The following is a 226,923-nucleotide window of genomic DNA, read 5'->3' as shown; positions in this document are numbered from 1 at the left end:
GGTCTCTGTGAATGGAGGAGATTGTGCCTCCTGTCTTCAGTCCCTGCAAATGTCACCTCTCCACACTGGGCTAACTGCCCGACCAAACCCTTTCCTCCAGGTTGCCAGGGACACACATGGCACAATCTCGGGAAAATCGAAGAAAGTCAATGCATATTTCACATCAGACACCAGAATAAAATCCATGTGGATCCAAGTTTTCTTTTTTCTTTTCTTTTTTTTTTTTTTTGTTTTTTGAGACAGAGTTTCACTCTTGTTGCCCAGGCGGGAGTGCAATGGCATAATCTTGGCTCATGGCAACCTCCGCCTGCCTGGTTCAAGCAATTCTCCTGCCTCAGCCTCCTGCATAGCTGGGATTACAGGCATGTTCTACCACACCTGGCTAATTTTCTTCTCCTGCCTCAGCCTCCGAGTAGTGGGATACAGGCCCAACCAGCCTGGTAATTTTTTGTTTTTTAGTAGAGAGGGTTCATGATTTCCTGACCTGGCGATCCGCCCATCTCGGCCTCCCAAAGTGCTGGGATTACAGGCGTAAGCCAACGCACCCGGCCTAGTTTTGTATTTTTAAGAGACGGGGTTTCTCCATGTTGGTCAGGCTGGTCTCAAACTCCCGACCTCAGTTAGTCCACCCACCTCGGCCTCCCAAAGTGTTGGGATTACAGGCGTGAGCCACTGCACCTGGGCAGATCCAAGTTTTCAATAGAAAGCCCGAAAGCGTAACAGTCCTAGAAGAGAATATGGGGAAGTTTCTTTTGAATTTTAGAGCAGGGACAATTTTATCTATGACTCAAAACTCAGACGCCATAAAAGAATAAAGAGTTTGACTACAGAAAAAGTCTACATTAAAGAAAGCAAATGGGCTGGACGTGGTGGCTCACACCTGTAATCTCAGCATTTTGGGAGGCTGAAGTGGACGGATCACTTGAGGTCAGGAGTTTGAGACCAGTCTGGCCAACATGGTGAAACCCATCTCTACTAAAAATACAAAAATTAGCCAGGCGTGATGGTGCATGCTTGTAGTTCCAGCCACTCAGGAGGCTGAGGCAGGAGAATCGCTTGAACCTGGGAAGTGGAGGTTGCAGTGAGCTGAGATTATACCGCTGCACTCCAGCCTAGGTGACAAGAGTGAGACTCCATCTCAAAAAATAAATTAATTAATTTAAAAAAAGCAAATAGAAAGACAAACTGGTTAGTTATTGGGGAAATGCGACTTGAAAGCATAATGAAACCCCCTTCACACCCACGATAGTGGCTATAATCAAAGCTCCAGGTAATAAGTGTTGGTGAGGATGTGGAGGAAGCGGGGCCCTCATGGTGGCCCTGCTTCTGCTGGCGGGAATGTAAAATAGTACAGTCACTTTGGAAAACACTCTGACAATTCCTGAAACAGGTTCCAGCAATTCCATTCCAAGAGAATTGGAAACATATGTCCCACAAAAAAACGTGTGCACAGACGTGTACAGCATCATTACTCATAATAACCAGAGTGGAAACAACCCAAACATCCATCCATAGCTGAAAGGAGACCTGAAATGTGGTCCCTCCACACAGTGGAATATTATTCAGCCATGAAAAGGAATGAAGTTCCCATACATACCACAACCTGAACGAAAGCATTACGCAGAGAAACCAGACACAAAAGATCCCATACTGTACAATTCCATTTGTATGAAATGTCCAGAATAGGCAAATTGATAGAGACTGAAAGTACATTAGTGGTTGCCAGGGGCTGGGAGAGTTGGGGGAAATGAGAAGTGATTTTGCTAATGGTACAGGGTTTCTTTTGGGGTAAGGACAATTTTCTAAAATTGATTGTGATCATGTTGCACAATTATTTGAATATACTAAAAACCATTGAAATATACTTTAGAGGGTGAACTATATCTCATTACTGTTTTTAGGACACACTGGTAATAAATTTTTTTCAGCTCAATCTATAAAAAGAGCAACAGTCTAATAGAAAACTGGGCAAAGCATATGAGCAGTATACTGAAAAAGAAATACAAATGTCCCCCACATTTATAAAAAGATGCTCAGTGATTGAGCCACTGCACTCCAGCCTGGGCAACAGAGCAAGACTCCATCTAAAAAAAAAAAAAAAAGATGCTCAGCTTACTTTTTTTTTTTTTGAGACAAGGTCTTGCTCTGTTGCCCAGGCTGGAGTGCAGTGGCACAATCATGGCTCACAGCAGCCTCAACCTCCAGGGCTCAGGTGATTCTCCTACCTCAGCCTCCCAGGTAGCTGGGACTATAAGTGCGCACCACCACACCCAGCTAATTTTTGTAGAGATGGGGTCTTGCTGTGTTGCCCAGGCTGGTCTCAAACTCCTGGGCTCAAGAGGACCTCCCGCCTCACCCACCCAAAGTGCTGGGATTACAGGCGAGAGCCACCATGCCCGGCCTCAGGCTTACTTACAATGAAAATAATGCACATGCGAACTGCCCCCAAGATACCACTTTTCACTTCTCAGACAGAGGAATGTCCACATTTCGGCAGGCAATCTGGTGAGGCCTGTGCAAACCCTCACACCTGGGCAAGGGGACCACGGAACAGGACAATCCCCACGGGGAGATGTGATGGTTACTCTCATGTGTCAGCCTGATGGGGCGACAGGGTGCCGAGATATGTGGTCAGACATGATCCTGGTGTGCCTGTGAGGCTGTTTCTGAATGAGATGAACATTGAAATCCACAGACTGAGGAGAGCAGAGAGGGCCCTGCTACCTCGGATGGGCTCCATCCAGTCAGTTGGGGGTCTAAGTGGAAGCAAAGGCTGACCTTCCCCCAAGCAAGAGGGAATTCCTGCTGCCTGACTGCTTTGGAAGGGGGACATCGCTATTTCCTTGCATCTGCTCTCCTGGGTTGCTAGCAGCCAACTGCAGATCTTGGGACTGTCAGCCTGCATAATTTGGGGAGTCATTTCTCAATTCCTTACCATAAATCTCAGTCTCTCTCTCCCCACCTTCCCATCTCTCTCTCTCTCTCTCTCTCTGTGTGTGTGTTTGTGTGCGTGCATATGTACACATATATCCTATTGGATTTGTTTCTCTTGAGCTCTTCACTAATACAGAGGGCAACTCAGTGAAAGACGTCAACACTGTCTGTACACATGGCCTTGACTCAGCAATCACAATTCTGGGAATCCACCCAAGCGATGAGGCCTACAGGTGAAAACCTGACCTTTGTACAGAGTTATTCATTGCAACAATGTTTATAGGAGCAAAAGACTGGGAAGACTCTTGTGTCACAGGGAACAAATCATTGTGGTAAAATAAATCCTTGTGATGGAGCACTGTGTCCCTTTAGGCAGCATATATAAATAAAGTTAACGAACCTGGAAGCTCTCTATTTACTTAATGGAAATGAGCACCCAGGCGCAGAAGTGGATTCTAAAATGCAAGCACACAGCATGGGTGATAGCGTGCTCCCTTCACCATGAGAAAGGAAGCAAACACATACAGGTACTCGTTTTTGCTTATATTTTCGTAAGTAAATTCTGATGGATACACGAGAGACCATGTGACATACAGGCCAGGGATGGGAGTAAGACTTTTCTCTAGATACTTTTTTCTTTCTTTTTTCTTTTTGAGACAGACTTGCTCTGCCACCCAGGCTGGCGTACAATAGCGCCACCTTGCCTTACTGCAACCTCCACTGCCTGAGTTCAAGCTATCCTCACACCTCATCCTCCTGAGTAGTTAGGACTACAGGACTACAGGCGAGCGCCACTACGCCCAGCTAACTTTTGTAATTTTTTGTAGAGATGGGGTTTTGCCATGTTTCCCAGGCTGGTGTCGAACTCCTGCTCAAGTGATCTGCCCACCTCGGCGTCCCAAAGTGCTGGGATTACAGGCGTGAGCCACCACACATGGCCTCTAGATACCTTTTAATTTTGATCTGATATTTGAATCATAGTAATGATCCCAATATATCCTCTTCTCAGAAAATAAAATATCCCCTCCTGACCCACCTCCAGTGTACTGGTTCATTGCCCTTGCAGGCCCAAGCCCCGCGATGTGGAATGTGTGTTTGTTCCTGACTGCACGCACTCCCTGCACCTAGGAGAGGCCTGGAGATTAGCAGGTGCACACAGGGGCTGAAGCGTTGGATAGAGAAAAGCTGGAATCAAACTAAAAACATCAGAGAATGCTTGAAATAAACGAAGGTGCATTCCAGCTGTGAGTGGCGCATCTATTATGCAGTTAAGAAGGAAGGTCCATTCCAGGTGCAGTGGCTCACGCCTGTAATCCCAGCACTTTGGGAGGCCAAGGTGGGCGGATCACGTGAGGTCGGGAGTTCAAGAGCAGCCTGACCAACATGGTGAAACCCCATCTCTACTAAAAATACGAAATTAGCCGGGTGTGGTGGTGCATGCCTGTAATCCCAGCTACTTGGGAGGCTGAAGCAGGAGAATCGTTTGAACCTGGGAGGCGGAGGTTTCAGTGAGCTGAGATCATGCCACTGCACTCTAGCCTGGGCAACAAGAGTGAGACTCCCTCTCAAGAAAAAAAGAAAGAAAGAAAGAAAAAGAAACAAGCAGGTCTAGGCCAAGCAATTTCCAAACTCACTGTTAAGTGGGGGAAAGCCCGTTCTAGAACTGTATCTACAACCCCATCTGCTTTACATTAAAGCGACCCCTAAATAAAACTCTGTATTTCTAGATATATATACGGTACATAAAATGCGAAAAAGACTGGGAGAATACACAGCCAACTCACAACTGTGCTTACTTCCAGAGGGGGAGTGGAAGGGTGTGGGAGGGAGAGGGGCCACGGGGCTTCGCTGTTCAGTTTCAGTGTCTTCTCAAGAGATTGCATTTATTACTCGAGGAAAGCAACGTTTATAAATATAAACGTTAAAAAATAACGAGCAGAAATGCTTATATACCAAATGACTTCCATTTTGTTAGCGCGCACAAAAAGGGTTGAGAAAACTATATGGAAAGTAGCGCAGACCAAAAACAGGAAGCAGAGAGGCCTGCTAATCAGGCAACAAGATTCCAGGCGATTTTAATAAGCGTTTTGTTTTACAGGTCAGTGTTTCCTGTTTTTCCACAAGGAATGCTTCTAATAAAGGGGGCTCGGAGCAGTCAGCCCGGGGACTGAACTCTCGCTCCAGCCCGGACCGGGCGGGCCGGGAGCCCCTGGGGGCGCTGGGCTGGGCGGGGGGCGGGTCCACCGGGGCTGGGCTGCAGGGTGGACCAAGAACACCCGGAGCAGGAAAAGGTGCTCGGTGCTGAGCTACGCAGGCGACCAGGGGGTGCTCGCGCAGCGCGCTCGGTCCTCCCTCCGGGACTCGGGGCTCTGCGCAGCTCCGGGAAGCGCACCGGGCAGCGGGCGGCCATCCCCGCTCCGTCTCTCCCCACCCCCAGTCCCAGCCTGGCGTCGGGCAAAGGGGCAATTTCACACTCCGGAGGGGCGACTGAGGGGTTCACGCCTCTGCCCGCCGGTCCCTCCTGCGGTCTAACTTCTTCCCTCCGGGCGCAGCCTGGGCCAACCTCCACCTTCAGCTATCGCCCCGGGTGGAGGGGGGGGGGCCTCTCCTGCCAGCCGCCTCCGACCCAGCTGACTCGGGAGGGTATTCGCGCGCTCACCGAGGACGCCCTCCCCACTCGCCCCTGAGCCTCCTCATCTGCGAAAGAGGAGCCGAGGATCCCAGCACTTTGGGAGGCCGAGGGGGGCGGGTCACGAGGTCAGGAGTTTGAGACCAGCCTGGGCAACATGGTGAAACCCCGTCTCTACTAAAAATACAAACATTAGCCGGGTGTAGTAGCACGCGCCTGTAATCCCAGCTACTCAGGAGGCTGAGGCAGGAGATTCGCTTGAACCGGGGAGGCAGAGGTTGCAGTGAGCCGAGATCGCGCCATTGTGCTCCAGCCTGGGCGACAGAGCGAGACTCCATCATAAATTAAATAAATAAATAAATAAATAAATAAAAGGAGCCGAGGGAGAGAGCCTGGGACGGAACTGGGGCTGTCCGTGGGCGCCTAGATAAGCTGAGGAAGCCGGGGGACACCCGCACGCCCCCTCCCTAGCCTCCGCCAGCTCCTTCCCAGAGGGAAGGACCCGCGGCTGCGCGGGCGCCCTGGAACTGGACTGCGCCCTGGACCCCCAACCCCTCTGCGGTCCTGCGCGGGGGCCCGGGCCGGCAGGGGAGGGGGCTGCAGCGCCTGGACTGGCCATCGAATTATGTTGCATGAAAAACAAAGAGAGCAGCGCCATTCGGCCGGTCGGCCGCTCCCACCCCACCTCCCCCCGCCCCGGGCCTTAGAGGAGAATCACTTCCTCCTCCCCACCGGTCCCTACCGCCAAAATACCCCCGCTCTTCTTTCCTCCGTCCGAAACCTGTGACTTCAAAGAAACAATTAGCTCTCCGGCAGCCAATTAGCGCCCAGCCAATTCCCCATTTTTCCAGTGCACAAACGTTTTGGGGCGTTGGAGACGCCCAGGACCCCAGAAACAGGACAACCGCAGTTTCAGACTGGAGCGGCGAGGGGGAGAGACGGGTGGGTCTTAGACAAGGAAGAAGCCTCACTGGAAGCACAGCGGAGGAAGGGATTATGTCTATTTGGGGTAATGCGGGAACGCAAGTGACCTCCGAGTGGACCTTGAAGGCTGAGTGGGAATCTTCCAGAAGGGAAAGGAGACAGCCACTGGGTTATATTTCAGGATCAAGGTCAGCGTGGGAGGTCCGGGCACCCACACCCACCCCCCAACAGGCAGACTGGGAGCTGGTTCCTAAAAGTGCTGTGCGCATCTGTCTTATCGTGAATGGACGCATCCAATGTGGTCTGTCCAGACAGAGTACTATTCAGCTATACAAAGGAGTGAAACACCGACCCAGGCTACAACATTGGTGAAGCCTGAAGACATGATACTCAGTGAAAAAAGGCAGTCACCAACGACCACATATTGTAGGATCCCATTCCTATGAAATGTGCAAAATAGGCAAATCCATATGTGAATTTGACAGGAAGTGGACTGGTGGCTGCCCCGGGTGGGGAACATGGCTGCTAATGGGTTGAGTGTTTTGTTTAGGGGAGAATGTTTAGGAAATTAGATTGTGGTGGTGGTTGCACAACTCTGTGTATATACCAAAATCGATTGAATTGTGCACTTGGAAACAGTGAACTTTATGGTATGTGAGTCAAATCTCAGTAGATGAAAAAAGAGAGAGCTTAGCAGGGCCAGGCACAGTGGCTCACGCCTGCAATCCCAGCACTTTGGGAGGCCAAGGCGGGCAGATCACCTGAGGTCAGGAGTTCGAGACCAGCTTAGCTAAAATGGCAAAACCCCATCTCCACTAAAACACAAAAATGGCCGGACACAGTGGCTCTCGCCTGTAATCCCAGCACTTTTGGGAGGCCGAGGCAGGTGGATCACCTGAGGTTGGGAGTTCGAGACCAGCCTGACCAACATGGAGAAACCCCGTCTCTACTAAAAATACAAAATTAGCTGGGCATGGTGATGCATACCTGTTATCCCAGTTACTTGGGAGGCTGAGGCAGAAGAATCACTTGAACCTGGGAGGCAGAGGTGGCAGTGAGCCAAGATTGCACCATTGCACTCCAGCCTGGGCAACAAGAGCAAAAACATCTCAAAAAACAAAACAAAACAAAACAACAACAACAAAAATTAGCTGGACATGGTGGCGCCCACCTGTAATCCAGCTACTTGGGAGGCTGAGGCAGGAGAATCAGTCGAACCCAGGAGGTGGAGTTGCAGTGAGCCAAGATTTTGCCACTGCACTCCAGCCTGAGCGACAGAGCAAGAGATCAAGACTTCATCTAAAAAAAATAAAAGACAGAGAGCTTAGCAGAGTTGCACCTCAGATCCTGCACCATGGTTCTTATGGCTGCTCCATTTTGCAGCAGAGAAAGCTTCTGCTTGAGCCTTGCAGTGGGGCAAGGCTGCAGCTGCCCTCTGAGAGTGTCTTCTCTGGAGAGCTGACTGGGCCTGCTTGGCCTCCGTCTCCTCTCCTGGCACCTGATCCATGGCTGTGCACAAAGACAAGACGAAGTGAGTGGAAAGGCACGCTGGGCAGAGGGAACAACGAGAACAGATGCTCAGAGGCAGGAAGTGGGGTGAGGTCTTGAGTGGAGGGAGCACAGAGCCTAGTGAGGTTTGTGAGCCCAGGTTGGAAAGGTTGTTTGGGTGCAGATCTCTAGGAGGTCTTTCCGGCCTGCCCGAGAGGAAGGGCCAGCTTCCGGGAAATGCAACTCGCACAGTCACACAAGGGGAGAACTTAACAGGGCTTCGTGGTTAGTTTCATGCTCTGCAGTCACTGGCTTGAAATTACTTTCTTGTTTTTTTTAATTTTTTTTTAATTTTATGTATTTATTTATTTTGGAGACAGAGTCTTGAGAGCTCTGTCACCCAGACTGGAGTGCAGTGGTGCGATCATAGCTCACTGCAGCCTGGAACTCCTGGGCTCAAGCTCAAGCCATTCTCTTACCTCAGCCTCTCAAGTAGCTGGGACTACAAGCACACCACCAGGTAATTTTTTATTTTTGGTAGAGACAAGGTCTGGCTTTGTTGCCCAGGCTGGTCTCAAACTCCTGGTTTCAAGCGATCTTCCCACCTCAGCTTGAAATTCTTCATAGTTTTTGATCAAAGGTCTCAGCCTTCATTTCATTTTGCTTGACAAATTTTGAAGCCTGTTCTGCCTGGAGGCCACAGATTGCCTCAAAGATGTTGGGGCACAGAAGGTGACTGTGAAGAAGGGCACGCATGGGGACAGTTTAGAGGTTCCTGTGGGAGACATGGAAATGGGGTGAGGGCCTGGAAGAGAAGGGCCAGATGGAGGGGCACCAGGCAGCTAAGCCTGCAGAGCCCCAACCCTCTACCTGTCCATCCCAACCATCACTCAGTCATTCATCTAACATTTCTGAAACCCAAGTTATGTATCCGGTTCTGGTTTCCAGGGTTTCCAGCCCTAGGGGCTTATGGTCTATCAAATCTGTAAGCTAGTCCCCACCCACCCCATGCCAGAGCCACACTCTGCCCCACCCCCTGGTTTGTTTTTCTCCTTTGCGTTTTATTTTTTTATTTTTTTTTTTTATTTTTATTTTTAGATGGAGTCTTGCTCTTGCCGCCCAGGCTGGAGTGCAATGGCACAATCTCAGCTCACTGCAACCTCCGCCTCCCAGGTTCAAGCTATTCACCTGCCCAGGGTCCCGAGTAGTTGGGATTACAGGCACCTACCATCATGCCTGGCTAATTTTTGTATTTTTAGTAGAGACAGGGGTTTCACCATGTTGGCCAGGCTGGTCTCGAACTCCTGACCTCGTGGTCCACCCACCTCTGCCTCCCAAAGTGTTGGGATTACAGTCGTGAGCCACCGCATCTGGCCTCCTTTGCCCTTTTCACATGAATCTGTTTCTTGACAGTTTCTCTCACTAGAATTTGTAGCTTGGTTAAAATGCTCTGTTCACTCCCTGAGAGTCCCAGTGTCTAGAATAGTGCTGGCACAAGTGTAGGGGCTCAATACATATTTGCAGAATGAATGAATGCATGATCAAATGAATGAATATGGGTAAGACCAGGGCCAGATTCAGATCTTTCCTCTTTCCAGGACCTCCAGACTGGGCAACATGGTGAAATCCTGTCTCTACTAAAAATACAAAACTTAGCCAGGTGTGGCATTCACCTATAGTCCCAGCTACTGGGGAGGCTGAGGCAGGAGGATCACTTGAGCCCAGGAAGTCGAGGCTGCAGGGAACTGAGATTGTGCCACTGCACCACTGCACTCCAGCCTGGGTGACAAAGGGAGACCCTGTCTCAAAAAACAACAAAAAATCTTTCCAGGTCCTAACTGCTAAAAGGATTATGGCAACGTCTTCACATGTAATTTGAAAGGTGTCGACTAAAGAAAAAAAAATCAAGCTTTTAAAGCTTTAAAGTTAGTTTATTCAGAGATCTTGCTGAGGACTATTGACTGAGGCCTGTAGCCTGGGAGCAGTTCCATCATATTGCTCTGCCACGGTGCCTCAGGTCACAGCTTATATACCTGTGGTGGAGGTTCCCTGTGTGCAAAATCACATCAAACTTTCTCAGAAGTTACATTGACGCAGAATCACATCAGAAGTTGGGTTTGGCTATATTTGGTTATAGATTACAGAGCCATAATCACTAACCTTGTTAGATGTTATTTATTTTTATTTCTTTTGAGACGGAATTTCGCTCTTATTGCCCAGGCTGGAGTGCAATGGCATGATCTTGACTCACTGCAACCTCCGCCTCCTGGGTTCAAGCAATTCTCCTGCCTCAGCCTCCCAAGTAGCAGGGATTACAGGCGTGCACCACCACGCCCAGCTAACTTTGTATTTTTAGTAGAGACAGGGTTTCTCCATGTTGGCCAGGCTGGTCTCCAACTTGCCAACTCAGGTGATCGGCTGGCCTCGGCCTCCCAAAGTGCTGGGATTACAGGCCTGAGCCACCGCGCCCAGCTGACGTCATCTTATGTGCAGAAAAAGGCAAGGAGTAGGGTCACTTATCGTTTAAGAAATATAGTAACTCAGGCAAGAGGCATGGGGGCCATGGACTCTGCCCTGTTTTGTCTTCAAAGCATCCTTCTGGAGAGCTGCAAGTCAGAATCAGGGTCTTTGTGAAATGACGCTGCAAACAGAAATGAGTAAACGCGGTTTCTTACATTTGCTGCTTTGTCTCATAAAGATGTGTGCTAAACTGTTAAATAAGCATAAGAAAGTCCATTGGCCAGGTGCGGTGGCTCACGCCTGTAATCCCAGCACTTTGGGAGGCCGAGGCCGGCAGATCACAAGGTCAGGAGATCGAGACCATCCTGGCTAACAGGGTGAAACTCCGTCTCTACTAAAAATACAAAAAAATTAGCTGGGAATGGCGGCAGGTGCCTGTAGTCCCAGCTACTCGGGAGGCTGAGGCAGGAGAATGGCGTGAATCCGGGAGGCGGAGCTTGCAGTGAGCCGAGATTGCGCCACTGCACTCCAGCCTGGGTGACAGAGCAAGACTCTGTCTCAAAAAAAAAAAAAAAAAAGTCCACCGAGGTTCTGATAGGTATTTGCTGCTTTCTTTTTTCTCTTTTCTTTTTCTTTCTTTCTTTCTTTTTTTTTTTTTTGTTTGAGACAGATTCTCACTCTTGCCCAGGCTGGAGTGCAGTGGCATGATCTCGGCTCACTGCAACCTCTGCCTCCCAGGTTCAAGCGATTCTCCTGCCTCAGCCTCTCAGGTAGCTAGGACTACAGGTGTGTGCCACCACATCCAGCTAATTTTTTTCTTTTTTTTGTAATTTTAGTAGAGACAGGGTTTCACCATGTTGGCCAGGCTGGTCTTGAACTCCTGACCTCAAGTGATCCACCCACCTCGACCTCCCAAAGTGCTGGGATTATAGGCGTCAGCCACCGTGCCCTATTTGCTGCTTTGACATAGAAAACACATATGCGCACACACCCACACACCCCAATTTTTCTTTTCTTTGTGGCCCTGCTTTGCTGGCAAACAAGACTTGACTTCTCCCGGTGGGTAACTTGGCCCCAGGGAGCAAGTGAATGAAGTCATTTCTCTGGGGGTGGCAGTAGGGGTGGGGGGTGAGGGTGGGCTCTAGTGAGGATTTAAGGGGATCAGAAAGGTGATGCCAGAGTGGCAGGGTGGGAGCTCAAAGGAGAGCCAGGCTGGAGACAGAGCCGCTGAGTGGGCGGGCACCTGTAGTCCCAGCTACTCGGGAGGCTGAGGCAGGAGAAATGCTTGAACCCAGGAGGCAGAGGTTATAGTGAGCCCAGATCACACCACTGCACTCCATGCTGGGTGACAGAGTGAAACTCCATCTTAAGAATAAAAGGGAAAGAAAAGAAAGCTGCCATAAGATTGCTACAGAACTGGTTAATGTCCTGCAGGGCAATAAAATCATAACCTTGGGGAATTCTTTTTTCTATCTACTGGAAATCCTTTGAATTTCTGTTGGACAAAAATCTACCAGCTCACATGTAACTTCACAGACTCTGGGGCCTTGTCCAAGTTACTGTTCCCTAGAAAATGAGCGAATCCTTGAATGGGACGGTTAGGCAATGATCAAGTGTGACACTGAAATCACATTCAGACATGCTTTTGCCTTATTTCCAAGTTTTGGATATTTTTTCTTAACCTGTGTGGGGCAGGAGGCTATAGACGGGTCTTGGAAGGGTCATGACTGGAGTTATTTACTGTATGTGTGTGCGTGTGTGTGCGCATGTGTGCGTGTGCGTGTGTGTGTGCGTGTGTGTATGTGTGTTTCCAGGGATAGCATTTGTAGCCATCATCAGGTTTTCCAAGGGTCAGTGACTCCCCGTTTCAAATTTTTTTTTTTGAGACGGAATTTTGTTCTTACCGCCCAGGCTAGAGTGCAATGGCGCAATCTCAGCTCACTGCAACCTCCGCCTCCCAGGTTCAAGCAATTCTCCTGCCTCAGCTTCCGAAGTAGCTGGGACTATATGCATGTGCCACTATGCCTGGCTAATTTTTGTATTTTTAGTAGAGACGGGGTTTCACCATGTTGGCCAGGCTAGTCTCGAACTCCTGAACTCAGGTGATCCACCCGCCTTAGCCTGCCAAAGTTCTGGGTTTACAGGCGTGAGCCACTGTGCCCCGGCCCTTCCAAATTTAAAAACTATAAAGACTCAAGTTATTACCTGCCTCTCTCATTCTCCTTCTACCTCTACCTCCACCTCCAAAGGGGAGGATTTATGTCGTTAACATAGAAGACCTTTTGCCAACGCTCTCATTTAAAAACTCAGGTGTCTGCTGAAATGAGCTACAGGAGGGTCACCTTCTCCCTGTGCATGAAGTCCCAGTGTCTGGGCTGCCGGCACAGTGGTCAGGAGCAAGACTGCCCTGGCCCTGGTGATGGGCGAGTCGAGATACCAACTTCAATAGCATCCATTAAGGCATTGCCTGCTTTGGGCCCAGCACGCTGCTCTGATCCCATGAAGAAGCTCAGGGCCTGGCCTGAACGCATACTCTCTAAGTAGGCTGGGTAGATGGGGGCCTCAGAGATGACTGGGGAAACTGAAGAGGGAGGAATAGTGACCTTTGAACTATTCTGACCACTTCAAACGGCCTTAAAAAGGCCCCTCATCTATCTGAAATTAACGTGTATAGATCAAAATGCCCAGCTTTTTGGTTCTTGGCTGGCAGTACACGGTGTCTTGGCAGCCACTGTGCTTATTGATAGGCATCTTTGAAAGGAATGAATGAATTTTATGCTGGTTGTAGGCTCCAGCTGGCAGTTTTGCATATTTCTGCTGTATGCACCAGGAAATTAGCTATTCCCCCATTAAATGTACTGTTTATAGGCAACAGTGTTTGTTTATTCATTTAGATATTTTTTCCTTTTTTTCCAACATTCTCTGATCTGGGAGGGCAATAGCTTTTGAAACATGGACTCATGACGGGGTAGGGGGAATAATAATCACAGCTAAAGCTTATGTGGCACCTACTGTGTACCAGGGAATGCTCTAAGCACTCCCGTCAGTTACTCATCTTCATTACAACTCTGCAAGGCAGCTTCCATTTCTTTCCCATGTTACAGATGAGGAAACTGACGTGCAGGGAGGTTTAAGATCACTCGGCTAGTAAGTGGCAGAGACAGGATTTGAACCCAGGCTGAGTAGTTCTGGAGTTCACACTCCCAACACCAGAATATGACTGCTTCTCCAAATAAATGAACTAATCAGAATAAGATTAGAAAGAAAAGAGTGGTGAAAAGGTTGCTTATTAGTGCCCAGGGTCAATGTCCTCTCTTTTTTTTTGAGATGGAGTCTCTGTTGCCCAGGCTGGAGTGCAGTGCAGTGGTACAATCTTGGCTCACTGCAACCTCTGCCTTTTGGGTTCAAGTGATTCTCCCGCCTCAGCCTCCCAAGTAGCTGGGATTACAGGCGCCAACAACTATGCCTGGTGAATTTTTTTTTTTTTTTTGTATTTTTAGTAGAGATGGGGTTTCACCATGTTGGCCAGGCTGGTCTCAAACTCCTGACCTCAAGAGATCCACCCGCCTCAGCCTCTCAAAGTGCTAGGATTACAGGTGTGAGCCACCACACCTCTTTTTTTGAAGTGAGGAAACTGAGGCCAGATGGGCAGTGAGGCACCCATGCAGCTAGCCAGACTCAGCTCTTGCCCTGTGGCCTGCTGCACCCTCTCTTGACCTCCATTCTTGCTACTTCACTGTGCTGCCTCCCCAGGAAGGCAACCCCTGCCAACCTTCCTTGTGCCTCAATGGGCCAGCCAGGGTGCTGGAGACTAAGAGGTGCAAAAGAAACAGAGCGGAGTGCAGCTCTGAAGGGACGAGGGAGAGTGGTGAAAGGCTGCTCATTAGTGCCCTGGGTCAAGGTCCTCTTTTTTGTTGTTGTTTTGTTTTTTTGTTTTTAGACTGAGTTTCAATCTTGTTGCCCAGGCTGGAGTGCAGTGACGCGATCTCGGCTCACTGCAACCTCTGCCTCCCAGGTTCAAGTGATTCTCCTGCCTCAGCCTCCCGAGTAGCTGGGATTATAGTAACCTGCCACCATGCTCGGCTAATTATTGTATTTTTTGTAGAGATGGGGTTTCACCACGTTGGTCAGGCTGGTCTCCAACTCCTGACCTCAGGTGATCCGCCCGCCTTAGCCCCGAAGTGCTAGGTTTACAGGCGTGAGCCTCCGCACCCAGCTGGTCCTCTTCTAAGTGAGGAAACTGAGGCACAGATGGGCACCAAAGCGTCCAGGAGCAGCGGGATAGAATGTATTCTGGGCTGGGTGCAGTGGCTCGTGTTTGTAATCCCAGCACTTTGAAAGACTGAGGGGGGCAGATCACTTGAGGTCAGGAGTTTGAGACCAGCCTGGCCAACCTGGTGAAACCCTGTCTCTAGTAAAAATACAAAAATTAGCCATGGTGGCATGTGCCTGTAATCCCAGCTACTCGGGAGGCAGAGGCAGGAGAATCTCTTGAACCTGGGAGGCAGACATTGCAGTGAGCCGAGATCATGCCATTGCACTCCAGACTGGGTGATGAAGAAAGACTCCATCTCAAACAAACAACCACAAAAGAATATGTTCTGATCCCGCGTCAGAGCAGACCTGTTCCGTTAAGAAAACAGTGCACTTGTTGCTCTGAGTCCTTTCCGTGCACATCCTCTTGCTGCGTGCAGGTGCTTTCGTCTGCATCACCCCATTCTGTCCTCAGGAAACCCTGGTGATGCAGGCTCAGCAAAGTGGAACTGACCATATTTACTCAACACCTAGAGGCCCAAGGTGCAAGGTCAGAGGGACTACAGGCTTCGGAGAGGAGAGGGAAGCACACCATGCTGAGATTTCAACACTGTTTCCTATGGGGAAACCAGAGCTGAGTTCCAAAAAATCGTACACACTTCTGGATCAGAATCTGCTGGGAGCTGCCAGCAAGAAATGAGGCTGGCGAGATCAAGTGGGGACTCAGCTGTGCTCTTGGCAGGCAACAGGGTTTACCATTTTCTGTCACAATTGTTCATCTATTTTAGGTGGGACAATGATAGTATGGTCATATTTTTTAGTTAAGAATATTTATCTTTTAGAGGTTTGTACTCAAGAATTTGAGGGCTGGGCGCAGTGGCTCACACCCGTAATCCCAGCACTTTGGGAGGCCAAGGCAGATGGATCACCAGAGGTCAGGAGTTGGAGACTAGCCTGGTCAACATGGTGAAACCCTGTCTCTACTAAAAATACAAAAATTACCCTGCATGGTGATGCACGTCTGTAATCTCAGCTACTCGGGTGGCTGAGGTATGAGAATCGCTTGAGCCCTGGAGGCAGAGGTTGCAGTGAGGTGAGATTGCGCCACTGCACTCCAGCCTGGGGGACAGAGCAAGACTCCATGTCAAACAACAACAAAAAAAGGAATTTGTGGACGGTAGGATTTCTGAATTTGCTTTAAAATAAACAGTAGGACTGGGCAGGAGTGGGTAGGAACACAGGCATACACCTTGGCCCTAGCTCCATAATGGTTGACCTTGAGCTTTGGTTGTATAGGCCTTTATTATACTATTCTGGTTAATTTTTTTCAAAGGTTTGCGTTTTTCAAAATATTAGCCAGGCGTGGCGGGACTTGCCTGTGGTCCTAGCTACTCAGGAAGCTGGAGTGGGAGGATTGCTTGAGCCTGGGACGTCAACACTGCAGTGAGCTGTCATTTTGCTACTGCCCTCCAGCCTGGGCAACAGAGAGAGATCCTGTTTCAAAAATGAATGAATGAATGAATAAAAAGGTTTGGATTTTTCCATAAAAAAGTATTTTTTGAGTAAAAAGAGAAATCTTAGAGATAAATAAAAACATTACCTGCATTAAAAAGAAAAGTTTTCTTGTAGTTATGGTAGGCAATTGCTACAGTATTCAAACTGGGGCAGAATTTGTAGAAAAACAAGGCTTGAGAAAGATTATTCTAGTTTCAGAGGCAGACATGGAGACGTTTTTGGCCCCAGGGAACTGAGGCTCAGGCCCGGAGCTCCCCGGGAGGCCTGGTTCTCTGGTTCTTTATTAATAAACTCAGCTATGCCGCCGCGGGAGCCGCAGACCCGGGCAGGAGAGCTGCAGCGTGGTCGGCGGGAGGGGAATAAGGCCTCCCCAGTGCGGCTGCAGTCGCAGGCCGGCGCGGGCTTGTTGCAGTTGCCGAGAGCCCAGCCACCATGGCACAGGTGAGCGTGGCGCCTCGGCGCCCCCACAGACTGGGTCCCTGTCCCTGCCCCGCCCGGCCTGCAGGTGGCACCGAGGCGGAGCGCAGGGAAGGGCGCACTGTCAAGGCTGAAGAACCCTGGGAACAGACAGGGCGCGGGGCCAATCCCAGCTGGGCGCGCACCGGGGCGCTGAGCGAGGGAGGAAGTGACCTTGGAGCGGGGACCTGTCGGCGGCTGAGGTTCCAGGGAAAGGAGGGAAGGGCATTTGCGGTGAGAATGACAGTCCAGCTTCCATAGTGCAAACCGCGAAGGCCCACGTGCAAGGAGAGTCTCAAGCGCGAGAGCCGCCAGGGCTCGTGGGGTGCAGCCGCACGTCAGGAACGTGTGCCCTGGCCCAGCCCACCGGCCTTTTGGGGCGGTGAAATCTGCGGGGGTCGAGTGCCTGGGCTCACTCGTGGTCCAGACAAGCTCCAGCAGGGGAACAAACCCCCAACTTCTAACCTCAAAGAAATGCAAATTAAAAGGAGAGATGAGAGATTCTTCCCTCCCCCACCCCTCCTTTTAGGATTGGCAAAGATTAAAATAATCCATAATCGGAGACAGGGCCCCGCTTGCACGCGCGGGTGGCAGTGGAAGTTGGTAAGCTTTTCAGCATGGTAGCTTGGCCTGTGTCACCAAAATGTCGCACGTGCCTGGTTGCTTCCCCTCCAGGGATCTATGCTACAGGAGAATCAGGAGCTCCAGGAGGTACATCGACTGCCAACGCAGCTTTTATTTATACCTGCGATGGTGGGGTGGGGGGCGGGGAGGAGGGCCTAATTGTCCAATGGGGGCCGCGCAAATAGATCACAGCATAGTCAAAGGAAATCTCTTGCGGCCTTGGGAAGGCCGGTGGTCATCTCCGTCCCTCCACAGAGAACTCTGTCTACGACGTAAGGCAAGTGAAAACAAAACAGCCTTACAGACAGCTTGCATCGTAGCCTTCCTTTAAAACAGCAAGCCCGGGAACCGCAGGCAGAGTTAATTGCAGCGGTGATGGGGGCGGGATCAAAGGAGAACTTTCATTTTCTCTTCTAAATTCTTCTGCGGTAACAACCGAATGATACAGACAGAAGGATGGTTGCAAACATGGATTTTTCATAACTAGAAGAAGTGGTCGAACTTAAAAAGAGCAGGGTTCATAAAAGAGATTTAAAAGAGTCTTTGTTCATAAAATCGGTGCATTTATGGAGCACCTGCTGTATGCAGAGCCGCCAGCTCGCTCCTGGAAGCATTGCGGGCAAAGATAGGGGAGGGGTGGCTCCCGGGCGGTAAGAGCCCCTTGGCCCTCCTTTTATGCTTGGGGCCCCTCTCCCTCCCCCTCACCCCCCCGGGTCCCCTGCAGCTGCTCTCGCCCTAGACTCCTGGGACCGGTGGATGTTCAGTTCCCGCTCCCGGCCCCTGTCCCGAGCTCCAGCACAAGGGTCTCTCGGTCACTCTGCCCTGGGCTCCAGCTACTCCTCTCCCAGCACCTATTATGTTCTTGACGCTGGAAGAATTATTTTAGTAAATCTCACCAAAGCCCCCCAAGTGAGGCATTTTTATCCTAGCTAGATGAGGAGGAGCCACGCTGCCTCTGGATCGCGATGACGGTCACTCGTGGTATAAGGTCTGATTTGGGGCATGGGCTGTGGAATCGGATCTGGGCCCAATGTCCGATCTATCACTTCCCCCCGCTTTTATTTTAGAGACGGGGTCTCGCTACGTTGCCCAGTCTGGCCTCGAACTCCTGGCTTCAAGCGGTCTTCCCGCCTCAGCCTCCTGAGTAGCTGGGATTACAGGCGCGCGCCACCACTCCCTGTGGATCGGTTGCTCCTCAGCTCGGTGATGTGGGGTAACTTATTTCCTGGCCCGCGACCCTTGTCTGCATAAAGGAGTCGGGGGTGAATACCGTCAGGGGGTGCCTGGAGCATTACACGGGGCAATGCCGATAGATAAGTCGCGAGCATGAACCAGGCACGGAGCTAAGCGATTTTATGCGCACTGCCTCCACGAGATGGCTTGTTTTACGGATGAGGAAACTGAGGCTCGGAGGGTGAGGAATCTGGTCCTAGACCCCATTCCGGCAGAGGTCGAGGACGCGAGCACCCGCGCGAGCCTCAGTTTCCCTCCCCTCCTCGCCCCGCGGACGCCCCGCCCCGCCGAGGCCCCGGGCCCGCCCTCCGCGCTCCGGCAGTCACCCGCCTGCAGGCGCCGCAGCCGGACCCGCCTCAGCCAATCCGCTGCTGCCGGCGTCGGGTGCGCTCGGCCTCGCCCGCGGCCCTCCTTCCCCGGCGCCCGCTGGCCGCTCGCTCACTCCACCGCCGCCGCCGCCGTCACCGCCGCCGCCGCCGCACCTCCGTAGCTGACTCGGTGAGGCCCGGTCGCGCGCGGTGGGAAGGGTGGCGGGGCGGCCCTGCGGGCTGCGGGGGCCGGGGACGGGCGGGGCTCGGGGCTGCCGGGAACCGGACCGGGTGGGGGGCGCCGCCGGAACCGGGGCGCCGAGAGGAACCCCGGTATTCCCCCCGGACGGCGGGGTTGTGGAGATCCTGAACCCAGAGAGAGGCCGGGGCTCCCCATGTCCCGCAGGGGATTGGGTCTGAGGGTCCGCCGGAGGTCGGTCCCTCCGCAGGCGGGTCCCTTGCGGCCGCAGGAGGGATGCTCGGCCCTCCGGACTTGGCTGGACGCCTCCGGCCCGGGGCCAACGAGGCCACCGGCTCCCTTGTCTCCCACTCCTTAATCCGCCCCGGGCTGGATTGAGTCTGAGGGTCTGCCCGGGGGTCGGTCAGCCTGCGGGTGGCCGTGGGAGGGATGCTGGACGCTCTAGATGCTTTCCAGGATGCGTTCGCCCGGGGCCAGTAGGGCCTCCGGCTCTTGTCCCTGCCCATCCCACCCTGGCTCTGGAGAGGATTGGGTCTGGGGGTCCGCCCGTGGGTCGGTCACCTGCGGGCAGGTGCAGTGCGGCTGAGGGAGGGATGCTCGGCCCTCGGGATTCGGCAGGGCGCCGCTGACCCCATCCCAGCGTCCTTCTCCCGGGTCCCCCTGCCCACGCCAGCCCTCGCAGTGCAGCCGTCGGGACACGCCCTTGGCGCAGGGACTCCAGGCGCGGTCCGAGCGCTGCCGTGAGCAGGATGAGGGTGCCGGGCCCAGTGCCTGCTTGGGAGCGCCCCGCAGCCTCTCCCGTGCAGCGCTGGGTCAAGGGCAGGTGGGCGCGGAGCACGTGCCCAAGGTCGTGCCGGGCTGGGAGCGGTGGGGCCGCGGGAGGGTGGGGGTGTCACGTGGCCGTGTCCTGGCGAACTTGGCCTGCGAGCCCGACGGTGCGGTCAGGGCCACGCGGGGCAGCCCCTTCTCGGAGCCACCGCCGCGGCCAGCCAACAGCCGGCTTCTTTCGGTTTGTCAGGAAAGGCCGTGGGTCAGCGTCTTTATAATGTAAATCCGCCCTTGGCTTTCGTTAAAGCCGCGGGACTCAAAGATGAGGGCTGATCTTACTTTAAAAAAAGAAAACAACTCAGAGAGTTAAAAATCCCAACTAACTACCAGGTTAAATACATAACAAAGTTACTATTCCCAACTCGGCACAGGCTTTCGGTTCCTCTCGGCTCCGTGTGTTATAAAATATTTAAGGGCGGATTTTAGTAGGAAGCCGGTAACTTTGTAAGTTACCGAATAAAATGAAAATCGGTTTTACCTTTTGCAACGGTGTATTTTGTTACACCATTTTCTTCCACAGGTGTCCGGTTTCTGGTCATTCCAGATATGCAAGCATGTTTATTTCATTCTAAGCCACAAACCAAGTGAATAAAAAATGGCTGAGCACTGGTCTTTTATTTAAGCCAGGAAGCACCCCCACCCCCGGGCCTTTCCAAATTCTTTAAGGCGACTCTGACCGAGTGAACGTAGCAATAAATTGAGGACATTAGTGTCGCTGAGAATGCACACCGCTGAGGCCAGCGAGCATCCAGCTGTCAGTTGGTTTGGGGACCATCAGCATTCACAGCTGGTTCTTTGGATTGGTTTTGCCTCAATACCAAGAGCCTGTGGACTGCTTTTCGCATGTAAATTACTGGTTTCCTTCCTGTGAACCAATGCTAGCCTAGACCTTGCACTTGAACTCTATCTTAACAGTTGGAATCAAACAATAAAAAGGGCCAGGTTTGGGAGTGCACACACTTTGTTTCAAAGTGGCAGAAATTGGCATCATGCACAGGCCAAAATAACGTTTCGAGTTGGTACTAAAAACAAGCCGCCTACCCTGGAGGGGAAGATAATTAAACTGGGTCCCTTCCGATGCTGCTGCGGCTGCTGCGTTTGGCCCCGGCCCCGGACCAGTGGTCACCGAGCGGTCAAGCTGGGCCTCCGGGGAGTCCTGGAACGAGGGCCTGCCCTTACCCAACCCTGGCCCCGCGTGCTCATTCATAAAAACACCTCAGTTTTCACTGGGGCTTCACAGTGAGCCCCTTTTAGACGCGCCCTGGGCTCTTGAGCGCGGTGCCTGCGTTTCTGGCTCGTTGGATGCAGCATCTGTCATCAGAAGCACTGAGAACCGAGCTGTCCCCACAGCTGGGCACCGCAGGGCTCGACCTTCCCACGGAGAGGTGCTTTGCATTTCTCCCGCTGTCGCTGGGGTGGCCACAGGGACGCGCGCCAACTCGCTCCGGAAGGTCTCTGTGGGCACGGCGGGTGGAACAGGATCCGAGCGCCTGGGACGCGCCAGCCCGGGGGCGGGGCTGCTGCTGACCTTTCCCCTACTTTTCTCAGCCGTCACGTGACGCCCGCCCGGGGCTTGGGGGAAGGGGCGGGGCGCGAAGCCGCAGTTGCTGGCGGTGCCCTTCCGAGGACGCTTTCCAAGCGAGCAATTAAACTTGCTGCCCGAAATCTAAAGGCGCAGGGGCGGTGGCAGCGGCGGCGGGAGGCGGAAACCGGAGCCTGCGCGGGCCAAGGGCTGCTTCTGCACTTTGATCGTTTGCATTTTTTCCTTTGTTGGAAAAAATGTTTAGTCACTCTGCATGGTTATTATTGGCAGGCCAGAGTTCTGTTGCTGGTGGAAGCCTGAACTTGAATTCCGAAAGAATTGGTGCTTTAAGAATTAAAATGGCTGTTCGAGATTGTTTGTTTAAAGTGTGTTGGAGAGATCCTCTCCAACACACTTTAAAGAGGCCTCACTTTTCTTCTGCCAGTCTTGAGCTTTTCTTGTGAAGACATTTTTTTGTTTTGTTTTTACAAATAAGCGATATAAGCACACAATGCAAAGTTAAAGAGGCACAAATGGGCCCGGCCCCGTGGCTCACGCCTGTAATCTCAGTGCTTTGGGAGACCAAAGTGAGAGGATTGCTTTGAGGCCAGGAATTCGAGACCAACCTGGGCAACAGAGCCAGACCCCTGTCTCTACAAACAATTAGTAGGGCCTGGTGGAGTGCATCTGTGGTCCCAGCTACTCAGGAGGCTGAGGTGGGAGGATGGCTTCAGCCCAGGAGGTGGAGACTGCCGTGAGCTATGATTGCACCACTGCACTCCAGCCTGGGTGACAGCCAGACCCTGTCTCTATTTCTTTTTTTTTTTAAAAGGTGCAGATACAGAGTAGTGTCCTTCTCACTTGGTTCCCCTCTCCAGATGCCACCATTACCAGTTCCTTTGACGACATGTACAGGATATGTTTTTTAAACAAATTGATTGCTTAACACAAGTAAGGACTTTTTTCTGCTTGCTAGCTTCAAATATTTGTTACCTTGTGTAAATTTCAACTTTTACCCCATCCAAATGTCGGATGAAGGTTGGATCCCCAGCAGGCCCTGGGCTGAGGCCAGCTACCCTATTTGGGTAACTTGACAGCCTCAGAAGTGTCTGCCTTTGCCTTTTTTTGTGTGAGGATCGTTCTTCGGTCCAGGAACGTCTTTGGAAGTTAACAATGAAAGAAATCATGCTGCTGGGTGAGGCGTGCCTCTCCAGGGTGTGCAGGAGGGTCACGGTCACCTTGGAGGGTTGGGCAGTGGGGTGGGTACCGCTCTGCTTCCTGAGGGATATAGGTTAGGTGTTGGACACCAAGTTATTTAGGTTAAGAAAGGAAGGCTTCATACTCCTGATGCTGGTGGTTTGTGGTACCCAGCCCAGGAGCCGGAAAGCCAGCCTGCATTCTTCCTGTTCCCTAAGCCCCCACATGCGGCCAGGGCTAAGTGCTGCTACTTCTTCCTAACTCACCCTTACACTCACCTTCCTCATTATTTCAGTGGCCCAGAGCAGAGACATTCAGATATGTGTTGAAGGAATGACAGAACATTTGAGACATCCTTTCTTTTCCTTTTTTTTTCTTTAGTGTGTTGTCCAGCCTGTGTGTTGTCCAGGCTGGAGTGCCGTGGCGCAATCATAGTGCACTCCTGGCCTCAAGCGATCCTCCCACCTCAGCCTCCCAAAGCACTGGGATTACAGGCATAAGCTCCCTCGCCCTGCCTGAGGCACCCTTTTTCCACTCTGGATTGCCACAACCGCCTGACGAGGGGCACTGTTATTCCTGTTTGTGTTATGGGAAGTTCCTGTGAGGGAGGCAGGGAGCAGAGGAGCATTTGGGTCCCCCCTCAATGCACCTTCCTTCACGCTGCTACTGTGGCTGAGAACATCTGGACCCAAAACCATGTCCCTATTCTCTCCCCACAGCAAGCTGCTAGCTCTCTGCAGTGACATCTGCTTCGCCCACCAGCCCTGGCTCACTCAGGAGGTCCTGTGGTCATGAGTCACATTAAGTCACCACAGACAGCATTCCTAACACTGTGTTCTGATGCCCTGGAGAAACCGTCAGCCGAGTGCGGTGGCTCACGCCTGTAATCCCAGCACTTCGGGAGGCCACGACGGGCAGATCATGAGGTCAGGAGATCGAGACCAGCCTGGCCAACACAGTGAAACCTCGTCTTTACTAAAATACAAAAAAGTAGCTGGGCATGATGACACACGCCTGTAATCCCAGCTATTCGGGAGGCTGAGGCAGGGGAATCGCTTGAACCCAGGAGTCGGAGGTTGCAGTGAGCTGAGATCACGCCACTGCATTCCAGCCTGGTTGACAGAGAAAGACTCTGTCTCAAAAAAGAAAAGAGAAGAGACGAAACTGTCATATGCTATCACTGAAATTTGACTTTTTATAAAATGATTCTTCATTTATAAAAGCATTTATCCCTGATTTGCCAATTGTCATCTCCTCTGGTGCCCTGAAAAAGTTTTAATACATGGAGGTTTGCTTTCTTTGTTCTTTATTGCCTGCCTGCCTGCCTGCCTGCCTTCTTTCCTTCCTTCCTTCCTTCCCTTTCTTTTCTTGGAGATTTTGTTTCATTTTTCTTTCTTTCTCTCTTTTCTTTTCTTTTCTTCCTTTTGAGGAAGTCTCACTCTGTTGCCCAGGCTGGAGTGTAGTGGTGTGATCTCGGCTCAATGCAGCCTCTGCCTTCTAGGTTCAAGCGATTCTCCTGCCTCAGCCTCCCAAGTAGCTGGGACTACAGGTGCATACCACCATGCCTGCCTAATTTTTATATTTTTAGTAGAGATGAGTTTCACCATGTTAGACAGGCTAGTCTTGAACTCCTGACCTCAGGTGATCTGCCTGCCTCAGCCTCCCAAAGAGCTGGGATTACAGGCCTGAGCCACCGCGCCAGGACTTTTTTTTTTTTTTTTTTTTCAAGACAGGATCTTGCCTTGGTGCCCAAGCTGGAGTGCAGTGCCATGGTGCCATCATAGCTCAACGTAATCTCCCATTTGGGCTCAAGGGATCCTCCTTCTTCAGCCTCTTGCATAGCTAGGACCACAGGCATATGCCACCACATCTGGCTAATTTTTTATATTTTTTGTAGAGACAGGCCTCACTATGTTGCCCAGGCTGGTCTTGAACTCCTGGCCTTAAGTGACCCTTTCACCTTGGCCTCCCAAAGCATTAGGATTCCAGGCATGAGCCACCACACCGGGCTTCCTGGTTCTTTATACTTCTTCAAATACACACAGTGGTGCGATGTGATGTCCAGTACAGTTTGCGCAAAATACAACGACAAATTGCTGAAAGGTATACATCGAAGTTAGAGGGTATCAAATGCTGGCTTGAGATTTGGCATGAGGTGGGGGTAAAACAGGTAGGAAGAGAAATCCACATTCCTAAAGGGTTTGCATTGGCACCACAGGGCTACAGTGGGAAAGGGACAAAGAACGTGTTCCCGCAGTAAAGACCTAACAGGTGTCAGAGCTGGCTGCCACGTCCTCCTGCAGTTTGCTGGAGGAGGTAAGGGCATCCTGCATACTTTATGTGAGGCAAACACTTGCTCAAAGTCATAGGTCTGAGTAACTGGTAGAGCTGAGATTTGAACCCAGAACTGTGTGTTTTCTTTCCCTTTCCCAGGCTGCTTCCCAGACCAATGGGCAGCCAGAGGGCCTGGGTTTTGGAGGCCCCCACTCCCTACCCCATGCAGACTGGATGTGGCACTGAATCCACCTCTAGGGTTTCTGGGTTTCCATTTCCTCATCTGTAAAGTGGTGGATCTGACACCTGTCATTCCGTGTCACACGAGTTTTGTGAGGATCCTGTCAGAGGTCAGATGTGAAGAGAGTTTTGAGTGTGTGAAGTAAATACAGGTTCTAGCAAATAATGTCCTGGCTGCAGGTGGGATTTAGGGACACCAATGTATTTTGCAGTCCCCACATTAGAAGTTCAGTTCAAGTTCAGTTGGAATTAGAAGTTCAAGTTGTTATATTCTGTGCAAAGGTGAAGAATATGCATGGGAGATACAGGGGACACCGCTCCTGTTGTCTTAGGGACATTTGTGGGAACAATATACTGGTACGAAGAGGGGGTTTAGGATGTCCTTTGGGCAGGTGCAGGTCTCCTCCTTGCAGTCTGAGCTCCTGCCCGAGTGCCGATGCTGGCTGGAGGCAGGGCAGGCACAGTGGGAAAGAAGTAGCAGCCGTTTACCTTCTGGTGGGCTTCTGAATAGCTAGGTCAGAGAACTGGGTCTGTCAATACGTTGGATATCTTCTTTATAAAATTGTGAATCTCTGTGGATTTTCCCAATTTTTTTTCTAAGATCATATTTGTCTGTATTTATCTAATCATTACTTATTGACATGGTGCACTATAAGGTCTAAATTTGAACTGGCTTGAGTTTTTTCTTTTTGAGATGGCATCTCGCCCTGTCACCCGAGCTGGAGTGCAGTGGCGCTATCACGGCTCACTGCAACCTCCGCCTCCCAGGTTCAAGCGATTCTCCTGCCTCAGCCTCCCAAGTAGCTGAGATTACAGGCATGCACCACTGCGCCCAGCTAGTTTTTGTTTTTTAGTAGAGACAGGGTTTCATCATGTTGGCCAGGCTGGTCTCAAACTCCTGACCTCAAGTGATCCACCCAGAATTGGCTTAATTTTTACAGTACTTGGTAAGACCGGGTCTCGCTCTGTCATCCAGGCTAGAGTGCAGTGGGCGTGATCATAGCTCACGCTCAAACCCCTGGGCTCGAGCGATACTCGCAAGTAGCTGGGACCACAGGCATGCACTGTCCACAACTTGGCTAATTTTTTGTATTTTTTGTAGAGATGGGGTCTTGCTACATTGCCCAGACTGGTCTCAAATACCTGGGCTCAAGCGAACTTCCTGCCTCCGCCTGCCAAAGTATTGGGATTACAGGCATGAGCCACCATACCCAGTCCGAAATTCCTTTTATTTTACTATTTTTATTTTTTGAGACGAAGTCTCACTCTGTCACCCAGGCTGGAGTGCAGTGGCATGATCTCGGCTCACTGCAACCTCCGCCTCCTGGGTTCAAGCGATTCTCCTGCCTCAACCTCCCGAGTAGCTGGGATTACAGGCGCCCACCACCACACCCGGCTAATTTTTGTATTTTTAGTAGAGATGAGGTTTCACCATGTTGGCCAGACTGGTCTTGAACTCCTGACCTCAGGTGATCCACCCGCCTCAGCCTCCCAAAGTGCTGGTATTACAGGCGTGAGCCACCGTGCCCAGCCCAGAATTCCTTTTATAACCTGACAACCCATTATATTGACCCCATAAATGTGAATAGTCCATTACGATAAACTTCAGTACAGGAAATTCACTGTGTGGCTAATTTAAATCGTGTGAATATTGAATGATCAGTCATGAATTCAAGATGCAACCTTTCATATTGAAAGCTCTAGGCTGGGCGTAGCGGAGCACACCTGTAGTCCCAGCTTAGGCTGAGGCAAGAGGATCTCTTAAGCCAGGAGTTCAAGGTCATGCTCAGCAACAGAACAAGACCCTGTCTTATAAAAAAAAATAATAATGAAATTCCTTCACCTCTCTTGTACATGAAACCCTCCAAAAAACGTAAGGTGAGTCTCACATTCTCACTTCTAAGGTGCTTCCATCAGGTTTGGGAAACGATTTCTTTTTTTTTCTTTTTTGAGATGGAGTTTCGCTATTGTTGCCCAGGCTGGAGTGCAGTGGTGAGACCTTGGCTCGCTGCAACCTCCGCCTCCCGGGTTCAAGCAATTCTCCTTCTACAGGCGCCCACCACCACGCCCAGCTAATGTTTTGTATTTTTAGTAGAGATGGGGTTTCACCATGTTGGCCAGGCTGGTTTTGAACTCCTGGCCTCAGGTAATCCGCCCACCTCTGCCTCCCAAAGTGCCAGGATTACAGGCATGAGCCAACATCCCCAGCCAAGTTTGGGAAATAACTTCTATTTGTGTGTATACACATTTACTGGAAAAGTACAAGGGCACCATTACAGATGTGCACATCTGCAATTGAATAACGATGTGGCTTCTACAGTGCAGAGAGCACACACCCACACTTGCCCAGAGAAGAGGAGCTGCTGCTTTTTTTCCTTCCCATTATTGCTAATTTTTGCCTGCATCTCAGTTCAGAAGAGCCATGAAATTTACTGCACGTGCGTCCTAGTTCTAGGGAAACCCCTGGGCTGCTGATGTCCTCCCAGAGCCTTCCTGGTACTTCCCTTGAAGTTCTTTAGGCAGCAGTGCGGAGGCCAGGTCAGATTTTTGCCACCTTGGAAATCATGCATGTTGTGAAGGTGGTTTCCCCGAGCTGGAGCCAGTCCCGGAGGCTGGCACTAGCTTTCTAGCGAAGCAGAACCTTCCCAGGCATTGGTCACCCAGGCATCCAAGAATGTGTTGTAGATGATAAGATAACTGCCCTGCCCTTCGCCAGAGACACTGCTTCTGACCCTGCCTACAGTGCCTTCTCCAGTTTTTCCAGGGATAGGGCCCATGTCATCCAGCCTCACACTTTCTCTGTTCCTAGAGGCCCTGCCTGGCATTCCTGCTGCGCTAAGCTGTCGCTTCCCATGGGTAACCTTTTCTCAGAGGATTTCCAACACAGTTGTTTACTGCTGGAGGAGATGGGCAGCTGTTAGCTGGGTTTGAATAGAAGGCAGAGCCTGCTGCTGTGTGCATGGGCACTGTGCAATGCTAGTGGGAAGACTGCAGCATGTGAATAATTTTACAGTTGGCACTGATGGTGTTTGTACTTACTGGAGTTTTATTGCTGGCTGCAATCTCATCATTTTGGTTACAACAGTGACCTAATTTTATATCTGTGTCGTAACTTTAGGAATCCTAAGTAGAACTTTTTGTGTAGTACCTACCACTTTACTTTGGGGGTTAAGAGTATAAGTTTTGGAGTTAGACCTGGTTTCTTTTTTTTTCTTTATTTTTTTTTTTGAGACAGAGTCTCACTCTGTCACCCAGGCTGGAGTGCAGTGGTGCAATCTCGGCTCACTGCAGCCTCCACCTGCCGGGTTCAAGAAATTCTTCTGTCTCAGCTTCCCTAGTATCTGGGACTACAGGTGCATGCCACCACGCCCAGCTAATTTTTTGTATTTGTAATAGAGAGAGGGTTTCACCATATTGGTCAGGCTGGTCTCAAACTCCTGATGTCAGGTGATCTGTCCGCCTCGGTCTCCCAAAGTGCTGGAATTAGAGGCGTGAGCCACCGCGCCTGGCCTGGACCTGGGTTTGATTTCCAGCCCTGCTATTTGCTGGCTGTGACACTGGGCAAGTTTCTTGACATCTAAGCCCTGGTTTTCTCATTAGTACATGGAGATAGCCCTAGTACCCATTTCCTAGGGTGCTAGTGGAATTAAATGATCTAATGCTAGTCAAATACACCAATATAAAAATATATATGGGTCACATTGTCTAGCATATGCCAAAGGGTTTGGTAAAAGGAATGTTCTGGGTCGGGAGCAGTGGCTCATGCCTGGTCAACATGGTAAAACATGGTAAAAACCCATCTCTACTAAAAATACAAAATTAGCCAGGCGTGGTGGTGCATGCCTGTAATCCCAGCTCCTGGGAAGGCTGAGGCAGGAGAATCACTTGAACCCAGGAGGCAGAGGTTGCTGTGAGCCGAGATCATGTCATTGCACTCCAGCCTGGGTGATGGAGCAAAACTTCATCTCAGAAAAAAAAAAAAAAAAAGGAACGTTCTGTAACTTTATTACTAAAAGCACAAAAAGGAATCTTTATGTCTTACCTACCTACCTTCCCACCCACCTATCTATTAGTATCTCCATACCTGTTGATTGCAAGGCTGTTAAAAGACTTCTGCCCCACTCAGAAATTATTTACATATTTCAGTTGCTATAAAGACCATTTTCTTGGAAGTCCGTTGTCACGTATCAAGTTTTATTGTTTGTTTTATATTACAGAGACAATTCCCATATCTCCGTTTTCCTTGGGCATGTTTTGAAACCTAGCAATGCACGGTGTATTAAGCTGACCTTTCACCTGCTTTCCTCGGCCACCTGCCTGTCTCAGCTCTGCAGGATTGGGGGTGCAGGGGTGGGGAGGTTTGCTCAAAGGGCATATGGACCTGTGTTATGGGTGGCTTCTTGATTACGTGGCCAGTGTTAGGATTCATAGGCCAATGACTTCGAAAGAGGTGAAAGGTTTTGGTTAAAAGGAATTGATTACGGAGAAAGGGAACAAAGTGAACACTTTCAAAAAACAAAGTACCAGAGCAGTTTATTGGCCAAGGATTTGGGGGATATTGAGCAAAGTTGTTAAAATGAAGATAATCGTAAGCAAAATTGAAGATGTGTTATCACCTTCCCCCCCATGATTGTTGATGTAGCATTCAGCGTTGGAGAACTGTCTGTAGTCTTCAGGATTCAATTCAGATGACACAAGGATTCACATCCTAGAGAAGTGTATTTGGAAGACTGGACACATAACTCTCAAGTGAAGGTCATTTGCCAGCCGGTGCAGGTGACATTGCTAAATGTCTCTTGTAGAATTTCTTGGGGAGTTTGGATTCATGGGCTGCCCCCTAAAGTGCTGGGAGCTTTTTAAGCTAAGTATGAAGAAAGGAGAAAACAGAAATGGAAAAAGAGCTGAAGACCTCCCAGCTGCGAGCCCATTAGTGGCATAGGTCAAGGCTGGTGGGCCTGGCGGAGGGGCAGGTGACAGGGAGAGCTGAGCTTGGAAGGCGGTGGGAACAACCATGGAATAGGTGAACTGGAGACGGGACAGTGGATTTGTGACAATTGTGATGAAGGGGTTGCAGCCTTGGCTGGGGCCTCTTATTCTGCATCTCTGTGTGGTTCTGAGAGCAGATTAGTATAAGGTGCTTAAGTGCTCTGGCACAGACCTCAGTGATGAGTCCCTTCATAGCCTCCAGGATGGCATGTGGCCTGGCTCCCGTGCTCCACCTGGGAGTTGGTGGGCACCCAGTGTGCTCTGGGCAAGGAGGTCTGTGTGAGCTCCCAGCAGGTGGGCTCCAGGTGGGCGATCTCCACCCCCCACCCAACCCCACTCAGCCTTTCTTTTCTTTTTGTTTTTTTTTCTTGAGACAGGGTTTCACTCTGTTGCCCAGGCTGGAGTGCAGTGGCGCAATCCGGGCTTGCTGCAGCCTCGACCTCCCAGACTCAAGAAATCTTCCCACCTCAGCCCCCAGAATGGCTAGGACCACCGGTGTATGCCACCACGTCCATCTAATTTTTTGTATTTTTGGCAAAGAAGGAGTTTTGCCATGATGGCCAGGCTGGTCTTGAACTCCTGTACTCAAGCAATCTTCCCGTCTTGCCCTCCCAAAGTGCTGGGATTTCAGGCGTGAGCCACTGCACCTGGCCTCCCACTCAGCCTTTCAGGGCTCGTGTCCACTTGGGGCAGAGGCACAGGCCAGGCCCTAGCCACCATGCCAGCTTCTCAGAAGTGATTTCTGTACTTTCAGTGAAAATAGACACATCTGCGGCCCCACGACAATACTGGACGATGTGTCTTTGGCGTGGTGGAGGCCACCGGGGTGTTGCCGCCACCTCCGATTTACCCCATAGCTGGCCAGGGGGCACACAGCAAGGAGGGGTCTTAGGTCAGGAACAGCCCCCAAGGGCCCGCCTGTTTTACTTACCCAGAGCTGCCTCCTCCACGAGTCTGTTCCCAGGGCTAGTTCGGGATTCCTGTCTGAGCGCTCCGTGATGATTTGAGGGAACAAGTGAGTGACAGGGGAGAGGTTAAGTTCTCTTTTCATCCATCTTTATTTTTCTGTATTTTCTCATTTCTCCCTTTTAACTTTTCTTCCTCCTTCTCTTTTCTGCCTTTCTTTCCAGTAAAAGTGTTCTCTCCTCTAACCATCCTTGAACTTGGGGCGCAGGTGCACGCCCTGCCGTGCAGCTTGGATCCCAGTGGTCACGCTGTGTAAACTTTGTCTCCCAGGACACCACCTTTTCCCACCAGGGCTGTGATATGTCTCTGATACCTGGGCATGGAAGAAAATCGCAGAAGGAGAGGGGCTGCAGATAGGCCGGCCCCTGGGGTGACGTGGATTAAAGAGCCGTTGGGCAGGTCTCTCTGGGAAGTCTCTGTATGGGGGTGGCTTGGAGAAAGGAAAGCTGGGCTATAGAGCAGACGTGTTGCTGGTGGGACACGCAGGCCTGGGGACCTTCACATCAGCAGGTTCTGGGGACTGGAGCGAACAGCCCTAGTCCATCTCTACTTCTTCCCAGGCAGGGCAGGTGCCGGCGTTCTCAGTAAGAGAAACCCTGGGGAGGATGCCGGCACGTGGGCAGGTGGCGAGATTCGTTGTCAGCTGGTGAAGTTTTGGCTGGGTGAAGACGTGCTTGGAAGGTCAGGTGCAGTGTGCTCAGGTTGAAGCTAAAGTCCTGAGGGGCTGGCTGACTCCCGGGGTGCAGGGGGAGCCACCTAGTTCAGAAGCCAGAGGGGCCCAAGGCAGCAGCAGATGGACTGGGGCCAGCTTGTGTGCCTGGTGGCCTCCCCCAGGAGGAAGAAGGAACGGGAAGTGAGGCTGGCCCACAGAGACTAACGGTTTAGTTGTACACTGTGAGTGGGACGTGGCAGGGCCCCCACCAGCCTGAGGGGGCGGACGCCTGCTTGCCCAAGCCTCAGGCCATGCCGTGCCCCTGCCGCCCTCCTCGCTACAGCCTCAGGAAGGCTGAAGGGGTGAGCAAAGAGGCTGCCCAGTGTCGGTGGCCTGGATCCAGACGCAGGCCCGGCTGCCAGCTGGCCTGAGGGCCTTTCCTCCCAGCGTGCTGGGGCTCCCAGCCACAGTGCCCAGTCTGGCAGGGCATGCCCAGGACCCCAGGGAAGGCTTCCGGGAAGGGGAGTTGTAACACACAGGTGCCCTGGCCTCCTGCCCTCGATGAAAGGTGCTGGGGAGGAGAAGACGCAGTGAGCCTGGTGAGGGACTCCTACGCAGATGGGAGGTGGAGGGCCCTGACCCAGGCCTGGCTGTAGCGGACAGGTGGCCCATTCTGGACACACAGAAGTGGAAGGAACACAGGCTGCAAAGTGGTGGAGTGTGCCCCCCTCTCCAAGAAGCCCCTGGCTGGGGCCAATGTGGCGGCAATGGCGAGGTGGGCAGGGCACTCAGACACCCTGGGAAAGCTGACTTGGGAGACACAGGGAGATGGGGTGTCGAGCAGCAGGTGGGACTTCAGCGAGGGCAAAGAGGGCAGGATGACCACATCAAGAAGGAGCTGGACCTTTGGTAGAGCAGGCAGGGCAGGGCAGGCATGAGGAAGGCTGCCCCAGAGGCCAGCGGTGCCCGCGAACACCATGCTTTTTCTACCCCCATTAAAATGCGATGCTGCAATACGGACAAGGCCACTGTCTGCTTCTTTGTTTGCAACAGTGAAAAAGTGAACAGAGAAGTTCCGTGAGCCCCAGCAGGGACACAGATCAGACTGGTTCCTGCCAGCAGAGGGGTGCAGGACAGCAGGGCCAGCGCTGCGTGGGTGGGCGTGGGGCAGCTTGGAACTCAATGTGGACGAGGAGCAAGTTGCAGGAGCACGCACAGAGTAGGCAGCATTTGTGTGTGCCTCGCACATGTGTGGTAGCACTGTATGCACCTGTAGATACTCAAATATATAGGGAAAGATGAGCCCCACATTCTGGGGACAGGGAGAGGAGGTTGTATCTATTGCGTCTTAGAAATTTTTGCAGGGCTGGGCACCTGTAATCTCAGCAGCTTGGGAGGCCAAGGAGGGAGGACTGCTTGAGTCCAGAAGTTCAAGACCAGCCTGGGCAACATAGTGAGGTCCCATCTCTACAAAAGCAAAAATAAACAAACAAACTGGTGGAGGTGGGGTGTGGGAGACATTCTAAATCAATACAGCAAAATGTTAAATTTGTTCATTCCAGGAGGGTACACAGGTGTTATTCTCTGCTTGCATGTGTGTTTGCAGTATCTTGTGATTTAAAGCGTTTAAGACAGAAAACAGTCTTGCTGTATAATAAAGTTCACTGGGGCTTGTGTGTGTGTGTATGTTTTGAGACAAGATCTCATTCTGTCGCCCAGGCTGGAGTGCAGTGGCGTGATCATGGCTCACTGTAGCCTCAACCTCCCGGGTTCAGGTGAGCCTCGCCCTTCAGCCTCCCAAGTAGCTGGGACTACAGGTGCTCACCACCACGCCTGGTTTATTCTTGTATTTTTAGTAGAGATGAGGGTTTACCATGTTGCTCAGGCTGGTCTCAAACTCCTGGGCTCAAGCGATCTGCCCGCCTTGGCCTCCCAGAGTTTTTGTGATGCCTATCTGAGGTCCAGGAATTTATTAGTGACTGGCCTTCTTCCACCTGGACACCCCACCTCACCCCCTACTCCTTCTCCCTAAGCACCAGGTCCTTGGAAGAGCTTGGCGCCCCTGGCCCTGGGCTTGTTGTCCACCCATCCCGGTCTCAGCTGCTCACCTGCCTCACCTGGCTGCCATCTGTTTCCAGGAAGGTAAGGTTAGCCACCTGTGGTCCCAGTCCTGTTTATGCCACAGGTAAGGGAGGCCGCAGACCCAATTTTGAGGGATCCCGTTTGTGCTAAGTAAAGTATGTTACAGAAAGGCACGCTGAGGGCCGGGTTGGTTTTCTTTTTTTTTTTTTTTTTTTTGTTGAGATGGAGTCTCACTCTCACGCAGGAGTGCAGTGGCCTGATCTCTGCTCACTGCAAGCTCCGCCTCCCTGGTTCACGCCATTCTCCTGCCTCAGCCTCCCGAGTAGCTGGGACTACAGGTGCCCGCCACCATGCCCGGCTAATTTTTTTTGTATTTTTAGTAGAGACGGGGTTTCACCATGTTAGCGAGGATGGTCTCTACCTCCTGACCTCGTGATCTGCCCCCCTCGGCCTCCCAAAGTGCTGGGATTACAGGCGTGAGCCACCGCGCCTGGCCTTTTTTTTTTTTTTTTGTGACGGAGTCTCACTCTCTCACCCAGGAGTGCAGTGGCCTGGTCTCGGCTCACTGCAACCTCTGCCTCCCGGGTTCAAGTGATTCTCCTGCCTCAGCCTCCCAATTAGCTGGGAGTACAGGCGCATGCCACCAGATCCAGCTTATTTTTAGTAGTGACAGGGTTTCACCATGTTGGTCAGGCTGGTCTTGAACTCCTGACCTGCAGTGATCCTCCCACCTCGGCCTCCCAAAGTGCTGGCATTACAGGCCTGAGCCACAGTGCCCGGCCTCAGGCTGCCTTTCAATGCAGGGGTACATCAAGGCAGGAAACGTGCTGACCACTCTCAGACTCTGGTCTGGGACCCTCTACTCTCCAGGGCCAGGGAGGGAAGGGGGGGTGCGGTGCGAATGGCTTTATCTGGTTACCATTCTTATGAGTTCCTTGGTTTTAGAGACATTAGGAACCCTCTGCCCTGTGTCTGGAGTGAGTGAGGCCGGCCCAGGAGCTGGGGGTCACTCACCGGAGTGGGTTGGCCTCCGTGAAGCCACGGCAGCCATGTCTTCTGCAGTCCCCCGGCTTTGTTTCCGGTGACTCAGAGGTGGGAGAAGCTGCCACTCTGCATCCACTCCCAGCTGGGTGAAAGGCAGGGAGCAGGTGGGCCCTCTTTCTGGGGAGAGGTGAAGTCCCTGCGTGGGCCAGGAGCGTGGCCTCCTGCCTGAAGAGGAAGCACCTGGAAGAGGCTGGCTGGGTGGGGTGGGGGGGGGCAGGCACGGGGCAGGCAGGGGGGGGGGGGGGGGGGGGGGACGGGGGGGAGGCGGGCACTCAGGGAGGCGAGGACTCAGGGGAGGCCCTGCTTTTCCTTTCTCATCCTTTTCACACCGGGGTCATAAAAATCCTGCTGGGTTCGGCAAGCAGGTGGTGACTGTCCAGGTATTTCCAGGTTGTGGGTAGTGGGGACAGGGTAAGGGGGCTTGGGCTTGGGCATGGCCACCTTTCCACACGCTCTGGCCCCGGAAACCTTTGCTCCTCCTGGTTTTATCTTCCCTGGCTCTAGATGGGTTACACCGTTTCTCTGCTGCCAGCCCTGTTGTATTGGGTGGGCTATGGGGTGAGAAGTGTGTGCTTCCCTTCCCGGGAGGTGGGCACCTGGGGCGCTTGGAGTATCTGAGGAGCTCTCCAAACATGAGATTTTTGAGCTCCGATTGCAGCGGATGAATGTTGCATTTCATTCAACACATTCTAAAACACCAGGAGATCTCAAATGCGTGTAGAAGAGACACTTGCCTACTGGGCTCACGCAGCCCTGCCCTTCACCCGATCTCACGCGTGGCTCATTCCTACCCGTCCCTCCATTTGTCCCACCCCAAGTGATTTTGAAGCAAGTCCCAGACATGATAAAAGATAAAATTAGGCTGGGCACAGTGGCTCACAGCACTTTGCGAGGCCGAGGTGGGCAGATCACCTGAGGTCAGGAGTTCAAGACCAGCCTGGCCAATATGGTGAAATCTGGGCTCTATTAAAAATACAAAAATCAGCTGGGCGCAGTGTCGGGCATCTGTAGTCTCAGCTACTGAGGAGGCTGAGGCAGGAGAATTGCTCGAACCTGGGAGGCAGAGGTTAAAGTGAGCCTAGATCGTGCTACTGCATTCGAGCCTGGGCGACAGAGCAAGACTTAAAATGAAAATAAAATTGATGTATCAGTATTTAGGAGTATCGATAAAAATGGAAGTTTTTTAATAACCATGCCTGTGTGCCATGGATTGTGCCACTGCACTCCAGCCTGGGCAGCAGAGCGAGACTCTGTCTCTTAAAAAACATAACCACAATATCTTGTAATACCTAAAAGATAATTCACAGAAATTCCTTAATGCCATGAGGTAACAGTTGTTTTGAATGAGTCTTTTTTAAAATTTAATTTAATTTTAGATTCGGGGGTACGTGTGCCTGTTTGTTACACGGGCATTTTGCATACTGGTGGGAGTTGGGCTTCTAATGTACCCAGAGTGCCCTCGATGAAAGGGAAGAGAGTGAACATTGTACCCGATAGGTAATTTTTCAGCCCTTGCCCCACTTCCTCCCTTCCCTTTTGGAATCCCCAATATCTGTTATTTCCATCTTTTTTTTTCTTTTTTTTTTTGAAATAGAGTCTTGCTCTGTCACCCAGGCTGGAGTGCAGTGGCCCAATCTCAGCTCACTGCAACCTCTGCCTCCCAGGTTCAAGCGATTCTCCTGCTTCAGCCTCCCAAGTAGCTGGGATTACAGGCGCCTGCCACGGCGCGTGGCTAATTTTTGCTATTTTTAGTAGAGATGAGGTTTCACCATGTTGGCCAGGCTGTTCTCAAACTCCTGACCTCAGGTGATCCACCTGCCTCGGCCTCCCAAAGTGCTGGGATTACTGGCGTGAGTCACCGTGCCTGGCCTGTTACTTCCATCTTTATGTTTATGGGTACCCATTGTTTAACTCCCACTTATAGGTGAGAACATGCGGTATTTGGTTTTCTGTTTCTGAGTGAGTTCACTTAGGATAAAGACCTCCAGTTGCATCCATGTTACTGCAAGGGACGTGATTTCATTCTTTTTTTTTTTTTTTTTTTTTGAGTGAGACTTTCACTCTTGTTGCCCAGGCTAGAGTGCAATGGCGTGATCTCAGCTCACCGCAACCTCTGCCTCCCGGGTTCAAGTGATTCTCCTGCCTCAGCCTCCCAAGTAGCTGGGATTACAGGCATGTACCACCACACCTGGCTAATTTTGTATTTTTTAGGAGCGATGGGGTTTGTCCATGTTGGTCAGGCTGTTCTCGAACTCTTGACCTCAGGTGATCCTCCCGCCTCGGCCTCCCAAAGTGCTGGGATTACAGGCGTGAGCCACCAGGCCCGGCCAATTTCATTCTTCTTCATGGCTGCTGAATGAGTCCTTAATGTGACCAGAGCATCATGGTGGACAGGATATGGAAGAAAAGAATAACATATCCACCCCTCACCATTATATATTTGAGGAGAGAATGGTTAGGTGCATAGACATTAAATAGACAACACTTCCTGAGACAGTATTTTTTGGTAACAGCTTTATTGAGATATTCATGTACCATAAAATTCACCTATCTAAAGTGTACACTTTAGTGAGTTTGTTTGGGTTTTTTTTGAGACAGGATCTTGCTCTGTTGCCCAGGCTGGAATGCAGTGGTGCAGTCACGGCTCACTGCAGCTTCGACCTCCCAGGCTCAAGTGATCCTCCCACCTCAGCCTCCTTAGTAGCTGGGACTACAAGCACACATCACCGCACCCAGCTAATTTTTGTAGTTTTTGCAGAGCCAGGGTTTCGCCACGTTGCCCAGGCTTTCAGTGGTTTTTAGTATATTCATAGAGTTGTGCAACTATCACCACAGTCAATTTTGGAATGTTTTCATCACCCTAAGAAGATACCCCCGACTCCTTACCCATGACCTCCCTATCTTCCCATCTGCTCCAAGCCCCTGCCAACCACTAGTGTACTCTCTGTCTCTGTAGATTTGCCTGTTCTGGACATTTAGAATAAGTAGAATCAGCAATATATGACCTTCTGTGTGGCTTCTTTCACTCAGCATCACGTCTTCAGGGCCCATCCATGTTGCAGCAGGTGTCAGAGGTCCATTCCTTTTCATTGCTGAATACTATTCCGTGGTATGGATGGACCACATTATATTTATCCATTCATCAGCAGAATGTATTGCCACTTTTTGGCTATCTAAATGATGTTGTGAGTGTTCGTGTGCAGGCTTTTTTATGCACATGTTTTCAGTTCTCTTGGGTATATATGTAGGAATGGAATTGCTGGGTCATATGGTAAGTCTATTTTTATACAAATTTTTTATTTTTTTAAGACAAGATCTTCTCGTTGCCCAGGCTGGAGTGCAGTGGTGCAATCACAGCTCACTGCAGGCCCCACCTCCTGGGCTCAAGCGATCCTCCTGCCTCAGCCTCCCAAGTTGCTAGGGTTACAGAGATGCACCGCCATGCCTGGGTAATTTCTTTGATTTTTAATAGAGATGAGGTCTTGCCATGTTCCCCAGGCTGGTCTCCAACTCCTGAGCCAAAGCAATCCTCTTGTCTTGGCCTCGCGAAGTGCTGGGATTACAGGGGTGAGCCACTGCACCTGGCCCAATTTTTAATTTTTTTATTTTTGTTTATTATATAGAGACAGGGGCTCGCCATGTTGCGCAGGCTAGTCTAGAACTCCTGGCCTAAAGCAGTCTTTCTGCTTTGGCCTCCCAAAGTGCTGCAATTGCAGGTGTGAGCCACGATGCCAGGCCAGTAACTCTATATTTAAGCTTTTGAGGAATGGACAGACTGTTTGCCAAGATGGCTGCACCATTTGACCAGCCATGCATGAGAATTCTGATTTCTCCACATCCTCACCAACACTTGCTATCATCCATCTTTGTGATACTAGCCATCCTCCTAAGTGTGAAGTGGTGTTTTCCTGTGGTTTAGATCTGCACTCCCTATTGGCCACAGGAGGCAGTCTTACACTTACAGTGGTCCCCCCTTATCCTTGGGGGATACATTCCATGACCCCTCGTGGATGCCTGTATCTGCGGACAGTACCAAATCTGTACAGTCAGCTTTGTATCCTCAGGTTCTGCTTCTGTGGATTTAGCCAACCGAGGATTGAAAATATTTGGGGAAAAAGAAAAAACCTAGATAATAACAAAATATAATACAAAATAAAAATACAGAGTAACAACTGTTTACATAGCATTTACATTGTATTCATTATTGTAAGTCATCTAGAGATGATTTAAAGTATACAGGAGGGTTGGGCGCGGTGGCTCACACCTGTAATCCCAGCACTTTGGGAGGCCGAGGTGGGCGGATCACCTGAAGTCAGGAGTTTGAGACCAGCCTGGCCAATGTGGTGAAACTAGGTCTCTACTCAAAATAGAAAAATGAAAGCCAGGCACAGTGGCTCACGCCTGTAATCCCAGCACTTTGGGAGGCTGAGGCGGGTGGATCACCTGAGGTCAGGAGTTCAAGGCCAGCCTGGCCAACATACTGAAACCTTGTCTCTACTAAAAATACAAAAATTAGCCAGTCTTGGTGGTGGGGGCCTGTAATCCCAGCTACTCAGGAGGCTGAGGCAGGAGAATTGCTTGAACCCAGGAGGCAGAGGGTGCAGTGAGCCGAGACCGCGCCATTGCCCTCCAACTTGGGCAACAAGAGCAAAATTCCGTCTCAAAAATAAATAAATGAAATAAAAATACAAAAATTAGCCAGATGTGGTGGCACATGCCTGTAGTCCCAGCTACTCCAGAGGTTAAGGCAGGAGAATCACTTGAACCCGGGAGGCGGAGGTTACAGTGAACCGAGATCGCACCACTGAACTCTGTCTCAAAAAAAAAAAGTATACAGGAAGATGTGTGTAGGTTATTTGCAAATACTACACTATTTTCTATAAGGGACTGCACATTCATGGGTTTTGGTATGCATGGGGGTCCTGCAACTAGTCCCCCTCAGATTCCGTGGGACAGATGTGTATACGAGGTGTTTTCCTGTGTAGTACTACTGTGTAGTAACTCCCTGTAGGCAGGGAGTGTTGGCAGCATGGATAGCCTGGGTAAAGGGGTGATTCACATCCCTGGCAGGAGGGAGTGGGACAGTGGGAGCTTTCATCATACTGCTCAGAATGGTGCACAATCTAAAACTATGATTTTTTTTTCTTTTTTGAGATGGAGTCTCGCTCTGTCCCCTGGGCTGGAGAGCAGTGGTGCAATCTCAGCTCACTGCAACCTCTGCCTCCCGGGTTCAGGCAGTTCTCCTGCCTCAGCTTCCTGAGTAGCTGGGATTACAGGCACACGCCACCATGCCCAGCTAATTTTTGTATTTTTAGTAAAGACAAGGTTTCATCATGTTGGCCAGGCTGGTCTCGAACCCCTGACCTCAAGTGATCCACCCACCTGGGCCTCCCAAAGTGCTGGGATTACAGGCATGAGCCACCATGCCCAGCCTGGAGTTTTCCATTTAATATCTTCAGATGGTGGTTAACCATGGATAATTGAGACTTCAAAAAGCAAAATCACTAGGCATGATGGCTCACGCCTGTAATCCCAGTACTTTGGGAGGCTGAGACGGGTGGATCGCTTGAGTACAGGAGTTCGAGACCAGTCTGGGCAAGGTGGTGAAACCCTGTCTCTACAAAAAAATACAAAATTAGCTGAGCATGGTGGTGCATGCCTGTAGTCCCAGCTACCCAGGAGGCTGAGGTGGGAGGATCACCTGAGCTTGGGGAGTAGAGGCTACAGTGAGCCATGATCGTGCCACTGCACTCCAGTCTGGGCAATACAGCGAGACCCTGTCTCAAACAAACAACAAACAAACAAAGGTGCAAACTGTAGCTGAGGGGGGACTGCTGTAGGTGCGGCTGTATCAGTGTTTTTAAGCATAAGGCCACTGATCCAGGCCAGAACCCAGGGTGGGATTTGCGCTCATTAGATTTTGCATAGGGAGCTCCTCTGGCCCTTGTTGGGTTCACTCATTTCTGCTCGTGGCTCAAAGAGGGAGAGGCTAAGTCAGGACAGCCCATCTCAGCTCCTGCAAAAGCAGAAAAACAAACTGTGCACCTTAGGGGCATTTAGAACTCTTAGGGTTACCCTGAACTAGTCCAAATAAACAAGTCCTTCATTAAACTCAGATCGCTCTGTGAGGGCGTTTCACTCCTAGAAAGGACACTGTAATTACCTCCAGTCTGACTCTTCCTATCAGAGGTTAGATTTCTGAGCAAGCGTCGGATACATACCTTTGGAGAGACTTGGCTACAGACGCTATACTTAATCCACTGCCATGAATAATGCCTTTGTGTTCTGTATGAAGCCCAGGAGATCTTATCAATCATGCAGAGGTGGCCAGTCACGTCACTTTATTTGCCACGGTGCATGCTTTGCAGAGTCCTCTTCTGGGATGCCTGCTTCATGGTTACTGTGAAGGCTTTGATGGGAAAGGGGGCTGAGAGTTAACCTTGAGGCCGGGCGCGGTGCCTCACAGCGGTAATCCCAGCACTTTGGGAGGCCGAGGTGGGCGGATCATTTGAGCTCAGCAGTTCGGGAACAGCCTGGCCGACGTGGTGAAACCCTGTCTCCACTAAAAATAGAAAAAATTAGCCAGGCGTGGTGGCAGGCACTTGTAAGCCCAGCTACTCAGGAGGCTGAAGCATGAGAATCACTTGAACCCGGGGGGCGGAGGTTGCAGTGAGCTGAGATGGCACCGCTGCACTCCAGCCTGGGCGACAGAGTGAGACTCCGTCTCAAAAAAAAAAAAAAAAGTTAACCTTGAGACTCCAGGGGAGTCTTCCAGCTGCTTAGATAACTTTTTGAGAAATGGTTCAGAGCTGCTTGCTTTGATGCTCTCTTCAACCCATGGCAAACATCTGCTTAGTGATCTTGCTGCTTTCAAAAATGGGATCCATTCCTTTAAAACTGGCCAGGCCATGGGAGTTGGCTGCATGCCTACTAAATAATATGTAAATACTGTTGTTGTGTTGTTGTTGTTGTTGTTGTTGTTGTTGAGATAGGGTCTCACTCTGTCACCCTGGCTGGAGTACAATGGTGTGATCATGGCTCACTGCAGCCTCTACCTCCTGAGCTCAAGGGATCCTTCCGCCTCAGCTTCCCAAGTAGCTGGGACTACAGGCCCACACCACCATACCTGGCTAATTTTAAATTTTTTTTTAGAGACAGGGTTTCACCATATTGCCCAGGCTGGTCTTGAGTTCCTGGCCTCAAGCGATCCTCCCACCTCAGCCTCCCAAAGTGTTGGGATTACAGGTATAAGCCATCGTGCCTGGCCCATACATATTGTCGATTGCTTTGCAAATTGCTCTAAGCTGAAGTTATAGCTGGTGGAATGTAGTTTTACCAAATTACTCTTCCAGAGTCATTGAAGCAGAGCTGGCAGGTTCTGTGCTGATACCCCCCGGGTGTGTTGTCTGGCCCAGCTCCTCCCTCGCTCTGGCGATGTGGGGCATCTCCACCCGGATGTCCTGGTGACATTTCACATGTGGCAGGTCCAGGCATGAATTCTCAGCTTCTGCCCCCGCCTGCCTCCTTCCCTCCCTGAGACTGGTCCCTTGTCAGTATCTGGCTTCACTGAGTGGGTAGCTCAAGCCAGGAGCCCGAGGGCCCATTTCACCAGCACATGCAGCTCAAGGTGCCTCTGCAGACTGTCTTGTGTGGGTCATTGTCCACACTGTCACTGTCCCTGTCACTGACAGCCTGGGCCAGGCCCATGCACCTTCCTGGAAGACAGCCTCAGCTTCTTACTGGTCCTGCTTCCCCATCCCCATCCATACTCCATACAGCAGCCAGAGTGGTCTTTAGAACAGAAATAGTGGCAGGTTCCCCTTTCTCCAGGCCCTTGGATGCTTCTCCATTGCTAGCACAAAACCCTGCCACCTCCCACCGGCTGCCTCTGCCTTCCTCTCCAAACTTGGCCCCCTGCCCTTGAACCCAGACACCCTGTCCTTGACCCCAGCCACCTGCCCTTGACCCCAGACACCTGCCCTTGACCCCAGACACCCTGCCCTTGACCCCAGCTCCCCTGCCTTTGACCCCAGATACCTACTTTTGACCCGACACCCTGCCCTTGACCCCAGCTGGCCTGCCCTTGACCTTAGCTGTCCTGCCACTGACCCTGGACACCCTGTCCTTGACCCCAGCCACCCTGTCCTTGACCCCAGACACCTGCCCTTGACCCCAGCCTCCTGCCCTTGACCCCAGCCTCCTGCCCTTGACCCCAGCTTCCTGCCCTTGACCCCAGCCTCCTGCCCTTCCTGCCTCCAGCTCTTGCCTGCTCTTCCCATGGTTGCTCCTTCTCCTGGCTTCACTGTCTCCTGAGAGGTCCCCTCGGCACCTCCCCTTCCTGCACCAGTGTGCTGCTCATGCGTTGCTTGTTAGCTCGGTCTAAGCTGTGGGAGGGCAGAGGGACCTTTTCTGCTGGTGTGCAGCTCTTCTCCTCGGCTGGCACGTTGGAGGCAGTCAACAAATATTTGTAATATGGACAGATGTCTGAAATCGGGTGCCTTTATAGGGCCTGCCAGCGGATGGTTCTGTGTTTTGGCTGGTGGAGGACTGAGCCAGGCTGATTTCTGTAACAGGGGATCTTTGAAACTGTGATAGCCACTGATTTTGATCTCGCCTTCAGAGGGCATCAGTGGGTGAAAACAGGAAAAATATATGACCCACACATGACACACACAAACCACACAATCACCACATGCACACACACAACACACACAAACACACACACACCCACACACCCATACACACACACCACACACACATCACACACACACCCCCAATACCATGCCAGACACCCAACCACCTGACACACCACATACACAACATACAATCCACAACACACACACCCACCACACACATACACCAGACACCAGACATACCACCACACACCACACACACCTACCACACACATATACACACAACACCACACACACCACATACACATACCACACACACATATACACACACACACCACACACATAACACCACACATACACACACACACATCACACACAACACACAGGATTTTTATTATGGTCCTTGATAGTTTTTTCCTCTTAGCTTCTCTTTTATCCATTTAGTACTTTGTGGCAGGCAGCTTGGGAGGAGGTAGAGGAGGCACCGTGAGAAGGGCAGGCGCCACCGCCCCGGGGGGTCCAGGCAGGGATGGGGGTGGGCTGTGCTGTGCTGAGCGGCTGTGCCAAGGAGCCTGAAGGCGGCTGGAGCCAGGATGAAGGGGACAGGAAGAATGTAGCAGATCCAGAAGCAGTTTTCTGCAGCTGGGCAGGGGATGCTGTCCCCAGGGGCTGTGCTTGAGTCTGGACTGCAGCGCCCCGGGATCCGTTCAGCCTGTGGGGCTGCGGAGGCAGGTTCCGCTTCAGCCGCTGCCTCCGAGGAAGAAGGCCTGCTCCATCTGTGAACACCCATTCTTGAAGCGTCTGCGCACGTGACTCATGGAGTCTTCGTGGGTCTCTCTGAAACCCTAGAACAGTTTCTCGAAAGAGCAGCCACACAGACACCAGAGGCAGAGGCATTTGGGATTGATCTGCGCTCGAAGTTCAGGGTCTAGGGCTGTCGTGGGCTCCTTCGTGGACACTCTGGGCCTCTTTTACGCCAGCCTCCAAGGGCCTGGCTGCAAGATTGAGATTTGTCTGTGCTGTGTGAGTTGCTGAAGCGCTGTGGGCTTTGCATCAGCAGGTGTGGCCTGGATGCTGGCTTGGAGGCGTGGTTCTGGGCAATGTCCAGGGCCAGGGTTGGGGTACCACGCAGGGCCAGGGGTTGGGGTACCACGAGCCTGGATGCTGGCTTGGAGGCGTGGTTCTGGGGGACGTCCAGGGCCAGGGTTGGGGTACCACGGGCCTGGATGCTGGCTTGGAGGCGTGGTTCCGGGCAACGTCCAGGGCCAGGGTTGGGGTACCACGGGCCTGGCTCCTGACGATCATCTTGGGCTTCTAAGCAGAGGCAGCAACTGTCTGTGTAGCGGTGGTCAGGCGAGGGGGTGCCAGCTGTGGTGATGGAATTGGTCTGTTGATGAAAAATATTAAATCTGTTAAGTCGGGAGGAAGAACTTAAGTTCAGAAGGAATGGCACTTCTGTATGAGGGTTTTTTTAGTGTCTGGTCACATGTTCCACTGTGTTACATTTTCTCCTTCTCCTTCCAGGTACTCTCTGAAGATGGCAGAAGCTCACCAAGCTGTGGCCTTTCAGTTCACAGTCACTCCGGACGGGATTGACCTGCGGCTGAGCCATGAAGCTCTTAGACAAATCTATCTCTCTGGACTTCATTCCTGGAAAAAGAAGTTCATCAGATTCAAGGTTTTCTGAGATTTGTTGAAATCTACACAGTATGCCTTTTAATATCTAAGAATCTACACAGTATGCCTTTTAATATCTAATATCTAATAGCTCTGGCAGCTATTGAGGTCTACGTGCTTCAGACTGGTGACTGCATATCACTTACCTATTTCCATGGTACTTAAGGCTTGGGGACACCATCACATAGACTTTAGCTCACTGGATGCTTGGAGCAGTTCCATTAGGCAGGTAGAGGGACTGGGCATGCATTAAAGCAGGCTGGGAAATCGAGGCTCAAAGGGCCCACGACCTACTTAATAGAAGGCAGAGTAAAGACTAGAATTCACATCTTCTCCTCTGAGTCAGAATCCTTTACACCTTGTTCAAATAGGATTTTTTCCAGGCCAGGTGCAGTGGCTCACACCTGTAATCCCTGCACTTTGGGAAGCTGAGGTGGGCGGATCGCTTGAGCTCAGGAGTTTAAGACCAGCCCGGGTGACATGACAAAACCCCATCTCTACAAACAATACAAAATTAGGCAGGTGTGATGGCATGCATCTGTAGCCCCAGCTACTCAGGAGGCTGAGGTGGGAGGATTGCTTGAACCTGGGAGGCAGAGACTGCAGTGAGCCATGATTGAGCCACCGCACTCCAACCTGGGCAATAGAGCAAGACTTTGTCTCAAAAAAATAAAAAGATTTTTTCCAAACTTCAGCAAGTGAATGTAATAACTACTTTGTTGATAAAACATTCACACATTAGAAACTCTCCACATAAGGGCCAGGCGCAGTGGCTCACGCCTGTAATCCCAGCACTTTGGGAGGCCAAGGAGGGCGGATCACGAGGTCAGGAGATCGAGACCATCCTGGCTAACACGGTGAAACCCCATCTCTACTAAAAAATACAAAAAATTAGCCAGGCGTGGTGGTGGGCGCCTGTAGTCCCAGCTACTCGGGAAGCTGAGGCAGGAGAATGGTGTGAACCCAGGAGGCGGAGCTTACAGTGAGCTGAGATTATGCCACTGCACTCCAGCCTGGGTGACAGAGTGAGACTCTGTCTCAAAAAAAAAAAAAAAAAAACTCTCCACATAAGTTCAAATATGGTTGAGTCCACATGTTCTCAATTCTGTTTATCTAAAGAAGTGGAACTTTGTTCTTTTTTAAGTGTCTTGTTTTTCCATGTATTTTAATTTATTTTAAACAGCATAGAAGGAGTAAGTGCACGTTTGAAAACACGCAAACTAGGTGAAAGTTCATTAAGTCAAAAGTGGACCCCCCCCCCCCCCGCCCGACCCCCCGCCAGCCCCAGCGGTAGCTCAATTCAGTTTGTGGACTTCCTAGTGCTCCTTCCCCGAGGGCGGCACTGAAGTGGGCCACTGAGAAAGGCCTAAGCTCAAGGGCAGGTGGCAGCAGGGACAGCGGAGAGGCGGGTGAGCCCCTGGGAGCCAGCACAGCTGCACAGGTGTCCCTGGGGCTCAGCCTGTGGGTTCTTGGGCCCAGATAAATAACTCACCAAGGTGACATCCAAGATGTCACTGAGGCACTAGCTCGGCTCGCTGAGAGCTGCTGTTTTTCACCTTGGAATCTGGGAAAATAGAAACTTGGATGCAGGGGCTTGGCCATCATATTCAACCCAGTGGGAATGTTGTTCTCCCTCTCCCCTCCCCTCTTTTTTTTTCTTTTTTTTTTTTGAGACAGGGTCTTGCTCTGTTGCCCAGGGTGGAGTGCAGTGGTGCAGTCACAGCTCACTGTATCCTCAATGGGCTCAGGTAATCCTCCTGTCTCATCCTTCCAGGTAGCTGGGACCATAGGTGCCACCACAATGCCCGGCTAATTTTTTTTTGTTTTAGACAGAGCCTCACTCTGTTGCCCAGGCTGGAGTGCAATGGCACAACCTTGGCTCACTGTGACCTCCGCCTCCCGGGCTCAAGTGATTCTTCTGCTTCAGCCTCCTGAGTAGCTGGGACTATAGGCACCCGCCACAACACCTGGCTAATTTTTTGTATTTTTAGTAGAGACAGGATTTCACCATGTTGGTCAGGCTGGTTTCAAACTCCTCACCTCAAGTGATCGGCCCACCTCAGCCTCCCAAAGTGCTGGGGTTACAGACGTTAGCCACAGCACCTGGCCTGCTTTGGTCATTTTTAATCCATTATCTTTGTCAAATCAATATCTTATTAGGATGGTTTAGTAAGAATTTTTTTTTATTGGAATTGTCAAACATACACAAGAGTGAAGAGGACTGATTAAAGATCCCCACTGTTCCCTTCCTCGTTTCAACAATTTTGCCAATTTTGTTTGATATAATCCTTTTTTTTTTTTTTTTGGCTGGAGTATTTTACAGCAAATTCTCGACATGGAGTGAGGTCTCCCATGAAATCTTCAGGGTTAAGCAGCCTTCTGACACAGGGGCGGCAAGAGGAGCAGTTTTGGAGCTGGGGTCTCAGGGCATTCTAGACAGTAGCAGGCTGGGGACAGGACGTCATGGTGGCTCAGTGATGTCCTTCACCAGCTAAACTAGTGCCTGGGCTGATTATCATGTCCCGGGGTGTCCACTCTTGGGGAAGCTTTCAGGGTGGATTTTGGCTCAGAAGTAGTGGAAGGGAGGAAACTGGAACCGCTGCAGGCTGTAAACTCTGGGGAGAGTCCCAGCTGGTGGGGTATGGTTTCTTGGTGCACGCACACTGCCGACACCCTCTTCTCACTGCCTGCCGTCCCAGCAGCCCTGCTGCCAGGGGCCATGAAGCGTCATTGTCCCGTGGGTTGTGGGAGGACACCGCTCACGGCCCGTGTGTCTGTCTTTAGAACGGCATCATCACTGGCGTGTACCCGGCCAGCCCCTCCAGTTGGCTTATCGTGGTGGTGGGAGTGATGACAACGATGTACGCCAAGATCGACCCCTCGTTAGGAATAATTGCAAAAATCAATCGGACCCTGGAAACGACGTAAGTAATCGTGTGAAATCTCCAATTGTTTGGGAAGTTACCGATTTTATTGCTGTTTTTATGTCTCTTCAAATGTGATGATTGTCACTGTCCTGGATTCGATGTGAAGCTCCTGATGCTGTTCTCACATCAGCTTTCTTCCCGTCTCCTGGGTGGTGTTAAGGTCCCCCTAGGAGTTTGCGGTCCCCTGCGGCCATTCCTCTGAAGACCAGGGTGAGAAGAGTGGTAGTGGCCCTGGGGCACCCCTCGGAAGGTGTCAGGGCCCGAGGGTTTGGCCAATAATGACAGTGCCCTTAGACTGGCCAATAGGGCTCTGAAACGGAATTTCTGCTCAAAGGGCTGATTCCCCATGTAGTAATTTCTTTGCACTTGGAGTCTGTTCATCCCAGAGTTCTGTGACCCTTGAACTGACTGCTGTGGGGTCCTCTGCAGGGACCTCACCCACTTAACTCTCTGTCAGGGTAGTTTAGAAATCTCCAGGGACCCCCCCTTGTCACTCCCACCCCTAGGGTTTTGATTTTCCTGGGACTTATTTCTTGCTACCAAGAGATAAGGCCCAGAGACACCTTAGGTAACATTCAGCACATGTTCATTTTATTTTTTTTTCCAACCACTTGCCGCCTGTTGATAGCACATGTTTATTGCACGCTTGTGATGTCTGTTATTCCATCCAGTTCTGGAGATGGCCCAGACTCCCATCTAGGAAGGTCAGAGCCTGCACTGCAGTGACCTCTCATTAGGGTCCCTTTTACCAGTGAGGAAGCATTCAGACAGATGCAGGTGTCTGCCCAAGTCACAGGAAGAGGGAGCGGGGAAGCTGGAGTTCAAACCCAGCTCTGCGCAGCTCTGAAATCTGTGCTTTCTTCAGTGTAGCACTGAGGTCCCCCCACCCCCTGCCCCAGAAGCTTCCGTGAGACAAATGCGAGTGAACACCGCATTTTTGCCATTTGGGCACGGTGGTTCACACCTGTAATCCCAGGACTTTGGGAGGCCGAGGCGGGTGGATCACCTGAGGTCAATAATAGCCACCAACTCCTCATAATGGGCTTTGTTTTGGGGCCAGGAGTTGCAGGCGGAAGGCACGATGCCGGGTCAGGGCTAAGCTAAAAAATAAAGCTCTGGATCTTTATAGTCACGCCTTCCGGGTTGTTTGCATATAAATATTGTTTAATCAGAAAGAAATAAGAAAATAAACTGGTAGAAAAAAGGACGTAAACAAAAACTCACAGTTAATGGCTGAATTTGATTTTTTTTTTTTTTTTTTGGAGATGGAGTTTTTGCTCCATTGCCCAGGCTGGAGTGCAATGGTGCGATCTCGGCTCACTGCAACCTCTGCCTCCCGGGTTCAAGCAATTCTTCTGCCTCCGCCTCCCGAGTAGCTGGGATTACAGGTGCCCGCCACCATGCCTGGATAATTTTTGTATTTTTTGTAAAGATGAGGTTTCACCATGTTGGCCAGGCCGATCTCGAACTATTGACCTCAGGTGGTCCACCCGCCTCGGCCCCCCAAAGTCCTGGGATTACAGGTGTGAGCCACTGTGCCCAGCCTTGATTCTGATGACTAGAAATAAAAGATTAAGCAGATTAATGGTCTGACTCTCCTGATGACAGCTTGAGCAGGTGCCCTGATTCTTGAACCTCTTTTTGCGAAGGGTCTGCAGAGGACCCCTCCACATCCTGTTCCTTCTCCAGGAAGCCCCTGAACCCTCCAGAGTCATTGAGCATCCAGCTGAGTTGCTTGCAACCTTGAGGTAGCTCAGGAATGCTGGCTCAGGCCTCTGTAAATGTCTGCAAGAAACATAATAAAAGTTCCCAGTCATTTTAGCAGAAGCATGCCTGGCTGGGACGCCTGCCAGGTTCCTTGTCTGCCTGGGGACTGCTGTCATTGCTGTCACTCAGAAAGCAGTTGGCAGACCTGGGTGCTTGGGGCGGGCCTAGCTGCTGTCTTCCTTGAGGTCCCAGGACCCGCAGGCCTGCAGTGGATAGCTGCCTCCGAGCCTTGCGTGTGGAGCTGTTCCTACGTACTTTTCATTCTCTCATGGGATTAATGAATATCTTTTTTTTTTTCTTTTTGAGATGGAGTCTCACTCTGTTGCCCAGGCTGGAGTGCAATGGTGCGATTTCGGCACATTGCAACCTCCACTTCCTGGGTTCAAGTGATTCTCCTGCCTTAGCATCTCAAGTACCTGGGACTGCAGGCACACACCACCACGCCCAACCAATTTTTGTATTTTTGGTAGAGATGGGGTTTCGCCATGTTGGCCAGGCTGGTCTTGAACTCCTGACCTCAAGTGATCCACCCGCCTCGTCCTCCCAAAGTGCTGGGATTACAGACGTGAGCCACTGCACCCGGACCAGATCTTTAATTTACTCTCTAGTGTAGGCGCTCTCTTAAAACTGGATTATATTTAGAAGTATTGACTGTTTAAAGCCCTTAATAATCTGGGCCTTTGTAAGATTTGTTTCTTTGTACCTCTTAAATCTATTTTGGTAAACTGGGCCATCCCTGGCCTAAATTTAGAAAGGCCGGGTTAAGGGCCAGCGTCTTCCAGCCTCATGGGCCATTTCCTGTCCTGGAGGGGATCTGCAGTATCTCTGGGCCGCTGCCTTCAAAAGTGGAGTCGGGCTGGGCATGGTGGCCTATAATTCCAGCACTTTGGGAGGCCGAGGCAGGAGGATTGCTTGAGCCCAGGAGTTCAAGATCAGCCTGAGCAACATAGTGAGACCCTATCTCTTAAAAAAAAGAAAGAATAAAAAAGTGGAGTCATACGTGTCATGTGAGGTTTGTCTCTGAGTCTGTCCCCGATAGCCTTGTAAGGAGCATGTCCTTTCAAAGAAAGCTTTTTGCTAACATTTTTTAATCTAAGTGTCTCTATGTCTATATTTTTAAAAATCTTGAGTGTATCATTTATTTGTTTATGCTAAAATATTTTTATTTTTGCAAATCAAGTAAATATATAGGTCTTTTTCTTTCAGTAATCTAAAACGTAGATTATCTAAAAGACAGCTTCTTAAATCCCTAAACCCAAGTTTGCTTATAGGTTAGATGACCAGAAAAGAGTGTATAGGTTTAAAAAAGAGACTACAGTTAAACTCCAGTGCTAGATTTCACAGGTTATAGAAAGATATACATTTTGGAGCAAGAGTATATAACCTTGTAGATAATTTGTTTTTGTCCACTTAAATATTATACAGTGTTAAATTAGTGGTTTTCTTTTTTTTATTTCTTATTTTGAAGAAATATTTATTATTATTTTTATTTATTATTTTTTATTTCTTATTTTCTTTTTTAAATTTTATTTTTGTATTGATGGGGTTTTGCCATGTTGCTCAGGCTGGTCTCGAACTCCTGGACTCAAGTGATCCACGCATCTTGGCCTCCCAAAGTGCTGGGATTATAGACTTGAGCCACTGCATCTCGCCAAATTAGTGCTTTTCAAATATTAGGGACACCTTTAGGTTATATATATATTGGTGTTTTAATCATTTGAAGCATGCTTAGTTTTCATTTTAAAAATATTTTGCAGTTCCCAAAACAACCAAAACTAAAACAAACCACAAAATAGCTGCATTTCTGGCCAGGCACGGTGGCACACACCTATAATCCCACCACTTTGGGAGGCCGAGGTGGGTGGATCACCTGAGGTCAGGAGTTCGAGACCAGCCTGGGCAACATGGCAAGATTCCATCTCTACTAAAAATAAAAAAATCAGTTGGGTGTGGTGGTGCGCACCTATAATCCCAGCTACTTAGGAGGCTGAGGTGGGAGAATTGCTTGAACCTGGGAGGTGGAGGTTGCAGTGAGCCGAGATCACATCATTGCACTCCAGCCTGGGCAACAGAGCAAAACTCTGTCTCAAAAAAAAAAACAAAAAAAACCCTGCATTTCGTCTCATTTTTAAAGTCTCATCTTAACCATACTATATACTACCTTCCTTCACAAACAAAAACATTTCCCGTATTTAAGTTGAATATTCACATGACCGTTTTACACAGTCCATTTCTTTATTTGTGTTAAATACTCCTAAGTCAAAAACAAGCTCTTTTGATATAAATACTGGTGGTAATAGTTGTAACAAATAATTTGAGATTACGATTACATCTAAAAGTAAGTTTGAGAGAAAAAAATTCATCAAGAGCTGAAGAAAGTGGCCCAGAATCTCTTGTGCACCTGCCGGGGAGGTGCAGGTCGGCAGGGCATGGCTCTCATGGTGGCCAGGTCCTGGCCTCATGGCATCCCCTCTGCCATTGGTCCTGAGGTCCTGGAGGAAGCTGTATCTTTTTCCAGAAGACACAGATTAGCCCTGGTTGGTTTCGAGGCCACCCGAGCAGATCGGGCTGAAGGGACCTCCGGGAAGAGAGCAGACAGGCCTGTCCCGGGCGCCTGGGTCTGCCAGCTACTTTCAGCGTGATTGGTTTTGGGGCGAGGAGGAGAGTGCCCGTGAGTGTTTTAAGAGCTCGGTTCCTACAAGTCCTCTCCCTCTGACTTTCCTGGCTCTACCTGGGGCAGGCTGCTGGGCCCTGCAGCACGTGGTGTCTGTGGCATCACCAGTGGCGTCGGTGGCACTGTGTGGCCTCACGCACAGCCTCCCTTGTCTGGGTCTGTCTCCGCAGCGACTGCATGTCCAGCCAGATGAAGAACGTGGTCAGCGGCATGCTGTTTGGCACCGGGCTGTGGGTGGCCCTCATCGTCACCATGCGCTACTCCCTGAAAGTGCTGCTCTCCTACCATGGGTGGATGTTTGCTGAGCACGGCAAGATGAGTCGCGCCACCAAGATCTGGATGGTAATTGCGCGTCCCTCTGGCTGTGGAGGGGGGTGGACAGTTTGGGCTTTGGGAAGAAGGACACCCCTGCGACCTTTTCTCTCTCAATGCCTGGTTGGTGACTTGGGCCTCAACCTTGAATGGCTGGAGGGGTTTGAGTCACCATGACACAAAAGCAGGGGCCAAAGAGTGCTTCTCTTTCGTGACGTTAGTGAGACCTGCAGCATTTTATATTGAGGTCTGCTCGGTTTGTAGCTGAGGTCATTCATTCATCAAATAAAAGTGCTGTCCATCCGGTTCCTTGTAGCGTTCTTGACTCACTTGTTGTCAGGCTTTAAATGGTTACCTTAGTTGACCCCTCACACAGGCTCCCGTGACTTAGACTTAGCTTCTGGAATGTTCCCCCAGCTTGCCTTGGCCCTCATCCCAAGGATCCCTTATTTAAGGTAATGGCTTTGCCATATATGTGGATGCTTGTCCAAATTTCATGATTTAAATGTTTTTCTTTTTTATTTTTATTTTCATTTTAGTTTTTTTTGAGATGGAGTTTCACTCTTGTTGCCCAGACTGGAGTGCAATGTTACGATCTCAGCTCACTGCAAACTCCACCTCTCAGGTTCAAGCAATTCTTTTGCCTCAGCCTCCCAAGTTGCTGAGATTACAGGCATGCACCACCATGCCTGGCTAATTTTGTATTTTTAGTAGAGACGGGGTTTTACCATGTTGGTCAGGCTGGTCTTGAACTCCTGACATCAGGTGATCCTGCCTTGGCCTCTCAAAGTGCTGGGATTACAGGTGTGAACCACCACACCCAGCTTTTTTTTTTTTTCTATTTGAGACAGGGTCTTGCTCCATTGCCCAGGCTGGAGTGCAGTGGCACGATCACGGCTCACTGCAGCCTCGACTTCCTAGGCTCAAGTGATTTTCCCACCTGAGCCTCCTGAGTAGCTTGGACTATAGGCGCACACCACCATGGCTGGCTAATTTTTGTAGTTTTAGTAGAGATGGGGTTTTGTTGGCCAGGCCGGTCTCAAACTTTTGAGCTCAAGTGATCGGCCCACCTTGACCTCCCAAAGTGTTGGGATTACAGGCATGAGCCATCACACCCGGCCTCAATTTAAATTTTTTTACGGGGGCTGGGCACGGCTGCTCATGGCTGTAATCTCAGCACTTTTGGAGGCCAAGCCCGGTGAACCACCTGAGCTCAGGAGTTTGAGACCAGGCTGGGGAACATGGCAAAACCCCGTCTCTACTAAAAATACAAAAATTAGCCAGGCACATTAGCCAGGCAAATTAGCCAGGCATGGTGGTGCATGCCTGTAATCCTAGCTACTCGAGAGGCTGAGGTGGGAGGATCGCTTGAGCCCAGGAGGTCAAGGCTGCAGTGAGCTGTGATTGCGTCACTACACTCCAGCCTAGGCGAGAGAGCCAGACCCTGTCTCAAAAAAAAAAAAAAAAAAAATTATTGGCTTAGTTTTTCTGAAAATCAACCCTCCAAGATGGGCATCATCTCTGGACTTTCAAGACCTCCATCTGGGGGCTGGGGTCCCTGTGACCCCCTGCAGGCAGGCATGTGCCCTGTGTACCATCTGCCCATTGTAGTCATGGCCCTGGGCTTTGGGCTTCTCTTGGCACCTCAAGCCCAACCTGGGTCTCTGGGGCCAGACATGTGTAAAGAAACATCTGCTTTATTCACCCCTGTCTTGCCAAGTGGCCTAAATGGTTCTAATGGACCAGGTAATCACGAGAACATTTTCTGCAGAATTTTTCTCGAATGGGGCTGCTCCGTGGGTCTGCCGGTGTATACGAGGCCATGGGTCTGTTTTGGTTTCTTGTCTGCCCCGACCTTGGCCCTGGGGCCCTTCTGCTCGGTCGCCTCAGGGTGGCCCCCACAGTGGTGCCTGCCTGGACTCGGCTGCTGTCTCAACCTTAGTGGGAGCCTGCTTGTGAGAGAAGCGTGGGAGTCACTGCAGTGCCCACCACACACCGGGACTCTGCTCTTTGCCAAACAAAAAAAAATTTTTTTTTTTTGAGACAGCATCTTGCTCTGTCACCCAGGCTGAAGTGCAGTCGTGTGATCACGGCTCACTGCAGCATCACCCTCCCGGGCTCAATCAATCCTTTCACCTCAGCCTCCCAAGTAGCTGGGACAACAGGCACATGCCACCATGCCTGGCTCATTTTTTGTAGAGATGGGGTTTTACCATGTTGCCCAGGTTTTTATTGGCATGGAGGGCGGAGTCATATGTTTATTTGCTAGAACATGTTAAGTATGGGGCGGGTAGAAGATGGACAAGATGAAAAATAAATCGACACAGGAAATCAGTAAGTGGCTGGCACGTTGTGCGCACTGGAAAAGTGGCTTCGGATCTTTAACGTAGCCTTGTCTTTGAAATTGTAATTCTCCCATCCAAGTACTAACCAGGCCTGAACCTGCTTAGCTTCCGAGATCAGGTGAGAACAGGTGCATTCATGGTGGTTTGGCAGTAGACTGAAAACATAATTCTCTCTCTTCAGGGTATGGTCAAGATCTTTTCAGGCCGAAAACCCATGTTGTACAGCTTCCAGACATCGCTGCCTCGCCTGCCGGTCCCGGCTGTCAAAGACACTGTGAACAGGGTAGGTGTGGCTTAGGCCTCACATTGAAATGTCAGCCATCTGTGGATTAAGGCTTAGGTCTTAATTATGATGAACTAGGTCACCGTCATTTGGCTCAGGTAGCCTTCAGCGGTGTGCCTGGTAGGGTTCTCATGGGAACTCTTTTTTTTTTTTCCCAGTGCATTACTGCTGCATCTTAGGTGTTTTTTAAAAAGTGTCAGGTTGCATGGAGAAACTGCTTGGTGCATTTTTTTAAAGCTTTAATTTAATTTAATTTTTTGTGTTGGACTCTCCCTCTGTCACCCAGGCTGGAATGCAGTGGTGCAATCTCAGCTCACTGCAACCTCTGCCTCCCGGGTTCAAGTGATTCTCCTGCCTCAGCCTCCTGAGTAGCTGGGATTACAGGCACCTGCCACCACACCTGGCTAATTTTTGTATTTTTAGTAGAGATGGGATTTCACCATGTTGGCCAGGCTGGTCTCGAACTCCTGACCTCAAGTGATCCACCCGCCTCGACCTCCCAAAGTTCTGGGATTACAGGCATGAGCCACTGCGCCAGGCCAGTTTTTGCTATTTTACATAATTGCTAAATACAACATTGTATTAAATGATTGCAGTCACTCCCCATTCTTCCCTCCTCCCACCTAGTAACTTCTCTTCTACTTTCTGCCTCTGGATTTGCCAATCTGAGGCACCTCATATAAGTGGCATCATATCACATTTGTCCTTTTGTGTCTGGCTTCTTTCACTCTGCGTAGTGTCTTCAAAGTTCATCCACATAGCAGCCTGTGTCAGAACTTCCTTCCTTCTTATGGCTGAATGGTATTCCATCGTATGGCTAGACCATATTTTATTTATCTGTTCATCTGTTGCTAGGTGGCGAATGTTTTTGATCTGATTGGTGAGGGTCATCAGCTGAGGGTGGGGTGATTGTCAGCTTCCAGCTGGTCTGAGGACAGGCTGCTTCTTGACCCACCAGCCCCACTTCAAAGCCAGGCCCCTAAGGGCAAGGCACTACCTAGAAAACCTGTCATTTCATCCTCAAAACTACTCATTTCTTTTTCGTTTTCTTTTTTTTTTTTTTTTTTGAGACAGGGTCTCACTGTGTTGCCCAGGCTAGAGTGCAGTGGCTCGATCTTGGCTCACCACAGCCTCGACTTCCTGGGCTCAAATGATCCTCCCACTTCAGCTTCCTGAGTAGCTGGGACTACAGGTGCATGCCACTACATATGGCAATTTTTTTTTTTTTGAGATGGAATCTCGTTTTGTCACCCAGGCTGGAGTGCAATGGCGCGATCTCAGCTCTCTGCAAGCTCCGCCTCCTGGGTTCACACCATTCTCCTGCCTCAGCCTCCCGAGTAGCTAGGACTACAGGCCCCCACCACCACACCCGGCTAATTTTTTTTTTTTGTATTTTTAGTAGAGACGGGGTTTCACTGTGTTAGCCAGGATGGTTTCCATCTCCTGACCTTGTGATCCGCCTGCCTTGCCCTCCCTAAGTGCTGGGATTACAGGCATGAGCCACCACGCCTGGCCCTATTTTATTTTTTCCAGAGACGGAGTTTCACTATCTTGTCCAGGCTGGTGTTGAACTCCTGGGCTCAAGTGATCTCCCTGCTTTGGTCTTGTTTTTTCTTTAATTGAACAAAAGGATAGGGAGCAGCTCCATTTCTTTCTTTTTGAAAAAATTGTGGTAAAATGTACACAACATGAATTGTACTGTTAACCACTTTCAAGTGTACAGTTCAGGGGCACTAAGTACATTTATAATGTCATGCAGCCCTCACTGCTGTCTCATTCCAGGACCTTTCATCACCCAAAAGCTCACAGCCACCAAGCAGTCACTACCCATTCTTCTACCTCCCTCTCCCAGCCCCTCAGAACCACTAATATCCTGTCTGTCTCTATGGATTTGCCTGTTCTGGACATTTCACATAAATGGAATCATGCGGCCTTTTGTGACTAGCACGTCTTTAGGATTCACCCATGTTGTAGCATGGATGAACTTCATCCCTTTTTGTGGCTAAATAATATTCCATTGTATGGAAGGACCACAGGACCACAGTTTATTGACCTGTTCATCCGCTGTTGGGGACGTATCCAGGAGTGGAATTACTGGCTCATGGGAATTCTGTGGTAACTCGTTGAGGAACCACGAGACTCTCACGCAGCTGCACCATTTTGCATTCTAACCTGCAGTGCATGGGTGCTTTAGTTTTTCCACGTCCTGGGACCCCAATTTTAAAACTATAATAAGCAAAAACTTCTCGGGTTAAGGGTTTGAATCCAGGCTTGGTTACTGAGTCCCTCCTGTTGGCCTTGGTAAGTTTCTTCCCATCTCTGCTCTTTTTTTTTAGACGGAATCTTGCTCTGTCACCCAAGCTAGGGTGTAGTGGCATGATCTCAGCTCACTGCAGCCTCCATCTCCCAGGTTCAAACAATTCTCTTGCCTCAGCCTCCCGAGTAGCTGGGATTACAGGTGTGCGCCACCACGCCTGGCTAATTTTTGTATTTTTAGTAGAGACAGGATTTTACTATGTTGGCCAGGCTGGTCTTGAACTCCTGGCCTCAAGTGATCCGCCCACGTCGGCCTCCCAAAATACTGGGATTACAGGCACAAGCCACCATACCTGGCCCACCCCATCTCTCCTCTTCTGTGCCCATGCTTGCGAATCAGGGCTGATGACAGCCCCTGTTCCACTGGCAGGATGGGGTGAGGGTGAGATGCTTGACCTTCAGTGACCTCTGTCTGTGTTGCAGAGCTCAGGGTTCCACTTCACCTCATTCAGGGCATGATTCTCTGTCTCATTCACGGGCATTTTACTTTGAATAAGCCTCAACATGCTTGACAACTGCCCCCGCCCCCTTTTTTTTGGAGACAGAGTCTCACTCTCTTGCCCAGGCTGGAATGCAGTGACACCGTCCTAGCTCACTGCAGCCTTGAATTCCTGGGCCCGAGTGATCCTCCTGCCTTAGCCTCCCAAGTAGTTGAGGCCACAGGTGTGCACCACTATGCCTGCAAATACTTTTTTGTTGCCCAGGCTGGTCTTGAACTCCTGGGCTCAAGCAATCCTCCTGATTCAGCCTCCCAAAGTGCTGGGGTTACAGGCATGAGCCACCGTGCCCAGCCACAGCTGGCCCTTTTAAGGGAGTGGGGTCTTACTTTTCAATGTATAGGGAGGGACCCTAGAGAGATTACTATTGCACCAAGGCTTTGTTTTTTATAGCAGACAACTTGTCGGATTAAAATATTTCATGACAAATTGTGGGGTTAGCAACAGTTTTACTTTTTGTTGTTGGGGGAGACAATTTTTGTATTTTTTTTTTTTTTTTTTTTTTTTACAGAGACGGGGTCTCACTCTGTTTGCCCAGGCTGGTCTTGAACTGGTCAAGATTGCTTGGTCAAGAACTTGCTCAAGCACTCTGCATTCCTTAGCCTCTCAAAGTGCTGGGATTACAGGTGTGAGCTACTGCACCTTGACCAGTGTTACTTTCTGTAAGAGCTTGCCTAGGTGTGTAGCAGAAGCTTTTGAGTGTCTTTTTAAACAGTTGCTCTCTGTGTTTCCACCTCTGAGCATTTGTTCAACCAAAGTAGCACATGTAAAAGGATGAGGCGGGGTGGGGGCTGAAAGCCCTGAACCTGGGGCCCTGGCATTGGCCTGGCTCCGTGACCTATTCCAGCCCCTCGTTCCCGTCCTGCTGCCTGAGCACCGGCCCAGCCCCAGCACCCAGCTCTCAGCATGACTGTGCCCCATCTCATGGTCACCATCACAGGTCATCAAAGCTTACTTAGGTCAGAACAGATCTTTTATTAAGGGCCAAATAATAGATAAGAGACATTCTTGAAATTTCCTTGTTAACTTTTCTTGTCAACTCTAGAATTTATTTTAAATTCTAAAAATTTAATGGGATTTTCTGGTGATGCAGGATTTGGGACACTTAAAGCTAATAAAGGAAGAAAAAGTTGAATTGTTAAATTATCATTACCCTATGACACCATTTAGCATTGAAGGGAGTTTACCTGTCTAAGGACTGCCAAGACCAACTTGGGGGAAGAGTCTAAAGTTTTTCTTTTTTATTTTTGAGATAGAGTCTCATTCTGTTGCCCAGGCTGGGGTGCAGAGGCGTGATCATGGCTCACTGCAGCCTCAACCTTCTGGGCTCAAGCGATCCTCCCACCTCAGTCCCCCAGGTGGCTGGGACCACAGACATGCACCACCATGCCCAGCTAATTTTTGTCTTGTTTTTTGTAGAGATGGTGTTTCACCATGTTGCCTAGGCTGGTCTTGAACTCCTGAGCTCAAGCGATCCACTGGCCTTGACCTCCCAAAGTGCTGGGATTACAAGCATGAGCCACCATGCCCAGCCTAAAAGCTTTTCAATGTGTTAGAACTTTTCCTAAGGCACAAGTGAGGCAAACATAGGCTTTGATTAATATGTTTTAACTTGGGTGATTTTTTTTCCCGATAATCCCAGTATCTAGAGTCGGTGAGGCCTCTTATGAAGGAAGAAGACTTCAAACGGATGACGGCACTTGCTCAAGATTTTGCTGTCAGTCTTGGACCAAGATTACAGTGGTATTTGAAGTTAAAATCCTGGTGGGCTACGAATTACGTAAGTCTGTATACACAGTTTTTCTTGATGAAATTTCTCTGTATGAAGACACTAATTTTGAGGGGCAGAGATAACAGGGCTGAAACGACAGTTTTGATTAGCCAAAATCACACCCTAGGAAGTTACAGCTATAGTTTTACCTGCGTGCAGAGTGGGATGTATGTGTTAGGACTGACATGTAGTTACAGTGACAGTTTCTTGGTTTTTGGATTTTTTGTAGAGACAGGGTCTCACTCTGTTGACCAGGCTGGTCTCAAACTCCTGGGCTCAAGTGATCCTCCTACCTCGGCCTCCCAAAATGCTGGGATCACAGGCATGAGCCACCAACCCAGCCTACAGTGACAGTTATACCCTGAGTGCAGGTGCACCGGCACGATGCTGTGTTTTGCATGCAGGAACCTTCTGCCTCTCCCTCTCCCTCTCCCACTCCCTGTCCCTCTTTCCCGGAGAGTCCTCCTGTGAGCTGTTCCTCCTGCAGCAGTGCCATGCTGCCCCAGAGACCTGCTCCCATCCTCCTCTTTGGTTTATCTTGATTCCAAGGGCATCCTTCCCGAGCTCGCTGGTGGATGCAGGGATGGTGTGGGATAGGGTAGTGCTGATTGCCCCTCCCTGGGGTTGAGTGTGGCTCAGTGGTCCCAGGAGCATCTCCTTCACCGGAGCATCTTAGCTGGCCCCCTGTGTGTGGGGAGCTAGCTGGGCTTCTACGTGCTGGGAGGGCGAGAGCAGGCCTCTGGCAGACGAAGCAAGGGAGGGAGTCTAGCTTTGAGGAACAACTAACACGGAAGAGAAGGTGTCCAAAGTGACCCTGACAGAACCAGCAGGTGGTGCTAGAAGTTGCATCGTGGGTGGATGGGCAGTGCCTGGAGGGGTCTCCGAGCCTCAGGGGGCCGGGCATGTTCGCTGGCTGCACGGGTGTGCTAGACTGGTAAACATCAGCTCTGCACAGCTCTCCACACACGAGACCCTTTCATGGGCACTGTTCTGTAGGTACGTGTGTTTCAGAACAAAGCTGAAAAGGAAGCGATCCCTGGGTCCAGCAGGCTGTGAAGGGACAGCAGCTGTGAGGTGGTTGGGGGGCACTGCCTCTGGGTGGCCTCAGGACACATGTGCCAGGGAATAGAGACAACACCCGCGGAACGCCAGGTTAGTGCCACGGACTGAGATGGTGGTTTCTTCAGGGAGACCTGGGAAGCAGGAAGACGAGAAGCAGTCTGTGGAGCAATTTTGCATAACATTGGTTTTTTCATTGTTGTTTTGTTTTGTTTTCTTTTGTTTCTGAGACAAAGTCTCGCTCGTCACCAGGCTGCAGTGCAGTGGAGCGACCTCAGCTCACTGCAAGCTCTGCCTCCCAGATTCAAGCAATTCTCCTGCCTCAGCCTCCTGAGTAGCTGGGACTACAGGCACCCGCCACCACACCCGTCTAATTTTTGTATTTTTAGTAGAGACGGGGTTTCATCATGTTGGCCAGGCAGGTCCGGAACTCCTAACCTCAAGTGATCAGCCCGCCTCAGTCTCCCAAAGTGCTGGGATGACAGGCATGAACCACCGCACCTGGCCTTTGTTTCTGTTTTCTTTTATTTGAGAAAAGGTCTTGCTCTGTTGCCCAGGCTGGAATGCAGTGGCACAATCATAGCTCACTGTTGCCTCGAACCCCTGGGCTCAAGTGACCCTCCTGCCTTAGCCTCCAAGTAGCTGAGACTACAGGCGTGAGCCACCACACCTGGCTAATTTCTTAAATTTTTTTTGGAGAGATGGAACCTTGCTATGTTGCCTAGGCTGGCTTCAAACTCCTGGCATCAAGCGATCTTCCTGTCTCAGCCTCCCAAAGTACTGAGATTACAGGTGTGAGCCACCATGCCTAGCCCACAGTATTGGTTTCTAAAACATGTTAGCAGTCAAACATTTATGATGTCCTTTCCATTTAGTCTTTTAAACGTTTTAAAATTTTTATTTTATTTATTATTTTTATTTTTAATGTAGATCTAGAGCCTTGCTATGTTGCCTAGCCTGGTCTCGAACTCCTGGTCTCAAGCAGTCCTCCCACTTTGGCTTTTTTTTCCCTTTTTGAACCACCTACAAAAGGAAGGTGATGTACCTTCTTTCTGCCTGTCTCAACTTAAAAAGAACACTTTTCATTTCCCACGGTGTCACATTCCGTCTAGTTAGGACTGCGTTCCCTGTTCTGGAATGGCCCCCATTAGACACTGAGATGTCTGCCAAAAGCACTGCCTGCCCTTCCCCGTGGCTCTGGGCTGCTGCCAGGGAGCCTGCCTGGCCCCTGCTGAGCCTGCGGGTTTGTCTGGTGTTTGCGCCCACTAGGTGAGCGACTGGTGGGAGGAGTACATCTACCTCCGAGGACGAGGGCCGCTCATGGTGAACAGCAACTACTATGCCATGGTGAGTGCCCCCGCCCGGGCTGCTGTCTGACGAGGACGGTGGGGCGGCGGGTCTGTCCACAGAGGTGGCGTCTTCACAGGCCTGTGGATGGCCTGGGAAAGCTCTGGGGATTGGCTCATGCTCCTCTCTGTCCTGCTTCCAGGCCGGAGAACCCTGTGAGTACCCTTCAGTATTAGCCTAGTAGCCCAGAGTGCTCTGCTACTGCAGGGGGATTTGGGTTGCAAAAATAAGTTTCTGGCAAACAGGAATTCCTCACTGTGCTGTACCTGTCATGCTGTTTTTTTGTTTTGTTTTGAGATGGAGCTTTGCTCTTGTCCCCCAGGCTGGAGTGCAATGGCACGATCTCGGCTCACTGCTGCCTCCACCTCCTGGGTTCAAGTGATTCTCCTGCCTCGGCCTCCCAAGTAGCTGGGATTACAGGCGCCCACCACCATGCCCGGCTAATTTTTGTATTTTTAGTAGAGACGGGGTTTCACCATGTTATCCAGGCTGGTCTCGAACTCCTGACCTCAGGTGATCCACTTGCCTCAGCCTCCCTAAGTGCTGGGATTACAGATGTGAGCCACCATGCCCAGCCTGTCTTGCTGTTTTTATGGCTTAGCACTGGACCTTAGTGCCACAGCGGCCTTAAGATCCCTGCAGAACCCCTAGAGCTCAGGGACAGTGGGTTGGCCAAGATCCTGCCACCAGTGCACTGTGCTTCACTCTACTGTTTTCTGAGACGCCAGAGGGGTGTGCATCGATGGTAGTTTCTGGTTTCCTGGGCTTTGTCTTTCAAAGCATGGATGGTTAGAAGGCCCCTCAATTTGGGTTCTCGACCACTGCTTTAATAACTGTCAAATAGAACTCTTCTCTTTCCTTTTCCTTCCATCCTTCACTTCCTTTTATTTTTTTTCCCTCGTTTATTTTTTAATCATTTACTTTTTTTTTGAGATGGAGTCTTACTCTGTCGCTGAGGCTGGAGTACACTGGTGCAATTCATCTCACTGCAGCCTCCGCCTCCTGAGTTCCAGCGATTCTCCTACCTCAGCCTCCTGAGTAGCTGGGATTACAGGCACCTGCCACAACGCTCGGCTAATTTTTGTATTTTTAATAGAAATGGAGTTTCGCCATGTTGGCCAGGCTAGTCTCAAACTCCTGACTTCGGGTGATCCGTGCACCTCAGTCTCCCAAAGTGCTGGATTACAGGCGTGAGCACCCGGCCTATCATTTGCTTTTTCTTTCTGTTTTTCTTCATTTCAAAATGTTCCTTTCTTTTTCTCTTAACTTTTTTTTTCCCCATCTGAAATAATCTCAAACTCAAAGAAAAACCGTCAGTTTAGTCCGTAGAACTTCTTTTCCTGCTCTATTTGGAAGTGAGCTGTTGATCTGATGCCCTTCCCGCCAGGAGACCTGTGTTTATTTCCCACAAACAGAAGCACTTTCTACATCACTGGGGACACAGTGTGGACACAGACTCTTCCAAAATGTAGCTTAGACCTGTGTTCCTTGGCCTTTTCTTCCAATTGTGGAAAATGTAGACATTTGGAACAGGGTCTCAAAATTTAGAAAGCTGCAGGCACAGCTCTATATAAACAATTATTTCAACCTTTCATTGTGTCTCATCCAGAAAACTTCCTGATTGTCTAATTGCTCCCCAACTAATTTTTGCTTTCCTTTCTCTGTGTTATATAAGGGTATTGGGTGCAAATAGTCATCTTTAATAGCCCAAGAGTTTTAGAGGACTTATGTTCTCATAAAACATTTACAAAGTCAAAGACAAAGTGTAGAAAATCAAATTACCATTTATTTTGTAGCGTCGCAGATGTAACTGAATATGTGTGTATATTGATGCATCTCTAGAAATATTTTGACAGCATGCAGGATGCGCTGTGATGTGTTTAAATTTGCTTATCTTTCCCTATGCAAATTCTCTCCATGTCACCTTTTTCGCTTTTCAGGATCTGCTGTATATCCTTCCAACTCACATTCAGGCAGCAAGAGCCGGCAACGCCATCCATGCCATCCTGCTTTACAGGCGCAAACTGGACCGGGAGGAAATCAAACCAGTAGGCAAACAAATTGCTTTCAAAAAATTCTTTACAAACAGCTTTACAGAGATATAATTGACATATTGCACATGTTTGAAATATACAGTTTGTGGCCGGGCACAGTGTCTCATGCCTGTAATCTTGGCACTTTGGGAGGCCAAAGCAGGTGGATCAGCTGAGGTTAGCAGTTCAAGACCAGCCTGGCCAACATAGTGAAACCCCGTCTCTACTAAAAACACAAAAATTAGCTGGGCATGGTGGCATGCGCCTGTAATCCCAGCTACACGGGAGGCCGATGCAGGAGAATCGCTTGAACCCAGGAGGCGGAGGTTGCAGCGAGCCGAGATTATGCCATTGCACTCCAGCCTGGGTGATAAGAGCGAAACTCCATCTCAAAAAAAAAAATAAATTAAAAAATAAAGTGTAGAGTTTGATAACTTCTGATGTGTATATATTGATGCATCTGAGAAACCATCATCATTGCAGTCAGGATGGTGAATACATCAGTCAACCCAAAAACCCCTCTGCCCTTTGTCATCTCTCCCTCCCACCTGGTCCTGGACCCCCCGGTCTACTATCTGTCACTCTAGATTAGTTTGCAATTTTTAAAGCTTTATGTAAGTGGAATCATACAGTATGCACTCTTTTTTTCTAAATTCTAGTTTCTTTCACCCAGCCTAATTATTTTGAGATTTAATTCTCCTTGTGTCTCCTAAATGAATATGCATCTGTTGTACTTCAGTTCTGTAATCTGCCCTTTGTAGAAGCTCTTGTTGTTTTTGAACTAATACTAGCTGGTGAGTTGCTCGTAAGAAAGAAGACTTTTCTTCCTGAAATTTTTCTTTGGTTTTAAGTGTCAGTTATCAATAATCGATTAGAATGTGTTAAGATTTAACTGTGCAGGAAGTTGCACCCTGGCATGGTTGAACGAGTCCCCCAATGAATCATTCCAGGGAGCCATTGGAAAAGAGGAAGTCAAACCAAGCAATTTGCACAGAAAACACATTCAGCATTTCCATTTCCATGTGGTCTTAACTTGCTGCTTGCTGCTTTTCTTTTGGTTTTTTTTGTTTGTTTGTTTGTTTTTTGAGACAGTCTCGCTCTGTTGTCCAGGCTGGAGTGCAGTGGCGCAATCTCGGCTCAGTGCAAACTCCACCTCCCGGGTTCACGCCATTCTCCTGCCTCAACCTCCGGAGTAGCTGGGACTACAAGCACCCGACACCACGCCCGGCTAATTTTTTGTATTTTTAGTAGAGACAGGGTTTCACCGTGTTAGCCAGGATGGTCTCAATCTCCTGACCTCGTGATCCGCCCGCCTTGGCCTCCCAAAGTGTTGGGATTACAGGCGTGAGCCACTGCACCTGGCCAACTTGCTGCTTTTCTTCTGTGGGATTTTCGTTGTTGGTTTGAAATATACTTTTGTTACAGATTCGTCTTTTGGGATCCACGATTCCACTCTGCTCTGCTCAGTGGGAGCGGATGTTTAATACTTCCCGGATCCCAGGAGAGGAGACAGGTGAGTGAAGCTTCTTCCGGGCTCCCTGGGGAATCGGCTCTTTCCATCCCTGTGCTCAGAATTAGGAAGTGTCAAAGGGGCCAAATTGATTTTTGCTGACCCTTCCTGAGATTGTAGGCTGGTGAACATTCCTTCTGCTGAATTTCCTTTGTCTTTCTTAGGCCTGGACACTGTTGTTGACTTATTTCCAGATTTTTATTTCTCTTTGGTTGAAGACTGCCGACTCTCTGATAGAGTGTTTGATTTATTTATTTATTTTGAGATGAGGTCTCTCTCTGCCACCCAGGCTGGAGTATAGTGACATGATCACGGCTCACTTCAGCCTCCACCTCCTGAGCTCAAGAAATCCTCCCTTCTTAGCCTCCCCAGTAGCTGGGACCACAGGCACATGCATCATGCCTGGCTAATATTTGCATTTTTTATAGAGATGAGGTTTTGCCGTGTTGCCCAGGCTGGTCTCAAACTCCTGGACTCAAGTGATCTGCCCGCTTCGGCCTATGGAAGTGCTGGGATTACAGGCATGAGTCACGCGCAGCTGAGTGTTTTTTTCCTGAGTCTGGATTCCTCAGGGGCATTTTGCTCTGGTTCACAGGCAGGGTTCGTGATGGAACGCACACTGGGTTGTGCTCGGAAAGGTGGATTTGTGTTCCAGCCACTCCTTTATCAGCTGTCTGACCTGGGCAGGGTGGCCACGTAAGCCACCGTCCAAACCGGGACGTCCTTGAGAATGACAGGGAGGGAGAACAGGCACCGTGGGGAACATCCAGGCCAGGCCCAGGCCCAGGCTGTGCCATCCATGGCCTCCATTTCCCCAGGTGCCTGTGGATGGGGAACTACCCAGAGACACTTGATGAGCTACAGCCCAAGACCACCATGGCAGGCCTGTATGACGGGCGGGCCTCGGGGATGCCTGGGAAGCTGGCTGGAAAGGGCCAGAGCTGACCCGCAGTTTTTTTTTTTTTTTTTTAGACGGAGTCTTGCTCTGTCGCCCAGGCTGGAGTGCAGTGTCGCCCAGGCTGGAGTGCGGTGGCGCGATGTTGGCTCACTGCAACCTCCACCTCCCGAGTTCACGCCATTCTCCTGCCTCAGCCTCCCGAGTAGCTGGGACTACAGGCGCCCGCCACCACGCCCAGCTAATTTTTTATATTTTTAGTAGAGACAGGGTTTCACCGTGTTAGTCAGGATGGTCTTGATCTCCTGACCTCGTGATCCACCCGCCTCAACCTCCCAAAGTGCTGGGATTACAGGTGTGAGCCACCACGCCCAGCCTGACCCGCAGTTTTGAGTGTCTTGTTGCAGCCCAGTCCTTCCAGACCAAGCCCTAGTCAATATTCCAGACCAAGCCCTAGTCAGTAGTGTGCACTGTGGTAGTCGTTGGGGAGCCTTTGCTGTATCCTTGCACAAAAGCTGGCCTCTGAATGGGCTTTCCTAAGTAGATTCTCCCCTTTCCTCTGATCCTGCCGTCAGAGGTTCTCTAAAAACTCATTCTGGCCGGGCGCGGTGGCTCACACCTGTAATCCCAGCACTTTGGGAGGCCGAGGTGGGTGGATCACCTGATGTCAGGAGTTCAAGACCAGCCTGGCCAACATGGCGAAAACCCCATCTCTACTAAAAATACGAAATTAGCCAGGTGTGGTGGTGGGCACCCATAATCCCAGCTACTTGGGAGGCTGAGGCAGGAGAATCACTTGAATATGGGAGGTGGAGGTTGCAGTGAACTGAGATTGTGCCACTGCACTCCTGCCTGGGCAACAAGAGCGAAACTCCATCTCAAAAAAACAAAAAAGAACCCACTCCATGTGTGTTCATGGATTTCACAGTGTTTCTGGCTAAACCCCTCCTCTCTTCCTGCCACACGCTGTCGTCCATTGCCCTGCAGCTCACCATGTGAAAAACAGATGTGTTGGCCAACAGCAGTCCTGGGGCAGTTGGGCAACGAGGTGGAGGAAAGTGAAGTTGGTTCTCTCCATCCCTACACAGTGTCTCCCTGATTGGAGGGGCAGTTGCCCCTCCACTGACCAGGGCAGGCAGTGTCCCCAAAGGGAAGTGGGTCAGGGTGTCTCAGGGAGGCTGCCACCTGCTCTTAGTCAGCACCATAGTATGGGGACGTCCTTAAGATCATTTAAGTTTGGGACATGCGGCCTACACTGACAGTGATTCCAGGAGGTAAATATTTATGTGTTTAAAAAAATAAACAAGGGAGGCCAGGCACAAAGGCTCATTCCTGTAATCCCAGCACTTTGGGAGGCCAAGGCAGGTGGATCACCTGAGGTCAGGAGTTTGACACCAGCCTGGCCAACATGGTGAAACCCCATCTCTACTAAAAATACAAAAATTAGCCGGGTGTGGTGGCACACACCTGTAATCCCAGCTACTCAGGAGGCAGAGGTAGGAGGATTGCTTGAACCCGGGAGGTGGAGGTTGCAGTGAGCCAAGATCATGCCACTGCACTCCAGCTTGAGTGACAGAGTGAGACTCCATCTCAAAAAAAAGTATATAAAATAAAAATAAAATAAATCAATCAACAAGGGAAATGTGGGGATAAAACCTAGTTACTTAGTGTACCTGGACAGCTATTCCGAGCCTGATACCTGAATCAGTTTCCTGGGGCTGCTGGAATAAATGACCACAAACTGGATGTCTTAAGACAAAGAAGTTTCTTCTGCCACAGCTCTGGAGGCCAGAGTCCGAGATCAGGGTGTCAGCAGGGCCATGTTCTTTTCGAAGGCTCTGGGGGAGGCCTTTATGCCTCTTCCAGCTTCTGGGGGATCCAGGTGCTCCTTGGCTTGTAGGCACATCACTCCATTCTCTGCCGCCATGTCACCTTGGCCCTCACCTCTGTGTCTGCGTGTCTCTCTTACAAGGACAACAGTCATTGGATTTGGGGTCCACCCTAGTCCAGTATGACCTCATCTTAATATTGAATTATATCAACAAAGACCCTATTTCCAGGCCAGATGTGGTGGCTCACGCCTGTAATCCCAGCACATTGGGAGGCTGAGGTGGGTGGATCACCTGAGCCTAGGAGTTTGAGACCAGCCTGGGCAACATGGCAAAACCCCATCTCTACAAAAAATACAAAAATTAGTCGGACATAGTGGTGTGTACCTGTGGTCCCAGCTACTCAGGAGACTGAGGAGGGAGGATCACTTGAGCCTGGGAGGTGGAGACTGTAGTGAGCTGAGCTGTGATCACACCACTGCACTTAGCCTGGGTGACAGAATGAGACCCTGTCTCAAAAAAAGAAAAAACAAAAAAGAAAAAAAAGACCCTACTTCTGATTAAGAAATAAGTTTCTCACAGGTACCGGGGCTAGAACATGGACATATCTTTTGGGGAGACACAGCTCAACTCGTTACAACAACGGAAAAACCCAAATATTGTAATGTAAAGATTTTAGTTTCCTATATTCCAAAAATACTTCAAACTGTTTTAAAAGGTAGATAACAAAATTGAGGGTAAGTGCTCACAACAGAGAACAGGGTTAATATATAAAGAGTTCTTATAAATCTGCCAGAAAACCATGAAGATCCTAATTGGAAAGGAAATGATGGGCACCCCTGGAAGGAGAAATGTTTAATGAGTTATAGAAAAGCATTCAACATCACTGGGAATGAAAGAAATGTAAATACAAAGGCTGGGAGTGGTGGCTCACGCCTGCAATCCCAGCACTTTGGGAGGCTGAGATGGATGAATTGCCTGAGTCCAGGAGTTTGAGACCAGTCTGGACAACATGATGAAACCTCATCTCTACAAAAAATACACAAAAAATTACCTGGGCATGGTGGTGCACCTGTAGTCCCAGCTACTTGGGAGGCTAAGGTGGGAAGATCGCTTGAGCCCAGGAGGTTGAGGCTGCAGTGAACCATGATGGCGCCACTGCACTCCAGCCTGGGCAACAGAGAGAGACTATATTAGTCCGTCTCCACACTGCTGTAGAGAAATACCTGAGACCAGGTAATTTATAAAGGAAAGAGGTTTAGTTGATTCACAGTTACACATGGCTGGGGAGGCCTCAGAAACTTACAATCATGGTGGAAGGGGAAGCAGGCACCTTCCTCACAAATCGAAAGGAAAGAGAAGGGTGAAGGAGGAACTTCCAAATACTTATAAAACCACTGATCTCCTGAGAACTCACTCACTCACGAGGACAGCATGGGGGAAGCTGCCCCCATGATCCAATCAGCTGCTACCCCCATGATCCAATCACCCGCCACCCCCATGATCCAATCACCACCCCCATGATCCAATCACCCGCCACCCCCATGATCCAATCACCTGCTCCCTTGACACGTGAGGATTATAGGTCCCTCCCTCAACGTGTGGGGATTACAATTCAAGATGAGATATGGGTGGGGATGCAGAGCCAAACTATATCAGAGACCCTGTCTCAAAAAAAGGCAAAGAAAAACAGAAAAAGAAATGTAAATGTTAGAGGCTGGGCACAGTGGCTCACGCCTGTAATTCCAGCACTTTGGGAGGCTGAGGTCGATGGATCACTTGAGGTCAGGAGTTCGAGACCATCCTGGCCAACATGGTGAAACCCCACCTCTACTAAAAAAAAACCCACAAAAATTAGCCAGGCGTGGTAGCAGATGTCTGTAATCCCAGCTACTCAGGAGGCTGAGGCAGGAGAATCACTTGAACCTGGGAGGAGGAGGTTGCAGTAAGCTGAGATCGCACCACTGCACTCCAGCCTGGGCGACAGCGCAAGACCCTATCAAAAAAAATAATAATAAAGAAATGTAAATGTATATGACCACGTGCAATGCCATTCATTGGTGATCAATGGGCAAAGCCCCATCCACTTTCTCAGACGTCCCCACCGGAGGATCCCATCAGTCACAATCCTCACCAATTAGACTATTCAAATTCCCCAAAATAAAAAAAGGGAAAGAGGTATAGACTTATCTCAAGGGTCTTAAGTTCTGGCATTTTTCTATTTAATAATATATATTGCTATATAATGGAATTACTACCAAAATTTAGAAAATCTTTTAGCAGAAGATACAGCCCTAATCTCACTACTGCAGTACAATCATTATTGACATTTATGGTGTACTTCGTTATAGTATCAAAACAATTCCAGTATGTGAACGCTTTTCTTTCCTTCCTGTTTTCCTTTCTAAGTGACACTCAGTGAATTCTGTGTATGTTTCTCCCCTGCGTGCGTTGGTCAAACCGTCTGTAGAGCAGGCACCTAGAATTGCCGGCTGCCCTGGTGGACATTTCCAGTCTTACTGGCATGGACAAATTTCCCTCAAAGTGATTTTACCAACTTTCGCATCCCCAGCAATCTATAAAATACCCTTTTCCCTTCATTTTTGCCAAATGGGTTAGCAGCTTTTAAAATGTTAACTGGACACTTGGGTTTCTTCTGTTGAGAATATTGTTCGTATATTTTGTATATTTTTTAAAAATGGGTGTATATCTTTTCCTTATTGATTTGTAGAAAGTCTTTATATATTCCAGACATTCTGCTTTTATTTTTTATTTTTGTTTGTTCGTTTTTGTTTTTTTGAAACTGAGTCTCACTCTGTTGCCAAGGCTGGAGTGTAGTGGTGCAATCTTGGCTCACTGCAAACCCCACCTCCCAGGTTCAAGCGATTCTCCTGCCTCAGCCTCCCTAGTAGCTGAGATTACAGGCACTCGCGCCACCAAGCCTGGCTAATTTTTGTTATTTTTAGTAGAGATGGGGTTTCACCATGCTGGCCAGGCTGATCTCAAACTCCTGGCCTCAAGTGATCCGCCCACCTCGGCCTCCCAAAGTGCTGGGATTACAGGCATGAGCCACTGCGCCTGGCCCCTTTTTTGTTTTTTAGGCGATTTTAATAAAATATCATACTTTTCTCCATAAAGGTCTTGCACATCATTTGTTCGAGCTGTTTCTAAGCACCTTTATTGTTTTGTTCCTTTTCAAGAATATCTTCAAGTTGTTGGTTATGCAGCATGTAAGTTTCCTCAGGCCACCATAACAAATACCACAGACCGCATGGCTTCAGCAACAGACAGTGACTTTCTCACAATTCTGGAGGCTGGAACTCCAACATCAAGGTGTTGGCAGAGGTGGTTCCTTCTGTAGGCCTCTCTCCTTGGACAATCATCTCCCTGTGTCCTTACATGGTCATCCCTCTGTGTGTGTCCTAAACTCTCCCTTTTTTTTTTTTTTTTTTTTTTTGAGACTGAGTCTTATTCTATCACCCAGGCTGGAGTGCAGTGCACAATCTCGGCTCACTGCAACCTCCACCTCCTGGGTTCAAGTGATTCTCCTGCTCCAGCCTCCCAAGTAGCCAGGACTACAGGTGTCCGCCACTACATCTGGCTAATTTTTGTAAATTTTTAGTAGAGACGAGGTTTCACCATGTTGGCCAGGCTGGTCTCGAACTCCTGACCTCAGGCGATCTGCCCACCTCGGCCTCCCAAAGTGTTGGGATTACAGACGTGAGCCACCGGGCCCAGTCCTAAACTCCTCTTCTTAAAAGGACACAGTCACATAGGATTAGGGCACACCCTAATGACCTCATTTTACGTTTATACTGCTCTAAAGACCACGTCTCCAAATGAGGTCACATTCTGAGGTGCTGGGGGTTAGGACTTCAATACATGAATGGGGGGGGCACAGTTCAGCCTGTGCCCTGGGGTATAGGAACATGAAAGGTTTTTATAAACTGAGTTTCTACCCAGCTGTATTCTTTTTTTTTTGAGGCAGAGTCTCGCTGTCCCCCAGGCTGGAGTGCAGTGGCACGACCTCGGCTCACTGCAACCTCCGCCTCCCAGGTTCAAGCTTCTCCTGCCTCAGCCTCCTGAGTAGCTGGGACTACAGGCGCATGCCACCATGCCCAGCTAATTTTTCGTATTTTTAGTAGAGACGGGGTTTCACCATATTAGCTAGGATGGTCTTGATCTCCTGACCTCGTGATCCACCTGCCTCGGCCTCCCAAAGCGCTGGGTTTACGGGCGTGAGCTACTGCACCCAGCCACTACCCAGCTGTATTCTTATTGGTTTAAACAGCTGATAGGTTTTCTTGGATTTTCTACATGCTAATCATAGCTGCAAATGACACCTTTGATATTTCCCTTTCAATCCTTTATCTTTTATTTGTTTTTTATTTTATTGCCCGGCCAGCATCCCGAGTGTAATGTGGAATATACATAGTCATGGTGTGCATTCTTGTCTTGTTTGTGACTTTAAAGTGAAGGCTTCAAATGCTGTTTGGTCCAAGTTTCTGGTAGGAATTCTTCAGCAAACCAAAGCAGGTCCCCTCCATCCTTGGTTTGGTAAACATTTTAAAAATGAGAGCAGGAGGCCAGGCACAGTGGCTCATACCTGTAATCTCAGCACTTTAGGAGGCCGAGGCGGGTGGATCACCTGAGGTCAGGAGTTCGAGACCAGCCTGGCTAACATGGGGAAACCCCATCTCTACTAAAAGTACAAAAATTAGCTGGGCGTGGTGGCGGGTGCCTGTAATCCCACCTACTCAGGAAGCTGAGGCAGGAGAAGCTTGAACCCTGGAGGCGAAGGTTGCAGTGAGCCGAGATCGCGCCACTGCACTCCAGCCTGGGCAATAAGAGCGAGACTCTGTCTCAAAAAAAAAAAAAAAAAATGAGATCGGGCATAATATTGACGAATTCTGTGCTTCATGTGGCCGGGTTCTTCTTAAACATCACTTCCTTAGTGGGGGTGGAAGGGCTTTCTCACATCTCCAGGCTAGGTTGGTCCCAGTCCTACACTTTCTAGCCTTTTGTGACACTTGTCCTATTGTTTTTGTTTGTTTGTTTGTTTGGGATAGGATCTTGCTCTGTCACCCAGGCTGGAGTGCAGTGGTGCAATTTCAGTTTACTGCAGCCTCTGCCCGCCAGGCTCAAGTGATCCTCCCATCTCAGCTCCAGAATAACTGGGACTACAGGCGCACACCACCACACCCAGCTGATTTTTGTATTTTTTTTTTTTTTTTTGTAGAGATGGGGTTTCGCCATGTAGCCCAGGCTGGTCCCAAACTCCTGGGCTCAAGCGATCCTCCCTCCTCGGCCTCCTGAAGTGCTGGGAATACAGAGTGAGCCACTGCTCCTGGTAGCTTGTCCTATTTTTAATCATGCATTTATTACGTCTTCCTCACTAGATGATCTGCCTTGATCAGCTGTCACTGTGCGTCCCCACTGAGCAGTGCTTAAGAGGACTTGATAAATATTCGTGGAGTGAATGTACTTCATCACATTTCTGTGATGTTTAAGCTTACTGAGGAGCTTAAATTACTCTGTTTTAGTAGTTTTTACGGAATGGCTGGGTTTCGTGATTTTCCACTTCCTTTCTCAGAACATTTCTCAGGTTCTCAGAAACAATTCTCGGAATGTTTCTCAGAATATTTTCTAAGTTGCCCTATTGTCATTAATTAATAAAAAGTTACTAGGACCGAATGCCTAGTTATATGAGCTTTATGGATATCATCTCTTAATTCTTACACAGTGCACATGGGGAACTTATGACCTCCATTTTACAGAGGAGAGGCTTAGGAAGGATTGGGTAATTTTTTTTTTTAATGATAATATTCCATTTTGCTAAGCATGCTTTTTTTTTTTTTTTCTGAGACGGAGTCTCACTCTGTTACCCAGGCTGGAGTGCAGTGGTGTGATCTCGGCTCACTGCAACCTCCACCTCCTGGTTTCAAGCGATTCTTCTGCCTCAGCCTCCTGAGTAGCTGGGACTACAGGCACACGTCACCACACCTGCCTAATTTTTGTATTTTTAGTAGAGCCAAGGCTTCACCATGTTGGCCAGGCTGGTCTCGAACTCCTGACCTCAGATGATCCTCTCACCTCACCCAACGTGCTGGGATTACAGGCGTGAGCCACCACTCCCAGCCTCCCACTGCACCTGGCCTCTGGTAATTTGAGGTCATAATCTAATGAGTGATCAAGCTGAGCTCAGAAGTCAGGCCTCTCCGATCCAGAGTTTTAACTCCATGCTGTCCTTAATCATTTAAAATGTCTTGAGGAATAGGTTCCTGAGGCTGCCTGGAGGGACGCAGAGCAGGGACTCCCATGCCCTTTACAGAGTCAGGGTATGGTCATCTCAGCACGTGCTGAACTTGGGACTCTTGGTTTTGTGTCTCCAACCCGTGGCCGGCGCAGACACCATCCAGCACATGAGAGACAGCAAGCACATCGTCGTGTACCATCGAGGACGCTACTTCAAGGTCTGGCTGTACCATGACGGGCGGCTGCTGAAGCCCCGGGAGATAGAGCAGCAGATGCAGAGGATCCTGGACAACACCTCGGAACCTCAGCCCGGGGAGGCCAGGCTGGCAGCCCTCACCGCAGGAGACAGGTGCGCGGCCCGGGTCCCTTGTCCTGTTTTGAGGGGTGGTGGAGGCGCTCCTCCTCACCGAAGCCCATCCCCGCCGGGGCCTGTGGAAACACTGGCACGGGGCTCCCCACCTTGGCTCTGTTTTGCTCTGGGGTCTCCCGGCTTGGCAGGTCTCAAGAGCAGTGGGGACAAGGGTGGGGGCGAGGCCCTGGCCACCCCTGTGTGTGTGTGTCAGGCAAATGTGTGTGGAAACACTCCAGAGTCCAGGACGGGGAGAAGTGAGGATTAGAATTAGGCTTTCTTTTTTTTTTTGAGACGAAGTCTCGCTCTGTCACCCAGGCTGGAGTGCAATGGCGCTATCTCAGCTCATAGCAACCTCTGCCTCCCAGGTTCAAGCAGTTCTCCTGCCTCAACCTCTCCAGTAGCTGGGAGTGCGTCACCATGCCCAGCTAATTTTTGTATTTTTAGTAGAGACAGGGTTTCACCATGTTGGCCAGGCTGGTCTCAAACTCCTAACCTCAAGTAACCCACCCACCTTGGCCTCCCAAAGTGCTGGGATTACAGGCATGAGCCACATGCCTGGCCAGGATTAGCCTTTCTTATGGGGCTGTGGACATATTTAGTAATTTAGGAAACAGAACAAATTGAAACCAAGGCCCCTGTGTTAGGGTTACATTTCCTTGCCTCAGTGAAAAAGAATCAGGCCGGGCACAGTGGCTCAGGCCTATAACTCCATTGCTTTAGGAGACCCAGGCAGGAGGGTCCCTTGAGCCTAGGGGATTGAGACCAGCCTGGGCAACAGAGTGAGACCCCATCTCTACCAAAAAATTAGCCAGGCTTGGTGGTGCGTGCCTGTGGTCCCAGCTACTCAGGAGGCTAAGGCAGGAGGATTGCTTGAGCCCAGGAAGTCGAGGCTGCAGTAAGCCATGATCGAGGCACTGCACTCCAGCCTAGGTGACAGAGTGAGACCCTGTCTCAAAAAATAAAAAAGAAAGAGAATCAGCCTGAGCTTGGTTTTCTCGAGGGTGTGGTGTGTATTGTATAGTAGAGTTTCTCACCTCAGCACTGTGCATACTCAGGGCCAGGTACCTCTTTGTGGGGTGCACTGCCCTGTGCAGCATCGGATGCTGAGCAGCAGCCCCAGCCTCTGCCCACCAACTGCCAGCAGCAACCTGTGTGACAACCAGAAGTGTCGCAGACATTGCCCAGCATCTGGGGGACACTGTTGTCCCCGGCTGAGAGCTGCCGCGTTCCAGCAGTGTGACAACTGCTACGCTAGCGCTGGGAGTAAGGCGGGAGGGGCAGGTGTTGGGGCCCCTTCTGCAAAGATCAGGGGAGGCTCTGTGCTGCGTGGAGGGGCTGCAGGTGGGCTGTGTCTTGCAGAGGGTGGGAGCAGACCAGGAGGACAGCAGTCCTGGGGGTGGAGCCTCATGCCTCGGGGCAGCAGAGCAGGCAGGAGCGGTGGAGTGGGCTGGGCGGCTGGGCCATGGTCCCAAGCTGGGGAGGGTCCCAGGCACCCAACTGTATTTGAGCTTGATTCTGCGACTGGGTGCCGCTTCAGGTCGTGTAGGGTGGGGTGGGGCCGGGGGCACATGAGTAGGTTAACGCGGGAGATTCTTCTGGTTGGGCAGGGAGGAGGGGCCCTGGACACAGGGAGGCTTTTCGGTGGCCCCAGTAGTGAGGGCCTGACACAGGGCCAGGCCCGGGAGCAGGAGCAGGATGGAGGAGGATGTGTGCGGGGAAGCCGGCGTTGTTCGGTGTCCGCTGCGGTGTTGACAAGGCTAGAAAGAGCAGCGGCAGGAGATGCATCTCGGGTGAAGATGCGCTCGTCCCATGGGCTCCTGTGAGAGCCTGGAATCCCCAGCGGAGCAGATGTGGGGACCCTGAGCAGGCACCGCGGGGCCTCGGCTCCCTGTGGGTCTGTAGGCGCCTCGGTCCCGATGCTCCCTCTGGATAGGGCCAGATCAGCATCTTACCCACAGGAGTCCTTCACAGGAAGGGCTCCGTACATGCTGGCCACCGTCATCGTCACCTTTGTTCCCCGGGTGGTGTGCACTGGGGCCTGGCGTGTTTCTAGGCTTATTCGCCCTGCGGGCCGCCGTAGCCAAGCACTTGTAGAGAGAAGAAGGTGGGGAGAGAGCCAGAAGGCCCCAATCTGGAAGGGTGGGCAGTGGGAGAGGGCCCTGGAGGAGCTGGAGTGAGAGGGACCCGGGAGCACTCGAGGAAGCCCAGCTGGTGGGTCTTCCAAGAAGGAAGGGGCATCACATCAGTTCTGTGTATTCAAATAAGACGGGCACGGAGACCTCCTTGTGGAGGGGTCACATGGGCATCTGTGGCATGCACCTGGGGGCTGATGGCCTGGGTTCCGACTCTGCCTCAAAATAGCTGTGACCTAATCTTTCCATGCTTCAGTTTTCTCATCTGAAAAATGGGTACAGTAGCATTGAGAAGATCAGTGAGTTGGTACACAGAAAAGGTTTGGAGCAGAGCCTGGCATGAGGGACGCACTCTTACGCACTTACTGTGACCTGGGCTGCCGGAACTTACCTAGGGTGGTTCCTGTGGAGGGGAGGGAGGGCGTGTCGGGGAGCATGGAACCAGGTGATCTGGGTCAGCTGCTTCCTAGCGGCTTTGCCCACAGGGCCAGCCTGCAACCTGGCCGTTCATTTAGTCAGCATTTATTGAACAAAAATTACCCACCGCTCCCTGCGCTGTGGTCTGGAGACCAGGAGAAGGTGAGAGTCCTTCCAGCAAACAGTCTCAGATGGGGAACATCATCAACATGGAGTTTTCCTTCGAGAAATTCTGAAAAACTGCAAAGGTTTGATTGTATCATTTCAAACATCACACTCCATCGCTGCAGGTCCGGCTGCCTTTAATCGTATTTCATCTTCACTGCAGAGTTCCCTGGGCCAGGTGTCGCCAGGCCTATTTTGGACGTGGGAAAAATAAGCAGTCTCTCGATGCCGTGGAGAAAGCAGCGTTCTTTGTGACATTAGATGAAACTGAACAAGGATACAGAAGTGAAGACCCGGATACGTCAATGGACAGCTACGCCAAATCTCTACTACATGGCGGATGTTACGACAGGTACCGTCCTTACCTTCTGAGAGACAGGAGCTTGCCCATGAGCCTGGAAGAAATACCCTGTGTGCCTGACACTCACCCCTAAGTATCTATAATGCTAAGAAAGAAGGTGGCACAAAAATATAACCTTCAGTTTTATTTTACTTTTTTTTTGAAATGGAGTCTTGCTGTCACCCAGGCTAGAGTGCAGTGGCTTGATCTCGGCTGACTGCAACCTCTGCCTCCCGGGTTCAAGTAATTCTCCTCCTTCAGCCTCCCAAGTAGCTGGGATTACAGGAGCGCGCCACCACGCCTGGCTAATTTTTGTATTTTTAGTAGAGACAGGATTTCACCATGTTGGCCAGGCTGGTTATGAACTCCTGATCTCAAGTGATCCACCCACCTCAGCCTCTTAAAGTGCTGAGATTACAGATGTGAGCCACCGCGCCCGGCCAACCTTCAGTTTTCTTCCCTCCGCCAAAGCTGTCACACATACACAGCCTAAGCTGCAAATCTGAGATTCTTCCCTCCTCTGTGCATGACCACCTTTGTTTGGAGATGCTTGTGAGATGCAGGGCTGCCAGGTCCCTGGACTCAGGCAGGGGAGAGTGGCAAACAGGGCTGGGCACAGGGTTGGGCCAGGGTGTTGGCATGTGGCTATCTCAAGTCCTCTTTTCCTTATCTGTAAAGTGTTGGCCAGCACCCCCCTGCAGGGTGGGGCCAAGGATTGGCTGATGAAGGGGTCATGTGCCCACGGGAAGAGCCTCCCACCTCTCCCCAGTTGCCTTGCGATAACAACGGGTCCTGACTTCAGGCTCCCAGGATATAAGCGCTCATCTTTGTGTCTGGGACAGGGAAGAAATGAGTGATTCAGCGTCCCGTTTGTATTTTCATCCTCACTCCACAGAGACTGAGCGTCTGCTCACTGTTAGAGGGACAGGTGCAAAGTGAATTAGTCCATCTAGGATGAAGCAGAGAGGTGCAATGTCTCATTTTTGCCTCTTTGAACACTTAAGTTCTACACGTGTGTGTTTCACATAGGTGGTTTGACAAGTCGTTCACGTTTGTTGTCTTCAAAAACGGGAAGATAGGCCTCAACGCAGAACACTCCTGGGCAGATGCGCCAATCATAGCCCACCTTTGGGAGGTGAGTTTTCACACTTTTCACTTGAATGTGGAAGTTGCTTTTGAAAATCCAAACCTGGCCAGGCGCAGTGGCGCATACCTGTCATCCCAGCACTTTGGGAGGCCGAGGCAGGCAGATCACCTGAGGTCAGGAGTTCAAGACCAGCCTGGCCAACATGGTGAAACCCCATCTCTACTAAAAATACAAAAATTAGCCAGGCATGGTGGCGCATGCCTGTAGTCCCAGCTACTTGGGAGGCTGAGGCAGGAGAAATCAATTGAACCCGGGAGACAGAGGTTGCAGTGAGCCAAGATCGCGCCACTGCACTCCAGCCTGGGCAACAGAGTGAGACTCCATCTCAAAAAGAAAAAACAAAAAAGATAATCTAAACTCCACAGTGAATTTAGTTTTGTAATATTTGCGTGATTATAGAATATGAGTTTTTCACTCGTACTAGTAATGCACATGAAGTTAAATCACTAGATTAAAGGCATCCCTGTCTTCCTTTCCCATCACTTAGGTCCCTTGAACAGCAGTGCATCTACTGCCATCTCCTTAGGGAACAAAAGAGTGAAATGGCAGTTGACTCTCAGGCTGCAGCTTCACAGCAGAAGTGAAGCTCAGTTTTTCCTGGAATAAACTATCCCTTATGTGCTGGATTTCCTAGTGTTTCCTACCTACCGCATTTTTTAGGCCAAATAGAAGCAAGCATGTGAAAATGTGGGTTTATAAACATGCAGCATGTCTTTTACCTAAGACATCATTTTAATTCTTAAAATTACCAGGTTATTTGAAAACCACAAACCCCTGTCCCCCTGCCTGCACCTATGGATTGGCCTCTACCATTGTTTTTTTTTATTATTATACTTTAAGTTCTAGGGTACGTATGCACAACGTACAGATTAGTTACATATGTATACATGTGCCATGTTGGTGTGCTACACCCAGTAACTCGTCATTTAACATTAGGTATATCTCCAAATGCTATCCCTCCCTGCTACCCACACCCCATAACAGGCCCTGGTGTGTGATATTCCCCTTCCTGTGTCCGTGTGTTCTCATTGTTTTTGTTTTTGTTTTTGTTTTTGAGACAGGGTCTTGCTCTGTCACCCCGACTGGAGTGCAGTGGCACAATCATAGCTCACTGCAGCCTTGACCTCCCAAGGCTCAAGAGATTCTCCCACTTCTGCCTCCCAAGTAGCTGGGACTACAGGTGTGTGCCACCATGCCCAGCTAATTTTTGTATTTTTTGTAGAAACAGGGTTTCCCCATGTTGCCTAGGCTGGTCTTGAACTCCTGGGCACAGGGTATCTGCCTGCCTGGGCCTCCCAAAGTGCTGGGATTACAGGTGTGAGCCACCACACCTAGCCTTTTTTTTTTTTAATAATTCGTTACTCTGAACTGTTTGACCTGTTCCATGTTGGGCATGAGAAGTTAAATGAAAGTTTTGTTTCCTTAACTCACCAGTCAGGTTCTTGTTTAAAGTTGCTAAATTCTAGGATCATCATCCGTAGACTTGACACAGAAAATACTGTGGTCACTTGTTGTGATGAAACTTGAGATCTTTCTTTTTAAAGCAACAAGCCCCTTTGAGATTCACATTGACTGTAAAGACCATCTTTTTGCAGTCTTTTAAATTTTCCTGCTGGCCTAATAAATGAAGTAGAATAAAATGACCTTAAAGTCACAGCATGTATGGGAGACAGGGCCCGGCTGCAGGCTGAGCACCTCACTGTTCTTGATAGGGCATGGAGCCGGGTTTGTGTGTCTGAAATTAGAAATTAGTAGTGGCCGGGCGCAGTGGCTCACGCCTGTAATCGCAGCACTTTGGGAGGCCGAGGCAGGCAGATCACGAGGTCAGGAGAACGAGACCATCCTGGCTAACACGGTGAAACCCCATCTCTACTAAAAATACAAAAATTAACCGGGCGTGGTGGCGGGCACCTGTAGTCCCAGCTACTCAGGAGGCTGAGGCAGGAGAATGGCGTGAACCCGGGAGGCAGAGCTTGCAGTGAGCTGAGATCGCACCACTGCACTCCAGCCTAGGCGAAAGAGTCAGACTCCGTCTCAAAAAAAAAAAAAAAAAGAAAAAGAAATTGGTAGTGAACTTGAGAAGACATCATAATGCATGACCTTATTTTTTCTTTAAACTTCTGTGAATGTTTTGAATCTTGACTTTTTTGGATCTTGTCTGTCACCAGGTTGGTGCAGTGGACACTCACTCATGCCACCTCCGCCTGGTTCAACGACTCCTCACCCACTCGAATACTGGCATACAACAACCATCCCAGATAATTATATATATATATATATTATATATATTTTTTTTTGGTTTTACCGTGTTGGCCAGGCTGGTCCCAAACTCCTGACCTCAAGTGATCTACTTGCCTTTGCCTCTCAAAGTGCTGGGATTACGGCATGAGCCACCACACCTGGCCTTGACGTTTCTTTTTATAATATTGTGTCTGTCTATTTTTTCCCCTAGAGATAAACAAATTCTGGTGCCAGTTTTTTCTTGCAAAGTCTTCACACTCACCCTCCTCTCTGCCTGGCAGACTTTTCCCCCTGGCTTCCCCTGGCTCCTGGCCCCCTCAGGTCTTCCTTAGGCCTCAGCTGACCTCACTTCCCCTAGGAATGGCCCTGTCCTGCTACCCGCTCCCAAGACTAGGTTAGGGGCTCGTGTCTCATCTGCCTCTGCCGCTTTCAATTGTCTTCCCTCTGGTTGGAGTCTTGGCAAAACCTCCAGCTGCTCCTTCAGCCAAGGGAGGTTTTCTATGTAGGAAAAAGGATAAAAAGGAAAAAAACAGAGTGCTCTAGGCTTTAAGACACCAGTATGACCCTAGGACATTAATACCTGATAAAAAGCAGCCAATATCAAAAAGGCTTTTCACCACCACCAGGGTTCTTTGGTGATGCCGACAAAAGCTGAGAGAGCCTTTTAGCTACAGAACGCATTGAAGATCAAGCTGCCTTCAGTGTCTCTGGACATGGCAAGAAGGCACGCTTTAATAAATGTCTGCACAGCATAATAGCCCAGGCTTGTTATACCCCAGGCCAAGGACTTCCCGAGTCCCATATATGCCTAAGAGCTGTTGTTTGGCAAAAGAAAAAGAGTCAGGACCATAGGCAGCTGGATCACACAGGGTACATTTATCAAGTAGAGAAATCTACTGGATATTTACAAGATCAGTCTTGTTTTTGAAAGTTCTCCAGATAAGGATAAAGGGATTTCATCTTAGACCAGGGTGGCCATGTAGAAGTAGTGGTGTTTAGCTGTTAGCGTCCAGCAGACAGGATGGCCTGACTCCAGGGGACCCTGGCTGGGGGCTCATGTGATCCAGACACAAATGGGGACTGACCTAGTCTCACATGGAGGCCCAGTGCAGTCCCTTAAAGACAGATCTAGTGAAACTTGAATCTGCTTGTTCTTGTTCTTGTTCTTGTTCTATTTTTATTTTTTATTTTTTGAGACAGGGTCTTGCTCTGCCGCCCAGGCTGAAGTGCAGTGGTGCAATCTCAGCTCACTGCAACCTCCAACAACTCCTGAGTTCAAGTGATTTTCCCTCCTCAGCCTCCCAAGTAGCTGGGACCACAGGTGTGTGCCACCATGCCCAGCTAATTTTTGTATTTTTTGTAGAGACGGGGTTTTGCCATGTTGCCCAGGCTGGTCTCGAACTCCTGGCTTCAAACAATCTGCCTGCCTCGGCCTCCCAACATGCTGGGATTACAAACATGAGCCACTACACCCGGTCTTGCTCTTGATTTATTTCTGATGTTTCTGTGTCGGGCTCTTCTGGAGCTCCGACTCAGAGCAGGTGGAACCTGATCGAGTCTGTTCCTTCGCTGGCTTAGGTCAGCCTGGATCGTGACCCCCACGTGTTAGCAGAGCCTTCCACCCACCCCGCCCCCTCACCAGCCGACAGTCACCCTGACCTTGTGTTGTTGTTTTACCTCCCTCACTAGAATGTAAGCTTCCTGAGCACAGGGATTCCTCTTCTAAAAAAACTTAATTTTTTTAGTTGAGATATAAGTCACATACCTTAAAATCCACCCTTTAAAAGTGTACAATTCAGTGGTTTTTAGTATATTCACGACGTGCTTGCGCAACAGTCGCTACTTAGCCTCCCGAGTAGCTGGGATTACAGGCGTGCATCGCCACACCCACCTAATTTTTGTATTTTTGGTAGAGGCGGGGTTTCCCCTTGTTGGCCAGCTTGGTCTCGAACTCCTGACCTAAAGTGATCTGCCTGCCTTGGCCTCCCAAAGTGCTAGGATTACAGTTGTGAGCCACAGAGCCCAGCCTTATTCTGTAATATTTTTATCACCTCCAAAAGAAACCCCTCATTCCTTTCTCCCCCAGGTTCTTGATAACCACTAATCTTTCTGTGTGTATGTATGTGCCTATTTTGGACATCTTATATAGACGGAATCATACAATATATGGTCTTCTATGTCTGGCTTCTGTTTTCTTTTCTTTCGCTTTCTTTTCTTTCTTTCTTTTTAGAGACAGTGTCTTGCTCTGTCGCCCAGGCTGGAGTGCAGTGGCACAGTCATGACTCACTGAAACCATGACCTCCTGGGCTCAAGTGATCTTCCCACCTCAGCCTCCTCAGGAACTGGGACTACAGCCATGTGCCACCACACCTGGCTAATTTTTTAAATTTCTTGTAGAGATAAGATCTCACTATGTTGCCCAGCTGGTTTGGAACTCCTGGCCTCCAGCAATCCTACCACCTTGGCCTCCCAAAGTGCTGGGATTACCGAAGTGAGGCACCGTGCCTGCCTGTTTCTTTTCACTCAGCATAATGTTTTCAAGGTTCAATACGTTGTAACACGTACCTGGAATTCATTCCTTTCTAGGGCTGGATAATATCTCATTGTATGGATTGACCACACTTTGTTTATCTCTTCATCAGTTGATGGGCATTTGTGTTGTTTCCACTCTGGCTATTATGAATAATGCTGCTCTGAACATTCTGTACAAGTTTTTGTGTGGACATCTATTTTCATTTCATTTCATTGAGTATATACCTAGGAGTGGAACTGCTGGGTCATACAGGTATATTTCACTTTTTAAGGAAGGGCAAGAATTCTTGTCTGTTTTGTTCACAAAACACAGTTCTTGTCTGCGCTGTCACCAGGGCTTGGATGCCGCTGGTGCTACAGTGGTTCCGACCCATAGTAGGTGCCCAATAAATACCGTTGAATAAATTGGCTTAGGTTTACTTGCCAGTGAAAGGAGAGCATCACAAACTTGAGCAAGCCCTTAGCCCTCGTCTGTCCTCTCTCTGTCACATCTGACATGGAGATAAGATCCACCTCATTAGGTGCTGAGCATACTGGAAGCGTTAACAGCTGTGGTTCAAACTTTGTAACATCTCTGCAAAGAACAACCCTCTGTTCATGTTGGAGGTGAATGTGTTTTATGTACCACTGTTAGTTTTAATAATTTTGTTCTATTTTTGACAGTATGTCATGTCCACTGACAGCCTCCAGCTGGGCTATGCGGAGGATGGGCACTGCAAAGGCGACACCAATCCAAACATTCCGTACCCCACCAGGCTGCAGTGGGACATCCCGGGGGAAGTAAGTCTGGATTATCCAACCATTGTTGCTTACCTGGGATGGGAAACACATTTGCAGTCTTACAGATGAATTTTCCAACTGTAGTTCCTGCCCTATCATGAGCTCAGTTGAAGACCACTGAGGCTGAAAATTGTTTGCTCAGGGATTTTCGTGAGGTCTGCGGGGCTGTCACAGCTCCTGCTGCCTCGGAAGCCTCGGTAAATATTTCTTCTTCAGTTTGAAGCTTCTGGCTAAGATTGTCAGTGTGATTTCCAGCTCAAACTTAACTAGACATCTACAAAATGCTCATAATCAAAAACTAAAAGCCAAAATCACATAGGTTAGAGCTGAAAGCCTCTAAATTGCTAATTTATAATTCTCAAAGTTTAATTCATTTTGGCACCTCTTAAACACGCTCAGAGGCAGCCCATTCACAGGAGCCCTTTTGGGAGGGAATTTTAGGGTTGCAAATACCAAATCCTAGTTCACTTAATCCAAGGAGAAATTCCCTGGAGTCCAAGATACCATTTTCTTTTTTTTTTTTTTTTTTTTTTGAGACGTAGTCTCACACCGTCACCCAGGCTGGAGTGCAATGGCGCTCAGCTCACTGCAACCTCTGCCTCCCAGGTTCAAACGATTCTCCTGCTTCAGCCTCCCAAGTAGCTAGGATCACAGGCGCCTGCCACCATGCCCAGCTAATTTTTGTATTTTAAATGGAGACGGGGTTTCCTCATGTTGGCCAGGCTGGTCTCGAACTCCTGACCTCGTGATTTGCCTGCCTCGGCCTCCCAAAGTGCTGGGATTACAGGCGTGAGCCACTGAACCCGGCCTACCATTTTCTTTTTAAAATTATTTATTTATTTATTTGAGACAGGGTCATGCTCTGTCATTTAGGCTGGAGTGCAGTGGTGTGGTCACAGCTCACTGCAGCCTCAACTTCCCCAGGTCCAGCAATCCTCCCACCTCAACCTCCCGAGTACCCGGGACCACAGGTGCATGCCACCACGCCCCGCTAATTTTTATATTTTTAGTAGAGACAGGTTTTCGCCATGTTGCCCAGGCTGGTCTCAGACTCCTGAGCTCAAGCAAGCCACCCGTCTGGCCTCCCATAGTGTTGGGATTACAGGCATGAGCCACCGCGCCTGGGCCAGAAATAATTTTCCACGTAGTGAAGTACTGTGTGCTGTGGTCTTAGCCCATTACTTCTGCTTGCCCTGTGGCCGCAGGGCTGGTGTGGTTCTGCAGAGAGCTGTAACCTCTGCAGAGTACTTGGGCTTAGAGTCCTGGTAGCTCACCAAGTCACTTACCACTTAGTTTTTAAAAATTTCTTTTAACAGACTTTATTTTTTAGAACAGTTTTGGGTTCACAGCAAAACTGAGTTCCCACACACCCCTCTCCCTACACATACACAGCCTCCCCAACTATCCACATCCCCAACAGAGTGATGCATTTGTTACAACTGACACACCTGCACCAACCAAGGTCCATGGTGGATTTACTGTTGGTGTTGTACATTGTCTGGGTTTTGACACATGTACAATGCCCTGTGTCTGCCATTACGGTGACATACAGAATCGTTTCACTGCCCTAAACATCTTCTGTACTTCGCCTGTGTATTCTTCCTTCCTGCTAGCCCCTGGCAACCACGAATCATATTCACTGTCCCCATAGTTTTACCTTTTCCAGAATGTCACACACAGTAGTTCCCCCCATTAGCTGAGGTTTCACCTTCTGAGATTTCAATTCCACGGTCCGAAAATATTAAACAGAAAATTCCAGACTAAACAATTCATGAGTTTCAAGTTGCATGCTATTCTGAGTAGTGTGATGAAAGCTCCTGCTGTCTTTGGATGGACGGTCTTTGTCGGTTGATATGCATGTTGGAGAGAATTTAATGGTAGGTTAGAGTGGATGTTCTATGGTTGGTTAAGGCGTGTTAGTACTTGCTTATAAGCATGTTGGGGTTGTTTGTATGTACGGTTAGTGGGTTATGTTCTACAGTTGTTCAAGTGATTATAGTACTGTACAATATTCATGGGGACTAGCAGTAATGTACGAAGTACATAGAGTTGTGGGAGAACGGGTTGGTACTGGGGTTGCACTCAAAACAGCTTCCACATGAGAATACAGAGAATAGTTTAAATTAGAATTTTAGCTTTGGGTGCTGAGGGTGAAGTTAAGTACTTTTTCTCTGAGTTGTCCTTGGAAGGAAGATTTCAGTTCCGGCTTACAAGACCGGTGTATTGGTTTATACTACAAGGGCAGGTTCATTTGAGTATTTTGTTTTCGATTAAGGAGGTGGTTGGTATCAGGATTAGGATTGTGGTGAAGTATAGTACGGATGCCACTTGTCCAATGGTGATGAATGGGTAGCTCACTGGTTGCCCTCCGATTCATGTGAGAGTTAGTAAGTTTATTACTAGGAGTCAGTACATGAGTTGGCTTAGTGGGCGGAATATCATGCTTTGTTGTTTAGCTGTGTGGAGTGCAGGGATTATTACTAGGATGAGGATTGATAGTAGGAGGGCTAGTACGCCTCCCAATTTATTAGGGACGGATCGTAGAATTGCGTATGCGAATAAAAAATATCATTCAGGTTTGATGTGGGGAGGGGTGTTTAGGGGGTTAGCTTGGGTGTAGTTATCTGGGTCGCCTGGGAGGTCGGGTGAGACTAGTACTAGGCTCATTAGTATGAGGAGGAGAAGAAATAGTCCTAGGATGTCTTTGGTTGTGTAGTAGGGGTGGAAGGCGATTTTGTCTGGCTGGGAGGAGATGCCTAAGGGGTTGTTTGATCCTGTCTCGTGTAAGAATAGTAGGTGTAAGGCTGCTAGGGCTGTGATAATGAAGGGTAGGATGAAATGAAAAGTGAAGAAGCGCGTGAGTGTGGCATTGTCCACTGAATAACCACCTCAGACCCATTGGACTAGGTTTGTTCCGACGTATGGGACGGCGGATAGTAAGTTTGTGATTACTGTGGCCCCTCAGAAGGATATTTGGCCTCATGGGAGGACATAGCCCATGAAGGCTGTTGCTATGGTTGCGAGTAGAAGGATAATACCAATGTTTCAGGTTTCTAGGTAGAGGAATGAACCGTAGTATAGGCCTCGGCCGATATGTAGGAATAGGCAGATGAAAAATATTGAGGCACCGTTGGCGTGAAGATAGCGGATAATTCAGCCATAGTTTACGTCTCGGGTGATGTGGGCTACTGATGAGAAAGCTGTGGAGGCATCTGGTGTGTAGTGTATGGCTAAAAATAATCCTGTAATGATCTGGAGGATTAAGCAGGCGCCTAGGAGTGAGCCAAAGTTTCATCATATAGAAATGTTGGATGGGGCTGGAAGATCGATAAGTGAGTGGTTGATTAGTTTTATTAATGGGTTAGTTTTGCATAGGGGAGTCATTGGTGTTCTTGTAGTTGAAATACAACGATGGTTTTTCGTATCATTGGTCGTGGTTGTAGTCCATGCGAGAATGATGACATATACTCTATTCTTGTTAAGTGTAGTTTTGGTAATGGGGTTTGTGGGATTTTCGTCTAAGCCTTCTCCTATTTATGGGGGTTTGGTGTTGGTTGTTAGTGGTGTGGTGGGATGTGCTATTATTTTGAATTGTGGAGGGGGGTATTTGGGCTTAATAGTTTTTTTAATTTATCTGGGGGGTATGATGGTTGTTTTTGGGTATACTACAGCGATGGCTATTGAGGAGTACCCTGAGGCATGGGGGTCAGGAGTTGAGGTTTTATTGGGTGTTTTAGTGGGGTTGGTAATGGAGGTTGGGTTAGTTTTATGGGCGAAGGAATACGATGGGTTGGTAATAGTGTTGAATTTTAATAACATAGGGAGTTGGGTGATTTATGAGGGAGAGGGGTCAGGTTTGATTCGGGAAGATTCTATTGGTGCAGGTGCCTTGTACGATTATGGGCGGTGGTTGGTAGTGGTTACTGGGTGGACATTGCTTGTTGGTGTATATATTGTAATTGAGATTGCCCGAGGTAATAGGTTATATAATTAGAAGGAGAGCTAGGAAAAGTGGAATGAGAAGGGAGAGGGAGTAGAGTTTGATTATGCCTTTTTGAGAAGAAATAGTGATGGAGGCAGAGATTTGGTGGTGTGAGATGGTTTTAGGTATTAGTTTTTCTAGTCAGGCCAGATCTAGTAGAAGTGATGCTAGGTTTTGGCTTATGGTAAGACTTGCATAGGGGACAGTGCGGTGGATGGTGTTGGGGTAGAATCCTAGTATATTGGAGAAATGGAATGCGTGTGAGGGTTTTTTTATTTTGAGTTTGTTGGTCAAGAGATAAAGGTCAAGAGCCGTTAGGAAGCCTAGGAGGGTGACACCTAAGGCCATTAGTTTTAGGTAGAGTGGGATTGTTGTTTGGGAAGGGGAGGTAGGGGGAATGCTGTTAATGATGAGAAAGCCTGCAAGGAGGCTTCCGATTGCTAGGCGTTTGATGGGATTTAGTAGGGTGGGGTTGTTCTCGTTGATGTTGGTTAGGGTTGGGAAGCGGGGTTGGTCTGTTAGGGTGAGGAGAATTATTCGGGTGCTGTAGGCGCTTGTTAGGGAGGTGGCGATGAGAGTTATGGATAGGGCTCAGGCGTTGGTGTATGATATGTTTGCGGTTTCGATAATAAGATCTTTGGAGTAGAAACCTGTAAGGAAGGGCATTCCTGTGAGTGCAAGGCTACCAATGGTTAAGGAGGTTGAGGTGAGGGGTAGTGTTTTAAACAGGCCTCCTATCTTTCGGATGTCCTGTTCATTGTTAAGGTTGTGAATAATGGATCCGGAACATATAAATAGCATGGCTTTGAAGAAGGCATGGGTGCAGATATGTAGGAATGCTAGGTATGGTTGGTTGATGCCAATTGTGACCATTATTAGGCCTAGTTGGCTGGAGGTAGAGAATGCTACGATTTTTTTGATATCGTTTTGTGTTAGAGCACAGATTGCTGTGAATAGGGTGGTGATGGCACCTAGGCATAGTGTAAGGGTTTGGATTGATTGGTTGTTTTCTGTTAGGGGGTGGAAGCGGATGAGTAGGAAAACTCCGGCTACGACCATGGTGCTTGAATGGAGTAGGGCTGAGACAGGAGTCGGGCCTTCTATGGCTGAGGGAAGTCAGGGGTGTAGTCCAAGTTGGGCTGATTTTCCCGCTGCTGCTAGAAGAAGGCCTGCCAGTGGGAGAAAGTTGGAGCTGGTGTTTAGGAGGACTATTTGTTGTGGTTCTCATGAGTTGGTGTGGAGGAGAAATCATGCTAGGGCTAGAATAAAGCCGATGTCGCCGATGCGGTTATATAGGATTGCTTGGATGGCTGCGGTGTTGGCTTCTTCTCGGGCATGTCACCAGCCAATGAGGAGAAAGGATATGATTCCTACGCCTTCTCAGCCGATAAAGAGTTGGAACAGGTTGTTAGCGGTAACTAGAATTAGTATTGTGGTGAGGAAGATGAGGAAATATTTGAAAAACTGGTTGATGTTTGGGTCTGAGTGTATGTATCATAGTGAAAATTCTATAATGGACCAGGTGACGAATAGTGTGATGGGAATGAATATTATGGAGAAATAGTCTAGTTTGAAACTTAGGGAGAGCTCTAGCGTTTGGGTTGCAGTTCAGTGCCAGTTTGAGATAATGGTTTCTTGGTCTGTGCATATGAATATTATTGTGGGGAATAGACCGATTATAAAGGTGGAGGCAATGATTATTTTTACGTAGTGTGGGTATGAGTTCTTTTTGTTGGGGTTAATAAGGGTGGCTGTAATGGGGGGAATTAGGGAGGTTAGAGTTAGAATGGCTATAGTGGTGTACATTGCTATTACTTTTATTTGGAGTTGCACCAAAATTTTTGGGTCCTAAGACCAATGGATAGCTGTTATCCTTTAAAAGTTGAGAAAGCCATGTTGTTATACATGGGGTAGCGAGTTAGCAGTTCTTGTGGGCTTTCCCGGTAAGCAAGAGGTTTCGAGCCTGTATTGTTAGATTCACAATCTAATGTTTTGATTAAACTATGTTTACAGGGAGTAAAGCCAGTAATGATGTTAGGGTTGAGGGATAGAAGGAGAAGGGGGAAGAGGTGTATAAATATCAATATATTTTCTCGTGTGAGTGAGGGTTTTATGTTTTTAATGTGGTGTGTAAGTGTGCCTCGTTGTGTTATGATAAATATATAAAGAGAGTATAGGGCTGTGATTAGTATGTTAAGTCCAGTGAGTGTAATAGTGGTGTTTGCTCAGGAGAAAGAGGCGATTAGTACAAAGAGTTCTCCTAGGAGGTTGATAATGGGGGGTAGGGCGAGGTTAGCAAGGCTTGCTGCGAGTCATCAGAAGGCTATCAGTGGGAGTAAGGCTTGAAGTCCTCGAGACAGGATTATGATGCGGCTATGAGTTCGTTCATAGTTTGAGTTTGCAAGGCAGAATAGCAAGGAGGAGGTTAGTCCATGGGCGATTATGAGGATAGTTGCACCTGTAAAGCTTCAGGGGGTTTGAATGAGGATAGCTGCGATTACAAGGGCTATGTGGCTTACGGAGGAGTATGCGATGAGGGATTTTAGATCTGTTTGTCGTAGACAGATGGAGCTTGTTATGATTATACCTCATAGAGATAGTATTAAGAAAGGGTAGGCTATGTGTTTTGTTAGTGGGCTAAGAATAAGGGTGAGCCGTATTATGCCGTAGCCGCCTAGTTTTAGGAGTACTGCAGCGAGCACTATTGATCCAGCGATAGGGGCTTCAACGTGGGCTTTGGGAAGTCAGAGGTGAAGTCCGTAAAGGGGTATTTTTACTATGAAGGCTATTATGTATGCTAGTCATATGAGATTATTGGATCAAGAATCTGTTAGGCTTTGGGAGGAAAGGGTTAGCAATACAATGTTTAGTGAGCCTAGGGTGTTGTGGGTGTGGACAAGTGCAATGAGTAGGGGAAGGGAGCCTACTAGGGTGTAGAATAGAAAGTATGAGCCTGCGTTTAGGCGTTCTGGTTGATTACCTCATTGAGTAATGATAATTAGAGTGGGGATGAGTGTAGTTTCAAAGAGGATATAGAATATCATTAGTTCGGTGGCGGTGAACGTTATAATTAGTGAGACTTGGAGGGTAATTAGCATGGATAGGTAGAGTTTTTTTCGTAGAAGGGATTCGTTGGATAGGTGGTGTTGACTTGCTATGATTATTAGGGGGAGTAGTCAGGTTGTCAATATTAGGAGAGGTGTGGTTAAGGGGTCGGAAGAAAAGGACAAGGAGTAGGTAAATAGGTTGCTGTTGGTTTGGCTAAAGAATAATAGTGGGATAGGGCTAATAATTAGACTGTGGGTGGTTGTGTTAATTCAAATTATGTGTTTTTTAGATAGTCATGTTAGGGGTAGTAGTATGATGGTGGGAATAACTAGCTTTAGCATTGGAGCAGGTTTAGGTTGTGGATATGGTCTAGGCCGTATGTGTTGGAGATTGAGACCAGTAGGGCTAGGCCCACTGCCGCTTCACAGGCAGCAAAGACCAATAGGACGACAGGCATAATATTGATTAGGAGGGAGTGTGTGTTTAAGGCTATAAGGGTACTCATGATGAATAATGATAGCATCATTCCTTCCAGGCATAGTAGGGAGGATATCAGGTGTGAGCGGTAGATTAGTATGCCCAGGAGTGAGATAGTGAATGCCAGTATGATGTTTATGTAGATGAGAGGCATTTGATAAGTATGGTTGCCATAATTTAATGAGTCGAAATCATTTGTTTTAGCTTAAACTACTTACCAATTCAACCCAGTCTAGTCCCTTTTGTGATCATTCGTAAGCTAAGCTTAGGACTAAAATGGTGATTAATGTAAGTGATGACGTGATTGTTAGCGGGGGGCTCGTTGTTTGGAGGGCTCATGGTAGGGGTAGTAGTAGAGCGATTTCTAGGTCAAATAGTAGGAAAGTGATTGCGACTAGGAAGAATTTTATGGAGAATGGGATGCGGGCGGGGGATAGTGGGTCAAATCCACATTCATAGGGGTTGGCTTTTTCTATGTAGGTGTTGAGCTGTGGTAGTCAGAATGTAATAGTTATTAGTAGTAAGGCCAGGAGTGTATTAATTATTAGGGCTAATGCCAGGTTCATTACTCTTTTTCGAGCGTTATCGAAGCTGGTTAATTGGAAGTTAACAGTACTATTTATACTAAAAGAGTAGGATCCTCATCAGTAGATGGAGACATATAGGAACAGTCAAACTACATCTACGAAATGTCAATATCAAGCGGCGGCTTCGAAGCCGAAATGGTGCTTAGATGTGAAGTGGAATAGCAGTTGGCGGATAAGGCAGATGATGAGGAATGTTGATCCGATAATGACATGGAGCCCGTGGAAGCCTGTGGCTACAAAAAATGTGGAGCCATAAATGCCGTCGGAGATGGTGAAAGGGGTTTCAAAATATTCTGAGATCTGCAGGAGGGTAAAGTAGGTGCCTAGCAGGATTGTGATAAGTAGTGCTTGGATTATTTGATTTCTATTGTTCTCTATTAGGCTGTGGTGGGCTCAAGTGATTGAAACTCCTGATGCGAGCAGTACTGAGGTGTTCAGGAGTGGGACTTCTAGGGGGTTGAGCGGGGTGATGCCCGTTGGGGGTCAGTGTCCTCCTAGTTGGGGGGTGGGGGCTAGGCTGGAATGGTAGAACGCTCAAAAGAATCCAGCAAAGAAGAAAATTTCTGAGGTGATAAATAAGATTATTCCGTAGCGAAGTCCCTTTTGGACAGGTATTGTATGGTGGCCTTGGTATGTGCCTTCTCGCACTACGTCGCGTCATCATTGGAATATGGTTAGCGCATTGGTCAGCATGCTTAGTGTTAGTAGAGTGGTGGAGTGGAAGTGAAATCATATGGCTAAGCCGGATGTTAGTAGGAGGGCTGAGAGAGCTCCTGTCAGAGGCCAAGGGCTGGGTTTTACTATATGGTAGGCATGGGATTGGTGGGTCATTATGTGTTGTCATGCAGATAGAGGCTTACCAGGAGTGTGAAGACATACGCTTGAATTAGAGCTACGGCAATTTCAAGGATTGTTAGTAGAGCTAAGACTGTGAAGATGATGGGAGTTGCGGGCAGGCTAATAGTTGATAGGGCTAGTGTGGCTGCTCCAATCAAATGTATTAGTAGGTGACCTGCCGTAATATTTGCAGTTAGTCGTACGGCAAGGGCTATGGGTTGGATAAATAGGCTAATGGTTTCGATGATAATTAATATCGGAATGAGGGGTGTAGGCGTGCCTTGGGGTAGAAGGTGAGCAAGGGTATTTTTGGCTTTAAGGCGAAAACCTGTGGCCACTGTGCCTGCTCATAGGGGAATTGCTATAGCTAAGTTTATGGATAGTTGGGTGGTTGGTGTGAATGAGTGGGGTAGGAGGCCAAGGAGGTTGGTTGTGGCAATAAAAGTAATTAGAGAAATTAGTATAAGGGATCAGGTTCGTCCTTTAGCATTATGTACTGTTATTATTTGTTTTAAGGTCAGTTGAATTAGTCACTGTTGGGTGGTAATTAGTCGGTTGTTGATGAGGTATTTGGAAGTAGGGATTAATAGGGAGGGAAATAGAATAATTGGTACTGCGGTGGGCAGGCCTAGAATTGTGGGGGTAGCGAATGAAGCGAATAGATTTTCGTTCATTTGTGTTCTCAGGGGTTGTTATGGAGTTTAATGTTTGTGAGTTTAGGGGAGGCGGGTGGGTGGTAGTGCGTGTTTAGTATTTTTAGTTGTATGAGGAGAAATAGTGCGAGGAGTATTGACATGATGATTGTAGGCCACACGGTGGTGTTTAATTGGGGCATTTCACTGTAAAGAGGTGACAGTTCTCTTAGTCTTTAACTTAAAAGGTTAATGCTAATCTAGCTCTACAGTGAGACTTACGGGAGGCAGGAGGCGGGGAGGGGATTATAGGGTGAATACAGGCCCTATTTCGAAGATTTTTAAGGGAATCAGTTCTAGGACAATTGGTATAAAGCTATAGTTGGCTCCACAGATTTCTGAGCATTGGCCATAATATACTCCTGGGCGTGTAGCGGTGAATGTGGTTTGGTTTAGGCGCCCAGGGATGGCGTCCGTTTTCAGGCCTAGGGAGGGGACAGTTCATGAGTGTAGGACGTCTTGTGATGTAATTATTATACGGACAGGGGCTTCAATTGGAAGAACCACCCGATTGTCGACTTCAAGGAGTCGGAGGTCCCCTGGTTCTAGAAACAATGGTGGGAGTATGTAGGAATTAAAAATCAGTCCACCGTAGTCTGTATATTCGTAGGCTCAGTATCATTGATGGCCAATTGCTTTGATAGTAAAGGAGGGATCGTTGATCTCGTCTGTTAGATAAAGGATGAGGAGGGATGGGAGGGCGATTAGGACTAGAATAATAGCAGGTAGGATTGTTCAGACGGTTTCTATTTCCTGGGCGTCTGTAATATTAGTGTTGGTTAGTTTTGTTGTGAGTGTTAGGAAGAGGGCATATAGGACTAGGAAGCTGATAAGGAAGATGATTATGAGGGTGTGGTCGTGGAAAGAGATTAGTTCCTCTATGATAGGGGATGTAGCGTCTTGTAGGCCTACTTGAGTTGCATGTGCCATTAAGATATACGGGGTTTGAACCTGTGATTTAACTTTGACAAAGTTATGAAATAGTTTTTCTAATATCTTTTTGAAAAAGTCATAGAGGTTATGGGGCTGGCTTGAAACCAGTTTTAGGGGGTTCGATTCCTTCCTTTTTTGTCTAGGTTTTATATAGACGGGCTCTTCGAATGTGTGATAGGGTGGCGGGCATCCGTACAGCCACTCTAGGTTGGTGGAGGGTTGTTCGATTATTAGAACTTTTCGCTTTGAAGCAAAAGCTTCTCAGATTATAAAAATTATTAATATTACTGCTGTTAGAGAGATAAATGAGCCTACAGAGGATAGGATGTTTCAGGTGGTGTACGCATCGGGGTAGTCAGAGTAACGTCGTGGTATTCCGGAGAGGCCAAGGAAGTGTTGTGGAAAGAAGGTTAAATTTACTCCAACAAATATAATGGCAAAGTGAATTTTGGCGTAGGTTTGATCTAAAGTGTAGCCCGAGAATAGGGGGAATCAGTGGACGAAGCCTCCTATGATGGCGAATACGGCTCCTATGAATAAGACGTAGTGGAAGTGGGCTACGACATAGTATGTGTCGTGAAGTACAATATCCAGTGATGAGTTTGCTAGTACGATGCCAGTTAGGCCTCCTACTGTAAAGAGAAAAATGAAGCCTAGGGCTCAGAGCACTGCGGCAGATCATTTGGTGTCACTTGCATGGAGTGTGGCGAGCCAACTAAATACTTTGACGCCAGTGGGGATGGCAATAATTATGGTGGCAGAGGTGAAATAGGCTCGTGTGTCTACGTCCATACCTACTGTGAATATATGGTGGGCTCAGACAATGAAACCTAGGAAGCCAATCGATATTATGACTCAGACTATGCCTATATATCCGAATGGTTCTTTTTTTCCTGAGTAGTGCGTTACGATGTGTGAAATTATTCCGAAGCCTGGTAGGATGAGAATATAAACCTCAGGGTCACCAAAGAATCAGAATAGGTGCTGATATAGAATAGGGTCTCCTCCTCCAGCTGGGTTAAAGAAAGTAGTGTTGAGATTGCGGTCCGTTAGCAGTATGGTAATGCCGGCGGCTAGAACTGGTAGGGAGAGGAGGAGTAGGACTGCTGTAATTAGGACGGATCAGACAAAGAGGGGTGTTTGATATTGGGATATAGCTGGGGGTTTCATGTTGATAATTGTGGTAATGAAATTAATAGCCCCTAGGATAGATGATACTCCGGCCAGGTGTAGAGAAAAAATGGTTAGGTCAACAGAGGCTCCTGGGTGGGAGTAGTTTCCTGCCAGTGGGGGGTAGACCGTTCATCCTGTTCCGGCGCCGGCCTCTACTATGGCAGAGGCAAGCAGTAGTAGGAAGGAGGGGGGAAGAAGTCAGAAGCTTATGTTATTTATACGAGGGAATGCTATGTCGGGGGCGCCGATTATCAGAGGGACGAATCAGTTGCCAAAGCCTCCAATTATGATGGGTATTACTATGAAAAAGATTATGACGAATGCGTGGGCTGTTACGATGACGTTATAGATATGGTCATTGCCCAGGAGATTGCCGGGTTGACCCAGTTCGGCTCGAATAAGGAGGCTTAGGGCTGTGCCTAGGACTCCGGCTCATGCGCCAAATAGCAAGTATAGTGTTCCAATATCTTTATGGTTTGTGGAGAATAACCAGCAGTCGGCGAACATTAGTGGGACGGGGTAAAATGGCTGAGTAAAGCATTAGACTGTAAATCTAAGGACAGAGGTAGGACCTCTTTTTGCCAGCCCTGAGGTGATTTTCACGTTGAATTGCAAATTCAAAGAAGCAGCTTCAATCCTGCCGGGGCTTCTCCCGCCTTTTTTCCCCGCGGCGGGAGAAGTAGATTGAAGCCAGGTTGCCTAGGGTGTTTAGCTGTTAACTAAATTTTTGTGGGTTTAAGTCCCATCGATCTAGTAAGGGCTTAGCTTAATTAAAGTGACTGATTTGCGTTCGGTTGATGCAAAGTGGGTTTTGCAGTCCTTGGGTGTGTTGCAGAAATTGAGTTTTGTTAACTTACTGAGGGCTTTGAAGGCTCTTGGTCTGTGTTTAACCTAAATTTCTATGGGGTGGGGAATGTAAGTGGGGTGATTGGTAGGAGAAGAGTGGTGAGGGTGATAAGTGTGGGGAGGAGAAATGTGGGTTTTATGTTTTCAAATTGTCACTTTATTTTTACGTTGTTGGATGTGGGAAATAGTGTGATTGAGGTGGAGTAGATTAGGCGTATGTAGAAGTATAGGTTGATGAGGGTGATGATGGCTATAATAGTTGGAATAATGAGGGTGCCGTTTTTTGTGAGTTCTTCAATGACAAGTCATTTAGGTAGGAAGCCGGTTAGTGGGGGTAGGCCTCCTAGTGATAATAGGGTGGATGGGATTAGGGGTAGTAGTCAGGTTAATTTGTTTCAGGAGCGGGATAATAGTAGGGTTGTGGTGCTGGAATTCAGGTTGAGTGCTAGGAATGCAGTGGTTGTTAATACGATGTAGATGGTTAGGTTGAAGATGGTGATGTCTGGGTTGTATGGTAGTACGGCTATTATTCAGCCTACGTGGGTGATCCCACCCAGGTTGGAATCATCCCTTTGTCCAGTGTGTTCGTGCCGTAGGTGCCACCCACTAAGTGGTTGTCTTGGTTATGAGATTGAGATAACACCGTATATGTAATGTTTGGCACTATCTGAAGTTTCAGACGTCTACGGGGGGTCTTAGAATGGATCCACATGGATGAAGCGTTGCTGCTGTAATTGGAGTCATCTGTGTGTAGCTTTCTCAGATTGGCTTCTTTCACTTAGTGATAAGCGTTTAAATTTCCTCCAAGTCTTTTCATAGTTTTATGGCTCATTTATTTCTAGTGCTGAATATTTCATCTAATGGTTGTCCATTTATTTTCTAAGATTTATTTATTTATTTATTTATTTAGAGATGGAATCTCGCTCTGTCGCCCAGGCTGGAGTGCTGTGGCGCGATCTGGGCTCACTGCAAGCTCTGTCTCCTGGGTTCACGCCATTCTCCTGCCTCAGCCTCCTGAGCGGCTAGGACTACAGGCGCCCGCCACCACGCCCGGCTAATTTTTTTTGTATTTTTAGTGGAGATGGGGTTTCACCATGTTAGCCAGGATGGTCTCGATCTCCTGACCTCGTGATCCACCCGCCTCGGCCTCCAAAAGTGCTGGGATTACAGGCATGAGCCACCGCGCCCTGCCTAAGATTTATTTTTAAAAATGTGTTTCTCAGCCGGGTGTGGTGGCTCACGCCTGTAATCCCAGCACTTTGAGAGGCCAAGGTGGGTGGATCACCTGAGGTCAGGAGTTCGAGACCAGCCTGGCCAACATGGTGAAACCCCGTCTCTACTAAAAGTACAAAAATTAGCCGGGCATAGTGGTAAGTGCCTGTAGTCCCAGCTACTTGGGAGGCTAAGGCAGGAGAATGGCTTGAACCAAGGAGGCAGAGGGTGCAGTGAGCAGAGCTGGCACCACTGCACTCCAACCTGGGCAACAGAGCGAGACCCTGTCTCAAATAAATATAAATAAATAAATAATAAAAAGTAAAAAATGTGTTTCTTATTGCCACTGTGTGTTGACCATGGGCTTCATTAAGATGACGTGTGACTATTTTAAACACCCTTTGGGGTCTCACTGGAAGCCAGGGTGCCCCCGTCCCCTACCCGTGTTCCTGTTAGCGGCAGAACATATCTGTACGGGTCTGCAGCAACCTCAATTCTTGCCTTCTCAGAACGAATTTGACTGTGGGGCAGAAGGCAGGAGAGACCAAGTTTAAGAGCGGGAAAGTTTATTTTAAAACTTTAGGAATGAAAGGAAGGAAAGTACATTTGGAAGAGGGCCAAGTGGCCAACTTGGGAGATCAAGTGTGAGGTTTGACCTCTTGACTTGAGGTTTTAGACATTGGCATGCTTCCAGGGTCTTACGTTACTTCTCCCGATTACTCCCTTGTTGTGGGCTGTCGGCAGGCACAGTGGCTGCCAGCGCTTGGGAAGAGAGCATGCGTAGTGTGGTCACTGGAGTTGTGCGCATGCTCACTTGAGGTGTTCTTCCCTTGCCTGTCTAGCATTCCTAGAGGAAGGTCATACTCCAGTTAAACGCCGCCATTTTGCCTCTCAGTGCGCATGCTTGAGCCCACTCGCCCAACGCCTGAGATCTTATCGGGAAGCTGCTGGTCACCAGCTCCATTTCTATCTACTGGGAGACTGCCTTTCCCTGGCACCGGCTGTGACCGATTATTATTTTAGAGAGACAGTTCACAACCACCTGACCATCACTGATGGTCGCCTGACATTCTCAGTGTGTGTCGGAGGAAGCTCTCTCCTGGCCTGCTCAGGTCAGACCAGCTACCTACTATAACATTGCAGCTGCTCCTCCGGGGTCAGGGAGCCATGCCCCTAACTTACTAGGGCTTCTGGGTCAGGAAAACGTTTGTGTACTTCCCAGTACCGAGTTTGTAGCTGCACTAAAAGCCAGCCTCCGATTTCCTTCTGGGTGTGCGTCAGTACTTTTCTCCCCTCGTTCCGTAAAACCTTTTTCTTCTTTCCCTCAAGTGTCAAGAGGTTATAGAGACCTCCCTGAACACCGCAAATCTTCTGGCAAACGACGTGGATTTCCATTCCTTCCCATTCGTTGCCTTTGGTAAAGGAATCATCAAGAAATGTCGCACGAGCCCAGACGCCTTTGTGCAGCTGGCCCTCCAGCTGGCACACTACAAGGTAAGAGCTGACCACCTAGAGTTTTGTCATGAGCACTTTGGGGGTTCCTACACCTGCCCAAGACTGTTCACCTAGTGGGGAGGGAAGGCCCGAAACCTGGCATAGGAGAAGCACAGCCCCCTGCGGTCTCCGGGGCCCGGGTGGCGTGGGGTGTTTAACCACGCACGTGGGCGAAGTTCACAAATCCCCCTCCAGCAGGCGTAGATTCCCAGCTGACATGGGAGAGGGAGAGTCTAGGGGATGGGGACAAAGTGAGATCTCATCACTGTACAGAGGGAGAGTTAAGCCCCAAAATAAGCCCCAAATCCTAGCATTTGCTAAAGTGGAAATAGTGTGGGTAGGTAGGGGAATAGTCAGTTACGTATTCGTTTGGCGCTTGGTAAATCTGCACTTTACACAGGTCAGGTGAACACAGAGTGGACATGGTCCACATTTCATCTGTCGCTCTCTGCTTGGGAACAAAATAAAAAGCAGCTTCTTGCATGACTCAGCTTTCAGCTTAATCCTTTCCTTTTAGCAGAGTAAATCTTCCTTTCACCATACTAAATTAAATTATGGTATTTTCATACAGTGGAATATTATATAGCTATTAAGTGATGTTTATGGGCAAATTACTTAACGTCTCTGGCCTTTGACATCCCCTTCCATAAAAGGAGAAACTCCAGCCACTTGGAGGTGCCTTGGGCTGGATCCCCTGTATACACGTGGCATTTCCATCTCCCTTTTCTGAGCACTGGCCATATTTTGGCTTGCAGCTGGCAACCCCTGTTGGAGCAGCAGCCTGCACCCCTAGCAGGGACATAAATGGGTCTTCTTGTCCATTGGAGGGAGCATTCCATCCCAGAGAGGGGGCCCTTGGTTTCTGGGCACAGCAGAAGTCATCATGGCATTGGCTTGAGATATTCCCAACTTTTTTTTGAGACAGAATCTCACTCTTGTTGCCCAGGCTGGAGTGCAATGGCATGATCTCGGTTCACTGCAACCTCCACCTCCTGGGTTCAAGGGATTCTCCTGCCTTGGCCCCCTGAGTAGCTGGGATTACAGGTGTGTGCCACCATGCCCAGCTAATTTTTTGTATTTTTAGTAGAGACGGGGTTTCACCATGTTGGCCAGGCTGGTCTTGAGCTCCTGGCCTCAGGTGATCCACCCGCCATGGCCTCCCAAAGTGCTGGGGTTATAGGCGTGAGCCACCGTGCCCGGCCTTGTTTTAAAACTTGAGTGCTGTACACATATGCAGCGTGTGGCACTGCCCCCCCCCCCAACCTTGGTAACGGTTGTGCCATTGTTGAGTTTTGCTTGGTGCATCACGTACATCACGCTTCACTGTCTCTCCACCTGGGAGGCACTCTTGTTATCCCATTTTTAAAAATTTACAAGTCCCCGTTATGCCCCAGAAACTCTTGTTACCCCATTTTAGAGATGAGGAAACAGGGGCAGAGAGACCAGGTGCTTGCCAGGGTGGCACTAGGCAGGGATAAAGCTGGCCAATGGCTCCAGAGTCTATGCCCTCTCCACCTAAAGTTAAGAAAACAGTTACAGAGAAGTAAGAGGCGGTGTTAATATCAGATGAACTGGAATGCATGGGCCAAAATCATATTTAAAATGCATGCTAATACAGTTCTCTAAAGACTGTCACAGTTATGAAGCCTTGCTTTCCCAAGTAACATGCTCGCTATGCGTAAACCAAAAGCAGCTGGGCACAGCACCAGGAGCGCGGTGACAAGCTCCTGTCTGTGACAGATCATTGACTAAAGATCACATGATTAAAAGGTGACATGGAATAGAGGCATCGCATCTCAGAATCAATGAGCTGGATTTTGAGAATTGATGAGCAGATTTTGCCCATAAATATGCAGTATGAGGGTATGCAAGCAGTTGATACCTCACATACAGAAAGGATGTTATTTTATCTTTTTAAATTTTTTTCTCTTTTAAAAGAATTCCCTGCAAGTAAGTGCATGACACAGGAGTTTAGTAAGGGAATGCCACGCTCCATTTTTGTACATTTTAAAACTTGATGAAATGACTATTCTGCAAGCAGTACAAATTAGTGATGTTTACTCAAGGTAGAAAGCCTGAAAAGGTCTCTGGTCCATGGACCAAAGTGAGAGGTTGTCAGGGAGCCACCCTCGTGGCTCCAAAGAGCTTGCAGCTCAGAGACTCCACAAAGCAATGAAGCCACCCCATCTGCTCCCCAGAACCCACGTGGCCCAGGTGTGGGAATGAGCTGCAACGGGCACCAGCCACTGTGCCAAGTACTTGGCAGGAGCAAGCGAAACATCAGGACAGCCCCGAGGAGGGCATCTCTTCATCTCTGCCTTCCACACTTAGAGGTGAAGCATCTTCCCTGAGGGCTACAGCTCCTACGCAGCAGGACTGAGATCGGAACCAGGCAGGCTTGTTCCACAACCTGTGGCTTTCACCACTGTGCTGCAGCTAAATACAGAAAAAGGAAGCACAGACCAGCTTCCCTCATGAATGGAAGTGCAGAGACCCTCAATAAAATCTTAGCAAGCAGAATCCAGCACTGTAGGAAAAGAATAGTCACCGACAGTGGCGTACACCAGTGGTGAGAGGCTGGTTTTGTGTCAGTAAATCCAGTCATACACTAAACCATACTATTGGGTCAGAGAAGAGCCTAGATAGTGAGTTTCACAGATCCTAAGAAGACGTTTCACGTTCAGCATCCATTCCTGATAAGAGCTCTTGGTCAAGGGGCTTAGTATTAGGGCTCTTTCCTTAACACGATAAATGGCATCATGTATGAATAGCTAGCTACTGCTTCAAGGTAAAAGTGTAGGAGGCAGTCCCATTAAAACAAGAAAGATGAGGATGCCTCCAGCAGCTGACAGGGTAATTGGGCAGCAGGAACATTTATGTCTGCTCAGGAGATGGAACAGCAGAAAGACTTTGATGATTAAGAGGCACACTCAGTGAGCCGGCCCAGCGCAGAGTCGCACAAAGACCAGCAGCTTTCTTGCATAAGGACGATGGCCAAGTGGGAAATATAATAAGAGAATGTAATAGAAACGAGAATCCGGGGCCCCACCCTCCAGGCATACATGTATAAAGCAGATGGACTCTGGGAAGAAGGCCGAGGAGCACCCGCCCCCCAACTCCTCTCCAGGGAGAGGAAGAAAAAGCCATGATTTTGGATTTAAAAAAACTTCAGAACCATAGAGGAAGGGATGTTCCCAGTTCACACTTTTTTTTTTTTTTTTTTTTTGAGACTGAGCCTTACTCTGTTGCCCAGGCTGGAGTGCAGTGGCATGATCTGGGCTCACTGCAGCCTCAGCTGCTCACTCAGCTCCCAGGTTCAAGTGATTCTCCTGCCTCAGCCCCTCGAGTAGCTGGAACTACAGGTGCCTACCATCACACCTGGCTAACTTTTGTATCTTTAGTAGAGACGGAGTTTCACCATGTTGGCCAGGCTGGTCTCGAACTCCTGACCTCAAGTGATCCGCCTGCCTCAGCCTCCAAAAGTGCTGGGATTACAAGCGTGAGCCACCATGCCTGGTCCAGTTCACACATTTAATATGAACACAGTGAGAGGTCAGGCAGGGGCTTCAGGAGAGGAGCTTGCCTGGTTGATTTTTTTTTTTTTTTTGTGAGACAGAGTCTCGCTCTATTGCCCAGGCTGGAGTGCAGTGGCGCGATCTCGGCTCACTGCAAGCTCCACCTCCCGAGTTCACGCCATTCTCCTGCCTCAGCCTCCCAAGTAGCTGGGACTACAGGTGCCTGCCACCACGCCCAGCTAATTTTTTGTATTTTTTTAGTATCGACGGGGTTTCACCGTGTCAGCCAGGAGGGTCTCAATCTCCTGACCTTGTGATCTGCCCGCCTCGGCCTCCCAAAGTGCTGGGATTACAGGCGTGAGCTATCACGCCCGGCCGCCTGGTTGATCTTGAAGCTTGAAAAGACTAACATTTGAGAGTCACCCGTAACATTTTTGAAAAGAAAAGCAATCGGGCGGAGGCGGGACAGGGGGAGGTGGACATGTACTTTTTCAAATCCTAAAACTCAAAAGTGTAGGAGTTAGAAGACTGTTGTGATTAAAGTGGTCTCACTCCTATAATCCCAGCACTTTGGGAGGCTGAGGCAGTTGGATCACTTGAGTCCAGGAGTTTGAGACCAAACTGGGCAATATGGGGAGACTCTGTCTGTACAAAAAATACAAAAAAAAAAAAAGTTAGCCCAGTGGCACATGCCTGTAGTCCAGGGTACTTTGGAGGCTAAGGTGGGAGGATCACTTGAGCCCCGGAGGTGGAGGCTGCAGTGAGCCGTGATCGTGCCACTGCACTACAGCCTGGATGACAGTGAGACCCTATCTTTAAAAAAAGTGTTTTTAATAAAAATAAAATGCTGCAGTCCTCGTACAAAAACAGGCCCGGGAAATAACGTGTAATGAAGGGAGCATTTGACATCAGTGGGGGACGGGGAGCTGGTGAGTAAATGGAGTTGGGAAATCTGGCTAAGTGGTTGCCTTTGGAAAAAAAAAAAAACAATCCAAGAGAAATAAGGAGTCAGAGCAGAAACTGGTTCACAAGAGAGGAAAAATACAGTCAATGAGTGTAGGTAATAAGCTTAATCTTACCAAGAATCTATCAAGTGCAACTTGAACAAGACTAGATTTTTGCCTATGGGGTTGGTAAAGGCTTTTTTTCATGTTGGTGAGGGTGGACTGAGGCAGGGATGTTCATAGCAGCAGGTGGGAATCGTTTTAATAAGTTCAGGGGCCCCATGGCAGGCCCGGGAGCAGCACAGACCACACAGTTGGAAACATGCATCGGGGAAGAATAACTTTGACCCTGCACGTGATCCACGAAAAAGGGCAGGTACACAAAAAACATGTGTGAGCAAGCTTACTGTAAAAATGTGAGGAAATCTGGCCAGGCGCAGTGGCTCGTGCCTGTAAACCCAGCACTTTGGGAGGCCTAGGCAGGTGGATCACTTGAGGTCAGGAGTTCGAGACCAGCCTGGACAACATGGTAAAACCCCATCTCTGCTAAAAATACAAGATTAGCCGGGTGGTGGTGCACACCTGTAATCCCAGCTACTTGAGAGCCTGAGGCGGGAGAATCACTTGAACGTGGGAGGCGGAGGTTGCAGTGAGCCCCCAAGACCGCGCCACTGCACTCCAACCTGAGCAATAAGAACAAAACTCTGTCTCAAAGAATAAAAAAAGAAGAAGAAGAAATCTTAAAAGTTAACGCTGGTAGGCCGGGCACAGTGGGTCACGCCTGTAATCCCAGCACTTTGGGAGGCTGAGGCGGGCAGATCACGAGGTCAGGAGATCGAGACCATCCTGGCTAACATGGTGAAACCCCATCTCTACTAAAAATACAAAAAATTAGCTGGGCGTGGTGGCGGGCGCCTGTAGTCCCAGCTACTCGGGAGGCTGAGGCAGGAGAATGACGTGAACTCAGGAGGCGGAGCTTGCAGCGAGCCGAGATCACGCCACTGCACTCCAGTCTGGGCAACAGAGCGAGACTCCGTCTCACAGAAAAAAAAAAAAAAATGCTGGAAACCAGAAAGTGTCTGAGACAGATCTCAATTTATTTAGAAGTTGATTTTGCCAAGGTTATGGATGCGTGCCCGGTAGACAGGCCTGTGCCTTTCTCCAAAGGTGGTTTTGAGGGCTTCAGTATTTAAAGTGAAAAGCAGGCAGGAGGGGAAGGAGGGAGGGCGTGGCCACGTTGCGGAATTCCCATGATGCAAGAGAAAAGCGGCAGTAGGGGAATCGTCAGTTACGTATTCGTTACACAAAACCCGGTGAACACAGAGTGGAGATGTTTCGCCTTTTATCCGTCACTCTCTGCTTGGCAACAAAAGGAAAGGCAGCTTCTTGCACAAAGCTTTCAGAGTAATCCTTTCCTTTCGGCGGAGTGAATCTTCCTTTCATGATACTAAATTAAATATGGTATTTTCATACAGTGGAACATTATATAGCTACTAAGTGATGTCTATAGCATATATATGTGTATATATATTTTTGAGACAGGGTCTCACTCTTGCCCAGGCTGGAGTACAGTAGCACAATCACGGCTCACTGCATCCTCGACCTCCGTGGGTGCAGGCGATCCTCCCACCTCAGTCTCCCGGGTAGTTGGGACTATAGGCATTTACCACCAGGCCCGTCTAATTTTTGTATTTTTTGTAGAGATGGGGTTTCACCTTGTTTCCCAAGCTGGTCTCGAACTCCTAGGCTCAAGCAATCCTTGGCCTCCCAAAGTGCTGGGATTACAGGTGTGAGCCACCACGCCAGGCCATCTATGGCATATTATACGGAAAAATATTTAGTCATAAAACAGTATGTGAAAGTCAGTTGTTTCTTACAATGATCTGCAGACTGTGGCTCATAGGCCAAACCTGGCCCTTCACATGTTTTTGTTTTCATGGCTTAGAAAGCTAAGAATGGTTTCACATATTTAATAGTTGAAAAGCAATCAAAAGGCGACCAATACTTTGTGACATGTGAAAATTACGTGAAGTCTCAGTGTTCATCAGTGAAGCGTTCTGGGCACGCCACGCCCAGCTTTCACGTGTTGTCTGTGCTATTCTCACTCCAGTGGGAGAGCGGAGTAGTAGCCACAGAGAGCGCCTGGCCCGCACAGCCTGTTCTGCATTTTACAGAAGTTTCCCAACTATTGCTTCATTATGTGCAAAGTCTAGAAAGGATAAATGCAAAATATTAGCAAGTGGTGGTGTGAAGTTTCCTTTTTCTTTTCTTTTTTTTCCTCATTGACGGAGTGTCACTGTCACCCAGGCTGGAGTGCCGGGCGTGTTAGTTGACGCCTGTAATCCCAGCAGTTTGGGAGGCCGAGGCGGGTGGATCACCTGAGGTCAGGAGTTCGAGACCAGCCTGTCCAACATGGTGAAACCCCGCCTCTACCAAAAAATGCAAAAAATTAGCCAGGCATGGTGGCAGTTACCTGTAATTCCAGCTGCTTGGGAGGCTGAGGCAGGAGAATCCCTTGAACCTGGGAGGAGGAGGTTACAGTGAGCTGAGATCACACCACTGCACTCCAGCATGGGCGATAGAGTGAGACTCTGTCTCAAAAAAATAAAAAATAAAATAAAAATGACAGATCTATTAAAGTGATCTATTAAAAGTATACATCAGATTTATTCATTCAAAAATTAACATTCAGACCGATCTCAACCCAGCTAGGAGCTGCAGAGCCTCCCTGTGGTTTTGCATAAATCCAGAACCCCTGCTGTGGCCCTGAGGGTCTCTTCCAAACTTCTGAACCTTCCTTCTGCCCTGGACCCCTTGGGCAGCCTGGGAGAGCCTGGGGACCCCTTCTCAGACTAATGTTTATAAAGCATAAAATGAAATACACAAGGTTACAAGAGTAACCAGTTAAAGTGCATATGCCGAAACATTAAACATATATTCGTGGCACAGTAAGTATAATTCTTTATTGATGCATTAAATAATAAGATCGGGTGGTGGGTGTGATAACTGCTGTAATATTGAAGTAGTGATGAGTATAAATAAGATCTTGGGATAGATACTGCACCAACCATAATTTGACATGAAAACACCTGTGATTTTCTAGTCAAAGTCACAGGCACTGCCAGTGATTACTGTGGTTTATTGCCTGTGCTTCTAAGTGCTGTCTTCCAGTTTGAGCTTACAGGAAATTAAAATAAATATACATTTCCCAACCAAGTTCACATCTCCCCAAGGTTAGTAGCTGTTGGTCTGTCCCTCCACCCTTCTCGAATACCTCTTTCAGCCTTATTCATCCTGCTTTCCCACACTGGCCTTCTGCTGCTCTTAATGTATGCCAAGGTCCCTCCCGCCTTAACCTTCGCACTTGCTCTGCTGGGGCAGCTGCTCTCAGCCAAATTGCGATGTAGTTGATTAGGGCAGTAATGTTACCATTTCCTTTTTAAAGTAGCCCCTACCTGGGCTAGGAACAGTGGCTTACGCCTATAATCCCAGCACTTTGGGAGGCTGAGGCAGGTGGATCACCTGAGGTCAGGAGTTTGAGACCAGCCTGGCCAACATAGGGAAACCCATCTCTACTAAAAATATAAAAATTATCCAGGTACGGTGGTGCCATCTCTAATCCCAGCTACTCAGGAGGCTGAGGCACGAGAATTGCTTGAACCCGGGAGTCAGAGGTTGCAGTAAGCCGAGATCACACCACTGCACTCCAGCCTGGGCAACAGAGCGAGACTCTGTCTCCAGGAAAAAAAAAAAAAAAAAAAAAAGGAGCCCCTCCCCCATTGCTCTGTTCCCTTGTTCCCTGTTCCTGTGTTATTTCTATTCAGTGGCCTGACTTGATGTGATACAATTTTTATGTTCATCCCTCTCTCCTGCTAGAATGTTTGCTCATTGAGGGCAGAGGCATGATCTGTCTTACAATGGTATTGCCTGTGCCGGGAGCATCAGTAAATCAGTACTGAATATTGACTATTGAATATTGAATACGGATTAAATGCTGACACTAGACACTGGTGTTAATTCTAGTCTGCAGCAGTTATTTGCCTTCTGCTTTGGAATCTTTTTTTTTTTTTGAGGTGAAAAATCCCCAGGCCCTACCAACCTGAATCATTAGCCCCATAGTAACAGTGCTAGTGTGTGATGCCATATATGTCAGTATATCTATAGACTGTCTTTGAATCCTGCTTCTTAGAAACTGGAGATGTTTTGGTGGCAGCGAAGGGCCATCCTCCTGATGGCGGCTGGTCACAGTGGGCCAAGGGTGCTGCAGTTGTAACCTGGTTTGGCTCTTTGATGGCATCTGAGCTCAAGTGGGGCTTGCACACTAATATTCAATGCATTTGCCAAGAAGTTTTTTAGATGACTGTCTTTTAAACTGTGGGCACAAGGCATGACTGTTCTCATAACTTACACAATTAAAGTTTGATATTGGAACGTTGACTTCAAATGAATCATTGCATCATATAGTTCAAGTTTACCTTTATTAAATAACTAAAATGCCACATTTCTGTTTTCCCTTTTATCTGCTTCTCTCCCTCTCCCCACTTCTTCATCATGAGCGCCTGTGAAGTGCCCTGCAGTGAGGAGATGCAGGAAGTGCTCTGAAAGGCGCGTTTGCTGTCAGCATGGGAAGCAGGAGGCCCCGTGGCCTCATGGCAGGGCCCAGGCCTATGACCCCTGCTCCTAAGGGAATCTTGAGTGTCGTGTCATGCCACCAGGGTTGGTGGCATCTGTGGGTTGGGGGAGAGAGCTCCCCAAAGCAGCCAGCTATGCTAGGGGGATCCTGGGGCTCAGCCAGGTCTTCACTGCAAGTGCTGCTTGGCGCTGGTGTCCGATGTGCTCCCACGGTCTCTAGACATTTCCCTCTGCAAAGCTGCTGCTCTTGTCGACGCCTTCAGTTTCCTTTTTCTGCTGGCTGATGCGCTGTCATTTCACAGGGCCCTGGTCCTGGACGCTTCCTTCTGACTTTCAGCGGCCTCCTCTCTTCCAGAGACCTTGGCTGCACTGTGAGGAGCCTGACTTCAGCTGGGCCTGTGTGCAGGTGCCAGGCCTTCCCCAGCTGAGTGGGCCCTGTGCTCTGTCCGGCTCCCCCTTCCCCAGGCTGAGCAGGTCCTATGCTCTGTCCGGCTCCCACTTCCCAGGCTGAGCGGGTCCTGTGCTCTGTCCGGCTCCCCCTTCCCCAGGCTGAGCAGGTCCTGTGCTCTGTCTGGCTCCCCCTTCCCAGGCTGAGCGGGTCCTGTGCTCTGTCTGGCTCCCCCTTCCCAGGCTGAGCGGGTCCTGTGCTCTGTCCGGCTCCCCCTTCCCCAGGCTGAGCGGGTCCTGTGCTCAGCCCAGCCTTGCCTCTGGCACCCTCTTCTGGGTTCGTTTGACAGTGTCAGCCTGCCACATGGTGTCCTCTGCAGATTGGCAGATCTGCCACCCTGGGGCCACCAGGGCCTGTGCCAGGGTGCATCCTAATGTCCAGGGATGTGTCTGGTCAGGAATCATTTGGGTCCATAAACTGCTGCTTATCATCTTCTCGTCCCCACTTGGAACCTGGTCCTCTTTGAGCTGGCCTGGTGGCCCCGGGCCCCCTCTTGGGGCAGCGCGCAGATGCTGTTCCTCCCACAGCCGTGTGCTCCCTTGGACTCGGTCTCTGCCCTTATCCACCATCCGCTGTTGCCAGCAGGGGCCCTTGCTGCAGTATCCCGGCATCTCCAACAAGGCTCAGCCTCAGGGGCCACCAGCCCCTCCTGCCGTGCCATCCTCTCTAGGCCCAGATGCCCACGTTCCTTGACCCCATCCCCTTGTCCCTCGCTGCCCTCCCTTTTCTCTTCTCTGGGCATGGATTCCATGGTTCTTTGGGACCATCCCTTACCTCGGCTCCCTGGTCCCCCTGAACTCACCTGGGGAGCCTGCAGAGGCTCCTGGCTTCAGCCCAGCTCTCCAGCTGCTGTGATTCTGTTCCCAAGGAGCCGGCCTAGCTGGAAAAAAAGCATTCAACAGCTGGCTTCTCTCCCCTCCCCATAAATGAGCGCTGACCCCAGTGGGCCCGGGCACCATGTTTCCATGCCCCTGAATGCCACCCCTCTCCCGCTGCCAGTACCTTCTCCCCAGCCCAGCCCTCAGCAGGCCCGCTTTCTTCTGTTTCACCCAGAAAACAGGAGCTTTCAGAAGAGACCTTCCCTGTGCATCTGCCAGCCCACCCGAGGCTTCCCGTCTAACAGGGGCAGTGGCTGTGCTTCAGGCTCCAGCCCCACCCACTTCCCGCCCTCCTGCTAAAGACATTCCTCCTCTGCGGCAGCATAGTCTCTCCCAGATCATTCTCACCATCTTCCAGACACAGTGGAATTGCTCCAGGCAGTACGTTGTGCCTTTAAATCATTTCAAATGCAGATCCCCTGCTGTGCACAGCATTCCTTCTGTACACTGCTGCAGGCTGCACCTTAGCCTAAAGGGAATGCAGTGGAGGTGTGTTGGACTTGGGGGGTGGGGGGATGTGTCATGGTATCAGTTGCATCTTGAAACAGAAACCTGGTTAACCTAGAAACTGACTCCCCACCTCCACCAGGCCCTTCCTGAAGCCAGTGACACCTCTGTCTGCGGCCATGTAACTACCCACATGTAAAAGCGGCCGGAGACTGAAAACATAAATCAACAATAGGCCGGGCACAGTGGCTCACACCTGTAATCCCAGCACTTTGGGAAGCCAAGGCAGATGGATTGCTTGAGTCAGGAGTTTTAAGACCAGCCTGGGCAACGTGGTGAAACCCTGTCTCTACAAAAAAATTTTTTAAAAATTAGCCGGGCATGGTGGCATGCACCTGTAATCCCAGCTACTCAGGAGGCCGAGGTGGGAGCATCACCTGAGCGGGGGGAGGTTGAGGCTGCAGTGAGCTGTGATCATGCTACTGCACGCCAGCCCAGGCAACAGCAAGACACCATCTCAAAAAAAAGTTGACGATAAAGCTACTCTGGAGGCTGAGGCAGGAGAATGGCGTGAACCTGGGAGGCGGAGCTTGCAGTGAGCCAAGATCGTGCCACTGCACTCCAGCCTGGGCGACAGAGCAAGACTCCGTCTCGAAGAAAAAAAAAAAAGTACACTTCTTGCCAACCTTACCCAATTCTTCCTTACGTTTTAGACATATCAGCATGCCCTGCCGTGCACTAAAGTCCTTCTTTTTCCCCAGGACATGGGCAAGTTTTGCCTCACATACGAGGCCTCCATGACCCGGCTCTTCCGAGAGGGGAGGACGGAGACCGTGCGCTCCTGTACCACTGAGTCGTGCGACTTTGTGCGGGCCATGGTGGACCCGGCCCAGACGGTAATGTGCCATCAGGCTGAGGACACAGCGTGCTTGTCACACTTCCCTAAAAGGCTTCTGGAGGCCGTCACTCCAGCTTCTCTGATCTCATCATTCCTGCACCTTCTTCTTCAGAGGTGCTCAATTCAGCTTCTTTCCTCTGCCCCTTTCAAGGGTACAGAAGGTATTAAAAGGTAAAGGTAGGGACAGGGACAGAGACACATGTTACAAATGATACTTCTCCAAATCATATTCTGCTTCCTAAGAGTCTTTAAATTAGACCAGGACACCGCAATGAGGAAAGGCATAGCAGGTGGCTGCTTTGGAACTGAACAGGTAGTTGGTGTCAGGGTAGGCGAGCTGTGACCGTCCTACGGAGACCTTCCATTGGTTATTAGATCCATTGCCATGCTGGGCCCCAAGTGCCAGGCTGGGGCCTGGGGGTTTTCTGTACATTGTCCTTTAAATTCTTAGCAGTGGTCCTGAGAAGTGTCATCAGTTCATTTCCATAGATAAAGAAACGGAGGCCTAGATGAATTCAGCAGCTGCTGGGCCATTCGGCTCACTAATGGCCAAGGTCAGACCCAGGCCACTGGGTCCATCTGACCCCAGCGTGCAGGTGCTTTCTGCTGACCCCCGGAGGAGACACAGGCCAGGGCTCTTTTTTCCGAGACAAACTTCATTCTGGAAAGGCTGTCAGACCGGGTGCAGTGACTCACGCCTGTAATCCTGGTACTTTGGGAGGATGAGGTGGGCGGATTGCCTGAGCTCAGGAGTTCAAAATCACCCTGGGCAACATGTTGAAACCCCGTCTCTACTAAAAATACAAAAAATATTAGCGGGGTGTGGTGGCTAACTTAGATCCGTAACCGCTCAACTTGAGACACGCAACATACGTCCTTCCCGCCTTTTGTCACTTAGGTGGAACAGAGGCTGAAATTGTTCAAGTTGGCGTCTGAGAAGCATCAGCATATGTATCGCCTCGCCATGACCGGCTCTGGGATCGATCGTCACCTCTTCTGCCTTTACGTGGTGTCTAAATATCTCGCCGTGGAGTCCCCTTTCCTTAAGGAAGTAAGTCTCTTCCACTGCTTCCGTCAGTTGTATTGGCTAGACCAAAACTTAGTAAATTACTACAGCCTTACATTAACTTGTTTTAATGTCAGAATGGGCATTTGATAAAAAACGGGTCTGTGGGCGTAGCTGTCATAAAATGGAAAATGTGAGCAGCGCGTTTAGTACCGCGTTTCTTCATTAGCTTCGCTGTCACACGTAGCCCCTGACTTAATAGACCCAAAGACCTCAAGAACTTACATCACAGTAAGACGCATGGAAGTAACTAGGGGGTGATGAGCTGTGAGCGCGTACCACCTTTGTTTTTAAAATCCTTTATTTTATTGTAAGTTTATGAAATGTATTATTATTATTTTTTGAGACATGGTCTCACAGTGTTGCCAGGCTGGTCTCAAACTCCTAGACACAAGCAATTCTTCCTCCTTAGCCTTCTGAGTAGCTGATGTGCACCACTGTGCCCAGCTCAAATTTAATTTACTTTTTATTTATTTATTTATTTATTTATTTTATTTTTTATTTTTTGGAGATGGAGTCTCGCTCTGTCACCCAGGCTGGAGTGCAGTGGCACCATCTTTGCTCACTGAAACCTCCACCTCCCGGGTTCAAGCTATTCTCCTGCCTGAGCCTCCCAAGTAGCTGGGATTACAGGCACACGCTGCCACGCTTGGCTAATTTTTTTTTTTTTTTTTTTGTATTTTAGTAGAGACGGGGTTTCATCATGTTGCCCAGGCTGGTCTCGAATTCCTGAGCTCAGGCAATCTACCCTCCTCGGCCTCCCAAAGTGCTGGGATTACAGACATCAACCATTGCGCCTGGCAAATTTAATTTTTAATAGTGGCTGTATTTAACAGCCAGCTTGAAAATTCTCGGAAAATATGGCAGCTGGTTCGTGGGAGTTGGTACAAGTCTGACACCATACTCGATATGTCCGTTACCTTCACTGTCTGAGATGCTATTTGCTGGTATGCCCCCCACCCCCGCCCCGCACTCCCTGCCCCAGTCTGGGGGCCCCACCCACCCCGCATCCTCTCTGCAGATACGCTGCCCAAGCCAGCGAGGCCTTCGGAGACACAGACTTGTGGTGTCTGGAACAATCAAAAGATCAAGCCAGGCTTTTCTCATCTTCCCACGGCGACTCCTGAGGGACGGTAGAGGAGGGGATTAGGAAAAGTGTTGTTGGAACATTTCCGTTTCACTCAATAGGTTTTATCTGAGCCTTGGAGATTATCAACAAGCCAGACCCCTCAGCAGCAAGTGGAGCTGTTTGACTTGGAGAATAACCCAGAGTATGTGTCCAGCGGAGGGGGCTTTGGACCGGTGAGTGCAGCGGGGCTGGGTGAGGCACAGTGGGACGTGGCGATGGGATGGGTAATGGGGTGTGATGGGCCCATCTCTGTGCTGGGTGCCCCTGTTACCTTGCGGTTCTACCGCCGTAAAGGAATTACTGCTGATCATTGCTATGGATGTCCTTGGCAGTCTTGCACTTATTTTTTATTTTTTTTGAGACAAGGTCTCGCTCTGTCACCCAGGCCGGAGTGCAGTAAGCATGATCATGGCTCACGGCAGCCTGAATCTCCTCCATCTCAGGTGATCCTCCCATCTCCACTTCCTGAGTAGCTGGGACTACAGATGCATGCCACCATGCCCAGCTCATTTTTTTTTCTTTTTGTATTTTTTTTGTAGAGACAGGGTTTCGCCATGTTATCCGGGCTGGCCTGGAACCCCTGGGCTCAAGTGACCCGTCTGCCTCAGCCTCCCAAAGTGCTGGGATTACAAGGAGGAGCCACTGAGCCCAGCCAGTGTTGCATTTAGAACATTAGAAAGTCCCTTTTTCACGTCGTCTCATTTCCCAGCAACAAATTCAAATTCCCTTGTCCTCCAGGTTGCTGACGACGGCTATGGTGTGTCGTACATCCTTGTGGGAGAGAACCTCATCAATTTCCACATTTCTTCCAAGTTCTCTTGCCCTGAGACGGTACGTATGAAAAGAAGTTCCTTTTTCTGAAGATGGGGTATTTTTACTTTATTCTTTTTAAGGAAACACATCTTTAATTTGACAGAAAAAGTCAATTCAACTGCCTGCTGTTACTTGGTTTGGGCATTTTCACGTAAATGGACTGCTTTTAAAAATTTTTATTTTTATTTTTTTGGAGACACAGTCTCACTCTGTCGCCAAGGCTGGAGTGCAGTGGTGTGATCTCGGCTCACTGCAACCTCTGCCTCCCGGGTTCAAGTGATTCTCCTGCCTCAGCCTCCCGAGTAGCTGGGACTACAGGTGCCCGCCACTATGCCCGGCTAATTTTTTTGTATTTTTAGTAGAGACAGGGTTTCACCATGTTGGGCAGGCTGGTCTCAAACTCCTGACCTCAGATGATCCACCTGCCTCGGCCTCCCAAAGTGCTGGGATTACAGGCATGAGCCACCACGCCTGGCCTAAATTTTTTTTAATTAAAAAATTTTTTGTACAGACAGGGTCTCCCCACATTTCCCAGGCGAGTCTCGAACTCCTGGGCTCACGCGATCCTCTTATCTCAGCCTCCCAGTGTTGGGATTACAGGGTTCAGCCACTGTGCCTAGCCATAAGTGAATTTCAAAATTCTCTTTACCTAGTTTTAAAGAAATGTATCTCAGCCAGGCAAAGTGGCTCACACCTGTAATCTCATCACTTTGGGAGGCTAAGGCTGGCCAGTCACTTGAGGTGAGGAGTTTGAAACCATCCTGGCCAACATGGTGAAACCCCGCCTCTACTAAAAATATAAAACTTAGCTGGTGTGGTGGCACACGCCTGTAATCCCAGCTACTAGGGAGGCTGACACAGGAGAATCGCTTGAACCTGGGAGATGGAGGTTGTAGTGAGCCAGGATCATGCCACTGCACTCCAGCCTGGGTGATGGAGTGAGACTCTCAGAAAAAAAAAAAAAAAGGAAATGTATCTAATTTGGTTTAACATGTTTACCTCTGTTGGCAGCAATGGTTTTGAAGCTTAACATTGGAGTGCTGCTGTAACTTTCAGACTCTTTAGCACTTGGAGGGTGAACTAAGAATAATGGGTACACACTAAGAAATCTGCATACAGAGTAGGGAACCCCTGGCTTCCTCTGTGGATGAAACAAGGGACCTCCTCTCTAGCATGACACATTGCCGTCATTTATGTTCTGCTTTCCTTGTCGTACATAGCCTGGCAACCTATGCCACTGTCGCTGTTAACAGAGGAAGTTGGGGTTCATTTGTTCACTGTGGTTTTCTTTTGTTGTTTGTTTGTTTGTTTGTTTGTTTGTTTTAGACAGAGTCTCACTCTGCCACCCAGGCTAGAGTGCAGTGGTGTGATCTCGGCTCACTGCAGCTTCAGCCTCCTGGGCTCAGGAGATCCTCCTACCTCGGCCTCCTGAGTAGCTGGGACTACAGGGGAGTGCCACCACACCTGGCTGATTTTTGTATTTTTTGTAGAAATGTGGTTTCACCATGTTTCCCAGGCTGGTCTTGAACTCCTGGGCTCAAGCGATTCCAAAGTGCTGGGATTACAGGCATGAGCCACCATGCTCAGGATGGTCATTGCGTTTTCCGTGGGATAAATGCGTTGGCATTAGGGGAAGGCTTAGATCGACAACACACCTGCACAAACACATCAGCTGTCATCGCTTTACCATCAGCATTTCTCCGGAATGTCCAAGTTAAGCTTTAAGACATTGTTCAGATCTTAGAGAACTGGCAGAAAGGAATTTCAATTAAACATTGGGTCAGATTGCAAATGAAAAAGCTTGAAATGTGGGGATGGCCACGTTTTAATATGTTTTTGGTTTTTGTTTTTACATGAAAGGATTCTCATCGCTTTGGAAAGCACCTGAAAGAAGCAATGACTGACATCATCACTTTGTTTGGTCTCAGTTCTAATTCCAAAAAGTAATTCCACTGGAGCTGCTGGGAAGGAAAATGAGCTCTTCTGATACAAACCAAATGAAAAATAGGCATTGATCCTGATCTTAGTTCGGGATGAAAAATTGCTCTTAAAAAAACTCAGAAGTTTTCCTTCCAGAAAATTTGGGTGTTTTTTTTTTCCTAGAACAGTATCTCTCCTCTGTGAAGCATAATCCCACTACTTCCAGACTTGCCCTCCCTTGGGGGACATTTGATAAATTCTCCCCTGAAGCCTCTGCATCGGCTTGTATTTATTAAGGGGTGCAAATCTTGTTGAGTTAATGAAGGAATTAGTAGGGTTGTGGCTTCACACACAATGGAATGGAAATGGTGTGCTTTCTCAGTGGCAACTGAAGGCCTAGTGCTTAAGGGCATTTAGCGTCATCCAAGCAGGGTAAACTTTTGTTCTGTTAAAAGAAAAATGTGTTATTCAAGTTGGTGGTGTCGGCAGTCATAGCTAACACATCTGGAATGCACTAACCAAAATGCTGTGCTTTGGAGACCTGCTTCTGCCACCGTGAGTAGCTGTTCCCATCTGGTCCAGTAGCCTGTGTTTGCCTCTCCACATTTGGAGGACGCAGGATGCAACGTCTTCAGTTTTACTGACCTTGTACGTCTTCGAGTCTTCACAACCCAGTGCCTTAAAAATGCAAGGCCCTAAATGTAAGGGAGATGGAGAGAAAGATTTATTTTGTGGAGTCTTTGGGTGGAATTGTGGGTATACTGTTCCCTTCACAATTGACTGAGTATAGATAACCCTACATAAGCATTTGGTACACCCCACCAGCCCCCTCCCCCTCAGAAACACCAGTTCCTTCCCAAGGGCAGCTGTGCCAGACTCCCCTCCTGGGAATACCTTCTTGTCATAAGCAACAAAAGAAATAACAGGCACATGTCATAAAAGGGGAGCAAGGGCCATGATAGTCAGATAATTCGCTCAAGAATAAAACATGATACGTGCCTCAGGGGGATCTCTTTCCCAAAGCGACAGCAAGGAGGGCAGGGCATTGGCCACTGAGCGGGGATCAGCAAGTGAGGAAGGGGAGGGCAGCCCACCGTGGTGAGGAGAGAGCGGCTCCACGACCCCAAGGGATGGCCTTCTCCTCCCACCCGGTGAGGGGGAAGACTCGCCGGAGGGTAATGGAGACAGTATGCCGGCTCACCTTGGTGACCGGCCAAGATGTCTCGAGTGATGGTGCTAGGTTCACCCAGCCTGTCCTTCAGATAGGAGTGCCTTCACGAAAGCGTCTCATGGACCACAAAGCAATTATGCACTGAATCATCTTCATTATTTAATGCAAAACTGAAGCATCATGGAATGAAATTCCCACTGGCTGTCATGACAAGCTTAGCTGTCCATTGTTTTAAATTGTGTATTTATATTTTTGACCACTTGGTTCTAGCTGGGCCTGACTCCTTCAGAGTCCTGCACCCCGACAGTACAACAGTGATGGCTGAACTGTTGGAGTCGATGGAAGGTGCTTGCCGGAGAACACATGCCTTTTTTTTTTTTTTTTTTTTGAGATGGAGTTTCACTCTTGTTGCCCAGGCTGGAGTGCAGTGGTGCGATCTCAGCTCACTACAGCCTCCGCCTCGCAGATTCAAGCAATTTTCCTGTCTCAGCATCCCGAGTAGCTGGGATTACATGCCCGACACCATGCCATGCTAATTTTTGTATTTTTAGTAGAGACGGGGTTTCATCATATTGGTCAGGCTGGTCTCGAACTCCTGACCTCAGGTGATCCGCCTGCCTCAGCCACCCAAAGTGCTGGGATTACAGGCATAAGCCACCATGCCTGGCCCACATGCATGTTTTATGTATGTATACTTCGTGATGTAAAAATCCCACCTTTATGGGCCAAAGATTTTTTTTCTCCTGAAAGCAAGAAAAAATGAAAACAAAAAACAACAACAAAAAAAGCAGCCAGGTGCAGTGGCGCATGCCTGTAATCCCAGCACTTTGGGAGGCCGAGGTGGGCGGATCACGAGGTCAGGAGATCAAGACCATCCTGGCTAACACGGTGAAACCCCGTCTCTACTAAAAATTCAAAAGATTAGCCGGGTGTGGTGGTGGGCGCTTGTAGTCCCAGCTACTCGGGAGGCTGAGGCAGGAGAATGGCGTGAACCCGGGAGGCGGAGCTTGCAGTGAGCCAAGATGGCACCACTGCACTCCAGCCTGGGCGACAGAGCAAGACTCCATCTAAAAAAAAAAAAAAGCAAAAACAAACCAACAACAAAAGCCCCTGACTGTCCGTGGTGGTGTACGAGTCAAGCAGGCACGGGGGATGTAGCTCCCCCTGCCCTGGGCAAGAATAGCACTTCCTGTTAAAAGCCAGTAGCCGGCGTCAGTCCCTCTCGGAGCCAGCTAGATCATGCACTGTTGACCACTGAGCAATCTGTGTTACCGTAGAGTTCACAGGGCATTTTGAGTGTAGACGTGAGTGCTTAAACATATTTGGGTTTCTCTCTCAGGTTTTAAATGTTTCAAATGTAATTGTTGCTCATCGGTGCAGTTATCAATGCAATTTTATATTCCTTGAGGGGAGAAAGAGGGGTCTTATTGTACATGTCCAACGGGGGGGTGATAAGAGTATTATCTATTTAATTTAATTTGGAACAAACCATTGTCTTAACGCAGCCATGGTTTGAATGTGTTATCTTAGGCTGACCAGTGCATGTAAATACAATATGCTCTTTGGATGTAAATCTTAGAAATGCAGTGTGAATGTAGGTTATCATTAATAAAACATTAACCCCAGTCTACTGCAAGATTTGTTTCTGTCTCTTTTGTTATATTAAGGGGATTATAAGTCAAGGACTAAGTTCAGATATTTGAGACAAAGTGGAAAGTCTGAGCATATGGAAACAAGGCCTTGCAGGAGACCGTGGACATCACCAAGTTCATGTGCTGGGCTGGAAAGAAAAGCCTGTTGATTTTCACTTGCTGTGCATTTATTCATCCATTCCTTTGCCTCAGTGCTGAGAACAGTGCCTGACACTTAGGAGATGCTCAATAAATATATTAAAGGAATGCGTGAATTCCATTTTTCTGTTTTTCTTGAGCACCTATAGGCCATTCTCACATTGCTACAAAGAAATAGCTGAGACTGGTAATTTATAAGAGGTTTAATTGGCTCTCAGTTCTGCAGGCCGTACAGGAAGCATGGAGGCATCTGCTTCTGGGGAGGCATCGAGCAGCTTTTTACTCATGGTGGAAGGCAAAGGGGGAGCAGGCATTCCACATGGCGAAAGGAGACAGAGAGAGAGGAGGTGCTCTCTTACACACTTGCAAACAACCAGATCTCACAGGAATTCATGCACTCTATGGTGAGGACAGTAGCAAGAGGGATGGTGCCGTTCACGAGAAACGCGCACCCATGATCCAGTCACTTCCCATCAGGCCCCACCTCCAACAGGGATTACCACTGAACCTGAGATTTGGGTGGGGACACAACATCCAAACCATATCAGCCCCTGTTCTAGGCACTGGGGAGACAGCAGTGACCCCACCAGCTTCTGGCTGTCTCAGTCCATTTTCACATTGCTGTAAAGAACTTCTTGAGACTGGGTAAATATAAAAGAAAGACAGTCAACTGACTCACAGTTCAGCATGGCTGGGGAGGCCTCAGGAAACTTACAATCATGGCAGAAGGTGAAGCAAGAAACCTGTTACATGGCAGCAGAGGAGAGAGAGTGAGGGGGAATTGCCGAACACTTTTAAGCCATCAGATCTTGTGAGAACTCACTTATTACAAGAACAGCGTGGGGGAAACCGCCTCCATGATCCAGTCACCTCCCACCAGGTCCCTCCCTTGACACAGAGGGATTACAATTCAAGATGAGATTTGGGTGGGGACACAGAGCCAAACCATATCACAGAGGAAAAAGAGAACAAGCCAACCAGTTGAAGGATTTTAAGTGTTCTGAGGGAACTAAGAGGGTCATTGGGAGGGGGTGGTAGCTGGCAGGGAGGGTGACCCACTTAGAGTGGGTTGAGCTGAGACCTGAGAGACTCAACAGAGTCAGCCTGGCCAGTGCAGCAGGGCAGCAAGCGTCTAGAAGCAGCAGGTGCAGAGCCTCCAGGCTCGATTGCAACCCCTGGGCCACCCCCACAGGTGGCTGTGTATGCCTGGCATGATGCTACTCAGTAGATGTCTGATTCTGATTAGTAAACGAATGAACGGTGCAACCTTGTGCGTTACTCTCTTGCTTGGGCCACTCAAGCTATGCATAATTCTTGGGCTCTTCGATTTATTATTTTTATTGTTTTTTCTGCTTTTCTGAGTGTTTTTTGTTGTTGTTGTTTTTTGTTTGTTTGATTTTTGAGACGGAGTTTCGCTCTTTTTGCCCAGGCTAGAGTACAATGGTGCAATCTCAGCTCACTGCAACCTCCGCCTCCCAGGTTCAAGCAATTCTCCTGCCTCAGCCTCACAAATAGCTGAGATTACAGGTGTGCACCACCACGCCTGGCTAATATTGTATTTTTAGCAGAGACAGGGTTTCACCATGTTGGTCAGGCTGGTCTTGACCTCCTGACCTCAAGTGATCTGACCACCTTGGCCTCCCAGTGTGCTGGGATTACAGGCATGAGCCACCACGCCCAGCCCCAGGCAAAATTTTCTTGATTTTTGAATGTTAAATGTACAACTAAACAGTACACGGTGTCGCTGTACCTTGGGTACTTTAAAAATTTAGAAAAGTATTCAGTTTTTAAAAGTGAGATTAGAAAGCTGATGTTTTACATTCTTTATTTTTACCAAAACAGTACCTGAGTAGACAGTACCCGAGGCTGTCTCCCCAGCACTCACTCCCACCAGTCCCTCTACACCCTTTGCAGGTTTCGCCATCACTTGAATTAAACTTTCACCTCTTCTCTTGATTAAACAGTGATATCTATTGACTCCTTAAAGATGAAATAGTCCATTCCCCACCCAAAATTTGAGACTTTCATTGTATTTTTTTTTTTTTTTTTCTGAGAGGGTGCCTTTCTCTGTTGCCCAGGCTGCAGTGCAGTGGCACAATCTCAGCTCACTGCAACCCCCATCTCCCAGGTTCAAGCCCCAGCCTTCTGTGTAGCGAGGACTACAGGCGTGCGCCACCACGCCCAGCTAGTTTTTGTATTTTTTAGTAGAGATGGAGTTTCACTACATGTTGGCCAGGCTGGTCTCGAACTCCTGACCTCAGGTGATCCACCCGCCTCGGCCTCCCAAAGTGCTGGGATTACAGACGTGAGCCACCACGTCCGGCGGTATTTGTTACTTCTATTTCGGGACCAGCTCCATCAGTTGCACTTGTCAGCTGCGTCACCAAGGATCAGGAGTGGATGCGAGGGTGGGAACGTGCGGTGCAAGCCCCTGCCCTCTGTCCACCCGCAGCGTCCCAGGCCGGGATCTGTCCTGAGAGCTCGAGTGTAGAAAAATGTTTTATTTTATTCTATTTATTTTTTTTGAGACGGAGTCTAGCTCTGTGGCACAGCCTGGAGTGCAGTGGCGGGATCTCGGCTCACTGCAACCTCCACCTCCCAGGCTCAAGCGATTCTCCTGCCTCAGCCTTCCAAGTAGCTGGGATTAGAGGCGCGTGCCACCACGTCCAGCTAATTTTTGTATTTTTAGTAGAGACGGGGTTTCACCCTGTTGCCCAGGCTGGTTTTGAACTCCTGACCTCAAGTAATCCGCCTGCCTCGGCCTCCCAAAGTGCTGGGACTACAGGTGTGAGCAAGCACGCCTGGGCAGAAAAATATATCTGAAGCCCAAGGTCAGAAGCCAAGCTAGGCAGTCCCACTTAGCGCTGCCCGAGTTGATGGGGGCCTCAGTTTCCCCACCTGAGCCTGGATCGGCTGAGCCCTGGGAGTGCCTCCGCTGACCCTCTCTGGCAACAGCGGCAGTCCAGGCCCCGCCCCTCGCGACTCTGTCTCCGCCCACCCCAGACCACGCCCACCACACCTCCCTGGCCCCGCCTTTACCTCCCCGCCCTGACCTCGACTCCGCCCCACGCCCAGGCCCCGCCCACTCCCCGGGCGCCTCTTCCCCTCCCCCCAGGTTCCTGCCCCCTTCTCCAACCGCCAACGGCCGCCTGCGCCTGAGGCCCGGACCGCGCCCCATCCCGCTCGCTCCACGCTGCGGCAGCCGGGGCGGCCCCAGGTGCGTCCCTCCGAGGAGGCATGACGGGGCGGTCCCCGGGCTGGGCCTCTGCTCTGCAGGCGAGGATGGGGGCTGCCGGGCCGGGTCGGGCCCCTGCGGGTGGGCGGCGGGCGGTGGGCGAGGCCGCCCCTCACCTGGTCGCACCTCACCTGGCCGCCCCTCACCTGACCCCCTCCTCGGCCGCCCCTCACCTGACCCGGCCGCCCCTCACCTGACCCCCTCCTCGGCCGCCCCTCACCTGACCCCCTCCTCGGCCGCCCCTCACCTGACCCCCACCCCGGCCGCCCCTCTCCTTGTCGCCCCTCCCCTGACCGCCTCCCCGGCCGCCCCTCCCCTGGTTGCCCCTCACCTAGCCCCCTCACGTAATCGCCCCTCCCCTGGTCGCCCCCTCCCCTGACCCCCTCCCCTGGTCGCCCCCTCCCCTGACCCCCTCACCTGGTCGCCCTTCCCCTGACCCCCTCACCTGGCCTTCCCTCACCAGGCCGCCCCCTCCCCTAGCCGCCCCTCCCCTCGTCCCCTCCCCTGGCTGCCTCTCTCACCTGGCCGCGTGTTGCAGGTGCGCGGCCCCCGCCATCCCGCCCCGCCGCCCTGCGCCATGGAGGAGGGCCCTCTGCCGGGCGAGCTGCCCAGCCCCGAGGATGCGATGGTGACGGAGCTCTTCAGCCCCGAGGGTCGGTTCGTTTCGGAGAACATTGGCCTGAAGGCCCCCGTGAAGCACGGGGAGGACGAGTTCCAAGTCTTCAAAGACAAGTACCTGGGCCCGGCGGACACCAAGGAACCCCTCCTGCACGCGTTCAACCCCGCGCTGGGCGCCGACTGCAAGGGCCAGGTCAAGGCGAAGCTCGCGGGGGGCGACAGCGACGGCGGGGAGCTTCTCGGGGAGTACCCCGTGATCCCCGAGCTCAGCGCGCTGGAGGACGTCGCGCTTCTGCGGGACCCGCAGCCGCCCGCCAGCAACGTGCACTTCCTGTCCTCGCTGCTCCCCCCGCACCGCAGCCCGGCGGTGCTGCCCCTGGGCGCCTGGGTCCTGGAAGGAGCCGCCCACCCGGGCGTCCAGGTGATCCCGGTAAGAACCGCCTGGGGAATGGGCACAGCTCCCCCTCTCTCCCTTCCCCAACCCATCTGAGGCTGCTAGTCTACCCCAGGATTTCCCTCTACAAGCATTTCGCCTGGTGACACCGCACACAGTCCACCGGAGTCACTGATTCTCGGCAGAGCGTATACTTTTGTCCTCTTCCTAGTCCAACATGCAATGGCCCAGCCAAGCCTTTCCCCCTGGAGGGAATTCTGCCCTGCACCAGTCGTCCAAAGTTGATCTGACCATGCAGACGGCGGGCAACAAAAAAAGAGGGGGAAAGCTAGGACGTGTGTTCCCTTGGGCCCTGTTGCTATCCTTGGCTTAAGGAGAGAGGCCCGCTTTCTGCTGATAACTATTGTCTGTGAAAACAAACGCAATGTGGTAGAGGGTTGGCGTGTTTGCATCTTGCATTTTTTTTTTCTTTAACTTTACCAGGCTTGGAATCCACACCAAGGACTCAGAGCGAATACTTGGATTTTCCGAGCCTTGAAGTCAGGATGTGAGATCTTCCCTTTGAGTAATAGCTCTCTTCAAGCATATGCAGTGTAAATCAGAGCCTAAAGAAATGCTTGCCAACTCTCAGCCGACTGCCCTCTCTAGCTGTAGATGACCACTGATAATTTTCCACTTTGTTCTTGCTAAAACTAATGAGTTTTCAAAGGAAACAAAGGGTCCCAGGAAAATGTGTTCTTGACCCCTCAAAAAGGACCCATCTCAGAAAACTAGACCACTCATCGATGAGGTCATTTTAGTAAATTGTAGATGAAGCGTTTGTGGGACACAATGCTTGAGTCAGTGTTGAGATGGCTGGAGCCTGACCCTGTATCGTAAGCCAGAGCAGCAGGAGCTTGGATTTCTGCTCTTCTGGTTTTCTGTTATGGTAATTGCCACTCCTTAGTGTACAGGAAAAGGATGGGCAGAGGCTGGGGCCTCCACTGACCTCTGTTTGTCCTCAGAGGAGCCATAGAGCTCACCAGTCCCCCCAGCCTTTTCCCAGGACAGAGGTCTTCCTCACAGCCTTTCTCAGAGGGTTTGAAATGTTAAGAACTGCATTTTGCTGCCCAGCCAGACTCGTGTCCAGCAGCGCCTCCTGCCCAGCACCTCCTGCCCATAGGTCCTAGCTCGGCTCATTTCCTCACAGAGTGGAGTCAGAAAGCATTAATCAGAACAGGGAAGATAATACAAAAATTAACTGGGTGTGGTGGCGCACACCTGTAATCCCAGCTACTCGGGAGGCTGAGGCAGGAGAATCGCTTGAACCTGGGAGGCGAAGGCTGCAGTGAGCCGAGATTGCACCACTGCACTCCAGCCTGAGCGACAGAGTGAGACCCTGTCTTAAAAAACAAACAAAACACACACAAGAGAATTCTCTGATGTTAAAGATAATAAAATTCTCTTTAATCCATTTTTAAGAGATTGCTGGTTTGACAAACTAAAGGAGAGACTTTGCTTTTTAAATTTTTATTGACTGCTTTCTGATTCATTAATAAAATGGACCAGATACAGCACAGACATGTTTATCGTTTAAACAGAATGGAATTATTTTCAGTAAATATTCAGGATCAATTGCTAATTTCCTTTTTCTAGAAATTCATTCCCACATATTGACCTCTGTTTCGAAAGGTCAGAAATGGAATTTTAGTATAAGTAGTTCAGATATTAGTTGCATAGGGCTGAGGAAATGATATATTTATTATAGTAGTATTTGCTGATTACAGGGAGATAAGTTAAATCTAAACTGGGATGACGTGCATAGCACATCCCCCAAAGCGGCAAGTAGAAGAAAATTTTATCTGTATTTATATGAAATTTAAAATATCTAAATAAAGCTACTTAAAATATAGCTAAACTTTATCTCTTTTAAGATTTATACCTAGATGCTAGTCTGCTGTGCTGAGTGATTTGCCCGTATATGGGAAATATGATTTGTTTGGGCCTCTGATTTTATTGGGCTAGACAAGCTCCAATTTGAGTCACCATCTGCATTTTGGAAGATACCTGCTCTGTGATTTTTATTTGAGGTCTTTAGTATATTACCTTAGAGCCACCATCTTTTTGGAAGGACTCTATGGCCTGCCTCCTGGCCTTTGGGGAGCCCCACTGTCCTCTGGTCCAGGCAGCTTGGGCAAGTGCAGGTGGAGGAAGAGGGGAGGGGAGGGGAGGGAGGATGCAAATCGTGGGTTTCCCAGTCCTCCTCACATTCCTACAGATTGTAAAAACAGCATCCCAATTTTGAAACAATCCTGATTGTAATTTTTTTTAACCACGAGGATTCTTACTTTTAAAAATTCTATTGATTTTCAGTATTATCCCTGTATTTCTCCATATCTTTGGTAATTTTGTCATCGGGTTGACAGTTGTTACAGAATACAGCTTGAACACAAAGCTGGCAGCCACTCCCTACTCTCCACCATTTCATGTTCGTTGTTGTCCTACTATTAAGGCAGGAAAGGGCTACTACCTAATTACAAATCTTCCTATAAACACATCATAAATAATATTAAAACGTTACCAAGGATTTTGGGCTTTTTGAGGAAAAAAACAATTGACTAGAACATCTAATTCAAACTACTAAGCATGCTGGAAGAATGTGTGATGGGGCCGGGCACAGTGGCTCACACCTGTAATCTCAGCACTTTGGGAGGCCGAGGCAGGTGGATCACCTGAGGTCAGGAGTTTGAGACCAGCCTGGCCAACACAGTGAAACCCTGTCTCTATTGAAAATACAAGAATTAGCTGGGCATGGTGGTGTAAGCCTGTAATCTCAGCTACTCGGGAGGCTGAGGCAGGAGAATCACTTGAACCTGGGAGGTGGAGGTTGCAGTGAGCTGAGATCTCACCACTGCATTCCAGCCTCAGCAATGGAGCAAGACTTTGTCTCCAAAAAAAAAAAAAAAAAAATTGTGCGATGAAGGGGCACCATTTTAAGTGACTTGAAAGAAGAACAGGGCTTCAGCTCAGAGTCGGGCACTGTTAAGCAGCACGAGAGGCAGATGACCAGTGGGGGACTCTTCTCAGTTACTTAGGTGTATTTTTAAAGCAACCACAAGTGCCATATGAAAATCGCATCTCCACACCTCATGGGCAGGTGGTTTTGGTCCTTGGAGTCCTCGGTCACCAGGGACGTGGGTCAGATGATTTGTTGCCCCTTCTTGTTGCCCACCCCCCACCAGGGAGAAATTAATAGTTTTAGAAGCACCGGTGAGGAAGAGGCACTAAGTAAGGGTGCTCTTTTCTTTAAAATGTAACTTCTACTTATCACTGAGATTTCAATTTTCTAGATTATGCAACTGCAAGAGCCAGTGTCCACCATGTGTTCTCTAAAATAATTATTGCTTTTTTCTAGGTTGAAAGCAAGGAAGCAGGTGGTACTATTACAAGTAATAATCCAGAAGAAGCAACTTTCCAGAATCTTCTTGCTCAGGAATCCTGTTGCAAGTTCCCATCGTCCCAGGAACTAGAGGACGCCACCTGCTGTTCTCTTAAGAAAGATTCCAACCCAATGGTAATTATGCTAAAGAAGATGTGTAAGATTAACAGTATACTAAATGCTGGACCCCATCATTACTAAGTCAACTGATCATTTCACTCGTTTTTCATTTCACGTATGTATTGTATCAGCATTTTTGGTTGTCTCATTAGCAAAACAGGGACATCAGCTACAGCCTTTCACATCTCACTTCTAAGATTCTCATTTCTACTCCATCTTAGCAAATCAAACAAAGATGAGGACATTGCTGTATTCATTAAGGAGAGCGAGCACAAATCGCATCAGTTAGTGCAGTGCTGGGGTCGGGGACTGCAGCTGAGCCTCATGGTTTGGCATATCGGTGTGGGGAGCGGTTCTGTGGCTTCAGGGCAGAGCCTGCTTCCTTCATGCCCCGTCTCTCATGATAACAGGTAATGCTTGTATAGGGTACATAATTAGTCACAGCTGTGGTTTATGTCATATTTTTGCACCTTTATTTAATCCTCCTAACAACTCTGTAGGATAGGCATTCTTTTTATCCCCACTTTATGGGTAAGAAACAGAGATGTTACATCATCTACATTGGTCTTCATAGTTAAGTGGTGCATCTGGGACTCCAGATCTCACGTGGCAAGGACTAGGAATGGGGGGAGTGTCGCCCACAGCATTCCCTTAGCAAAGCACCCAGAGTCCAAGAACCGATCATTGCCTTTCCCCTAGCAATTCTTTATTCCTAGAAATGAGGACCTTGCTGTAAGGCCTAGACGTTAACAAGCAAATACTTGAAAATGAGCCTGTCATGAGTTTGGTTTAGCTGTGGTGTACACTAACGTTAGCCTCTCCATCGGTAGTTGTATTTGGGGCTGTGGGTTCTGATAGCAGTTTTTCCAGGACCCTAAAAGCAGGTCAGCAGGATGAGAACTCTCTGACTCCCCAGTACTGCAGAGTGATGTTAGCACATTTCCCCAGAGGGCAGAGCCAAGGCTCCCATGTGGATAGGGCCCAGGAGTGTGCAGTAGAGGCAGATCTGCAGAGTTCACTCTGAGCCTTTCCTGTGTGTGTGTGTGTGTGTGTAGCTATAACTTTATCCTCCAAATACAAATACAACTCCAATTGAACATGAATGCTGGCCTCTCATCAAATGTCAGGATGATGTGGAGTATTGACCCAGTGACCATAGTAGGTCCAATGTGTATTACTTTGATAACATTGGTCCTTTATGGTTCTTTGGGTTCTCCTATCTAGATTATAAGCAACTTAAGTGTATAAAGCACAGCTGCTCTGTGTAGTTGTGGTTCTGCCAGCAGAATTGGAAGCTGTGTGCAGGCAGAAGCCACAGCATCTCTCGCCTTTCTATCCCCACATGCCACGGCCTGGAGCAGGGCTGGGCACACAGTGAGTTTCCTCAGTGCTTTTGCTTGAGTGATGAGATGGACTGGCAGACCCACCCGGCTTGCGACCACTTATTTACAGTCAGTATCCAAGGGGGGTCTGACAGTGCTGCTCACGCCCAGGCAGATCAGTGTGGCTTCTTAGAACTTTACAGTTCTTGGACTAACCTTTCTAAGCTGTACTTGTAGGAAATAAAATAGATGTGTTTTTAAAACCTCATGTGTTAAATAATGACGTGTGTGTGGCAGGAAAGAACAGCTGGAGTAAAATTAGTAAGTGCGTGCCCAGGGACTCAGGGACATGCCGCCAGGGCCTCAGCGCCCACTGGGGCTGAATGGGCTGGGGCTCGGCGGAGCAGCACCCTCTTCTGCTCATGTCAATGGTGGAGTGAGGACAGGACAAAGGAAGCTCTGGGGCATGGCTACCTGATCCCCAACTAAATCAGACACCTGTGGAGAAAGCCAGGCACAGGAACTTTTTTCTGTTCGCACACTGAACGCATCTCAGGAAACATTTCTGGGTTTTTTTTTTTTTTTTTTTTTGCCCTTTGGTGTCTCCAAAGATCATGTTAGTGTAGAGTAAGAAATCGAAAACAGATCTATAGTTTTCTATCTTCTATTAAAACGTAACTTCTGGATTAAAGCTATTTTCTCAGATTTAAGTTTATTTAGGTTCATTATTACTGGAATTACGTTTCAAAAATGAAACCTGATTGTTCTTTTTCATTTTAGGTGATATGCCAATTGAAAGGGGGCACGCAAATGCTATGTATAGACAATTCTGGAACAAGAGAACTAAAAGCACTCCATTTGGTTCCTCAGTATCAAGATCAAAATAATTATCTACAGTCAGGTACAAAGTTAATTAATAAAAAAACTATGTCATATATGTAAGTTGGTAAATGAATATGTTTGGCTTTGTATATAAAGTGAAATGGCAACCAGGATATTAAATAGGAAATTTGGCAAACCTTGTAGTCCATATTAGTATGCTAAGAATATAAAAATATATATCTATAGACTAATTTTTATACCCTGTACTGACTGTCTCAAATTCTTGGATAGCTGTCCCTCATGTCACCTAGCTGCTGAGAGCTTTGTGATCCTAACAGGTGATGACTTAGACCGACACTGCGTTGGTAGGAATTCCACAAATAGGTCCCTCGATGTTCCTAGATTGAAACATCAGCCTTTCCCAGACTGACCTGATGGGTTGACTTCAGGTGTGGTATAAACACCTACATTTTAATGTAAACATTTCAGTGTAATCAATGAGAACTATCATTCTGCTTTAATCACCATGATTTCTGAAATAACAAAGGATTTGTCTGACATTCATTCTAAGAAATTCATTCTTATATGACTAAGAAACTTTTTTAACCTAGCACAATAATAAGAAATGACCTGTAAGTACTTGATTGTTCTGAAATGCCTTATGCATGATTAGAGAAAGAGTAAATGACGTATTTTAGGATTGTGTTTAACAAAAGTGAGATGCTAATTCTTGAAAACTAGGCCTCTCTATGGGGACTGCACGTAATCACATTACCCTAGATCTTGAGTTAACGAGAGAATATTCACTGTCAGATGATTCACTGACCTTGCCTATAACTTGAAACCAATAGCAAATCCAGATTAGTTTCACTGGCCTTTGAAGTCCAGGGCAAAAAGACAAAGCGTGACTCCCTATCTCCCCATTGCATCCTGATTGTCTCCCTATCCAGGGACAGAATAAATATCCTCAAGACATTGACTCTTTCATGGCGAAGAAGCTGAGGTTGGAGCTTTGGCCTCATCTCCTATAGGACCATGCTGCATCTCTGATCTCTACAGGCAGGGAGAAGGTCTTTCCTGCTCCCCTTCCTCCTGGCACATGACAAAATCCTAGTGCCTTAAGGTCTGCAGGAGGAGAGAATTTATATAGTGTTTTCCAATTCAATTTCCTTATCATATAATCATACTCCCCCCACCTGCGTCTCCTTTGTTACGCTGTGCACATATTAAACATCACCATAAAGTACGTGCATCCTGCTGCCTGCGTCTGAGTTTCCTCACTCAAAGGATGCCTAGGCCTGGAGAAGAAAAGTGTTCAGGTGCTTCAGGAGAGTAAGACACATTTCTCCTTCTGCTTGAACTCATGAGCACAGAGGCTTACACACCCTTAGTGTCTCAAGAATGTTTTTCCTGGCACTTGTAAACCAAATAAGTACCTATCAGTTCCAGTACTAAGTAGTTTAGTCTAAATAGCTTAGTAAGTATTTATATCCAAACAACTTAGTAACCACTTGAAAAAAAAATACACGTAAATCGAAAGTAGTCCTGGCTGCAGTGGCTCACGCCTATAATCCTAGCACTTTGGGAGGCTGAGGCAGGTGAATCACTTGAGCTCAGGAGTTCAAGACCAGCCTGGGTACCATGGCGAAACCCTGTCTCTACAAGAAATACAAAAAAAAAAATGAGCTGGGCTTGGTGGTGTGCACCTGTTGTCCCAGTTGATTGGGGGGCTGAGGTGAGAGAATTGCTTGAGGCCAGAAGGTTGAGGCTGAGGCTGCAGTGAGCCAACATCGCACTACTGCACTCTAGCCTGGGTGACAAAGTGAGACCCTGTCTCCAAAAAATAAATAAATAAATAAGTAGTTCCTGTGGTATCCAATAGATGTCCCTGGGCTTTCTTTAAAAACATAAAATACCAGCCTGGAGTGCTGGCTCATGCCTGTAATCTCAGCACTTTTTGAGGCCAGGCCAGAGGATTGCTCAAGCCCAGTAGTTCAAGACCAGTCTGGTCAATGGGGCGAGATCCTGTCTCTACAAAAAATGAAAACATTAGCCAGGCATGGTGGCACAGGGCTGTGGTCTCAGCTACGTGGGAGGCTGAGGCAGGAGGATCACTTGAGCCTAGGGGGGTCAAGGCTGCAGTGAACCGTGGTAGTGCCACTGCACTCCAGCCTGGGCAACAGAGCAAGATCCTATCTCAAAAAAGCAAAAAAAGAAAAGAAAACATAAAATATCCAGCGAAGCTGGGTATGCCTATAGGCTCAGCTACTTAGGAGGCTGAGACAGGGGGATTGCTTGAGCCCAGGAGTTTGAAGCCAGCCTGGGCAACATAGCGAGACCCTATCTCAAACATTTTTTTTAATCCAGTGCTGCCCTAGTGAGTTTGCTGTGACAACGCAGGGCACCTTGGCACACAATTTGCAAACGAGAGCACTAACAACACTGTTTTAGCCTAGTAGACCAACCCTGGAAGCTCAGATCAAGTAGCTTTATGACCATCTCCCCAAAAAAGAAAAGAAAAATGAGTATATTAAGTAAAATACTGACTTGAAAGGTTTTAGAGAATAAAATATGTAACTAGCATCAAGATAAGTTGAAATAACTTTGCACAGGACATGTCCATAACAGACTTTTGTACTTTCTTCCATGTGTAAGTGGAAGAGGAACGATAGATGCTACAATTAATTTTTAATTGTCTTCCTTACAGATGTCCCTAAACCAATGACTGCTTTAGTAAGGAGATTTTTGCCAGCATCAACAAAATTAAATCTCATTACACAACAAGTGAGTCATTGTTTTAATTTAAAAAATACAATTGTGCATTATTATAATGTCTCTTAAAATTTTGATTGTTATGGTTGGATTTACTCAGGAAATATAATTTATTTTCCATTTAAAAGTCAACAGTGAAATACTTACCAAGTAAGTGTTCAGTCCCCGCCCCACTGTGTCAGACACTGTGGGCTGGAGTCAGTCTCGGACACGATTATTCTTCACCAACTTGATGAAGCCCTTTTGCCCTTTCTTGCAGCCTCCAGACTGGCATTCCACCATGCTTGCTAACTTGCCCTCTGTGGCCCCACCAGCAGCATGTTCCACCTCCTCAGTCCAGAACACTCCACACCCTCCTCAGTGTTATGGAAATACTTTTTTAAAGTTTGCTTTTATGATTACACCATGATATGCTTATATTACATATAAGTAGAGGACAAATACACTCTTTTTCCCGAGTTTTGCTATGAAGCGTCACCTCCCCGGAAAAGCCTTCCCTAACTCCCCAGCGTAGACCTCCAGCCACAGTCACATTGCTGTCTCCTGCTCTGCACGGCACTCTCACTGGCTTGCGTTTTGTGGTTGGTTGGTTTGTCTGCATCCACCCACGAGAATGCAGACTCCATGGGGGCAGAGGCCATATGTGTCTCATTCATCTCTGTAAAATGAGAATCAGCACAAAGCCTGGCCCATGTAGGGCACCCACTCACCCTTCAATAAGGGCGGGCACTGATCTGTGAGTTAAGTGAACCTCAGAAAACAAAATACACAACTCTGCCCTCCTGCAGCTTACATTTTAGTGCAGGAGATAGACAATTAGCAAATCTAATAAGAAGCCAATTATATCATATGTTAGAAGAGCAGAGGAAGGGGCTTGGGGGGATGGGGATTTGATGGGGAAAAAGCCTAGTTGCAGGTTTGCAAAGGGTGATCATGGCTCTGTTGTGAAGGTGACATTTGAGCAAAGCCTTTAAAGAGATGAGGGAATCAGCCGTGTGAAGCAAGCTGTGGAACATCCCAGGCGGGCCTTGGATAGGGTCATGCCTGCTGTGGTAGCAGCGAGAAGCCACTGGGCCTGGGATAGTATGAGCTAGGAGAGCAGGGCAGGGAGGAAGTCAAGACATTGGAAGGATTATGGCTTCCACTCTGAAGAGGGCCTGGTGGGGAGGAGGGGTCAAGGAGAACGGTGAGCCTGTTATGGCAATAATCTCGGGGAGAGATGATCGCTCAGATCAGGTGGTGGCAGTGGAGGTGGCAAGAAATAGCTTCTAGGGATACTTTGAAGGTTGAGTCAACAGGATTTGCTGATGGATTGGATGTGGGATATGAGAGAAAGAGAGGAGTCAAGGATGCCCCCAAGATTTTCAGCCTGGATGATTAGAGAGATGGAGTTTCCATCAACAGAGATGAGATAGTACAAATTTTTCAAAGGTGTCCAGGAGTTCCCTTTGGATATATTAAATTCGGGATGCCTCAGAAGATGTTGCGTAGGAGTTTAGAGTGAGGAAGGGCTGGGCAAGAGGGCTGAGAATGGGAGTCCTAGTGTATAGATGGCGTTGAAAGCCATGTGAATAGATGAGATCTCAAAGGGAGTGAGTGTAAATTGAGTTAGATATTTGTTGAATGAGTGAGTAAATACTTCTCAAGTGATATATTGGCCAAGATAAAAGAGAGTGTTATCAGTGCAGGAGGTGAGTGTAAGTCAGGATCTGGCGAGCACCCAGATGGAGTCTGTGTCGGGACCTCATAGAACCCTCCTACCCGCTGGCCCCGTCCAAGCTGCTGGCCTTCCTTTCTCTGCTGTTTCAGCCACCAGTCCAGAAGGCACACATTGCACTTGCTCTTTCACCTCTAAGATCTTGCATGAGAAACAACCATTTGGCCACAACTTGCTGTCTCCCCACCTTCCTCCACCTTTCCTTGACTGTTTATTATCGTCCCCATTTTGGCCCCTTATCCAGCATGGACCTCAAGGACAATTCTTTTAGCAATGCATTTGCTGCTTCCCGAGAATCTTTTGCTTCCTTGCCAGACCCCAGTTCTGTATATTCTTTGGAGCGTTACCACCCAAAGTGTGGTGCATGGACCAGAATTGTTGGTATCACCTGGGAGCTTGTTAAGAAGTGCAGAACCTCAGGTTCCACCCCAAACCTGGGATTCAGACTCCCTGAATCAGATTTGCATTTTCATAAAGGCCCCTGGTGACTTGTGCACACAGCAGAGTCTGAGAAGCCCTGCTTCCGAGTTGACTTCCTTCACTCCAAGAGGACCAAACATTGCTGAAGAAACTCGTGGATTCCAGCATAAAGTTGCCCTGGATTTACAACCTATGGAGTACATAAGAGATGTCTCTGCTTTACTTTGGGGCTAAATAAGCAAAGGGGGGAAAAAGTAATTTTACCTGGTTTATGCAAATAATTGCCTCAATCCTGAGAACTATGACATCCTTTCTCCAAAAGAATGCAAAACCCTTCAGACTGACGTTTGAAGACAGGGGCCTAACAATTAGGTCTCCGGGTGAGGGCAAAAGAGACACCCGTTTCAGGGCCTTGTGAGCACTCCCTTCTGTGCACGAGCAAGAGGAGAGCAGGAAGGGGTTTCCTGGGAAGAATCCTGGGGACTTAAGACTGATTGTAAATGAGGCAGTGGGACCCAGGGGGCTTTCTCAGTGTCTTCCAGCCCTAACGGATGGTGATGACACACAGTTTAAACCGAAATGGAGGAAGTGCAGAGGATGAATACAAGATGCATTTTTTTTTTCTAAGACTATACTTCTTAAAGCTTTAAAAATAAATTTATTTAAAGATGCATTTCCATTTTTGGAGAGAGGAAGGGACAAGGATATGAGGTTTAACTGTGATATATGCAAATAATCTGAAAACCTAATTGTATTTAGTACTGTTAATTTTTTCAAGCTACTGAGTAGAACAGAAGTAGGCCAGTGATGGCTTTGCTACCTGTTCCTTTCCCTGTGAACAGCATCCATAGGCCATGCTAATGAGTAACATAAAGAAAGATGAGACCTGGGAAAGCAAAGAACATGGACAATGCAGAGATGATGACATTGCTTTTGAATTTGTTAAAACTGATTACAAAATATTTTTTTGAATGCATGAAAAATCATGGTTGCCAACAAGACTTCAAATGTCAAGATCTGTGTAAGAACCTTTCTAGTTTATGGAAATTTGTCATTAAATTTATTTCATAATTGATAGCCTATAAAAATGAAAGGGAGTTCCATGACAATACCCTTGGCCAGCTGAGTGACAGCTATGGATGGCCTCCAGCCCGTGGAGGCCAGCCCTGCATCTTTGCACACTTCCAGGCAGGCCTGTGACACACCTCGGCACTAGAGCCTTCCGAATGTCAGTGGATTCCTTGTGGTAATAAGGCCAGACATGGTTATAAAGGGATGGTGATGTAAACCTTTAGGGAAAAAAAGAATCATTTTTATCTAGGGGGCTGGCTGACTGGAACTTTAAAAATCCTTGCTAATTCAAAATATCCTTGCCTTTGACTTTGAACAGCTTGAGGGAGCCTTACCATCGGTAGTCAATGGGTCTGCTTTCCCCTCGGGATCAACTCTTCCAGGACCACCAAAAATAGCTTTGGCTCGGTAAGGATTAGAAGTAATACACTGTCACTCTAATGTAATAATTTAAGAGACTCTTGGATACATTCACGATTTTCTTCTATACTGTAAAATGAGCTTCACTGCACACCTTCATGACTTCTGAGAAATGTTTTTACCTTCAGCAATGCCACTAACAGTGTTGCTGTCTGTGTCTGGTTTTGCTGGGGCTGCAAAGGCTGCTGGAGAGTCTGGTCCATAACCTGCATCTGTCCCTGTCCTCCTGCCCGCTGTCCTATGTTGGTGTTTCTGAGGCTTGTTGCAATTTATAGCTCCGTCTTCATTCCATGTTGATTCAAACTGTGCTGGCCTCTCTTTTTTGCTGTCGTCCATGTAAATAATGGCATGGCAGCCATGCAGCATGAACAGGGGGCTGCAGAGTGCCCTCCAGCTGCCTCCACCCGCTGCCTTCCATGCTGAGTTGGCTCGAGCTCAATGGCAGGTGCTAATGCATGATCTGTCTTCATATCTCCAGGTGGACATAGGCTGCACTTATCTGGGACCTCGTCTTGCCATTTCTTGCCTCGTCTTGTGTTTATAATTGTTGCTAATTAAACTAATCAGCTGGTTGAAATTGTCAGGTTAACATTTATGTATTAACAGTGGTTTGGGCAACCCTCTGCACTCATTGAGCCCTGTAGTTGATTATGGAGATCAGCATATTCCTGCCTCCGGGGGGTGTTTGTTTGTTTTTTCTTGGTTTTGTTTGTTTGTTTGTTTGTTTGTTTTTTGAGACAGACTCTTGCTCTGTCACCCAGGCTAGAATACAGTAGCATGATCTCCGCTCACTGCAACCTCCGCCTCCTGGGTTCAAGCAATTCTCCTGCCTCAGCCTCCCAAGTAGCTGGGACCACAGGCGCACACCACTTCACCAGGCTAATTTTTGTATTTTTTAGTAGAGACTGGGTTTCACCATGTTGGCCAGGCTGGTCTTGAACTCCTGACCTCAGATGATCTACCCATCTCAGCTTCCCAAAGTGCTGGGATTACAGGCATGCCCGGCCTGCCTGCAGGAGTTCTTTTGGCCCACAGTCTAAGGCAAACACACACCCTGGGCCTGAGAGACAGCAGTCAAATACCTTACAGGATACAGCCCGCAGCCTCCAGTGCTTTCCAGTCTCCTGCAGAGTTCTGCCATCGGGCATGGCTTCGTGATGGCCTTGGTAAGTGTGAGGAGAGTGGTTTGGGGCTGGAATGAAAGGCTGTGAATCTGGAAACACACTGGAACTGATCAGCGCTATCAGCTCTCATGGTCGCTGAAGGGTATTGGTTGCTCCTGGGCACTGCTGCTTCAGTTTCTGCAGTGGCTCCTTCAGCTGTTGTAATTCTGTGCCCAGCCTGTTGACAACTTTTGCTGAGTTTGATGGAATAAGACCGTGGGCCATGCTGCTTGCTTCACTCTCTGGGTGTGATGGATCGGTGAGGGTGCAGTTGCTATGATTGTAATTGGTCATCTCATCATGGCTGTTAACATTTCTGGACCAAGCAAAAATGACTTCAGCAACTTCCAGATTCTGCTGATACGTTACACAGGATGATCTAAAAGGCTACAGTTCTGAAGATACTCGTCTTTCTTGTAATTTGGGGGCATCTGATCAATAGTATTGACTCTGCGCTGTATTGTATCTAGAACATTCAAGGACATTTGATACTTCTCATACTTTAATTGCGTGCTCTCCCAGTTGCAGCTCCCTCTGAGGCTTCCATGTGGTGCAGCCAATGGGCATTTGCACAGAGGAGCAGTCATGAGAGCGTTTTCAGGGCAGCTATTTCTCCTTTTCCCCCTTTTCCTCTCCCACCTCTTCCCATTCTCCTCCTCCTCCTTCCTCTTCTCGTCCCCTCCTCCTCCTCTTTGTTCTCCTGCCCCTGCTCTTCTTCCTCTCTCCTTTTCCTCTTTCTGTGTCTATACTAGATTTTTTTCAATCAGTCACATGTTTTTCTTTATTTTGAAGGTTACAAAATATTTCTCTATTGTAAACGGTGTGCCAGGAACAACATGAGATGTGTATTTGTATTTTTTATGCACGTAATTACCTAATCTGATGCCTCTCCACTTAATTGGGCCTGATGATTTTTATCTCAACATCTACAATACTGATGATATACTGGAATCTCTGTAGCAATTTATTTTTGGTGGTAAGGAAGCAGTCAGAGAACGTTTTGCTGGTTGTTTCATTCTGTGTGAGTTCCCAACCAAGACTCTGTCAGCCCAGTGTGGTTCAGATGTATCTAACCTAGTAGAGGCCATAGAAGCAGTTCAGCTCAGGCTGGAGGCCAGCAGGCTGAGTGTGTGAGCTGACCCGATGGTCATTTGTTAGGGTTGGGGGGTGAACTGGCTAACTTATTAACTAGCTTATCATATTAATAAAAACTCTTTAATACAAATCCGTGTCCTGACACTCTGTAGCTTTAATAATCCCATTACCAATCTGGTAATAAATGTGAATTCTGACACATTGTTGATGCTACTGGTTTTAGTAACATAATGAACATCATAATAAAGAATATTCAAGAGTCCGCTTCTCTGGAAATTTTTTTCCTAAAGATGAGGTTATCTTGTTGTGGTGTAGTTTGTTTAGAATGCTTTTCTGAGGCAGAGTTGTCCAGATCTCTTTTAACTCTTTAATTTTTAGATGGGCAGTCCATCTGGAGCCGTGGAAGTGATTTTCCACTAGTGTCCACGGCAGTCAGAGGCCCTCACTGCCCCTGCACTCCATGCTCATTCCTGATGGGTGTCTTTGCTGATGCTGTTATTTCAACTGGGCCGTCCTGTTGAGTAATAGTGAAGAAACCTCGCCGCCTTAAAAGTTGATGTCAAGTTCCACCTCCTTCAAGAGCATTTGGTTTTCACTTCTTCCATCTGTGCTGAACTATGTTGCCTCTCAGTTCCTGCAGTGTTTACAGTCGGTATAGCACAGTGTGCTGGTTGATTATTCTGAGTTTCTGTGGCGTTTACAGTCAATATGGCACCATGTGCAGTCATTATAGGACAGTGTGCTGGTTGATTATTCTCTTCTGTGCTCTAATGTTTCCATTGCCTATGTCTCGTGTCCCTGCTGACTTGGTGGATTCCTCCAGGACAGGCACTGTGTATTAAACAGATAGTTATCCTTGGTGTCCCCTGAAGCACTGACCACAGTCCTGGCCACGCAAGTGATTTATAGTAAATGCCTGCTGGCCTCCTCCTGACTCTGTAGATACTCGTAGGCCTGTCACCCTCCCTCCACAGTTACGGTGGGTCCCCACTGGACTGCCTCCACAAGCCCCCATGCCACTTCCTCAAGGGAACAGTTTTCGTTCCTCTGGACAGGGAGTGCTGGGCCACCCTGTGCCCCAGCTCAGGGCAGGTCCGAGAGGGCCGAGGGCAAGAGCAGTGAAGTAGCTGTCAGAGCCCCCCTCTGAACAGGCCCAGGTCTGACCCACAGGTGGACAGGCCAGGTGGCAGGATAGCTAGACCTGCCACCTCTAGGCACCCATGAGGGCAGAAAGCTGTAACTCTTCTATCTCTAAAGGAAAAACCAAACTAGATGAATTCTCAATTAATACAGCATTCAGCAACATTGTCTTTACCTCTAAAATGGGAGCTTTCTCCAGAAGCAGTCAAAGTTAGCAGCTTGCCCTCATGTCAGGTGCCATGAGCTGTTTCCCATGGGGAGCAGGATGGGTCACTAAACAGAAGCACAGGTGGTGAGAGCAGGGGCGGAAGACCAGAGCAGTGAGGTGAGGGCAGGCCAAGTGAGGGGGGGATTTGGGACTGACCTCAGCCCCGACAGCCAGCCAAGAGAGCTGAGCGTGTGGGCGCTTGGAGCACAGAGGACGGGGCAAAGACTTTGCCTCTCTTTAGGGCGTTTGTATTAGTTACCAACCCCTATGCTCCATGAGATGGCATGAGGCTGACAGTAAGCACGGACTGTGTGTCAGGTGCTGTTCTAGCTCTGGTAGAAAACCCAAGACTAAGATGCAGCCTTGCTCAGAAGTAGCCAGTGCATCGCAGAGATGAGGCCTGTGTATATGACCTCAAAGAGCACACTGATAGAGATGCACGCCCCCACTGGGCACAAGGACAGCCCTGTCACAGAATCCTAAATTAAATGCTGTATTCGTTTAGAATTCATCTAGTTTGTTTTTTGTCACATGGTGTTTTGTACATGTGCCCCTCCTTGTCATCACAGCCTACTGAACCACTTCCATTGCAAATGTTCTGAGCTCCTTGGTGAGTGTCTCTTCTGAGCAATGCTTGGGAACTTCTCCCGATGGTTTAATGTGCAGCCACCCTCACATTTAGCAACACCCAGAGACACATTAGAGGAGGAGTTTATTTCCTCTCTAATGCCCCTGAAGATGACTTCTGAGCTAATCGCCAAATGCAGTTAGGAGGGAGTTGTAATAATCCCTTCCTAAAATGAGGAAAGTCCCCAGTGATCACATGGCACACTTAAGTGATTACTGACATGCTTTGATATTGTTAGTAATATTACAGCGTGGACTGCTTTAGCACTGGTATATCTGAAGACGAACGACGCTTTATCTATTGTTCTTTAATTTGTACTTCCCATTAGCATTCAGATTTTGGGGGGGGAAAGAGCTGTTCAGTGGGGAGAGGAGCACAAAAAATAGAGATTTAAATTGGTCAGGGGGAGAAGAACTCCAGGAAGACATCTTGGGAAGGGTGAAGAGCCTTAGGACCCTGCTCCGCATGCACACTGACTCCCTGGGCATGTGTGGCTGTGTTTGGTGGCGCTAGTTCCATCACACTGGAAACTCCCACTTCATGATTAGGCATCTATCAATAATACCTATAATGATCTGGTGTTGAGATACTCACAATGTGTTGAAAAACACCAGATGCTTAGCTAATTCTCTATATAAGGAGTAACCATCTAAATACATTTTCTTTTTTAATCTTTATAGAATAACTCTTAGTTCATGGGACACAAAGTCTAAAAAGCCATGTAACTGTACCAAATCCCAGTGTCTGAAATTGTAAGTAATCACAAATCCTTCGTTATTAAATATGAAATAAGGTTGCTTAGAAGTCAGTAAGTGGAGCATAGTCTAGAGAAATCGGACCGGCTAGCACTGCACATGTTACAGTTACTTCTCAACAACCTTGTCCTAATGCTCATTGTCAACCAAAACAGCAAGAAGCAGCCACTTTTGCATGAACCTGGTACAGATTTTTGGTATTATCTTGGCCAACTAATTTAGTCAAGACATTGGTGGCTCACACTTCAAGGGGCGTAATTTTTCTTGGGTTTTGGTTTGCATCCTCTAGCCCCTCAGACAAGTGCTAACCATGTCATTGTTGAGCGTTAACTGTAATATTTCCACATTCTGTTTTTAAAACGTTTTATGAATTGGTTTATTCTACACTGAAATTTTCTCAGAAAGTTCTCCCCCAGCCAGGAGGTGTGGTCAAGGGATGGTAGGGCCGATTGTCACGTGGAGTCGGGGCTGGAAGTAAGATGATGTGGCTGAAGTAGGAGGTGGACCTCATTGCCATGCTTGACAGCACTTGGTGCATCAGTTTCCTTGGCTACCCTGCCAAAGTTGGCGTCTGGTGTCTGTGCTGTCTGCCCTCCCTCAGCTCTTGCTGTGGGCTGCTCACTTTCTGCCCTATGTCTGCCTAGCCTTAAGTTACATGTTGAAAAGGGAGAACATGTCCTAGTCCCAATGTCTAACGACCCTAACCACAGTCTTCACGTGATTTTTCCATTGCAGAGCTCCTGCTGATGTCACTGAGAGCCCCAGTGATGGGACAGTGATGTGGGGGTGCACCAGTGGGTAGAAATCCAGAAGTCCGTGAAACTTAGTTCACACAACCAAAGTGGAAAAACAAACTGATTTTTAAAAAGTAATTGCAGACAGTCCAGGGTTGACTGTCTGAAAATATTTGAGCTATCATTGGTTTAGTCTATGAGGCCATATACTTCTCTGAACGTTGGAAATGCCATGACACGACTGATGAGGAAACTAAAGACGCAGCTGTGGGTAAGGAGGAGAAAGGACAGTGGGAGAAAGCCTGGACCCTGTGACGCTGTCAAGCCAGAGCAGCCTTCCCGGATGGAGATGTCGGATGTGGAGGAGGACCAGGTGGTGGTGTCCAGAGGACAGAGCGGTGCAGGGTGGTGGGCTCCTGGGGATGGGAGCTGCTCAGCTGCTGGCTGGGTGTGGGGACGAGGCAGGTCAAATGACCATGAAGCCTAGAGCAGGGTGTAGACTGTAACTGGGGACAGAGTGAGGTAACTCCTAAGGACTTGGAAATGAGATGACTCTAAGGAAGGCTTAACTTGAATTACGTCAGAATGGAAGGCCAAAGAAACAGCTTCTTGTCTAGAAGCAGCTTCCTAGCTTAATTGGTGACTGACACATGTAAGAAACAATGTACCATCATGAGGGCACTCGGTCAGCATTGGAACAGAGGAAAGGAGGCCCAGAGTGTGTCCAGTGCTGACAGGTGACAGAGGCACTGTCTGTAAGGGCATGGAGCTGCCTTCTCCATGAAGTGCTGTGTGCAGTGGGCAAGAGACTTAGAGCCCTCCCAATCTACTCGATGTCTACACACCTCGAATTCTGTGCTCAACATGCAACTGTCTGGCCATTAACTTAGCTTCCTAGTAGCTCCACACTGAGAAATGAGAGGCCTTGGAGAGAGAATGTGAACATTTTGGGCACTGGAAAAGGATGTTATTTCCATCATAAATTGATGCATGGCATTCTGATCATGCATTGTGATTTGGTTGGAATCAATCCATCACTGAGAAACCAGTTATCTCTGGAAATACTAATAAAGTTTGTGTTCTGTTTTTGGAAAAGCTAAGGAATAGGTAAATTCACCAGAGCAGTGAAGTCTCTTGGTGGCAGACCCCTGACCTCGTGCTGGTGGCTCTCCATACATGCCACCTGTCCTCATGTGGAGACACTTGGCTCAGGTGAAGAAGGAACATAAGCAGGGGATCCTCCGTTGCTTGCTTCACTCGCACTTGTGGCATCATCGCCATCAATAGCTTTCCATTTCCTTTACCTTTTTACTCCCCACAACTAAGTCATGAGCGTGAGGCAATGGAATGTAATTTTCTTGGCGTGAGTTAGTCCTACTCTCATGGGAGTCTCTGCTGCATACAGGCTACGAGGGATTATTATTATAATTGGCCATCAATAGAGAGAAAAACACATGACAGTATTTTTTATTTTATTTTATAACAGTTTTTTTCAGACAGGGTCTCACTGTGTCGCCCAGGCTGGTGTGCAGTGGCTCAATCGTGGCTTACTGCAGCCTTGACCCCCTGGGCTCAGGTGATCCTCCCAGCTCAGCCGCCAAAGTAGCTGGAACTACAGGCATGTGCCCTCATGCCCAGCTAATTTTTTGTATTTGTTTTTAGTGATGGCATGGGTAAAAATCGATTACCACAGTCAAGGCTCCAGTAGAAAGTGATAGTACCCTGCTCCACTTCTCCTTATAGTCTGTCTCCCTCCAAGAAGCTTCCACTGTTAGCAACTTCTGCTTTCAGGTTTCCTGGGGGACCCTCCACACCTGTAAAGATTGTCTCCTGCCCTCTTGCTGTGGTAGACAAGCATTTTACTCGTTCATCTTCCTCCTCCAAATAGAGCTGGAACTACCCTTTTTATTCCTCTCTTAGTTCCTTACCCCTGAAACTTGAAACAATGTACCCCAACCTTTTGTTGTTATTGTTTCATTAGCCATGAAAAGTTGGGAATTATTTTTAAATGATAAATTAATCTACATGATTAAAATGGTGTTGATGTAAACTGAAGAGGTAGTTAAATGTTTTCTGATTATTTTATTGGAAACTTACTGATGGATTTTAAATTTTTTTTTTTTTTTTTTTGAGACAAAGTCTGGCTGTTGTCGGCCCAGGCTGGAGTGCAATGGCACGATCTCGGCTTACTGCAACCTCCGCCTCCCAGGTTCCAGCAATTCTACTGCCTTAGCCTCCTGAGTAGCTGAGATTATAGGCGCCTGCCACCACGCCCAGCTAATTTTTCTATTTTTAGTGGAGACAAAGTTTCACCATGTTGGCCAGACTGGTCTCGAACTCCTGACCTCAGGTGATCTGCCCGCCATGGCATCCCAAAGTGCTGGGATTACAGGCATGAGTCACTTCGCCTAGCCAGATTTTTTAAGTAATTAACATCTACCTTTCCAGCACTGTTACAAATGTCTTTCTTAATCATTTTTGTATATGTTAAACATTGATTTGCTACATAGTTTTTTAAAGCAACTGTAAAATATAAAACTTAAAAAATTAACGTAAAATATAAAATATAAAAACGTTTGTAACAGGCCCATTTTGGTATAGGCAGCAACACACAGGCATGCGTTGGAAGTACTGCAGCTTCAGCTCCACAGCCACAACAGAGCAAATCACAACAAAGCAAGTCACACAAGGTGTTTGGTTTCCTAGTGCATGTGGAGGTTATGTTTATGTAACTATAAACATGCTGTGGTTGAATCAGTGTGCAATAGCTTTCTATCTAAAAAGTACATACCTTAATTTAAAAACACTGTTTCTAGAAAATGCTAACAATCATCTGAGCCTTCAGCGAGTTATCTTCTAGCTGGTGGAGGGTCTTGCCTTCATGTCATGGCTATTGACTGATGAGGGTGGTGGGGGACTGAAGGCTGGGGTTGTGGTGGCAGTTTCTGAAAATAAGACAACAATGCAGTTTGGCACATCAACTGACTCTTCCTTTCAGGAAAGATTTCTCTATAGTATGTGATGCTGATTGATGGCATTTTACCCACAGTAGAACTTTCAAAATTGGAGTTAATCCTCTCAAGCCCTGCACTGCTTTATCCACTCAGTTTATGGAATATTCTAGATCCTGTATTGTCATTTCAGCAGTGTTCAAAGCGTCTTCACCAGGAGCAGATTCTGTCTCAAGAAACCGCTTTCTTTGCTCATCAGTAAGAAGCAATTCCTCATTCATTACAGTTTTATCATTGGTAATGAAACAATTCAGTCACATCTTCAGGTTCCATTTCTAATTCTAATTCTCTTGCTATTTCTACATCTGCAGTGACTTCCTCCACTGAAGTCTTGACCCCCACAAAGCCATCCATGAGGGTTGGAATCAACTTTTTTTTTTTTTTTTTGAGACAGAGTCTTCCTCTGTCCCCAGGCTAGAGTGCAGTGGCATGATCTTGGCTCACTGTGACCTCCACCTCCCAGGTTCAAGCCATTCTCCTGGCTCAGCCTCCCAAGTAGCTGGGATTACAGGCGCCCACCACCACGCCCAGCTAATTTTTGTATTTTTAGTAGAGACGGGGTTTCACCATGTTGGCCAGGATGGTCTCGATCTCCTGACCTCATGATCCGCTTGCCTCAGCCTCTCAAAATGCGGAGATTACAGGTGTGAGCCACCGCACCTGGCTGGTTAGAATCAACTTCTAACCTCCTTTCAATGTTGATATTTTTACTTCCTCCCATGAATCATGAATATTCTTAATGGCACACAGAATGGAATAATTTCCAGAAGGTTTTCAGTTGACTTTGCCCAGATCCATCAGGGGAATCACTATCAATAGCAGCTATAGATTTATGAAATGTATTTCTTAAATAATGAGACTTGAAAGTCAAAATGATAGCTTGATCCATGGGCTACAGGATGGATATTGTGTTTGCAGGCATGAGAACAATATTAATCTCCTTGCACAGCTCCATCAGAGCTCTTGGGGGGCCAGGTACCTGGTCAATGAGCAGTAATATTTTGAAAGAATCTTTTTCTGAGTAGTAGGTCTCCATAGTGGACTTAAAATATTCAGTTAATCATGCTGTAAACAGATGTGCTGTCATTCAGGCTTTGTTGTTCCATTTGTAAAGCACAAGGCAGAGTAGTTTTAGCAACATTCTTAAAGGCCCTAGGATTTGCAGAATGGCAAATGAGCATTAGCTTCAACTTAAGGTCACCAACTGTATTGTATCCCAATAAAAGAGCCAGCTTGTCCTTTGAGGCGTTGAAGCCAGGCATTGACTTCTCTTCTCTAGCTGCAAAAGTTCTAGGTGGCATCTTCTTCTAATAGAAGGCTGCTTCATCTACACTGAAAACCTGTTGTTCAGTGTAGCCACCTTTATCAATGATCTCAGCTAGATCTTCTGGAGAACTTGCTGCAGCTTGTGCATCAGCACTTGCTGCTTTACCTTGTACTTTTCCATTATAGAGATGGCTTCTTTCCTTCAACCTCATGAATCAGCCTCTGCTAGCTTCCAACTTTTGAAGTGCAGCTTCCTCACCTCTCTCAGCCTTAACAAAATTGACAAGCGTTAGGGCCTTGCTCTGGATTAGGCTTTGGCCGGTTTCATCTTCTCTCCAGACCTCTCAGGCTTTCTTCATGTCAGCAGTGTTTTGCTTTCTTATAATTTGTGTGTTCACTGGAGTAACACTTAATTTCCTCCAAAAGCTTTTCCTTTGATTCACAGCCTATCTTGGCTTTCGACATGCCTTCTTCACTAAGCTTAATCTTTTGATTTAAAGTGAGAGACGTGGGACTCTTCTTTTCTCTTGAACACTTAGAGGCCATTGTAGAGTTGTTAACTGGCCTAATTTCAATATTGTTGTGTCTCAGGGAATACGGAGGCCTGAGGAGAGGGAGAGAGACAGGGAACCGCCAGTTGGTGGAGCAGTCAGAACACATTCAGCATTCATCAGTTAAGTTCGTGCTCTTATATGGGCGTGGCTCGTGGTACTCCAAAACAATTGCACTTAAGTTCGTGCTCTTGTATGGACGTGGCTCGTGGTACTCCAAAACAATTACATTTAGTGACATCAAAGAACGCAGATTGCAGATCGCTATAACAGACATAACAATAATGAAAAGGTTTGAAACATTACAAGAATTACAGGAATATGATAAAGAGATGAAGTGAGCGCATGCTGTTGGAAAAATGGAGCCGATAGACTTGCTTGATGCAGAGTTGACACAAACCTTCAATTTGTTTTATTAAAAAAGCATTACCTGTGAAGCCCAGTAGAACAAAGTGCAATAACATGAGGTTTGTCTATAAGTGTTAAATTATACATTTTTGGACAATTATTTCATAGAGTGAGAAGGAGCACTGTCCACTAGAATGGAGAGAGGTCTCTTCCTCTCAGAAAAGCAGGAATTGGTTTTATACCATGAGTGTAGATATTTTTTAGGACAGTGTTTTTGTTTTTTTATTTTGGTTTTGTTTTTTACACAAAGTCTGGCTCTGTTGCCCAGGCTGGAGTGCAGTGGTGTGATCTTGGCTCACTGCAGCCTTCACCTCCTAGGTTCAAGCAATTCTCATGCCTCAGCCCCCTGAGTAGCTGGGATTACAGGCATGCACCACCATGCCCAGCTAATTTTTGTATTTTTAGTAGAGATGGGTTTTTGCCATGTTGGCCAGGCTGGTCTTGAACTCCTGGCCTCAAGTGATCCGCCCACCTTGGCGTCCCAAAGTGCTGGGATTACAGATGTGAGCCACTGCACTCAGCCTTTTAGGACAGTTTTGATTGGCTCTTTCATATATTGATTGACTTTAAGAAAATCCAGACTCAGTTTCATTTCATTTTTTTTTTTGAGACAGGATCTCACTCTGTCACCCAGGCTGGATGAATTGATATGCAAAGGTGGTATGATCATAGCTCAATGCAGCCTTGACCTCCTGGGCTCTAGCAATCCTCCTGCCTCAACCTCCTGAGAGCCACAGGCCAGTTTTGTTTTTTTTGTTTGTTTGTTTTTTTGTTTTTTTTTTTAGAAATAGGGTCTCATTATGTTGCCTAGGCTGGTCTCAGACTCCTGAGCTCAAGGAATCCTCCCACCTCAGCATCCCAAAGTGCTGGGATTACAGGTGTAAGCCACTGCACCCAGCCCAAACCCTAAGATTTCAGGCATAGATTGTACAGTCTGTGATATTGTTTCTTTACGTGGCCTTTTGTCTCTGATTAACTAGATTGATTGTTGTCACCAGAATTCTGTGGAGTGGAAGGTCAAATCTGGATGGTCATTTTTTTGGTAGTCTCTTGTTGCTTATTCACACTTTTGATTTCTTATTTTAAATTTAAAAATATTAAATAATTATCTTCTCTGTAGCTCATAACTATAGTAAAGTCTCTGTCTCATTCTGTGTTTGTTTCATCTCTTGAATTTTTCTCCTTATGGCTTGGAACCTCACATATTTTGTGATTTTTTTAAACTGTGAATTATAATCACTGGAGCTTTCCCTGTGGGAGTTCTTTGAGGCTTGTTTTGAGAAGGTGCTCTTCAGAGAAGGTTTGTTTGCTTCCACTTGGAGCTTGGTGGCACTTCCAACTTGGATAACTTACAATTTTTGGCTACTTTTTTTTTTATTATTAGGCTGCACAGTATGAATTCAGATTTCAACCTGAAGTGAGCCTCCTCCCCTCCCACCAGCCAGGATCACACACACATTTCCTTGCCGTTTGTTTTCAGGGCATTTGTTCCCAGGGTAGAGCCCCCCGCAGTTCTGGTCCATGTGTGGATCCTGCAGCAGACCTTCTACCCTTAGTGTGCCTTCGACTGGGGTTAATATACGTAGAGCACCTAGAGCACAGCCCAGCAGATCGCACATGTCCTTGTAAGTGTTTGCCACAGTTAGGGTTGTCGTAGTTCCCCTAGGGTTGTCGTAGTTCCCCCTTTCTCCTCCGTGCAGCAGTTAAAACCAGCGCGTTTGGTTGCTGGAATCAGCAGATGCTTCAGAGGTCACTTCGAGCTTCAGTTTTAGCTTGGCCCTCTGAATTTTGCCCTGTGTTGGGTTTCCTTAATTTTTTACCAGCTCAAATAGCCATCTGAAAGGTTTTAAATATTTAATTCAATGTTATTAAGTGTTTTATAGCAAGCAATATGTCAGGATGGCCAATGAATTAAGAATGAGTTCAGAATATATGTCATTGAGCTGGGCATGGTAGCTCACACCTGTAGTCCCAGCACTTTGGGAGGCTGAAACAGGAGGATTGTTTGAACTGGGGAGTTCGAGACCAGCCTGGGCAACATAGTGAGAACCCGTTTCCAACAACAACAACAAAAAAAACCTGTCATTTTAGGTCTTTTCAACCACCAAGACTAAAATTTCACGATTCAGTATGCCTGTGGGAAGTGAATTTGACAGAGGGTATCATGAGTTTTTCCTTGAACAGTATCATCACCCTCTCGGCAAGCCACAGGGCAGGATGACCCAAAAGGTGTGGCAGTGTTGCCAGTGTGCCAGCGCTGAGGCAATCTGCACCTCCAGGACAGCGTCTTTAATGGAATGATGCTCACTGCAACCTAGATCAAGGTGGGATAAATGTGATGTTAGAATTTCTACTAAAAGTTTTACATTTCTGCTTTTGTCATTGAGCTTTAAAACATCTAGAGTTGATTTTTGTGAATGGCATTAGGTAGGGATTCAACTTTATTTTTTTCCATATGGACAATTAATTGTCTAGCACCATTTATGGCAAAACACAGATATAGTCCACGATATCTGCAGTGCAGCCCCGTCAGCTCTCAGGGTTTGATTACATATGGGTCTGATTTGGGGTTCTCAATCCCTCTCCAGACATGAATCCTGCTTCTTATTTGTAATGATTTGTCTGTGGATTTCCTTCAACTTTCTATTTAAACAACGATCTTATCACAGATATTGGACCGTGATACCTTCCCCATCTTTGTACTCTTTTTCCTTTTCCTTGCCTTATTATACTGGCTAGAACCTCATAGTGATGAATGGAAGTTCTGGTCTGGGGCACTGTTGAATTGCTCCTAAATTCTAAATACTTCTAAAATTCCCTTGCCTTGCCCTAAATAAGATAGTTGCTGTAGGTTTTTGAGAGATGCCCTTATTAGGTAGAATACATACCCAGATGCTATAACAAAGACTCAAAACTACAACCATTTCAGGACTAATATGGTGGCTAATCAGTGTTATTGTCTCAGATTTCTATCTTAGTTGCCCTGACATCTTCAATGGAGGGCTTGCATTTTGTGGTCTAAGAAGGCTGCACCAGCCCCTACCCTTATGTTCATCTTCCAGACACTGGCGAAGAGAAAACAGGAGGGCGAGTGCACACTCCTTAACCTTTCATAGCAAGACCGGCATTGTCATAATCACTTCCACTGATAGCCCATTGGCCACAGCCTAGTCATGTGATCAGGCCAACTAAATAGGAAGCTGGGAAATGCATTCTTGAGGTGAGCCAACCATATGCTGCGCTACAATTGCTGCCACTGTAGGATAAGGGGAAGTGGCTGTTGCAGGACTGACTGGCTTCTCTGCTGTGTGCCCTTCTCAGGTTAAGGATGCTTCCTTCTATTCCTAGTTTCCTAAGGGATTTGCTATTATTATAATTATCGGAATTATAATAAAGGACTGGTGAATTTTATTGAGTGCCTTTTTATGTATTTGTTGAAATGATCAGATTGTCTTCCTCTTTTAATCTCATAATATATCTATGACAACAAACTTTCCAATGTTAATCTGCCTTTGCATTCCAGGGATTAAGCCCAATTTGATTATTATGTACTGCAACATTTAGCTCTTCAGGATTTTTGAATCTTTGTTCACAAGTGAGATAGACCTGTAATTTTTCTTTCTCATATATTCTTTCATTTTGGTATCAATATCGTATTGCCTAATAAAATGCGTTAGTTAGGCTTCCCCACCCCCACCCCACTGGCTTCTTTTTCTCTAGCCTCTAAAAAAGTTTGGGTAAGGTAGGATTTGTTTGTTCATTGAACGTTTGAAAACGCTTGTCTGAAAAATGGTCTGGGTCTGGTGTCTATCGGAGTTGGAGTGGTGAAGGTGATAAGTTACTCATTCACTTTCTTTTGTAGTTTATGTTTTCTTTTTTATGTTTTTTCTTGAGTCAATTTTGATATTTTATATTTTTCTTAAAAAGTATTGAATTCTCAAAACTTTCAAATTTATTCATATATTCCTATTCATATATTCTATATTTAAAGATGACCTCTATATCTATAATTATGGCCTTTGACCTTTTCTAGACTTTCTTGATCAGTTCTAGGAGAGATTGTCTATTTTGTCGGCCTTCTCAGAGCACCAGCTTTTGGTTTTATTGATTTTCCTGGTTGTGGTTCATGAAGTACATTAATTTCTGCTCTTTACTGCTGTCTTTATTATTTCCTTCTCTTGTTTTGCTAGCTTTTTGTGTTAACTGCTTACCTTATTATTTTCAATCTTTAAATTTTTTTTTTTTTTTTTTTTAGGAAATGCGTTTAAAGCTGTAAATTACCCCTATGGACTACTTTACTGCATCCTACAAGAGTTGATAGGCAGTACTTTTACTATCATCCACTTAAAAAAGCTTGTAGTTTTTATTGTAATGTTCTCTTTACCTCATGAGTTATTTAGATGTACATTTCATAGTGTCCACATTTGTATTATATATACATATATGTGTATGTATATGTATATATTTTTAAATGATATTCTAGTTGTTAATTCTTTTCATTTAATTACTCTAGTTAGATAATGTAGTCTGTACATCAATTCTTTGAAATTAATGAAGACTTCCTTTAATGAAGACTTCATGCAATCAATTTTGAAAATATTCTGTATTAATTTGAAAAACATGTATATTCTCTATTTGTTGGGGGCAGTTATCTATCCCTTCACTGGCTTATTTTGTTGCTTAAATCTGCTAATTGCTTATTCAATTTTGTGTGATTTTTATGTTTTTGCTAAAAATGTGTTGAGATCCCTCACTTAAGATTATGAATTTGTCTCCTTTTTCCTTATAATTCTATTTTGCTTTTTATATTTCAAATCTATAGCATGAAGGTCATACAAATTCATGATTGTTACATCTTCTTGGTGAATTATTCCATCAGTTGTTAAATGACTATGCCTCTGTATCTTGGCACATTTTGCCTTCAGTTGTTTTTCTGTCTGACGGTAATGTTGCTGCACCATGTTTTCTTTGTCTAGTGCAGTATTAGTGAGTTATGCTTTAGAACATTCCTTTAGTTTTGCACTTTCTGTGTGGCAGTTTTGTTTTAGGTGTGTCTTTTGTAAGTTAAATATAGCTGAATTTTTCAAAAAGCAAATCTAATAACCCATGTTCAATAGCTTTCTTTAATCTATTTGCATTCTTTGTCTGATTATTGACACATAGGGACTTAAAAAACAACTTATTTTTTTTTTAAGTTTTAAGTTTTATTTAGGTTCCTTTTTCCCATTCAGATGGCAGCATTCCATACATTCTGCTCTGTGCCTTGTCTTTTAAGATTGTGGCAAAATATGCATAACATAAAATTTACTGTTTTAAACCTTTAAAATATACAATTCAGTGGCGTGAAATATATTCACAGTGTTGCGCAACCACCATCACTGAATTTTTCCAGAACTTTTTCATCATCCCAAACAGAAATTCTATACCCATCAAACTCTCCATCATCCCCTTTTCCCAGTCTCTGGTAACCCCTATTTTACTTTCTTTCTTTTGACTATTCTAACACCTTCACATAAATGGACTCATACAATATCTGTCCCTTTGTATCTGGCTTAGTTCACTTAGCATAGTGTTTCTAAAGTGCCATCCTTGTTGTAGCATGTGTCAGAATGTCCTCTCTACTTATGGCTGCATAATATTCCATTGTATGGATGAATCACGTTTTGTTTACCCTAATGCTGCAATGGACACTGATGTAGCAGGTATCTGGTTGAGTCCCTGCTTTCACTCCTTTTGCGTACATACCCAGAAGTGGCATTGCTGGATCATATAGTAACTTTCTGAGGAACTGCCATATTTTTCCATAGTGGCCATACCATTTTACACCCCCACTAGGAATGTACAATACCATCTTATTTTGCATTTTCTGATTACTGCTTTTTCTCTTGCTTATTTTTGCCTGATTTATGTTTTGGAAAATTAGTGCTAATGGCAAAGTGGAGGAAGTTGAAAGCAAGGTTAATTAGGAGGCCATTGCAGGAGCACAGACCTGAACCCGGGCAGGGGTGGTAACAATGAAGGAAAAAACACAGATTCCAGAGACATTTCCAACATATGCATTGTATCATTTTTTCACTCATTTATTCATTCATTCCATAAATATTTTTGAATGCCCATGATCTCAGGAACAGGGAAGACAGAGTGAGCAAGAGAGTTACGGTCCCTGCCCTGCCAGCACTCGCAGTCTAAAGTGATTATTCCCGTATGAATCATCACGGAATTAAAGGTCGGAGTGGAACCATGGAAAATGTGGCAAAGGAGCAGTAATGGGCTGAGGGGGTGGGACGTGTTGAACAAGCATGGCAGTCAAGGAAGTCTTCCCTGAGGAGGAGTGTTTGAATTAGGGGGAGTTCACTGGGTGGAAGTAGATTGAAAGTGGATGCTGAGAGTGTTGTAGGCAGAGGAGACAGCAGGTGCAAAGGCCCTGTGGCAAGAGAGGGAGGGTGGATGGTTCTAGGAACAGAAAGAAGACCAACACCACTACTATAGTGTTGTTTATATTTCCAAGATATATAAAACATCTACGTTAAGTATAAAGTGAATTATTAAATAAATCAAGGTGCTGCTATAGTATGGGGTATGTACAGCAATGAAAATGGCATATAAATCTATTTACATGGGAAACACTCATAACATACTGATGAGTAATAAAAGCAAGATGTTATCTTTATTACTTCTGTTGATAAGTAATAAAAGGACACTGAAACAGTTTGTAGAATATGATCTTATTTTTGTTTACATATAATCTGTAACCAAACAACATATACTTATTTCATTATGTATAGTTTTACAGAAAAAGTCTGAAATATATTCATCAAAATATATATTCATGAAATACATTCATCAATGATCATCTCTAGGGAATGAGATTCAGATTGGATGTAATTTGTTTCTTTTTACTTATTTGTATTTTTTAAAATTCCACAATAAATATGATTTACATTTATAAAAAATAAAATTAATAAAAGACATTTCTGAGCCAGAATCAGTAGATTTGGCAACCCTTGGATGTGGGGAAAGAGAGCAAGGTAATTGTCAGAACCAACGCAGGGGCTGTGTTACTGGGCAGATGGTAACACCGTGGATGGAGAGCAAGCACAGGAGGTGAGAGCGGCTGGAGCAGCGCAAGGGGTGCAGGTGAAGACCATGGGTGGAGGGGTGGACATGCTGAACTGAAGATAGAGATTTCTGACTGGAAGCTGGGATGTGGTTCTGGAACACAGTAGGGTCTAAAGCTCTCAAGAACAGTGAAGAGAGCCCTGGGTTTTCCAATAAGGAGCTGGTTGATTGCCTTTGAGAGTCTGTGGGCAGGAGGAGGAAATCTGAATGCAATAGGTTAAAGAATGAATGGGAGATGAGGAATGATAAGAGCACATGTGGACAGCCCACCCTTTCATTATGTTTGGGAAATAAGACAATAAGGATTTTAGGGTCTGGAGTGTGGGAGAGAGAGCAGTTTTGGTGAAAACAGATTTTAAAATCTTCAGAAGATTAAAAGGGCAAGAGTTAATAAAATCACTCAGCAAAAGAGTGTACAGTGAAAAAAAGAAATGTGCCTAGCCTGGACCTTGGTGAGTAAACACACTTTTACTGGGTATGCAATTCTAGGTTGTCAGGTTTTTTCTGCCAATGCTTTGAAAATAGTCTGCTGTTTCCCATTATTTCTAACAAGAAGTCAGATGCAAGTCTAGATAATGTATCTTTCTTCTCTGGTGCATTTGAGATTTTCTTTTTGTCTTTGGTTTTTCTTTTTGTTTGTCTTTCTTTTTATTAGGTTTCCTAAATCTGAGCATCCACAGCTATCATCAGTTCTGGAAAACTCACGGATATCCTCACTCCAAAGATGGCTCTCCCCCATTTTCTCTCCTCTCTCCTTCCTTAATGCTCACCAGACAGACACGTTAGCCTCTCTAACTCTTGACTGTTGCTGTTAACCTCTCTTGTATATTTGCAATCTGTCTTCTGTGCTGCATCTAGACTAATTTCTTTATCTTTTATTCTGTCTTACTCTCAGTTTATTATTTTTATCCAAATCACATACACATATAGTTTAGAGAGCCACATAATTGTACCAGGCTCGTGACAAAACATAGTAGTACCCTTACAATTGTTCCTTATTTTCTGCCCCCCAGGAACTTTCAACTCTTTTAACTGAATCTTTTAATATTTGCTTCCATAAGTCTAAAAACAGGTCTGAATTACTCCTCGGCTTTTCAGTTTGGTGTGATCTATTGTTTTTGTACTATGGGAAATGTGGATTTAGCTTTATTTCCTCTCCCACTCACACACCAACCCCTACCAACACACACATTTCCCACACCCAGACATGAGATAGACTTGGTTAGATTAGCATTGAGTCTTTACATTTTTATGATGATGAAAACTCTGGTGCCTGCTGAGCCTTCATGAATTATCCTTTCCTGAACTTCTTTAACTTTCCCTTTCCATTCATACCCAGTACTTAGTCTTCTATGCACACAACACTAACATAACCCTAACCTCTCCTCTGGTTGTGTAATGGTCTTCTCAACATGCCCAGACATGGGGGCACTGTCAGTCCTGTCGTGAAGGCTTTTCCTGAGCTGCCTGGCCTGGCCTGCCATGGAGGGTCTGGTTTCCAGGCCTGCGTGCAGCTCCCTTCTTGGACTCCCCTCTACCATCACTCTAAGGGGTTCACCAGCTTCTTTGTCATGTTTGGGCTCCTGACTCCTGGAGCCCGCATCTTCCTTGTGGGATTCACAGCCTCATTTTGGTGCAGTGCCTTCTCCAGTAGCTTCCAGAGGAAGAGTACATGGGATGTAATTTCTTCAGACCTTATGTGACTAAAAATGTCTTAGTCTATCCTCATGCTTAGATGATAATTTAGATCGGGAGTAGAACTTCAGGTTGGAAATGGTTTTTCTTTGGACTTTTGAAGGCCTTGCTGCATTTCTTCTAGCTTCCAATGTTGCTAGTGGAATTTTAACATCACTGTTTTTCTTGATCCTCTGTATGAAAACTGTTTTATACTTTCTAGAACCATAGAGGATCATCTCTTATTCCTGGTGCTGCAGAATGTGCTCATGCTGTCTTGGTTCCAGTCTCTTTTCTAGCTACTGTGCAGAGCCCAAGGTGGGTCCTTTCCCTTCAGAAACTCATGGCCTTTAGTTCTGGGAGATGTTCTAGAATTATTGTACCCCCTTCATTCTTAATATTCAGTATTTCTGAAATTCTTACTACATAAATGTTGGATTTTCTAGTCTGGCCCACTGTTGCTTTCTCCTCTGATTAGTTCTAGTTTTCATACCTTCTAGGTCTTTCATCACTGTGATTACTTTTTTGCTTCCTAAAATATCTTTTTTCATATCCTGAGGTTTTTTGTAAGAATTATTTTCCTGTTTCATCGATCAATAACTTTTCTTAGTCTCTCTGAGGCTGTTGATACCACTTTCCTCCTAGTTTTCTTTTCCATGCACGGTCCGTTTCTCTGGGCCTCTGTCTTTCATACTCTGGAAGATTTCCTAACGTGTCTGCGGATGCCTGGGCGTCACTCTGCTCATACTTAAGAATGAGGTGTGGGCTGACTGGGCGCTGTAGGTGAGGGGTGGGCTGACCGGGGGGCTGTAGCTGAGGAGTGGGCTGTCTGGGGGCTGTAGCTGAGGTGTGGGCTGACTGGGCTTGCAGGTACACTGCTGAGGGCTTGGTCACTGTAGCTTCACCACAGGGTGGTCACTTAGCTATTTTATTGGGAAAACTCAATGTCAAATTCTAGATATTTTCTCCTGGGCTGGTCAGAGTCCTCAGAGGAGGCTTTTCTAGTCTTCTGCTAGAAAGCTAGAAGCTGAGTAGAAGAAACCTAGGAGTCTCAACAATCACTTTTCTTGGATTTGTTCATTATCATATCCCACGCCCAATGGTTTTGCTCCAAGAGAGTCACTTTTAATCTCTGCCTTGGTGGCAGGGGGGTCCCAGCTGCTTAGGAAGGAGGTGTCGTCTGGGGACTCATGCCTTCCTACAGAGAATCCCCCGGGTTCTCTTCTTATCTCACCTGGCTTTGCTCTCCCTTGGAGGAACCTGGTGCTGCCCATTCCAGAGCCTTCCGTAGCTCCTTCCCAGCTCTTTCCTGCTAACTTCAGGTTCAGCATTCTTGAGTCTGCCATGCCAGTTCTCTCGCCCCTCTACTATCCGGCATCCAAACCTTCTGTCACTGTCCCCTTTCCTTTCTCTCCATCTGCATGGCTTGCAGGCTCAGGAGAGACCTTTATAGTTCCCCTTTCTCCCCACAGGGGATGTGTCTCTCCTCTCCCCTGTTGTGGAGCGGAGATGTCTCTAATAATTCACTCCTTGGGGAGCTCGCCTTTCAGGGATCCACACTTTATGAGGGGTCTCTGGTCTGATGCCCAGACTTTGTCTCCTATCTCCTGCACATTGGAACCCAAGCTCCGGGTCCCTAGGGACTGGCAGATGCCCCAGGGCAGCACTTAGCTGCTGCAGAACTCGCCTCTCTGGGTTCACAATTTCTTGTCTTTTTGGCCTCTAATGATCTTCTTTACTCTCTTGTTGACTTGACATTAAAATATTATTTTAAAATATGAAAATAATAATTATGAAAAGAATTGTGTTTGGGAATTCTGCCCCAGAGAGGTTTCTGCAGACCTCTGGTCTCCTGCACGCCCCTTGCCGTGTTCCTGCAGCACTATGGGAAGCTTCACACGCCCAGGGTTTCCCTCAGCAGCGCTTTGGGACTGGGAGGCTGAGCACCACGATTCCCACTCTACAGCTTCCAAAGCTGACTGGCACATGGGGAGAAGGCGGCAGAGCCAATGTGGAAAACGAGTTGGAAGCTCTTTTCGATGAACCATGCTCACAGAAGACAGTGACAGGGGTCTTCTTTGGTCACAGGTGGAAGCCATGGGGTGGCTCTCTGGGGCGTGGGTCGTAGGCGGCACAGTAGGAGTCCTTGCCTTGATGCTACATTTTCACATGAGTTAAGGAGAGCATCGCCCCTGCCCATCCCAGGAAGGGTAAAGCGCGTGCCTGCAAACACCTCTGCCTTACAGCGCAGGAGCAGGCGTCTTACAAGACCGTGGGAGGGCGACTGGCTGCCAGCACTGGCGGCTCTCCCAGGAAGCCCTCAGAGCCAATCCTCAGCACTGCCACCCGTGTGGCCCCAGGAGTCACAGGGCATGGTGGTGTGCGCTCCAAGGGCTTCACTAGACTCAGGATTCCCGAACAACCCTCGCATTACAACCAAGAGGTGTGACTGCAGCCGCCTCATCCGTTCATTTCCTGCCATTCAGTTCCCCCTCACAGAATGAAAGCGAGATAAGGCCTAGGCCAGGTTCCACCTCTGGGTCCCATTAGCTTTCACTCAAAGTCAAGGTCTGGTGAAGAAGTGAACACACCTTCAGTCATGTTGGATGGACTGGGGTGGTTGATGAGAAGACAGCTCTTCATTACTTGATGTTTCTGCCCACTAAACTTATCGTGCTCCTGGGAAAATGGCGGAGGGCAATTAGGGGCCGGGAGGATTGATTGATGCAATGGATTTGACAGGAAATTGTTTTGCTTTGCAAAATCCTATATTATGAAACGAATGGTTTTAACTAGTTTTACTCCCTTCTGTGTTAGTCACTGGTGAGCATCATCCTAGTTGATCTAGTTCTCATATAAAAAGGAATCTGAGCCGTCTATGAAAGTGTTCAGTGTTCTGACTGCAGCACATTGCCAGCTCTTTCCTTACACGTGTGTGCTCTTCTTTTTTTTTTTTTTTTTTTTTTTTTTTGAGACAGAGTCTCACTGTCGCCCAGGCTGGAGTGCAGTGGCACGATCTCGGCTCACTGCAGGCTCCGCCCCCCGGGGTTCACGCCGTTCTCCTGCCTCAGCCTCCCGAGTAGCTGGGACTACAGGTGCCCGCCACCTCACCCGGCTAATTTTTTGTATTTTTAGTAGAGACGGAGTTTCACTGTGTTAGCCAGGATGGTCTCGATCTCCTGACCTCGTGATCCGCCCGCCTCTGCCTCCCAAAGTGCTGGGATTACAGGCGTGAGCCACCGCGCCCGGCACGTGTGTGCTCTTCTTTTCACTACTCACTGTGCCGTCTGTGCCTGCCACTCACTCTGTCCTTTCCTTCACAGGTACTGTGACTGCTTTGCCAGTGGGGACTTTTGCAACAACTGCAATTGTAATAATTGTTGCAACAACTTGCATCATGAAATTGAACGGTTTAAAGCCATTAAGGTAATAAATGTCCATTAAATGCATGCATTTTAAAAGCATTTCAAACTATTTAAGATGTTCATAAAATGATCTTCAGAGATTCCTCATTGGAAAAAACCCACAGTTTTGAAGAATTTACATTGAATACGACTTGATTCCTGCCGGTGGGGGTATTAAACCATGACAAGCGGCTGTTAGAAAAGTGGTAGGCAGAGAAAGCCTTTTCCCTTTTATTATGTGGGAAGGCTTCAGAGATGCAGCAGTCTAGGAAGGTTCTGATTCAAGAACATGCGCATGTCCGCTTTATCTTGGAGTTGAGACATCTGGGGTCATCTTACATAGCAGATAAGCATGAGCTGGAGCAATGTAGCCGCAAAGGTGTAGACAGTCCCCTGCGTGAGAAGGCTGGGGAAAGTGCTCAGGCAGCCTACATTTTCAGTTGTAAAATTTAACAATTTAAACTTCACCCCTCAGCTTCCAGAAGAAGAGAAGAATCTAGGTTTTCCCAGAGACGCAAAAGGTTACTTTGATGGCCCTGATGGCCACTCTGCTGAAGGCTAAACACAAGAGCTTGCAGCTTTTATCCCTTTCTGTAGGCACAAAAGATAATCAGGGAGAAGGGAGGGACAGTTAGGCTCAGGGCTGTCAACCCACTCCAGGGAGACACTTGTGGTGCCCACTCATTCACAAAGGGAAATTGAGAGCCATCGACTGTAGACCTGAGATTGTCCTGTACAAATAGAACACAATTATAAAGGTGTGGCTGCTCTCTGCATTGTTTTCTAAAATAATTTAATTCTCCTCTTGAATTATGGATAAATGACTTGAAATATCTTACCAATTTTGATATAGCCAGATCCATAGGACAGAAGAAAATTGTCACACATGTAAACTTTAGTACATTTTATTTAGGGATAAAGAATACTATCTGCAATTAAAACTGTAAAAACAAAAAGGGTTGGAATTCTCTTACATTGCTGATAGGAATATAAAAGGGCACAACCACTTCGGGAAACTGTTTGACAATAGCTACCAAAACTAAACCTCTGTGTATGCTATGATCCAGCCATTTCCTTCCTACAAATATAGCCAATAGAAACGAGCGCCAATGTCCACCAGGAGATTTGTACAGGAATGTTCACAGCAGCTTCATCCAGAGTAGCCAGGCACTGGAAACAGCCCAAATGTCCATCCGTGGTAGAATGGATGAATTGACGCATTGGTGAAAAGCAGGAGCTACAGCTAAGCGCAGCAGTGTGGACTGACCTCCCAGTTGTTATCTGAGGGAGGCAGCCGACACGGGAGTACAAGCTGTGGGATTCCACTTACCTGAGGCACCAGCATAGGCAAACCTAAAGCCCTCTACATCTGAAGAGCGTTCCCCGCAGGGGTGCCCCACTGAGGAGGAGTCACAAGGCAGCCTGTGGGGCCACCTGTCCTCTAACTTGACCTTGGTAGCAGGTACACAGGTGTGCGCAGGTACACAGGTGTGCACACATGCACAAGATCATCATGCCACAGCTGCAGATGTGTGCCTCCACTGCCTGTCACACTTCAGTGATCCGTGAAAATGCCTAAAGCTGCGCACCGCAGGCTGGGGCTGTCCAGCAGCACATACTGCAGCGATGGCCCTGTGCTAGGGGCTGTGCTGCTGGACAGTACCGATTCCAAATGTCAACCCCAGGAGGGGGAAGGGAGGCCACGGACTTCCACCGTGACCTCTGTATTTGAATTTTTACAAAGAGCATTGAATCGTTTTGTATGTAAAGATATGTATGTATTTGTGTGTATAGATAGATTAAAAAGGGACAACAAATAGACCTGGATAACAAATCATGTGTATTGCTTGAGAAAGGCATGGCCCAACAGTTGAGACCTGCTTTGAAGTCAGCACGGGGACTTTGAATCAGGATCTCGCCACTTATCAGCAGTTATTTAACCTCTCGGTGCCTGGGTTTCTCCAGGTATAAAACAATCATACATTAGTAGATTTTACTTCCTGCGATCGCTGAGGATTAAATGAGAGGGCATGTATATACAAATCCCATGGAAAGACGCCTGGCACACGGTGTGTTGAGTTGTGTTCAGGCAGCGTGAGCTGCTAGTATGGTCCACGGTCTCAACCATCTTAGGAAAGAGGGCCCCAGAAATGCTGGATGGAAATGTGTCGACAGAGAAATGATGATTTTCTTTGCATCTTTACCATCTATTTTTTTTTTTACAGTAAATATGTAAGACTTGGAAACTCACAAAACAAAACATGAAGAAACTTTAGCTACAATATACCTTTTTGTGTATGGAAACAAATTGAAATCAAACAAGAAGGGGCTGCACCTTCTGAACCATGTAAAGAGACTCACTGCTTACTGTGGCACCTTTTACAACAATCAGATTCAAATGAGATATCCTTCATTGAGCTGAGTTTTGAATGATAAAATCCATCCTGATGGAGCTTCCCATTCTACCCTAGGCATGTCTTGGTAGAAATCCAGAAGCTTTCCAGCCAAAAATTGGGAAGGGCCAACTGGGCGATGTCAAGCCCCGGCACAACAAAGGGTGCAGCTGCAGGAGGTCAGGCTGCCTGAAGAATTACTGCGAGTGCTATGAGGTTAGTGCCCAGCTCCCTAACTCACTAAAAAAAAACACAGGTAAATATTTTGAGTAGCTTTTGTGGTTAAAAAACTTCACTGTAATTTAAAAAGATAAATATAATTATTTTTTTCTTCCAGAGTTTCTAGAAGGGCACTTATATTAATCTGAATTAATTTCCCAAATACAAGCTAAGCTTTGTAAACCAGGTCAGTTCACTGAGGGCTCCTTTTGGAGCATGTTGCTTCCCCTGAGCCCAGCCCTGAGTACCCAGTGAGGGTGCCCTCTGCATGGCTTTGTCCCTCTGCGGCCACTGATCCACACTGGTCCTCCAACAGGGTGGAAGCTCCCAGAGGGCAGCCGTGCCTCTTCCTCCCTGAGCAAAGCCCAGGTGCTCTAGGTGGGGCCGTGGGGGACAGTTTGGTCTCAAAGACTCAGTCTGTTCCAGGTCCCTGTGGCGCTTGTCCCCAGACATCCATTCACCTGGTGCTTTGACCAAGGGTAGCTCCTCCCTGGCTCACAGCCCCATCAGAGACCAGAATGGACAGTCAGCCTAAGCCAATGGAGAGAGGCTAACAAAGCAAGCTGCAGATCACGGCCTGGACAAAAGCTTTTTCTTTTCCCAAAGATGTAATGACAGCAGAGGAACCCACTTTCCCCTTCAGTGCTGTCACTGTTTCACCTCTCTTTGCTATTTCTCTTTTCATTTGTGTTGAGGGAAAGGAGGAAAGAGAAAGTGAGGGAACCCTTAGGCCCTATCAGGGGAGCAGCTGGGCAAACCTTCCTTACAAACCTCTGTTTTGGTTTGCTTGAGGTCTTTTGGGGGTTCCTGTGAATTATACTTTTCAAAGGCTGTTCACAGAGGGTCGGGCTTGAGAACAGTCCACCTGATTCTGGAGACATGCACTGAAAGATCTGGGAAGGTGGACCCCACAGTCCCCAGCTAGGATGTGGAAAACACAGTCAAAACATGACAGAGATGCACAGTTGAAACGGGACTGACATCACCCCCGAGGAACCACTTTCAACTGCACCCACAGCAGCTCCTCTGTCCTGCAAAACACCCTCACTGGCTGCCATGGAACTGTGGCTCAGCCCACTTCCCCAAGGCAGAGCCTATGCTGGGCACAGCCCACAGAATGTGCAGGCTCAGAGGAAAGGGATACTACTGTCCTTTAGTCTCTGGCATTTGTGTAGACTAGAAACTCTGAAAAGCCTCCTGCTTCAAAACACCCAGAGGTGCAGATGAAACAGAACGCATCCTCCTGAAGATGCATCTCTCAGCTGGAAAGAGCAGAGGGAAATCCCCGGGGGGGAGCTGAAGGAAAGAGAAAGCCAAAAACCATAGTGATTGGCAGTGCCAGCTCTCAGTCAGCCCCTGGGGCCCACACGAGCAAGGATTTGGCATGAAGGGGCAAGAGGGGGCTTGCTGGGTACAGATGGGACACGCTGGCCCCCTGAGCATCACATTGCCAGGAAAAGCTTGAATCAAAATCCACCCGTAAGGCAGTAGGAGAGGTCTCCCCTGAGAGCTCCCAGCCACAGGCCTGCTCTTGGGCAGGTTTCGAATTCTACTCTCTTGTACATTTTCTGCGCCCATAGAACCAGCATAATAGCCTCACATGCTGCAAGAGAACCATAAGTTAGAGTTTTATAATCAGCTAAGGCAGGCTTTCTTCAAAACAAGTCAAACGAAGCAGCCTGTTGGCTCCCCGGTGGAGAAGGGAGAGCAACGCCCTCTCTCTGCTTGGGACTCACACCCACACACTCGGCCTCCGCTCTGTCAGCAGCAGGACTACTGCATCTCCACAACAGCAGCGCGTGATGAAAACTGCAGATCACACACACACACAAACACACACACACTCTCAAACGCACACACTCAAACACACAGTCACACACACATTCACATTCATTCACACATATACACACACTCACATACCCAAACCCCACATACACGCATATGCACACACACACACACACTCGACACACACACACCCCACACACTCATATACAGGCTCAACACACACACACTCTCACCTACACATTCACACTCAACACACACACCCCACACACACTCATACACACACTCACATTCAACACACGCTCTCACCCACACATTCACACTCAACACACACAGACACACACACACTCTCTCTCATGGGCAAATATACGCGAAGAATTATTTAAGGTCCAAATAGAATTTGTCAGTTTTTGGTGACTTGTGGGACAACCTAATTTTATTGAAGCATTTTGTATTACCAGGCCCAAATTATGTGTTCTTCTATTTGCAAATGCATTGATTGCAAAAATTATGAAGAAAGCCCAGAACGAAAGACACTAATGAACATGCCAAACTACATGCAGACTGGAGGTTTGGAAGGCAGCCATCATCTGCCACCAGGACTTCCAAAATTCAGTCAAGATAGGTAGGTACTTTGAACTACCCTCTGCTAATGGAGGGAACAGAGGTTAATTTGAGAGGAGAATTAAGGACAATTTATACACTGGAAAGAATGTGTGAGCCTGCAGGGGCAGGCGTGTGTTCGGGGGCGGAGGGAAGCTGTTCCTCCCTCCATGGGCTAATCCTGGGTGGCGACCGTGTTTCCTTAGAGGCCCCGCTGCGGAAACCTGTTTTGTCCTCTTCGTCTGCTCAGCTCGGCCTTTTCATCCTCACTGTCTGAGTTACTCCCATTTTGTACCAGAAAAAAAAGAGCCCTGCTGCCAGGATCACCAGCAGGGCCAGCAGAGTTCTGACACTGTCTTTGCATTAATACAGAGCCACACCAACCCAGGGCAGCAAAGACAGCGCATGCCTCCCTATCCTTTATCGTGGGAAGTGGCAGCAAAGAGCTGTACTTGGTCCAAATTGTTTTCCTTACTAAGGATTGTGGATCCAGATTAGTTGGATAATTTTGCATTTATCAGTTTTGGAATTGTAATCCTAGTAGTTCTCAAGGTTGAGTCATAATTTTACTGTCTATTAGATTCCATTCATTTGTTTAAAAAAAACTTCTTTGAGTTCAATGTAATGGTCATATCATGATAAAGTACCAGATGTCATTAATTAATATTTTGCAAAGCCAAATTCATGCTTATTTGGTTAGAGAGATATCAGAAATACTCATGATTGTGACCTACAGGGGTCTTTTTTTTGAGACCAGGGTTTTCACTCAGTTGCCCAGGCTGGAGTGCAGTGGTGCGATCACAACTCACACAGCCTCAACCCCCCAGGTTGAGGTGATCCTCCCACCTCAGCCTCCTGAGTAGCTGGGACTACAGGCACGTGCCACCACATCCGGCTGATTTTTCTATTTTTTGTAGAGATGGGGTCTCACCATATTGGTCTCGAACTCCTGAACTGTGATTCATCCACCTCTGCCTCCCAAAGCGCTGAGATTACAGGCATAAGCCACTGTACCCAGCTGACCCACAGAGGTCTTTATCAGTAAAAATTTACCAAAACCTGGCTGCATTGTCTGTGAAGTGATGTGTGAAAATGTCATCGCCTGCAGCAGGATGTGTGTTCCGTGGAGTCTGGCGGGGGCCTGTACATTGGAGCCTGGTCTTGCAGTGTTAACAGCCCTTCTTTTCCCAAGGGCAGCCCTGTCTTTTCTTCTTCAACCACAGTCATCGTGTATTGTCTTTATAGAGAGACTTTAATCCAACATTTTGCTTTATTTTTATAATCCAACACTTTTTAATCTTTTATAAAGTTTTCCTGAAAATTTTTCGACTTAGCACCACTTGGGTTGCTATCTAGCTAAGCCACAGTTGCCCCCTGAGCTCAGTGGGGAGAATAGCTGGTCCTATGTGATGTAGTACAACTTGTCTTTCAGAACCACTTTCACAGCTCCAAGTGGCATTGAAGGGAGAAGGCCGTCCTGACAGCAGGACCCCAAGGCTTGACAGGCGAGTCTTCAGAACACTTGGCCTTGTCTGGCTGCACATGGTCCTGTGGGGAGGAGAGGCAGACACCCAGCATGGACAGGACTCAGAGCAAAGCTGCCTGGCTTGTCCCCATGCCCTGCCTCAGCTAAGAGTCCTGCTTCCGCAATTTCCCACCTGGCCCACGTGCTTGACACTGTAGCCCGGGATCCTCTGGGTTTGTCAGTGGATCTAATTTTGAGGAAATTTCAAACCTGCCATGAGAGGGATGTCAAAAACTGACAGATTTACTTGTCCTCTGTGTTATTCTTCTAAAAGCAGTTAATCCTTTCTTTCTTTTCTTTTCTTTCTTTCTTTTTTTTTTTTTTTTCAAGACAGGGTCTCGGCTGGGCGTGGTGGCTCACGCCTGTAATCCTAGCACTTTGAGAGGCCAAGGAGGGCAGATCATAAGGTCAGGAGATCGAGACCATCCTGGCCAACATGGCAAAACCCTGTCTCTACTAAAAAGACAAAAATTAGCCGGGTGTGGTGGCACATGCCTGTAATCCCAGCTACTCGGGAGGCTGAGGCAGGGGAATCACTTGAACCAGGGAGTCAGAGGTTGCAGTGAGCCGAGATCGTGCCATTGCACTCCAGCCTGGCGACAGAGCAAGACTCAGTATCAAAAAAAAAAAAAAAAAAAAAAAAGACAGGGTCTCACTTTGTTGCCCAGGCTGGTCTTGAACTCCTGGCTTCAAACCATCCTCCTGCCTTGGCCTCCCAAGGTGCTGGGATTACAGGCCACTGTGCCCGGCCTAATAGTTTCCAGTATGAGGAAGACAACGTTAGATTTTAGTGGATGATGTTCTTTAAAATAGCATGGACAAACAATGTTCTGCTGAATATAAATAGTACTCTAGGTAGAAACGGTGCGCTGTTGAGCGGCCTTTAACTGCTCTGTTTCTGACAGGCGGCCTTCCTCATGCATCTCCTGGGAGGTGGTGGAGGCCACATGCGCCTGCCTGCTGGCTCAGGGAGAAGAGGCCGAGAAAGAACACTGCTCCGAGTGCCTGGCAGAGCAGATGATCCTGGAGGAATTTGGAAGGTGCTTATCACAGATTCTCCACACTGAGTTTAAATCCAAGGGGTTGAAAATGGAGTAGAGTATAAAGTGTGAATGCATGTTGATTTTGTCTTAGTCTAGAAATCTCTAGTTTAGAAAGGTTGTTTAGGGGAACATGAGGCCGGCTCTGCAGCAACAACCAGGCTCCCCTGCATCCCTGGGCCCAGGGAGTTTACTCAGAGCTCTCTGAAGATGTGGCAACCCATGCCCCCTTTTCTGAGGAGGTGCGTGGCCTGAGCACTGTTTGTCTGGCCCAGAGGAGAGAGCTTGGGTTCCCATAGTACTAGGAGAGCGTCTGCAGGGCAGCGGAGGGCACGGCAGGGGAGGGCAGAGCAGGCCCTGTGGAGGGCAGAGCAGGCCCTGAGGAGAGCTCACTCCGGTCGACTCTTCCTCTCGGAGAATGTTGCTCTGGAGGCTGCTCTGCATAAAAACCCTAATGGTTTCTTGTTTGTTTTTCAAATTATTTAGAAATAAGTTCTCTAGATGGGCTGTTATGATACCACTTAAAATCTCTAGAGAACTACTGAACACCCAAAGATTTTCTGTAGGGTAGACATTTCCCCAGAGGCCCGCGAACTGTCAGTCTTTCTAAGGCCCCTGGGAGACGCAGGCAATGGGGCCTCGCAGGCCGGGCTTGCACCAGCATGTCTTGAGTTAGCGGACTTAAAATTATCTAATTTCTTCTGTGTTTCTACTTGAATTGTGGAAAGCTCTATTATCCAATTAACTTCTCCATAATTATTGTTGTAATATTATTATTGTTTGTAAAATATGGTTCACATAACTAGCTTGTGGAAACCAGCAGGTAAAATGAATTCTTAAGTTGATGCTTTTGGTTCTGTTGTAAAGCAAAAATGAGTAAAAATTTCCAATGTCTTCAACTGTTGTCATTAACTTAGTAACTGAAAATGTGTTCATCTGATGAGTACCCACCCTGAAATGTATTGAGAGAATATTCTTTCATGTTTCTGCATTCATTACTAGTGTTGGCCACTTAGAGGGTGTGTAGGAAACTCAAGTACAAATGCAGCAGAGACAGAAGTGTGACTGCTGGGCCCAGGCACTGGGCACATAAGTGAGCAAGCAACCAGGGAGGAAGCTGTCTTTTGTGGAGCTGTGTCTGGAACAGTCTAGTTGCAAACACAGCCACAGGAAGCCACAGAGGAGAAAAGGAAGACTGAATTCTTCCCCTTTGCAATTCCCTTTGGACCCTTGGGATCCAGAGTCTGTGGCAGAAAACCAGAGGTAAAGACATGCATTGTGAGACAGGGAACCCTCAGCCAGCCATACACCCCACTTGCTGTGTGTGCTTTCAGTCCCATCAGCATCACAGCGAGCAGGGAGGCGCACTGCTGGGGGAGCCACCTGGCCCCCTTCACCCTTGGGGGCTGGAAGGTGACCTGGAAATGGGGACTTTGGGAGCTGCCTCTGGGGGGGCTGCCTCTATCCTTCTGTCCCTCTCAGCAACACTGCCAACAGCAAGATCTGCCAGCCACGTGAGTAAAGTTTCTAGTAGCTACAAGTAAAACTTCGAAAAGGAGCAGGTAAAATTAGTTTTAATAATCTTTTATTTATCCCAATGTATCCAAAATACTATTGTTTCAATGTGTAATCAAAATGAAAATGATTGAGATTTCACATTCCTTTATGTGTACCCAATATTTGAAATGCAGGGTGTCTTGTACTCACAGCAGGTCTCAGTTGGCACCAGCCACACCTTAAGGGTTTGGGCGCCTCAGCACAGCCCTGGGGCACCCAGTGGAGGGAGGAAAAGGGAACAATGTCCTCCAGCATTCTCCTGAGGCAAAGGGCTGCCTAGGGAGATCCTGAACCAGGTGTGGCCCACCCGTGGAGCCCGGAGGAAGTGTGAGCAGGGAACTCAGTGGGGGGCTGGGGATACAGGCCCCCCACACTGCCTCCCCCCCGGGAGCCTGCCCTGAATCCCGGGCTCCTATGGAGAAGGAGCCTGAGCTGGCCAAGGATGCTCTGACTGTGGCCAGGTGTACTGCGCTAACACCTGGAGGTGACGGAGGAGCCAACCTGGGCAGGCACGAGCCCTGCAGGGTCTTCCAGCAGAGAAGAAGAACTCGCTGAGTAGGTGCCGCTTGCAGGGGATCCCGTCTGAGAAGTGAAAGCCGAGATACAGACGTGGATAAAGCCACTATGCTGACCAGAGACAGTACAGAAGATGACTAAAAAGCTAGAAAATCACATCTCTTATGTGTCTGGCGGAGAGCCAGTGCTATTTTAAAACGATATACAAATTAACATATCATGTTCTTATTTGAGAGTGTAGCTGTGCAAATTTAACCATATCTTTTTTTTTTTTTTTTGAGACAGAGTCTCACTCTGTTGCCCAGGCTGAAGTGCAATGGCGCGATCTCGGCTCACTGCAACCTCCGCCTTCTGGGTTCAAGTAATTCTCCTGTGTCAGCCTCCTGAGTAGCTGGGATTACAGGCGTGCACCACCACACCCAGCTAATTTTGTATTTTTAGTAGAGACGGGGTTTCACCATTTTGGTCAGGCTGGTCTTGAACTCCTGACCTCAGGTGATCCGCCCGCCTGGGCATCCCAAAGAGCTGGGATTACAGGCGTGAGCCACCGCGCTCGGCCTTAACCATATCTTTCTATTCTGCCCTATTAAATAACTTGGACCACCTTTGTGATTAAGGTTAGATTATCTATTGGTTTTGGGTTTTTGTTTTGTTTATCCGAAAGAAAAAAAAACCTTGTTTTTTCATAGACACGGAGAAGAAATCATTGTTTAGAATGACACGCGCTGAAATCGCTCTTTCCTGTCAGTGAACACAGGCTGCGCACTGCACAGAAAGTCTGGCCGCCAGGGAGCATCCTTAGGATAGAAGGTGCTGTCGGCGGCGGAAGGTCAGCAGAAGGGTTGGTGTATTTTTCATCTCGGCTTGGATGCTCTTATCCCTTTACAAACCTCTCGCCAGTACCTGAAGTTCTGCCAGCACTGGTCCCTTTTCAGTGGGGGCGCGGTTTAAAACCATAATAAGTTATCGTAAGGAGTCAGTTAAAATACTGTCTTAGGGAATTCAAAGGTTGAACCCTCATCCAAGATAAAATGATCAGAGCAGCCAGAGGATACAGAGAGCAGGAGGGGGCGCAGAAGACGAAGCAGGGAGGAGGCCTCCCGTTCTGCAGGCGGCGCGCTCTTTAGGAAGGCAGGTGGGCACAGCTGGGGCCCGGTGAAGCCGCGCTGAGCTTTGTGCATGGGGCCGGCTGTGCGGTCTCCCTGCTGCACTTTCTCCCCAGGAGTCCTTAGCCTCAGAGGAGGGAGGAAGCACGAGAGGAGGGATCACCGAGAGGCATCTTCCCCCAGCGCTGCCTCCATCTTGCGCCCAACCCCCGGCCCCCAGCAGAGGCTGGGGAGCCGCAGGGAGCACTGCCCGGCCCCAACCACCGATAAAACTGGAATTGAAGACTGTCATTGCATGGATGTTCTCTTCATATATTTAAAAATGATTATCAGGAAAAAGTTTAAGCCTCCTAAAAATGGTAGCGGGTTTGTTTGTTTTTTAACAACAAACTTTAATAAAAACTTTAATGTTTGATATTTTAAATTTTCCATACAGCTTTACTTTTTTAAACATGCTTTCTATTTGTACTATTATATGCATCTTTTACTGTAAACCATTTCATGTGTTTATTGGAAATAGACAGACGATAGAAACATTATTACCGAATTATGAAGACAGAGTCTGCAGTGACAACCTTTTTAATGATGATTCCCTAGAAATATATATATTTTAATAGAGGCAGAGTCTCACTCTGTTGCCTATGCTGTAGTGCTGTGGTGCGATCATAGCTCAATGCAGCCTCAAACTCCTGGCTTCAAGCAATGCTCCCAGGTAGCTAGAACTACAGGCTCACACCATCATACTCAGCTAAGTTTTTGTATTTTTATTTTTTGTAGAGACAGGATCTTGCTATATTGCCCAGGCCTCAAACTCCTAGCCTCAAATGATCTTCCCTCCTTGACCTCCTGAAGCACTGAGATTACAGGTGTGAGCCACTGTGCTGGGGTCTCTATTTTTTTTTTTTTTTTTTTTTTTTACTAGAGTATTTTTTAGAGTAGTTTTGGGTTCACAGCAAAACTGAGCAGAAAGTGCAGAGATTTCCCATATAATCCATGCCCCCCAACACGGCAGCCTCCCCAGTACCAACGTTCCTCACCAGAGCCGTCCTTTTGTTACAACTAATAACCCACAGTGATACACCATCATCCAAAGTGATACACCACAAACCCAAAGCCCATGCTGACGTTAGGATTCTCTCTTGGTATTCCACATGCTATGGGTTTTGACAAATGTACAATGGCACATATCCAGGGTTACAGCACACAGAACAGTCTCACTGCCCTAAACCACCCCTGTGCTCTGCCTGTTCATCCTTCCCTCCCCACGACTCCTGGCGATCACTGATATTTTCACTCTCTCCACAGTTTTACCTTTCCCAGAATGTCACTTAAGTGGGATCATACAGTAGGTAGCCTCTTCAGACTGGCTTCTTTCACTTAGTAATATGCATTTATGTCCTCCATATCTTTTCATGGCTTGATAGCTCATCTCCTTTTAGCACTGAATAATATTCCATTGTCTGGATGTACCACTGTTCATCCCTTCACCTCCTGAAGAACATCTGAGTTGCTTCCAAGTTTGGGCAACTCGGAATAAAGCTGCTGTAAATATCTGTATGCAGGTTTCTGTGTGGATGCAAGTTTTTAATCCCTTTGGGTAAATGTCAATGAGCATGACTTCTGGATCATGTAATAAGAATATATTTAGTTTTGCATGAAACCACCAAGCTGTCTTCCAAAGAAGCTGTATCATTGAGTATTCCCACCAGCAGTGAATGAGAGTTCCTGTGGCTCCACCTCCTCACCAGCACTTAGCGTTGTCAGTGTTTGGGATTTTGCCGGTTCTAACAGGTGTGTACTGGTATCTCATTGCTATTTTAATTTGCAGTTCCCCAATGACATATGATGTTGAGCATATCTCCATATGCATACTTGCCATCTGCATATCTTCTTTGGTGATATGTCAGTTGAGGTCTTTTGCTCATTGTTTAATTGGATTGTTTCTTTTCTTATTGTTGGGTTTTAAGAATTCTTTGTATATTTTGGATAACAGTCCTTTATTAGATACGTCCTTTGCAAATCTTTTCTCCCAGTCTGTGGCTTGTCTCCTCACTCTCCTGACAGTGTATTTTGCAGAGTGGAAGTTTTTAATAAAGTCCAGCTCATCAGTTTTTTTTTTCATGGATCATGCGTTTGGCATAGTGTCTAAAAAATCATTGCCATATCCAGACCATCCATACTTTCTCCTATGTTATCTTCTAGGGATTTTATTTTATTTTGTATTTTTTGAGATGGAGTGTCTCTTTTTCCCCCAGGATGGAGTGCAGTGGGGCAATCTCAGCTCACTGCAACCTCCGCCTCCCGAGTTCGAGTCACCCTCCTGCCTCAGCCTCCTAAGTAGCTAGGATTACAGGCGCCTGCTACCACGCCTGGCTAAGTTTTGTATTTTCAGTAGAGATGGAGTTTCACCACGTTGGCCAGGCTGGTCTTGAACTCCTGACCTCAAGCCATCCTCCCGCCTTGGCCTCCCAAAGTGCTAGGATTACACGTGTGAGTCACTGCACCTGGCCAATCTTCTAGTAATTTTATAGTTTACAACTTACATTTAGGTCTATGATCTATTTTGAGTGAATTTTTGTGAGAGGGATAAGAGGCTTTATCTAGAGTCATTTTTTTGCATATGAATGTCCAGTTGTTCTGGCACCATCTGTCAAAAAGGCTCTCTTTTCTCCATGGTATTGCTTTTGTTCCTTTGTCAGAGATCAGTTGGCTCTATTTGTATGAGTCTGGGCCCTCTCTATTCTGTTCCATTGATCTATTTTTCTATTCTTTTACTAATACCACACCATCTTGATTACTGTAGCTTTACAGTAGCCTTCCAACTTTGTTCTTTTCTTTCAATATTTTTTTGGCTATTCTGGGTCTTTTGCCTCTCCATATAAACTTTAGAATCAGGTTTTGTTGTTGTTGTTGTTTGTTTGTTTGTTTGTTTTGGTTTGGTTTTTTTTTTTGAGACAAGATCTCACTATGTTGCCCAAGTTGGAGTGCAGTGGCATGTGATCATGGCTCATTGCAGCATTGACCTCCCAGGCTCAATTGATCCTCCTGCCTCAGCCTCCTGAGCAGCTGGGACCACAGGTGTACATCACCATGCCTGGCTAATTTTTTTTATTATTTGTAGAGACAGGGTCTCACTATGTTGCCCAGGTTGGTCTCAAACTCCTGGGCTCAAGCGATCCTCCTGCCTTGGCCTCACAGAGTGCTGGGATTATAGGCATGAGCCACCATGCCTGGCCCAGGAATCAGTTTTTTGCTATCCACAAAATAACTTGCCAGAATTGTTATTGGAATTGTGTTGAATTTATACATCAGATTGGGAAGAACTAATATTTGACAATATTGAGTCTTCCTATCCACAAGCATGGAATATTTCTCCATTTATTTAGCACTGTATTTATTTCTTTCATCAGAGTTATATAGTTTTCTTCATATAGGTTTTGGTAAATGCATGCCTAAGTATTACATTTTTGGGGGGTGCTAACGTTAAGTGGTATTGCATTTTTAATTTCAAATTTTACTTGTTCATTGCTGGTATATAGGAAAGCTATTGACTTTTGTGTATTAACCTTGTATCCTGCAACTTTGCTATAATTGCTTATTAATTCCAGGACATTCGTTGTTGTTGTTGATGATACTTTTAGAAGTTCTACATAGATGATCATGATGTCTGCAAACAAAGCTTTATTTATTCCTTCCCAATCTGTAAACTTTGTATATCCTTATCTTATTGCATTAACTAGGCATTCCAGTACAATGTTTAAAAGAGTGATAAGAGGAGACATCTTTGGCTTTTTCTCACTATTAATTATGATATTAGCTGTAGGTTTTTAGTAGGTGTTCTTTACCATGTTGACAAAGTTCACCTCTATTTCTAGTTCTTATTAGGAATGGGTGTTAGATTTTGTAAAATGCTATTTCTGCGTGCATTGATGTAATTAATGGGTATCTCTCCTTTAGCGTGTTGATTTGATTAATTACATCAATTGATTTTTGAATGTTAAACCAGCTTTGCACACCTGTGATAAATTCCACTTAGTCATGGCATATAATTTTATTTACACATTGTTGGATTTAACTTGCTAACATTTTGTTGAGGATTTTTGCTTGTATGTTCATGAGAGATACTGGTCTATAGTTTTCTTTTAATGTCTTTGTCTGGTTTGGGTATTAGAGTTATGCTGGCCTCATAGAATGAGTCAGGAAATATTCCCTCCAGTTCTGTCTTCTGGAAGAGATTATAGAGAATTTAAAACAATTTCTTTCCCAAATGTTTGCTAGAATTCAACAATGGACCCATCAGGGCTTCCAAAAATATTTTAACTTGCTTCTTTAAAAATTAAAGTTTTCATTTTGTAATAACTATAGATTCACGTGCAGTTTTAAGAAATAATACAGAGAGGCCAGGCGAGATGGCTCACGCCTGTAATCCCAGCACTTTGGGAGGCCGAGGCGGGCGGATCACGAGATCAGGAGATCGAGACCATCCTGGCTAACACAGTGAAACTCCATCTCTACTAAAAATACAAAAACAAAATGAGCCGGGCGTGGTGGCGGGTGGCTGTAGTCTCAGCTACTGGGGAGGCTGAGGCAGGAGAATGGCGTGAACCTGGAAGGCAGGGCTTGCAGTGAGCCAAGATTGCGCCACTGCACTCCAGCCTGGGCGACAGAGCGAGACTCCATCTCAAAAAAAAAGAAATAAATAATACAGAGAAATGCAATGTACCCTTTATCCAGTTTTCCTAATGATAATAACATCTTACAAATCTATAGGACAATATCACAACCAGGATGGCGACATTGATACTGTCAAGAGACAGAACATTTCTGTCACCTCAAAGGTCTCTCGAGTTCAAGTTGCCCACACACATTTTCCTACCATTCCCATCCCCTCCCTAGCCCCTGGTAACCACTAATCTCTTCTCCATTTCTATAATATTGTCATCTGAAGAATGTTTGATACATGGAATTATATAGTATGTAACTTTTGGGAACTTTTTTTTAAAGACAGAGTCTTGCTCTCTCACCCGGGCTGAAGTACAGTTATGTGATCATAGCTCACTGTAACCTTGAACTCCTGGGCTGAAGGGATCCTCCCCCACCTTAGCCTCCCAAGTAGCTAAGACTACAGGCACGCACCCCCATGCCTGGCTAATAATTTTTATGTTTTATTTTTTGTAGAGACAAGGTCTTGCTATGTTGTCCGGGCTGGTCTTGAACTCCTGGCCTCAAGAAATCCTCCCACCTCAGCTTCTCAAAGTGCTGAGATTACAGGCATGAACCGGCACTCTCAGCCTGTTTTTTGTTTTTTCCCTTTTTTCCATTCAGTATAATTCTCTGGAGACTCATCCAAGTTGCTATGGGTATCAACAACTCATTTCTGGCTGGGTGTGGCAGCTCACACCTATAATCCCAGGGCTTCCAGGGGCCAAGTCAGGAGCCTGGGCAACAGAGTAAGACCTTTTCTCTAAAAAATAAAAGTAAAAAATAAATAAACAAAAAGCCACCCAATTTATTCTTTTTTATTGCTGAGTAGTAGTCCATGGTGTAGATGTACCACAGTTTAACCATTTACCCATTGAAGGACATATGGGTGGTTTCCAGTTTGGGGCTATTATGAATAAAGTTACTATGAACATTTGTGTACAGGCTTACGTGTAAAGCTAAGTCTTCATTCCTTGCAATAAATACCCAGGAGTGCAATTGGTGAGTTGTATGGTAGTTGCATATTTATTTTTATTTTTAAAATTTAATTGTTTTGAAATTTGTGTGGGTGCATAGTGGGTATATATATTTATGGGGTCCATGAGATGTTTGGATACAGGCATGCAGTGTGAAATCAGCACGTCCTGGGGAATGGGGTATCCATCCCACAAACATTCTTTGAGTTACGAACACAATCCAATTACACTTGTTAAGTCACTTTTAAATGTACAATTAGGTTATTATCATCTATAGTCACCTTACTGTGCTATCAAATAGTAGGTCTTATTCATTCTTTCTATTTTTGGTACCCATTAACCAAGTTGCATATTTAGTTTTTAAAGAAACTGCCAAAATGTTTTCCAAACACGCTGTACCATTTTGCATTTCCACAAGCAGTACATGAGCAACACATTTTCTCTGCATTTTTGCCAGCATTCCTTTAATGCTGTCACTGTTTTTTCTTTTAGTCATTCCGATAGGTGGTTAGCCGCACCTCATTGTGGATTTAATGTGCATTTCCCTAATGACCAATGATGTTAACATAATTTCATGTGCTTATTTTCCATGTATATCTCCTCTTTGGTGAAATATCTGTTTATGCATTTGCCCATTTTTAATTTGACTTTTTTTCTTCTTTTTTTTTTTTTTTTTCTTTACGGTTGAGTTTTCAGGTTTTGTTTTGTTTTGTTTGAGACAGAGTCTTGCTCTGTCACCCAGACTGGAGTGTAGTGATGCGATCTCAACTCACTGTAACCTCTACCTCCTGAGTTCAAGCAAATTCTCCTGCCTCAGCCTCCGGAGCAGCTGGGATTACAGGTGCCCACGACCATGCCTGGCTAATTTTTGTATTTTTAATAGAGAAGTCTAATATATCTTTATATATAACTTTAATGGATCATGCTTTTGATGTCAAGTCTGAGAACTCTTTACTTACCATAGATCCTAAGGATTTTCTAAAAGTTTATAGTTTTACATTTTGCATTTAAATCTATCATCCATTTTAAGTTAATTTTAAGAATAAGGTGTGAAGCCAGGTGCAGTGTTGCATGGCTATAGTTCCAGCTACTCAGGAGGCTGAGGCAGAAGGATTCCTTGAGCCTAGGAGTTTGAGTCCAGCCTGGGCAACATAGTGAGATCCCATCTCTAAAGTTAAAAAAACAATGTGTGAGGTTTAGGTCACAATTCTTCTTCAACTTTGATTTTATTTTTTGCCTATAGATACTCAATTGCTTCAGCACCATTTGTTGAAAAGGTTATCCTTTCTTCATTGATTTCTTTTGCGCCATTGTCAAAAACCAATGAATGTATTTGGGTGGGTTTATTTCTGGATTCTCTGTTCTGTTGATCGATGTATCTATACACACAGTCTTGATTACTGTAGCTTTAACTCAAGTAGACTCTTCTTTATTTTTCTTTTTCAAAACGTTGCTTTAGCTGTTCTACTTTCTTTGCCTCTCCATATAAAGTTTAGAATAAGCTGGCCAGGCACGGTGACTCACGCCTGTAATCCCAGCACTTTGGGAGGGCAAGGCGGGCGGATCATGAGGTCAGATCGATACCATCCCGGTTAACACGGTGAAACCCCATCTCTACTAAAACCACAAAAAATTAGCTGGGCGTGGTGGCGGGCGCCTGTGGTGACAGCTACTCAGGAGGCTGAGGCAGGAGAATGGCATGAACCCAGGAGGTGGAGCTTGCAGTGAGCCGAGACTGCACCACTGCACTCCAGCCTGGGAGACAGAGCGAGACTCTGTCTCAAAAAAAAAAAAAATTTTAGAATAAGCTTATCTATTTATTCAAAAAATCTTGCTGGGATTTGATAGGAATTGTGTTAAACCTGTGTATGAACTTGGAAAAAACTGACATCTTTACTGTGTTGAGTCTTTCAATCTATGAACATGAACATGGTATGTCTCTACATTTATTTAAAACTCCTTTGGTTTCTTTCATCAGTGTTGTATAGTTTTTAGTATATAATGATAACATGTTTTATTATATTTACATATTTACACATAAGTATTTCTTTTCTTTTTTTTTTTTTTTTCGAGACAGTGTTGCTCTGTCGCTCAGGCTGGACTACAATGGTGTGGTCTATAATCCCAGCTACCCAATAGGCTGAGGCAGGAGAGTTACTTGAACCCCAGTGGTGGAGGCTGCAGGAAGCCGAGATCACACCAGTGCACTCCAGCCTGGGCAGCAGAGCGAGACTCTGTCTTAAAACAAAAAACAAACGAACAAACAAAACCAAGTTCATGGGTTCTTTCCTCTGCCCTCTACATTCTGCTATTTAGTCCATCCATTGGAATTTCTATTTTGGTTATTGTATTTTTTAGTTCTAAAAGTTCCATTTGGTTCTTCTTTCTAGTTTCTGTTTCTTTGCTGAAACTTTGTATTTTTACTTGTTTAAAGTATGTTTGAAATAGTTCGTTGAAGCATTTCTTTTTTATGATGTCTGCTTTAAAATCTTTGTCAGATAACTCTAATACTCACTATGTCAGTGTTGACATCTATCGATGGTCTTTTACCAGTCAGTTTGAGATCTTCTGGATTCTTGGTATGATAAGTGATCTTTGATTGAAACCTGGACTTTTAGGGTGCTATGGTATGAAACTCTGGATTTTATTTGAACCTTCTCTTTTAGCTGGCTTGTTCTGATATTGCCCTGGAGGGGAAAGGCTGGGGGTGCCACCTCATTACTGCCAGGTGGGGACAGAAGTCCAGGCTTCCCACTCAGTCTCCATTGACACCTGGGCATGGGTGGGCTGCTCCTCATTATGGCTGGGCAGGAGTGGGAGTTCCAGCTCCCCACTAATACCTCCCTTGCTGGGAGGGGTAGGAGCACCTTCTTACTGCACCCCTCCACATGGTCTCTGCTGACACCACAGGAGAAGGGGGTGGCCTTGCCACACTGCGAGGTGGTAAAAGTGCTGATTCTCCACTAGCCTTCCTCTGACACCACCCCAATGCATGGAGAGAAGTATGCCTGTTACTGTGGGGGAGGAAGGACACAGAATCCAGGCTCCCAGGTGGTCTCTGCTGACACTGTAGTAGGGGGTCTTGTTACTGCTGGGGATGGGGTGATTGTGGGGGATGAGGTCCTGGTTCTTTACTTGGCACCCTACAACTTTCCCTTGGTTGGGGTTTGGGCCACCTTGTCACAGCCTTATGAGTAAGTCTAGGCTCCCTACCTAGCATTGGCTGGCCTGGTGAAGCCACAGTGTTTGCTGGGGTGTTTGACTGGAATAGAGTGGTCATTATCTACAATTCTCCATCTTACCAGGCTTCCCTTTCCTGGTCCTTTATCTAGAGAGGGCAGCTTTTGTTGGGGCCTTCGTGGTCTATACCTGTTGGCATTTCTAGGACACTGGCTCCTTCAGCCCAAGTCTAAGATATGTGAGGCAAAAAGAAAACCCAGGGAATTCACCACGGGCTGAAGTTCCTAGCTGGTCTGCCTGTCACTTGGGCTTTCAGAGTCTTCTTATGTTTGCTTTATATATGATGTTCAGGATTTTTAACTGTACTTAGCAAAAGGACAAAGGAAAATTCTACCTGTACTCCATCTCCTGGAAGCAGAAATCACTGGATCATTGTTTTTTTAAAGTTATATCAGAGACTGTCAAGCTTTCTGGTTTCTAGAGCCTTCTTAGTTTTTATCGTGATAACACAGGATAAAATCTTATAAACCAAAAAGTATCAAGACAGATCTCAATCAAGGTAGAGGTTTATTTTGCCAAGTTAAGGACCATGGCTCATGACACAGCCTCAGGAGATCCTAAGAATATATACCCAAGGTGGTTGAGTTACAGCTTGTTTTTTTTGTTGTTGTTTTTTTTTTTTGAGACGAAGTCTTGCTCTGTCGCCCAGGCTGGAGTGCAGTGGTGCAATCTCGGCTTACTGCAAGCTCTGCCTCCCGGGTTCATACCATTCTCCTGCCTCAGCCTCCCAAGTAGCTGGGACTACAGGTGCCCACCAGCTAATTTTTTGTATTTTTACTAGAGATGGGGTTTCACCATGTTAGCCAGGATGGTCTTGATCTCCTGACCTGGTGATCCGCCCACCTCGGCCTCCCAAAGTGCTGGGATTACAGGTGTGAGCCACCGCACCCAGCCAAGTTACAGCTTGGTTTTATACATTATTTGGAGACAGAAGTTACAGGCAAAGACATAAATCAATACACGTAAGGTATACATTGATTTGGCCCAGAAAGGTGGAACATCTCAATGAATGGGGTAGGGTGGGGAGCTTGTAGGTTATAGGTGGATTCAAAGGTTTCCTGATTGGCAATTGGTTGAAAGAGTTAAGCCCTTCTGAAGAGTTGAAGTTAACTTGAATTAAGGGAAGGTAGACGGAGGTGGGAGGGATCGGTTGTGGAAGGCAAGGTTCTTGTTATGTAGATGAAGACTCCAGGTAGCAGGCTTCAGAGAGAATAGACATTCAGGTGAATGTCTCTTACCAGACCTTAGAAAGGTGTCAGACTAGGAAGGAGATTCTCTACAGAATGCAAATTTCCCCCACAAGAGTCAGCTTTGCAGGGCCATTTCAGAATATGTCAAAGAAATATATGTGGGGCTAAAATACTTTCATTTCCTTCAGGGTTTGTTATCTGTCATGTGATGCTATACCAGAGTCAGGCTGGAATTTGGTATCTTATTGCTAAAAAGAGGCTGATTTGTCAGTCTCAAGATCTCTGTTGTAATGTGAATGCTGGTCCCTGGTCAGCTGTGTCTAAACTCCATGTGGAAGAGGCATAATGAGCATGTCTGGCCCCTGCCTTCCCAACATGACCTAATTTTTGAGGCTTCTTTGGGGTCCCCTTGGCCAAGAGAGGGCTCCATTCAGTTGGTCAGGGAGCTTAGAATTTTATTGGAGGCTTACAATCCTGACTCCAAAATGTACAAGAATCCCTTTTTTTTTTTGCATTGAAATAAAAGTTTCCTGGGCCATATGTTAGAAAATGATCAGCTGTAAATTCTTTACATCTTTGGCGTTAGGATTTCCTTATCCCCGTAAGACTCTCTTCCCTCCTGCTTTTTTTTTTTTTAATTAAAAAAAATTTTTTTTTATTACTTCTTTTTATACAGGCAGGGTCTCACTATGTTGCCCAGGCTGGTCTCCCACAGTGCTGGGATTACAGGCATGAGCCACCACACCCCGCCTCTCTTTCTTCCTCTTAAACAGCACTTTTCCTCCTTCCTCCAGGGAACTCCTGAGTGCAGGCCTCTTCCTCAGACTGGCCCACTGCTCGCCTGCCTCCACCATGCCAGGCGCCCTCAGGCAGCATCACGCTGGTGTATGCTCTGCTCCTGGTTACATAGAGCATATGAAAGGTGGATGGGCTTTCATGCTGATCAGCTTTCATGATGGAGACAGCCACCTCCTCCAAGGTGCACAACCTCAACACTCCACCTCTCCACTAGGCATCCGGGTGTTTCTCAGGCCTGTCTGTAAATCCTTCACTTTCCGAGGTGGCTGGAGAACACCTTCCCTTGAAAAGACTGCTGTTGTTAGCAACAGATTGATCCAGGATGGCTGCGGCCAGCTCCAACCACGTTCTCTCTAGGAAGTAAAGACGTCACCTCTGTAGCCTCGCCCATCACAGCAAACGGCACCACAGCCGCTCCTGGCCCCTCACTTCCTTTCCCTCACCTTCCGGCTGCCACCTGCCCCACTCCGTTTATACCTAAAAGGAAGGCAAGGTTTAGACAAGGAGGTAAATGATGCCACAGGGTGAGAGTCCGATATCTTTGTGCTGCTGACCCCGGCCTCGCACCCCTGCACAGAGGCCACCCACCTGCATGGAGGCTGGGCTCCTCGGCCCTTCGTGAACACTGCTCAGGAGGCTCCTGTGAGCCACGTGCAGTGTGGAGAGCCCAGCACTCAGCACAGCATCATTAATCTCGGTTCCTTCAGGCACTTCTTTCTCACGGTGTAGTGAGGAGAGACACATCTACAAACAATTAGAGTGACAGGCATGCTGATTAGGGTGGCACTGCACATGCTGGGGGCGGAGGAACGGGAAGGGCACTCTGGACAAGGTGACCCTGGAGCGGAATCCCGTGGGATGCTTAGGAGTTCCCCAGGCCTTGAGAGGGACGCGTGCAAAGGCCTTAGGTCAGGGAGGCCGGGCCGCAGTCGTGGGGTCTGCAGGACTGAGTGCAGGAGGCTGGGGGGCGGGCTGAGGCAGAGACAGTATCCATGGCCACTGGATCTGGGGGCAAAGGCTACAGGAAGACCAGACAGGACAGGCTGCACACCGTGGGGCTGGAGCCCAGTGGCCGAGGTCTGGTCCCCAGACATACCAGCGCCTCCTCCATGCCAGGAGCTCCCTAGGCCTTGGGAGGGACGTGTGCACAGGCCTCCAGTGAGCAGCAGCAGCGGCAGGAAAGCTTGCTGGGGGCCCAGCTCCACTAGCTCCAACCCACCCAGCCCTCCTGGCTCCGACACCCTGGGGAGGGGCCTGGCCACTGCCTCCTGACAGGGCCTCGGGGAGTTCTGATGCCTGCCCAAGTTGGAGAACTAAAGAGATTTTAAAAAACGTGGAAGAGGATAAATGCAGATGGTGAACAGGGAGTGAGGGGTGGGCCCAGGTGTTTAGCCCACCAGGTGGGTGGCGTCATTACCTCTGGGCTGGGAGTGGTCTGAAGCGCCAGAGACCCAAGGCCACCGAGTGTCAGCATGGACCCTGCAGGTTCGGGTGGGAGCCGGGGTGGAGCTGGGGACCTGAGCTGGGGAGCCCAGCCGGGGACCTGAGCCAGGGCACAGCTGACTGGTTGGCGTGGGGGGGGGGTCACCAAGCAGGGAGACGGATGCCAGGGCTTGTGCCCCCTTGAAACAGGTCTTAGGCAGCAAACTGCCAATGGGGGGAAACAAACTGGGAAGCCACCTCCCACTCCCAACGCACAGCCGGCTCTGGTGAAACCAAAAAGGCCTGTGTACTGCCTCCCACGTTGACAGAAATGTCCGGCTTTTCCCCCACGCCTACCTTCTTTTTTTTCTTTTTTTTTTGGGGGGATGGAGTCTCACTCTGTCGCCAAAGCTAGAGTGTGATCTCGGCTCACCGCAACCTCTGCCTCCCAGGAGCAAAAGATTCTCCAACCTCAGCCTCCTGAGTAACTTGGATTACAAACGTGCACCACCATGCGTGGCTGATTTTTGTATTTTTAGTAGAGATGGGGTTTCACCATGTTGGCCAAGCTGGTCACAAACTCCTGACCTCAAGTGATCCGCCCACCTCGGCCTCCCAAAGCGCTGGGATTACAGGCATGAGCCACCGCACGAGGCCGCCTGCCTTCTTTTCGAAAATTCTGGGATGATCTTTTTATCTCTGCTCAAAAGACTCAGTCTCTGTCACGTTAGGAGACATTCCCACAGGCCTTCCTTCAGGCAGCACTATCCCAGCACACACCTCCTTTTCAAGTGCCTCCGTGTGAAGAGACCACCAAACAGGCTTTGGGTGAGCAACATGGCTGTTTATTTCACCTGGGTACAGGCGGGCTGAGTCCGAAAAGAGAGTCAGCAAAGGGTGGTGGGATTATCATTAGTTCTTATAGGTTTTGGGATAGGCAGTGAAATTAAGAGCAATGTTTTGCGAGCAGGGGTGGATCTCACAAAGTACATTCTCAAGGGTGGGGAGAATTACAAAGTACATTGATCAGTTAGGGTGGGGCAGGAACAAATCACAATGGTGGAATGTCATCAGTTAAGGCTATTTTTACTTCTTTTGTGGATCTTCAGTTACTTCAGGCCGTCTGGGCGGATACATGCAAGTCACAGGGGATGCGATGGCTTGGCTTGGGCTCAGAGGCCTGACATTCCTGCCTTCTTATATTAATAAGAAAAATAAAACAAAATAGCGTTGAAGTCTTGGGGCAGTGAGAATTTTTGGGGGGTGGTATGGAGAGAGAATGGGTGATGTTTCTCAGGGCTGCTTCAAGCCGGATTAGGGGCAGCGTGGGAACCTAGAGTGGGAGAGATTAAGCTGAAGAGAAATCTTGTGGTAAGGGGTGATATTGTGGGGATGTTAGAAGAAACATTTGTCCTATAGAATGATTGGTGATGGCCTGGATATGGTTTTGTATGAATTGAAAAACTAAATGGAATAAGAGAAGGAGAAAAACAGGTATAAAAGGTCTAAGAATTGGGAGGACCTAGGACATCTGATTAGAGGGTGCCTAAGGAGATTCAGCATAGTCCTGCCAGCAAAGATTATTTATTTACTTCAAGAGTTTAGAGTGGCAGTTTGGGATAGTACCAGGAGATACCAGCTGTGATGGCTTGGAGAAACAGTGTAAACCAGCAGTGTAAACAAGAGCAGGGCATGTATGAGTAGTTGAGAATGGTGAATAGCATGACTAGACAGAAGATAGTAGGGATGACAAGTTTTTTGGGGGCACAGTCTAAGTTGGTCTGGTGTCTGGAATGAGACTGGAGCCTAATAAAAAGGAGCGTCTATATAGGAGCTTAAATAGGCTGTACCTTGTAGCATTCTGAGGACAGATCTGACTTCTGAGAAGTGAAAGTGGTAAAAGTATTGTCCTTTTTAAGTTAGTGGCTGAGCTTGGTGAGGTGTGTTTTTTTTTTGTTTTTTTTTTTTTTGAGACGGAGTCTCGCTGTGTCGCCCAGGCTGGAGTGCAGTGGCGCAATCTCAGCTCACTGCAAGCTCCGCCTCCCGGGTTCACGCCGTTCTCCTGCCTCAGCCTCTCCAAGTAGCTGGGACTACAGGCACCTGCCACCACACCCGGCTAATTTTTTTGTATTTTTAGTAGAGACGGGGTTTCACCGTGGTCTCGATCTGCTGACCTCGTGATCCGCCCGCCTTGGCCTCCCAAAGTGCTGGGATTACAAGCGTGAGCCACCGCGCCCGGCTGAGGTGTGTTTTTAAAAGACCTTCATTCCGTTCTACTTTTCCTGAAGACGGAGGACCGTAAGGGATATAAAGGTTTCACTGAATACTAAGAGCCTGAAAAACTGCTTGGCTGATTTGACTAATAAAGGCTGGTCTGTTATCAGACTGTACAGAGGCGGGAAGGCTAAACTGAGGAATTATGTCTGACAGAAGGGAAGAAATGACTGAGTGGCCTTCTCAGACCCTTCAGGAAAGGCCTCTACTTATCTAGTGAAAGTGTCTACTTAGACTAAGAGGTATTTTAGTTATCTGACTCGGGGCATGTTGAGTAAAGCTAATTTGCCAGTCGTGGGTGGGGGCAAATCTTCAAGCTTGATGTGTAGGGAAGGGAGGGGGCCTGAATAATCCCTGAGGAGTAGTAGAATAGCAGATGGAACACTGAGAAGTTATTTCCTTGAGGATAGATTTCTACAATGGAAAGGAAATGAGAGGTTCTAAGAGGCGGACTAGTGGCTTGTACTATAGCATAGCCTGCCTTTGCTGGTGTGTGGCGATTAGGCCTGGTGGAACTGCCATCAATAAATCAAGCGTGATCAGGGTGAGGAACAGGAAAGAAGGAAATATGGGGAAATGGGGTGAATGTCAGGTGGATCAGAGAGATACAGTCATGGGGGTCAGGTGTGGTATCAGGAATAATGTGGGAGGCCGGATTGAAGTCCGGGCCAGGAACAATGGTAATTGTGGGACTTAACAAAGAGTGAGTACAGCTGAAGGAGCCGGGAAGCAGAAAGTATATGCGTCAGGTATGAGGAAGAAAATAGATTTTGGAAGTTATGAGAAATGTAGAGAGTCAGTTGTGCATAGTTTGTGATTTTGAGGGCCTCTAAAAGTATTAAAGCAGTGGCAGCCCCTGCACGCAGACATGAGGGCTAGGCTAAAACAGTAAGGTCAAGTTGTTTGGAGAGAAAGGCTACAGGGTGTGGTCCTGGCTCTTGTGTAAGAATGCTGACTGCATTAACCATGCCTAGGAAGGAAGGAAGTTGTTGTTTTGTAAGGGATTGAGGTTTGGGAGATTAATCGGACACGATCAGCAGGGAGAGCACGTGTATTTTTATGAGAATTATGCTGAGATAGGTAACAGATGAGGATGAAATTTGGGCTTGATTGAAGTAATGGGGGCTCTCTGTGAAGCCTTGCAGCAGTACAGCCCAGGTAATTTGCTGAGCCTAATGGGTGTCAGGGTCAGTTTAAGTAAAAGGGAAGAGAGGCTGGGAGGGTGCAAAGGAATAGTAAAGAAAGCATGTTTGAGATCCAGAACAGAATAATGGATTTTGGAGGGAGGTATTGAGGACAGGAGAGTATATGGGTTTGGCACCATGGGGTGGATAGGCAAAACAACTTGGTTGATAAGGCATAGATCCTGAACTAACTTGTAAGGCTTGTCTGGCTTCAGGACAGGTAAAATGGGGGAATTGTAAGGAGAGTTTATAGGTTTTAAAAGGCCATGCTGTAGCAGGCAAGTGATAACAGGCTTTAATCCTTTCAAAGCATGCTGTGGGATGGGATATTGGCATTGAGCGGGGTAAGGGTGGTTAGGTTTTAATGGGATGGTAATGGGCATGTGATCAGTTGCCAGGGAAGGAGTAGAGATGTCCCATACTTGTGGGTTAAGGTAGGGGGATACGAGAGGAAGACGCAAAGGAGGCTTTGGATTGGGAAGAAGGATGGCAATGAGACGTAGCTGTAGTCCAGGAATAGTCAGGGAAGCAGATAATTTAAAGTGTCTCAGCCTGATAAGGGAACTGGGCAGGTGGGGATAACTAAAAGGAGTGCTTAAAAGAGTATTGTCTAAGTTGGCACCAGAGTTGGGGAGTTTTAAGAGGTTTAGAGGCCTGGCTGTCAATACCCACAGCAGTTATGGAAGCAAGGGAAACAGGCCCTTGAAAAGAAGGTAATGTGGAGTGGGTAGCCTCCGTATTGATTAAGAAGTGGACAGGCTTACCTTCCACTCTGAGAGTTACCCAAAGTTCGGTGTCTGTGATGGTTTAGGGGGCTTCCAAGGCGATTGGGCAGTGTCAGTCTTCAGCCGCTAAGCCGAGAAGATCTGGGAAAGAGTCAGAGAGCCTTGGGCCAGAGTTCCAGGGGCTCTGGGAGTGGCTGCCAGGTGAGTTGGACAGTCCGATTTCCAGTGGGGTCCCACTCAGATGGGACACGGCTTAGGAGGAATCCCAGGCTGCAGGCATTCCTTGGCCCAGTGGCCAGATTTCTGGCATGTGTAGCAAGCTCCTGGGGGAGGAGGTTCTGGAGGAACACTTGGCTGCTGCGGTTCAGGCGTTTGGAAGTTCTTGTGTGCTGGAGATGTGGCTGGGCTTTGTCTCACAGTGGAGGCAAGGAATTGCAACTGTTTTCTATTATTGTACACCTTGAAGGTGAGGTTAATTAAGTCCTGTTGTGGGGTTTGAGGGCCAGATTCTAATTTTTGGAGTTTTATTTAATGTCAGGAACAGATTGGATAATAAAATGTATATTGAGAATAAGACAGCCTTTTGACCTTTTAGGGTCTAGGGCTGTAAAGTGTCTCAGGGTTGCTGCCAAAGGAGTCATGAACTGGGCTGGATTTTTATATGTGATGAAAAAGAGCCTAAACGCTATCTGATTTGGGATAAAGAAAAAGGAGCATTAACCTTGACTATGCCTTTAGCTCCAGCCACCTTTTTAAGAATAAATTGCTGGGCAGGTGGGGGACGGCTAGTCACCGAAGGAAACTGTAAGCCGGACCGGGTGTGAGGAGGGGAGGTGATAAAAGGATTATAGGGTGGAGGAGCGGAGGCTGAGGAAGAATTGGGACCTAGCTCAGCCTGGTGAGAAGCAGCCTGGGGAGGAGGGGAGAGGTCAGATGGGTCTGTAGAAAAGGAAGATTAGAAAGACTCAGCGATGCTTGGGGTTGGGACTGAGGGGACAGGCGGGAGGGAAAGAAGGAAGATTTGGGATGAGTTGCATTGGGCACAGAGACTAGGAAGGGACTGATGTGTAAAGGAATGCCTGGATGTCAGGCACCTCAGACCGTTTGCCTATTTTACGACAAGAATTATTTAGATCTTGCAGGACAGAAAAATTCAAAGTGCCATTTTCTGGCTATTTGGAACGACTGTCAAGTTTGTATTGGAGTCAAGCGGCATTGCAGAAGAAAATAAGGCATTTAGGTTTTAGGTCAGGTGTGAGTTGAAGAGGTTTTAAGTTCTTGAAAGCACAGGCTAAGGGAGATGGAGGAATGGAGGGTGGAAGGTTGCCTATAGTGAAGGAGGCAATCCCATAGAAAAGAGAGAGTAGAGACACGGAGGGAAGGGGTTCAGGGGTTCTTACCCTCCAGAAAAGCAGGAAAGGGGTTGGGGCACGGAAATAAGGGATTGGGTTTTCTTGCCCCCTAGAAAAGCGGGACTTGCTGCTAAGAGTGAAGGAGAAGGGGTTGAGGGGTACTTGCCCCTCCCCCAGAAAAGCGGGACTTGCCGCTAAGGGTGAAGGACCAAGGCAGGTGTCCCTGCGTGGTCTGACACCTCTGAAACCTGGGTGAATAATCAGAGAGGCGTCCCTGCAATGATTAAACACCAAGGGAAGGCTGCCTTCCCAGTCCATGACCGGCGCTGGAGTTTTGGGTCCACAGATAAAACGTGTCTCCTTTGTCTCTACCAGAAAAGGAAAGGAATTGAAATTAAGAGAAGGGAGAGATTGAAGTGTGGTGCCAAGATTGAAAGGAGAAAGAGGTTGAGGAATAGTAAGGGAAGTTGGAGAAGAGAGTAAAAAGAGGCCACTTGCCAGATTTGAAATTGGTGAGATGTTTCTTGGGCTGGTCGGTCTGAGGACCTGAGGTCATAGGTGGATCTTTCTCATAGAGCAAAGAGCAGGAGGACAGGGGATTGATCTCCCAAGGGAGGTCCCCCAATCTGAGTCACGGCACCAAATTTCATGCGCGTCCGTGTGAAGAGGCCACCAAACAGGCTTTGGGTGAGCAACATGGCTGTTTATTTCACCTGGGTACAGGCAGGCTGAGTCCAAAAAGAGAGTCAGCAAAGGGTGGTGGGATTATCGTTAGTTCTTATAGGTTTTGGGATAGGCGGTGAAGTTAAGAGCAATGTTTTGTGGGCAGGGGTGGATCTCACAAAGTACATTCTCAAGGGTGGGGAGAATTACAAAGTACATTGATCAGTTAGGGTAGGGCAGGAACAAATCACAATGGTGGAATGTCATCAGTTAAGGCTATTTTTACTTCTTTTGTGGATCTTCAGTTACTTCAGGCCATCTGGGTGTATACGTGCAAGTCACAGGGGATGCGATGGCTTGGCTTGGGCTCAGAAGCCTGACACTCCTGCCCTTGCCTTTCTACCTGCCCGCCCATCTCTCCTTTCCTACCTCGCTCCTGGCCCTCACTCCTGGCCCTCCCACCCGGCCAACACGTCTGTTCTCAGCACTGACCACCTCCACGAGCACCACGCAGCTCACCCATCTGTTTAAGGTTATCCGTAGTCTTTTTTCATTCCCATCTCCCTAAAATATCAGCTCCATGAGGGCAGGGGTTTTGTCTGTTTTGTGTTTGTGTTCATCTCAATAACAGACTTACCTTCATAATTACATTTGACTCAGCTTAATATTGAGATAACTTTATGTCCCCTGGACATGCAATAAGAGGTGGTGTCTCAGATGCTCTTGATGGTAGAATTTGGTTTAAAATTCACGTCTAATCCATGATTATGATCAAGCTTTATCTTTTAAAACACATGGGTGGCACTGGTGATGAGACAGAGGTGTGGAAGAAAAAGACAATTGCAAGTAATTGCTATTCTTTATTTTGCCACTCTAATTACCAACAAAAAAAAAATTCTTAAATTATAACAATACAACATCAAGGCAAAGAGAACAGGAGGAGCCGACTCTGCATAAATTGGCCTAAGATTATCCATTATCTTAAGGTTTGACTTTAGGTTACAGCACACAGACAAACACACCCAGGAGGCTCTCAGGACCGCTCGATGTCTTCTGAGGAGGCTGCGGCGGGGAGATCCGGGAGGTGGTCGAGGGCCCCGGCCTCTGCAAAGGGAAGAGCCACATTTGAGCAGCAACTTCTTAATACACACATGAGAGAATTATGACCACGGCACATACTACAGGAAGCGGCGTGTGGTCGTCCTCTCTAAGGAGTCTTACCGGATTAAACCCAGAATTAGGGACAACACTCTGTATTTCTCACTTTGTAATGATTTAACTCCCACAGTTAGTAAGCATTTAAAACTGTCAGACTTTTAAATTCAGGCTTTACAGAGGTATAATTCCTAGCTGAGTAATGAGAGTTGGTATCTCCTAAGGAAAGAGTTTCCATGTTACAAAATTAAAAACAGACAAAACAAACAAACAAAAATCTAGCAGAGTCCATCTGCCCCTTGTAGGAAAAGTCACCCCAGCTTTTTTCCCAGAGGCTCCACTGGGCTCCAACAGAGGGAACTTGGTGACTCAGTTTTGAGATTTCTAATGACCACTGTCTTTTCCAAGACTTTCTCTGGCAGTCTCCTTCCCCTGCTCCCCTCACCTCACTCCTCTTCCCTCTCCCCGTCGCCACCTAAAGTGCAGCCCCATAACACTGCAAATGAAAAACATCCTGATCCAAAATGAACCCAAGGATCAGCCTTGATTTTTCCAAACTGGACAAAACTGTGATGTGCAACTGAAGGTCTCCACCGGAGAGGCAAAGTGGTCCATCCCTCCTCCCCACCACCGCCTCCCCCTTAACTCTCAGAGCACCAGGTGAAGGTCTCCACTGGAGAGGCAAAACGGTCCATCCCTCCTCCCCACCACCGCTTCCCTGTTAACCCTCAGTGCACCAGGTGAAGGTCTTCTCCGCTGGAGAGGCAAAGCAGTCCATCCCTCCTCCCCACCACCACCTCCCTGTTAACTCTCAGAGCAACAGGGCTGCTTTCCGGCTCCCTCCACTGCTGCAGTAGGACCTGTGTGGTTATCTGATCAAGGTCAGATGCCCATTGTGGAATGAATGCCAAGCGTAGTGTGCGGGAGGTCTCCTCATCCCCAGTGTTTGCAGAAGACACTGGAAGCCAGGATCAGAGCCTTTCCAGTTAGATTTCAAGGCAGCCTGCCTGGCAGGAGGGCTGCATAGAGAAACACTGCAGTCTAAGCTATGGGCTCCTATTCATTTCCCGTGCATAGAAAATATGATTTAGGGCCAGGCGCAGTGGCTTACGCCTGTAATCCCAGCACTTTGGGAGACTGAGGCAGACAGGTCACTTGAGGCCAGGAGTTCAAGACGAGCCTGGCCAACATGATGAACCCCTGCCTCTACTAAAAATACAAAAATTAGCCAGGCATAATGGTGCACACCTGTTTTCCCAGCTACCTGGGAGGCTGAGGCACAAGAATCACTTGAGCACAGGGGGCAGAGGCTGCAGTGGGCTGAGATTGCACCACTGGACTCGAGCCTGGGCAACAAGAGTGAGACGAAGGAAGGAAGGAGAAAGAGAGAGAGAAAGAAAGAGAAAGGAAGGAAGGGGAACAGAGAGAGAGAGAAAGAGGAAGGAAGGAGGGAGAAAAGGAAAAGAAAGAAGAAAGAAAGAAAAGAGAGAAAAGAGAAAAGACAAAGAAAAGAGAAAAGATTTAGGATGGCTCACAAGGAACCTGGCCTGTAGTATACTTGTGCCCTAAAAGGTAGAGCAGTTGTCACCGTGTGAACAGATATGGTTCCAGTAGAATGAGCTGCACCCTGAGGCCCACTCTCCTCCTGGGAGCAGCGCAGGCCCACGACGGTGGAATGCCCCTGCCACAATCCCATCCCTCTGGAGCTAGCTCTAGTGTCACATGCTCTGTCATCCTGAGGCACAGCCAAACAGGACTTTGTATTTAGATAAGTAATCAGCTACTTCCCAGGGGGATTCTATGGGTTCTCTTCTTGATGGGCCTTTTATGTTTCCAGTATGCTAAGAGATGAATGTTATTTCACATACCTTTGAGATGCAAGAAAGACAGAAACTCAATGATTGTGCGCATGATATTGTTCTCAGGCATGGACCTGTCAAAGCTTCCTAGAAAAGAGAAAAGATCAACATTCACGACTTGTGCAGAGGGTGCTTCTGTGTCTCAGGTCATCCCCCTCCCTACAGAGGAGCTGGGTGCTGCAAGGTCAATGATCTGATCCCAGCCGCCTGAGGCCCTGCTGTGCTTTCCAAGGCCCTTGTTCAATGTGAGGGAGAGGGGAGAGATCCAGTTCAAGGCCTCGCTCTTCTTCTTTTTCTTCATCTTCTTCTTCTTCTTTTTTTAATTGAGATGGAGCCTCACTCTGTTGCCTAGGCTGGAGTGCAGTGTCACGATCTTGGCTCACTGCAACCTCCGCCTCCCAGGTTCAAGTGATTCTCGTGCCTCAGCCTCCCAAGTAGCTGGGACTACAGGCACCCACCACCATACCTGGCTAATTTTTATATTTTTGGTAGAGACAGGGTTTTGCCCTGTTGACCAGGCTGGTCTTGAACTCCCGACCTCAGGTGATCCACTCGCCTCAGCCTCCCAAAGTGCTGGGATTACAGGCAGGAGCCACCACACCTGGCCCTGCTCTTCTGGAGGCTCTGGTGCCTGGGCAGCCTCCCAGTCTAGGACTCCTTGTTGTCTCAGGTTTGCAGGTTCTGTTTGCAGCTGCTGACAGGTGTGGCGAGGCCACATCGTCTTAGTCAAGTCATGGCCAGGCTTGGGCTGCAGTTGTGGACAGATGGGTGGCAGGTGCCCCGACACCCACAGCTGTCCCCTGCATGTACCTGGGAGCTGGTGGAAGTGAGGCGCCCCGGGGCCCAGGATAGGAGTCCTCTCACCTGGTTTCATGTCATCTTCGGGCCGCAGCTCCCGCTTGCTGGTGAGGCCATTCTTGTCGCTGAATGATCTGTGGTTGCCAACGGCATCTGTTTGCAGATCAGAGAGGAAAGCCTCTGGATGTGACTGTCATGCACGCCCACCCCACACCCAAAGAAGGACACAGAGCTGCCTGTAGCCAACACACACACACACAACTCGACTGTGAAATACAGCCCAGGAACAGACACCAGAGAAGAGGGGGCGATTCTCCACTCAGCTGAGGTAAGAGCTCGCCTGCTCATGCCAGGGCCAAAGGGAATGTGAGGGTTTGCACAGAGGGGGTGGGAGAAAGGGAGGTGTGGCTCCTGAAGTCTGGGGAGAGGCCCAGAACCTGCCCTGTTGCAGGGGTTGCACCCGGGTCCAGAGGAGCTGACATCTGAGCTGGCACTGAGCTGGCATGAAGCTGGGTGCCTCCCCGGCAGACAACAGGGGCTGAGTCCTCATGTCCCTGAAAGCATGGGGGCCGCTGAAGAGTTTAAGTTGTGACTGAATCCGATTTTTATTTTCACTCTGGCAGCTGTGTGCAAGATGGACTGGAGCCGGAGAGAGAGAAGGAGAGAGACAGAGGGAGCGAGAGGGTCACAGAGGGAGAGAAAGAGGATGGGGGTGGGAAGAAAAGGACGTGTGGGAGCCTGTGTGCGTTCGGGTGTGTTTCGTGGTGCGAAAATGGGGGAACTGTGATTGCAAGCAAAGAGATCCCAGAAGTCCAGAGAAGAGACAATGAGGGCTGTAAACCAAGAGACATGGGTGAGGAGAAGGGCTGGATTTGGGGCTGTGCAGGAAAGGAAATGGAAATGAGAGATGGGGACGAGGGTGAGGACGCCTCTGTGTTTCTGGCTGGTTGGCCTGGGTGGACTGTGCCATCTACAAGGCCAGACAAAAGAAAATTAACTCGTATTTCCAGAGATGCCATTCTTGGTGCTAAATTTATAGAGGAATCATAGGTCTCCTCATCTCACTCATGCACCCTCAGCCACGGCCACACTGCGTTCAGCAGCAGCTGGTGCAAAAACATTGTTTTTGTTGCATTTTCTAGCAGATCCTAGAAATCAAAGGCACACTGTTAAGTATTTTGACAAACAACTTGTCTAGCTAGAGCTGAACAGGGCCATAAAATTGATGGCAAAAAATGAGTTTGTTTTCTAATTAGGGGTCAAACTCTTCTTGACAAATAGATTTTCAATATTCCAAAGCAACACAGATAAATGTTCTCGTTGACCAGTTCCGCCTTTGTTTTGGGCCCATAGCACACAAAGATGAGGTGCCCTCTGAGTGGCAGAGCTCAGGGTTGCAAAGGGTTGAGGAGATCAGCCAGCCCTCAGGCAGGTCAGGCCGCTCCACAGGCAGGGAGGGGATGAGAGGGCCGTGCAGAGAGACCAGCAGGCCCTGAGGTGAACAGCCTGGTCCGCTCCGCACCGGGCCTCAGGCAGCTCTGTCATCCCCGTGTCTGTTTCTTAAAGTCTGACTCTGGGGGTCCTCCGAGTGACCCCCATAAACAAGCGTCTGCAGGAGAAGGAAGCTGTGTTCGACTGTGGGACTGAGAACTAAGGCAGCTTTCCTTGGCATGGGGAGAAGAGCACCATTTTCCCCATTTGCTGCTCGGCGGGGCTCAGATAGGCCCTGCAAGCTGTTCGCATCCTTCCTCTGGCAGAAGGCAGTACAGGGAGGCTTTTAAGGTGGAGGGTGAGGCGTGGAGGGGAAGGTGAGTTACAGGAGGGAGCCAAGGCCTCCTCTTGTCCCTTCCTTTGGAGGAAAGTCTGAAGGCATTGCTGCACAGGCCAAGGATGTGGAGAAAGTAGAGGCCTGGGGCAGGGGCGGGGGTGGACACAGGGAGGTGTCAGCCTGCAGTGTCCCATCTAGGGCTAGGGCTCACCTCAGGCAGCAGGGGACACCGCTGACACAGGTGACAACAACAGGACAGGGAGAGGGAAGGGAAACAGACTTGGGCAGGCAGGGTCACCTGAACCTTGTTTTGAGGAGAGCCTGTCTGGGCTGCCTTCAGGCGATCTGGCAATTCCCGTGTGGAGCTTGGAGAAAGGGAAGAGGGAGGCAGGACTTGGGGTCCACTGACCTAGGGTGCTCTGCAAGCCGAGGAGTTGAGTGTTTAGGGAGACCCGGGGGCCTGGGGAGAGCTCCAGAACAGGACCTCTAAGGACTGCAACGCGGGAAAGCCCAGGAGAACTTGAGCAAAGCCCAGCGTGGGAATCTCACCCTGGGACAGGGCGGCAGAGCCGGGGCAGGAGAAGCTTCTGGAAAGAACCGTGCACAGATCAAGTGTGCAGAGCAATGGAGACGGGCAATGAGGTCAAGAGGGAGGCCAGAGGGTCTGCCCAGCCACAGGCGGAGGGGCAGGAGCCAGGGTTCAAAGCAAGGAGGCAGGTGGAGTCAGGAGTGCGGAGGCCATGCTGTCAGTCACTTACGTGGGCCCAGCAGGTAGCCCGCGCTATTCAGGGTCCAGCCTCGTTTTTCCTTGGCCTTGAGGGGAGAAAAGGGGGTCAGATGCCAGGGTTGTGCCTGGAGCCGATGCTGAATGGGTGCACCCAGGCTGTCCCGGCATGGCAGAAGACTTAGAACAATGCATGTGCTTTTGGATAGGTCGCGAAATTCCAGGTTTACCCCTAAGTGGGCTATATTTGACATGAAAATTGAACCACTTGATTTACAAAATACTTCACTTGCGGGCCTGAGCCCGCGCACTCTCAGCGCACTGCACCTGCTTTAAGTGACGCTGAGGCCACGCCGGTGGCTCCTCGCCCTCTGTTCTAACTAAGCCCTGCAGAACAGGTGAGCTTCTCGCTTTCCCGAGGCGCTGACCCGAAGGGCAGCGCTCTCCCGGCGGCCTGGTTATAGCCCGGGGCTGTTGATACACTCGGAGAAGCGCGCGGGGGAATCTCAGGGAGCCCCAGACACTTCCCGCGACGCCCGCGGCCAGGACAGCGGCCGCACGAGACTTTCCACGCCCGTCCCCACGGGCAGGGCGGAGGCCGCCTCCTCCAGGAAGCCCTCCACGCCCGGCCGGCTCTGATGTCCCCTTCGCTCGGAGGAGACGCGCCCCGCACTTACCGGCGACCAGAGCCCCGCAGAGGCAGAAAGGGCCGCGGCGAGGAGGAGGGAGGCGAGCAGGAGGGCGCTGCCTCGGGCCATCTGGAAGGGAAGGACAGGGCGGGCGGGTCGGAACCCGGAGTGGGCTGCGCCCGGAGGCAGAGGCGGCGGCCGGGCCAGGGTCCCTGGCGGAATCGTCCCCGTGCAAAGGAGAGCCAAGGGGGAGGCCTCCCGGGGGCGCGGGGTCGGTCCGGCGCCAGTAGTACCTTGAGCTGCGGCTGCGCCCGGATTCGGAGTGTCTGGGTCCTGGTGCGGTGGCGGGTCGGGGCGGCAGGTCCGGGCGTCGGGCCGGGTCGGGTGGGCTCTGGCGGCCTGGGGCGCTCACCGCATGGCGCGGCCGGCGGCAGGGGCAGGAGGCGTGGGCCGGGTCCCTCCAAGTGTCCACCGCCCGGTGTGGCCGCAGCCACCGCCGCTGCTGCTATTTATGCTGGGCGCCCAAGAGCCGCCCGGAGCCGCGTCACCGGCTCAGCGCCCGCCTCCCCCGCCCTCGCTGAGCCCCAAGGGGGACGGGAGTGACCCGAGCTCGGGTCCTCTGGGCCATCACAGGCGGGTGTGGCGGAGAGCCCCCCTCATCCCGCGGGAGAGACTCCCCCAAATCCGCAGAGAGAACCCCAAACCAGGCGGGAGAGACCCCAATCCCGAAGACAGAGCCCCATCACCCTGCGGGAGAGCCCCCAGACCTGCCACCCAGGTCATCGCTGTGGCGTCAACCCCACTGCTCACCCCGGGGTCCCAGCCCCAGAGCAAGCCTGACCCCCCACAAAGTCCCGCGCCTGGGGTCTCCCTGCAGCTTCTCCTCCCAGCCCCCACCGCTGCAACAGCCAGCTGAGCTCCGCGGCACTGGAGACCCCAGAGGGTGACGGGCAGGAATGACTCCTCAGTCCGAGCCAGCCCCAGCTGGGAGGTCCTGGGGTACCCGGGGAGTGGCGGGCAGCACCAAGCCTTGCACCCTGGCTGGCTTGTGCTGGGGCTGGAGCGAAGGTTCAGGCCTCGGGAGCAGTCGATGGCGGGGAGGGCAGGTGTTCCCGGCTCCCTGTGCCCAGCGACCTCCCTCCTGTTTTGCTAAAAGGGGGCTGTGGGTCTCAGAGTCTGCTTGGCCATCCCAGTGTGGGAGCTGCGGGACCGTCGAGCATCCACAGGCACCAGCTCAGAAGCTCGGCCTCTCAGCGCCTCCCCTGGCTCCCTGGACCAGTTGTAAGAGGGAGCTTTGAGCAGGTCCAGCCATTGGGCAACTGATTGGGTCCAGAGGGAGAGCAGCCCAGACTCCCAGAGGCCGCCAAGGGGTGAGCGGTGGGCAGAGCAGCAGCAAGAGGCTGCCCTTGTGCCCAAGGCAAAGACATCCCACAGGAACAAAGCCCTCCTTGGCTCCTCCACCAACCCTTCCTGAGCTGGGGCCAAGTCCCAAAACAACCCAGCAAAGAACCCAGGCCCAGGCTGTTCCTTCACCGGGTTCCCAGGCATCAGGGGAGGTACAAGTGTGGCACCTCCGGGCTTCTGAAGAGCACGGGGTCATCTGCTGAAAACTCGCCTGACCTCCCCTCCCACCAGCCAGACACCACCCAAGTCCTCAACAGCAGCAGCTGGGTTAGGATCTTCCCACCCACTGGGCTCAATATTAGATGGGTTGATGTCAGGCGGGAACTTGGGGTCCACAGGGCACAGGACGAATGATGATCATGACAGTGTCGTCTTACGTGTCCTCTACACTTTAGTCTTGGGAACCTTTGCACAGACAGCTGCAGGCTGCCCCCAGGAGAGATCCGTCTGCTTCCACATGGCTGGGGAAGGACAACCGGGCTTTCAAGAACCGAAGCGAAGGCCAGCGGCTGCTGGAGAAGGTGCAGGGCTGCAGCCTGGTGGCTGAGTGTCTGCTGTGGTTTATGGGAGGAAAAGGAGGAAACAGGGCTTGGGGAGGGGTCTTAAGAACAGACTCCTGGCACGACAGTGGTGAAGGGGTGGGGTGTTCCCAAGGGCACAGTTTGACTTCTGGTCATCCCTATTTCTTGCAGCCTGGGGAGAGGAGAGTCAGGCGCAGGGGACCCACAGGCTGATTTCGGAGCCCACAGTAAACCCTGAAGTGGTTTCCTGCCGCGGGTGGGGGCGTGGGAGAGAGTGAGTCGCCATGGGAGTCTGGGCCAGCCGTGGGCAGAAGGACAGCTGAGAGGCGGAGGAGCAGAGGGCAGGTTCCTGTGACTCTGCAGAGAAGTGACGATGACGTCCTCTCACGCCCCGTGTCCTTGTGTCTAGATGACATCAGGGAGTGGGCAGGGGCTGGGCTCATGGGTGCCTCTTGGCTACCTGAGAAATACCTTTGACCCCCGGTGGTAGTGGGAGCCCTGCTGCCATCCCAGAGCTCTTTCTTGCTTTCTACTGAGAACAAATCCAGCCCAGTGCTTAGCACATCTTAGTTAATTCCAGCCTTCTCCTTTCTTCCATGTTAGGCCCCCTTCCGAATCCTGCCAGAGCTTGACTACACTTATTTTCTCTATTTACTTTGTCAAAGAGGCTCTTAGTCTGTTTAAAGGAGCAGAAACTCCAAACCTAAATCCTTGAGATGGATTCAAAAAAGACTCAAAGTCCATCCCTTAGTCGTGGGCTGGAATCTGAGGTACATTAAACTTTCAGCTGTCTTCATTTGGGCCTATGTACTCTTTTTGTTTCCTTTTTTACTTTCAAAGAAACTTCAGGCCGGGCACGGTGGCTCATGCCTGTAATCCCAGCACTTTGGGAGGCCGAGGTGAGTGGATAGATCACTTGAGCCTAGGAGTTCAAGACCAGCCAGGGCAACATAGCAAGACCTCATCTCTACTAAAAATAAATAAATATTTTTTAAAAATCAGCCAAGCATGGTGGCACGTGCCTATAGTCCCAACTGCTCAGCTCAGGAGGCTGAGGTGGGAGGATCACCTGAGCCCAGGAGGTTGAGGCTACAGTGAGCTACAATCAAGCCTACACTCCAGCATAGGCAACAGAGCAAGTCTCTGTCAAGAAAGAAAGGAGGGAGGGAGGAAGAGAGAGGGAGACAGAGAGAAGGGAAGAAGAAAGAAGAAGAAGGAGGAGGAGGAGGAGAAGAAGAAGAAGAAGAAAAGAGAAGGAAGGAAGGAAAGTGAGGAAAGAGAAAGGAAAGAAAGAAAAAGAAATTTCAGGCTGGGCTTGGGAGGCCGAGGTGGGGGAATCATGAGGTCAGGAGATCGAGACCATCCTGGCTAACACAGTGAAACCCCGTCTCTACTAAAAATACAAAAAATTAGCTAGGTGTGGTGGCGGGCACCTGTGATCCCAGCTGTTCGGGGGGCTGAGGCAGGAGAATGGCGAGAACCTGGGAGGCGGAGCTTGCAGTGAGCCTAGATCCTGCCACTGCACTCCAGCCTGGGCGACAGAGCAAGACTCCATCTCAAAAAACAAAAAAACAAAAACAAAAACAAAAAAAGACATTAAGAAACTGGAAACAAATCTTCACGTGTATTTCGAATTCATTTAAGAAAGCTCCATTGAATAATGAGACACATGTATTCAAAATAAACATGCCCATGCCTGCTTCCTCCAGGTCCCTAAGTTCTTTTGCCACGTGGGATGACACCCACCATCTTGCTTCCCGCTTAGTGTGGGTGAGTGGGTCTCGGTATAAACCCTGGCTGGGACCCTGGCCCGGAAGTGCGGTGACCACGGGAAGGCTACAGACAAGCAAGGCGGTGGCCTGAAGGCGTGCTGGGGTTTCCTGAGGTCGGCAGATTCCTTCAGACAAATGAGGCCAGCACACCTGGGATGACAGACACCTGCCTCCCGGCACAGACTGTGCTGGAACCACAGCCAGTGTGCTAATGGCTCTTTGCTCAGTAATGACTCAATGGCAGTCATTGTCAACCTGTCATCTTGAAGACAGCCCAGTGTGCGGCAGACAAAGTGGGTCACCATTAGAGTAATGGAAATCAAGCAGAAAGCCTGATGTTCCCCACTGCCTTAGAGCCAGCCCATCTTCCTTAGAAGCGCTGTCCACCGCCAGGAAAAACCACCCTGAAGCTGAGAACTCAAGCAAGGGTCAAGGGTTACCTGGGCCATGCCCACCGCACGGGAGCTCAACCGTGCATTCCCTGGCAGTGGAGCTGCAGCGGTGAAATCAGCCGCAGGGTCCCTGCCCTCACGGAGACCCATTACAGTTGGCCCCTCTGGATCTGTGGGTTCGCTAGCTGCAGGTTCAACCCACTGTGGACTGGGTCCTTGTAGGTAGGCCTAGGATGGGTTTCTCTGTACGAACACGTACAGACTTTTTTCCTTGTCATTATTTCCTAAACAATACGGTATAACAACTATTCATGTAGCATTTACATTATACTCAGTATTATAAGTAATCTAGAGATGATTTAAAGCATATGGGGGAGCCAGGCGCAGTGGCTTATGCCTGTAATCACAACAGTCTGGGAGGCCGAGGCGGGCAGGTCACTTGAGGTCAGGAGTTTGAGACCAGCCTGGCCAGCATGCCAAAACCCTGTCTCTACTACATATACAAAAACTTAGCCAGACGTGGTGGCGGACACCTGTAATCCCAGCTACTCGGGACACTGAGGCAGAAGAATCACTTGTACACCTGAACCCGGGAGGCAGAGGTTGCAGTGAGCCGAGATGGTGCCACTGATGGTGCCACTGCACTCCAGCATCTGGGTGACAGAGTGAGACTCCATCTCAAAAATAAAAAAGTTAAATTAAAAATAAAGCATATGGGAAGATGTGCATAGGTTATATGAATACTATGCCATTTTATATAAGGGACTTGAGCATCCATGGATTTTGGTATTTGCATGGCCAGGGGTTTCCTGGAACCAACCCACTGTGGACATGGAGGGCCAACTGTATGCAACAAATGGTTATTGTACAAATAACCACCCCATTGTCATGGGAAGGAGATGCATGGATTAGGGGAGCTGAACCTGACAGGTGAGCGGTAGTGACTGGGTACAGAAGGAGGCCCAGCACACTCCAGGTGGAGGGGGTTACACGGGTATGCCCCCTTTTTGGTCCTTTTCCTTCTTCCTGCTGCCTGAAGTGTGGACGTGAAGGCTGGAGGTGGGCAACCAATTTGGACCATGAGGTGATGGCTTCAGGTGACACATCAAGGCTGAGGGAGCCTGGGTCCCAGTGACCCTGAGCCTGGTCCCTGGGCTGCGCACTTCCAAGCTTGTTTCACAACAGAGGAGAAGAAGCATCTCTCTTATTTAAGCCAATGGCCTGTAGAGGTTTTCCGTCACGTGCAGTAGGAGTTGTTCCAATCAGTTTCACACTGGTCAACAAATGTTCGATGAATGAATGAACGAATAAAAGCACGTGAGAGGGTACACCACCTCCACCGCTGCTGAGGAGCTCATGTCTGCAAGACAGGCTCATCAAAGGGAGAGGTTTGGACGATAACGTGACGAACAATACCACCTATCAGTCCTGCGACGATCTCGTTACTACTCAAGACGTGAGGAAATGGCTTGATGACCTAAAATTGGCATTTCTTTGACCCTGCGAATGTCTGTGTCCTCGATTCCTCCACTCCCTGATTTTCACACCACCCAGCCCCACTCCAGTAACACAGCAGTCATGAAAAAACACCCTAGAGTCGCTCCCCTAAAAAAATTAGTAGCTGGCAAAGGATCTGGCTAAAGTGAAAGTTGTATCAATGGATAGAATTATACCATTCTATGAACGAGTTTTTAATATATGTATTCGGTTATTCGATAGAACGTTGTTAAATGGGTTCATTATACAGAGTTGTTTCATTCACAGAAACAATTGGGTGCTTTTACTAATGGGTTAAGGTAGTAGACATTGGCGTTTCGAGTGCAAGCTGAGAAGGGAGAAAAGGAGGAAGAGCAAGTTTTGGAGGTTTGAGAACATTGGGTAACAGAATTCCATCTTTAAAGCAGCCTTCTGGAAGATTCCTTCTGCATGCATCTTGCTGGCCAGCGTCATACCTGGCCATAACAGAGGCTTGGAAACAGGTTGGAAACAGGGTCTTTTATTATGGATGGTGGTGAGCTCGATTGGGTTCTGGAGCTGAAGGAGGAGGGGGACATGGGATGTTGGTGTAGGCCAGTACAGGCTCTGCCACAGGCAGAGCCCTAAGTCCGTGTGTTTTCATGGTTGTAAATTTTGGTAAAATGTGAAAGTAGGCCATAACCACAGCCAGTTAAGACCTGTCTCTCGGCACATCACTTCCTCAGTTTCCCCTCATACAATGTGGTGTTGGAAAGGCCGCAAGCACTTCTGGGCTCTTTAAGGGGAAGTTAGATTGGGGATGCATTTAGTTCTGGATCATGGTGGGTGTATTTATAGCCACCTATATATATATATAGGATGTATTGATCTCACTTGCATAGGATGGTTAAGTTGCCGCTCACAGTCTGCTGTGGGAATAGTTCTAGGAGTGCCCCGCTGCCCACGCACCCACTCCCCTAGCACTGGAACGTGTGCTGTGTGGCACGCACGCTGCAGCGTTGGTGGCACAGCCCCTCGTGGAAAGCTGCCATCTCCCAGGGAGATGGGCTTGAAACAAGCCTGGGGTCACTAGGAGAATTTGGAGAGCTGCATCTTTGAAAGGTGTTTAGTCAGCTTTTTATTAGTGGACACCCTCTACCAGTGTCTTGGGAGCCACCGTGGCCTCTCAGGAAGCCCCCGCAACCTCCCACCCCAGATGCAGTTCCACGCAAGCTCAACTCTCCCCTCCAATTCCAGGGCGAGTGGAGGGGGACGTTGCTTTTGACGTCTTGCTTTGCTCAGCTCACAAGTCCTGGGCCCTTTAGCTGGAGCCATCCTTGTGTGCAGTGTGGCACTCTCTCCTCCCTAAACCCACCACCTGCATCTTCTTTCTCCAACAGACCACCCCTGGGCCACTCCTTCACTGCCCTGGGCTCTGTGCCAGGGAAGCCTCTCCTTCCCAGCACCCAGCCCCCAGCCCCGCACCCCACCATGTGTCTTCCCCTCCCGCTCCTTGGTGAACTCATCCCACGGGAGATGAGCTTCTGCAGGGACCTCCTTGCTGGTCAGAGGCAGGGTCGCAGCCGGGAGTCTGTGAATCCACCTGTGCCCTGGGTGACTCATCCAGCTGGGGGTTTTCTGGGCAGCTCAACCTGGAGGAAGAGGGGCTGCTAATGGCCTCGCCAGAGGCTGACACCTGCGGTTGGGAGGGGTGGGGGCGGGAAGTTGGTGACTCAGCGACAGGCCCTGGACAGCTGCCCCTGTTTCCTGGCCCTGAGTCAGGCCCATCAGCAGCACCCAGGGCCATATGGGAACCCGTCTGGCTACCAGGATGTGGGTGTGCGGGAGGAGGACAGGCAGCTGGGGGGCCACAAGGAGGGGCAGTGGGAAGAGAGAGGGGCGCTTCCACTTGGGCCTGAGCTGTGCAGGAAAAGCTCTGATGTGCTTCTCAGGGACCCAACATATTTATTTATTTATTTATTTTTTGAGACAGAGTCTCGCTCTGTTGCCCAGGCTGGAGTGCAGTGGCACAACCTCGGCTCACTGCAACCTCCGCCTCCCGGGTTCAAGCAATTCTCCTGCCTCAGCCTCCGGAGTAGCTAGGATTACAAGCGCCCGCCACCACACCCAGCTAATTTTTGTGTTTTTAGTAGAGACAGGGTTTCTCCACGTTGGCCAGGCTGGTCTTGAACTCCTGACCTCAGGTGATCCACCCACCTCAGCCTCCCAAAGTGCTGGGATTACAGGCGTGAGCCACTGCGCCCAGCCCCAAAATACTTTAAAGGACTCAAAAGTGATGAGTATTTAAAAACCTCTTGGTGAAGTCTAATCCAGCCCTCATTCCAGGTGGGACTGCCCAGCTCTCCAGGTTCGCCCCTCACATCCCTGTCACTGCCCGCCCCTCCCTCCGAGGGCGTCCACCGTCAGACTCCTCGCAGCAGCGACTCACTGGGCCTGGTTCTAAACTTTCAGTGATGGGTTTGCAGCGTTTCTGATTAGTGTCTGCTTCCTCTCTCCCCGTTTTGTCTGGGGTTGTCCTCTCTGTTGCTTCCTGTTGCTGTAAATCCAGAACCTGGCGCATTTCGGCGGCTGACCCCACGGGTGGAGTCGGCTACCGTCCTGAGCTGCCGCTTCCTGTCTCTCAGAGGGTGATAGCGCCACCCCTTTCGTCCCCAACTCGCCGGGCTTGGTGGACAGTGGTTGAATCCTATCAGTCAGGAGGCACCAGACGCACGGGTCACTGTGCATCGGCGTCACCGGGAGGGAAGCGGTATTGGGAAGAGCTAAGGCTGCGACCAGATCAGTCCACTCGCTGTGTGGTACCGACCATGGCCTCCTAGAAGGAGGGGCCCCCTGCGGAGGGTCACCCCCCAGCCTCCCTGGCGCTGACCAGCAGCCCCACCCCCGGGAAGCTCACCAGCTGGTGGTGATTTCGGATGTGGGCTGGCAGGAGACACTTCCTCCCCACACCGCCGCCCAGCCCAGGTGAGTCAGGCTGGATGGAATCAGCCTTTGCTCATCCTCAGACCCAGCGGAGGAAACCACGCAGAGGCCGGAGATGCCCAGGCTCAGCTCTGGCCTCAGCACGCGCAGCCGTGTGGCCTTGAGCCTGCGCTGAGCACCACTGCCTCACCTTGAACTACCCCACAGGGTCTCTATAGAAACGAAATGAGGCAGAGACGGTTCAGCCAGCACAGGGCTTTGAAGTGTAGTGACCAGTTATCTGGAGTTATCTGGACTTCAAGCCAGAAAATTGTGCAGCTCCTCAGAGGACGCTGGGAAGGAAAAGGCCTCACAGGACCCCTCTCTTGAAAGCCAGCTGTAATAGAATTGTAGTATCTATATTGACTTAGTTTATTTTAAATGCTTATTGTTAAAGCGATTATTATTTTCAAAAGACAAGGAAAATATAAAACACACAGTGAAAATCACACAGAATCATATCACTCTTTAAAAATTTTAAAAAATGAGATGCAGGTTCTGCCATTCATGCTTCTAGCAGAACTCCTGCAAATGTGGCCGGGCGCAGTGGCTCACACCTGTAATCCCAGCACTTTGAGAGGCCAAGCCGGGTGCATCACCTGAGGTCAGGAGTTTGAGACCAGCCTGGCCAACATGGTAAAACCCCATCTCTACTAAAAATACAAAAGTTAGCCCAGCGTGGTGGCATGCACCTGTAATCTCAGCTACTCGGGAGGCTGAGGCAGGAGAATCACTTGAACCTGGGAGGCAGAGGTTGCAGTGAGCCAAGATTGCACCATTGCACTCCAACCTGGGCGACAGAGCAAGACTCTGTCTCAAACAAACAAACAAAAAACTTCTGCAAATGAGTATTCTTCCGAATGTTTCTGAATTTTCCCTGCAGTTATACATGCAATTTAAAAAAAAGCTAAATGGAATTTTGCTGTGCTTATTTTTCTACAACTTGCCTCTTTGATTTTATGCATCTCAGATATCTTTCCAGGTGAGGACTGCTGTTTTCTCTCCACGAGCCAGGCATTACTTCACTATGTGGATGACACTCCCAGCTTACCTCCCTCCAGCCATAGACATTTATGTGGTTCCCAGTGTCCTGGGATATAACGGACGTCCTCATGCAAAAGCCTTCTGGAATCAGGTGATGGCATTTTAGCCTGGAACCAGAGGACACAAGGTATGCACACTTCATCCTTTGTTAGAAACTACCAAATTTGGCCGGGTGTGGTGGGTCACACTTGTAATCCCAGCACTTTGGGAGGCCGAGGTGGGTGGGTCACCTGAGGTCAAGAGTTCGAGACCAGCCTGGCCAACATAATGAAAACCCATCTCCACTAAAAATACAAAAATTAGCCAGGCATGGTGGCAGGCGCCTGTAGTCCCAGCTACTCGGGAGGCTGAGGCAAGAGAATTGCTTGAACCCAGAAGGCTGAGGTTGCAGTGAGCTGAGGTCGCACCACTGCACTCCAGCCTGGGTGACAGAGCGACACTCTGTCTCAAAAAAAAAAAAAAAAAAAAAAAAAAAACTACGAAATTACCTTCTGGAAAGACTGCACCCGTTTACAGCCTCTTGGAATCTAAGTGCCTCTTTCCCCAAAGCCCCAGCTGGATGCTAGCAAACTTTTTTTATTTTTTTTTTGAGACAGAGTCTTGCTCTGTCGCCCAGGCTGGAGTGCAGTGGCATGATCTCGGCTCACTGCAATCTCCGCCTCCTGGGTTCATGCCATTCTCCTGCCTCAGCCTCCTGAGTAGCTGGGACTACAGGCGCACGCCACCAAGCCCGGCTAATTTTTTGTATTTTTGGTAGAGACAGGGTTTCACCGTGTTAGCCAGGATGGTCTCGATCTCCTGACCTTGTGATCCACCCGCCTTGGCCTCCCAAAGTGCTGGGATTACAGGCATGAGCCACCGCACCCAGCCGCTAGCAAACTTTTAACATTTTCACCAGTCTGATGAGTGAGACTGCTGTCATTGGCTTGGGCTGCCATAGCAAAGTACCACACGCCAGGCAGCTTGACCAACAGAAATGCACCATCTCACAGTTCTGGAGGCTGGAAGTTCAAGATCAAGGTGTCAGCAGGGTGGGTTGCTTCTGAGGGCTGTCAGGGGAGATCTGCTCTATTTGCCCCTGTTCTGGACATTTCGTATAAATGCAGTCATAAAATCTATGGCCTTTTGGGTCTGGCTTCTTCCACTCACCATGTTTCGAGGTTCACCCATGTTGTAGCATGAATATTTCATCCCTTTTCATGGCTGAGTAATATTCTGTTATATGGATAGAGCACTTTGTTTTTTGTTTATTTTTTATTTTTATTTTTTTGAGATGAAGTTTCACTCTTCTTGCCCAGGCTGGAGTGCAGTGGCACAATCTCGGCTCACTGCAACCTCCACCTCCCAAGTTCGAGCAATTCTTCTGCCTCAGCCTCCCGAGTAGCTGGGATTACAGGCATGCGCCACTAGGCCAGGCTAATTTTGTATTTTTAGTAGAGGTGGGGGTTTCTCCATGTTGGTCAGGCTGGTCTAGAACTCCCAACCTCTGGTGATCTGCCCACCTCGGCCTCCCAAAATGCTGGGATTACAGGCATGAGCCACCACGCCTGGCCGGATAGACCACTTTTTATCCATGCATCAGCTCATCAACATTTGAGTTGCTTCCCCCTTTGGCATTTATGAAGACTGCTGCTATGAACATTTGTGTTCAAGCATCTGTTTGGACATCTGTTCTCAATTCCTATACCTAGGAAGTCAGTTGCTGGGTGATACAGTAGGTCTGTGTTTAAGGAACATTATTTAAATGTTTGATAATTTGTTCATCATGGATATTTCACATTAATTTGGACTTACAAATATTGCACTGGAATATTATTTATCCTGATCACTGAGTTTTTTTGGCACTCTGCACATTTTGTACCCAAGGCAAGAGCCTCACTCACCCAACCCAACCCAACTCCCCAGCGCCCCTCTGCAAGGGAAGAGAGGACAGAGTCAAGCTGTTTCTAGGAGGAAAAGACACCTGGGTGATTCTGTACTTTCTGTTTCCTCTGTCTAGAACATTCCTCTATCTAGAACATCCTTCCTGTTTAGGGTGATCAGCCATCCCAGTTCCCCAGGCTGGAAATCCCTGAGGAGTTTCTTGGGACACAGAATTTTCCAGGTGAAAACCAAAATGTCCCAGGCAAACCGGGACAGTGGGTCACTAATTCCCATCAAATCTCTACTGGCTGCTCCCTCGCCTTCTTTGAAAATCTAGTGGCCAGGCACGGTGGCTCATGCCTGTAATCTCAGCACTTTGGGAGGCCGAGGTGGGCAGATCACCTGAGGTCAGGAGTTAGAGATCAGCCTGACCAACATGGCAAAACCCCATCTCTACCCAAAACCACACACAAAAAATTAGCCAGGCATGGTGGCAGGCACCTGTAGTCCCAGCTACTCAGGAAGCTAAGGCAGGAGAATTGCTTGAACCTGGGAGGTGGAGGTTGCAGTGAGCCGAGATCCTACCATTGCACTCCAGCCTGGGCAACAGAGCAAGACTCAAAAAAAAAAAAGGAAAGAAGAGAGTTTGGTGGTAGGGCATGGTGGCTCATGCCTGTAATCCCAGCACTTTAGGAGGCCAAAGCAGGCGGATCACTTGAGGTCAGGAGTTCAAGACCAGCCTGGCCAACATGGCGAAACCTGGTCTCTACTAAAAGAAAATACAAAAATTAGCCAGGCATGGTGGCACGCGCCTGTAGTACCAGCTACTTGGAGGCTGGGGCAAGAGAATTGCTTGAATCCGGGAGGCAGGGTTTGCAAGTGAGCCGAGATCACACAACTGCACTCCAGCCTGGGTGACAGAGCAAGACTCCATCTCAAAAAAAAAAGAAAAAAGAAAAGAAAAGAAAATCTAGAGGAGCTGCCCAGGCTCTGCCCAACCCCTCCTCCCTGCAGGGTCCTCCTTGACCTTCTGCCACACCTCCCCCAGGGCCTTCCTGCCCACCCGAACCCCAACTTTCCCTGAGCCCTTCCTGATTTTGTCGTTAGCTGCTTCTTTATTCCAAATGTCCCCCTAGGTGACTCAGGCGCAATTAGGTAAATAAAAACACAGAACACGCAGTTAAATGTGAATACCAGACGGACAGTGACTGATTTTTGAGTGTAAGTACGTCCCGTGCGATATTTGGGATGTATCCTACTAAGACATTCTTTGTTTTGTCTGAAATTCCAAATGTATCCGATGCCCTGGGTTCTTGTGCAACCCGCAGTGCCGGGGTCCATGGAAGGTGGGGAGCCCGTATCCTCCAGGACTGAGATACTGAGGTGCAGGGATGAGATCTCCAACAGCAACGCAGGCCACAAGGCTGTCTCGTTGAAAAGTATTTGGGGGTCTAGCGCTGCTCTGAGGAAAAGACCTGCTATGCTCCATATTTTTGTCAAAGAAGACATAGATCTGGCAGAAAAATGGACATAAGCACTGATTAAGAGAAAATCAAGTTGACAGATCCCTAGTGGTAAGAGCTTTCTTCTCCGTGATGCACGAACAACAGAATAAATAGTATCCCTGGGGGGAAGATTAAATTCTCAAACCCTGTTATTGTATTTGAAGAATCAGGCTGACTTCCCAAAGGAAGGACATTGCCAATTACCATCGCCAGGGCCCTCCGTTTCCGGGAGCACAGCTGTCTTGCAAGCTGTCCAGATGGTAGCCCCCTGCCCAGCAGCTGGCCACCGAGTGGGGCTGCATTACCAGGGTGACTGAACACTGTTTGCAGTGCGGACAAGGGTGGGAAGGAGGTTGCTGTGATTTTTGTAGGAAACAAAACACAGGAACAGCTGTCAAACCTGCACTAGGCTTCACCCAGCCACTGCCCAGGCCCCAGCTCAGGGTCCACAGAGCCTGGCAAAGTTCTCCCTCCCAGCCTCCCACGAGCAATGTTTCAGGTATTTATTGCCACATAAGAAATTGCCCCAAAACTTAGTGGCCTAAAACAATATGATTTTGCAGTATGGGTGGGGATAGCTCATTTCTGCTCCATGCAGCATCACTTGGGGTGGCCCCTCCAGGCCTGGCAGATCCACTTTCAAGGAAGCAGACTCATGGCTGGTGAATGAGTGCTGCTTGGAGGCTCAGGCCTCAGCTGGAGACAGTGGCTAGGGCCCTTCATTCTCCTCCATGTAGCTGCTTGGGCTTCCTCCCAGTATGGTGGCTGAGTTCCAAGCAGGAGGAAGCAAAAGGCAGCCTCTTAAAGGCTAAGCCTGGAACTGGCACATCACTTCGGTCATGTTCTATAGGTCAAAGCAGTCATTGTCAAGGCTGACATGGTTTGACTGTGTCCCCACCCAAATCTCCTCTTGAATTGTAGCTTCCACAATTCCCACGTGTTGTGGGGGACCCGGTGGGAGGTAATTGAATCATGGGGGCGGGTCTTTCCCATGCTATTCTCACGATAGTGAGTATGTCTTATGAGATCAGATGGTTTTATAAAGGGGAATTTCCCTGCACAAGTGCTGTTTTGTCTGCCACTGTGTGAGACATGCCTTTCACCTCCCACCGTGATGTGAGGCCTCCCCAGTCACATGGAACTGTGAGTCCATTAAACCTCTTTCTTTTGTAAATTGCCCAGTATCAGTTATGTCTTTGTGAGCAGCAGGAAAATGGTCTAATACACAAGCTCAACCCAGATGCAAGCGGGTAGAGAAACAGACCCCACCCCTCAGTGGGCAAAATCTCAAAGATTTTGGCTCTCTGCTGTACACTCCATTCAGTGCTGCCTGCCCTTCCTTGTCCAGGCCCCACTCTGTAGTGGCCAGCTCCACCTTTGCAAAATGCAGCCCTCACCATAACTCCCTCTTGCTAGGAGGCCTTGGTAGCTTCATTATTCTCTAAGAATCAAGCTCAAATGTTTCATTGTGGCACTCGAGGCCCTCCAATGCCTGACTCTTGCCTGTCTTTGCATCCCTCCAGCTGCCCACCTTCTCCACTCCAAACACTTGATCCACACACCTGGGCCAGACCGTTCCCAGGGACGCACTTCCTTGTTCTGGACACGTGTTATACACGCAGCATGCTTCCCTGCTGGGCTGAGCTCACGGACAGTGACACTGGGTCAGAAGAACTTGAAGCTTTCAGGACAATTAAAAATCACACTCCCGGCCGGGCACGCTGGCTCACACCTATAATCTCAGCACTTTGGGAGGCCGAGGCAGGGGGATCACAAGATGGTCAGGAGATTGAGACCATCCTGGCTAACACGGTGAAACCCCATCTCTACTAAAAATACAAAACATTAGCCAGGCGTGGTGGCACACACCTGTAGTCCCAGCTACTCGGGAGGCTGAGGCAGAAGAATCACTTGAACCCGGGAGGCAGAGGTTGCAATGAGCCGAGATGGTGCCACTGCACTCCTGCCTGGGCAACAGAGTGAGATTCCGTCTCAAAAAAAAAAAAAAAAAATCACACGCCCAACCTCAGCCACATTTTATTATTCTATGTGCACTTAGAAAGCTTTTCAGTTCTCAGAAGTGCAAAGGGCTGACTCACTTTGCCAGTTTGCATGGTTTGCCCAGAGTGGCATTAAGGCCGACTTCTTTGCCCTGTGTCTGAAATACAATCATTTGACTCCTTTGGTCGCTTTTGGGTTTGATTTTTCTTTCTGCGCCTCGCCATGAGGCACAATGGGGTCCATTACAGGACTTTCATCTGCCGTTTTCTTTCTGAATCCAAGTCCTCGGTGGCCCAGAGGCCTCAAGGCACGGCTGGGGGTGAGGGGTGCAGGGCAGGGAAGTGGGGTAGCAGGTGGTGCAGTTCAACGTGAGGCCCAGGCACGTGTTGCGCTGGCGAGGTAGTCTGGGGATCATGCTGGCAGGGGGACTTGCACGGGGACAGGGGCTGCTTTCCCAGTCCCAGAGGATGTATGTGTGTTGATTCAGACTCCAGATGTGGGAAATCTTTTGGCCCATAGCAAAACATATTGCCAGTGTGCAGTTTTTTCGGAGAAACTTTTCAGTTGACACAGTGGGTCCAAGTGGAGAGGGCAGGGGCAGGGCCTCCAGTCTCATCCAGCCCCCACGGTGAATTGTAGGTGACTTTGGGGGTGAAGGCAGGTGGGGAGCTGGATCCAAGACAGCTCTGGCCTTGGGGCTCTGGGTGCCCAGTGGGGTGCTGGAGGGAGTGGAACCTCGTGGAGCCTGATGTGGAAAGTTCAGCCCAGATGGCTGAGCTGTGACCCCAGCTGTGGGTGGACCCTGGGGTGGGCAGATGGAGGAGCACGAATATAGGCGAAGACAGGCCAGTGCTGAGGGTGGGGATCCCTCATCTCCCCCACATTCCTCATCTCTTCTGCACCCCCATCTCCACTGTACCCCTCACCTCCACTGTACCCCTCATCTCTCCTGCACCCCTAATCTCCACTGTACCTCTCATCTCCCCAGCACCCCATCTCTGCTGTACCCCTCATCTCTCCTGCACCCCTCATCTCCACTGTACCCCTCATCTCCACAGTACCCCTCATCTCCACTGTACCCCTCATCTCTCCTGCACCCCTAATCTCCACTGTACCCCTCATCTCCACTGTATGTTTCATCTCCCCAGCGCCCCTCATCTCCACTGTACCCCTCATCTCTCCTGCACCCCTCATCTCCACTCTCATCTCCCCCACACCCTCATCTCCCCCTCACCCTCATCTCCACTGTACCCCTCATCTCCCCAGTACCCTTGTCTCCCCCACACCCTCATCTCCCCCACACCCCTCATCCCCCCACACCCTCGTCTCCCCCACACCCCTCATCTCCCCCACACCCTCGTCTCCCCCTCACCCCTCGTCTCCCCCGCACCCCTCGTCTCCCCCGCACCCTCGTCTCCCCCATGCCCCTCATCTCCTCCGCATCCCTCGTCTCCCCTGATGATTCCTCTCCTCTGTGATGGTCACTTGGAGCTAATGCCTTTTAGGCAGTTTACAGAGGGGGGCTCCAGTATACCCGTGTCTGTTCTGATGCGCATACACATGTGTGCTTACAGGTGTCCTGGGGAGCACACTGGACTCACACCCCAACTTGGTTGTGCAGAGAAAGTGTTTTTTCTTTATTTTGCCTATTAACTAATGTTCCTAGCATCACCCACATTTGTGACAAGTGCCCTGAGCCACATCTCTGATTCCCTCTGTATAAATGCCTGATGGTGGAATTATTCACCAAAGAGTATGAACATTTTGAGGACTCTTGAAATTAGCGGGGAACTTCCTAACTCCATCAGTTCTCCTGCCTCCTCCTGTTAGCTGGAGCTCTCCCCTGGCTGGAAATGAGCCTCGGTGCCACCCCCACCCTTTGTAAGGAATCCAGCCTTGGAGGATGGCAGGGAACGCCTAACTTCTCAGTCTAGAGGCACGATGCACCCCATGTTCATAGCAGCATTGTTCACAGGACCCAGAAGGTAGAAGCACTCACATGTCCAGAAAGGAAGTGTAAGCAAACGGCGGTCTATGCACACAGTGGAGGAAGGCTCAGCCTTAACAGCAAAAAGAGATTCTGACACATGCTACAAAGTGGAGTAAACATGAGAACGTTCATTAGGCTTGCTGAAATAAGCCAGACACAAAAGGGCAGATCTGGGCCGGGCACGGTGGCTCACGCCTGTAATCCCACCACTTTGGGAGCCCGAGGCGGGCGGATCACCTGAGGTCAGGAGTTCAAGACCAGCCTGGCCAACATAGTAAAACTCTGTCTCTGCTAAAAATGAAAAAAAAAAAAAAAAAATCAGCCAGGCGTGGTGGAGGGCACCTGTAATCCCAGCTACTTGGGAGTCTGAGGCAGGAGGATCGCTTGAACCCAGGAGGCGGAGGTTGCAGTGAGCCAAGATGGCACCACTGCACTCCAGCCTGGGCAACAGTGCAAGACTGTGCCAAAAGAAAAAAAAGAACTGTATAAAACAGTAAATATTCTATTATCTATGTTTTCCCACTTTTTTATCAAGTGAATAAAATGACTGGAGGGAATAATTATCCTTGAAGTCATGTGATTCTCAGCAAATTCCCCAAAAAAATTAATATGGAAAAATGTTTTTATAATTTTGAAACCTAGCATCTTAATTCTATGCATTCCCAGCAGAATGGGAAGCGTGGCGATGTCCCAGCCGGTTGGGTGGCGACGCGCGTGAGTAATGCGACCATCATCCGCGATGGCCTTAGCAGGCTGTGGGGCTGCTTAATGGTGAAAATGCTTTTTCATTATTATATAAATTCATGCCTGTCAAGAGAATCATGAGGGCGGCGTGACCCTTTTGATGGCATTATCCTAACTTCTTCACGTCTTATTTCTGGGTCATTGTGATGGAAAGGTTCATAAGTGAGTATTATCATTTAGATTTGAAAATCCCAGCCAACACTTCTCGCACTTAGCTTCACGTTAATAGTGGATCTGAATATGGAATTGTTCCCAGCAAGTCCACAGCACGGTGTCTGGCTCTTTATTTTCTTGGGGTAGTTAGACGGTGTTTCCCCCCAAGGGTCCCTCTGTGGGGGGACTGTGTTGAGTTGGGGGGACACAGGCAGACATCCACAAAGGAGGGAGTGCTCCCCAAACCCATGCCAAGCCCAGGACCCCTCTTCCCTCGTCTCCTCCCGCTTTGTGGTTGGGGGCTGCCCCATGCGCGTTGCCAGCCCGTGTCACTGACCAGCACCTGGACCCTTGTCCATCACCCACCCGTTAGCTGGTCTGCAGTGCCCAGGATTTCTGTGGATGCCCACGCACCCTGCTGGGGTCCCCCTTATGGCTCTGTGCACCCAGTCCCCAGCTGTGTCTGGTGCCCATGGCTCACTACAGCACCCTTTCTGCAGAACTGCCTTCAGCCCATGGGAGCTGCCTGGCTTAGTGAGGCCTGGAGCTTCTGTCTGTGGAGCCCCCGATCAATGGCTGAATGAAAAGCTCAACTTCCTTCCTCAAGATGGGACGACCCTATGGGGCCAATCATACACCAGAGCTTCACAGGGGAGCAGACTGAGGCTGGTCTTGCTGCTTCTGTCCTGCCAGCTTCCTCCACTTCAGGAATCTCCCTAGTGGGCACCCTCGTAAACCACTTAAACCAAAGCCCATGTCCAAGACGCCACTGAAGGGAACCCAACCCAGGGCAGGGGTTCAAAAGACCTGGGCTCCAGTCCTCACTCGAATCAGCTGTGTGCGCCATCCGTGAGCTCACAGTCACTCCCATAACCACCTCTCCTCACCTGCACAGGCCAGTGCCTGGCAGCCTTTCTGGACCATGATGTCCCCCATCCGCAACCCAACCCACCATCACAGGAGTGACCAGGCCAGGCACCTGACTCCAACTAGGGTCAGTCAAGAACTCTCCCTTCAAAATTTGGGACTGGGACTAAGAAAGAGTTCTCTTGGGGGAGCCCAGTCTGAAGAAGGGAAGCCTCCTGCCAGATGTCACTTCCTGCCCTCCAGGTGGCTGGGCGGAGAGAGAGGAAATACAGCCACAGGGCAGAAAGTAGAGCCCGGGACTGAGCAGGTGCAGGCACGCTTCCGTCCCAGGTTCCAGGGCTCCTGAGGCCTGGCTGCCTTCCTGTCCTTGAGGTTCCAGAAATGCACCTGGGAGAAGTCCTCCTTTTCAACTCGTTACTGCAAGTCAATTTTTCTTTTTCCTTTTTTTTTTTTTTTTTTTGGAGACGGAGTCTCAATCTGTAGCCCAGGTTGGCATGCAGTAGCGCAATCTTGGCTCACTGCAACCTCCACCCTCCCAGGTTCAAGCGAGTCTCCTGCCTCAGCTTCCCGAGTAGCTGGGATTACAGGCACACACCACCACACCCAGCTAATTTTCGTATTTTTAGTAGAGACGGGGTTTCACCATGTTGGCCAGGCTGGTCTTGAACTCCTGAGCTCACATGATCTGCCAACCTCAGCCTCCCAAAATACTGGGATTACAGGAGTGAGCCACTGCTCCTCTCCCACCTCAAGTCAATTTTTTTCATATCAGCCACAAATTCCTAAGCCATTCAGAGCTGAAATCATTAACCTCCTCAATAATGAAGAAACAGAGGCTCAGGGAAGTTAAGTAACTTAAGGTAACCCAGGAAGAAAGGGGCAGAACCAGGATTTGAACCCAGGTCAGTGGAGCTCTGGAGACATGACCTCAAGCATGGGCATCCCTGGGCTGCAGTGAACACCCCAGGGCCACCCCACTCCCCTTCCCTGCCTTCCCTCCTCAGCCCCTGGGTTCCATCTCCCACGGGACCAGGGTTTCCACAAACCCAGGCTCTTCACCCAACTGCTTTGAGTCATTGTTATAACTCCAGGCAGGCTGGGCTGCCAAAGAAAGTGGCGTCTCCGGAGATATCAGCTCCATCTGGGAACAGCTCCGCTCATTCGGATAAGACGTTCCCAGAACCCACGTCAGACGTTTCACAGACGTGGGTGCTGCAGCTCCCCGGTGGGGGTCACACCTGCTCCAACTTCTAGCCTGGCCCAGGTTGAAGAGCCCTGGGAGGCTGCCTGTGCCTTGTACTTCAGGTGGGGAAACTGAGGCCCGGCTCCAAGGACCAGCCTGGGCCAGAGTTCAAATCAGGCCTTGGATGGGGGGCGTGGGACTCTGGGTCTGGCTCCTTCCCTCCCAGATCAGCTCCTTCCCTGCTCTCCGTGAGGTCCCAGGATGGATCCTTCCACAACCAAAATTCCATATCCAAAACCATCCAGGCGGACAAGGAGAGGAACAGTTTCCATGGTTCTGAGTGAATACATAGTGTCTGAAGTCTCAATAGTGTCACCACACAATTGAAAAACGAGGCAGGCGCAAGACATCTGTTCAGATCGCAAGTCATTTTAGACTGAGACAAGCATCGTAAGCCTGGAGGGACAACCCCCAGCCTCCCCCCTGAGGAATAGCCCACCCCCGGCTTCCTCCAAGGGATAACTCCCAACTTCCTTTCCAGGGATAACCCCCAGCCTCCCCCACAGGGATAACTCCAGCCTCCCCACCAGGGATAACCCCAAGCCATGACAGCTGCCAGCTTCCCTCATTTTTGTCCCGGTTTCCACCGAGGAAGCCAGATCTGCTCTGCTGCTCAATCACTTGGGACGCCGGCCCCAGGAAGCACCCTTCAGGCCAACAGCCCCCCATGGCATACTGGGGCCTTCCTGCCTCCCTTGTGAGGCCTCCATGTCCTCTGCCTGCCTTTGACCAGGCTCTGAATGCCACCGTATGGTCTCACGGGGTGGTCTTCCTTTTTTTCCACAGGCCATTCCGGGACCCGGGAAAGTCCAGTTAGGCCAGAGCAAAGGTTCGAGGGTTCATGCCAGACATGATGGGGGGCAGGACGCCCCATCCACCAGGGCTCCTCACATCCCCACTTTTAAGGGAACCTGGTTCTCCCGACCCTGCACCAGCCCCTCCCCACACCCACCATACACCTGGGACGCCCTCACTGGAGAAGGGCTTGGCACCCCATAGCCCAGTGTCCCCTCAGGGCCCCCAGGGGTGCAGGGCTGCCCTTCCCTCATCACCCACCCGAGTCCTTCCCAGGCCCTTCCCTAGACCAGCCCAGGGTCCCAGCTGCTCATGGCTCCCCAGGTGCTCCCACAGGTTGTGCCCCCTGCTGTGGTCCTGTGGGAATGCACATGTGAGAACATGGAGGTGTATATGCATGAGTAAGTGTGTGTGGGTGTGTGTGAGCATGAGTGTAGCATGTTTGATGGTGTGAGTGTGCACATAATTCATGCAGGTGTCTGAGTGTGTGCATGAGTGTGGGAGTGCAGAACCTGGTGTCACATGTGTACACAGGGTGTGTGCTGCAGTGCCTTCATAGTGTGTGTGCATGCACGTCTGCCTGGGTAGCTCTGGGTGTGACCTGACCCTTGGGTCACCAAATTCCCTCTGCTTCTGGCTGGTGCAAACAACCTTCCTATCCTTGGCCCTGCCAGCCTCATGTCAAGGAAATCAGGGCTGAGGCCCTGAGGAGGGTGTTGACTCTGGGGGGTGCAGGTCAGAGGGCAATCTGTGCAGGGACTTGGGGTGGGGGCAACTCTTTTCTTCTCCCCAGGTGGTGGCCTTGCTGCCCATTTGAACTGCATTTGCAAAAATTATAAAGTGAGAAAATGATGACAGTGAAAGAGATCTGACATAACCAAGCCCATCTTGTCTTTAACCTCCAAACTGCCTTTGGTCATTCAAAGCTAACTCCGGGAGAAATTGAGTTTATGGTTTAAATGATAATAGCCCTTCCCCCAAATTCAACCATCTTTATACAATTAATAAAAGGCCACAAGGTTAGGATTATGAGAGGGGCCTGAGTTCTGCTAAGATGTAGGCAGAGTTACAGGATTCCCAGCCATTGTTCAGGAGGTTACACGATTTGCAACTTCCCCAGTTATGCCTGTACATAACATCATCATTGTAGAATCTAAGACTGGTGTTCTGAGATGTCTTTTGAGGCTTACATTTCTGACGACAAGATGACTTCATTGGACCAGAGACTCCTGACTCAAACGGTCCTGTGGTCCCCACCAAGAAGCAGGCTCAGCACACGAGAACTGTTGTCCACACTCCTGGGATTGCAGCCCCAACCAATCAGCAGCACCCACTCCCTAGCCCCCTGCTTGCCAAACTATCCTTGAAAAAAACCTATACTTTGAATTTTCAAGGAGGTTGATTCGAAGAATACTAAAACCTCGGTCTCTCATTTAGCCAGCCCTACATGTATTAAACACTTTCTCCATTGCAGTTCCCCCATCTTGATCAATCAGCTTCATCTGGGTAGTGGGCAAGAAAAAATAAATCCACTGGGCGGTGACACTGTCAGGGACACTGTCTCTCCTGTTCCTGCATTGGCTTGGGGGCACCTGCTGGGTGTCCTGCTCCCCCGCAGCCTCCCCACCTCCCTGGGCCTGGATCACGACACACATCTCCCTCCATCCCCACCTCCCTCTGGATCTCAGCCCATGGGCAGGTCAATTACTCTGGAAAACGTACAGACTCCAGTTTCCCAAATTGAATTTGACTTATTAGGTTATCTCTGCCCTTTTAAAAAAGCATCACCATGCCTGGCGCGTTTCCTAATTAAATAATAGATCACAAATGAACTTTTCATAAAACAAAACCAAAAAGTCAATCCCCAGAAAAGATGATGAAGTGAGGAGAGACTTCCCTCCGCCTTCTGTTTCTTATGGGTAAGTTCTTTCCTTTACAGAGAAAATCACCTCCCACAATCAGAAGCAAAGCCCAGTGGACCACGGGGCTGCTTCTCTTGTTACAGACTTGGGTGATTTACAGAGAACAAACCCTGAGCGCTCCGACCCAGGACACGAGGTGTGGGAAGAGCCGAGGCTTCCGGGAGCCAGAACAGCCCCCATGGCCCCAGCTCAACCCTGAGCGTCTCTGGGCAGCTCTTGGTCCTTGTGCAAGCTGGGGCACTGGGGTGGTAGAAACCTTCCCTAGCAGCCCAGACTCCCAGCTCCCCTCCCAGCCAACAGATGCAAGGGGGCAGCTCGCCCACGAACCCCGGATTTTCCCAGGTGGGTCCGTGGTGGGGTGGGGGTAAATATTGGAATCAGGAGCAGAAGGCAGTCACCGTGTTGCCCACCCCCCAGGGCTTGTGATTGGTCTCCACAGCTGGGACGGGGCTGCTGCTGTGCCACCCGGGGGCACAGATGACCCAAGTGGGGTCTCAGGGTGTCCCTCAGATGACAGTGGCCCCGGTCACTCAGATGCTTCGTGTGCCGTAGGCTCTGCAATGGCCACAGAGCCCTCTCACCTGTCCACCCAGCAAAAGCTGCAGCCACCACTCTTGTCAAACAGGGACCCACAGCATCCCCACCCCCGGGGTGGAAGGAGAATTCGGGCTGATTTGTGTCCAGCTCTGAACTGTCAGGGACATGAAGGGTGCTCCATGGACACCAGTCTCTGCCACGCCCCTCTTCATTTCACTCTCCCGTGGCGCCTTGTCCCCATCCAGGACAGTCCAAGGCATAGCCATGACCCCGGCCCCAGTTTCAGCAATACAGCTGGTCACACTCAGCTAAAGTGGTTTGGCTCCCCACCAAACCCCCGCCTGCCTGGAGCAAATCTGGAGCGAGAGCTTGGCCGGAGGTGTTTGACCCAGAGAGAAGCTCCAAGGACGGGCATCCCAGCACCGCCCTGGCAGGGTCAGGGCCCCCGCCCAAGTCTGTGCATCCCTTTAGGCTGGGACACTTTGCCTTTGAAAGCACGTCCACTGGCCTGGCTCTCATCCTCTAACACAGGGATTTTCAGTCGGGGGGTTCTGTCCCTGGGGCACATGACCATGTCTGGAGACAACACTGGTTGTCACACCTGGGGCAGGTGCTACCTGCATCAAGTGGGTAGAGACCAGGGAGGCTGCTAAACGTCCTACACTACACAGGGCAGTCCCTCCAGCCAAAAATCAGCCCCAAATGTCAGTGGTGCTGCGGTTGGGAAACTGCTCTGAGTCCTACGGTGTGTGCGGGACCCTGACTAGCAGACGGGGAAATGGCGCCCGGAGAGGCAGGTGACAGAACAAACCACTCTGCACTGGAATCCATTCCTTAAAGCACCGTCCGCCTCTGCACTTTCCCTCTAAAAAATGACTTTCTGTGGCTTCCTACTGCCCAAAGAACAAAATAAAGTCAGAACCTTTATCTTGGCCTTCACGGTCTCCCAAAATCCCATGGGGTACTCTCTCTGGCCCTGCCTTCCTCTGCTCACCCTGCAGCTTTCCTCATGCCGTTCCCTCTCTGTGATGCTCTTCCAGGCGCTGGCCTTTGGCCTAGAGGTCCCAGGGCCTCCATTTCCCCAGCGGGCGGCTGCTATCCCAAACTCCCTCAGCCGGGGGGATTTAAACCACAGACGTCTATTTCTCACACCTCTGGAGGCTGGAAGTCAGAATCGGGGAGTGGGCCGAGTGAGGCTCGTTCTGAGGCCTCTTCTCTTGGCTTGTGGGTGCTACCATCTGGCTGTGTGCTCACATGACCTGTGGGGAAGCCCAAGGGGTCGCAGGGAGAGGGAGAGACCACTCTCTGGAGTCTCTCCTCATAAGGACACGAGTCCCATCAGACCAGGCCCTGCCCTCCTGACCCATCTAACCCTCCTGATCACCTCCCAAAAGGCCCCATCTCTCATCACACTGGAGGTCGGGGCTGTGACGTGAGTTTTGGGAAGCAGGCGCGGTGGCTCACACCTGTCATCGCAGCACTTTGGGAGGCCAAGGTGGGTGTATTGTTTGAGTCTAGGAGTTCAAGATTAGTCTGGGAAACATGGCAAGACCTCATCTCTACTAAAAATAAAGATAAATTAGCCGGGCATGGTGGTGCACCTGTGGTCCCAGCCACTCGGGAGGCTGAGGTGGGAGGATCACTTGAGCCTGGGAGGTCACGGCTGCAGTGAGCTGTGATTACACCACTGCACTCCCACCTGGGCAACAGAGCAAGACTCTGTCTCAAAAAAAGAAAAAAAGAACTTGGAGGACACATATTCAGTCTGTAACACCCGAATACGAGCTTCCCCAGCCCCTGTGCTTCTGCCTTCACCTCCAAGGCCCCTCCTGGGCACACAGATGCCCGGCACTGTGCGTCGGTAATCCCACCCCAGGGAACTCAAAAAGGGCAGTGCCCACCCGTCAGGGCACGCAGAGCCTCTTTCCCACTGAGCCCTGGTCCTCTGAAGTCCTGGAGCCACCACCTGGGGCCTGAGGGCCGATGCAGGTCAGAGCTTGCCGCCCCTGCCCAAGTCACAGTCGGCCGAGCACCAGCCCCTACCCTCCAAAAAGAGAGGCGAGGGGGCTCGGCCCAGGGACCTGTCCTCCCCCAGCCCCATCCATCTGCCCGGAGAGGACGATACCGCTCAGTACTTGCTTTTCATCAAAGAGAAGGAACCCTGGCAGCGAGCACATAATGGCCTAATTTAGGCTGAAATTATTGGTAATTTGGGCCATTTGAAACTCATGGGCTGATGACTGTTTTCCCTGAACACAGGGTAAAGATGAACCCCAGGGAGCAGGGTTTCTGCGGTTAGATGTTGTTGTTGTTATTTGATGTGTGTGTAGCTGAGCCATGAGCCCCTGCCTTTGGCTATGAGCCCAGACTCTTGCATTGTGTCCGGAACCTCGCAGGCAGTGCCGGCAAACGTGATGTCCTGTGGGCCAAGTTCCAGCGCCGGGCAAGACACAGATGATGCTGAGGAGGGGCCTCACCGCCCACTGCCTGTGGGCCATTCTCTCCCCATTGCATTTGCACTTTTATTTCTTTACTTGCCTTTCTGTTGATAACTTTAATATTTGAAAATGTTAAAGGCAAATAGAGTTTTATATTTGAATTCGCTTTGGCTTCACCTAACAAGATTTGGGTCTCACTTGAAGCGATGAAAATCACATTTGGAGAATATTTGTCAGAATTCAGAACGTGAGCGGAGAACATTCTAGCGAATGACCCTTCCGTGTGGAGGCCAGCTCACAGGAGACTGCGCAAGAGCTCGCCTCAGAGCTGTGATGTTATTTATACACAGAAGGGACTGGGTGCCAAGAGGTCTCGAGGCTGCCTGGGGCCAGCAGGCATGTGATCATCAGGCAGCCGCCTCCCCATCCCAGGCCTGGATCTAGCTAAGGGGAAAGTCTTCGATTCCCCAATGAGCTCTAAAGAGTGGACAGTCCTGGAAGCAAAGACCACGTGGGTGTAAACCAAAGGTCAGCAAACGTTTTCCAGAAAGGGCCAGGCAGTGATTTTTGTTTGTTTTTAGAGTCTCATTCTGTCGCCTAGCCTGGAGTACAGTGGCATGATCTCGGCTCACTGCAACCTCTGCCTCCTGGGTTCTCTTGCCTCAGCCTCCTGAGTAGCTGGGACTTCAAGCGAGCACCACCACGTCTGGCTAATTTTTGTATTTTTAGTGGAGACAGGGTTTCACCATGTTGGCCAGGCTGGTTTCAAACTCCTGACCTCAGGTGATCCTCCTACCTCGGCCTCCCAAAGTGCTGGGATTATCAGGCGTGAGCCACCGTGCCTGGCTGACAGTGAATATTTTAGGCTGAGCTGGCCACATGGCCTCTGTCACAACCACTCAACTCTATATGAAAGTAGCCACAGACAACACGGAAATGAACAAGTGTGGCCCTGTGCCGATAAAACTTTATTTATGAAGACAAGCAGCGGGCCAGTTCAGCCCACAGGCCGTAGCTTTCTGAGCTCTGCTCTGGATCCATGCATGGCCGTGAAGGGTTCTTCCCCTCTGTCCTGCATCCCTGTCTGCTCCTCTGGGCCTCTCTTCTTTGTCTTCCTCCAGTTCTGCCTCATTGTTACTTATGCCACTTTCCCGGCAAGCCTGCTGCCTTCCCTCCCACCATGCCTCTTTCTCTCCCGTCTCTTCCTCCCCCTCCTGCCTTTCCCCTGCCGCATGTCTGGAGACATCACCTCCTGAGGTTTCCTCTTCTGGCCTGTCTCTCTCTAGTTACAGAATCAAAGGTGTATCTGTAGCTATCAGAGTCACGTGCTTCTGGCCATGTTTACAGGATTTTACATGAGAACAACCTGAAAACTACCTGATCCTTCTCTCCTGGCTTGATCCTGGCACATATCTGGGTGCTTCCTGCCGAGTGGAGGTGAACCCAGACACTCCGTCAGGGCTGGAGTAGGAAGAACTGTGGTGTCGGCCTTTACTGGCTGACCTGCCGGACAGTGGGAGCTGCTGATGGTCTTGGAGGTGTGGCTCAGCCTGCCTGGCTGAACCCACTGGGCGTCAGGGATGTGCCTGACCTCTGCAACCCACATCTCACCATGAGGCAGCCGCTACAGCTCAGGGCTGGTTCACCCCACAGCCGGCTCTGGGAGAGGAGGTGCTTGTGCCCTTGTCCTGAGGTCCAACTGTGTGGAGGGAGGGTCTCTGGGGCCCATCCCAGGGAGGGTCCCAGTGGCACATTCTCCTGGGCACCTCTTGCCTCTGGTCCATCCTCCAGCAGGCAGACTACATGGAGAGGGTCCCCTCTCTGACAACCAGCCGTGAGCAGGGCCCCTGACAGCTGCCCCCAGCCTCCCACTGGGGGGTTTCAGAGCCACATTCCCTGCCCCTGACTTAGCAGGATGGGGCCTGGCCCCTTGAACAACCCCCGGGAGATTCTCATGATGAGCTCTGCCAGGGAAGCCCTGTTCCAGGGGTCCTGGAGGAAGGGAAGGGGTTCTGTGCCTGGGACTGCAGGTGTCCCACTGCGGCCACCACTCCTGCACCCTAACCTGGTCCTGTAACACCGACCCAACTCCTTGGCCAGAGGAAGGAACAGTCCAGTCTGGGGGAGGCCAAGAGTGGGTCCTACAGCCAGCTCAGGTCACAGCGCCAAGAGACGGACCCAGAGGGCCAGAACAGAGGCCCCCCGGGGAAGGCTGGGTGAACTAAGCCGAGCTCTAAAGGCTGGCAATTTCCCTGGATCCTGAGAGACCTCAATTTTTAGAGCCCCTCTCTTGCACACACCCCGTCTGGGAGGGTCCCAGCAGCATCCACACGGTCATTTAAAATTTGGGGAAGTTGGCCGGGTGTGGTGGCTCACACCTGTAATCCCAGCACTTTGGGAGGCCAAGACGGGCAGATCAGGAGGTCAGGAGATCGAGACTATCCTGGCCAACATGGTGAAACCCTGTCTCTATCAAAAATACAAAAATTAGCCAGGCATGGTGGCGTGTGCCTGTAGTCCCAGCTATTCAGGAGGCTGAGGCAGAAGAATCACTTTAACCCGGGAGGCAGAGCTTGCAGTGAGCAGAGATCGTGCCACTGCACTCCAGCCTGGCAACAGAGCAAGACTCCGTCTCAAAAAAAAAAAAAAAAAAGAAATTGCAGAAGTCAGACACTTTGTTCAGTCAGTGAGGACTGTAGGCTGGCTGCGGTCTGACGTTCAGGTCCCCTCTACTGCAGTGGTGCCAGGGGCTATAAATATTTGTGGGATCTGGCTGAGGGGAGGTTGAGCTGGGGACCCCAGATGTAGTGTGGATTGGGTGGGTGGGTGAGGTTTTTTTGTGGCTATTGTAACAAATGACCGCAAACTGGGTGGCTTAAAACAACAGACATTTATTTTCCCACAGTCTGGAGGCCAAAGTTCACAACCAATGGGCCAGCGGGGAGGGTGTGTCCTGCCTCTTCCACCTTCTGCTGGTGGCAGTGCCTGGCGCTCCATGGCGGTGGCCACCTCACTCCAGTCTCCGCCTGTCCCCTTAGTCTTCTCCCCTCTGCGTGTGTCTGCGTGTCTGTGTCTCTGTGTCCTAAATCCACGTTTCCCTCTTAGAAGGACACAAGTCATGGATTTAGGACCCCCCCACCCACCACCACCCAATCCAACCTCATCTTAGCTCGATGACCTCTGCAAAGACCCCATTCCAAAGAAGGTCACATTCCCAGGGACTGGGGTTAGGCTTTGAGAGTTTTTTCCCGCCATAAAACAATGCCCATTTATGATCTCGTTATTGCTGCAAGTCAGAAGTCTGGGTGCAGCAGGGCTCATCAGCCCTCAGCTTGTGTCTCACGTGTCTGAAACCCGGGGACAGGCCGGGCTGCGTTCCTTCCCGGAGTCCCAGTTGGTGAATCTGCTTCCAAGCTGATTCAGGTCATTGGCTGAGTTCAGTTCCATAGAGTTGCAGGGCTTGAAATTGTCCTCTTAGAGAATATAATTCATCTCACCACAGTGGGGTATATCTATGTGGTTCAAGGTCTCTTCTGGTATAGTTAGTTTGCCACTGGTCCTCCCCACATGGGAATGTCCCTGTCCAGGTACAAGGTGCCGATTTGCTGGCTTGCTGCAGAAAGGTGAGGCCTGATGTGGTATATGACCCATCCCACAGCATCCAGCTATGGAGGTGGGGGTGCCGGGGAATCTGGGTGACAGATGGAACTGAAGCTGGCCCATGGGAACGTCCTCCAATCAGCAGACGTGTGGATGGTCAGCAAAGGGGCTGCCCCTGCTGGAGCCCAGTCAGACGAAAGCACTTTCCTGCCAGGAATACGCTCGCTCACGCAGGTCATGGCCACAAACCCACTTCTGCACGTTATTTCCTTTTGTGATGGGAACTGAATGAAGCAAAACTCGTCACAATTCCTGTTTGCAGAACACAGGAACTGCAGCCCCCACTACAAACGAGCCCATCTGTGGACACTCACACACAAAAGAAACTCAGGAGAGGCTTTCCCAAATGATACCAATCCTAAGAATGTACACAACGTCACCAGCTTTGGGTTGTGAAGCTTCAGGAACTTTCTCTACACCATCAATAATGAAAAGTAAACTCGTATCAGTCTTGGAGGAGGAAAGTCTGTATCATCCTTCTGTTCTCTCTGCAGGAAATCATAAAACAAAGTCCTTGTCCGATGAGAGATGAACAATGAGTACACACATTCGAAAATACCAGGGCACAGGTATCATAGAGTGAGTCAGGTGACTAAGAAGAACTGTGATTTTTCCGCATTTTGTAATGTTGATGACACTAATCAGCTTTTTAAAATCTGTAATTTTCTGTGGCTTCATTTCTCAGTCTAAGCGATACTCACTTCTATGTCTGTGTTTGTCTTAGTTATTTTATATTCTTTTTGTTTTTTCTTTTTTCTTTTTGATGGAGACTTGCTCCATAGCCCAGGCTGGAGTGCAGTGGTGTGATCTCGGCTTACTGCAACCTCCACCTCCCAGGTTCAAACAATTATCCTGCCTCGACCTCCCAAGTAACTGGGATTATAAGAGTGCACCACCACGCCCAGCTAATTTTTGTATTTTTAGTAGAGATGGGGGTTTTACCATGTTGGTCAGCCTGGCCTTGAACCCCTGACCTCAAGTGATCTGCCCGCCTGGGCCTCCCAAAGTGCTGGCATTACAGGCATAAGCCGCCATGCACGGCCTATATTCTTATTCTTAAAGAGGCCCCCCACATTGTATAAGCTCAGACCCGGCAAACCTGGGTTTGGCCTGCCTGAAAGATGAGCTGGGCTTTCATAGAGGGTGCAGTGGGAAGTGGGGAGGGAAGCTTGAGGGGCTGTGAGAGCTGGGGCCAGCGTGTGAGGAGGCTGAATGCTCCTGTGGCACCAGGGAGCCAGGGAGGGTTTCTGGGGAGAGGCATGACTTCAAGGACCCATGTCTTAGGCTTTTAGGGCTGATGCATAGAGAGGCACACCCCACCACCCATCCTTGGCCACCCCACCAGAGACCATGAGGTTGGGCGGCAGCATCTGCCGAGGCTATCCAGGTGCCATTGGGGGACTCTGTTCTCTGCCATCACTGGCACCCACAGAAGCCTGCAGTGCCATTCAAGGACCTGAGCCAGGTGGCTTTGGACTCAGTGGCTGCAAGAGCCGGATGTGGTTAGAGGCCTGGCCAGGGCATCTCCTGAGCTGGCCCCTGGGCGCGGGGCTGAGCGTGACCAGGAGGGATTGGAGGTGCATCTTCAGTGGATGGTCTCTGCTTTTGTCCTTGTGGGGATCCCTCGCTCACACTCCTCCACAGCTGTGCCCTTGGTCCTGTGAGGGCAGCATGGAAACAGCACTTCACGAGGGGGGCTGGAACAGAACCAGCATTGCCACATCTGCCGGTTTCAGGCTGCCCCAAAAGGACGGAGACCCCTCCTCCTGGCCCCTTTCCAGGCTCACGCATCCAGTGTGTCCCAGGCCGCCTGCGTGGGTGATGTCCCCAGTTCCAGCCACTCCCAGCCGGCCAGGGCCCTGCTCCTGCCTCCAGAGGCAGGCTGCACCCTGAGGTTTGGGAGGCCGGTGGGAGGCAGCACAGGGGTGCACCTGAAGTCATCGCTCCACATGTGGCCCCACAAACAC

General features: G+C 48.8%; 3 protein-coding genes and 2 pseudogenes across 14 annotated transcripts; 2 read left to right on the top strand and 3 right to left on the bottom strand.

Annotated features, from left to right (window-relative positions):
* Positions 1-18,879: 18,879 nt before the first annotated feature.
* On the top strand, positions 18,880-119,829 carry CPT1A (carnitine palmitoyltransferase 1A). 2 transcript variants are annotated; one of them, XM_032153723.2, is made up of 19 exons: positions 18,880-19,015; positions 44,973-45,126; positions 47,910-48,049; positions 52,664-52,835; positions 55,332-55,433; positions 59,889-60,026; positions 62,346-62,423; positions 64,364-64,471; positions 65,882-65,969; positions 75,099-75,294; positions 78,175-78,363; positions 79,381-79,486; positions 84,935-85,051; positions 100,168-100,332; positions 111,958-112,092; positions 112,993-113,145; positions 114,349-114,462; positions 115,028-115,120; positions 116,963-119,829. In XM_032153723.2, exons 2-19 carry the CDS (start codon positions 44,986-44,988, stop codon positions 117,047-117,049), a joined length of 2,322 nt encoding a protein of 773 aa, XP_032009614.1. In that variant the 5' UTR covers positions 18,880-19,015; positions 44,973-44,985; the 3' UTR covers positions 117,050-119,829. The 2 variants fall into 2 exon arrangements, with proteins under 2 accessions (XP_032009614.1, XP_058295016.1); XM_058439033.1 differs by having other exon boundaries at positions 18,906-19,015; positions 114,349-114,431.
* On the bottom strand, positions 93,192-94,879 carry LOC116810703 (ATP synthase subunit a-like; annotated as a pseudogene).
* On the bottom strand, positions 94,911-97,323 carry LOC116810702 (cytochrome c oxidase subunit 2-like; annotated as a pseudogene).
* A 3,242-nt stretch (positions 119,830-123,071) lies between the features above and the next one.
* On the top strand, positions 123,072-210,288 carry TESMIN (testis expressed metallothionein like protein). Of its 11 annotated transcripts, XR_009213576.1 has the most exons (16): positions 123,072-123,200; positions 123,757-124,266; positions 127,625-127,783; positions 129,871-129,991; positions 132,620-132,696; positions 136,212-136,300; positions 141,227-141,298; positions 159,388-159,490; positions 161,940-162,077; positions 164,324-164,487; positions 165,881-165,970; positions 166,896-167,030; positions 181,112-181,296; positions 192,711-192,875; positions 205,165-205,365; positions 210,130-210,288. XR_009213576.1 is itself a non-coding variant. In XM_058439034.1 (15 exons), the coding sequence occupies exons 2-14, from the start codon at positions 123,796-123,798 to the stop codon at positions 192,872-192,874; spliced, it is 1,968 nt and encodes a 655-aa protein (XP_058295017.1). In that variant the 5' UTR covers positions 123,072-123,200; positions 123,757-123,795; the 3' UTR covers position 192,875; positions 193,171-193,494. The 11 variants fall into 11 exon arrangements, 8 of the variants coding, with proteins under 8 accessions (XP_058295017.1, XP_058295018.1, XP_058295019.1 ...); XM_058439034.1 differs by lacking the exons at positions 205,165-205,365; positions 210,130-210,288 and adding an exon at positions 193,171-193,494; XR_009213577.1 differs by lacking the exons at positions 181,112-181,296; positions 205,165-205,365; positions 210,130-210,288 and adding an exon at positions 193,171-193,494.
* GAL (galanin and GMAP prepropeptide) lies at positions 189,552-196,150 on the bottom strand. The gene is made up of 6 exons (XM_032151872.2): positions 195,962-196,150; positions 195,717-195,797; positions 195,074-195,128; positions 192,614-192,700; positions 191,759-191,836; positions 189,552-189,839 (listed from the first exon to the last, which is right to left on the bottom strand). The coding sequence occupies exons 2-6, from the start codon at positions 195,795-195,797 to the stop codon at positions 189,769-189,771; spliced, it is 372 nt and encodes a 123-aa protein (XP_032007763.1). The 5' UTR covers positions 195,962-196,150; the 3' UTR covers positions 189,552-189,768.
* Positions 210,289-226,923: the final 16,635 nt, after the last annotated feature.

This window comes from Hylobates moloch, unplaced genomic scaffold, assembly GCF_009828535.3.
Source record: "Hylobates moloch isolate HMO894 unplaced genomic scaffold, HMol_V3 SCAFFOLD_5, whole genome shotgun sequence".
NCBI lineage: Eukaryota > Metazoa > Chordata > Mammalia > Primates > Hylobatidae > Hylobates > Hylobates moloch.
This window is presented reverse-complemented; position numbering and strand designations above follow the sequence as displayed.

Bases quoted from the DNA above. Each gene is read 5' to 3' on its own strand.
- GAL (XM_032151872.2), bottom strand. From the start codon at position 195,797: ATGGCCCGAGGCAGCGCCCTCCTGCTCGCCTCCCTCCTCCTCGCCGCG. The intron at 195,129-195,716 runs GTAAGTGCGGGG...TCTCCCCTCAAG, and splicing joins CTGCGGGGCTCTGGTCGCCG to GCCAAGGAAAAACGAGGCTG. The intron at 192,701-195,073 runs GTAAGTGACTGA...ATCTGCAAACAG, and splicing joins GGGCTACCTGCTGGGCCCAC to ATGCCGTTGGCAACCACAGA.
- TESMIN (XM_058439034.1), top strand. From the start codon at position 123,796: ATGGAGGAGGGCCCTCTGCCGGGCGAGCTGCCCAGCCCCGAGGATGCG. The intron at 124,267-127,624 runs GTAAGAACCGCC...GCTTTTTTCTAG, and splicing joins CGGGCGTCCAGGTGATCCCG to GTTGAAAGCAAGGAAGCAGG. The intron at 181,297-192,710 runs GTGCACAACCTC...ATCTGTTTGCAG, and splicing joins AGACAGCCACCTCCTCCAAG to ATCAGAGAGGAAAGCCTCTG.
- CPT1A (XM_032153723.2), top strand. From the start codon at position 44,986: ATGGCAGAAGCTCACCAAGCTGTGGCCTTTCAGTTCACAGTCACTCCG. The intron at 100,333-111,957 runs GTAAGAGCTGAC...CTTTTTCCCCAG, and splicing joins TCCAGCTGGCACACTACAAG to GACATGGGCAAGTTTTGCCT. The intron at 115,121-116,962 runs GTACGTATGAAA...TTTACATGAAAG, and splicing joins AGTTCTCTTGCCCTGAGACG to GATTCTCATCGCTTTGGAAA.